Below are 242212 nucleotides of genomic sequence, written 5' to 3'. Positions count from 1 at the left end.
CAGTTCCATGTGTAACATAGTGATTCCACATTTATATACATTACAATATGCTTCAATATGAAGATAAGTATAGTTATTATTTATCACCCTACAAAGTTGTTACCATATTATTGACTATTTTTCCTATGCTGTACTTTACATCCTATGACTTATTTATTTTATAACTGGAATTTTGTCCCTTTTAATCCCCTTCACCTATTTCTCCCATCTCCACTGCTCCCCTCTAGCAGCCACTCATTTGTTTTCTGTGTTTATGAGTCCTCTTCCATCTTGTTCATTTGTTTTGTTTTTCAGATTCCGCATATGAGAGAAATCACACGGCATTTGTGTTTCACTGTCTGACTTAGTTTGCTTAGCATAACACCCTCCAGCCAGAAAGGGGTTATTTCAAATATAAAGATTTATTCCTAATTTTTCACAAAATCATTTCCCTTTATACAACATATTGGTGAACAGTAGTCCTTTCAGCACTGAAAATTGTGAAAGTTACATATTACAATAACCTGTAAGTGTCTTGTATTAAGACAAAGCCTAAAAGCATATTTTAATCGATTTGTTAGCTTAGGTATTATATTTAATCCACTAACCTAGAAAATTATGTTAATGTAATTGGAAGTTGAAAGCTATATATTCAAAATTGTGTCTTGATATTTCTCAGTGTTGGCCATTGCTTCTATCCTGAAAGCTTATGATGACACTGAGATTGTGCCCCCCCAAACAAGACTGTCCTATGATAGCAGAGCAGCAAGTAGTTGACTTCTTTCCTACTTACCACCATGACTATAGTTCTCTCTTCCCTGAAGGAGTCACACAATGAAAGAAGAGCAGACCCCATAACACCCAAAGGTTATATGTGCTTACTCAGCCCCTTAGATCCTCTGAGCAGCACCCGCAGAGAGAGGACTTCAGACCCCAAATAACGTTTCTGGGAGCAGCAAAAAGAAGGCACAATTCCGCTTATGATAGTCAGAGACTGCAACATGGTCTATGAAATTGGGCTTTCCAGAGCACTAAACAGAAGTCACGCTTCGGTGGTCAAGTGCTGGAGGAAGGGCCAAGACAGAGCCAAAAGCTCCAGCAGTTGCCATGGCAGCAGCAACAGAACTAGAAAAGGTTTCCAGGTGCAGGTCTGTCTCAAGAGTTTGTAATGCAGTCACATGCTGTCTGTGTTTACCACATCGAAATGAAGACAGATACAGTCTGTTTTCCAAATCCACCAGTCAGTTTGCATTAAGATTATCTGGTGAAATTATGGAGGGGCAAGTGTGATGAGCTGTCTGCCCTGGGTTTGTATGTTAGTCTGCAGTAAAGAAGGCTCTGGCCTTTCTCCCCAGCTTAAGCAGGAAATGTAGCATAAGCCAATAGCTGAGGTAGGTTTAGCTTGGTTGGCTGAAATTTCTAGTTACAGTATAACATTTACCAGTCTGCAGAATGATTGATCCTATAGTGGAACTGATTTGGTCACGGAGAGCCTGGCTGGCTTAGTCAGTACAGCATGACTCTCCACCTCAGGATCGAAAGTTCAAGCCCCACTTTGGGCGTGGAGCCTACTTCAAAACAAAACAAAGCAAAACACAACAAAAATCTGATTTGGTCACTATATACTATTATTTGGAAATATTAAGAACTATCCCAGATTCTACAGGGAAATGTTCTTTGAATCTGAATTCATTTCAGAAAAAGCAACAAGGGAATATTTCCTTTTCTCCTTATTCCTTTAAGGAATTGCAGAAGAAAATTAGGCTCTCATTGCATATTGTCAACTTTTTCCCTGGGACAAGAGACCAGACTCTGAGATGGGGGTGCATTCTTTAGATAAATTTTACCCTTCCTACATCCCAGGAAAGATCAAGTTACTTTTTTATTGTGCTAAAGTATATATAAAATTTACCATTTTAACCATTTTTAAATGTATAATTCAATGACATCAGGTATACTTACAATGTTGTATGACCTACAGCACTATCCATTTCTAGAACTTTTCATCATCCTAAACAGAAGCTCTATGCCCATTAAAAAATAGCTCCTCATGGCACCTGTGTGGCTCAATTGGTTAGGTTCTTGATTTTTGGCTCTTGATTTTGGCTCTGGTCATGATCTCAGGGTCATGAGATGAACCCCAAGTCAGGCTCTGTGCTCAGCAGGGAGTCTGCTTGAGGATTCTGTCTCCCTTTCTCCCCTGCCACTCCCTCTGCTTTCACATGTGTATTCTCTCTCTCAAATAAATAAATCTTTAAAAAAATAATTCCCCATTACTGCCTCTCCTAAGCCCCTAGCAACCTCTATTTAACACTCTGTTTCAATGAATTTGTTTATCCTAGATACCTTATATAAGTGAAGTCATACAATATTTGCCCTTCTATGGCTAGCTTTCAGTTAGCATAGTGTTTTCAAGATTTTTCCATGTTGTTGCATCTATCAGAATTTCCCTCCTTTTAAAGGTTGAATGATATTCCATTGTATGTATGTACAACATAAACACATTGTATGTGTATTTTGTTTATTCCTCTGTCAATGGATGTTTGGTTTGTTTCTACCTTTTGGCTATTGTGAATAATGCTGCTATGAACATTGATGCCAGGTATCTGTTTGAGTCCCTGCTTTCAGTTCTTTGGAGCATATACCCCAAAGTGTAATGTGATAATTCTGTTTAATTTTTGAGGAACCACCAAACCATTCCCCACAGTTTGCACATTGGTGCAATGCACATTAGCACAACATTGCCTATATTATTTTACATTCTCATCAAGTTTCTCCTTTGAATGCCTTTGGAAAGATATAACTTCTGTGTTATTTTCCTAAATTTCAAAGTGCTAGGGGAAGATTGCCAGTAGAGCCAACCCTGTGAGTCAACGTTCAATACATTTCCTTAATGTCATGCTGAAACCCTGATAATTTAAAGTCAGTAAACATTTCTTGCATGCCTAAAGTACCAAGCTTTAGGGATCCAAAGAGCTCATTGCTTAATGAGGACGACAGACATCTATGTGCAAAAATGTAGTGTGATAAATCCAGTAATAGAAGGATGTGCAAAAGGGCAGCCCAGGTGGCTCAGCGGCTTAGCACCGCCTTCAGTCCAGGGAGTGATCCTGGAGACCCGGGATCGAGTCCTGCGTCGGGCTCCCTGCATGGAGCCTGCTTTTCCCTTTGCCTGTGTCTCTGCCTCTCTCTGAGTGTGTCTCTCATGAATAAATAAATAAAATATTAAATAAATAAATAAATAAATAAATAAATAAATAAATAAATAAATAAAATATTTAAAAAAAAAAAAGATGTGCAAGGCAATAAAAGAGCAGAAGAAACTTTGCAGAAAGGATCACTGATCTGGGTTTTGGATGATAAAACAGGAGTTTGCCATATAGGAGGAAGGAGAATAGCCCAAGTAGGAAATAGTAAGTTCAAAGAAGATCTAAGAACACGGCATTCTCAGGAAATGAAGTATAGGTCATTATGGCTGCAGTTTACTCCCTGGCTTCTGGCCTATTCGTATCCCCTCATAAACTCTGGATAGGGGAGGAGGACATGTGTATGTGTAGGCATGTGTTCATATATGAACTTTCATCTGAGGGTAGGAAGCAGTGGCCTTCATCAGGTGGCATCCAGTCTTGGGATCTGTGGTCAAAAGTAGGAGCATAGAGATTCTGAGTTAGGAAGATGATTGCAGAGTGTTTCTGACTCCTTATGGCATGTAAGTGGTTTTACCATACAAAATTTTAAAGCACCTAAAGATAGGAAGTATGACCCACTTAGATCTTTAGAAAAATCACTTCTAATTGATTCAATTTTAGCAGTATAGTAGACTAAGAAACCTGAAACCTGCCTCCCCACTGCAACTCCTAGAAAAAGCTTATAAAATACAATAAAAATTATTATAAATGCAAAGCCAAATTAACACATACACAAAATAGGCACATCATCTGTGCCAGAAAAGCAGTCACTGGAAGCCAGATCAGCAACCTGAAACTGTAGGTTTCATGGTGGGTCTGTCCACCACTTGGGTACAGTCATTCTATAGTGCTACATCCTGGGTGTATCTATGAAGAGGTTTCTCACCAATGTCAGAGTAGAGTTTTGCCTTCCCATCCCACCTAGGGTGCTAGTGACATGGTTTGTCCTATAGCCATTGCCTATAAATATAAAGGAACACAAGACATTAGTTTTCCATTTGTGTACTTTTAAAAGTACACAAATAGAAAATAGACTTTTAAATCCACCAGTTTTTTCCTCCTGCTCAGCACCTTTTCTAAAATCTGTCTTTTCCTTACATTCTTTTTTCATTAAACAGTCTTCAATTTTTCAAAACAGAGGAGGATTGATTAGGACCTTTGTTCATGCTTCAGGTGTTGCATTCTCAGAAGATGAAATGCTTCTTCGAAAATCCTTTGCAACCAAGCTCTCAAGTCAATTACTCTCCTTTTTTTGGTAATGTAAAACAAATTGTACCATTAGTCATTTCACACGAGCAAAACATCTCCCTCTGTGAAAACCACCAACCCATTTGGTCTAAAAAACTAAAGGATGAATCACATTTACCCAATGGATGAAACTTGATCATTTGTCCATATGTCATCACTAAAACTGACATGGCGGAAGTCGCCAAGGGGAGGCGATAAACAATAGCTCTAAAGAAAGAAAAATAGTGAATGGGTGACGGGCACTGGGGGTTATTCTGTATGTTAGTAAATTGAACACCAATAAAAAATAAATTAACTTTAAAAAAAAAAAAAAGAAAGAAAGAAAAATAGTGGGGATCCCTGGGTGGCTCAGCAGTTTAGCACCTGCCTTCGGCCCAGGGTGTGATCCTGGAGTCCTGGGATCAAGTCACACGTCGGGCTTCCTGCATGGAGCCTGCTTCTCCCTCTGCCTGTGTCTCTGCCTCTCTCTTTCTGTGTGTCTCTCATGAATAAATAAATAAAATCGTCTTAAAATTTTTAAAAATTTAAAAAAAGAAAGAAAATAGTTCTTGAATTCTCATCAAACATGTCTTTGTTTTAAAGTTTGACTCTGTTTCCACCAGGACGTTAGTTGACATTTTCACTTACTTTTTTACCTACAATTGAATAGTTTCCACCAGGACGTTAGTTGACATTTTCACTTACTTTTTTACCTACAATTGAATAGCTTTAAAAGAGCTGTTTTCAAAATAAGTATTCCTAAAGCCAGCGTACAGAAAAAGCAATATTCCCAGGTGACTTTTTTTTATGGTACTTAGGTTATCGATGAATGGCTCGTGCAGATGCCCTTCTTACATCTAAAGAGTACAAGAACATGCTTACATCTGCATCATTTGTTTTTTAATATAGTCGACCTTGGAACCAAGTATTGTCAGATAGGAAATCAGAACCAGAGCAAAATGACCCAAGTTCACATTGCTTTCTCTAAGCCCAACCTGGATCTCCTGAGGCCATTGCTCGTACTCAAAACGTACACTCACTTCTGGCAATTGTGTCGTATACCAATGGAGCGTCCTCTAAGAAACTGAAAACTCTACTAATTGGCCTTAATCTCTTTATGCTATTTGGCAATCATTTCCCAAAAAATTCATTGAGAACGCTGTAATAGCAGCTCCCACATCACTCTTACTCAAAGGTGGAATGCTACCATTAAAAATACTTTTTTTTTTTTTTTTTTGGCCTCACTAGTCTCCTTCATTTTCATTAAGTAGTTTTTTTTGTATGTTTGTTTTTTTAAGGTTTTTTTTGTTTTGATTTGATTTTTTTACCTGTCTGGGCGGGTCATGGCAAAAGAATGTTGTTTTTTTAATAATAAAATCACATTCATGTTGTAGTTCTTCAAGTTGTTGGAAAAGGTCCCCTTCTGTATCCACTAAAGAGAGGTATGATTCAGGGGTGCCTGGCTGACTCAGTCAGTGGAGTGTATGACGCTTGATCTAGGGGTTGTGGGTTTGAGCTCCACATAGGATGAAGAGATCAGTTTTTTTTAAATAAATTAAAAAGAAAAAGAGAAAGGTATGATTCAAAGAGAGGGAAATATAAACTAGATTTGTGGTAGCTTGATCCAGGTGCTTTGCATGTGATAGCTTCTTTAATCCCATTTTGTAATGTAGCTATTATCATCTCTGATTTGTAGTTGAGGAAATTAGGGTTCTCTAACAGGTGTGGTAGGATGCTCAAGGCCACGTATGGAGTCAGAGTTTGATCCCACATGGGTCTGGCCAGAAGGCCAGTGATCTGTTTCTTCTTATTACCCAGATTTTCATATAACCTATTTGAATGACATTTATGAGAAGACACCGAAATTCATCTGATTTAATTTCTGGACCCAGGTTTGTTTTCTCCTCTTTATTTAATCTACAAGTTGCTTATATTTGACCCCTTTTAGGTGACCATAATGTAAGTAACACAATTAAACAATCCCCTATTATACAACTCAAAGCTTCCGTGTCTTCCAGGCAAGGTAGGCAAGCTCTTTGCCTGCATCAGGGTCTAAATACTGTCATCAAGCGGGCCAATATTCAAATTCTCAGGGGTTGTGGAGGACTAAAAAGTCCTGTGTGTAAGCATCTGAGAGATGAGTAATAGTCACTTAATCTGACAAATACTTACTAGGTGGCAAATAAAGCTGACCTGACTCCTGCCTCCATTAGGCAGCCTTAGCAGGGGAGAACGGGAATGAAAAGTGAAGGAGGAGGAATGACACAAAGGGGAAAGGCCTCAGGGCCATATCACTTGCTGAACGGAACTGAGAGTGTAGAGACCAAACCTCCCACTTTACAACATCAAGGGCTGTGGCTTTTAATTGCATCTGGGGCTTGGTAAAGCTTTCTCCTCCATTAGAGAACCTTCCAATTCCCACTTGAGAGCAAAGCAATCAAGCTTGGCAGATAGCAAGCAGCCCTGTGATGACAACAATGCTCCGACATCAAGCATGTTGACAGAACAAGCTGACAAGTTCGTACCCTCTATGCGGGATTGTGAATTCTCAAATGTGTTTTGCCACCTTCAAGTGTGGACAGATGTATTAGGGAAAAAAATTACTTTATTGCAAATTAGGTTTTTCATGTATTGCTCAGCAGCCCCTGTAGTTTTGACAGGTGCAAGAGAGGCGGTGGAAGTAGGTTTGTGAATCTAGCCACGATGCCTCAATGCCTCCCCCAGTTGCACGACATGGATGCTCAGCAGGATGTGTTGGCATTTGTCCCATCAGGATGTAAGTGACAAGTGTGCTGTTTGGAAGAAACCTTCCTAGTGAAACTCTCCCCACCTCCATCTTTTAACTTTTATGGTGAATTCCTGTAGGGAGTTTATTGCGTGCCAAGTACCGTTCAAAGTATGTGTAACTAATTATCTTCACATCAACCTGAGAGGTGGCCATTGTGTTTACCCCATGTCACAAATGAGGAAATAGAGACACAGCAGTTAAGGATCTTGCCCATGGTTACCTTTATAAATAAGTAGCAGGGCCATGGTTTGAACCTAAGTAGCAAGACACTGGAGTCCACACCATATGCAGGACCTTGCACTGAGAGGCTAGAGATGCTGGGATTCCGCCTTCCCTCTGCCGCTTCCTAGTAGCAAGGGCTACGTTCATGGAGTGCACACTGTGGTCCCAGCCCTGTAGGACGTGAGTACTATTGTTATCCTTACAAATGGGGAGACTGAGCCTTACGAGGGTAAGAAACTTGCCCAAGGTTACAAAACTAATCAGAGTTGAAGCCAAATGAACAACACAATCTCTCTGACCCCAGAGGTCTTAACTACTGCCATGGCCTGCCTCTGCCCCGTACTCACTGTCTTGAGTATTTGACCTCTCTAAACTTGACTTTCCTCATCTGTGAAATGGGCATAATACTAATAACTATCTCAAAAGACGAATGTGAGGCTGAGACAAAGAAAGGTATATGAAGATGATCTACAATCTATAATGTACTAGATTAATTCTAGATACTATCATTTTTTCTGAACTGCTCTAGATTTGACCCTTAGCTCTTTCAAAGACTTCTCTAACCATTCCACCAATTAAATGCAAGTTTCTCAAGGGTGGAAACAAAGATTTCTCTGCTTGCAATTTTATCTCCCATAGAATTTGGCATAGAATTTGGATATATGGTTAGGTACATAGTTAGAGCCTGATAAATTTTTCTTAAATAAGTAAAAGCATGTGGGACAGCAATGCTAGAGGTTTTGTCAGAGGAAGCTTGGTTAACTCATTTTGGAAAAGCTATTTCAGGTTTTTAGCCAATAGTTGTCCTAATTATAATAATTATGAAATACATATATGTTCTTTTACTTTAAAACAATACATGAACTAATGTAAATCAAATCAATGTGGGAAAATACACACAAAGCCCCATCATTCCGTAAATCCCTTAATTTGAGGCATCTGTTCCTCCACAGCTATTCCAAAGGCTCATGTAGTTAGAAGAAAGAGAGTCTATTTTTTGGGAAACATGTAATTAATGTAGCAGGACTAGTGAAAATGACCTCCCTTTCCTAGAATTTTCTAACCTATTCTTTACTTTACAAAGATAAACTCTCTAAATTGTGTGAAAGTATTCTCTCTGCTATCATTTTGATCAGTGCATGGCCAATATATTAGCAATCACACTTTCTATAACACATGCTGTAATTCACATTCTTCTCCAAGCAAATTAATTCAATCCTCAAAGCTGAAGGCTTTGGCATGTGTTACCTTTATATGAACTGAGACATAATTCAGAGGGTAGAGGAGGGAAGAAAGAAAAGAGGACAAATCATTTGCTTCCATCCCCCCACCAAGTGGTTTTGTGCAGGGAAACCCCAGACAGTGCTGTATCATGTCTATGTCTTAAGTCCTGAACAGGGTAATGGCAAATAACTAAGCCTTTTCCCTTCAAAGATGACAAGTTCTTTATATGTCAGGGTCTTTGCATTTTGTTGTCCTTCAGTCTGTGGGGCGTGTCCCCATATCCCCCCCTTGGGTCCCTCTTTTCCATCTTTCAGATTCTTTCTCAAAAGGCCTTTATCCCTGGTTAAAGTAGTCCCCTGCTCAGTCCCACCCAGTAAGCCTGTTAAAGCATCTCCACAACACTTACCTGGGCCTGAAAACATCTTCTTTGCTTCTGTGCTTATTATCTGTCTCCCTCAATTTGGGCATAAGCTCCCGTAGGGCAAGCAACTCTGTTGCATTCCCAGATGCTTGGCATAGTACAGGTGCTTAATAAACATGTGTGGACTTTTCTATGGGGAGACTGGTCCTCCTCCTTGCAAACCTCACTCCCACACCCATCCCCCATCTCCATGCCAGAGAAGCAGTACTGAAGGTACATCCAAGATAGTGGCACTCCCTGGCCCTTGGCAGTGCCCTGTAGTTTCATGGCCATTGCAGCACTGTAGTTCTGTCTGTGGCACAGCCTCAGCTCAAATCCTGATCCACACACTTGGAGTACTGTTTCAAGAACTGTGTAATGACTGCCAGGGCACAAATTCCTGTGCCTGCTTTTAGCAGCTGGGTGACATGGGGCTAATTATTTAATCCTCCTAGGCCTGAATTTCTTTATCCTCACGAAGAGGATATAAAGCACCTATCCTGCAGAGTTGTGAAGATTCATTGAGATAATGAATGTCCTGGGCTGTGCCCAGGGCCTGCCACAAGGTAAGCTCTCAATAAATTATAGCTGTGAATTTATTAACAATGGAAGATCATTTATACTTGTGCCTCTAGTCCCTCTCCCACGGTGGACTCCACTAATTGATTATATCATTCTTTCTCAAAAAAAAAAAAGCTTCACAACCTTCATGTGACACCACTCTTTTCTAGAGGGCCACTACCAATCAATCATTCAGTGTTGGTGTGCAGACTGATGCCTATTAGCTCTTCCTGATTCAGGAAGCCTTTAACAGCCTGTCGACAGTATTATTAACATTGAGCTTGATGTCCAAAAGGAGATTGGTAGTTAATTTTGCTTCTGGAGAAGTGGTATATTCAGCAATATACATCCATGAACAAACTCACTAACGTGGGAGAAAGAATAGTAATGGGAGAACCTGCTCTTGATAGATGACAGTGGAGAGGAGGGCTCTGCCTCTTCCCATTAGGTCTGGCTCCCAAGATGTTAAAAAATCAGGAGTATCAGGAGGCAAGTTGTGAGCAGTGCTCTGATTTACTCTCTGGTAGATTCCTTTAGATGTAATAGCTCTGATGGAAATTGGAAAAAATCATCACTCATGATTGGCTCCCTTTGAATTCTCATTAAATATTCCAAATACCTCCTGATAACTTCTGGATTCCAATCAGTATCAATAGAGGACTATAATTTTTAACAACTTATTTTTAAATGATAGAGTCCAGCAGAATAATACTTTTTTGCTACCATTTTAGAAGTGACAATGAGATTATTAAGGAGCTTTTCCAACAACTGAGGAGCCTGCTGGCTTGGATGGATAGTCATAATGCTTTCAGAATAAAAATGTGAAGAGGCTAGAAAGATGAACTATAGAAGTAAAAATAGAAAGTGAGGCCTGTGTTTAATTTGCTTCTGTTATGTTTGGCCCTCCCTCTAAAAGCAAATTAGGAGATGCCAACTTTCCCACATCCTCAGATTCTCTTTCATATTCCCACTTTTAGTGGGTTTTCTTCATTTCCTGAAGGACGCAGTGCCCCAACTTTCTCCCTCAGTTTCATCATCAAATCTTCCCCCAGGAGATTAGTTGGGGGAAAAGCTAGTTAATACCAGAGTGGAAATGTCTAGTGACCTAATATTTCCTCTTACAGACTATATACAGACTTCATGACTTTAGGACTTATGGGCTGAATTGTGTCCCTGCCAAATTCACGTGTTGGAGTCCTAACCTCCAGCAAATCAGAATGTGACTGTTTTGGGAGATAGAAGAAATAATTAAACTTAAATGAAGTCATTGGAGTGGGCCTTCACCAGTATGACTCCATGTCCTTATAAGAACAGGAGATTAGGACACAGCCACAAAGGGAAGACCACTTGAAGATAGAGGGAGAAAATAACCATCTACCAGCCAAGGAGAGAGCCAACCCTAACTGACACTTTGATTTTGAACTTGTAGCCTCCAGAACTGTGAGGAAATAGATTCTTGTTGTTTAAACCACTCAGTCTGTGGTACTTTGTTATGGCGGCACCAGCAGACTAACACAAGTAGATTTGGAAGACAAACTTATGTTAGAATCTCAACTCTTCCGTTTAGTAATTGTGAAATCTCACATGGATCACTCTCTGAGCTTCACTTTTCTCAACTGTTAATGGAGATGACAATGCCTGACTTATGGGGTGCTTGTAATGATTAAATGAGACAATATCCATTACTGGTAAGCATAGTACTTTCATGATACCTGGAACTTACTAGCATTTCATCAAGTATTATTGTTACCACTAATTACTACTTTTATACTGGAATTTTAACTGGATACAGATGAATGAGATCAGTATTTTTATACCATCACTTGTTTTTACACTAATGCAAATACTCACAAAATATTTATTCCTGGATCACACCACCCTGGTGGCTTCTCACTCCTAAGGGGCCCTTAATTCCCATACAGATGGCATTGCAAGCTACAGGTGGCCTTGATCTTCAAAATGTAGATAAGAATTGTAGAAAAATATAAGCAAAGTCCATCCTGCAATAAAGGAGATGAGAAGAATCTGCACTAACAAATGAAATTTTTTTAAAGATTTTATTTATCTATTTGACAGAATATAAACAGAGAGAGCAGGAGGCAGAGGGAGAGGGAGACAAGGAGGGATGTGGGGCTTGATCCCAAGACCCTGGGATCATGACCTGAGCCAAAGGCAGACGCTTAACCGACTGAGCCACCTAGGCACCCCAAATGAAATAAATTTTAAACTTAGAGAATTATCAGTGATTATGTTTAGAAAAATAGTTTATTAAATGGTAATTAAGGAAGCATCTTGTTTCTAATTAATTTTCTGAGAAAGCCTCTTAAATGTAGGTTCTCAGATAAATGACTTATAAAAGTTAGGTGATTATTATTGTTTCAGGTCAGACACATTAAATTTCTTTTTTTTTTTAAGATTTTATTGATTTGAGAGAGTGAGAGAGAGGACACAAGTAAGGGGAAGGAGAAGCAGAAGAAGTAGAGGGAGACAAGCAGACTCCCCAGTGAGCAGAGTCCAGTGTGGGGCTTGATCCTAGGGCTCTGAGATCATGACCTGAGCCAAAATCAAGAGTCAGACTTTCAACCAATTGAGCCACCCAGGTGACCCCAAACACATTAAATTCCAAAAAGCATTCTGAATTTTGACATTTAAATTATTTTTCATCTATATGGCTTCTCTAGCAATCAAAACTTCTGATAAGAGAAAGGAAGACATCACTAAAACTAATACTGTATCCCCTACCCTACAGTTTCACAAAAAGGTTATAAAACAGATAACTCAAAACTATTTACCCACAAAGCATTCTCCATAGTCAATACAAATGTGTCACATTGCGTTGCATCATACCAGGAGCAGGAATAGAGCTTCTTTGGACCTCTGGGTTCTAGGATTTTATAAGTGAGCACAATAACATCAATGGCCTATTTTAATGCCATCCCCAAGCTTTTATCAATTAATGTAGGTAAAGCTGAGATTGAACAGCCAGGTACAGAACACCAAAATATAAAACTGATGGAGTCTTTCTTCTGAGTTTTGCCCCCAGTGTGCATACTCTATCCTGGGCCATTCCTTGCCAGCAGCGGTGAGCTGTCCCCTCTTTGTCTCTCTACCCCAACTGTGGCAGGAAATGTCTCTATTCATTTATCCAGCCCAGAATGTTACCTGCCCTGCAGCCGTATTTTCTATTCTGTCCCCCTTGTTCCTCTTGCAAGGCTGTCTCCTCCATTCTCTGGTGCCCAAAGCCCACTACAGCCTCCTGTTCTCAATTATCTCTTTTACCTATGTCCCTATGCAATACAGCTAATCACTCTGTGCAACAGACTCCAGAAAGCCTGAGCAGAGAGGCTGAGAGGAGGGAGTACCTGGGTCCCACTCTCATATCAGGCCTCTGGGAGTTCCAGCAGTACAGCTGTTAAGACTGTATCATTAGATTGTCAATCAAAACCTTCCCAAATCTACAATTGACTCAAATAAATACACATTAAAAGCTTGGAAAAAATCGCCTAACAAAAGAAAAATAGACAAAACTTTGATATTTTTAGGCTTCTTTTCAAATTAAAAAAAAATTTTTTTTTAGAGAGAGTGGGTGCACATGGAGGGGAGGAGCAGAGGAAGAGGGAGAGAGTGAATCTTAAGCAGACTCTATACTCAGTGTGGGGCCCAACACAGGGCTCCATCTCATGACCGTGAATTATGGCCTGAGCCAAAATTAAGAGTTGGTCACTTAACTGACTGAATTACCCACATGCCCCATGATTTTTAAGACCTCTTTTATAGTTGATTTCCTCTTCAAGAAGAATAAGAGCAAGATAAGTTCCTCTGAATTGAAGTAAAATTCTCCGTTGTGAATGGTTATGTACACAAGACTTGCAGAACACTGTTTCTCAACATCTCCATCAGCACAGAAATTACCACAGTGATATGTTCTCTTAGCATCTGTTAGAGAGACACCACATTGTCCAACAGAGGAGAAAATAAAGACTGCCTTGTGGATATTAAACACGGTATAATGGAAACTTCATTGCATATGTATTTTTTCTTACTAAATTGCTGGACCCAGCAGAAAACTAAATTGTTTTCTGCTTTCTTAAGTAATGCTAAATCAATAGATTTATTCAGCTTAGCCTCTCTATGTTCACATCTCATGGTAAATCATGGAGGTGGAAGACAGGACACTTCATTTCCTTTGTATTGCATCCTTCGATCTCCAAGAAACTTTTCTGCTTGTTCAGGTGACCTTACTCCATAGGCTCGCCTAGCTATTAATGGGTAAACTCGGTTTGCAAGTGCACACCCATAGTCTTTGATTGAGCAATTCCCCGTAAAACCGATTTTGTATCTGACTTGACTCTACTGACTGTCTCTTCTTTCATCACATTGCAATTTGTCAATCAATTGTATCGACCAATCAGTGTGTTTTATTTTTAAAATTCTTTTAGGCTATACTGATGAGACAAGACAGACGCTGATAATATTGTAATCTTCTGGACTTTTTTAGTGTTGCATGGAGGAATTTGGATTGATACTGCTGGATGTGACAGCTTCCATGAACATCTGTGATGTCTCTTGCAGGACTTGGTAAAATCTTCTCATGCTTTCACAGGCAGATCTATTATATTATACATGGAAAACAACCTACTCGAGCATATAATTATGAATAGCTCAATCACGGAATTCCCTAGAAGAGTAACTAAAGGAATAAAAGCAGAGTTTAAAAATGAAATTAAAGCAGCAAATATAATGCAACACTCCCTATAAGCGTAGTACTCATTAACAGATTAAGAGACAAAGAAGATACCAAAATGTGACTCAAGTGCTCACCTTCAGAGACTGCTGTCACTGACAAGCTGCTGATACTCAGGATGTGAGGCTTCATCATTCCCTGCCACAGATGATGGGGAGACTTGAATGAGGCATCGGTCACTTAAAATGAAAAGCTTCTCGGGGCAACTGCTGGGTGGTGCAGTTGGTTACGCACCCAACTCTTAGTTTCGTCTCAGGTCATAGTCTCAGGGTCTTGAGATCAAGCTCTACATGGGGCTCAGCACAGCGTCCGCTTAAGACTCTTTCTGTCTCCCTCAGCCCCTCCCCTGCCCCTGCGCACCTGTGCTCTCTCTCTCACTCTCATAAATAAATAAATAAATAAATAAATAAATAAATAAATAAATCTTCTTTTTAAAAAGTGGAAAGCTTCTTTTGTCTTTAGCAGTGGTAACATCAATGGAACTTCTTTCTGTCTGCCTTAAAGTCTCCAAATGAAGCAAATGCACAACCCGTTGTTTGACAGAAAACTCTGCCTTGTCAACATTAATTGGAATGCACATACTTCTAGCTGAGATGCTTAATGTTTCATAATGTGTTGAGTCTATTTTTTGTCCTTGTATAAGAAAACATTTACCTAATGTTTAGCCCTAGACACTACTATCTTTGGAAAGTATTATTTATCCTAGTACTTTCTAAAAACTGAATAGACCAGACTTTAGGAAAAGTACCATCAACTATATGGACTGTCCAGATCTGCGACCAGAAGCTGTGACTGATATGGATTTACTCCTAAAGGGAATGGATGTTTCCCCTGTCAAACTCTAGGTACAGAAAAGGACAGTCCCCTGCCAGTCATCTTTGAACAGGAATACAGGTGGATCTTGCAACGAGGATGAAAAAGGAACTTTTCCTTTCTCTTGGGCCAGAGGTTGGACTGGCCATTTAGGGGATGGTGGTAGTTGGAGATTTTAATTTTTGAGGTTGAGCCAACCGCCACTACTCAAAGGCCTATCCAGCCACGGGCCTAAGACTTGCCACTTTTGATGGCATAACTAGTCTCAAAAATCAAGTGACATACACAAGGCAAAGTTTTGCTATACCATCTTTGTCACTTGCAAATCTTATTCTGAATCTAAAAGTAGAATTAAGTTTTTTGCTCACTTTTGTATCCCTAGCATCTAGCATAGCTCTTGGTACACATTTTATTGGATTGAATTTGCATAAAATTCTGTGGAATTATCAGCATAAGAGTTTTATCTACATTGAATAAAAGGAGTAAGCCCTTCAGTGACTTATTTCTAACTTGAGCTGCACCCATGAAAAAAAGTCTGGTTCAACTAGCCTGCTTTCATTTTTGTTAAACTAAATTGGTTGATCCTGTCATTTAAAACAGATGAACCCACAGGCACAGAGGAGAGAATCACTGATTCATCCCCCTGTCATTCTGAGCATCATCTCCATTTCTTTCAGTGAGGTTACTTGGCTGGGCCAGCAAAAAGCATCAAAGCCAATAAATGGTTTGTTTTCCCAATTTTTGTAAAGTCACTTTTTTGTGGTGTTCTTGGACCTACTGAAATTAAGCCACATATTCTTAAAAACCATTTATATAGTCATAAAAGTAAAAAAGGAATTAATTAATGAAAGCTAGTTAGGTGCACCTTTATCTGAGAATGTAAAGAATGTCATGTTTTTAGAAATCTGGTATGTGAAAGGTACTGTGTTACTTTCTTTAGCATTTTTTTAGTATACAATTTATTTAATTGGTTCTCAGTTAAACATTTATATTTTGAGACTTTTGTGAAATACTCCCAAATTATTCTTACTTACTATTTCATCATCAACATTTCACAACAATAAGAACTTTATTTCTTACTGGAGGTCCCCACCAAATTGGGTATTATATAATTTTTTCCAACTACATTGGTATCTTAATTGATTTTAATAATGTATGTGAACTTTTGCAATAGCTTCATAAATTGTCTTTTCTTTCTACACTTACTTTCAATAAATTCTCATAACAGGAACTTTTAAATTTTAAACTATGAAATATTTTAACATATTTTGATTTAGATATAACTTACACATAAAATTTGTAATTTAAAGTATACAATTCAATGGTTTTTATCCTTAGCATCTTCTTGTGTAATTTCTCAATACAACTCTTTGAGTAAGGTATTACATTTTCCACTTTATTAATGAGGAAATTGAGGTTTAACATTAATTCACTCAACAAATATCTATAAAGTACTCGTTATATTCCGAGTACTGTTCTAGTACTGTTCTAGATGCTGGGGATATATAGCAGGGAGCAAAACAAGATCCTAATGGAATTTATGCCCATATCCTTGTGGTTAGTAAGTAGATTTACATCCAGATCTGTCATATCCCAATATTCATGCTTTTTTCACTGCACATGGCAACTGGAATGGAAGAACTCAAAGAAAAAAGACTGCAGTATTTGAGTAATCAGAATAAATGTTATATGGTGCTGCATTTGTTCTACAATAGAAGAGAGAGATTACCCAAAAAGTAAATTTCAATTCTTGGTTCTAAATTATTTACTTTTTAAAACAATGATTTTTTTTTCACTAAAAATAGATATTGCTGAATTCCCTTTACCTGTCTAGACTCTGGAGAATATCAGATTTTCTTTAGAAGGAATAAAAAATTTTAAGTTTTTCAGAGGATGCTAAGTCTCATAGATCTGTGTCTGCCCTTTTGGGAAAAGTCTAGCTGCTTCTTCCATCCATATGTTCTCATGTCTTATACAGTAAAATAACTCTGGACTGATTCCCCTTTATTACAGATTACATCTTCAAAGATCCCATGCTCCAACTTCTCTGCTTACTTTGTACTCTACTAAATGTTCTTCCCTATTCTAGCTCTTTCTTTTGAAATCCTACCCATGGAGGCTTCATAACCTCACCCACATGCTTCCCTCCTCTGACCCCCGTGACTCTCTGGAACCTTTTTCTGGCATTTATGGCCTTATACTGTAATCATGAATGACTTTTTTTTTTCTCTAACAAAACATTAACTCTGAGAGGGCAGGGATGCCTTTCTCAAGTCTCTCATAATCAGCAAATGAGCAATAAATACTTTTAATTGATTGTGTTATTCTTTATAATTAAGCCCATAATTATCTCTACTCAGAATTTTAACTGCCATTTTAGAGAACCAGCTATTTTCAAAACACAAAGAAATATGCCACTCAAATAAAAGCCCATGTTACAGTTAATCTGAATCTGTAAGAACATAAAAGAGGATTTTTCATTCAATCCATAAATAATTATTTGTCATTTACACTGCATAAGGAATTATTCCAAGAGAATTGGAGGTGGCACTGAAGAACCAAGTATATACCCAAATTTGTGAAGTGTTATAAAATAATTTACTAGCTTATCAATTAAGAGGTGATTATAAGCAATTCAAAAAGATTTGAAGTTTGGGACATGAATTTGGGACAAGAAAGATAATTTTGTTCATTTGGGCTCTTATCAGAAGTAGCTCAGTAAAATTGAAAAAGCTAGTGTTCAAAAACCGGAAATAAAAGAAATTATTCCAAAATCTGCATAAAGACATTCTAATATAGTATCCATTAGCAGCATCAAGGAAGAGAAATATCTGCATAAAGACATTCTAATATAGTATCCATTAGCAGCATCAAGGAAGAGAAATATGGAGCAATAAGTATTAGCCATTTAATAAAAACTGGCATTTCATTTTTCATTGTAATCAACCTATAAATATCATTGAAGCTGAGAAAACATTGCATAGTAGAATGCTACTTCTAAAAATTATGACAAAAATGCTCTCTGAGTTGGTTTGGCTACCATAGGTATGACCTGAGTTCAATTCCAATGATATCTGCATAACAAGGGGACCCTATTTAACCTTTCAGAGCCTCTACTTTTTTTTTTTTCAGAGCCTCTGCTTTTTTAAAGATAAAGTCATAAGGGTTATGAGCACATAACATCAAATACATGAAAGTGAAAATTAGGTACCATATCAAAGATATTATTATGTTTCTTATCTGCTTAAATATTAACTAATATGTTTGTTACATTAAACTCTTAACAGGGATGCCTGGGTGGCTCAGTGGTTGAACATCTGCCTTTGGCTAAGGGGGTGATTCCAGGGTCTGGGGATCGAGTTCCGCATTGGGATCCCCTCAGAAAGCCTGCTTCTCCCTCTACCTATGTCTCTGCCTCTCTCTCTGTGTCTCTTATGAATAAATTAATAAAATCTTTGAAAAAAATTTTAAAAAATAAACTTTTACTTACAGGCATAGATATTTTCTGCTTGGGAAATTAAGTAAAAATTCATATCAAAGAACAGGAATTAGTAATAAAATGACTAGAACTACAGCAATCTTGGAGTAGTTTTCCTCTCCCAAATGAGTTTGAACTCTAATTTATCCTACTTAGATATCATCATGTAGCAAGCAAGTAGTTCTGACATTTCAATTACAAGAACTTGTACAGGATGCTTTAAGTACTATCCTCATTCTCATCAGCCTGGGGAAAAATGATCTGTAACTTTTTTCCTGGGAGAGTACAGAGCAGATTTTCTTCTTCATCCTTCTCTAATTCCTTCCTCACCCCCTTTTCTTTTTTCCCCTCTTTCCCAGAAGTATAGTGTGGATAGTAAAGCCAGATTTTTTTAGAGCTTCAAAAGGCCCAAGGAACCATCTAGGCATTCTTAAGACTTGGAAATTTAGGACCTACAAGGTATGGAACCTGAATAGCCTGCTCAAGATCATATAGCTCACACAGTCCCTAGAAATCTAACTTCTAGAACTGGAATCTCTTCTTTCCATCTTCAAGGAGCAATCAGATTGAAAGAATCAGTCCATTCAAGTCTTCATATTCAAGTCCATGATCTTTACAAATTCTCTTACCTTGCCAATATTAAGAAAACATATAAATAATAACCTTATTCTTGCTTTTCTGCTAGTTTAATGTAGGGAAAAGAGAATTAGACTAGACATCAGAAGTCCTGCCTTAAAAGCCTGACTCTGATCATTACTTGGTGACTTGGAAAAGTCACTAGATTTCTATAAGTCCCAGTTTCTGACCTGTAAAAACTAAGATGCCTGCCTTGATTATTTTGCAGTTTTAACAAAGAAGATAGCAAATGTGAATATCTTCTATAAGCTATACAGTTCTGAATGAACACAGGCCCTTTTGTTATATATTGTGTGGTCTCCTGAAAGATTAAAAGAAAATTACATTATATGGGTTGGAAACACAAATAATCTAAATTCTATTTAGAAGATAAGAATAATGTCAGAAAGATAACAGAATTGGAAGCTCTGGCCCTCATTCCCACACAGAGACACTTACTAAACAACAGTATGGACCAAAATGCCTTTATGAGAACTCCAAAAGCTAGTTAAGTCACAATACCCCAGGAGAATGCAAAGCCAATAACAGCTGCGTTAAAATGGTTAAGAAAAGCCATTGCATCGTTGGAGGGGGGAGGGGGAGAATAACCGTATGCTTAATTCACTGAAACAACACCCTGGATTACCCTCTTCTTTTATGATGATGCCAGTGTTTGTAGAATTGTGTGTAGAAGCATAAAGGAATAGCCATGGGCTTAGCTCACAGAAAATACACTGTGTATCATGCAGCCCTCAACTAACATCTTCTCTCATTAAGATGTGTCTCTAAACAGAAGTGTAGATGCATATTGGAATGGTCATATGGTTAACCCATTGACACTGCACTGTATGTAATGCGTCCTTCAACTAACATCTTATTTCATTAAGATACATGTATTTGTGGGCGCCTGGGTGGCTCAGTTGGTTAAGCAGCTGTCTTCAGCTCAGGTCATGATTTCAGGCTCCTGGGATGGAACCGGACTCCCTGCTCAGCAGTCAGGTTGCCCCTTCCCCCACTTGTGCGTGTGAGTGTGTGCATGCACACTCTCTCAAAATAATAAAATCTAAAAACATATGTATTTGTAATATATGTGTAGAATCAATGGGAATAGCTGTATGTTTAATTCACTGAAACTACATTGTGTACAATGCATCTTTCGATTATCTTCTCTCATTAAGATAGAAGTGTTTCTAAATATAAGTGTAGAAGGATATGAGAATATGTGCTGAACTCATTGCAACTACACTGCATGTAATGTGTCCTTAAGCTAAGTTCTTTTTTCAATAAGATACCAGTCTTAGTAAACATATGTGTAGAATCATATGGGAGTGGCTGTTTGCTTCATTCATTGAAACTACACTGTGTCTAAACTTTCTTCCAAGCAACATGTTTTTTCAGTAGATATAAGGCTTTTTTCTAAGTTTTTATTTAAATTCCAGCTAGTTAACATACAGGGCAATATTAGTTTCAAGTGTAGAATATAGTGATTCATCACTTACAACAACACTCAGTGCTCATCACAGCAAGTGCCCTCCTTAATACCCATCACCTGTTTAACCCATCACAGGGCTGACCTCCCCTGCAGTAACCATCAGTTTGTTCTCTATATTTAAGAGTTTAGGAAAGCCATCGGATTCTTTTTTTAAATTTAAGTTCAATTAATTAACATATAGTGTATTATTAGTTTCAGAGATAGAGTTCAGTGATTCATTAGTCTTATATAATACCCAGGGCCCATTACATCACGTGCTCTCCTTAATGTCCATCACTTAGTTACCCCATCCCCCATTCCCGCCCCTTCAGCATTCTATCTCCAGTTGCTCCTGCCCTCAGCTGGCAAAGCCTAAGGGAGAAAAAGCCCAACTCACAGCTTCTCCTTTAAAATAGAAGGGTGGAATGTGTGTGTAACATTCTAGCTGTCCAAGAGACTGGTTTCTGTCTTCCCTGATTTGGAGTGATGATGGAACCAGCAAACTTTTGATGCAGGGGGGCCAGAGAACAAAAGAGAGCTCTGGGGCTTGTTGCAGCACCAGAGAACCTGCAGTACCATAAGCAGACACCAGAAGGAGCAAGAGATTATATGCTCCTAAAAAATAAAACAGCAAACCTTTTTAACTGGGAAATTAACAGCACAACAGAAAAAGACACAACCCCAGAAAAAGTTTCAGAGGTCACCAGAATCACTGGCCAGTCTCACTGGGGAAGGTCTCCCTCTGTATAGAACTTCCCATAAAGACTTGAAGAGGTAACTGTTTTCAGGGAAACGTGGCCCAATCAGAGGAAAAACAAAACAGAAAGCTCCAGAAATTGACCAAAAGAAACAGATCTGTGAATTACTTGACAAAGAATTCGAAATAGGTGCTTTTTTTTTAAAGTAAGCTCCATGCCCAGAGTAGAGGCTAATGTGGGACTTGAATTCATGACCCTGAGATCAAAACCTGAGCTGAGAACAAGAGTTGTGTACTTAACCAACTAAGCCATCAAAGCACTGCCAAAATAAGTGTCTTAAAGAAGTTCAGTGTGCTTGGGACACAGATAACTAAATGAAACCAAAAAACAAATGCTGTATGAACAAAATTAGTATATAAAAAAGAGAAACTAAAAAGAACCAAGTGAAAATTCTGGAACTGAAATTAGGTGGTATAAATGGCAGAATGGACAGAGCATCACTAAAATGGAGGAATAAATGACAATTTCATGAGATGAAGCTTCCCTTCATGGCCTAGTTATACATACAAAATGGTTATCTTGGTTTGGATTTCTCTGAAACATACTCAGAGACATGAATTTAAGTGTAAGTATCTTATTTGGGGGATGATCCCAAGGAACACTATTAAAGAAGTGAGTAGTGAAAGACAAGAAGTTATCAAGCCATGTTGGGCTAATCCACCCGAGGACTCTGGGAGACAATGTGGAACATACCTCAAAATTATCCCAGCCAAGAGATAGTAGGGAGCTAGGTATTTAAACACTGAAACCTTTACCTAAACAGCACCATTTGTTGGGGCGGCTTCCGGGGGCATTGACTCTAGCATTTCTTCTGGTTTGCCCTGAACATGCTCCCTCAGCTAGAAAAAGCCTTCAAAAACTTACAGATTGTTACACAAAGCAGCCTTCAGCACAAAGAGGTACATGCTAAGAGCACCAACAACATCTGCCACAATGAAGATCTGAATATGTGAGTAATTAAAATATGACTAACTGAATAATTTAATTTTGGTCTTTTGAATGCCAGGAAAAAAAGGCACCCTTCAGCTAATCAAAAAAAGTTAAATATATCATAAAGATACTAATAGGTTTGTGAGTATACAAAGTAATAAAAAACTCTAAGTAATGCCAGGCCTAATGGGAAATGTAATGAAATAAGCAATGTAGCTGCTTTGTCTCTTTCCAAGACCATACTCATGACTGGTTTCTGCCTGTGTCTTCCACTCACTTTATTATACTATATTAGTCAGTTTAGGCTATGCTATGTTACAATAACACAGCACTCTCACATCTCTGGCTTAATGTGACAAAATCCCAGTTTTCTCCAGGCAGTGAAACAACAATTCTGATAGCTATTCCCAGAAAAACTATGGGATAGTTTTTCCCATGTGGTGATTCAGTAATCTGAGCAGCTTTGATATTATGGTTCGGCAAAATCTCAACACATTTCCCATAACATTGCATGGGAGCTTTTCACTGACTTCATCTGGAAGTAATACACATCACTTCTGTACAGGTTCCTTTGGCTAGAACTTGTCACAAAGTCTTCCTAACAACAAAGGGTTGGGATACATAGTCTCTTACATGCCCAGGAAGGATGAGATACCTACATATTCCTAGGCACTGGTAATGTCTGCCACACCAGACATGTTCCTCAAAACTTTAGCTTCTATATAACCATACTGGCTAATTTGGCCTCTCATACACTTCTTGCCCTTTATGCTTAGCCACCCTCCCCCACACACAACTAATGTACTCAGTCTTTCCATTTTCAAATTTCAAAATCATGAAGAGAATTCTTATACCTAGTGTTTTCTAGCATGACCAAAACTAGGAACAACTTAATTAAAAGAAATTATGGTGGGAATGCAAACTGGTGTAGCCACTCTGGAAAACAATATGGAGGTTCCTCAAAAAGTTAAAAATAGAGATACCAAATCATGCAGCAATTGCACTACTAGGTATTTATACAGAAGATACAAACATAGTGATTTAAAGGGGCACATGCACACCAATGCTTCTAGCAACAATGTCCACAATAGCGAAACTAAGGAAAGAGCCCAGATGTCCATCGACAATAAATGGATAAAGAAGATGTATATATATATCTATTATGGACTACTACTCAGACATGAATGAAAAAGAATGAAATCTTGCCATTTCTAATGACATAGAACTAAATAGAACTAGAGAGTGTATGCTAAGTGAAATAAGTCAGAGAAAGACAAATACCATATGACTTCACTTATATGTGGAATTTAAGAAACAAAACAAATGAACATAGGGGAAGGGAAGGAAAAATAAAATAAGATGAAAATTGAGAGGGAGGCAAACTATGGCATGGTGAACTCTGAAACAAAGAGGCTTGCTGCAGGGGAGATGGGTAGGGGGAAGAGATAATTGGGTTATGGGCATCCAGGAGGGCACTTGATGGCAGCCCGGGTGGCTCAGCGGTTTAGCGCCGCTTTCGGCCCAGGGCCTGATTCTGGAGACTCGGGATCGAGTCCCAAGTCAGGCTCCCTGCATGGAGCCTGCTTCTCCCACTGCCTGTGTCTCTGCCTCTCTCTCTCTCTGTCTCTCATGAATAAGTAAACAAAATATTTTTTAGAAAAGGAGGGCACTTGATGTAATGAGCACTAATGTATCTCTCCTTGTTCATACATCACTAGGTGTTATATGCAACCGAATATATGAATATATATATTTATATACATAAATTCTACCTCTGAAACTAATAAAAAAACTTTTAAATAAAATTTCTTCTTTTAAAAAAATTGTGGTATGAATGACCTCTGTCTCTGAGACTTAAACATCTTCTCTAGTGTAGGGCACTGCTCACTGAACACCTAAAGAAAAAAGATTCTTCCAGCAGCTTTATTTTTCTTCTTAAAGGCAAGGAAAAAATATTTGAAATCTTACAGGAGGTAGGGAAACTCACCAGGAATACAGTTTTAGATAACATTATAAAAAACAAAGGCATTGGAACCATGTTGGAAGGTTTAAGGAGAAAGTAGGTGTGGTTTCTAATAGAGACAGAGTAAGTGGTATAAAGTCGGTTTAACAACATAACAGCATATGGAAAGTAGAATTCCAAAATACAAGATCAGGAACGTAAGACGTGCATTCCAAATTCTTATATGTGGCAATGAAGATTAGATAAGAGAAAGGGAATCCCAGGAGAAGTGCTCACACTCCTTCAGAAATTAGCTCCGAATTCTTGTAAAAATTATTTATTAGATGGTTTTCAAATTGTAACAGATATGTAACATGTGCTTGCTATAAAAGTACATAAGTCTATAAAGTCTAAGCCAATCATTTCTCTCTTCACTTCTTTCCCAGCCCCAACTCAGAAGCAGGGCTGATGATATGGTACTCTGACCCTTTCTCCTTGTTCATACATCACAAGTGAATATATTTATACCTAGTGGTGTGTGGGTTGATTGGTTGGTTTTTAACAAAAGGGAATCATAATGTGCACTTTGGCCTACAAATTGCTCTTTTTCATTTGACAGGATATTGGGATAACCATAGACATCTATGTATCTGTACATCTAGGTAATTTTTCTTTAAAAAATGTACATGTATAAAAAATGTACATGTGTGTGTATAAAATACATAAGATGTTCATAAACTTTGTTTACATAAGTGGGACACCCTGTGTGCTGGGGAAGTAGAGTTCGTACATTTTTATTTAAGATTTTATTTATTTATTTATGAGAGACACACACACACAGAAAGAGAGAGGCAGAGATGCAGGCAGAGGGAGAAGCAGGCTCCATTCAGGGAGCCTGACGTGGGAGCCCAACGTGGGAGCCCGACATGGGACTTGATCCTGGGTCTCCAGGATCAGGCCCTGTGCTGAAGGCGGCGCTAAACACTGAGCCACCGGGGCTGCCCGTGTTGGTACATTTTTATTTTTTATTTTTTATTTTTTATTTATTTATGATAGTCACAGAGAGAGAGAGAGGCAGAGACACAGGCAGAGGGAGAAGCAGGCTCCATGCACCGGGAGCCTGATGTGGGATTCGATCCCGGGTCTCCAGGATCGCGCCCTGGGCCAAAGGCAGGCGCCAAACCGCTGCGCCACCCAGGGATCCCTCATTTTTAATGACTTACATACTCTCCCTACATCCCCACCTACAAACCATTCTCTGACCTCCCTAGGTAACTAGGGTTTACAATTGGTCTACATACTTGAATAAGTTTCTATGTGTTTATATAATCATGCAAACATATTTACATAGGTATTTTGAGTAGGGGTCATTTTCAACCTACCAAAATCAAAATCATCTTGCGTACACTCCTGTGTATCTCCCTTTTCTGAAGCAGCAATACTTGATGGAAATCCCTGTAAATCAAATTATAACCAGTTCAATTCTTTTTTAATGTCTTCATATTCCACAGTATGGATGCAATACAATTTATTCAACATTGCCCTATCAATGAAAGGCTTTTTTTTTCCTACTTTGGGGACAATATGAACATCTTGTAACTGAGTCCAAGCTTATTTCATTCACTGCAGGACAGGCCAGTAAGTCAAGAGGCAAGATGTTGGGGGGTAGGAAAAGCAACTTTATTTGGAAATCTGGCAAACCAAGGAGATTGCAGACTATTGTTCTAAAGTACCACCTTAACTCAGTATGGAATTCAAGCTTTTTGTATTAGGAAGAAGAGAAAGTGTCAGGCAGTTGGAGTCCAAAGTAACTGACGTCTACAGGCATTCAGGTGCCTACAAGGGTCCAAGGAAAGTCATGGTCCTTGGTTCATTGGTTGTTGGTCAGTTGATCTTTGCATACAGGAGTCTGGCCATGTCCTTACTATAAATCTTAAACATAGTGTTGTTACTTTTGTACATACTTACTTATCTCCTTAGGGAGATAGGTTTGGGGTAAAAAGCAGTTTTTATAAACCATAGCTGTAAGCAAAAATCCTTCGATGATTAACAAGCATACATGCAAGGCTAAACAGAAGTTTCTAACTTATACGTCACAGCAGCAGGGCAGATGAAAGCAACAGTTAAGTAGTTACTTTGACTTTAATACATGTTTCCATATAGCTTATATAGACGTTTTACCTACAATTAATTAGCCATAGGTACTTCTAGATTCTTTGTTTCTTTGATTTATGTCTGTTCTTAAGCCATGTTGATTACTGTGTAATTGCAGGTTTTTAAAAAAATATTATTTATTTATTCATGAGAGACACAGACTCCAACTGCCTGACACTTTCTCTTCTTCCTAATACAAAAAGCTTGAATAGAGCTATAGGCAGAGATATAGGCAGAGGGAGAAGCAGGCTCCCCACGGGGAGCCCGATGTGGGACTCAATCCCAGGACCCTGGGATCACCACCTGAGCCAAAAGCAAATGCTCAACCACTGAGCCACTCAGGTGCCCCAATTACTGCAGTCTATAATAAGTCTTAAAACAGTATAAATCTTTCAAGTAGGATATTGCTCAAAATATATTTGGCTATCCTAGCCCCTTTGCATCTTCAAGTAGATTTTAAAATCAGCTTGTCAATTTCTACCCTTCCCCAAAAAATATATTCTGAAATTTTTAATTGAATCTATAGATCAATTTGTGGGAAATTGCTGTTTTATATGATATTGAGTCTACCAATCTATAAACATGGCATATCTCATCATTTGTTAAAGTTGCCTTCAATTTATCTCTGGGATGTTTTGTACTTGTCAATGTATAGATCTTGCACATATTTTGTTAATTCAATTTCATGGTTTTTGATGATGCTGTAAATGGTACAGTTTTTAATATCAAAATTGCTAATCGTGCACTGCTAGTATTTATAAATATAATTGATTTTTGTATATCCAATGAGTTCTCTTCATTCTGGCTGATAGAAATATGAATGGTTCCTAGTCCTGTGTGTGCTCTGAAAATTGTTTGTATTATAATTCCAATAATCACTCTTGCCTCAGAAGTTGTTATTGCCCAACCTATGGTAGAGGTCACCCTATACACGCCCACATTGTATTCAGTCAGAGATCCAAGCAAATCCCTATGCTGAAACTCTGTGACTATTTCACTCTTCCTCTGCAAATTCTAGCTTCCTTGATGTTCCCCAAATCCAGTCTGTCTCCTCAACTCAGAGAGATCGGTGAGTTTTGCTTGGATTTCTCTTCCCTGTGTTGTACTCTAGAAATTAGCATCTGGTAGAAAGCCTGGCTGAAGTAGGACTCCCCTCTTCACCTTCTCTCAGGAATGACAGTGCTACACTGCCTATTATCCAGTGTCTGACAATAGTTGTTTCCTATAGTTGAACCTGGTTTTTAGTATTTATAGAAGAAAGATTATTCCCATATGTAGTCTAAAGAGGAAATTTTACCCTTTTGTTTTTTAGTATTTATAGAAGGAAGATTATTCCCATACGGTCCAGAGGAAATTGTGCCCTTTTGGTTTTTCATGTGGTAAATAGTGTTGATAGTGTCACTGACTTTGGATTCCTGAAAAAATCTCTACTTGGCCATAGTTTATTAATCTTTTGATACAACACTGAAATCTGTTTGCTAATATCCTATTTAGGACTTTTGCATCTATTACTTAAGTGATTTGAGCCTATAGTTTTTTTATTTATTGGATTTCCTGTTAACTATATTACCAAATTTTATTAGGGGACCTGGGCAGCTCAGTCTGTTAAGACTCCAACTCTTTTTTTTTAAGATTTTATTTATTTATTCATGAGAGACACAGAGAGAGAGAGAGAGAGAGAGAGAGGCAAAGACACAGGCAGAAGGAGAAGCAGGCTCCATGCAGGGAGCCTGACGTGGTACTTGAACCAGGGCTCCAGGATCAGGCTGAAGGTGGCGCTAAACCGCTGAGCCATCTGGGCTGCCCTACCCTAAGCCTCCAACTCTTGATCTCAGCTCAAGTCTTTTTTTTTTTTTTTTTTTTTTTTGATAGTCACACAGAGAGGGAGAGAGAGAGGCAGAGACATAGGCAGAGGGAGAAGCAGGCTCCATGCACCAGGAGCCCGACGTGGGATTCAATCCCAGGTCTCCAGGATCGCGCCCTGGGCCAAAGGCAGGCGCTAAACCGCTGCGCCACCCAGGGATCCCTCAAGTCTTAATCTTAGAGTTGTGAGTTCAGGTCCCACTTTGGGCTTCATGCTGGGCATGGAGCCTATTCTTAAAAGGTATTATTAAAGTTATTATGGCTTTATAAAGCAGAACTGGGGAACATTCTATATTTTTCTTTAATTTAGATTACTTCATTAACATTAAAATTACTTGTTTTTTAAAAGTTAACTAGAACTCACCCATGCAACCATCCTATCCTTTTTAATGATTAATCTGAAATTACCTTCCAAATCTCTGTTCTGGAAGTTGGTCTACTCAAGCCTTCTACTTTGAATTTGAACATCTTTTTTTGAAGGCTCTTTTTATTTTTGCAATGTCACTTAATACAAAAGTGACATAAAATGTTTTTATGTTATAAAAAACATAAGTCTTAACAAGTCTACAATAGAATACTTGAACAAAAAATCTGTATACATTATCCTTTACAGCAATTTTACACAGTAAATTAACTGATCGTTTAAAAATGTTTTTTTTTAAACCCCTCTGCTATCTTACTTCTTGGAGTATTTATTATAGGTAAAGAACCAATCTAGTGCTATTTACAAGTACAAAATTAAGACCATATAACTTACATGGAATGCATTAATTTAAGAGTTTGATTTAATATCCTTGACTATTCAGTGCTCTGTATGAGGAAAAAAAATCCATCTTGACATATTGCCAAAGAGCCAAAAGTTCAATTTCCATAAAAATATTAAAGGTATCCAATTCTGAGAATACCTAGTCATCGGATACCAGTAAAGAAAGCTAATGCTACGTTGATGCTAGATTTGAAGTATCTATTAAGTTAATATATTTTTGGCTGAAAACGTATTCATTTCCTTTAGGCTTTAAATTTTGTTGTCATAGCATTTCACATAATATTTTCCCAGTGTTTGTTCATTGTGAGTTTTATTTTGCTTTCCATTATATCAATAGTTATATTTCCTGTCTCAGGTCTCATAATGCACATATTTATTTACTATTGTGTGAAAAAGAAAAGTATGGGTCCTAAGATCCAGCCTGTGGGGGCTCCCTGCTCAGCAGGGAGTCTGCTTCTCCCTCTTTCCTCTATCCCTACCCTCACTTGTGCTCTCTCTCAATTGAATAAATAAAATCTTTTTAAAAAAACCATCATTTAGGTGTATAGTTGAGTAAATTTCAGAGGATAATAAGATGCTTTACACAAATGAGAACATCTGCAGTCACCCCAGGAATGATGGAATTATAGGGCTATCAATCCTCATGCTACAGGGCATGGGCTGATCACCATCTGGAAAAGGAAAGATTTTCTCTATGGTATTTCTATAATATCATCAATTACATTCAGATTTTTATGTCCCTTTAAACACAACTCATTGGAGGACTTTATAGTACATTTTGGCCACATAGTGCAACATGAGGGGAAATCTTCAAAAGTTTACCAAAAATTTTTAGAGAAATGAATTCAAGAAAAATCATAAACTCTCAGGGAAGGTAAACAGAATAACAAAGAAGTTAACAAAGATCATTTTGAGTATTTCCTACACACAGAGGCTTGACAGAGAGAGAACTTAGCATTTGATGAATGAATGAATGAATGAATGAATGAATGAACAAAGAAGCAAAATTATATGTGCCTGGATTCAAATCCCAGCCTCACCAATATCTGACCTTGAGTACTTTGTTTATCCTCAGATTACTCATCTTTAAAGTGAGGATAATTGTGCCCACCTCCTTTTGTTATCACAGGGATTGAACAAAGTAATCCATGTAAATAAATAAACCCACTGCCTGAAACAGAATGAACACTTAACAAATGACAGTCATTGTAAGAGCTCTCCTGAGATTGATTTAGCTAATTCCTAGCCAAATAGATCTAACAATTAAATTATCTCAATATATTTCATAATAGGTCAATTCTTCATGTATTGATTATATTATAAATCTGTATTATATTAAGTCTCTGTGAAACCAATGGTGTATTACACTGCAAACATTCCCTAAAATTATTTTATTTTTAACTTAGGATGCATTTTCTGCTAATTAGCAGATCTCTCAGATGGTGTCTGTCTGTTTGGGCTGCTAAAACAAAATACCACGGACTGGGTAGCTTATAAACAATAGAAATTTATTTCTCACATTCTAGAGGCTGGGAGTTATAAGATCAAGGTTCCCACAGATTTGCCATGTGGTGAGAGTCTGCTCTGTCATAGATGGTGGTCTTCTCGTGGTAACCTCACAGGGTGGAAGGGGGCAAGGAGCTTTCTTGGGCCACTTTTATAAGTACACTAACCTCATTCATGAAGGCTCTGCCTTCATTGGACCAATCATCTCCCCAAGACCCTGCCTCCTATTATCAGCACCCTGGGGGTTAGTATTTCAAGCTATGAATTTTTGGGAGACACATTTAATCTATAGCAGATGGTATACTATGATAAGCAAAGTTCAAATTCGTAAAAAAGAGTATCTGCTACTCACCTTGAAACGTCCATAGCCCTGGTCCAAGGCTACTGGGACTTTCAGCCAAATGTGTAAAAAAAAAATCCTGGAAAGGATTGTAAATTATGGGTGGTACGACACCCCTTTCTAACAATTTCTTAATAATTAACTTTTTGGTATGAGCAAATTCTCTTGGGACTCATAGATACATTCTGCAGACACAGATAATGTTCCAAGCCCACATGAAGAAATTGTATGGTTGTAAACAGAGTACATATGCCTTTTTAACTCAGTTAAAAACCAAATTAAAAATAAATTATATAGTATTTGTGATTAGCATAACCTTAAATAACTCGCCCCCCCCTTCCCCAAACAAAAATCAAGTGCTGTTTTCATTGCAACTGAAGAAGGTTTTGGAAAGATAATCTAGTTTTATTGGACTATTTCTCCAAGGGCAGGATTATGGGCCATTTTTAACTGGGCAGTAAAGTGCTTTTAAATTGTAAATGTTGTTGCATATACTCGTTACCTCTTTTTTGGAAGGTGAAAAATATAAGATTTCTTAGACTTTAAAAGAGTTTTTACCATTTATTTATGAATCACTCAGCAAAAGGCAGCCACGTACTCTTTCAAATAGGCTGCTATCTCAGAATGTCACTGTCACTTGACTCAAAGATTTTTCTTTTTTTTTTTTTTTTTTTTTTTTTTTTTGGAGGGGCGAGGGGAGTTCCTTCTTCCTCCTCCATCATCAAATGAACAGTTCTGTGGGCGAGAGGCAGGACCAGATATCTCCATCAATATTTGGGGATAGGGAGAAGGGTGCTTAATATATGAGGACTACCCCTAGATCTAGCCCCCATCCCCCTACTTGCACCCCTCCACCAGGACCCCCATGCACTTCAAAGGAGGAAACAGAAAGAACCCACCATTCTGAAGCTGTGGTAAATGCTCAGGCCACGTGACACTGTATAATGCTGTTTGGATTCAAACACTGAGACTCCGCAGTGACACAGTGATTCGTCTGCAGCTAGTTACTGAACTGTAGGCGCTGAGCAATAGGCAACCCTGCCTGACCTGCCTCAAACCTTGCGAAAGCTCGGCCAGGTGCGAGAGCCCCGTGACAGCACCGTTTGGGGAGGCAGGGAGGGTGAAGAGGGGAGACAGGCACGTTCACACCGTAAGGTTCACACCACGCCCGGAGAAGCCTCTGGGCCGAGCCTGATTTTTAAGCGGGAAATGAAGAGTTAGAGATTTTTTTTTTTAGCTACCATACTGAGCCTTTATTTACATCGGTCACCTAGCTGCAATCTCATGGCAACACTAAGAAATCGGTATTCTTAATTCCCCTCTTAGACCCCAGGCAGTGAGGGTGAAAGGAGCAAAGAGGCCCTTCCTGGGGGCTTTTCCGCCCGGGGCTGCAGGCTCCCGGGATGGGGAGCGCCGGGGCCGGGCGGTACAAAACCCCGGGCCCGGGGGAGGCTCGGGCCCAGGCAGGCTGCGGGCAGCGGAAGGGAAGGAGGGGTCTGGCGGGCGCGCGGCCCTCGCCGCGGTACAGGTCGGCGCGGGGACCAGGGCTGGAAGCCAAACGCAGACGGTTGGCGAGCAGCCCCGGCCCCCTCCGTGGGCCTGCTCGCTGCGGGGAGGGCTTTCTCACGCCCCCTGCTCTTGGGAGACGGCGCCGGAGGTCGGAAGGAAGCGGGGCGAGGGATGAGTCATCCCGCCTAATTCCTCCTTCCCGGTCCCTCGCCTCCGCACGCCGGCCCCCTCCCGAGATCCTGCAGCCGGGAGCGGAGACGCTCCTCCTTAGCGTCGGCTACCAAAGCCCCCGTGGCCTGCGGAAGAGAGGAGAGGGACGGGGCGCGCGGCCAATCAGAGCCTCGCCCTCTCGCCGCCAGCCAATGGGCCGCGGCTTACGGGGCAGGGCGGGACCAGAGGGGGGCGGTCCGCGGCTGGCGCGCCGCGTCGCGGGTCCGCGGCTCAGAGAGAGAGAGCGGCTCGCGGGGAGAGCGCCTGGCGGGGATCGGCGCCTGATCGACGCGGGAAGGCGCAGCCGCCGCCGCCGCCGCCGCCGCCGCCGCCGCCGCCGCCGCCGCCGCCGCCGCCGCCGCCGCCGCTGGCCAAGGTGCTGGAGACGACAGGCCGGTCGGCCGCCTCGCCCGCTCAGGCACCGTTGCAGCCGCCGCTGCTTCGCTCCCAGCCCGGTCCTCATGGAAGAGATGGAAGAAGAGTTAAAATGCCCCGTGTGCGGCTCCTTCTATCGGGAGCCCATCATCTTGCCCTGCTCTCACAATTTATGTCAAGCGTGCGCCCGCAACATCCTGGTGCAGACCCCGGAGTCTGAATCCCCCCAGAGCCGCAGGGCCTCGGGCTCCGGGGTCTCCGACTATGACTATCTGGACCTGGACAAGATGAGCCTGTACAGCGAGGCGGACAGCGGCTATGGCTCCTACGGGGGTTTCGCCAGTGCCCCCACTACTCCGTGCCAGAAGTCCCCCAATGGCGTCCGCGTGTTCCCCCCGGCTATGCCGCCACCGGCCACCCACCTGTCACCGGCCTTGGCCCCGGTGCCCCGCAACTCCTGTATCACCTGCCCCCAGTGCCACCGCAGCCTCATACTGGATGACCGGGGGCTCCGCGGCTTCCCCAAGAACCGCGTCCTGGAAGGGGTAATTGACCGCTACCAGCAGAGCAAAGCCGCAGCCCTCAAGTGCCAGCTCTGCGAGAAGGCGCCCAAGGAGGCCACTGTCATGTGCGAACAGTGCGATGTCTTCTACTGTGATCCGTGCCGCCTGCGCTGCCACCCTCCCCGAGGGCCCCTAGCCAAACACCGTCTGGTGCCCCCGGCCCAGGGCCGCGTGAGCCGGCGGCTGAGCCCGCGCAAGGTCTCCACCTGCACAGACCACGAGCTGGAGAATCACAGCATGTACTGCGTGCAGTGCAAGATGCCCGTGTGTTACCAGTGCTTGGAGGAGGGCAAACATTCCAGCCACGAAGTCAAAGCTCTGGGGGCCATGTGGAAACTGCACAAGGTGAGTCCTACGAAAACCCACCCCTGACTCCCCGCGCCCCCGATCCTCCGGCTTTGCAGCAGAAGGTCCCCTTCCTGCGCACCGTGCATCCCAGCGGGGGCGCAATGCAGGTTCTCCTGTATCTGCTTCCCCCGTCTGGTGCACTGCAGAAGCGCAGGAGGACCTGAAACCGAGCGCAGGGGAGTTGAATATCCCCGGAGAGTTGTTGCGGGGACGCCTTAGAACGGGTCTCCCGGGTGCCCTCTCTGCCGCGGAGGCGCAGCCTGCGGCCGCCGCCAACGAGCCCGAAAGCGCTGCGTAACTGGGCAGAGGCGCGCCGCGCGGGGGGGCTGCCAGGAGAGCTCCGGGGCAGATCCGGCTGCGGTCCTCGGAGACCAAGTGGGGGCGGTGGGGAGGCTCAGAACAGCCAAGGCTGGAGCTGCGGGATTGGCGGGCTCTGGGATTCGCGGCGGGGGCGGGGAGAACTCCGCGGGTGGAATACTGATGAGTCCTCGCTGGAGCAGATGCAGGACCGGGTGTTTTGCCCCAGGAGACCCGGGAGTGGTGTGGCGCGGGGGCGGCGGGGTGGGGGTCGAATCCTGTGGTCGCCACGGCAACAAAGCTGCGGGTCCTGACCGCCCCTGGAGCTAGGGACCTGCGGCTGAAGTAGCGGGACCAGAGGTCTCTGCGTCTAGGCCTGAAAGCTAGGCAGATGCGTAACCCAGGGTAACCCCATCCTCCCAACCACCACACAGGCATTTTGTCCAGGAGTCAACCCTTTCCCCCTTTCAGTAGTCGTCTTTGCAAGCTTTGAGGCACCTGTTACCACCAGACTTACCTTTCTTGTCTCTTTGGACGGTGCCCCCACCAAAGCTAGCTTCAAGAAGGGTCCTTGAACAACGTTTAGGTTTAGGTATGCCACTTCTCTGCTCAAAACCCTCCAATCGTCCCCCACATTTCTTAGAGAGTCCCTAGAATGGTCCACCAGGACCTGCTTGACCTGTTCACATTTGGCCTCATGGACCTCATTTCCTCCCCAGCTACACTGTCCCTCAAAGAACATCAGACAGCTTCGGGCCCCGGACCTTTGCGTTTGATGTTCCTTCAGCCTGGGACAGTCTTACCCAAAACCCTATCTTCCAACGGCTCACTCTCTTGCTTCCTTCAGATTGTTGCTCAGATGTTACCTTTGCAGTGAAACCCTTCTAAATACAGTTGCTGCCACTAGCCTCAGACACTGCTAGCTGGCATGCTATATATTTTCACTGTTACTTTCGTATTTATCTATTGCTTCCTTCTGCACACACGAGAAAGTAAGCTTTGTGAGGAAAAAGATGTTTATAATAATGTTAAGCCACCCTGCTTAGAAAAAAGGAGATGTGTATAAATTTCACTTTTAATTTTTAAATAATTTGCTTGGTTGGGATGCAAAGGGTAGGGCAGGAGTTCGGGATTATTGTAGGGAGATTTTCATATCATTGAGCTGCAAGCCCAAGGATCAGGCAGGGGAGTAAAGATGGTGTCCAGGCCTCAACTATGTCCCACTCAGGGTTTCCTAGCATTTCTTGGAGACTAGAAGGGCTAGCCTTTGAGAGAGACCATGGGGTTAAGGCTAAAACATTGATATTTTATTTACAGCAAGAAAAGAAGTAAGATATCACCATTTTCAACAATCAGGGAGGTTTTCTCAATTTAGTATTCATTGAATGTGATCCATGTTTACAGTTATTTGTGTTCTCACATATAACCTATTAAATCTTATTCGTACTGATGGAAATTTAAGTCAGCACAAATTTGAGCCATATTAGGCACATGCCACTATTTTTAAAACACTTCCAATTTACATGTTTTGAAATGATACTTACTTTTGAAAGTTTTCAAAACTTGAGTTCATGGCCAATTTTTTTTTTTCATGATATGATTTCACTCTTAAATTGCTAACCATAGCCTATGTTAAGCTGCCTTTCAAAGTTATCTTTGGAAACTAAGAAATTAATCCTTCTGTCTGAAAAAAGAATTTAAGAGTCACACACTGATTAGGATGGTGAACCACAGCATTATTTTTCTGTGAAGAGCCTATACTTTATCCATTAAAACCAGAAGCAACCTTTTAATCTTTGTCAAGCCCTGTGTAGGTTTGAAATGTTAAATCATTGATTTTATGAGTAATGGAAATTGTGAGTAGACACTGATGTGGACTGGGTTGAAATTTGGATGTCTATTAAAAAAACAATAATGTCAAAGCCCTTGGGATGTGACATAAGTAAGCTAGAAAAGGAAGGTTGGTCCTTTGGGGAAAAAAAAAAGAAAAGGCCATTTCTTTTCTGATATTTTGCACATTTTTTTCCAAAATAATGAATAAGTATAATTTTTGTTCAGTCAATATCAGAATTATTAAACTGCCCCCCAAAAGGGCAGAAGGATGACAGATTTTAATATTCACTTATTGTCTTAGATGAACAACAAGCATTGCTCCTCCATCTTATCTCTTATTAAGGTAGTTAATGTGTTAATGCTGGATTTTCTCATGTAGTCTATTTATGTTCTGTTTCCACTAGAGCTCATGGGCCAGAATTTCTATATCCTTCAAAACAGGAAAGCAAAGAATTACATGAAGTAGTTTTCCTAAAGTTGAGCAGTTAATTATCAACACATGTTATTACTAGACTTGAAAGTTTTCATTAATGTTCCACCATATTAACTTAGTCATTTCTGGTGATAAAAAAATTCTGTAAGTATTTCCCTCTAGCACTAAATCATCATCCTACACATTCAAGACAAAATGGCTGAAATGTATTTTTAAAGAGGTTTTAAAAACAACTGGTAGAAATTCATTAGTTGTCAATTGACCAAATTAAAATATTTCTTGCACATATATGGCCTTCAAAATATGAAGTAGCCATATAAGACAAATATCTGGTAACAGTTTTTATTTAGTACTAGACTTGTTATATTCCTTAATCCAACTTAGGTTGATATAAAGAATTGCTACACAAAAAAATCATTTTGTAGATACTTTCAAAATAGGCAGTTGGAACCATTATTACTACTTTATAATATTAGTAATTCACATTTCTAAATATAACATTATCCTTGAATTCTTGGTGTGTTTTATCAGTCACTGAATCAATACACTTATAATCCTTCTGTTGTATTTGTGCTATTGAGCAAGGATTTTCTTTTCCTTTATGTACTAATCACTCTAAATCTTGTCTCAACTATTCTTTTTCTCTTACCTTTTTTTATTGAAGATTTGCAATTTTAGCAGCATCTGATTTTATTTTTTAAAGATTTTATTTATTTATTTATTTATTTATTTATTTATTTATTTACTTACTTACTTATTTGAGAAAGAGAGCCAGTATGGGTGGGGGAGGGGGAAATAAAGAGGGAGGGCGAGTGACAAGCAGAGTCCTACCCTGAGTACAAAACCCCCTGGCGGGGCCCAGCCCCACAATCCTGAGATGATGACTCTTGCTAAAACCAAGAGTCAAATGCTCAACCAACTGAGCCATCCAGGCATCCCAGCAACATTTTAAAATAAATTATCAGTTATGCTTTTATTTTCAAAGTATTCTGGAAAATATTATCTGCTTTGTTGTATGTTGACATCTCATCAAATATTTGTGTAGCCAAGTGTATTATTTAATGTAACTAAAATGATATTTAGTTAACTGTCAGCAGTAAATACAATATAATCTAAATGTCCCTATGATAAATATAACAGGTAGCAGATATTCATGGGTTTTGTATTTTTAAAATTTACATCTAGTACAATCAGAACATTCTGTGCACAGTGTTACAAATCTTAAGGAGAATATATCAGAGAAGTCAGTTGTTCTTCTTTGTACTGAGGCATAATAGAAAGAGCTGAATGACAGGAGATCCTGTTCCAGACCTGATGCTACCACTTAACTTGCTAATAACTTGAAGCAAGTCTCATAAATTTCCGTGCTTCCTACCCAAAAATCTCTATTTGTAGAAATACTTTGAAAAAATAATTTAAATGTTTATACTTACTGATTCCAGTTTGGCACAAGAGAAAATTTTGTGTAAAACAGAAGTTATTGTCTTACTTGTCAACAATTACTGCATAAAAACCTCATCCCCCAACTTGGGATACCTTGCTTGCTTATTTTAGAGTACAGATGCATTAAAAGGCTACTCTTAAAGGTGGCCCAAAAGGGTAGGCCACATGTTTAGTTAGCTGTCTCATCTCTGCTTCTGTCTCTTGGCAATGGGCCTCTTTGCCCTGCACAGGGCCTGACATGACTCCTCTAGCCCCAGTGCAGCAGGATATTTCAGTGCAAGTGGCCACTGTCATCTAAGTAGAGTGTCCCTGTCTCTTCACATTTTCAACTTTAGAGAAAGAATCTTAGTGACTCAGCTTGCATCAGGTAGTGACTGATGACAGTCAGGCCCATGACCCCACTCCTTTGGTGAGGTGGATATAGAAGCCTAGGGTGAGGCAAGTGAGGCACTCACCTCAGGAGCGAAACTTGAGAGGCCCCCAAAACTCAGTAATCAAGATTTAAAATACTGTAATGCTATATCTTAAAAAATAAAAATGAATGCAAAAAAATCTAGGATCAACAAAATATCAACATTTTAAATTTAGGCAAGATCAGTAACAGTGCTATGCTGATCCATATTGGGCCCTGAGTCAAAAAGAAAAATCATTAATATTGGTCCTGTCTTTGTTTAATATTTTGACCTTTGTTCATCATAGAATCTTTGCATTAATCTTTAAAAAAATACCACATTAAAGTCATATTGATGTTATTACTGAGGTTTTTGGCATTTCCTTAAATTCCACATTTGAGGAGAGTGCCTCACATCCCTCACCCCAGTCCCAACCCTGATGGATAGAATCACTTGCTACAACACCTGGCTCCTAGTTTTACTGTTCAGCCAGAGACAACCTCCAGGCAGGATGCATTTGAGAGCAGTGGGGGCAGGGAGGCACTGACCAGCACTATTGTACAGTCTGAGAGGAAGCCATGCTAGGTGCAGAAGAAAGCCCTTTTGCTCTACTTAGATATTCTACATTTTAGCTACAGTACTAGTTTCTTGAGCTGATTTGAAAGAAAAGTAAAAGAGTTGGTGATGATGAAAAAGAAGTTCTTAGAAGAGAACACTGGCATCGGTAGCTCAGTGCTTACTCTCCCCAGCAATGCTCCACCACCAAGTGGTTTGTGTTGTCCCTCTATGGTGAATTGGCCACGTCAGAGCAAAGTCCCTCATTTTGCTTATGTTAGAGTGGAGGAAGGAGGACAGAGGTGCCAAAACATGACTTTGTACTAAGTTTGGGTACTTCTTCTAAAGTATGTGATTGAGCTAGGAGGGGGAGATTTTTTAAACCATATAGTTTCATATGAATAATGGCATCTGTTTATTAGAAGGAAAGAAGAACTTTAGTAATCATGGAGTTCAGTGTTTTGGTGGGGTTTTTTTTGTTTTGTTTTGGTTTGATTTGTTGTTTTTTTGTTTTTGTTTGTTTTTGTTTTGTCTTTTGGCCTTATACCAGCAGTACTCTTCTTGCTCTAGTTAAATGTTTCCCTCACCACAACATTCCTACCTCTGCCCGGCCCTGAGATTCTGGTGGGGATGCCAATCCAATGCCCTACCTTAACCTGGCCAAATGGAAGGGCATGTGGCATAGGCCTGGTCAATTGTCATACCCTATCCCTCTGGCCCAAGTGATTAATTTCAAAGATTAGCACGTCACTCAAGCCAGTCCAATCACAGTCCTTTTCTGAGGCTTCTATATACTGAGTCAGGGACGGAGGAGCCTTACTTTCCTCTGGGCTTGTTGCAGCTAGAATAATAAAAGCCAGGAAGTGTTTATGTCTGTGCCTCTTCCTCCTACCACTACATAAATAGAAGAGAATAAGGCAACCCACAGAAATACAAAACTGAGAAATGGAGAGAGAATTCTGAGAACAGTATTTGAGACTCGCCATGAGTGAGTCCCACTGCCCCATCCTGCCTTTTGAGTTACTGGAGTCAATAAACCTCCCCTCCTTTTTTGTTTTAGCCAGTTTGTATCAGCCACTTTCAACTGAGAAGTCCTCACTTATAAAAGCACATGCGTTGGGGCTCCCTGGGTGGCTCAGCGGTTTGGCGCCTGCCTTTGACCCAGGGTGCGATCCCGGAGTCCCAGGATTGAGTCCCACGTCGGGCTCCCTGCATGGAACCTGCTTCTCCTTCCTCCTGTGTCTCTGCCTCTCTCTCTCTTTCTATGTCTATCATAGATAAATAAATAAATCTTTTAAAAAATAAATAAAATGAAATAAAAGCACATACGTTAACACATGTGAACATTTGTATTTGAAGACATTCTCATTCATTTTAGATATTGTCTCTAGAATACTATACTTAGAAGGCTGCATGCTGATGCCAAAGAAACAAATGGAAAGCAGTTTCGATACAATGAAGCAGAAAACATATGATATTTAATATAATGCTGTTTACCCATTCGCTGATTGTGTAGGCTGTATGAGCTTATTGAGCTATAGGCTGGACAGGGAGGTTCTGAAATCAAACTTCTGTCAATAATCAATTTTATTTGTCTTGAAAGGCAAGAAATCTCTGAAGACATATACATCTTGTTTTGACCTGTTCTCTACGTCAGATTTCTCAAACTGTTTCCAAACTTAATAGTTTTGAGACTTTCCATTCTAAACATGCTCCTGATGATTCACAGTGTACATTATTATATCAGTGTACTGATTCATTCTGCAGCAATTTATTTAATCTAGAATTTTCTAAACTTATTTGACTTCGGAAACTATTTTTAAAAATTTTTCTAATTTTTCCAGTTTTATTAAAATATTGACATATAACATATATAAGTTAAGGATGTACAAAGTAATGATTGGAGACATGTATATATTGTGAAATGATTACCGCAATAAGGTTTATTAGCACCTCCATCCTCTCACATAATTACCTTTTCTGTATGTGTGTGGAGATAATTTTTAAAAATTACACTCTTAACTTTCAAGTATATAATACTGTATTGTAAATTATAGTCACCAAGCTGTATATTAGATCCTAGAACTTCTTCTAATAGCTGGAAATTTGTACCCTTTGACCAACATCTACCATTTCCCCCAATCTCTCGCCCCTGACAACCACCATCCTATTCTCTCTCTGGGTTCTGCTTTTTTTGGATTCCACATATAAGTGAGAACATACAGTATGTGCCTTTCTTTGATTTATTTCACTGCATATAATGCCCTTGAAATCCATTCATGTTGTTGCAAAAGGCAGAATTTCCCTTTTTATGACTGAATAATATTCCTCTGTGTGTGTGTGTGTGTGTGTGTGTGTACCACATTTTCTTTATCCATTCATTTGTCAATGCACACTTAAGTTGTAGAAATTATTTTTTAGCACCAGATGTATTTGGGAAACACTAGACAATAATCAGCTATTAAGTCAGTAAAAATGTAAACATTCTTAATTTCTGAAGTGTGCAGAGTAGACTATTCTAAAACTCCAACCTGTGGTTAATGTTCCAAATAAGACTATCCTTAAATCTTATGTTAATTATTAAAATTAGTATTAAAAGTTAAATTTATGTTATTCTTTAACTGTTAAAGTCAAAGATAGAGGTAAAGGCAATTAATGTAAGTTTTGTAGTGTTTATATACATGTGTTCGATATATATTGCTTCCCCTTATATTGTAAATAAATGAAAAAATTAGTTTAGATATCAGTAATACTAATATAACTAGAAATAACTGCTTTGATCTACTTTTGACTATTTTTAGGCATTGTGTACATGATGCCAAATGACTTATTTGAATTTGTCATTAAATTGTGGTAGATAGAAATAGGTCGTTTTTAAGGTACTTATTTTTTTTTTAAGATTTATTTATTTATTCATGAGAGACACAGAGAGAGAGAGAGAGAAAGACAGAGACATAGGCAGAGAGAGAAGCAGGCTCCCCACAGAGAGCCTATGCAGGACTCCATCCTGGATCCCAAGATCACGCTGTGAGCTGAAGGCAGACGCTCAACCACTGAGGCACCCAGGCATCCCTAAGGTACTTATGATAAAGCAAAAAGGATAGTTTAACTAAAAGGTTAAAACTCTAAAGGTGATCCTGTAACAGCATATCACAACAACTTATGAAAGTTAAAAGAACAGTATTTTGCCTGTTACTTTCCAAGCTTTGCTAATATTTTCAAAATGACATTTAGAGTCAATTTGTACCTTGGGAGAAGAATTATCTATAAAATGGCCCCCCAGCAGTGTACGTAGATTATTAGAGATGATCTAGGTTTTGTCATCAGCATGTCTAATTTATTCCAGAAGACATCTCAAGGCCAAAATGCTTCCCTGGAGTGTTCTCACAGCAGTTTTATCCCAACCCTAAACTGGGCCCTTGTCTTAAACTGAGCCTATCTCAGACTGAGATTACTCAAAAAATTTCAAGCAGAATGCACAGAATACACTTGACACATCATCAGGGAAATCATCACAATTTCACTTCACTTTTGGTTAGCCCTGGCTTTGCCATCTTTTAACTTTTATGGCTTATGGTGAAACATTTTGGCCTTGGATCCAGCCATAGTCCCATCTGCCTAAGTTACCTCTTCTTTCTTGACTTGCATGGCCTTCCAGTTTCCCCACAGAGCCCTGTGTCTATCAGCCCTCTATCAGCCCTCCAGCATTTTCTTAAACTTGACCTTCAAATCAACTAAGCCATTCTCAACAGCCTTGCAGTAGATCAGTCTGCCAGCAGGAAGCTGAATGCTGCTCCCCGTTCCACCAGCATCACTCTTACACCAGCGGCACCCCCACACCAGCTGGGTTTAATTAGAGACACTTTTTTTCCCTTGACTATAGAAAGAAAGTTTTCTTCATTTTGACTAACTCATTTTAAGCTGAAAAAGCAAGAAAACTTGTCTTGAGTTTCTAGTCATGAATAAATAAGCACCACTGACTTTTCTCTCTTCCTCAAAATGCCTGTCTAGAGACTCATCTCCTCATGGTCTCAACTCCCACCAGCACTTGAATGTCTAAAACAGATCCAGACATTTCAGTCCCATTCCCTTTCACAATGTGTTCCCAAACTCTCTTCTATCTTCTGTCCACCCCTCCCTTAGCTCCCATCTCTTGAGTTCCAACACTAAGCACCCCCCACTGTATTATAATTGCATATGTTAGAATCTTTCATTGGACCCTACTAACTCAAAGTCATAGATTATTTCTTATATACCTTTGTTTGCTCCATTAGTGCTCTTAGTAGCTGTTTGAAAAGGTTTAATGAAAAAAAGAGTCCGTAAAAAGATTAATGATTAGCAAATATCCCAATATTTTAAGTTTCTCATGTTAGCCTGATAATAGTGAAATCTGAAAGCTTTCTCTTTTTCCTTTTGTTAAAAATTTACTGAGCACTTACTACATGCCAGGACTACTCTAAGCCATTTCCTGGCACTTCTCATTTTATCTTCAGAATCTTCCTATGAGAAAACTAGGACATAGAAAAATCATAAAGTCATACCAGTTGTAAGACTCCAGAGCTTACATATTGAACTGCTACTCCGTCTTACTGTCTGATAATCACAGGAAATACATGACCTAGAAAGCACCATTTTATGGTCCTATAGATTATAATGGCATAACAAATAAACTGAGTTCCATTAGTTCTCATGCATGAAAATTACTGAAAAATTAAGTAATTTGTCCCCTAAGTTTTCTTGTGACAAAATAAATTTAAAGAGGAAAATATAAGGCAGAAGGAAGGGAAAGACAAGTATGTTGAGGACACCATAGACGGGATCCTTGGAGGCATATGCCATAGGACTGATTACCTTGGGAGGGGTCCTTGGGAGGGGTCCTTGGGAGGGCTCCAGCCTGCCTCCTTGTCAGAACCAGTCAAACAGCAGACAGGCAATGGGGTTCTCTCAGCTCAGCCACTGATTCATTGTTGTCTTGTAACAAAACCATCATCTTAAAATTTATAGACAGAAATGACATAAATATTAGGTTGACGTTTTTTGGTATTTTCAGCATCTTTATTTCTGCAGATATAAAACATTTCTAAGTCTATCTTGAACACAAAAATATGTTGAAACCCATAAGCAGGTATCTGTTTCCTTTCCGTTTTTTTCTTGGACCTTTTGCTGAGGTGGTTAAAAGAAAATATGTACATTCCTTTTCAAGAATATATGCCTGGCCGCCTTTTCCATAGATATAAAAAGGAATATATGAATTGGAAAAGCCAATTGTTTACGAATGGGTTTAAGCACTGCCAAATAAAATTTGTTTTTCATAAGCCTTGCATAGAAACAGAACTGTGTGTTTTATATAATAGCTCTGCTCAAAGAAGAAACTGTTCCTTAAAGAATTAGCTTTGGAAGTAGAATGCTAAACATTGTTCTTTGGTGTGGGAATAGTCACCTTCTGTCATTAGCCAGTACACATAGATGGTGAATTCTCATCTGCTGATTTATTCATGTGAAGCTGACTTTCCAGCCAGATAGCATCAATTCAGCTTTATTGAGATTTTTGTTCATCTTCTCTTTACTCTCATTTTGCCTGCAGCTTGCATTTTAAGAAGCAACTGTTTAACACCAAATACTACTCTCTCCCATGCTCCAGCAAAAAGCCTGGGAGAAGGCCATGTTGCTCTGACCTATGCTGTACATCAGCCTGAGACATTATCTAATCTCTGAAAAAGCAGGTTGCAGAGGGAAGTGAATGTGAATATGGGGGCTTTTATAGTTTCTACTTAAAGCAGGTCTTCTTAACAGGCCTTTTGATTTTGTAGGGAGCAAATGCTTGGAAGGTCAAATATATACAGGTTCAGTGATAATCACAACTCACCAAAAGCTAAAGGGAAAGAACTCTGTAATATAATCTATCATTTTTTATTGTCTATACTGTAATTTCTTTTCATCAGTAAAAATAACCAACAACTGATTATGTGTAATACATTACATAATGCCTGATATGCTGTGGTTGTTTGACATCACCCAGACACACCAATTCATGATAAAATTGATAACATGGTAAAATGGGGTTGCTTATGCTGTTGCATCCCCACTCCTACATCTATGAAATGGTATCCCAAGAGCATTAGTCACACAAAATCAAATGTATAAGTGGACTCCCATCCAATCTAATAAATCTTACATGATGCAGATAAATCTGTGGTGCTTTTAACAAGCAGTTGTTACTGATTTTATTGACCATCAATCATCTGTCCCAGACTTAGCAAGGAAATATGATAAAGAGCTTTCAACACACAATCAATATAGTGTGAAGAAGCTTGATGTTTACAGTCAACTCATGTTATCTGGCTACCTTCTGCCATTATGGAAGCAAATCTGCCATTAGTGGAACTAAAATATTGTTCAGTATTAAATAAAATTTTATCTGCTTTCTACTTTGAGAAACAAGAAATATGGAAATACAAAAATTTAGATAAGTATTGAATTTCCAGGCCAGCCTCAACAAGCATGATACCCAAGTGTGACTACCACTCTGTTACTTCAGAAATGGCACCTTTATGCTTAGACTGAGGATGTGAATTTCTGATTGCTCTGGTCACTGCACATAAAAATGTTGTGGAAAAATTTGAATTGATAGTGAGGTCCTATTATGTACATATAAAAAGTAATAGTAAATATTGGTGTTAATTGGCAAATCAACACAATATTTTACATTAATTTTAAAAACCATCAAACCCAAAAAGAAAATTCATGCTTCTAGCATTGATAACCTCTTTGATTCTTGATTTCCAAAGAGGCTACACCATCTTACACTCCTATCAGCAATATATGAAGGTTCTAATCTCTCCATATTTTTACCAACACTTGCTATTTTCTGTCTTTTTGTCTAGAGCCATCCTAATAGTTGCAAAGGGATGTCTCATATGGTTTTGTTTTGCAATTCTGTAATGACAAGTGATATTAAACATCTTCTCATGGACTTATTGACTATTTTTGAATCTTACTTAGAGAAATGTCTATTCAAATCTTTTGCCGCTTTTAGTTGGATTATTTCTCCTTTATTGTTGAGCTGTAAGAGATCTTTTATATATTCTGGACACTTATTCACTCATTTAAAATGGAAGGGACAGAGATGTGAACCTCTCTTCTCTTGGAAACACAGAAAATAAAAAGCAGACACATAGCTGAGTGTGAGGAAAAAGTTGTCAAGACAGGGCTACCAGGACCTACTGCTAATTTCCTGCCCAGTAACCTCTATCAGCCAATTCTGAAGCAGAGCTCAGATAAGTTCTACTAGAAGTGGCCCTGATGAATAGGAAACATTGGAAAAGTCCAAAAGTAGTAGGAGGAAATAAATTTGGTTGTCAATGTACCTGGATATGGTGGCTGTGCCTCCTCCTTGAGTTACACTTCTGCCAACTTTGGTGATAGAGTTCATCTCAGTATAATAAAGTTCCAGTGGTGCTATGATTTCTGTTACTTACAGATTACAATTGTGGTATTTTTTAAAAAATCACTTCAGGGTGTCAAAATGGTGCATTCTTCCCCTGTACTTGAGCGTTACAAATTGATAGAATTGGGACACTGGATATTTGAGATCACTTGCCAACCCCCTCCAAAATCAAAGGAATAAATTCCAGAATATTTTCATAAATTATCATAATCACACAGTGTGTATTACCAAAAAAAAAAAACCCATTGATTTCTTAGAACTTGTATTAAAAATTCTGGACATCTAAGGACCCATTTTCAGTTGCTTCTATGTGTGTGTATGTGTGTATGTGTGTGCTCAGTGAAGCTCAATTAAAACACCTATTCTCTTTTGGGGGCTCTCTTCTCTCAGACACTGATAATCACAGTTTTTTTCTATACTCCATGACCACAACTATCAAAGTTTACTTAAACCTATTGTTTTCTCTTTAAGGAGTAATTACATGGTCTGTACTATTGAGTTAATGTTCCTTCATTTTAAATATTATTTTTTTAACATTGGCTCTCTATAGATAGTGCCTTTGCTCAAAGGATCCATCTAATGCAGGAGTTTCAGCATAAAAACTGGACAGGAAAGAATTTGTAGAAAATAGGCTTTGCTTTTTCCCTCACACAGGGAGAACTGCTGCATTGCATCATGGCTATCCCCTTTGGTTCTCTGATTAACTCCAGCCCTAGCCAGAGCGCAAAAGAAGTTTATAGGATGAAGCAAAAGAGAGTCTCTGGTTGCTTCTCTCCCCCTTCCGGTATACTACTTGCCAACTCTGCTTGCACCTTACTGACCACCAGCACTCTCTACTCTTCCCCTCCCCTCCCACAGCGATCCCCTGTGAATCTTCTGGTTTCTGCCTGCCTGTCTGCAAGCCCAGCTTTGGCCCTAAATACGGGCCTTTGTTTGGTTATCTCCACACCTTGCTCTGATCCCTGTATGTCCAGTCTGTTCATCCAGCCCCAGAACCTTGACCAGCAACTCCCAAGAGAGCCTCTCTGTCCAGCCCAACTGGCTTGTGCACCCTCTGCCTCCAGCCTGACACTGGCTATTCCGGTGCTGGCTTCCTTCCCAGAGAAGGACCCAGTGATGACAGCTCCTCAAATCATACTTCGTGGGTAGCAGCTTCAGAGTTGGCATGGGTCCCAACAATAGATTACTGTAATGTACTTGGCCCATCACCTGTAATGGTAAAATAAGATTATAACATATACATCTGGGTTGTATAAAAATGCACTCACATAACTCTTTTCGTTTGAAACATGTCATAAAATGATTTAGCCAAATACAAACACAGAATCCGTTGACATACAACCACCACTGAAATGAGACATTTAGTTGAATCTGGAAGTTCTGCTTATGCTGAAGGCAGAAAGTAAAGAATAATTTATAAATTTCATCTGCAAAACACGGAAGGAATGAATTATTTACTAGAATATTATTACCCTATTTGGAGGCTAGCCAGAGACTGGTCAATTACTATCTTCTGAGTGGAGCCAAATAGTTCAATTATATCGTAGTCTTACCTCCATAGGTCTATTTACTAACATGAAAGTAATGTCATCAATTTACCATTTATATGTGATTTAATTTGCATGTTGTTATGACTTTTAGATTATGGTCAATTATTAAATGTTCTAAAACTATATGTACAAAAGGTTATTATTGTGAGCTACAGCCCTCAAACACTAACCCAGTGTTTTTAGAGAAATTATTTAATTAGTATATATATACCTGAGGAGATTGGTATAAAAATTACATAAATATGAGATTTGAAAATTAATTTCATTTTGTATTTGTTCATATCTCCTGATTTTCTTCAGGGATTAAATCATATTTATCAGTGTACACAAAACCCACTACATTCCTTCCTGTCCTTCTGTTCTTTAATCTTCCCAGCCATGTTAAGGAATTTTGATGGTCTGTATTCAGAGCTCCACCCTCACGAAACTACCACAAGGCCCAGTGTGGGCTGAGTGACACCTTCCCTGTTGCTGATTCAAGTTCAGGATACTGGTGGTGTAGCATAGACACTGGCTGTTTAGCTGGTCCTGCGCTCCAGGTGTTTTCAGCTGCTCAACTGGGGAAATTCACACAGAAAGGGAGATTTCCAGTTTGACCACAGAGACAAAGCACTTTTATGTGCCCAGACAGAGAACTGGATAATGGTTACACAGATAATGGTGTGTGACCATGTCAATTCCCAAGCACCTCTAAGAAGAAATTGTTCTCATAAGTATTAAAATCAAGGTCCTGGAACAGCTGGTGCTAGAACAGGATTTGCTGTGTGAACCATGCTGCGGGATGTGATTTCATATCAGTGTCTTTTTCACCATGAACTATTTCTTTGATTTGATAGCAAGGATCATTAGAATTGCATTAGGAAGAGAACTTTGTGCCTATTGAAGCTGAGACTGAGGGCCAGAACTTAAGTCTGACAATTCATGAACACCTCACCTCCAAGCTTAAAACACCCTATGGAGGCTCTCATGTATCCTACAGGAAACATGGGACTCCTTCCTCCCTGCTCCTAAAAGTAGTCGATCATGCATGTCACTGTGAGGTGGCCACATCAGTTGCCTTGCTGGCTAAGGGCAAATGATGACAAGCATTTTAACTATATATAAGCTAGGAGAATCGAAGATGCACAGCAAGAATTCAGGTAACAGACAACAAAATAGTCAAGAGAAGTAGGAAATAGGATATGCATGGCAGAAATGTAAAAACAAGTCTCTGGTTATGCCTTTTTATAGCAAGTGCTAAAATGAGAATTAGAGCCAAAGATCTAGGGCCTGGATGAAGAGGCCTTTTTGTGATAAAGCTACCGTGTGTGGGGGCTGCCTACATGGTATTATGCAGCTCGCTAGTATGAAGCCCAAAGAGCTGAGATCTGTTCCTGGGTCCAGTATTATCCAGACAACACAATATAGGGCGGGGAACTTGGGCCGAAACAGACTGCCTATGTTTAACCCCTGGCTTTTCCACTGCTTAGCTGTGTGAACTTGGGTAAGTTATTTAACCTCTCTGTGCCTCTGTTTTCTCATCTGTAAAATGGAGATAATAATCAGTCCATATAGAGTTGTTGAATCACTATATACCTGGAACCAATGTCACACTGTATATTAATTATGCTGGAATATAAATTTTTTTAAATCAGGCCAAACTCCAAGGATTGTTATGAGGATAACAGGTATGGTAGATACAAAGCCATTGAAACACAGCCTGGACAGAATAAGTACATGATTAATATGAGCTATTTTACCTATGAAATGGGACTTTAAATTCATATAGATATAATTTATATTATAAAAATATAATTTATATTCTTATATTATGTTATATTATATTTTATATATGATTTATTATAAGGAATTGGCTCATGCAGTTGGAGGCTGAGAAGTCCCATGATCTATCATCTGCAAGCTGGAGACCAAGGCAAACTAGTGGTGTAGTTTAGTCTGAGTCTGAAGGCCTGAGGACCAGGGAAGCTGATGGTGTAGTTCCCAACTCGAGGGCAGGAGACTAATGTCCCAGGTAAACGATCAGTTTTATAAAGAACAAATTCTTTCTTCTTCCACTTTTTGTTCTTTCAGGCCCTCAATAAATTGGATGTTGCCTGTGCACACTGAGAAGGGCAATCTGCTTTACTCAGTCTACTATTTCAAATGCTACCAATTCAAATCTTCACAGACACATTCAGAAATAATGGGTAGCCAAATATCTGGGCAGCCCGTGATCCGGTTAAGTCGACACATAAAATTAACCACCACATTGGTTTAGTCAAAAGTTGGCCAAGAGCAATGAGAAATTCAGATGGATCAGATTCCTCTCCCAAACATCAGAGTTAAGGCAGCTCAGCCATCAGCATTTGCTCTTTGTTCTTGCCCAGGGTCTGCTCAAGGCCTTCCTGACTCACACTACTGAGTATTTACAAGGAATTTGGGCAGTGACTTCAAGGAGGGCAGCAAAAATGGAAAAAAAAGATTGACAGGCAACACGTTGCTTCTGAATGCAGCCCCAAATGGGCACGTGTTCCTAAAAACTTTATGTAAGCCAAATTATATTTTAAAGGTATGAAGACATTTTCAATATAAAGAAATGGTATATATTTTTCAAACATAAATATCTATCGTAAAGCCATGATTCCTAGATTCCAGGACTCCAACAAGTTAAGAATAGCCTCTTAAATTGTTTTCTAGAAAAAAACAAAAACAAAAAACAGAAAGAAAAATAATTTTCAAAAGAATTGTAAGGTACATCTCCATATCAGAAACATTAACATGGAATAAGAGTGGGGTAGGGGTCCATCAAGAAATTGAGAATACTGGTGGCCACATCTAATAAAAAAAAGGCAGGAGACACAGAGCTAGGGGCCTCTGTTTTGATCCTGTATCTCCCTCTTGGGCAGCCCACTTGAGTCCCCTGGACCTCCAGCTTCTTGTGTATAGGATAAGGGTGTAGGATTAGATGAGAGCTAAGGTCCCTGTCAGGGGCGAATTTAATTGGGATCTAGATTTATTGATGTTTCTCTGGCTCGGTTCCTGAGAAGAGTTTCTTGGATAAAACTGTCTGCTACCTGCTGTTTGTGCCTTTGTGAAGAGACACTTTAGTTTTCCTTCTATTTCAAGTTTCTCAGTTGGAATTTCAACATTTGAAAATCAAAAGAAGTTGGACCAGCTAGCAGCAACATCTTCCATCCTCCTCATTTTACCCTGGCCGTGACAGTACACTACAGCTCCAAAGCAGGGTAGAAGGAGCTGACAGCTCAGGTACAATGCACACAGGCAGCTAAGTGGGGAGAGGAAAGCCCATACTGCCCAGCATTGGACTCTGCTTCTCCATCCCAGGTGGAACAACCCACTGTGGACCTGTAATGACCTTTGTCTACATAGGATACTCACTATCATTTCCTTGCAGAGGAAGAAAAGCATGGGGGAGGGGGAGGTGGTCAAGAAGGAATAAACAAGCTGTTTTTGACTATTTACTTCCTGAAATGAGAAGTAAGATTTAAGTTGAAAGAGGTCAAAGGTAGAAACAAAATGGGTAAATACAATTATGCCCCCATCATGGGGATTTTGAAGATTAAGTGTTGAAATGAACCTGGCCTTAAACTCCCTTATCTCAGAGGAAGAGCCATTTAGGTGCTAAATTTCCAAGGGGAATAAGGTATGTGCCAAATTCCTTCTATTTCAAGTGATTATTACTTATGCAGAAAAAGTAGATATTTGGTTTTTTGTTATTATCATTGCTGTGATTCAGTGGTATGCTGGTAAATATGCAAATCCTTGATTTGCAGCTTTTACCATGGCTGACTTCCAGCTACCCTGACATGAGAGCACTGATCCTGAGCAGAGAGTCAGAACAAACCAGCTCTAGGACACCACCTACTTATTGTGAGTTCTTTTGCTTTATGTCAGACTGGATGAAGTGCCAGACTGCAAGTCTTCTAAAATTATTTAAGCCTGCAGCTGGAAAAAAAAAGTTACAGAAATTTTTAGTGTAGAAATCATTATTAATGTACAGCTCAGTGAGTTTTCACAAACTGATCACACCTATATAATTAGCAAAAATCAAGAAACAAAATATTATCAGTCCCCCAGGAGCCCTCTCCTTGCTGCCTTTCAGCCAACAGCACAGCCCATCCCTATCCAGGGTAACCAGTACCCTGTCTTATAACAGCATGTTAATTTTGTCTGGTTTTGTGTTTCACATGAAAGTACTCAGCATGCACTGCAGCATGGCATCTTTTGCTCATCTTTATTTTCATTGGATTCATTCACCTTGATGTATCTAATTTTAGATCATTCCTTCTTTATAGTATTTTATTTTAGGAATATTCCACAATTTATCCATTCTACCATTGATGGGCATTTGGGCAGTTTCCAGGTTTTGGCTATTATGAGAGGTGCATCTTAAACACTATAGAACATATCTTTTGATGCACAAATGTAAGCAGTTCTGCCGGTTATACCTCCAGGAGGGAGGTTGCTGGGTCATGGAGTATGCATAATATCAGCCTTAGTACATGCCACCAGTGTTACCAAAAGGTGGTGTCACATTACCTCGGTAGTACTCCTCATTGCCACCAACATTTGCTATTAACTGTTTTCATTTTAGCTCTCCTGGTAGGTATATAGCAGTGCCACAGTGCTGTGGTCACTAGTGGTATTGAGCACGTTTTCATATATTTTCTGGTCCCTTGAATATCCTCTTTCATGTGGAGTCTAAGTAATTTGCCTACTTTTTCATTGAATTGTCTGCCTTTTCTGTCTTTTTTTTAAAGATTTTATTTATTTATTCATGAAAGACACAGAATGAGAGAGTCAGAGAGACATGCAGAGGGAGAAGTAGGCTCCATGCAGGGAGCCCGATGTGGGACTTGATCCCATAACTCTAGGATCACGCCCTGAGCCAAAGGCAGATGCCCAACCACTGAGCCACCCAGGCATCCCGTTGTCTGCCTTTTTCTTACTTACATGCATTTTAAGTCTCTCTCTCTCTCTCTCTTTTTTTTACCTACGAATACTAGAGAAAAAAGAAAGAAAAGGCCTCAATTCTGAGATAAGCTGCTTTTCCTTGTGGGCCAAAGATATTAATTAGAAAAGATTTGTCTCCCTGTTTTCTTGTGTAATTTTTTCTCAATGTAGAGTTTCTCCTACACTGTACATTGCTCTTTATCAAGCCTCTATCAGATTTTGTGCTTATTTCATAAAAATATTGATGAATATTTCACTTAGAATATAATATTTCACTTAGAAATATTATAAAGCAGTTTGGGGAGAAGGGTTTTTTTAAAGAACAAATAGTACAAATGCAAATGCATTTTCAAAACTGAACAATTCTTTCTTAAATGAAAGTAAGAGCTATTCAAATAGTCTGTAAGAAAAAAATAAATTGAAGCCTCAATTACCTCAAAAAAAGTAATTTTGATTTCTTATTAAATATGAATTTTTAAAAGTTTTCAGAGGTAAGGCTTCATTTTCCTTTCTGTTATCTCAAGAGAAAAACCTATTGCTTATCTATAAGTCCTTTTTTAAAAAACCATGTTCACTAAAAATTGAATTCCTCCTATGTATTGTGTGAGCTGTCTTATTTTTTTAAATCCTTATTTAGATAAGGGAGTGCAACCTATTCATACAAAACTGATTCTATGGCAAGAATATAGAAAAATGTTAAAAAAAATAGTTGACTATTTCAGGGATTAAAGAACTTTCCTTGGATAACTGAATGTGGGTCAAACATACCAAACAGTTTCTTTATAGAAGCCTAATTGCTTTACCTTCATTATTCTTTCTTAGGTAACAAAATAGAATAAAATATTAAGGCTACCGTTTCAGGAGAATTAAGTCTCCCTATGAAGAAAGAGAAAGAAATTTCCTGAAATGTTCCAGAAAAGATTGGGGATATTTTCAGAACCACCTGAAGGCCCAGGCATATTGCCTCAAAGACTAGGCCTGAGTGGTCCTGCCATGTGTGCCTTTTCACTACACATGGTATGGGGCAGCCCAGAGCAAAACTGGGAAGAAGGAAAATTTTTTCCTTTTGTGCGTTCTGCTTCTCTTGCCCCTATGCTGTCCCTTCGTGGTACTTCCTTACATTACTGAGACTAGGATTGGCAAATATAAAGCATCTTGCCACTCCTCTATTCTGCCCCATGGCAACCATTATTGTCAATCATGGCACTTTTCCTGTAAGTCCAGGTGTAACCCAAATGCAGCTCAGAATTCTTATCACAGCATGCTGAGAGACCAATACCAATCTATCAGAATTGTCATTTAAGATGGTATCTACTTGGGGCACCGGTGTGGCTTAGTCAGTTAAGTGACCCACTCTTGGTTTTGGCTCAGGTCATAATCTCAGAGTGGTGAGTTCAAGCCCCTCGTGGGGCTCTGTGCTGAGTGTGGTGTCACTTGAAATTCTCTCCCTCTCCCTTCCCCCTCTGCTACTCCCTCACTTGCATGCACACATACACGCACACACACACACTCTCTCTCACTCTCTCAAATAAATAAATAAAATCTTTTAAAAAATTTTTAAAAGATGGTATCTACTTGCCTTCACTTTCTTAGGCAATATGACTCTTAATCCATCTTCTGCCATAGCCCTAAAATGTAAATGTATTACTTTTCCCAAAATTATTTATATTATCTTATATGATGGTTCTTATTGTCTGAATCTCTGATTCATCATTTTTTATCCTGGTTCTGGACATCTTTCATCTCAACCAAAAATAAATAAATAAATGAACCAAAAAAAAACAAAAACAAAAAAAAACAAACAAAAAAAAATCCTAGGATTATAAGTCAAATGCCTATAGGAACCAGATGATACAAGCAAGGTTTTCATAGTTAGTCCAGGACAGCAATAGTTTTCACCTTCAGAAAGAAATACACTTTCCCTTTTTTCAAGTAACATGTGGCCCATGGTCTACCTTTCGTTTATCCACTTGTGAAAAAGGCATACAGGTTAATCTCATTATTCAAGGTATTTATGTTGTATAAAGTCACCAAAAACATTGATTTAGTGAATATTGAGCCATTGCTCCTATGGAAATTTAGGGCTAGGTTCTTGTGAGTTCTGGTCATATTTTTGACAAGTGATCAATATATAATCTTGTCTTTTGTGCTTTTCTATTTATAAATTATTTGTTTAGTACATAGTGTTAATTGATTATCATTGAACTCATGGCCAACAGCACTACAACTCACACCTGAACAAAGCTTATCTAACACATGCATTTTCTCCATAAGGCACATCAGAGCCTTCTTGCACTTAGGAACATCAGACAGCATTTAAACACTACACTTGGAGGTCATTTTAAATAGCAAGATTACCAACAAAGCACAGAAATGCAAAAACCAGAGCGCTAAATAAATATACATGAAAAGGACAGTTGTTTACAGTATGAGAGTTGACACAAGAAGGCAGAGCATCTACCTCAGCTAGGATGTGTGCATTGGACAACTCAGACTTTTTCACTGCTCTGTCCATAAGTGACCGTGAAAGCCCTATGATTTTTTATTTTAAGGTTACAAATAAATTTTAGGAAATAGGCAAATTTACTGATACGGAATCTGAATAATAAAGATCAATTGTATTGTTGCACCATGAGGAAAATAATAGTGTGAACACAAAGACAAATGGTGTCTGAGTTTGGTCTCAATGATAACAGAGAAAATGGGAGTCATGAGGCTGGCAAACTAAGGAAGGCGCAGTTACAGTCAGATATCACCCAGGAGAAATTTGGAGCCAGAGTTAGCAGATCTTCCAAGAGAAGCCCGCCATCTGGATCATTTTAATGTGAATTCTCCTGGTTTTAGATGTTGATTTAAATTAAAAACAACAGCACCATAGAACAGACTAAATATATCTCCTTACCTTGCCTGACTTGCCTGAGGGCCTCAGGTTTACAAGTTGTCCCTGTAGCCTAGAGCGGAGTTTCTCAGTCTCAGCACTATTGACATTTTGGGCTAGGTAATTCTTTGTTGGAAGGTGGATGTCTTATGCACTGTAGGACAATTATAGCATCTTTGGCCCCCGCTGGCCAGAAGCCAGTAGTGCATCTAACTCACCACCTACCCCCAAGCTGTGACAACCAAAAATGCCTCCAGATATTGCCAAATCACCCCTAGTTGAGAACTCACTGGTCTAGACCAAGACAGATGAACCACATAAAGGCATCTATGACTCAACTTTTCTCTGTTCCTAAAACTGCCACTCTCCTGATTATCCAGGCCTAAATCCTCCAAATACTCAGATATTTCCCTTTCTCATTCATATGTATTCTACTTCTAAACCTACCAGTTCTTACCTTCAACTACCCCTTTATTCTTACTAAAATCCTTATCTCAGTCCCCTATGTCCTCCCATCTAGCCTACCACAATAGTCTCCTAACTGGGCATTGTACACTAGTTTACCCTTTGTATATTCCATCAGGCCATCACTATGAATTAATACTTGAAGACACTGATTTTTTTTTATCATGTTGTTAACTTCATACCATTTTAGCCCTCATTTAAAAATGTTAGACAGTGCTTCTTTTATCAGAGATCATTGCTAAGCACCCAACAACTCCTGTAAGAGCTTATCAGAAGCATAGCAATAGAATAAACAGGTGTTCTAGAATGCCAGGAAGCCTGAATTAAGCCTTGGCTCCATCATAGCCTAGCTTCTTCTAATTCCTCCTCTTCTAATTCTACCCAACTTCCCGTTCTTCTGTTCTTCTCAACTCACAACCCACCCATGGTGGCAGAATGGTTACTGGCTAAGTTCTTGGGTTTTGAGATAAGCAAACTAAGGTTAAAATTCTCAAGAAGTTCTTTAACCTTTCTGAGCCTCATTTTTGTTATCTGCTAAGTGAGGATTAAAAATAATACATACAAGGTTGTTATGAGACTTAACTAATATTTTCCATGTAAGATACTAGGCCCATTTTAGGCACACAGGAAGCTCTTAATGAATGTCACATGGTATTTATTTTCATTGTACCTTCTTCTTGTGAGATCTTATTGATCCTACCACTTATGCTGCCTATTTGACATCTCACATACATTGACTTTATTCTGTGTACATGTGAGCATGCATGCACGTGCACACACATACACATAAACTCTATTTTATTTTTTTTAGTAGGCTTCACACCCAGTGTGGAGCCCAACACAGGGCTTGAAATCATAACCTTGAGATCAAGATCTGAGCTGATATCAATGCTTAACTGACTGATCCACCCAGGCATCCTAAAACTCTATTTTTTTTTAAGATTTTATTTATTTATTCATGAGCGACAGAGAGAGAGACAGAGAGAGAGAGGCAGAGACACAGGCAGAGGGAGAAGCAGGCTCCATGCAGGGAGCCTGATGCGGGTCTCGATCCTGGGTCTCCATCCTGGGTCTCCAGGATCAGGCCCTGGGCTGAAGGTGGCGCTAAACCATTGAGCCACCCGGCTGCCCTTTTTTTCTTTTTTTTTTTTAAATAGAGTTGTACTTATTGGGGACCAGAACCCTGTGTTTCTTCTCCTTAATCCTCATGATCCTAGCATAGTGCTAAAAAGATAGCTTACACCCAGTAAATACTAGTTCAGCTCTCAGGGTGTGGTCTTTAGACCATCTGCTGGGAACTTGTTAAAAATGCAGATTCTTGAGTGTCAGTCCAGACTCATGCTTCAGAAATTCTGGGGGTGGGACCCAGCAATCTGTTTTAATAAGCCCTCTAGGTAATTTTGATTTACAGGGAATTTTGATTACCACTCAAACCTTAATTCATTTATTCAGCAGGTATTAAGTACCTACCATTATCAGTAACTTTTACAAATTTGGGATATAGCAATAAACAAGAATATCTCTGCTATCATTAGGCTTATATTGTGTTGGAAGAAACAGACATAACACAAACCCAAATAAATAGTATATTTTCAGATAAGGGCAGGTGCTAAGAATAAAATAAAATACTAAAATGAGATGGAAAGTAGTTGGAAGGAGGTGGTAAATAAGGAATGATTTGTACCTGTTTTGGGTTGGTTTCCAATGCCTTAAAATACTTTTTCTTCTTTTTTATTTTTTGAGATTTTATTTATTTGGAGAGAGAGAAAGTGCACATGAGCAGGAGGTGGGACAGAGGGAGAGGGAGAATCTTAAGCAGCCTCTATGCTGAGCACAGAGCCTGATACAGGGCTCAATCTCATGACCCTGAGATCATGACCTGAGCCAAAATCAGAGTCAGATGCTCAACTAACTGAACTACCCAGGTACCCCTCAAATACTTTTTAAATACATGTTTTTCCTATGGTTTATAACTGATACTTGTATAAGGGTTATTTCAATAAAAGTTATTCCATCATTAGCAAAGCTGGCATTTTATTGTTTTTTTTTTCAATGCAATTGCTAGCATATAAACAAAAATTGTGAGACGTGAAGAATCAAGAAAACATGACACATAGTCAAGACAGGAAGCCCTCTGTATAGCAGACACAAAGTGACCCAGATACTGACATCATCAGGGATTTCAAAATAAGTGTGATACACATACAAAAAGATTTAGTAGAAAAGTTGGATAACATATACAAACAGATGAGTAATTTCAGCAGAGAGAGGGAAACCATAAAAAGGAAACAATGTAAATATTGGAAGTAGAAAGCCCTATTATCATAAGTGAAGGATTTATTAATTGCGCTTTATAACAGACTGGACATAGCAGAAGAAATAATCCGCGAACTTGAAGAAGTTATCATCTGAACTAAAACACTAAGAAGAAAAATAAGGGAAAGCAAACAAACAAAAAGCCAAAACAGAGGCTCTGAAATTTGTGGAATTATATTATATGGCCTAACAAACATATTACTGGAGTCCCAGAATAGTGGAGAAGGGGAATGGTACAGAAGAAATATTTGGAGAGATGATGTCTGTGAATTATCCAAATTTGAAAAGTTGTTTCAACCTAAGGATTCAAAAAGGGTAACAGAAACCTAAGTAGGATAAATGATACTGAAACAACTGGCTACTGTATGCAAAGATGATAGATAGAGGGGATCCCTGGGTGGTGCAGCGGTTCAGCGCCTGCCTTTGGCCCAGGCGCGATCCTGGAGACCTGGGATCGAATCCCATGTCGGGCTCCCAGTGCATGGAGCCTGCTTCTCCCTCTGCCTATGTCTCTGCCTCTCTCTCTCTCTCTCTCTGTGACTATCATAAATAAATAAAAAAAAGATGATAGATAGATAGATAGATAGATAGATAGATAGATAGATAGATAATAAACACAATGCAAACCTCAAGTCTTATATCAATCTTTATATAAAAAATAGTTTAAATTATAGTCCTAGAAGGATACATTAGAATCATAAAGCTGCTAGAAGACATGGGAGAATATATGTTTCATTTGGAAAGAGTAAAAATTTCTTAGAAAGAACACAAAAAGTGTTAACCATAAAGGAAAAAATACATAAATTAACTTCATCAAAATTTTAAATTCTTATAAACCAAAAGGCACCAGGACACAGACTAGGAATAAATAAAATACGTGTCAAAGAATTTGAATATGGTATATATATTCCTGCAATAAAAAATAAATACTCCAATTTAAAAATTACAAGACTTGGGATGCCTGGGTGGCTCAGCGGCAGCATCCTGCCTTCAGCTCAGGACGTAATCCCGGGTCTGGGGATCCAGTCCTGCATCAGGCTCCCTGCGAGGAGCCTGCCTCTCCCTCTGCCTATGTCTCTGCCTTTCTCTGTCTCTCTCATGAATAAATAAATAAAATCTTAAAAAAATAAAAATAAAAATGACAAGACTTGAGGAAGATACATATTTCCAGTTAGGGAAAGAATAAATCACAGTAATAAAAAGCAGGCATAACAAATACAGCAATGACATTGTAATAGCATTGTAATGGGACAGATGGTAGCTATACTTGTGGTGAACATGGCATAATGTACAAACTTGTCAAATCACTAAGTTGTATACCTGAAACTAATGTAATATTGTGTGCCAACTATACTCAAATAAAAATGACAGTACTTTTTAAAAAGATTTTATTTATTTATTCATGAGAGAGACAGAGAGACAAGCAGAGACATAGAGGGAGAAGCAGGCTCCCTGCAAGGAGCCCGACTGCAGGACTCGATCTCAGGACCCCAGAATCACAACTTGAGCTAAAGGCAGACATTCAACCACTAAGCCACCCAGGTGCCCCAAAAATGACAATACTTGAGCAGACACTTTACAAAAGAAATAGGAATGGCAATTAAGCACATGAAAAGATACTCAACATCATTAATCAAGTAAATGTGAATTAAAACTACAATAAGACACTATTTTATATTATACATTAAATTTTATATCATCTTTATATAATTTTTAATTTAATTTTAAAAGATGACATTATGAAATATCAGCAACAATATGAAGCTGCTAGAACTTTCATCCACTGCTGGTGGAGGAATAAAATGATTTTTGGAAAACTGGTGATTTCTTATAAACATTTATGTATGCTATGAATCAACAATACTACTCTTGGATATTTACCCAAATGGATATGTCCAGTAAAAGTTGTATGAGAATGTTCATGGTAGTCATATTCATAATAGCTTAAACCTGTAAACAACCGAAATGTCTATAAATAGGACCATGGATAGACAAATTGTGGAATAGCTACATAATGGAATGCTACTCCATGGTACAAAGGAATGAACTTGTGATACATATGAATGAATCTCAGAAACTTTATGTTGAATAAAAGCATACATGCTGTATGGTTCTATAAAAATATGATATAGGCAGAGAATGCTATGATGTGACTACTGAGGGAGTAAAGAAATTAACTAGATAGTAACAGGAAGATGAGCCAGTATAAGACTTCAAAGGGTAGTCTAAGGGAGTGAGAATAACCAAACAAAATGATATTTAGATTCTTGATAGATAATATGATGAAAATGTTTCTGAAATATTATCTTCACAACCAAGTGCAATTTGATTTACAGAAGAAAGAAACAAAAAGGTAGAAAACCCATTACAAATTTAGATGTGTTATAAGCAGAAGGAGGTGATTCATTGTGCTCCCAATTTGAATATTGGTGAACAATTAAAATTAATTGTTGAAAAATACATTTTGTGGGGGTACCTGGGTGTCTCAGTCAGTTAAGGATCCACTCATGGTTTTGGCTTAGGTTATGATCTCATGGGTCATGATTTAGCCCACATGTGACTCCATGCTCCTCGGGGAGTCTGATTGAAGATTCTTTCTTCTTCGCCTCTCCCCACTCATGCTCTGTCTCTCTCTCTTTCTCTCTTGCTCTCTTTCTGGGATAAATAAATAAATCTTTTTTAAAAAAAAGAAAAATATATCGTGTGTATCTTTAACAGATAGCCTGTATTTTCTATTAATAATGAGGGCACCTGGGTAGCTGCAATTCTGTGCTATGCCACAATTGCTGTTTCTGTAGAAATTAATTCGAAAGTCATGTGGTAACCATGGTAACATGAGGCAAAGTTGTAGAATTGGTGTTTAGGGGAAATGAAAAATCTCTGCCCTTCCTCTGCTCTCTGATCTTCTATGTTCCACTGTTTTTCTCCTCAGAGGAATGAGCTGATTTCCCAAGAACCATCGTGGGGAGAAGGCAGGGATTTGTGCTGACATCGGACTGGTCTAGGCCTGGCCAACTAAGCCTCCTCTTCATCAGTTTCTTCCTTTATGGACATACTCTGACCTGCCCTAAGGAACTTGGGGAACTGTGTAGTCAACCCAAGGATTCCTGAATCCTTGTTTATTACTACAGTCTCTAAAAAATGCAAATGATCACAGAAAATTCTTTCTTATACTTGGAGAGCTAAGAATATAAGCTATTTAAGCTTCTGAATAAGCAATATTTTTCTTATTTTTCAAATGTCTTATAACAAATCCCATCCAGAATCTTCAGGGCATTTGTCATTCTGAATTAGTGTGATAGAGATATTCCACATGCAGCTGAATTGAAGGGGCATCTGTAAGACAGAAATTTCTTTCTTTCAGATAAGAGTCTGAGCAGAGTATATCTGTTCTACTGAAGCAGTCATTGGGAATACAGGTGTCTTTGGTCCTTTGCCATCCTCCTTATGGCTCAGGATGGCTCACCACCCTACCTGCATTCTCACCACTGCAGTAGAAAAAGGCAAAGGGAGGGCATGTTCTGGAGGTTGCCTTCTCCTCACATCCAATGGCCAGAGTTTATACTAGGGCTACACTCAGGAGCAAGAGAGGCTAAGAAATGCAGTCTTTTATTCTGGTAGAGAGGATTTATATGCAGCTGAATCAATAACCTAATACTTATTTGATCTCATTTGGTCTTCCCAACCAGTAATGTTGAAGGAATAGGCAAGGCAGAAATAACCCTTTCCTTTGTGGTTGCCAGTCTCCCAGCATCTGCATGTTCACTCAGTGGTACTCAGTTATTAAGTAGTTATGTCTAGACTAGCCTCTGACTCCCAGTGCATGATTGTGTTGTGCTCTTATGCTGGGTCATCCTCAATCTTGTGTGCTAGCCAAGGCCTCTAGATTACCAGCAGACTTTTTTTTCATTTTCACTTGTTTTTCAGTCTTTTTACTGACAGACCATCAGCTGTTAATCTTTTTATAGAAGTGTTACCTTCAATAAGTTGTAGAATTAGAAAGTAAATAAACAAGGTTGTTAGAATTTAATTTAAAATAATATAAATCTGCTTGGCATCAGAACCCAAAGTTCTCTCCTTTGAGTAAATTATCTTTAATTAGTCTTTAGTGGCTAAACTCATGTATCAGCTTGACTCCTCAGGGATCATTTCCACTCACCTCTTCTTTCATACTTAAATTCCAGAGAGAAGGTTTAACTTATACAAATGTTTTAGTCTCAAAAGAATTTTTTAACTTACAGATTTTGTAAACTTGGTCTATTTTTTAAGTGAATAGAGTACAGTACTAGAAGAAGGATGAATAAATCAAAAGATCATGATTTTGATTTCATAACAAAAATAAAATATGATTTTCATACCTTCTGAAAACTGCTGTTGTACAATGCTACTCTATGGGTGTCATATTCTTAGTGTATCAAACAGTAGATAAGCAGATTTTAAAGGTGAAAAAAACCTAAGAAAAAATTTCAAAAATAACAAAGCAGTCCTTTAAATTTAGTGTTTTAGTTTAGCAGATACAGTATTGCTATAAAAGGGAACTCTTTTTAATAATATTAATTGACTTCCAGAAAACAAATCCTTTCATCTATGCAAGAAAATAAGATTTTCATTATAATCATCATCATTAAAGATAACGAAAGGAATATTTAATTTGTAAACATTTGTAAATTTCTTTGAATTATTTTAGAAGACAGAAACATTTTAATTCTGTAAAAAGAGCAGCACTCTTGATAATTAGGCAGTATTAGAATAATTCATTAGCTAAGTAATTGCTGTCATGGCCACCCAAGTAATTTGCTTCCCCTTGAAAGTGTGAACAGCAATTTCTACCAAAGGGTGATGGGGTTTTTTAGAGTATGGCATCAGTGGTGATGCAGCAGAATATGTCTGAGGCCCTATGCTGGCTACCCAAATGCTCCAGAAAGTAAAAGGCTCCAGAATGGTTGTTAATGAATGGGAGATGGGTTAATTATTCATTCTCCTATCTGGAGGCAGAAGCTAAGCCATGCCATGTCAGATGAATATTAACAGATATAAGATATTCCCTTGACTCTCTATTTTACCTTAATAGTATTGCTTCTTGATCCAGAAGCTGGACACACTGACCTTTGATTTGAAGGAGGTAAGGGAAAAGCTTGGCCAAATTGTATTCCATATGACAAGATAGCACTGATAGAGGAAACAAAGAAATGAAAAGAAAAAAACTGGTTGCCAGAAAAGTCAAGATCTTGGACCAGTTGCAATTAAGATCCTGGAATTGTGAAACTGGAAAGAAGGATAATGGCATAAAAAAGCAAAATACTGCAATAGCCTTTTTTGATGGTTTGTTGAGCTGTTGATCCAAACAAACTGCCTTGGTCATCTGTTTTGTATTCAGAGTGCTTTGCTCTCTGATGGATAGCTTGCTGTGCACATGTGAGGTGACATTTCCAAACTGCCTGAAAAATGCTGGACTCATTTGTTTAATGTCAACGTTTTATATGTTAGATTATGAGATCTGGGATTTAGAGTGTGGCATGTCTGGTGTTGGGAATTATTTCATGATGAGTTTGTTTATTGTTTTGTTATTAGAGATTCAGTCTTGGATTTATGCAGTACAGTTGCAAACTATGCATTTGTATAGAATTAATGTATTATGTGCTGGACCAAAGGCTAACAAAGAATTTGAAATTTTTAAAATATTTAAAGCTTAATAAGCCAATTACTGTGTTTCAGTACATTGCATGATAAAGATTCACTAACTATAAAGCTAATTTCTGATTAGAGAGGTTTTAATACTTCTGTAATCTTCTAACTTTTTAGCTGGATCAGGGACTGTGAATGCATATGCACAATTTTTATCCATTGCAAAGATTTGCCTTTCCATGTCTGCAATAAATAGAAGTGAACAAAACATCAGAGACATGAAAGGGGTGTTGAGTAGTGAGGTTGGATTTTGGACATATAATTTATAATTTACACATCCCAATGTATAATTTATACATACTAATGAAAGTTAACCCCTAAGGCAGAGGAGTGTCATAAGATTTTCAGGATTGTCTAAGACTATTTATTTATGAATAATAATTGAATTCTCATGAATTTATATATCTAGTAAAAGTTAAATATTATAATTTCAAATTTGTGCAAATTATGTTGTATTCATTGATCTAAGATGTACATTGTATTAGCTTCCTATCCCTGCTATAACAAATTATACAAACTTAGAAGCTTGAACCAATACAAATGTATTCTTTTATAGTTCTCTAGGTTAGAAGTCTGATACAGGTGAAATCAAGGTGGCAGGAGGGCTGCATACTTTTCTAAAGTCTATAGGGGAAAATCCATTTCCTTGCCTTTTCTAGCTTTTAGAGGCCACTCACATTTCTTGACTCATGACCCCTTCCTCCATCTTCAAAGTTAGCAGCATTGCTTCATTCTAATCATTATTCTGTAATCACAGCTTCCTCTGACTTTTCTGCCCATCTTGCATTTTAAGGACTCTTGTGATTACATTGTGATTATAATCCAGGATAATCTCCCCATCTGCTGATTAGCAGCCTTAATTCCATCTGCAACCTTAATTTCCTTTTGCCATGTAACCTAACATATCCATTCTAGGGATCCAGATATGGAAATGTTTGGGGCCCATTATTCTGCCTACCACATTTTATTTTTCACATTTTTATCATCTCCACAAACAGGATACATCCTACAATGTGACAAGAAAATATTGTTCTTAGTTTAATTGGCAATTCTTCTTTCTTATCAGAACATAAAATAATGCTGCTTCTTACAATTAATGGCATTTAGACTTAATGAAATAACTGTAGCTTCACGGTAATAAACCAAATGAGTATAAGTAAGATTCAATTATTTCTCTTCTGAGTGAGTCATAAATCATACTCTCAAAATGATGTCAAAATTATTTCTAGAGAAAGATTAATAAATTCTGTGATCATCTCTGGATTTCAATTACCAAATTTTAAAATAATGAATTTTTAAATTCAGGTTGGCCATTCATTTATCTTTAGAGATGCTAGCTGATAAAATTGACAATTTCCTTTGTTAAAGATTGTAAGATAGCCAAACCTTATAGGGTCCTCTTTGCCCATAAATATTTTCTTTACATTTTATAGTCTTTATCTTTGGGTGATAATTTGTAACTTCATCCATAAGGATAGTTGTTCTTATCAATTCTACAGTTGAGCTCATATGTGTGAGGTACTTTTAAAGAGCATAAAGTGTGCACTACTAACTGAGTATTGAATGAAATTTTCCACATTTGAATTGAAGTATCCTGTGTTGTCACTGTGTATCACTTCCCCAACATCAGACATACATACACACACCCCTCCACAAAGACAACATTTTAAAAGAAATTGCTGAGCGAAGCAGAGGATTACCCTCAGGACCTTGGGAGCAAATGAGTATTTATTAACCTGACTCGTCCTGGAACTCTTAAGAGTCTGATAAATACTGAGAGTACCTAAAATAAGCCTGTCTTATCATTAATAAAACATTTCATAAATATGAAGTAGCACTGCTTTGTGTAAAGCAGTTTTCAAGATTCTTTTTGATTCTGAGTTTTGTTTTCTTTTTTTGCTCTAAAGATACTAAAGTGACATATTCCCTCCGTCAGTGTCAAGAATGAGGTATGGGGCTTATATGGAGCACCAGTACAGTGATGTGACCTGCCCAACCCTAATCTTCCACACATAGAGTTTATAGGCAATAATATCTTATCTGGAGTCTAAAATGAGGGCTGAAGAAAACTGCTTATGTAATAGAGTCTGAGTACATAGTGGCAGCAGCTAAACTGAGTGTCGTAATCTTGGCAACCTCTCTGCCTACATCAAAACTCCTAATTTGAAATCAAGGACTTACCTCATTGAAGAGTGATGATATGTCAGTTCAGTGGTGTGCTTCAGGCAATCAGAATCATTGTCTCCTTCCCATTCAGAATCAAATCCATAGGGATTAAATACAAATTAAATGTTGGTAATAGCAACAGTAGCCAAAAAACTAGGGGTTTGAGGCTGTTGATGATCACATTTAATTCCCAGGAGAAAAGGAATTCCAGCGGACACACAATAGGGGGTAAAAAGGTTTTGTGGAGTCCTTATTAACTAAAAAGTAATTTATAATCTTGTTTACAGACTTTGGCTCTTTTGTTATTTTTAAAGAGTCTCTTCAAATATTAGGGAGTTGGCAGTTTGCTTTACAACATTTAGAGGCCTTTTTGCCAACATATTAATGATTTTTGGAAAAATATATGTTGAAAGAATTAATTTAATGACAAGTCAGATAAGGATATTAATAGAATTCAGAACTGGATCATTATGACTGTCATATAAAAAAGTATGGATTGTCTGACTGCCATCTTTTTCTTGAGGGGACCCACGTTTATACCTCACTAACCATCCAAGTTTAGGGTGATTTAGCTATTTGCATTATACTTCTCTGCCAAGTACACCCACACTAGCAAGTTATGTGAATGCATCTCTTCCTGGGTACTTTGTGTACAAATCTCTGATCTCTCAATCCCAATGTACAACAGAGGCTTGCCAGGTAAGAGTTGCCTGTGCCCACTCCACCCAACCCAAATTCCTCTTTGATCTTTTCTCCACAGGGATGGTTTGGCCAAGGAACATGTTCCTCTGAGTCGCCTTATGCAGTACACGGAGGGATTCTTATGCAGTTATAAGAATAACTGAGAGAAGGGCAGGGAGCCAAGAAGAGTAAGGGAGAGAAAGAGCTAGAGAGAGAGAAACATTAAAGAGAGAGCGAGGACAGAAGAGATTAAATAAGGAAATAGGAGGAAAGAGAAAAAATATAAAATTTTTATGGACAAAGAGGGTTTCCTTTGTTATCTGGCTATGATAATTTTTTTTTGTAACTGGTAGATCAGAGCATATCGATTCTTTACTAAAAATACTTCAATGACTTTCCATCAAACTTAGAAATCCAAGATCCTTACCATAATTTACAAAGCCTTACATGATCTAGTTCTGAGGCACCACTTAGCAACCAAAAACAATTCATTATCTCTAACAGTCTCTATGGGTCAGGAATCAGGAATAGCTGGTAATTCTAGCTAAGAGCTTCTCCTGAGATTGCAGTCAGTTGTTATCTGGTGCCAAAGGCATCATAAGATTTGAGTAGGTTTGGAGAATCCCTTTCCAAGGAGGCTTATGCACATGGCTAGCAAGTTAGTGCTGGCTGTTTCAGGGAGCTTCTTTTCCTCTCCACATAGGTCTCTCCATGTAGGCCAGGCTCCCTGACAAGCTGGCAGCTGGGTTCCAATGGTGAGCATCCATGGAAAAAAGGAGGGAGAGAAAAGGGAAAAGAGAGGCAGAAGGGAGAGAGAGTGGAGGGGAGTGGGGAGCGGGGAGTAGAGAGGGAGAGGGAGAATGAAAGAGAGATTGAGATTGGAATAAGAAGGTTTATCCTTTTTATGACCTAACCTTGGAAGGTACATAAGATTACCTGTGTCATACTCCAAGAGCCTCACCAGACGCCATGAATTCCTTCTCTTGGAGGATCATATTGTTAGAAGTAAAGTTAGGAAGAGATAAATATATAGATACGGTCAACTTTGGAAAATATAGTCTTCCAAGGGGAGGATTTGGAACCACTTATGGTTAAGTGGTTATAACTCTTTTATAGAACTGGTAAATCAGATCATATCAATCTGTCCAATGGCTTCTTATCAACTACTTCCAAAATTTCTTACTACAGAGCCTTACATGACCTAGCCCTTCACTCTGAACCTCTTTCTTACCACACCCCTCCCCCATTTCAACCACTGTCTTTTCACCACTTCTCACATATACCAAGCTCATTCCCTCTGCCTGGATTAGTTTTTCTCCCAGATATTCACATGGTTTGCTTTCTTGCTTCATTCAGGTCTCTGATTAAAAAGTACCTTTTGAGAAAAGCTTTTCCAGTGACCCCACACTACCTAGTGTGCTCATGCATACACTCTTTCTTTCTCCCTCCCCTTCCCCTTACCCTGCTCTATTTTTCTTCAAGGCACCTATCACTAAGGGAAGGAACTCATTTTGTTCAGTGCATGGAACAGTGTATATCCCAGAGTAAGTGTTCAATGTGTGTATGTGCTGAGTGAGTGAATGAAAAAACAAACTGATGGTAACTCTTTCTGAAGGCCATTAACCAGGTTGCTCTGACCAGTGGTGGCAGCACTGCAATGAATGTGTCTGGGAGGATTAGGCAGGGCAGGACTCCACTACATGCACAGATTCTAGTTGCCAAGAAGCATTCACATTACTGCAAGCCATAGTGAGACCTGGTATCATCTTTTCAATCTTGATGAATGAGTAAGAAAGGCCCATAATGGCACTCACATAAACTGTGTTAATGTAAATGATAAGACTGAGATGGGATGACTTTTAATCTGTGGATTCAGAATCTAACCCAGCAGTTTGTCTCTGAATTTGTTCATCATTCATGCCAAAATCAACTATCTTTGGGGCTTCTTGAAATTGTGGAGCACTATCTTAATGATACTATATCAAAGGATTAAAACTTCAGGGTAAATAGGATTCTGTTATACATTTAAAAGGCAGGCTTGCCTTGCATATCACTGGGTACAAGGTAAATTGTACTGCTAATGAAATGATAGGTCAGACCTTTTCTGAAAGCCAGCAGAATACAATCAAGATTAATGCCCATGCTTGCTAATTTAAGAAATTTAGCAACAAATTGATCAGCGATGGCTGTACTTGCTGTGGGAAGCAGAAAAACCATCAAGGCATCTCTGGACCAGGTCTCCTCACTGCTGTGCTCTAGCCATGTTGAACTGCTCATGGTTCCTGGCCAAGCCAGGCCATCTTGCACCTCCATGCCTTTGCTTACTATGTTCCATGTTTTGGGAATGCTACACCTATTGAGCTCACCTCCTCTCTGAAGCCTTGCTTAACCCACACCCACTTCAAAGTAGAACTAGATACTTCCTTCTCTTGATTCCATGGTACCCTGTATGCACACCTCTCACAGAACTCTTAACACTTTTTTACATTTAATATGTTGCATGCCTGCCCTTTCCTGGGTCACCAGTATCTTAAAAACAGAGTCTAGTCCTTTTTTTTAAATATTTTATTTATTTATTCATGAGAGACACAGGCAGAGGGAGAAGCAGGCTCCATGCTGGAAGCCCGGTGTGGGATTCGATCGCAGGACTCCGAGATCACGCCCTAAGCCAAAGGCAGACGTTCAACCGCTGAGCCACCCAAGCATCCTGAGTCTAGTCCTTTTTGGTCTTATTGTATCTCCACCAAGAAGCCAATGATTTTTACATAGCACACATTCAAGAGGAAGATGTGATAGAAGGGAGACAGACAAATGCATGAACTTTCTTAACAGTGTTCTACTAAGAAGAGTCTTGAAAGTCTGAGAGGAGATGTACTCATCCTGATATCCTACTCACTGTAGAAAAGGTTGGTGGCTCTCTTCCTAGACTGTCATATTGAATACAGCCCCTATCTATAAGATCTGTGCGATAAGAATTCTCAGGACTGGCTTTTAAGGCCAGAGCTGCATGGTATTCAGCACAGCCTCTACATCACATACAGCTGAACAGTCACAAGGCAAAGATTGCCAATGAAGTGATTCTTCTGTAAGCTGCCAGACAACTATTTTAATTCTGAAAACCTCAGCACTGCACAACAATTGGGGAATTTAATTTGGTATAGCTAGATGTTCATTGTTCTAAACTTAACAGCAGCATTTTGTATGTGCTAAATTTAGGAAATAGCATCTTGGAACAAACAAGCTATTAATCAGAATGGAAAATGTTACCTTTTAGTGCCCGAATGAAGGCATATACTGCATGGTTATAGTATTTGCTAAGGGGATTTTTAAAAATAATAAATTTTACACAAGAATATATATGGTCAAAATAGAGTATTCTTTTAGGGGTTTTTAAATTAGAATAAAATATAACTTTTTGTTAAAGACTATTTCCATTGAAAACATTTTTTATATAAAATGTTGCTAAAAGCTATATAGTCCCATTGAAAGTGTATTCTTGTTCTCTAAGATGTCTTGCGCTATTCTCACTTGGGGAAATTAGAAGACTCAGATTCTCCCATAACATTTGGTTGATATCTTTCTTTGTCCATTTTCCTTACTAGAGACAGATCATAGGTGCAAGTCTTTCCTATACTAGACCATATGCCCTTTGAGTATGTGCCTTATCCTGTTTGTACGGCAGAGCTTAGACTGATGCTTTGCGCATGTTAGGTGCATCGTGAATATTTTAATTAATTACCCATCAAATACCTTGCTGCAGAGTGTTCGTTGTCCTTTCTTGCTTTATAACTTTGCAACACCTCTGATAATAAATCAGTCCCATGATTTCATTATCCTTCAGAATGGTTTTCTAAGCATTTATGTTCATTTCTCAATAGTCAGCCATGGCATAATGCACCCATTCTTGCTGTCAAGGAGCTCCAGTGAAATACACAGCACTAGAAGAAGGAGTGCTACAGCAGAGGTAGATAAGGTACTATCTGGGTGCTAACTGATGATCTCACCTGGGGCAGGGCAATTAAGGACGGCATCTCATAGGAGGTGGTGTTTGAGAAATAACACTATGCAGACAAATGGTGATCCCTGTGTGTCCTTCCCCAGGGTATTCCCCTCCTCATTACCAGAAGTATTTCTGTCCTGAATTTATATTATTCACCTCCATGCATTTTTTTATAGTCTCACTGTATACATATGAATTCCTATTCTAGTATCACCTATTTTCAAACTTTGTATCAGTAGAGTCATAGCGTTCATATAATAAGAGGGATCCCTGGGTGGCTCAGCAGTGTAGCGCCTGCCTTTGGCCCTGGGACGTGATCCTGGAGTCCCGGGATCAAGTCCCGTGTCGGGCTCCCTGCATGGAGCCTGCTTCTCCCTCTGCCTGGGTCTCTGCCTCTCTCTCTCTCTCTCTCTCTCTCTCTCTCTCGGTGTCTCATGAATAAATAAATAAAATCTTAAAAAAAAAAAAAAAAGAAGCAACAACTTACTGGGCACTTAAGATGTGCCAAGCCCTGTTGTGAACATTAAATATATTGAGCCAGTCTCTTCTCACAATAACCCAATGATGTGGGTACTATTGTTATCCCATTTTACTAAGAAGGAAACTAAGGTTCAGAGTTTAATATGTCCAAAGTTTCAAAAATGGTAAGTGGGAGAGCAATCTGGTTCCAAAGCCTGAATTTTCCCCCTTGGCTTTAAAAGTAATTTTATTAGTGAGAATCACCCTGCTTTTCTGTGAGGGCAAATTTTAAAATTTCTGTCATAGAACAAGAGGCCAAGAATATTTTCCAGGTTTTTCTCATTTGAAGCAATGTTTCTTTCTTCCTTTTTATTTTTTTTTTTTTTTTTTTTTTTTTTTTTATTTATTTATGATAGTCACACAGAGAGAGAGAGAGAGAGAGAGAGAGAGAGAGAGGCAGAGACATAGGCAGAAGGAGAAGCAGGCTCCATGCACCGGGAGCCCGACGTGGGATTCGATCCCGGGTCTCCAGGATCGCGCCCTGGGCCAAAGGCAGGCGCCAAACCGCTGCGCCACCCAGGGATCCCTCTTTCTTCCTTTTTAAATTAAGAAAACTGTGGATTAATATGCAGTTGTAGGAAAGACTATAGAGAAATCCCTTCTATACTTTTCCCAGTTTCAGTGATAATATTTTATGAAACTATAGTACAATATCACAATATCACTGGGTATTTACATTGATACAATTCACCCATTTTATTCAGATGTCCCAATTTTACTTTTAATTGTGTGTGTGTGTAAATTAAGTTTAATACAAGTTTAGCCCTTGTATAAGTTTATATAGATACCACCAGAGTCAAGATGATCAATAGGTCCAACCCCATAAGGATTCCTCATGTAGCCCTTTGAAACCCATATGTTCTCTTTTGTCTGCTCAACCTGCTCCAAACCCATCCCCCAACCCCATTCCTAACCCCTGACAACCACCAAACTGTCCTCCATTTCTAAAATGTTATGCAAAGCCTGAATTCTTAATCCATCTATTATACTGCAATTTGCTTCTTTTCCAGTGAACATTTTATTTTCAAAATTGATATGTTGACGTATGTCACTATGTTCATTATGACTATGTGGGTAATCCCTGACTTATGTATATCTTTTATATCTCTCTTGTGGCCCATCCTAACTATACATACAGGAAAGAGAGATGTAGTTTCACCTACCTTGACACATTAGGAAGCTACCACCTCTTCCAGTTTCTTGGTACCACCATGAACTGAAAAGCATTCATGTAATTAGTGAGCTGCCTACTTCTGCTAACTCTGATTGCATGTCATAAAGAAACAGATAAAGAATCTCTAAGTTATACAGTGGGAGAAAAAAGAATCTTTAAGTTATAAGTCCTAATATTTGATTTTCTGTCCAGATTTCATATAACCTCTGTGGCATTGCTGGTCCCTCAAGGTTAGACCCAGTTGACACCACATTGCCTAGCTTTCTGGACCATTGATGGAATTGATCAAAGTGCTCTGGAGACCACAGGCATTTCCCTAGCATCCCACATGGTCTGATATTTATTCTAACTTGTTCTCCATCTTCCCTCTGTGTATCTCTTTACCTTTCTCCTCTTTCTGTTGTTCCTACCATTCACTGTCTCCTTCCTTTGGATATTATTCCTTCCCCCAACTTGATGTCTCTGTTGTACTCCGCTCATGAAACCACATATTCTACATACTCTGGTTTCTACCTTCCCCAATAGTTCACCTCTCACCACACCTGACTCTCATTGATTAGCCCATTTGCAAATCTGAGTTCTATCATTTTAAATATATAAGTAGAAATAGTCAAAAGGTGATATTCTAAATATAAGACATTCAGGAAGATGCACTCCATAAAATGCCATCAAATTGATGCACTCCAATAACAACATTCTTTGTCAGAAATTTAGAGGTAGAAACACAATAAGACAGATCTGCAAGAAGAGGAACTGCCAGCATGTCTGCACCATGTTAGGCTTGGCTCTTGGGAAAAGCTTGGAATGAAGGGATCAATTCCTCCATTCTTACCTGCTGATAGGACTAGGCCTCCAATGACCTCAAAGGGATACTCTTACCCCAAGGAGAAGATGCCCAATGGGAGGGATGGAAGGAGAGAGACTTCATCCTAAAAAGATGTTATCAGGCTTGCCTTTGTGACCAGCAAGCTAAAATTGATAAAATTTCAATGTCCCCTTTCCTAAGCAAAATTGTTTCAAGGTCCCCTTTTCTAAATATTACTGAAAATTTCCTTAACTACCAAGTCTTTCATTTGACAACTAGAAATGAAAAATGTAAAAGGGAAATCTTTGGTTTAGATAAAAATTTAATACACATGATTTTCAGTGAAAGGCTAATGGGCTCCTTGGCCCATCATTCTTAAGTGACTGGTATTAGATCCTTCCTAAGCTTTGAGAGGAGAAAGAAAAAGGAGAGTTGGCCTCAGGGAACAGCCTGAAGAGACAAGGAAGGTGTACAGCATAGAGGTGCAGACTTTACCAGAATTGGCCATAATTATCTTCTGCTCAGTGGGGACAGCAACAGGCTGGGATTCTGTTGCATACTTGCAATGGCTTTTTAAAACCAGCTTGCTGAGCATAATGCATCAACGTGCTATGTAGGAGAGAGTTGATTTAGCTATTGAGTTTGCACTTTGCAGAGCGTCCTCATCACAGTCCTGAATATTTGCATCCTTATTCAAGCCATACACTCATTCCCTTTTCACATCTCTGCTGAGGATACCACCTCACCGCAACAGAAATTCCTGCTACAGCAGCAAGTCCCACTGTTCAGAAGGAAACCTGGCTTACTGGATCCAGGAATGGAATGAATGGAATTCACTTTAATCATATACCACTAGATTGATAGCAATTATTTTCTTATAGATCAGAATTAACCATTATAATTTGTATAAATGTTATTAGGAAAATATATTTACAAACCATTATTTGAAACACCTAGCAGCATGTTAGGTTTTAAAATGAAAGTTAAAAATCTGTAAGTGTTCCTATATATTTTAAATTAATAAATAAGGCGGATTATTAAAAAGGGGAAATGATAGTTAAAAGGGTATTCTTATACAATAGCAGCACTTAATTTAACAGAGAAATAGGCAATAAGCAATTAAAGTCATACTGTGCTGATTGCCTTAATCACAGCTCTGGGAATCCTGTCCTTTCAAGGAACTAATAGTTTCTGGAAATAAGAGGAAAGACATTTGAAGACATTTGGTGATGAACACTTGCCATTTTCTATGAGGTACTCTCAAATCTATTCCCTCCACCTGGAATTAAAGCATCATTGAAATTCACAAGAGGGCCAGGCTGTGCAGCCCACATTTGGTGGGTGCCGAATAGATGCAGCTCAAAACAGGCATTTCCCGACACGTCGCTCTCTCTGTGTGATGTTGGTGGCAGATTCGGCAGTCACCTTGCATAACCTACCCTTGCTCATGCAAGCTTTTAACAGGCTTTTCTTTGGAAATGATTGCACAGTTATTTAGTCGTTTACAAAATCAACCAATTCCCATGGTGAGATTTATTTCTGTGGGAGTCAAATCTTAGATTCTAACTAGCAGAGCAAAAATCTGTTGTCATAGAAACCATTCCCTTTTCACTAGGCTGGCACTGCAATTGACTTGCACGGAGATTGACAGAGCCGCAGAGGCAAAGGGTGAAAAGAAATCAGACATGGCTTAAATCCATTTTCCTGAACGTTATTGATGATCACTATTAATTTTATGTTGGATGGAAATTGACTATAAGTACTGGATCCTAACAACTCTTTCAATACTGGGGGAGAAAAAACAAAATATGTTTGAGAAGCTATTTGAGATATCCCAAAGATTTTCTCTTTTGCTAAAGACGATCATTTATTAGAATAAGATTGTGTTTTACTTTGTTCTCAAAGTAACCAAAGCAATGGTAGTAAAAAGGAGAGTTATATTAAGAATAATTTAATTTCTTAATATTTGAGCTTTATAAATTGAACATTAGGACTGTGAGAGAGAGGACATGTGGATTTATCAGCAAAACGAAAGGATAACATGCCTCTCAAACTCCTAGTCAGTGTAAAGGAATCAAGAATGTCTGCACACAAGTTCTTCTTCCTATAATTTATGACATCATAAGTTGGCCAGAAAGGGCACATTTGCATTATGAGATGGTTTTGTGCCTTCCCAAAAGATAGGACATTTCTGAGGGTGGGCGAAGAGGTGGTATGTGTCATCCCATTTCTAATTCCATAGCGCCAATCATTCCTGCTCCTCTGAGGAATTGCCACTTTTCAAATTAGGCATGCATTTCCTCCTAAATGACCTTTACCAGACACATCTTTAAAATTAAAATCACGTCATTGTGAGAGGGCACACAGACCAGTTAGCAGTGACCAGGTAACTGGATTTCAGGTGCTGCTGGATACTTGCAACAGAAGAAAAGTGGCAGTATGACCAGGGGAAGGGCATGAGATCATCCAAGGCAATAAGAGCCTGTGAGTGGAGGGCTCCCAGTATCAAGTATTAAACAAAATTGAGTGAAACATTTCTATTGGCCCATTATAAGATGCTTGAGGGTTTTGCAAATATCTATTTAAATTCAGAAATTAAATTGAAAAATAAGACCATCTCAAGACATTTTTTTTTTCTACAAAGCATGGGGTCTTAGTAAACAGAGTTTAATTATACAATGAGTATTTATCTTTGGGGGAAAATGTCCATTATTTTAACCTATGTATTTAGTACTGAGGTATAATTGAAACACAACATTATATTAGTTTCAAGTGTATGACAACATGATTAGGAATATATTATTAATGATACATTAATGATAAGGAATATATTGTGAAATGATCACCACATTCAATCTAGTTAACATCCATGATCACACGTAACTACAAAAAACATTTTTTTGTGATGAGAACTTTTAATATTTACTCTTTTAGCAACTTTCAAACATACAGTACAGTGTTATTAACTGTAGTTGCCACGCTGTACATTATATCTCCATGACTCAATTTATTTTATAACTGGAAGTTTGTATCTTTTGACACTCTTCACCCATTTCACTCACCATCCCCATCCACCACCTACCCCCCAACCTCGGGCAACTACCAATCTGTTCTCTGTATCTATGAGTTTGGAGGTCTTTTTTGTTTTGTTTTAGATTCCATGTATAAGTGAGGTCATATGGTAGTTGTCTTTCTCTTTTTGATTTTTTTCACTTAGCTTAATGCCCTCAAGTTCTATCAGTGTTGTCACAAATGGCAAGATTTCATTCTTTTTTGTAGCTGAATAATAACATTACATTTTGTGTGTAAGAGAGATATATCACAGCTTCTTTATTAATTCATCTACTAACAGACAGGTTATTTCCATATCTTGGCTACTGTAATTAATACTGCAGTGAACATGAGGCTTCATATATCTTTTCAAGTTGGTGTTTTCATTTTCTTTGGGTAAATACCCAGAAGTGGGATTACTGGATCCTATGGGAGTCCTATTTTTAATTTTTGAGCAACCTCCATACAATATTCCATTGGCTACACGAATTTATATTCCCAGAAACAGTGCACAAGGTTCCGTTTTTTTCATATCTTTACCAATACTTGTTATTTCTTGTCTTTTTGATAAAGCTGTTCTAACAGGAATGAGGTGATACTACTTTGTGGTTTTGATTTACATTTTTCTGGTTATTAGTGATCTCATGTACTTGTTGGCCTTTTGTATCATCTTTGGAAAAATATATTCAGACCCTCTCTCCATTTTTAACATGATTATTTGTTATTTTGCTATCGAGTTGTATGTGCTCCTTATCTATTTTGGATATTAGCCCTTTATCAGAAAAATGATTTGCAGATATTTCTCCCATTCAGCAAGTTGCCTTTTCATTTTGTTAATGGTTTCTCTGCTGTGCAGAAGATTTTTAGTTTGATATAATCCCATTTGTTTATTTTTGCTTTTTGTTGTCTTAGTTATTGGTATCAAATCAAAAAACATTGCCAAGATTGATGTCAAGGAGTTTTCCACCTGTTTTCTTCTAGGAATTTTGTGGTTTCAGGTCTTATGCTCAAGCCTTTAATCTATTTTGAGTTAATTTTTTTATATGATGTAAGATAGTGATCCAGTTTTCTCAACACCATTTATTAAAGAGACTGTCCTTTCCCCATGGTATATTTTTGGCTCCTTTGTCATAATATAATTGACCATATATGTGTAGGTTAATTTCTGGGCTCTCTATTCTGTTCCATGAATCCATGTGTCTGTTTTTATGCCAATACCATACTGTTTTGATTACTATAGCTTTGTAATATAGCTTGAAATCAGGGCGTATGATGCCTCCAACTTTGTTTTTTAATTCTTGCTTTGGCTATTCAGGATCAAAAATATCCATTTTTGAAAAGCATAATTTATAGTAAAATATACAAATTTTAACTTTACAGCTCAATAAACTTTAACATATATATGTATATTTATATACATGTGTATATATATAATTTTTATATGTGTGTATATGTTTATATATACAAACACATACATATGTATAAATATATATATACACATACATGTGTGTATATATGTGTGTGTGTGTATATATATATATACATATATATATATAATTACCACCCCAATCAAGATAGAACATATCCCTACCTCAGAGAATTTTTTTACAACACTTTCCAGTCAATCTCCCCATTTTCCTTACTTCTATCATTATAGGTTAGTTCTTGAAATAGCCTATTCTTGAAATTTATATAAAAACAATGTGTACTTTCTTGTGTTTGGTGTCTTTTACTCCATATAATTTTTTAAATTTCATGTATGTTTTGTGTATATCATTAACTTGTACTTTTTATTACTAAACAGTATTCCATTGTGTGAATATATACAACTTATTCATATTACTGTTGACAGACATTTGCACTGTTTCCAGCTTTGGGGCTATTATAAATGAAGCTGCTATGAACATTTTATCCAAGTCTTTTGGGACATATGCTATCGTGTAGGGCATTTAACTTTATTAGAAAGAGCCAGTTTTCTCAAATGGTTTTACCATTTTAACTCCCACTATCAGTGTGTGAGGCTCCCCATCCTCACCAGCACTTAATGTTGTCAGTCTGGTGGGTCTGTAGTGGTCTTTGTGTACCTTTTGTTTTCAAAGAATGTGTGGGGACACTTGGCTGTTTCAGTCGATAGAACATGCAACTCCAATGCTTGATTTTTGGGTCATGAATTTGAACCCTATGTTGAGTATAAAGTTTGCTTAAATAAATTTTAAAAACTTTAAAAAAAAGAAAAAGAATTTTTGCTAATGTCTGCATTGATGATATAGTGGGGTCCTAAGGTCAGAATTAAAATTCAGATATTGTGATTAACATTTACCAGCCTACTAATGACTCCCATGCTTTTGGAAACTATAGCTTTTCTTTTTCTTTCTTTTTTTTTAAGATTTTTTCTTTATGATAGACATAGAGAGAGAGAGAGAGAGAGAGAGGCAGAGACACAGGCAGAGGGATAAGCAGGCTCCATGCTGGGAACCTGACGCGGGACTCAATCCCGGGACTCCAGGATCGCGCCCAGGGCCAAAGGCAGGTGCCAAACTGCTGAGCCACCCAGGGATCCCCAACTATAGCTTTTCTAAGATAAGTTCAAGTAAGCTGAGATTTCATTAAAAAAAAATCTGAAATTATTGAATTCTTAAAACTTAAGAACAATGTGTCAGAGCCCTCCTGGGCATAGCACTTAAGTGCCAAAAAGCCCTGGATAGAGAACGTAAGTGCAAAAAAAGCCACCTCTTTTTCCTCTGGAATCTTAAGCAGACTCCACACCCAGCATGGAGCCCTACCCAGGGCCCAATCTCACAACTCTGAGATCATGACCTGAGCAAAAATCAAGAGTTGGACGCTTAGCCAACTGAACCACCCAGGGGCCCCTCATCCATTCTTTTATGTTCCATCTAAGAACAGTATTTCTAAAGGGAACAATGTTATAGTGTTTGAGTTGCCTAGCTAGCCCTGCAAAAAATCATATTTAAAAAAAACAATATACTTTCATAAACTGATTCTCCTCATTAATATATAGAAAATTTATAAATGCAGCTTTAATTTCCTATTCGATCCAGGAGTTATTTAGATATTTAAATATTAAATATTTCTTAATGTGCAAGACATTAATAAACACTAAAGGAAGCATTTGAGGGAATGTAGTTCGATAGGAGGATCAAAGTTACTAGTTAATTTTGACTTAATAATAGACAAATGTAGGTTTACATTGGATGAAAGATGGAACGGTAACATCTTGCAAAATAGAAAAACATAGCAAAATATCCAAATTAACTGGTGAGTAATTTTAGATGTTAAAAGAAATGTGATTATGCTCTGAAAATTTTTTAAAGGAAATGGATAATAGAAATATATACACTAAAGATGGAATAAAGCCAACTGTATCAATTAATATAATAAATGTAAATAGCCCAAATTTCCCTATGATAAGGTAAAAAAAAATCACATTGAGTTAAAAACAAACGTATTTTTAAAATAAAAGATGAGCAAAGTGGGGGTACCTGGGTGGTTCAGTCAGTTAACATCTGACTCTTGGTTTCAGCTCAGATCACAGTATCATGGGTCATGAGATTGAGGCCCACAATGTTCTCCACGCACAGTGAAGAGTCTGCTTGAAGATTCTCTCCCTCTGCCCCTCCCTGCCCTTAAATAAATAAATCTAAAAAAAAAAAAAAAAAAGAATATATTCTTCTCCTATGCTCATTGAATCTTTACCAGAAGCTCTTGTGTACATGTATGTGTCCACAAAATAATCTCTAAAGATTAGAGATTTTGTGAACCAGACCTTCTGACCAAATTCTACTAAAACTATTAAGCCATGACTTTTCACTTCTCTAGGAGCCACCCAAATTTTCTAGGTTGTTTTTCCATTTTTGGTCCCTATGGCTTTCTTGGTAAGCAAACAAGTGTCCTGAGGCCAGCCTTGTTCAAGATAGTCATCAACAGTGGGAAGAAGCTAATTTCTTTGACAAACACTTCAGTAATACTAGTAACACTCTGGGCTAGGACCTCTCTCTCTCAAATGCTTTACAAATAATATCAGTGAGAATTTTCACCTTAACTAGGAAAAAAAATCAATAAGAAGCTTTTGGAAAAAATCTCCCTCCCCTCAACTTGGTAATTTTAAAGCAAATTTTAGAAATGAGATTCCAGTCTTTGTCTATCTGATCACAAAAATTAATACAAATGATAATATTTCCAGTGCATTATATAGGCAGGTATTACATCACCTTTATCAGGAGTATAAATTGAATGACCACTCAGGGACATTTTAATAACATGATAACATTTAATATGAGTAAATTTGAAATTTCATTTCTGAAAATGAGAATAATCAAGAATGTGTTGAAAGATTTACTCCAGGAAATTCATGTCAGTTCTTTGCAAAAGATGGAAGCAAACTAAACGTTCTAAAACAGGAGAGTAGTTAAATAAATTATGATGCATCTACATAGTGGGTTACCCTAAAACTTAGTGGTTAACAGAATAAATGCTGGCCGGAAACTTCATGGGTTTGGATACTGCTCTGCTTAACAATTTTAGGACTTTGGACCATATAACCTTCCTTGCTTAATTCTATCACCTACAAAAATTTTGAGTAACATAAGTACCTACTTTTGCTGGGTTGTGTTATGAAAAAAAGAGGAGTTAATATGTACAAAGCATTATAAGCAGTGCTTGCCACATAGTAAATGTTATCCAAGTGTTATATAGCTATTACAAAGGGGGGGGGGAGTTGCATAGTTTTAGTGAGATGGGAAAATATAGCATATTAAGTGAAAAGAGCAGATTTCAAAACAGCAATGGGTATACAATATTATCCCAGTTTTGTTGATACACATTACATAGAGACATACATATCTGGCTATCGATAGACAGTATCAATGTACACAAGATTTCAAGGATAAGCATCAAGGGTTCATTATCAAGGCTATTAATATATAAGGTGAGATTGTTTTTTTCTTCTATTAAATCTTTTATTTTCCAATTTTTCTGAAAGGAGCATGTTCTGTTTTTGAAATATGGAGGGAAAGTTATTTTTTAAAACAAAAACATCTTGCTCCCACTAGTTATTTCATTCTCATCACTAGAAGCTTGAGGGACAGATAGTAGTCATTCCTGCATTAGCACTTAACACTTGAGTCTCTGAAAGAGCACAGGAAAAGCATTTCTATATGAAAAATAGTTCAGTGATTTTTTTTCACCTCATCATATATATTTCTAGGAGCACGCTTTTAATTATTTGACGAGATGAGCACTGGGTGTTATTCTGTATGTTGGTAAATTGAACACCAATAAAAAATAAATTTTATTATAAAAAAAAAGAAAAAGAAAAACCCTTGTTTGAAGAATGAGAGTTTCTATCTAGGACACTTAAATACTATAAAAAACTGAAAATTTATTTACCTCAATTCTATTTTGCTTATCTTAAAACTGTGCCCTGATAGTATCAGACAGTGTGGAATGCTATACCACCTGGAAGGTCATGGCAGACCAGTGTGGACATGAAGGCAGCCAGAGGGATCCACAGAGAAAACAGCTTTCTGGAAAAGGACTCAGAGCCTGCTGAGTAGAGCCCTACTATTTTCCAAAGAGAAAAGGCAGCATACATACAAAGGAGATCTATCCGGTAGTCCATCTGTGGGATGTAAAATCCAATATTTACACAGAGACTTAGCCCAAGGAAGGCTTGTTTTTGATCCTCAGCTATAAATACTTAGTAACTGCCTAACAACACACATAACATGGTTTTGAATAGCCATAGAAAGGCATGTTCTCTGACAGAGCCTTGGGCAGAGTGGTGTTGACCTTGCAGCCTATATGCTTGCTGCTTTATTAAAGTTTCATGCCTTTCATTGCAACAATTGCTGCCTGAATTCTTTCACAGCTTCTAGAATTCTGCAAAATCCATAGAGACATGGCAAATTGATTTTCCCCAAAGAAATGATGAACATTGGGTGAGGCAACAGTTTCTTTTTTGTTTTGGTTTTTTTTTTTTCCTCTGCCTTGAGGCAAAAAGTGACTCTTCTATCTTGCTGGAAAAACCCTCCATGTTGATTTGTATCTCCAGCTTGAGAATTTCCTGTCTAAGGCAGAAAAATATTTTAAGTTTCATGGATAAAGGCTGTGTAGAGTATATCCAGAATTCAAACTCTAGCCAGAACTGGCTATGTCTGGTGAGGAAAGCAGATATTTCTCATTTGTCCTGAGAGGTGGAGAAGTTACCTTTCTGTTGTTGGATGTTAGAATAGTCTAGTCTTCTTCTGCTTCATTAGAGATCACATAAGAGAGAACTTTTAAATAAAAATTATTAAGCTCAGAATGGTTGTAGTTTCAGAACAATGATGGTTCCTTTAGTGAAGGGATTGTGTTTACTTTCTCTATCATTGTTTTCCTAGCATGAATCACTGTGCCTGGTCCATGATAAAACTCTATGAATATTAATTAAATCATGAAGGAAAATATTATAATTGCTATCTATATTAGTCACTTTTGCTACAGTAACAAAAAAAAACTAAAATCTCAGTGGCAAAGCTTTATTCCTTGCTCATGTTCTATCACAGTAGGTAGTCTGAAGTTCTATGCTCTCTTTCTGAAGCCCATAGTCACTGTATGGGGTATGTCCACTGGTATGCAGGTATGCTGACCAGTTCATACTTGCTCACTGCTCAAGAGTTGATAGTATACATCTCTTCTAACTCCACATTCAGTGATGTCATGTCCCCCCACCCCTCTCCCTTCCAGCAAGCCTCAGTTTATTTTCTATGATTAAGAGTCTCTTATGGTTTGTCTCCCTGATTTCATCTTGTTTTATTTTTTCCTGTTTTCCCCTATGATCTTCTGCTTTGTTTCTTAAATTCCACATATGAGTGAGATCATATGATAACTATCTTTCTCTGATTGACTTATTTCATTTAGCATAATATCCTCTAGTTTCATCCACGTAATGGTAAATGGCAAAATTTTTTTTTTGATGATTGGCTGAGTAGTAGTCATATATATATATATATATATATATATATATATATATATACACACGCACACACATATATACATATATATACATATGGTATATATATGTATATGTATATATATGTATATATGTGTGTGTGTATGTATGTGTGTATATATATATATATTCTTTATCCATTCATCTGTTGATGGACATCTGGGCTCTTTCCATAGTTTGGCTATCGTGGACATTGCTGCTATAAACTGCTATAAACATTGGGGTGCAGGTGCCCCTTCCAATCACTACATTTGTGTCTTTGGGGTAAATACCCAATAGTGTAATTGCTGGGTCATAGGGTAGCTCTATTTTCAAATATTTGAGGAACCTCTTTATGAGGAATGTCCATATTGTTTTCCAGAGTGGTTGCACCAGTTTGCATTCCCACCAACAGTGTAAGAGGGTTCCCCTTTCTCCACATCCTCACCAACATCGGTCATTTCCTGACTTGTTCATTTTAGCCATTCTGACTTCTGTGAAGTGGTATCTCATTGTGGTTTTGATTTGTTTTTCCCTGATGCCAAGTGATGCTGAGAATTTTTTCATGTGTCTGTTGACCACTTGTATGTCTTCTTTGGAGAAATGTCTCTTCATGTCTTCTGCCCATTTTTTGACTGGACTATTTGTTTTCTGGTGTTGAGTTTGATAAGTTCTTTATAGGTTTTGATTTCTAGCCCTTTATCTGATGTGTAGTTTGCAATATATTCTCCAATTCTGTGGGTTGTCTTTTGGTTTTGTCTACTGTTTCCTTTGCTGTGCAAAAGATTTTTATCTTGATGAAATGCCAACAGTTCATTTTTTGCCTTTGTTTTCCTTGCCTTTGGAGACATGTCTAGCAAGAAGTTGCTGCAACCGAGGTCAAAGAGGTTGCTGCCTATGCACTCCTCTAGGATTTTGATGGATTCTTATTTTACATTTAGGTCTTTCCTCCATTTTGAGTCTATTTTTGTGTAAGGTCTGAGGAAATTAAATGGTCCAATTTCATTCTTCTGCATGTGGCTGTCCAGTTTTCTCAACACCATTTGTTAAAGAGACCATCTTTTTCCCATTGGATAGTCTCTCCTACTTTGTCAAAGATTAGTTGATCATAGAGTTGCAACAGCCTTTAAAAGGGAATCAGGGCAGAGTATCCACTACAGTTAGGTAATATGTTCAAGGTCATACAGCTAGTAAAAAAAGGCTAGGATTTAAACCTAAGTCCATCTGACTTTAAAGTCTATCTTCTTAACACCAGTGCCAGATTAGTCCATATTGCCCTGTCTACCTCAGTCAGTCGCTACTATCTGGTTAAAAAAAAAAAAAAAAACATTTCTGGTCCATGTTTATGGTTTAAAGAATAACTAAAACAGAATATTTGGGTTTGAATTGCTATTAAAAAGGTGGTAAGTAGTAGTATGCATTAACTTTTGGTGTAGATGTTTGCATACTTGTGTGTGCAGATCTAGCACTGAGGAATGGGAAAGGGGATTATATGGAACAGGGTTCTAGATTATAGGTGCATAATGTCTTCCTCCTTTCTGTCTTCCACACAGCTTATAAGTCACAATCACAGTAAAAATGGTAAGATTGGTTTAATATATGAGAAATGGGCCAGTTTAGGCAAGGGAACTTGGATGTGCTTCCTTCCCTACCCTTGAGGTTAACCCAGGCCTGCTGAAGGGACAGCTTATTGCTCACAATTACCCCAGCTTGCCCTAGGTCAGGGCCAGGGTTAGTCACTATCAGATATAAACAAAGCAGGACACCAGTGAAAGTGGTGAAGACAGATTTCAATCAGTAATATACTGTTGCAATAGGGGGAGTTCAGTGTGAACTGAACTCAACTTCCATGTGTACAGGAGGAACTAGGCATTTTACAGGGAGAAGGAGGGAGTGGAAGGGGATTAGCTAGGGCTCAAGAGAGGCAGGGAAGTGAGAAATTAGAGTGGGAAGGGGGTGGGCCCATATGAAACCCATCTGGGGCTGCTCACTGGTGCTTATTGACTTTAGACGTCTATCCTCCTACAGACACTAGGAGACAGGGGCCCCTATCTTCAGGTATTGGCTGAAACAACCAGTAAATTCATGTAGGGGCCTTGAGTTTCCTCAGACTGACATTTTAAGGGGGCTAGGGTCATCCTAAAGATGTGGCCACAAGCCATTAGAAACTATGTTAGTGTTTTGTTCAAGTCTTTATAGGCCAAGGTTGAGAAAAAGGCACAGAGGAACCTGGCTACAGTTTAGCCACAGAGAGGGTCTTTATCACAACCAATCATCAATAATCAGCAGTTTAGTGGACCCAAATCAACTGCCCATAAGGCCCCTTAGATACCAGCCTTACCCAAAGCCAAGAACTTCCCTATACTCCACTGATGAGATGTCTCATATACACATGTATTCTCACACACGTTCTTACACACTCACACACTCTGTGCTCATACTTCCTCACATACATACACATTCATTTTCACACATACACGTACATACATGTACTTAGACTATTTGTTTACAGATCACAATCTGTTTACTGCCCCTGCCCCACTGCTGGCCCTCATCTCCAGGCAGGCCAGCCTGTGAGGCTTCCTGCCCATCTAATTTGTCAGCTGGGGCTGGGGTAGGTCCAGGGTCTTCCACAACCAGGGAAACCAGACGAGAGATCTTTTATGTGGAGAAGAAGAGGTACAGTCCAGAAACGGAAGTTTTAGTCAGAAGGAGAATCAGTCCCCCTGAGAGTTCAGCTCAAAGGTTCCCCAAGTTCTAGTCACTTGGTGACTTCTCATTCCTTCCTTTACTGGAATCCCTCCCAAGGTCTTGGGTCAGTGGGTGATAAAGCCAGCGCTGGACCTCAGTCCAAAGCTTTTGGCCTTCTCCCTTGAGACCCATGGATCTAATTGACAGATCCTATTCAAATTCACTAAAAAAACTTTATGCAGGAAAAAAGCAGTTGAACATTTCATAGGTTAACTAGATATGCTATGGTTTACGTATTATCTGCCTGTTAAACATGGTCAGATTTCCTCATAATCAATCATAATCCCCTTACCAATTCACCTTCCTTGGTTTTACATGCTCTCACCATGTGTGGTTTTTATTTCTTCCTGTATGAGTATGAGACGACTCCTCTTCTTCTTCTTTAGACGGTGGAAGCAAAGAGCACAACTCTGTAGTCAGACTAGGGTTTGTGCTCCTGCTCTTTTATATGTGAGTTGTAAAACCTAAACTCAACTCTGAGCCTCTGCAAAATGGCAGGGTAGTGATTGAGATTAAATAGGATGTACATAAAAAGCACCTTTCAGGGAGACAGAATGAGAGACTCCTAACTCTGGGAAACGAACAAGGGGTGGTAGAAAGGGAGGTGGGTGGACGGTGGGGTGACTGGGTGACGGGCACTGAGGGGGGTACTTGATGGGATGAGCACTGGGTGTTATGTTATATGTTGGCAAATTGAACACCAATAAAAAATAAATAAATAAACAAAAATAAAATATCCATTTAATGGCTAAAAAATAAAAAGAATCACCTTTCAGTCCCTTCTAACAAGAAATGATCAATATTTCATAACTTACTAGAATTTTTTGCCTTTACTTTTTAAAGAAGATTTTATTTAGTTATTTGAGAGAGAGAGAGAGAGCACGAATGGCAGGTAGGGGATAGAGGGAGAAGCAGACTCCCCACTGAGCAGGAGGCCCAACTCAGGGCTCAATCCCAGGACTCTGGGATCATGATCTGAGCTGAAAGCAGACACTTAACTGACTAAGATACCCAGGTGCCCCATTGCCTTTACTTTTTAATGTAGTAAGACTTAAAAATCAGCATTTCTTCCAGGAAAAAATTGTTCTTCTCCTAGGGGCCTTACTTCAGAGTCACATCACATCAACTGTCACTTTGCTTCTGCATTTTGTGTTGACCCTGGTACCTGAGAAGGAGGTGGCATGGGCCATAGCACCTGAGTGGAGGGCACTGTGACAGTCACAGGGACTATCAAGCCACTGTTGCTTGCGTGTGGCCTCATCTGTTTTGTATGAATTCTTTGGGGTTGGTCCTTTTTGACTTGTCCCATGCTTGAAACTTCAGATCACAGACAGCCAGGAAGCTTTCCTTCATGTGTCCCAACTGTCTCCATCCAATATTCGTAGTAAACTAAGGGAGGAAATGACACATGGATGATGTTCATGGCAGAGCGAGGAAAGGAGACACCATCCTCCATGTGGGCATACTTGGCAGATGCTCAGCCAATGGAGGAGTTGGTCAGGAGGAAATGAATCCCATACCCATCTACCGAGCCTAAATAATAATAGGGTGTGGACCATACTCCCCCAGGGTTTCCAGGTTGAGTTCTTGATCCCTTATAACCTTCACTCCTTTGGAATGTGAGGGGAATCTGGGTGGAAGTTGGAAAGAAAGCAGCACAGAAAGGAGGGAGGAGGTAGAATGCTTTGTTTCTCTCCTTCAAGCTCTGAGCGAGCAACTTGCCGTTTTTCTGGGATGGAAGATTTGGTGATTCAGAGCATGCTCTGAGCTCTTGCCTCCTTGGTTACATTTCCCCACTCTCATTTACTTTCTGATCATGACAGCTTTTCAGAAAATTGGAAAACAACTATCCAGGAAATCAGAATGGCATTGCTTTGGCATTATAAACTGCTTCTAATGGCTATATGTACAGCCAAAGGTGCTGTAAGGAAAACACACACTAAATATTTGCATCTTTGGTGTTCTGATATAAATTTACAGGGCTGGTCTGTGGTCCTGAATACAGAACATTTCTGTGAGCCCGGAGCAGAAATTTAAATGCTTCTGGGAAACAAAATCAATCAATAATAATGTTCTTCTACATCAGATGTAGCTTATAAGTGTGATCAAAAGACTATTCTATAAAAGCAATGCACACATAAATCCTTATACTAAGAACATTTTCTAGTGATAAATAGTTTCCAAGATTTTTCATTGTCTCCTGCTCAATTTCTACAAGTTGGCAAAGCTTAAGAAAAAGGTTTTTAGATCTTTATCATATAATGCAGTTGTTTATCAAATACCAGAACCATTAACCAGATAGAAGGCATTCTTGGGACTGAATATAGACACAAAGAGAGGTAATCTGCAAACGAATTGATTTTTTTTCAGCTCACTTATTGCTTTGCCATATAAAAACCTGAGTGTGGATGAGGCCAACACTATTTGCATACTATGGAATAATTATTTTCTAAGTGGATAGCAGTGACTGGTCAACAATTCTTTATGGGTGTCAGGTCTAACTCATATTGTACAATTAATTGCCAGGTGAGAATACAAGAAATTATGTAGCTTCAGTTCTGTATAGCTGAATGAACTTGGTTTCTATATTCCAACATCCAAATGTGGTTACTAAGACAGAGATTATAACAAAAGGGGGAAGAAAACTGTGGTAGCCAGCAAACTTTTGCTCATTCAGAAAAAGGGATATGAGTTCTAAAGTAACTATGAAAAAATGTCTCCTTGGGCAGCCCCGGTGGCCCAGCGGTTTAGCGCCGCCTTCAGCCCAGGGCCTGATCCTGGAGACGGAGGATCGAGTCCCACGTCGGGCTCCCTGCATGGAGCCTGCTTCTCCCTCTGCCTGTGCCTCTGCCTCTCTCTCTCTCCCTCTCTCTCTCTGTGTGTGTGTGTGTCGTCATGAATAGATAAATAAAATCTTAAAAAAAAAAAAAAGAAAAGAAAAATGTCTCCTTAAGAATATGTCTCTCATTTTATTGCCTGCTCCTCTAAATGAGACCCTCCTACCCTCCTCCATCCCCTGGACTCTTGGGAAAAGTTCTTTAGGAGAAAGCTTTTACCCCAAATTATGGGTGCAGCTGAAACCTGGCAATAAATAATTGAGTGGTCCTTCCAGCATTGTAGGCTCACTTTGTGCTTTTTTTACTCAGCTGTGTTGGTCTAGCCTCTCTGAGTCTGAGTACATAGATCAAAATATTAGTGATGAAGGATGTTTTCCAACAGATCCTGTTCCAGGAATATGCTCTGCGAATCTCCCCCATCAGTCTGCAGGCATTTGTGAGCAGGAAGAAAGAAGATGAATAAGAGTTAATAACAACCCGGGCACCTCGGTGGCTCAGTCGGTTAAACGTCTGCCTTAGGCTTGGGTCATGATTCTGGACTCTGGGATTCCTGAAGCCCCAGATCAAGCCCCATGTCAGGCTCCCTGCTTCTCCATCTTCTTCTGCTCCTCCTCCCTCTCATGCTTATGCTATCTCTCTGTGTCTCTCTCTCAAATAAATAATTAAAATCTTAAAAAAAAAAAAAAGAGTTAATAACAACCAACATTTATTAATCATGTACCATGCATCAGAGGGGTTCTGGGCTTTAATCTAGTATCTCACGCAATGCTCATAACACCCAAGAATAGTAATATTCTTCTCATTTTTTGGAGGAGGTAATACTATCTATAAAAGGTTTTCAGCAAGTAACTGGCAGCATTTATGAATTCAGAGTAGATCCCTTAGCCATTACCCTTAGCTAACAGGAGCTTTTACATTGGTAAATGCACTAAACGCTCACAATGACCCAACTACAAAACATTATTATGCTTCCCATTTTTTGCACTGGAGTAACTCAGGCACAGGGAACTTTCTCAAGGTCACATTTAGTAAAAGACAGAGGCAGGATTTGAGCCCTTCCAAGGCCTATTTCTTTCTACCACCCCACATTGATTCTATTAAGCATTTGGCATGCATATTTTTGGGGAAATCCAGTGCCCAACTTTGTATTTAATAAGACAAATATAAGAGAAAATATTTACTTAGCCTTATACTCTCTAGTTCTATCCATGTGGTTGCAGATGGCAAGATTTCATTCTTTTCTATGGCTGAGCCATATCTTGGCTATTATAAATAATGCATCAATAAACATAGGGGTGTGTATATCTTATCCAATTCGTGTTTTTGTATGCTTTGGATAAATATCCAGTAGTGGAATTACATATGGTAAGTTGAAGGTGATTAAAAGTACCCTTAGCTTGATGAGCACTGAGTAATGAATGAAATTGTTGAATCACTCTCTTATACACCTAAAACTAATATAACATTGTATGTTAACTATACTGGATTTAAAGTTTTTTAAAAAGAGACAAGAGAAACATTCATTAGATCAAGAGATATAATCTTAAGATTCTGTCCTTTTACTTGAAAGGGAAGAGTGGTTAAAGTATTGTGTTGGCAAGGAAGAGAGTGGGCTTTAGCTTTCAAAGAAGATATTGTGGGAAAGGAGTTTGTCTCTATAATTTACAGGAGAGATGGAAGGATATGCCTGGGCTGCTAGAAGAACTCTTGCATTAAGTACAATGGTAGTGGCTGGGAGTAATGGAAACCCCAGTACAGAAACTTAACTCGGAGTTAAATGTTCCCCATAGACAAGAAGCCTAGTGGTAGGAGATTTCAAGGGTTATCCAGCTGCTCAAAGCTGCCCCTGGAACCCAGGCTCTTTCTCCTTCCAACCCTCCTCCCTTACCACGTTGGCCATCTCAATGAGAGTCCTAAGACATCTACCATAAAGTCGGGAACACAAGGGCAGAGGCTGCACCAGACACACTGGTCTCATGTGAGAGAAAAGCAAGAGCTTTCCCAGAACCCTCCTTACCTCCAGCCAACTGCCACTTCTGTCTCATCACTTAGCAGTGTGTCCCATGGCCACCCCAGCAGGCAGAGAGGCTGGAGAAAAAAGCAAGTGTTTACATGCACACACAGCCGTCCAACAGAATTGCATCCCATATGGACAGGACAGTGTGGGAAATCAGGAAGAGTCTGCCTTGGTTTAGGGGTAGAGAGGAGTAAGGGCAACAGGGAGGGCTGCAATTGGGAGAAGGAAGGTAACCTTGATGAGGAGGAATGCAGTTGTGGCTTTTGTATCTGTCATTCCATTGGAGCGGCCCCAGAGAGTCACACCAGTGCTCTAACCCTTCATTCCTCTCATCCTGTTCTTGACTCTCTAATCTTACTGCTTCAGGCCCAGACCAATAACACTTTGGCCTAAATAACTTTGGCGATTATCAAATCATCTGACTCACTGTTTTCTTTTAATTTTAAATTAAATAAATTATTGCTGAATTAATTAACTAATTAATGAAATGAAGTAATTTCAGGCAAATATCAGTTGGTGAGGGCCTTTGCGATAGCCAGGAGTTTTCACTGCTTCAGAAGAGAAAGTTCTCAGGAGCCTGCGGAAAGATGTCTGGATACCTTTATTACCAGAATCCTCTTGTACAAATGTTGACTATATGTCCCAAGCTCTGACAAGAAGAATCTGAGGAGGTTGAAGACGCTGGGGTCTTGGATCGAAACAACTCTGTACAATCTTTTTGCTACTTTCCATGACTACAGCTCCATGGCTTCCTTCTTTATCTTTGCAGAGCCAGCTCTCTCAGGCGCTGAATGGACTGTCAGACAGGGCCAAAGAAGCCAAGGAATTTCTGGTGCAGCTCCGCAACATGGTCCAGCAGATCCAGGTATTGGCAGCATCTGAGACTGAAAGCAAACCTCCACAGGTTAAGATGTAGCTGTGTAGTGGGGAAGTTTGTCTATTTCTTCTACTTTTGTGTGTTGTGGGGAAATTCCAATTATTTTTTTCTCCTCTGTCTCCTCTAATACAAACATGAGTACAGATCAACTCAAATATGCCCCCTTCTCAAGGTGGTTATATTTTGCCAACAAGGTGGCAACACAGCCTGGTTTTCCAAATAGTTCCTGTCTTTGGGACTGAGGTCCTCTATTACTCTGGATTTAGAAAAGAGGTCTCCTTGTGAATTCAGAGTCATAACTGTTGCATTTTTTAAACTCTTCAGATTCCCAAAACACCTTCCAATAGTTATATCTTATCTGATGGTAACAAACAGGTCACATTTTCTCCTTCCTTCCTTCTTTCCTTTCTTCCTTCCTCCCTCTTTTCCTTCCTCCATCCTTTCCTTCCTTCCTCCCTCTTTCCTTCCTCCCTTCCTTCCTTCCTTCGTTCATTCCTTCCTTCCTCCTTCCTTCCTTCTTTCCTTTCCTCCTTCCTTCCCTCCTGTGCATAGTAATGCTTCTTCTCTACTTAGATACTTAAGTATTTTCCAACCATGATCCCCCTTGGTAGCTATAATTTCAGATTACTTTATTTGAACACAATGACACACAGATCAGCCAGCATTTAAGAGCCCATGAATTCTCCACTATTGCTAAAGGGAAGAAGCCAATAACTGCACAAGATGCTTAAATAATGACCTTCTGCTCTGTTTACTGTTCTTAAGTTTTGAGGTTGCCCCACAGAAATAACCTTCACTCTGGCCTCCAGTAAATTGCTGTCTGAGTTAATATTTAACCCATGTGAAGGTAGAAATATCTTTTTAAATGTAAGCCAGCTTTTCAAAGCATCTCACACTGACTTCCTCATCCTTTTTTGCATGTGTGCTCATGTTAAAACTTTTGGTTCCCCAACAACCTACCACTTGCACACTTCCTTCTGTTTCCCAGAGCAACAGAGGTTATTGCAACAGAGTCAGTCTCTTCTCTGCTCTTGCCTCTGCACCCCACCTCTTCGTCAGAGCAAAGCTTTCTTTCTGCTCTAAATCAGAACCTGTAAGAAGCCTGCCCTCATCCTCCCAATATTACCCTGCATGGGACAGAGAGAGCTCTTAAGTGATGTTTTCCATAAGACTTCTCTGAGTACTCAAAAGCAATTGTCATGAAAGCTGAAACTTTACACGTAGGAGTCATTGCTTTAGCAATTACTAATGCACACCTTAAATGAAGACCTTGCACTTGAGAAATTATCAGATATCTATCAGTATATCCTTATATTAAGAGACATAGTTCTTTATGATTTGGGGAATAAATTAAATTTTGATAGGCTAAGCTGTTCTTTCCTCGCCAGCCCCCAAAAGCTTACAGTAGACTCAGTTGGATGCTATTTTTTCAGTGCTATTCATGAATATGTGAGTATTCATCTTTCATTTTCTCTGTTACAATTGTTTTTCAGATTATGGTTTGGTAATTAAAATTATACATGTAACTTATTGAAAGGATTACTGTTAATGAATGCTTATGATTTAGGAGAGAATTACTTGAAAGAAAATGTCCATGGCATGTATAGATTTAAATCAAGTGAATAGTTAGATCCAGGATTCAATTTAAACATCATGGAGAAGCTATAGTTCATTTCAAACATAGTTTTCTCCCACAAGCAGTTGGTTCATGGCTTGACTTTTATAGCTGAATGATGCTTGTTACATGTACCAGTTCTTCTTGATCAGCTATGTGCATTAACTATTTGCTTTCCTTAATGAAAGAAGCAAGTACTTTTGTAATTTGCCCATGATTATTCTAATAAACTTCTGTTGTCATTGGATTATTGTTTAATATTGAAGACCACTGCCATCCTTTTTCTTCTCTCTCTTCTTGAATTTAATGATTCTTTAACTCTCCTGCCTTCATAATACCCCACCCATTCAGGCAGCCAACCTCTCTGAACGCCACCTTCCACCATACGTAAGTAGACATATGCCAGCCCTCAGAAGGATTCCTGTTCAGCTCTACAAACCAAGCTTTATTTTATGCAATGTAATGTGGACTGAGATGATCTCCTTTTGATAAAAATTAATTTATTAAGTAATGCTTATCCTTTTCAATGTAAAATTCAAGTGAACATTACCACTGTAGAATGAAATTTATGCAGTTATTTTTAAAATGCTAAATGTGCATTGTGGACAGAGTTCTTTTTTATCTCCTTCAGCAGGGATCTCCATCCCACAAATGGACAGGGGAGCTCTTTTTATTCTGGCAGCCCAAGGAACCCAGGTGCTTTGGGGCTAAGACATGTGCTCTCTCATGCAGGAGAACAGTGTGGAGTTTGAGGCTTGCCTGGTGGCCCAATGTGATGCCCTCATCGATGCCCTTAACAGAAGGAAAGCCCAGCTGCTTGCACGTGTTAACAAGGAGCATGAGCACAAGCTGAAGGTGAGTGCTGTGCCATGGAGAGAGCAGGAAGCCAAGGAGCCCAGCTCCTGGGAACAAGATGGACAAGCTAGATGGGTAGGCCAGAACCCACAGTCTTGGGTGGCCAATGCCCCAGAGGGCAAGAAGCCAGCATCCTTTCATTCACCATGCACTCCCTAATTTACCTCATTGATATTAGTTGAGTGACTCCCCTGGGTCAAGAATTGCTCTGGTGCAGGCATAATTAAATAAATAAAAATTGCTGCCCTCATAAGGCTTATATTCCACCAGAAGGGACAAAGAATAAACAAGATAAGTAAGTAAAATATGCATTATTTAGTAAAAAGCACTAAGAAAAATAATGAGTGGGGAATGGGGAATACTGGGGAAGGAAGCTGAAGTTCTAGACAGGGTGGCCAGAGTGACCATACAGAGGCAAAATGTATTTTTGAAATAGGAATGGAAACCATACCTTCCAGAAAACAAACAAGATTTGTCTTAACTTCTGAAGTAAACTGTGCAATGGGACAGCTGCAGACTTTTGTCATCACGCAGTGGAATCAATTGATTACAAATCTGGAGCCCTATTGGCAAAAAGATTGGTCTTCCTGAAGACATCTGATACCCCATCCATTGCCCCATTGGAGCAGGGTGTGAGAGCAGGCTGGAAAGATGAGAAGTAAGCAGTCAACAGAGGTCCGCATTCATTGCCAGTAAGCCCCAGGGTAGCTACCAGTGTGTGGAGGGTAGAGGATATGCTGTGCTGGTCTGATTAGGGTACAGGGTGAGGTGAGGTCTAACTCCAGGCTCTCTCCTGGGGTTAGGCAGTCAACATCAGGGAGCTTCAATAGTGGGCAGCACAGAATGGATATGACCTCAAGGGAGCTCATGAAAAGGCCTATAAGCATCAGATACCCCAGCAGTTTAGAACAGGCTGTAGTCCCTGAAGAACAAGGGAAGGCCCCATCTAAACAAATGGGATTCAAGTAGAAGAACCAAGGAAGAGTTTCAAAGTGAAGAAATAAGAAATAAGAAAACACAGCTTACAAGATTTGTGGCTCAAGTTTGGTGGCAGGGAACTTCAAGCCGGGCCAGTACTCATTCCATGGGTACCAGAAACAAGGCAATAAACTAGGTGCTAACTAGGGTACAAGTCCTGGACAAGACCTGCAGTAAAACAGGCATTCTGAGCCCCGAGAAGCAGAGTCACCAACCTTCCAACTTTACTCTGTGCCTCAGCCACACACCAGGACCCTGAGCCCCAGGGGGCTCTGGAAGAAGGCAGGGACCAGGCAGCATGCTACAGAGCAACCACTCCCCAGGGAAGCTTCACAGTTTTCTCCAAAAGTAAGAAAACCCCAGCTTTAGCTCCCTCCTCTAAGAGGCTCCCTCTTCCACTGCCCACCTGCTACAAAACACATTTAGAGCCATACACCTTCTCTTCCTTCCCCAAAGTCAGGGCAATAATGTGGCTGGAATATAAACCTTTCTCCCCTGCCTTTGTGACTTGCCCAGGGGTCACCCTGAGGGCCTGCAGAACTGAAACAGGCAGGAGGCGAGCTGAGGATAACAAGGTCCAAGCCTGGGAGAGCTCCTAAGGGCTCCCCCCCATCATGACGTTTGTTGGCCTGACCTCCTCTGGTGCTCTGTCAGGGCCAGGTCTCTCTGAGCATTCCTGATGAGACAGCAGGAGAGACACAGTAGAGTCCTTCATAAAGAAAACTGCAAGGCTTGAAGTTAAATCCGGACCAGAAGTTTGTAAAGCAAATTGCATAGGTCTCTAATGTTCAGAGAGCCTCTGGCTGTTGGTTTGGACAGAGAACCGAGGCTGGTGATTATAACACTCCTTCCAGAGACGCCATTCCTGTTCCTTAGTGATAGGTAAGACCTATCACTAGTCTCACTTAGTTAGACCTAACTGGAAGACCTAGTGATAGGTTTATCTTTGAATGAGTTCAAACCTGTTTCCATCACCTGCTCTAACATTACTAAAACATTGTCACTATAGCCTTTCACTTAACACCCTTCAGAAACCTAGAATTTTTAGTGTGATGGTGGAACCCAAATATCATTTGAATCACATAGAACTATCTAAAATGAAACCACAGGGATCCCTGGGTGGCGCAGCGGTTTGGCTCCTGCCTTTGGCCCAGGGCGCGATCCTGGAGACCCGGGATCGAATCCCACGTCAGGCTCCCGGTGCATGGAGCCTGCTTCTCCCTCTGCCTGTGTCTCTGCCTCTCTCTCTCTCTCTGTGTGTGTGACTATCATAAATTAAAAAAATACAATAAATAAAATGAAACCACAGCTGTCTACAGGAAATGAGCTGGACAGCTGGATTTTCCCTCTAAAGAGTAGACCAGCCATTTCAGTATGTAGTCACCAAACATTAACTTTTTCTCAGTGGAAATCTCTTTTTTAAAACATTTCAGACACTTTCTTGGCATCTTTAAACTGAACACAGTGAACCGATAAATCATATAGTGACTGTAGTGGCAACTCTGGGTTTTCTACATGGGAGAGCCATAAGGGCAGCGATCTGAACGGAAAAGGGAATCACAGATTGAGAAAGCATCATTTATCCATATCAGACAGGGGCAAAGGGGAGAGAAAGCCTCCCAGGGCCCCCTGCTTAGTGCTGTCTCTGCCGAATGAGACTGGGTGAAAATCCATTAAGGGCTGTGCTGTGGGCACAGACAGAGACTGCACAGGAGCGGCTTTTACTCATTGCTGAGATGTCATGTCTGGCCCGGTGACAGTCCATCAGTACAGGTGACCTGCCCCAACAGGGCGCACCAAGGCGCCCAGGGCCACAGAGTGGAGTGGAGGCAGCTGCCTGCTCTCATTCCACCCTGCCCAGGGTGGTGTGCCCTGCCCCAGATCCCAAAGGGCTACAGAAACAACAGGCAGGTGGCAGGTTGTCCCCCACGGCAGCCAAGCTGTTCTGTCTTCTATCTTGAGTGATTTGTTTCTCTGCTGTTTTCAGCAAATTGTATGTCACTGCTAAAGACAGACAGCAGTGCTGACACCTTGACTACCGACCCCAGCCTCCAAGTCCCCCTCCCTCTGCTTTTCTCCTCTGCTTTTCCCTTTCTTGTCCTTTCTGTTGCTACTCAGATTTGTGAGAAAAGACTGGCCTTTTATAGACTTCGCTTGCCAAGCACAGTACTTCTTTCTGTCTTTGTTGGCTAACCCATCACTCACAGGCTGGCAGGGATAATCTTATGGTCTTCCGCTTCCCTTTGGCAGAGTTCTCTATGGGCCTACTTTTTGCTGACAAAGAAGAGAGTTGTGTGTGTATTTTTCTGGCAACTTTCTCTTCTTGAGCAATCCAAAAGGCTGGGGATGCTGGAAAGTGAGTGTGTATAAAGACAGTCTTTATAATCTGCTCATGCCCCTCTCTGAAAGCACTGATGGCTTGAGCAGATTGAATGGTTCTGGTTCTGAGACAAGCTGGAGCAGAGAGGTGAAGAGCCCAGCTTCTGTGTCATAGAGAACGGGGTGTGAGGACATACTTTATTACTTACTAGGTCTCTAACTGTGGGCAAGTCTATGACTCAGTTACTTTCACCTGTGTGTAAAATCAGGCCAGAAGCAGTTGTCACCTCCCAGAGCATTGCCAAGCACTTAGCACACAGTCCTCAGGAAATGTTAGCTATTATTATTGTTACTGAGAAAGAATGCCTGCAAGTAATGGTGGCACCCAGCCCACTGAAGAAGTGCTCCTCGGGACTTAACTTCTGTAATACCAGAGTACATGGTATAGAATTAGTCTATACACAGATGTGACTGTCTCTGAACTTAGGAAAGTTGGCTTGAGTTTTTAATTGATCATCCTATAAAATAGTTCACAAAGTTTGGTGAGCTATTTTTAAAGTTCGTAAAAAGGCTCTGAGACATTTGTATGCAGCTGTGACTGTATTTTAGGAATGCTTTGAAATGTAAATTACAGTTAATACTATTCTGTGGTTTGGGGAAAAAAAACACTGGGAGACAAATATCTATTTTCAGAATGTGGTGAACTAATCAAATGTCAGAAAGCTACTGAAGGGGAAAAAATGCTTTTGAGCTTTTAAGAAATACTCCTAATTTGTGTTTGGGACTACTTGGGCAATATCGCCCACAATAAGCACAGAAAACCAGATCCCCCAGGTGTTTTGTTTGAGCTATATGTTTTGATTCCATTCTTCCTGGGTTCTTGACCTGAGTAAGGCCTTAAAATGTCCTCACAGGGAATTTGTGACACTTAAATGTGCCATTAATAAGGTCTGTGCTTTTCTCAGGAAACTTACAAATGTCATTTCTCTTTTAGTAAGCCCAAAGAAATATCTAAGAATTATTTTTATTTATGCAACTCAGAATTTGAAATAATTCTACAATCATCTTAAATGTATATTGCTCCAATATTTTAGAGTAAATTCATATGCTGAATAGTATGAGGTGACAGATATCTTCTTGGTTACCTTTCAGTTCTAAGATTCTCTGGAAGAAAAAAAATTATAGTTATTAAAAATATTTTGAAAAAAATCTAATCTTTAATTTCCATGTGTAGTTGGTAAAGGAACATACCAATAAAATTGCCCAGCAAGAATGCTAAAAGATAATGATAAAGTTTACTGGTTTTTACAACATTTCATTTTTACAGAGAACCTCCGTATCTCAATTATAACTATATACAGGATGTTTGACTTTGAAGCCAACTGTACTGTTGGGTTTTGTTAGAATCATTATCATTATTATCATCATCTTTGTTATTATTTACCATGCACTGCCTGTTGTGTTCCCATTATGTTGATTAAAAAATTTAATTAAATGGTCATATCAGTCAGAGTACAAATTTACACTAGGGACATTACTGGCTTGTCAGATTGCTTACTTAAGCTATTTTTCCATTGCCTGAAAACAGGCTAGTAATCCTTTCTTTGCTTTAGATGGATCTGGGGGATAGAGAAGAAAGAAAGGGAGAGGGAGAGAGTATATGTGGAAGACAGACCTATCCAAGCTCACAAAATTTTTAAAAATAACTATAGAGGATTTGACTGACTACAGCAATTACTAGAAAGAAAAAGCAACAAATTTAAGCCAATAATCAGGTCAATCCCAACAAAACTACTGGCAAGAGGTTCTGTAAATCCATTAAAATGAAAACATTTGGGGCAGCCCCGGTGGCGCAGTGGTTTAGCGCCGCCTGCAGCCCAGGGCATGATCCTGGAGTCGCGGGATAGAGTCCCACGTCGGGCTCTCTGCATGGAGCCTGCTTCTCCCTCTGCCTGTGCCTCTGCCTCCCTCTCTCTCTCTCTGCATCTCTATGAATAAATAAATAAAGTCTTAAAAAAATAAAATAAAATAAAATGAAAACATTTGGGGGAAAAAATAGGCACATTGAAACACTTGAAACCTTTGCCCTTGCAGGGCCAACTCTAAAATTTTAATTTCAATAATTATTAATTATAAGGCTATTATTAATGAATTCATTTGGCAAATTCTGTGATCTCTGCTTCCTACCACATAGGAGCAAAAGTCACAGAGGGACTGTACAGAACAGATCCCAGGGTGCCCATGGGATCACTAGGATGCCACTTCACACAACTGGAGCTCACCAAAGTTAGGGAACACTCTTCTGAACACTCTTTGCCCACTTTGGCCATGTCAATGCAGGGCAGTCACAGACGTTCTTTAAGGCCCTTTGCCTAAACCCAGACGTGAGTCACATTCCTTACCTCCAGAGGGCGCTAAACACATACTTTGAAGATGACAGTGATCTTGTGTCTCCCTGTACCTCACAGCCTACAAAATACCACATTGCATGCATCACTCTTACTGAGGCCCACCATAAATGGCAAATGTTCTCCTGTGTGGGTGAGACCACATCAATATGCTAATCTCTCCAAACGACTTGTATTTCTTCATTAACTTCTCTGTATAAGGATATAGTATACTACATACTAAGAGCATGCTTTGCATATTCTACTCAATGTTTTGAGCCTCAATTGATGAGGCTATTGGTGCATTCACACTTTTGGAATGGAAAGTTCAGTTTTGCTGTTAAAATCTCAAGCCTTCCTCAAACAGGTACATGTTTTATTTATTTGATACGGCTAAATTATCCTTTTCTTGATTAAAAACTCAAAGCCTCAAGAGTTCTCTTTGAAATGATTAGTTGCCAATGTGGGTAAACATTGGCAACTGATAAACATTAATGAGATTAGTACAAAGAGTGGTATCAAGAGAATGGGGGAAATATTTGCATAATCAGCATGTGGGAGAATGGTGGCATGTGAGAAATTTAAAATGTTCAACCTTAACTTAAATTCCTCTAAGTTTCAGTGAATATAATGATAATATTGGAGATGATATTCTACTCTAGGGGAAAAAAAACAAAAGAATTTGTTATTTTACTAGATGAATCTCATATTTAAAGCACTTCACCTATGACTCACAAATGAGTCAGTTCCAAGCATTAGTTCGTCATCTTGCTGTAGGAATGATGGTACATGTAGAAACTCCTCCCACTGACCAAAAGGACTTATGAAGAATCAATTCTTCAAGCTTGCATCCTGAAAGTACTTGTACCTTACATAGAAATAAAAAAAAAAGGATTGCCTTATACTTAGGGGAAACTGTTTTAAACTGTGATAAGAAGGTATATATTATATTTAAGAAAGAATTTCTTGAAATAGGAGAGAGAGAATGTTAGTGTTTACTTAGACTAAAAATTCAGTAGTGGTATCCCTCCACACCTCATGATGAGAGAAAATAGTATGAGAGAAAGTATTTATTAAAAAGAATAAACTTTAAAGAGCCGTACATAAGATGGAGAGGTGAATGGAGACAGAGAAAGGGTGTCAAGGTCAGGTTGGATAAAATAATGAAATTCAATTTAATTAACTTCAGTTCTTGTTGCTGGCTGTGTTATATGAGCTGAGTGGAGGAAGGAGATTGGTCTGCTAGAGATGGGATGGGAAATGTAGCTGTGGATAAGCAGAACAAAATTTTACACTTGTATAAGCTATCATGGATGGCTCTATCCTACTAAAAAAACTTGCGCATTCAGAGGGACACAACTGTCCATTCTCAAATCCTCCTTTGCCAAATAGGTATCAGTGACATATCTTGATCCAAGGAATGACCTTAATAAATTTGCCACTTAACAAAATAAAAACATTCAAATGATCAATAGGATTTGCCATCCTGAACAGATGGGGACTGCTAATAAAATTGTGAAAGCCTTCTCTAAAACTGAACTAAAGATTAATTCATTGTCCTCAGAGAGCTGGTTTAGGCCATCATGCAGATGAAACCAGGAAGATTGTTTCCCAGTCCCTGTTTGTGTCACTCTTGCAATTTGCACATTTCCTTCCTAAGAAAAGGAACTCAACTCCAGCCAGCTGCAAACATGGTGCCAATGGTTTCTCTGGAGCATCAGAGCAACTGCACAGAAATGTGGAACTCAAAGAAAAAGTGACATGGCCTAGCTTCCTAGGAATTGGTTTTCCATAAAAAAAATAATGTGAAATAAGTAATAATAGTAGAAATAAAACAGAGTTAAGAAGGTAACAAGAAAGATTATTTAAAAACAACTAGAAAAAATTATACTCTTAAAAGATCTAATTATTTGGCTGATTTCCATAGGATGGGAAATCTTGCCAAATTAATTCAGAAACTAGATGTCAATTACAACACACCCAAAGTGCTGCTTCTGGGAACACTAGTTTAATTTTTAGCAGTGATTTTTATCACTGGCTACTGGGATCATTGTGAAAGGGTTGATTAAAATTTAAAAAGATGGACCAAAATCCATTGTTGTAATACAGTTAAGAGCCAGGAACTCAGGGATACTGAGTCCTTCCAAGAAGCCTGAACCGTGGAATACAGGAGCCAATGGCAAACTCCCACTAAAACTCACCAACTCTTTGGCATTGCTACAATGAAGCTTCTTAAGAGTAGTCAGAGAAACCCCACACTCAGCTCCTTTGGCATCAAATAAATCCGGCTTGAGAAGGAAATTTATAGAAGCAGACATAGAATTTTATGAGGCCTGATTAATGTATCTATTTCAGTACATTTGGGTCATAAAATTATCATTGATCTAAATGTTCTGGAAAGTAAACACGACAATTCAAGTCTATTTTGCCTCAATAGCAGACTCACTTTGGGTTGCAATGCCCAGATCTAGTCCGTGCTTGTTTTTCAGATTTGAGTACAAGTCAGTTTTGTAAGCACAGTCCTAGGACAGATGCCATTCATAGTGATTAGTGACTGCTGAGTTTCTGCTACCTAGAAGCGCTGATGTACTGGCTACCAAAATATCAAAATATCTTCTGGGAACAATTTACTAATGCCTAAGATAGAGACAAGTAGCCTATAGCTGTAGGTCACCTGTCCTGCATTTTTTATTATACTTTTGGGTGTTCTGTGGGGTTTTTTTCCCCTTAAGAAGCAGAAGCTTAACCTTCTTGTTTATTTTTTTATTAAAAAAATAAAATAATTTGCATTCCATGAGCCCAGACCAACAGATAGTAGTGGTGATTGGACATAATACCAGACATTATGCCAGACATTAGAAGAAAATAAGTCAACCAATGAATTTTATTTTTTATTTATTTATTTTTAAAGATTTTATTTATTTGTTCATGAGAGACAGAGAGAGTGGCAGAGACACAGGCAGAGGCAGAAGCAGGCTCCATTCAGGGATCCTGATGTGGGACTCTATCCCAGGACTCCAGGATCACATGCTGGGCTGAAGGCAGAAGCTTAACCACTGAGCCACCCAGGTGTCCCAACCAATTAATTTTAAATTTGATCTCCCCTCTCCCCGCCAAAATCACAAAACAATCTTCACATCAAAGTTGGTTTCTTTCACCAATTCTGATCCAGAGATGTTAAATCCTACACTGCAGTTTTTATTTTAATTTTTTTAATTAAAAAGTGGTAATAAGTCATCTACCAAAAAATCAGGAGATTCCAAACTAATTAATTAATTAATTTCAACAATCCTATAAATGGACAAAACTGGAGTTCTCGCACTTCCTGATTACATAACTTACTGCAAAGCAACAACAATGAAAATAGTGTGGTGCTGACATGGAGACAGACACATAGACAACTGCAACTGAACAGAGAGCCCAGAAATAAACTTTCACATATGGTACAATGATTTTTGACAAGGGTTCCAAGACCATTCAATGGGGAAAGGGCAGTCAACAAATGACACTGGAAAAAACTGGCTGTCCACATGCCAAAGAATGAAGTTGGACCATTACCTAACACCATATACAAAAACTAACTCAAAATGGACCAAAGACTTAACTGTAAGAACTGAAACTATAAACTCTTAGATGAAAACATAGGGCAGATGCTTCATGCTGGATTTGGCAGTGATTTCTTGGATATTACTCAAGAGGCATAGGCAACAAAGGAAAAGGTAGACAAATTGGACTTCATGAAAATTTATAAATTTTGTGCATCAAAAGATAAAAGAAAACCAATTAAAAAATGGATGAAGGACTTGAATAGACATTTCTCCACAGGAGATATACAAATGGCCAATAAGCATATGAAAAGATGCTCAGCATCACTAGTCATGAGGGAAATGCAAATCAAAACTACAATGAGATACAATTTCACACCCATTAGAATGGCTATTATTTTTTTAAAAAAAAACAGATAGTAATAAGTATTGGTGAGGATGTGGAGAAATTGGAACCCTTGTGCATTGCTAATAGGAATATAAAACAGTGCAGCTGCTGCGGAAAACAGAATGATGATTTCTCAAAAAACTAAAATAGAATTACCATATGATCCAGCAATTCCACTTCAGAATATATATCCAAAAGAAGTGAAGCAGAGATTTTCACAGATTTCTGCATATCATGTTCATAACAGCTTTATCCACAATAGCCAAAAGGTAGAAGCAACCCAAGTGTCCACTAACAAAAATGTGATATGTACCTACAATGAAATATTATTCAGTCATAAAAGGAAGGAAATTCAGGGGCAGCAGGGTGGCATAGTCGGTTAGGCGTCCGACTTGGTTTTGGCTCAGGAACAATCTCAGAGTCATGAGATCGAACCTCATATCAGGCTCCATGTTGAGCATGGATTCTGCTTGAGTTTCTCTTTCTCCCTCTCCCTCTGCCCCTCCCACTCATGCACTCACACTCCTCTCTCTCTCTCTCTCTCTCTCTCTTAAATAAATAAATAAATAAAACTTTTTGAAAAGGAAGGAAATTTTGACATCAGCTACAACATGAGTAAACCTTGAAAATATTGTGCTAAATGAAATAAGCCAGTCACAAAGAACAAAAATATTATATGATTCTACTTCTATGAGAGTCAAATCCATAGAGACAGAAAGTAGAATGGTGGTGTTGCCAAGTGCCAGTGAGGAGGGGAGAATGGAGAGCTATTGTTTAATGGATACAAAGTTTTAGTTTGGAAAGATAAAAAAAAAAAGTTCTGAAAAGGGATGGTGATGACAACAATATGAATGTATCTAATGCCACAGAATTATCCAATTTAAAATAGCTAAACCTGTGAGTTTTATGTTATATATACTTTATCACGATAAAAAAAAAAACAGAAGCAGAGACCAGCAATAATAAATGGATGCATTGTCAAAAAAAATAGGAAGGATTTAAATGTCCAAAAATAGAGGAACAGGAATGATTAAATAAATTATGATAACCCACTCAGTGGGATATTTATGGAGCCAGTAACATTTATTGATGGTGGCAACATTTAAAATGCCTATGTTATAGTGTTAAGTGGGAAGGAGGTAAAATTGTCACATATTATGATTGCAACTATAAATATATCTAGCTCAAGGATAAAACCCAAGAGGAAATATCAAAATGCTTTAAAAATTTGCATTAAAGTGACGAGATTATTGCTTATTCCTTTTTTTTTTTTTTTTTTGGTTTATTTTCCAATTGTTTTTGAACGTAGATGTAATAATCTTTAATGGAAAAATGTATGATCAAAACTGAAAAGAAGGAACAAAGAAAAAGCTTTACGGGATCCCTGGGTGGCGCAGCGGTTTGGCGCCTGCCTTTGGCCCAGGGCGCGATCCTGGAGACCCGGGATCGAATCCCACGTCGGGCTCCCGGTGCATGGGGCCTGCTTCTCCCTCTGCCTGTGTCTCTGCCTCTCTCTCTCTCTCTGACTATCATAAATTAAAAAAAAAAAAATTATAAAAAAAAAGCTTTTCAACAATTATTATTAAAACTCCTTGTAGTTATTATTCATAAAATCCAGAAGGCTGGATATTTTTTAGGCTTTTGCAAAGTAATATAAATATCAAGGATATAAGTAATGAAGGTTCCTAGAAAACTCCTGTTCAACTCTAGGCTTAGAAACCACTTCGAGATTTGGGTCACTGAGCAGAGGACATGGAAAATGAACATCTTTAAAGAAAGAAACTCTTCAAGGACTATCCTGTGTTTGACACTGCAAAGACAATTTCCCCAGAGGCAGGAACTGTGTGTTCAGAGAGATGTCTTTCTAGGTTAAAGCACACTCGCAGCATGGTAAATAGAGAGCCTTTAAAACTGCTCTCCCAAATGAGGCAGTGATTGCTTCGAAGTGGGTTATATTCAAAACTTAATTCTGCACCCATCTTTGGCTTCCTTGTTGTCATTAGTTCATTGTCTTTTAGCAAGTTTCACCTCTAACCCCATCCCACCACCCACTCAGAAAAAAAGAGTCATAATGAGAAAGAATTGGGTTCAGATGGGGACATTTGCTCTTTAGAAGAGACAGGCACAGGGTGGGTGACTGTTCACAGAGCAGATGCTGCAGCTGCACCTTGGGTTACTCAGCTCCTTTGTAGCCTCTCCACAACCTCCCACTTAAAACAGCTCTCAGTAATAGTTTCCTGGAAGATGGGGAGCAAGAGGTACCTGAGGAAGATGTCCTACCAGGCACCACAGTAACCAGTTTCCCAGGCTTCCAGCATCTGTGCACCTTTCTGATAGGTCCTGTTGCCACAAGTCCCCGTAATAATAGCCTTTATACAATCTGTCTTCCAGAGCCATTGTCCACAGCAGACATTGCCACAAAATATTCTCATACATTTAGTTCCATCCATTGATGCTCTTGGATTATGGTTTGAAGAAGCTTTCCAAAGTCCCAGTTTGCTTCCTTTTTTTAACCCTGTGCCACTTTGGACTGTTCTGTTCTCTCATCAATCTTAGGTGGTGCGAGATCAGATCTCTCACTGCACAGTGAAGTTGCGCCAGACCACAGGTCTCATGGAGTACTGCCTGGAGGTCATTAAGGAAAATGATCCTAGTGGCTTTTTGCAGGTAAGTGTCAACTAGTTTCTCTTTCAGATTCTCAATGGCCCATGAAACTCAGTCTACAATGCCAAGGCCAGACTCCCAACGGCCCCTGCTGAGAGCATGGGTCCCTCCACAATGGAACCCACCTTCAGAGTGCCATGAATATGTGGGCACCAGCAAAACTCCAGTGACTTACTGAAAGTCTCTGCCACCATGTGTTACAAGATTGAGAAGTACATGGCCTTTTTAAAGTTTGTTTTTGTTCACGTTTAATCATGAAAATGAAATTCCCTGTAAGTTCCTCCGAAGCCGAGTTACTGCCTTGCCTAAGAATTGGGTCCCTTTCCACTAATATCTTGGACAGCTCTATCAGCTAGAAATGTCTACATATGCAAGGCTTCTACCTTCTTGACAGTTCCTACCAGCCAGTTCAGCTAATCAATGATTTCCCAAATAAAGTGAAGTTTTTTCATTCTTTGGATTTCTCATGATTTTTTCACTGTTGATTGTTTTAATTAGATGTGATGATGTCAGCTGAATTTTACTTAAGTTTTGATCTCAAAAATTAAGGGAGCTTTTATTAAGGAATACATAGATCCTTTCCAGTTCACGTTTTTTATCATACTAAGAGTGACAAAGGGAGATTAAATATAAGAAATGAAAGAGTTCTCTATCAAAGAATAAAATGATACAGAAGATGATGGGCTTAAAGTGTAAGAAGTTCCGATTTACAGATTACCATATGCAGCCCCTGTAAACTATTTTATAAAACTCATTCCAAGCTTTAACAGAATACCCCCACCTCCTATTAGAAACTTGGGTTCTTAGTTCTACTAAAATTAACTGATCACCAACATATTATTTAATGTTGTTGGCTTTTCATTGATTAATCATAAAAGGCATTAGCATATATCCAGGTTTGTCTATTAGAGCAATTTACAGCTGCTAATTATTTATAGTGGCTCCCTCTGACTCACAAAGCACCCAGATTTGCATGGGTGACCGTTGTCATAGTAGGCTTCTCACTGCCTACATGGAGACAGGAAAGGTGTGGGTTTCAAATTGGTTTGGTAATGCTCCCAGAGAGTGGTGGGGCAGTGTTCTGTGTCCAGTGTGATGTTATATTTCTTAGGCTGTGATCTTTGATGTGATTAGATTTCTGACGCCCTCATAAGGAGAGTGCACCTGACTGAGGATCAGTGGGGGAAAGGCACGCTCACTCCCAGGATGACCACGGACTTTGACCTGAGTCTGGACAACAGCCCTCTGCTACAATCCATTCACCAGCTCGACTTTGTGCAGATGAAAGGTGCGTCCCTGCATCCCCCCAAATAGAGCAACATCCCAAGCAGATACTATGCTTACAGCCGGATTGAGGCTTTGTGCCCGATTGCAGCAAACAAAAGGCAGCTGCCAGGTTATCAGTGACCTAAGAGGTGGGGAAGTAAACACACACACCTCTGGGTAATGATACAAAAATCTGGAGTAGCTCCTATCTTATCACCTAAGAGAAACATAGCACTGCATCCATGTGACCTGCCTCTAAGAAAGCCGGATAAATTCAGATAAACTCAATGCTTGCCTCTTTAAGAGTCTTAGGGATGTCACAAGCCCAGTGTCAGGGAATAGCTGACATTAAAAAAATAAATAAATAAGGAGATAAGACTGCATCACTGTGCATAAATAAAATCTTGTTACAGAAAGTAACCCAGAAACATTGATACATATATCAAGGCAGTTCAGGATCGAAATGACTACTTCCACATGGATAGGTCCTGAGCAAATGGTTGAGCATGAATTAGTGGGAATTTGAGAGGATCCAAGTTGGCTTTCCAATACTGGTCAGGAAAATGCCAAGGTTGGTTACAGGAAGAATATGAAGATTTGAAATCAATTTTAGCTTTTTAAATTTTTTGGCTTATGTGTTAAGGGATATGCAAGGGCTCCTTGAGATTTTTTTGAGTGGCTGGGGGTGGGGAGGAAGTCCAAGTACCTAAAATTATCTTAAGGAAAAGAACTCTTTCAAAGAAAACTAAAAAGCTGACTATGCAATATTTTTATGGCAGTATAAGTAATATCCATTGGAAAAATATTTTGACTTTTTTAACTTTCATTTTGAAATATTTATACATTCACAGGAAGTTGCAAAAATAGTAAGGAGAAGTCCAGTGTACCCTTAGCCCAGTTTTTATCAATGGTTCCATCTTACATAATTATCATCTTATATAAAAGCCAGGAAATTAGGGGGTGGGGTGGCTTAGTCAGTTAAGCATCTGAATCTCGATCTCAACTCAGGTCTTAATCTCAGGGTTGTAAATTCAAGCCCCAGATTGAGCTCTACACCCAGAGTGGAACCCACTTAAAAAAAAAAAAAAAAAAAAAAACAGGAATTAACATTGGTACAGTGTATACGTATTACTCTGTGCCATTTTGTCATGTGTATAGAGTCATCTAATCAGCACTGCAATCAAGATGCAGAATCATTGTACCACCCTCATGCTACCCCACTGTGGTCATGTAGTCCTACCCATTCCTATCCCCTCCACCATCTCCAATCCTTGGCAAGCGCCTATCTACTCTTCATCTCTGTATTCTGTCATTTTCTAATCTTTTTTAAAACTGAAGAAATTGATTTGCTCTTTGCTTCTCCCAATAAGCAGCCACATAATAAAGGACTTAGAATTCAGTGCTTTAAAAAAAGTTTTTGTTCTTTTTCTTTAAGATTTTATTTATTTATTCATGAGAGAGAGAGAGAGACAGACAGACAGACAGACAGAGGGAGAAGCAGGCTCCACGCAGGGAGCCCAATGTTGGACTAGATCCCAGGACTCCAGGGTCACGCTCTGGGTCAAAGGCAGGTGCTAAACCGCTGAGCCACCCAGGGATCCCCTAAAAAGAAAGATATTTTAAGAAAAATGTACATGCTTCCTTTATTAGACCCCATTTTCTCATCTTTCATTTACTATGCATTGCTTTGGGATGATGCCTTAATTAAATTTTGGAGTAAATAGTATATAGATTGTAAATAAAAGTACATTGTTGCAGTAACAAAAATGTGTAGCATTTACTGACTACTTACCAAACCAGATACTCTCTCCTAAGTGCCTCATGTGGATTAATTCAATTTATTCTCACAACCCTAGTAGGCATCTGAGGAAACTGAGGCACTGGAAGACTGTACGACTTGCCTAAAATCACACAGTTGGTGAATGTCAGGGCAGGGATTCAGACCCAAGGAGTAAGTTTCCAGAACCTGCACCTACAACTTCCAGTTTGTGCTATAACATTAGTGTCTTATGAACTGGCTTCTTCAAGGAATAACTGAATTCCTCTCTTAAACTTAAGAAATTTGATTTTTTGTTGTAGAATGTCTTTCTTGCTGTTTAAAATTTTTCCTTTAACACCCATATGGTGGTCTGTGAAATACAGCCACCTGAGTAATATATGGAGCCCCAGGAAAATCCCCCTCCATCAGCCTCTGTCTATATCCAGTTCTTTCCATGAAGTAAAATCATTGAAAGATTATGTCACAAATAGCTCAGAGGAGAAAATGTGTCACGAAAGGGCAATGGAAGGGCTTTTGGAGGAAGAGGGGAAAAAAATTAGCCAACCCAATTAGCCTTGATGATGGAGCAGGTAGAGGGTAAAAGCCTCTGGGCTTTGAACTGCTTTCACCATCTGATAGAGGCCTCTCCTCCCCCATTTGCTGTCCTTCTGAATCATGTCCATCTGCCCAAAGTGGAGTCCAGGCGAATTGGCAGGATGGTAACAATTGTGTTGGAATAAACAGGCCCTTCATCTGGTATGGGAACTGCAGACTCATGTGCTATGCCTCACAGACCACATTCCTAAAGCAGTGTCACTTGTCCGTTTAAGGCTACCTGCAGAAAAATGCGTGAACATGGCTGTGTATACCCTCCATCAAAGTCTGCACACATGGCAAAGAGTGCCAAGCACTCCAAAGACCAAAACCCAGAACACACTTACAGCAAATATTCACCTGGAACACAAAATTATCCAAAGCAGTTATTTATGAAGTTCATGTAACAGGCCATTTGGTATGAGACTGGATTATTCCATTTTCCATTTCTTTTTAACACTTCATATTAATTTAATTTACTTCTGATTAGTATCCTTCTGCAGAGTTAATTTATATGCTTCGCTTTATGCTCATTAAGTTTAATTAATTCAGTGAGAGCCAAGTCCTTTTTAGACTGTGAATAATTTTTATCTGTCAGATGTTTTCGATGGAAAGAAAAAACCAAAAGGTCATTGTGTAATAGAACTTGATTGGCTGGTGTTAAGGCTACTCCTACTGGCCTCTCTGATATCTGTTAACATACCCAACTGTGCTTGGTATAGTGTTAGACAGTGCTCCTAAAGAGGATATGCTTGGTCAGTTTAATAAACTGCACTTTCACAGCTTTCAGTAAAAACATCTCAAGAAACTGTACCACAAAATACACGTACAAATGGCCAAAATGTAAATAGCATTGGGAATAGTGCTAAAGTAATCTGACCATTAATACAATGCATATACTTCAACATACGTTTTCTAATTATGCTAAGCAGATTACAGTAGAAAGTTAAAATATTTTCCAAGCTACTTAAAATATGTGTTTAATTCTGACTCTAACAACAGAAATATCTATTTCTTGACTAAAAATGTTAACATCTCTCTGGTTTTGAAATTTCATCTCAGATGCCTTTTTCTCTTTGATATCAAAGAACACAGGTCTGTTGCTGGTTTTTAAATGTTTCCAGTTAAGCCAGCAACTACTCAGTAAGAAAATTATTCTCTTATTAGTTAAGGACTTAACTGGTCTCTTTCTGATTCTACATCACCCTCAAGCAACTGAGATCTAACTGAGAATGCCGGTACCTTCTTTGTTCAAACATCCCCAGAAGGGTATTATCCCAGAATTGTTTTAAGTATAGAAAGTGTCCCAAGAGTCATGAGTCGGTGCTGAAAAGAAATGCCTGCATGTTCATTCTGAACCAGGATGAAACAGTGACCTAATGCTCCCCCAAGCCTTTTTAGCATATAGACCAATGGCTGTTAATCCCTTAAGTGCCTCTAGTCACCTAAGAACACGTTTATCTTTATTAACTCATGTCAAATGTAAGAGCCCTGAGTATGCACCAAGGTCACAAGCAAGGTCATAAGCAATATCCAAGCAAATATTGGAAAATATTTTAATTTTGGTGTGATGTGAATAGACCATCTTATAAATCATGGAGAAAGAGCACCCAGAGATTTGACGGGGATGGGGATGTGCACACATGCTGACTCGCCTGTAATCTGTTTGTGCTTGTGATCCGTTCATGGTTTGGAAGCCTGAAATACATGTCATCACGTATTTCACAATTGCTCTTTAATAGTGTGATAATGAGAGCTTTGCAGAAACGGCTTGTTGTTCCTCTAAAGTCTAAACTTCCCTGAGATGCCAATTGTATTGATCACCCACCATACAAAGGAATGATGGTCCACCAAGGGACAGTGAAACAAGATGACTCAGTAGAATTGCATTCCCAACCACCCTAGCTCTTATGGTGAAATGTTTCTTTCTTTTCTTTTCTTTTTGAAATTTTTTAAGTATGGTTGATACTCAACGTTACATTCGTTTCAGGTGTACAACATAGCAATACAATAAATCGATACATTATGCTATGTATGGTGAAATATTTCATTAATCCATAGCAGCAAGTCTTGGGGAACTTTACTACTCATGATACAGGAAGCAGAAGAAAACATTCCTCTTGGAATTGGATGCAGGAACTTCTCTCTAGTACACTATTACCGCACACTAGATTGGAGAGGCAGTGTAGTGCAGTTGAAGCACCCAGGCCCTGGAGCCAGCCTGCTTGTCCTCAGATCCCGCCTCTGCCAACTAGTAGCCATGAAGATGTTCTGTGTTTCAGTTTCCTCATCAACCAATTAGAAATAATAACAGCATCCGTTATTGTGGGGGTGCTGTGAAAACCACATGAGTGACTGCATCCTCTCACCACACTGCCAGGTATTTGGTAAGTGCTCAGAAAACATCAGCAGCCATTAGTTTCCACGTCCAGAGTGGGTGGCCATGTGTCCTTCCATGTCCTTGTCACACTCTTGTCCTATGACCTTTCACAGAGGAATCCTGCATCATTGTGAGTGTTGACAATCGGAAGGACTTGAAAAAAAAAATAAATGACTATGAAAGATGTAAGTTATAATTTGAACTAGAATGGTAAGACATTTGAAAACTTTAAGGAGACACCATTGCAGAATTTAATTTTGAGCCAAGGCTCTACAAAGTCACCTTCAAGGAAGTCTGTAAGAACAGTTACCCCTTATAACTAAGAAGAGAATTTTTAGCCTGAAGCTTGATTTTTATGAGCTAAAAGAATGCTGAGCAATAGACTTCTGATAAGGTCAGGAACCACTAGTTCTTTAGGAAAAACAAAAACGTCCAAGAGTGGTCAAAGTGTTAAGATTAAGACAGCTATGGCAGCCGAATGACAGAATTTTCAATGAAATAAAAAATTCTTAGAGTTCAGCCCAGGAACTGTGATGCAATCCATTTCCAAAACACAAATAATAAGTTAATTTGAAAATACTCTGGATTCTTATAGACCATTTATTTTATACCTAATAAAGTGAAATAGGGTAATAACACCCACTATAAAATCTGCTTTTCTAAAATGTCAGCCTTAGTCTTTGCTAATGAGGCTGTAATTTTGTCACACTTGCCTTTTATATGCAACATCACTTTGGGGTAAATAAGGAAACAGAAAAAATAATTCTAAGCACATTGAGAAATAGATTTAGACATGCAAATGTCTCTATGTTCCTTCATTTTTGTTTCTCTCTCTTATTCTCTCTCCCTCCTTCTCTCATTTTGCTTATTTGTTTGCTTAATTTGTTTAAATTCTGAACAGTACTAAAATCTGAAGGTCAGTAAGTGGTTAGACTTTTTATTATCTTTTTGGTCTTTTAAAGTGTATCCACGGGGATCCCTGGGTGGCTCAGCGGTTTCGCGCCTGCCTTTGGCCCAGGGCACGATCCTGGAGTCCCGGGATCGAGTTCCGAGTCGGGCTCCTGGCATGGAGCCTGCTTCTCCCTCTGCCTGTGTCTCTGCCTCTCTCTCTCTCTCTCTTTCTCTATGTCTATCATAAATAAATAAAAATAAATCTTTTAAAAAAATTTAAAAAATAAAGTGTATCCACTGAGGACTTACAAATGAAGTTCCCATGTTTTAATTACACCTGACACCATGTATTTCAATTAATCTGTTAATTATACCTAATATCTATACAAGGAAACTTGAGTTTCTTATCAGAGACATTGCAAGCATTTGCATGATTCAAGCTGAAACCATCTTGTGATCTTATTCTTTGATTTTAAAATTGATGAAATGTAGATTTCCTTGAAACATAAAGGGAAATGAAGGGAAATAAAGGGAAAATGAAGGGAAATAAAGATTTCCCAATAAAGGGAAAATGAAGATTGATGAGCAGCTAATAAAATAAAGAGAATCCAAGGAATAGGTTGTTTTATTGTAGGCTCTGATTCATAAGGACAGCTAAGAGCAAATATCCCCAGGGAGAATCATTCCATCTCTAGAAGCCCTTTGAAGAACGGTTTGCTTAAATTTATCATAATTTACTCCCTGGTTAATATATTAAAGTTTATTATTTTTATTAGGGAAAAAATGTTGATGACAAAGTAGTTTCCTAATACATGATGACCTAAAGTTCACCCTCCAATTACAACTCTCAGGTGATATCTTGTTTATGAGTAGATGATCATTAGGAGTTACGTCTTCTCTCCCCCCCCTTCCCATCCAGTCCTGTAGTCTATTCCTTGAACAAAGCAATGAATTATCTGCTTTCCTCTGATTCCAGATGTTCGGGAGCCTCTGAGGCTGTAGAAGCCACTCTTATAAGACCTACAGAACTCTATGCCATTGAAACCTGAAACACGATTTCCCTTACTAAACTCACCACCTCCAATTAACTGGTCATACTTTTGATTTCATTATGTTTGATGTAGTAACTCAGGCTTGGTTTTCTTGTCTTTTCATAAGTATAATCAACCTGCCTCACCTTCACATCTCTTGTGTTATGGTCACTGCTTTTGTTTTCTAGGCTATCCACCATAGAACCTGTTTCCTAAACTGCTATTAAATAAACCATTTTTGGCTGAGGTGCAGATTTTGGCAGGGAGCAGATAATTTGATGCATGACACAGAGTCCAATTTTGGTACAGCATACCAGGTGTTCTATAATTAACATTTGTTCATTTAAATGTCCCTGGATGTGGTCTAAACTGTTCTCTCTATTGTTAAAGTGCTACAGAAATAAATTAATGTTTTGGTGCTAAAAAAATTGTTAAGCAGTGGGTAAAAACATTGCTCCCAAATACATACATTGAGTTCATATATTAGGAACTGGGATTGTTGTTATCCAACACTTCCATATCTGTGTGTCTAAAGGCTCAACCACTCTACAGTTTGAAGTAATAGAAAATACTCTCAGCACAAAATGGGGACAGGGGCATGTTGTGACTAGTAATACTGTGACAGATTCTCACAGAGTGGTAAGGACATTTTGACCCTCCCCTGCTGGGCCCCTTCTGCTCCCATACTACTCTCCAGGCTCACAGTTGGCTGTTCTACACCTGCAGAAAGTGGACTTGAGCTAGCGTAGCTACCTTCAAAGAATGAGGTCAAGTTCTTAGAAGTTTTGTTATGGAGAAATCACTGTTTTTATGTCACTTAGTACTAAGTTTTCAAAAATTCACTGTTACAGCTACTTATACGCACAAGACCTTGAGTAGAATTGCTGGTAAAACCAACAAATAGACAGACAAAAATCTGCTCAGAATAGGCAGCTCCAAGTTTATACACTGGAGGTCAAGGCTCTGAATAAATTTAATGATAAGTTTTTCAGCCATGTTATGGGTTAAATAGGCTTTAGTGGGCTGAGCTGGAAACCCATCCCCCATAAAATACCTTCCCCTTAGGGATGATGTCTTCAGTGCCCAGGGGGTGAGAAACAGAGCAATTATCTCCCCGGCAGTTAAGGTAGGACGTATCATCATGAGTTTGGCAGAAGGCAGCACAGTGGCTCAGGAACCAGTCCCATTCCTAGAAACTCTGGAAGGGATCCAGGTCAGGTCCCCCATGGGCTAGCTACTTGGTTGATGAGGGGGATGTTTCTCATTCCAAGATACTGAAATGTTTGCAACTCAACAGAAGCCAGAGTTACACTAATTTCTGTTTAGCTTCCTCTCCAGTCCCAGCAACCCCCATTCTGCAGCTGGAGGAGTGTTGTACCCACAACAACAGTGCCACGCTGTCCTGGAAACAGCCACCTCTGTCCACGGTGCCTGCCGAAGGCTACATTCTGGAGCTGGATGATGGCAATGGTGGTCAGTTTCGGGTGAGTAGAGAATCTGTTATTTGTTAACCAAAGCCAGTGACCACCTCAGAGGACCCATTGTGGGGTCTCAAGCCAAGCTTCCCCACCTCCCCCGAGGCCAGACTATCCTGGCAGAGTCTGCCTCTCCTTCATCTGAGGCCTACATTCTTCTCGAACCATCATCAAAGACGGAGGAAAGAGTCTCTGAATAGAAACTACTCTACCCTCCTTAAGAGAAAGCACATGCCATACTACAAGCTCTGGAGTCCAGCTGCTTGCACTCAGGTCCCAATTCCACCATCTAGCGGTGTGACTGTGCCCATTTCTCACTTCTTTGAGCCTTCAGGACTTCGTCTGTAATATGAACCTGTACCTCACACATGGTTTTTAAGAGTCAGTTAGATAATCCGTATAAAATTCTTAGCATGCCAGGATCCCAGACCCCCATCTTGTTAGTGTCCCACCAGAGAGTTATCATTTTAAGGCTGTGCTTTGAATACAAAATATTTTTACTCATTACATCAGCATAATGTTGCAAAAGCATACAGCTAAAGAGGGAGGCACATGCCTAACCTATGCTAAAGATGCATCATGCTGCGATTTATTTTAAGCCTTTGAAATGTCATTCTTCCTCCCGCTCATTTCCTCCCCCCTTCCCTCTGCACTGTGATAAAACCTATACGCCTATGACTTTGAGTGTAATTTTTGTCACAGTTCCTGAAGTTACCAGTGAAGTTATAAACACAGCATAGAGACCACCCTCATGTTTTCCAAACAAGTTTTTACAAATCACACTGATGGGTAAAGAGTTGGGTAGGTATAATATATGTATAGATGCCAAGGTAATAGTAATAAGCATAAAGCTAACTCTAAGCACTCAATTCTAGTGTTTTAAGCCCTAACCACTAGTAAATACCATGCATTAAGCTGACAGGCCCATGCTAAACATAAGGCACTATGTTAGTTTGTGCACAGAACCTCCTTCTATGATCATCATAGCAACCTCATAAACTGGGTATCATCTGTCCCCATTTTACAGATGAGGAAACTGAGACTTTAAAAGGCCAATTAGGGGTTCCTGGGTGGCTCAGTCGGTTGAGCATCCAACTCTTCGTTTCTGCTCAGATCATGAGTTCAGGGTCATGAGATCAAGCCCCACATTGGGCTCCGTACTTAGTGGGGAGTCTGCTTGAGATTATCTGTCTCTCCCTCTCCCTCCTCTCCTCCCTTCCCCATTCTCTCTCTCTCAAATAATAAATAAATAAATAAATCTTTAAAAAGAAATGAAAAGGTCAATTACGTGGTTTGCTATCCCACAGGATTTGAATCCAGATCAGGCTGACACCAAAATGCTAGCTCCTTAACCACAGTGACGCTGCCTCCCTAAGCCCTCCCGAGGGCTGGCATTAAACAGCAGCCTATTATTTGTTGACCCTCAGGAAGTGTATGTCGGAAAGGAGACGATGTGCACCGTGGACGGTCTTCACTTCAACAGCACGTACAATGCCCGCATCAAGGCCTTCAATAAAACAGGAGTCAGCCAGTACAGCAAGACCCTGGTCCTCCAAACGTCTGAGGGTAAGGCCCTTCAGCAGTATCCCTCAGAGCGAGAACTGCGAGGCATCTAACGTGGCTGCCAAGCCCGGAGGTAACCCCACCACTGCCCACAATTCTGAAGTGTTTCCATGACTTGCTCTGCATTCTGGCACAAAGCCGCTGTTCCTCTCCTGCCGTGCGTTAGAGAGCCCATGGTATGTGGATGTGATCAAACCAAAGAGTCCACAGCGGCAGTTCAAATGGCCTGGGGCGTCGGCTTCCTTTGATAACACTCTAAATAAGCTGCAGTTGAAGACGCTGAAAAAATGAAGGCCTGAATGTCCCCCACCCCCAGTGTGCGAAACAAATGTATTCTAGGCTCTAGGGCAGGCTCCCATTCTGCACGATACACGTCATTTGCCAGTTTTACCCAGATGATTCTAAATTGCTTTGTAGCACTTGCCTGTTTGTGAGGGTGGGGCCAAGGTTCTTTCCAGCTGTGGATTTGCGTTGCTGCTCGTGTGTCCGAGGGGTGTGGGTGCTAGAGCGGTTTGGAGAGGGCCTGTGGGCCACTCCTGGCTTGCCCAGCGCGGACGCGTCCATCTCCCTCCCAAAGCTGAGGCCGGCGGCACCAGGACTGAGGCTTCCTGTGGGCACCAAACAGGAAATGACCAGCAACTCCGCATTACCTCGCCATTTTCACCTTTGCCCATCCTGTTAGGCTGGGTTAGGCCATCAAGGGCCATCGTACAAGGTCAAGCCCCAGAGAACTTTTGCTTCTTGGCCGTACTGTAAATATTTTGGTCATCAAAGTCAACCCATTCCTCTCGAAAGAGGGGCTTGCATTTGATGACCAGGTATCACCTCTGAGGCTTTTAACACTTTCATTTTAAAAGCAATCACAGCACATGAAATTAAACCTTTATGAAGAGGTATTTGTGGTCGGTGCCAAAGCATTTTCAGACCTTCTGGGTGTCATTTTAATCATAGAAGTCACCCCCCCTGGCATTCCCCATACTTTCCCTCTGCAGAACTAATTGTGTTGGTTTTGTTCAAATTCAAGATGTTAGCTCAAAGAACTGTGGTGGTGGGTTTTTCCCACTTCCCACAAACCTTGGCTGGTGCCAATCACCCTTAAAATGGTTCACATGGTTAAAAACAAGCACAACTTCAAGTCCCACAGCAAGGTTGACGGGCCCCTAGCCATAAAAACCGTGCTTGGGGAGCAGTTGTAAGTCTGTGAGGGATGCTATTCAAAGCAAAGGATTCGCTGAAGGCAAAATGCCCACACGACCTATTCCCATTGGGTTAGAGGGATGTGGTAGCGACAGCTTCCCGAATGATCATTTTAGTAACGTCTCTCTGGGATGACCTGTCTCCTTGAGAGCTGTTGCCTCTTTTCCCAAGTACCCTGCCTAAATGCTAAAGCCCTCCAAGAGTTGCCTACATGCAATGCAGAAGGCCCTTCATGATGATGGCCTCATTTCCCATGGGCGTAAAAGGCGGTTTGATTGACGAGTGAAGTGCATGCCATCAGAGCAGGGAGACAGTTTGCAGCAATGTTGCTAATATGTATCATGAGACCTACAATTTCTATTCATAATACATCATGGAAATCATATTCTTCCGCTAAAATCAGTTACTAGCATAGCAGCTTGAGCATTCATGTTTCTCTTTTCATCCTGCAGGAGGATGTAGTTTCTCAGTTTCTCTTATTGTTCATAAGATTATGGTGTCTAATAAATTACAGGATTGGAACTGCGATCCCTGGTACCACAGTCACAGAACTGGGGGTCATTTTCTAAAAGAAACTAACGGAACAAGTCCTCTTCCAACAAAGAAACTGTACTGTAGAAATTAATTTCCTCCATGAATTTTATATATTGTGTACAAATATAAGGTATGTATCTAAATACAAAGAAAACCTTATCATCGTGTAGATATATCAGTATTCTCTGTTACTGCACAGAAGTGATTTTCTCATGATGAAATAAAGTTCACACACATACTTTCTCCATAACTTTGGTTTGTTCTATTTGTTTCTCCCTCATTCTAACCCATTCACATGGTGAGACAAGGTTTAGAAAGCAAGAAAAAATATATAATGAATAGCTAATTTTAAAAAATTGATCAACCTTGTAAAAATAAAGAAAGCCTATAGAATTAAAAATTATATATATATTTTTTTGTTTTTTAGAAATCAGTGAGAAAAATGCCATTGACAGGGTTCAATAAATTAACTGAACTTATATTATACTCTATTAATCTTTCTTCCTACAGTTCCTGGAAAGGTTTGCTTTGGAAGTTTTTTTTTTTGTTTGCTGTTCTTGGGGATGATGTGGTGGTTCATTTCAGCTTTCTACTGTAACAAGATCTTTAGCAGTCTTCTTAGCAACAGCTGACCCTTTTCCAAAGTTCAAAACAAAAGTCTGTATTACAGAAGGATCTGATTCATATGTGATAGCAAGTCTAGCTTGTGTTTACATGCATTTAGTCCAAAGTCTAAACCACTTGTCACTTATACTCTTTGAACTATCATAAAACCATCTGCTGACTTACAGGTAACATTATGCAGGGGAGATCAGATGTCCACATTGTTATAAATGCTGATCATTTTTTCCAGAAGCAGTTCTGTTTGTTTATCTATTTATTGGGTAGTACTTGGTAAAGGCTCACTGTGTGCTACATTGTGGGTGTAGAGGGCTGAGCGGATGTCACCCCTGCTTTTATGAGCTTACAGTCTACGAGGAGAGATAGGCCTTGAAAAACCAGACACACAACCAGTTACATACTTACAAGTAATTATAACCACTGGGAAGGAAGACTAGCAGGAAGACATCATTTATATCCAGGGATCAGTCAAGAAAACAATGAAAAATAATTTAATTCAATGGAAATTATAAAGAATGTGTTATTAAAAGAGAAAAGGAAAGAAAAATGCATTACTAGATGAGTTTAAGTGTGATTAGTTCCTGAAGGCAGAGTTCTTGGGAATGTACCTAAGAGCCACGCAAATAAAGCCAGTCGCAGCTCTAAGCCAAATTACCTTGACTTAAGAAGAAATATAACTGTAAGCAATTAAGAACCTTAATGAAATTTTAAAATGTGGCACACATCCCTCATTGTATATATTTTTAAAGTAATTCATTTAATAGCCCTCATGGCTGTGTCACAGTCTTTGAAACTATCTGCAAAAGAATATCCATTATGTAACAAGGCCTTCTTCCTACTTAGTTCTGGGGCTTATTCTGTCTGGGAGACTCTACTCCTGAAAGACAATTTTTTTTTTTGTAATACAAGGCTGAGAACAGAATAGGATATTTTCCTATTTACTTTAACCTATTTTCCCTCTACCTATCTAAACAGACTTACCTTTTTCTTGTTCTTGAATCTGGAGAGAAAATGAAATAGACCAAAGGTAATATTCCTGGGGCTCAAATAACTCACTAAGACTCTCAGCTGGCTGAAAAGAGGATCTCTCACTAACCCCCTCTTGGGGGGAAAAAATTACCAAGGAATGCTTCAACAGTCTTAGCAGAGGTGAGAGTCCTTTGGGGGAATAAGAACATGAAGGGTGGCACCTTTTACTCAATCAATACTCTCCAACACAAATCTTTATTACCTTCCTTGGACAAATTCTTGAGTTGGAATTACTGGACCAAGGAGTATAAACACTTTTAAAGTCCTTTTCTTTTTTTTTTTTTTAAGATTTTATTTATTTATTCATGATAGTCACACACACACACACACAGAGAGAGAGAGAGAGAGAGAGGGGGGCAGAGACACAGGCAGAGGGAGAAGCAGGCTCCATGCAGGGAGCCCGATGTGGGATTCGATCCCGGGTCTCCAGGATTGCACCCTGGGCCAAAGGCAGGCGCCAAACCGCTGCGCCACCCAGGGATCCCCCACTTTTAAAGTCCTTGATCTGTGTTTCTCAATTGCTTTCCAGCTAGATTTTATACCAGAAATGTATGAACCATCCCATTTTTTTAAAAAATCACTTTAATTCTGCTATTTAGAATTTAATTTTGACTAACAAGCAACAGGGCCTTTTACATTTTTATTTTCATAGAAATCATATTCTGATGGTTTTACATCTAATAGTTACATGAAATAAGTTACAACATATTGCAGGGAAAATGAATATGATCCAAAAAAGGAGGGAAGACAGAGAACCAGATGGACAGACAGAAATCCAAACAGGATTAACTGTAAGCAAGGCAAAAACTTCAAAATTGGCCTTGAGCTGACTATGATAAAGAAAACTCACTCATTTAAAAACATTAATGGAGCACCTAAATTTTGTCAGGCACTGTGCTGGGTCCAGGATCACAAAGATGCATGAGGTGTGTCCCCTGCCCTAGAGCATAGTCCTTCCTAAACTCCATGACTCCTGACTCAGAGCGCCTAAAATTTATGGTACCTCACCTCTCTAGAGCTAAGATATTCACCTGCAATCTAGATAGTTATCTTACAATCAAGAAGTGACAATGACCTCTGATTGGGGTAAAAAGGACAAAGCTCAGGTATAGACATTTCTGTGCTCTCCTTACAGCGGGGTCCTTGGTCTCACTCAGTTCTTGCTTACTCTTACTTTATACATGAGTCCACTGAGCTCATGACCCACTTGGGAAGACTGCAGCAGATGAGGAGCATCACATTACAAGAGAGGAAAGGGATTGGTGAGTAGGGAAGGTAACTGGGAAAATTGAGAACAGACCCCCCCACAAAAAAAGTCAAAAGAGAGGATTCTGTGGTTTATGTTCTGGTTAAGAAAGTTAGAAAGTGTAAAATGAATTGTAAAAATATTTTCATCTAACATTTAAAAGTCAGTATTTATCTGAAATCCTTGGTAATAGATATTAGGTATATCTCAGAAGGCTTTATTGAATCACAATACAAAATACCATGAGAAAACTATTGCAATAAACCCTATTTCATTTTGTGTCAGGGAACTTCTAGAAACTTTTCTCAGTGTCCATTAAAAGATTCCATGAAAAATGACAGCAACATGACAGCCAACAAATTTTTTTTTTAAGAATACCGAAATCCAAAAAAAAAAAAAAAAAAAAAAAAAAGAATACCGAAATCCAGTAGAAGAACTGTATAAAAACTAGCCATTCTGTTTTGCTATAAGGTCCTAAGGAAAAACTAGGAATTTTTTTTGTTCACCCTAAAATAATTATAAAGACTTTAGACTATATCTCCATCCCCACTGCTAATGCAAACCCCCCCCCCCGTTCTGTTGCTGCAATATTCCAGACTTACCCTGTGTATTAATTTCCTATTGCTGCTGTAACAAATTACTACAAACTTAGTAGTTTAAAACAACACAAATCTATTACCTTACATTTCTGGAGGTCAGGATTCTAAACGGATTTCACTAAGCGAACAGTGAGGTATCAATAGGACTATATTTGTTCAGGTAGTTCTAGAAGAGAATCTGTTCTCTTTCCTTTTGCAGCTTCTAGAAGCCACCTGCATTCCTTGGCTCATGGCCCCTTCCTCCATCTGCAAAGCTAGCAGTGTAGCATCTTCCAATCTCTTTCTGACTCTGGGCTTCCTGCTTCTGTTTTATGAGGACCCTTGTGATTACCTTAGGCCCATCTGGATAATCTCTCTATCTCAAAATCCTTACTCTAATTACATCTGCAAAGTTCTTTTTACCACATAAGATAATAGATTCCAAGGATGATATACATGGACATTTTGGGCATGCCTTTATTCCACCTACCACACACTCTAGGAGGAAATAGTATAATTATTATCTCATCTTACAAATGGGAAAATTGAGCTTTTGAGACATTAAGTGACATGTCAGACCTGGGCCTTCCAACCCGCACTGCCTGGTGCATTTTGGGGCTGACATTAGAACGGTGCTATTTGCACTCAACCAAAAGGGAGGAAATAGGGAAATCTATCCTAAGTCTGTTTGCTAAGTGAGTGAAAACATCTTGTCAAAATGCAGCAGCATCGTGTAGCTGCCTCATGTATTTATCCAGAAACCCCAGCAAGAAATGGACTTTTACACTTTCAAAGAGTCATGTTAGAATTTTGGTGAAAAAAAAAAAAATAACACTCTTCCTTTAAGAAGGAGGTGTGGAGAGGCTGTCCTTTCCAGCATCATATACAAGCTCCTACTCTGGTCCTGTCCTTTTCTTCTGTCTCTGCATCTCCAATTTCTCACCCACTCACCCTCCCTCCCCAAAGTGAGAGGCCCTTCTCCTCTGTTGGTAACAGAACATGCTATTGGCTGGCAGGGACAGGTGGCTACTTGGGAAAGAAAAGGAATATCAGAGCCAGATCTCCCAGGTCCTTAAAAGACCCTACCAAATGAGGTCTGGGACTTGCAGCCCTGCTCTGACTGAAACCACAGAGCCATTATTGGCAAGAGCTCTCAGCCTTCCAGATCTCAACTGTTGAGGAAACTGAAGAGAAGGTAAATGGTGATAAATGGAGAATCGGGCTTTAGACAAGATGCTTGAGAGCATCTTCTTAGTTGAATATCCACAGGAATCATCTCCCCAACACTTTTCAGGATTATCTTCTCTAATGATAATAAAAGGGTTAGGATTCTTAAAATTACATCTTAGAAAATGCTTTCTAAAAAAGGGCATAGAAGATGTTATTCATAAAATTAAAATGCCTATTATCCCTTTTAGGCTATTAGCATCATACTACCCCTTCCAATGTGATATCTCCTTCTTCCACGCATTGAAAGAAATTAACCCAAAGAATATTCAGTGACGTAAGCAGCATATGGCCCCAGAATAGCCCCAGATGCCTCTGTCCAAAATCTCTTTGCAGATATTTTATAGCGATTTTGGAGCAACATAAGTACTGCGCTCTTAAATCCTGATGTATTAAAACCCCCGAGAGAACTTGTAACCTTGGGCAGGTGGGGTGAAGAACCTCACCCAGTCTCAGAAGAACAGCAGGGAACTCCTCTACTTACCATCCCCCAAGACCAAAATTCCAAAGGAGAGGATGATGTATTGGCTTTCAATCCCTAATTGCCCCAGTCCATAGAACACTCCATTTGGAGAAGAGTCACCCTCACTCAATATAGTACAAGATTTAAAGAATGATAACTAGGTTCATCTCCACAAACTTTGTTCACGCCCTAAGACGCCATGGCCTGTGGTATAAACTACCTTTTATACATTTCCAAGGCACAGAAAGAGAAGCAATAGCCTTGTCACTCCCAAAATTTTATTCCCCCGGAATTGATCCTGTCCTACCACAGCAGCAGTGTAACTTGGGCAGTGTCCTTTAACCTTTCTGGAATTCAATGGGTTTTGTTTTGTTGTTTTTGTGTTGACAGGTGGGCGAGTATTGGGAGGGCTTTCTTGGTTGAGAGCGGGGTTTGTTTTGTTTTTGTTTTTATCTCTATCACTATGGACTTAGAGCAGATAACCTCCAAGTTCTTTTCAACTTGTACCCCTGCTTTTCTTGTATGGTTTCTCTCTTCAAAATTACTGCTGAAATCTGTTAACCGTTTCAGAAAATGCTATGAACAGGCATAGACACCTCCACCTTGTGCAAGGGTCTTAATAGGTCTTAGAGCTCTGCTTATGATACTGAGAATTCAACACTAATAGAAAATTATTGATAAAGGATTGTATAGGAAAGAGTATATCATCCACTGGAGATCATTTTTCCTATGCCTCTGCTTTATTTTTCTTAATTCAGAGCATCAGAGCTCCCAAAACATTACTTAGTTAGAAGAATGTGCATTCCCAGGACAAAATCCTCAAGGTAGGTAAATCATACCTGAACAAATTTGGGTAGATTTTACAAAATCCAAAGTGAGAGGTGTGATAGTTTTCAGAGCCCAGAAAAGAGAGATAGTCTGTTCCTTTTAATTTTGACAACATCCTTTGATACCCCAGGGAATTTCTTGAATTTTCCCATAGTACTGAATTTAATCCAGACCCTATATTTGGTTCTGGGGAATATGTTTTGCAGTTGACACTCTGGGGAGCAGATTAGTCCTTTGGAATCTGTTGTATCTATTTGAAATACAGAAATTTTTAGTTCTTCTGATGGTAGTTACTTATAAATAATGCCATGGTATTCTAAATTGGAGTGGAGGATTTGGTGACAAAGTGTGCAACTGTCCCAGGGGTGGTAAGAGACTATTTTATTTCTTCTCTTATAAGGAATTTTTTCAAAAACAGATTTGTTTCTCACTCCTCAACTGCAATTAATGCCACCCTTAAAAGAGCTTAAAATACCACCTTTCACTGTAACTTATGTACAAGTTGGACATAATTGTGACTTTGTATGCGTATTAGATCATTTAAGGAAACTTAGCCTCCTTCATTCATTTGTCTCTTTAAACTCTTCCCAACAAAAGCGAATTATTTTATAGCTGGTTTATAATTGAACTGAAACTCATCTTTAATGCTGCTTGTGCAGTTCTGATATATCTCATCTTTCTGGGCTTTGAAATACGCCCGTCCTATTGGACCAATACCCCAGGTCTGCCTGAGTTATGAAGCTGTTCACTACCAGACAAAAAGATAACCAAGAATTCTACCAGTCACAGAAAAAAAAAAGAGAGAGAGAGCTGCATTAACGTACACTGTCATAAGGAAGCCCTGTCGGTTTGCTTTTCCTCTTCAAATTCCAAAAATAACACCTCACAGACTGGTGAGGAATATTTCCAAATCACTCTACCACAATGCAGAAATCTTTCATACCCTGTACATGTTGGGATAAGTCAAGAAATTCTACTCCTAGAAGATTTTCTCTAAATTAGTCTTTTTCTTAGGGTCAGCTCTCCCTTCAACTTCATGTTTCCCACCTGCCCAGTTTTAATACAATGGCACATGGTAGATGTTCAATAAATGTTAACAAATGAATAAATAAAAGAAGCATGTACCATAAGCCACACAGGACTATACCACCTAGACATTCTTTTTTCACCTTGAACCCAAAGTCAATAAATAATAAGTGTGATTCCCCAGCTGCTCTTTGCTTTGATTATTCCTGATGGCTTCTTTTAAGCATAGGCCTTGACTCCAGAATCCAGCCAATTCCAGTCGGGAAGGGAAAGCAGTCTGGGCAAGGACAAGAGGAAAATAGTGGTCAATGACAGAGTTGATTGGAAGTGTGTCTTGACACATTCCCCTTATAAGCACAGTCCTCACCCCAGAATTCCAGTTGTGCCTAGAGTCACCATGCCAGTATTCAGCTGGCACTCTACTTCTCTTTCCACTGGTCTTCCCCGATAAGCTGTTTTTATTCAGCAAAACTGTTCAGCAGACAGGGTCACTGCAAGTCGTGAAATGTGACAAGAAATTTAAAATCTTTTAAGTTGCGACTTGTTTTTCCTCTAGTGACCTATCTATACATTAAAAATTAATAATAATGATCCTGAATACTAGCTATGACCTAAAACAGCTTCCATATCATGTGTTTGTTTGGGTGGAGAGTGAGTAGAGATAAACCCTGTTCCTATCTGTCTTGGCTAATAGAACATTAATGGCTGAGAAGTCTTCTACAGATCTCATTAGTTGTGCTTTTTTTTTTTTTTTGAATTTTTTTTATTGGAGTTCAATTTGCCAACATATTGTATAACACCCAGTGTTCATCCCGTCAAGTGCCCCTCTCAGTTGTGCTTTCAAGGGGAGATGAGGAAGTGGGATGTATCCTTCCTGCATCCCATGGGTATAGCATAAAATATACCCTTGAATAGCTGTGTGTATGTTCATTGTGAGTTGTGTAATTGACTAAACCAGGAAGTGGCAATACTATGCCCAATATTGTCTTAGTGTCTTTGGTTCATGTTTTTTAGTATGTCCAGAAGGACAAGACAAAGAGAGTTAAGATTTGAAATTCATAGCATAGAAAAAAGGCTGGAAATAGATTATTTTTAACCCAGAAAAGGGAAGATTTAAAGGGGATTGGTGACTGCACTCAAATACTGGAAGAACTAGTGATCTTGGCCCCAGAGAATAATGCTACAGTTGATAAGTGGAGCTCCCAAAGAGGTATATCCAGACAAATATAAGCAATGGTAGTAAACTGAAGGGGACTACCCAGAGACAATGAGTTCCTCAACCCAGGATATTTCAAGGGAAAGCTTGATGATTGGTCCCCAGATTTTCCCAAGTGTCTTCCTCTAAGACTCCGGAAATCTAAGATAATATCAAGTAACATGGATGACTTACAGGCAACTGACCAAATATTTGTACTATGTGTCTATGGGGAAGGGCATAAAGGAACACTGCTTGCTTGTTTAGTCTGGCTAAACCTGGGATTAGGTGGAAAACATTCTCCCTCTCATAATTCATTTGGAAAGATTTAATGATGAGATAAATATTTTTTAGGAGCTCCTTAGAGAAAATGGGGTAAGGGCCCAGCTGAAGGGTATGGGAGGCCATAGGTGGGGAAAAGAAAGAGATGGGATGATTGGATAATGTGGGTATTAAATAAGCTTGCCTGAAAAGAGAACATCATTCAAAAGTGAGAGGAGTCAAGGCAAATTGGGTCATCAATAAATAATGGATCCACATAAAAGGTTAGAAAAACAATAACTATTCTAGTGTCAAGTAATTAATCCCATGAATAACCACAGCTACTCTCAGCCCCACCCCACAGAGTGGTGCCGTCACCAACTTGGTACTCAGAATAGGAAAGGTGAGTATGTTTCATGATGGCTCAGAAATGCTACCCAGAGTCTGGATTCTGTATGCATTTATTCACTGGTTTTCAGATGACAACTTGGAGGTTCATATACTCTAGAATTAATTTCACTATGCATATCCTTTTCATTAATTTTTAAAGCAACAAATATTTTCAATATAATGAATTGATTGCTACCACCTGGTGAAAATACATTTCCAAGCAAATATTTATTAATAAAAAATCTCTTATGACATAAATGTGGCCTTCTCTCCCTAATCAAAGCCCATGTCAGTTTATGATGCTGTGTTGTACTTCAAATTTTCCATTAAACTAAAAGACTAATTGCCCCTTGAGACAATTATAAGAGGAATCATTTCTGATTTATGATTCTGAACAAAGAAATGACCAATATGTCATGTAACCCAAATTATATGAAGTTTAGATAGAAGAAACTTTGAATATATATTTTTGGGAATACAACACCTTAACTCCATAATAACAGTTCCTTTACTCTGAGATCTTTTTATAATTTTCTTGAAAAGCAATACAAAACAAAACAAAAACCTTTCCAAGGATAAGATTAAAGCCTGAAAAGCTAACTTTAATATTGTAAATGGAGAAACTAAAATGCGGCTGACTCTTGACCGTATTCAATTAAAACAAGTCAGTGCCCTTGTTCTGAGCTTTTCAAATATTATCATGTTATACACACACTCCAGTTATTTTGGCTTGAACATGCCCACAATAGCATTTTGATAGGACAAGGGTATGCTCAACACAGAGAAGCATGCTGACAGACTCAAGCCAGAAAAATATTCTCAGGAACATCTTCAGGAACAATCCCCTAAAACAAAATTGTTTTTGTAATGAAAAGATAGTTCCTCTGTTTTGGACATAGAATGTTACCATATCATGCCATCTCTACTTCTTAAATTATTATTGTCCACACTGTGTTCTAAGAAGGCCCAATTGGTAAAACATCTATCTCTGACTGGAACCACCCTACTACATAGAACCAACTATTGTTTGACAAAAACAGAAAGGAGTGATTTTTGTAATTTAGTGATCTTCACACCATACCCAAGTATCTGGAAATAAAGACATTTTTGCCACCAACGCACCTCACCACTGTCCCACAGACTGTTTATTATTAGAGAACCAGAGATGTCCAAGTGGCATCCCTGGGGTCTGATCTTAATTCAGAAACAAAGGTAAGACTCCTTATCTGATTACTTGTTCAGTCCTATCTTCTTTTATTCAAAGAACAAGTATTGAGTGTGCTAGTATAGAAAAATCATCTCGTCCATTTAGAAATGGAAATATATATATAAGAGAGAAAAGGGAAAACTATGGGAAAGCAAAGAATTGGTTAAAGAAAATCATCATCTAAATAGAAACCCTTTAATAGGCCATTGTCGCACAGGTAGCTGAAGGGGGGTAAAGTATTACTCTTGGTCATCAATGGGTAAAATCTACCTCTAGCGTTTCTAAATTCAACTCTAAAAAGTTTAATGAAAAGGAAACCTTCCAAGATACTTTATCTACCACTAAAAATAGGGGCAAATGAAAGCACTTGCCCATGATGTTTGAGTCCTGACCTGCTGAGAATGCCCTCCCGGCCCAAAGCCACTTTGGTTTTGTAAATGCCTTGTGGCACCTGCGGGATGGGTGAGGCTTTGTGCAAATGCATTGGTAAGGCAGGTCTTGGGGAACCATAGCAGATTTCTGATCTCTAGTTTGCATTGATCTTACATCTAGACACAGATTCAGAAGAACAGACACTCCCTTTTCCAGTGCCTTCGGAAAGATTGCCGCTCCGTAGAATGAGTCCTTTCTCCTCCACCCTTAATCTACAACCCAGCTTCCCCGGGAGATCCTACTTTGATTTCCGATCCTCACCCCACCAGCTGAGCTTGCATTCCTCTTTGCAGTCTCTCAATGCACCGGGTGAGCTGAGCTCGTCTGACCTTTCCCCTTGATCTCTCTGTGCCTCCATGGCATCTCCAAAATACCTGTTTTGTTCTTGCCGTTCATATGTGCATGGAGAGGGCGGTGAGCTGGTCTCTATGTCTGTGGCCTGCTTCCAGTATGAAGAGCATTTGGATGCTGGAGCTTTGTGGTGTTCTTGTTTGTGTGGTGTAAGGCCCAACCATGGAGCTGTGGTCAATGTATAATGGCATTGGAAAGTGACGAGTGAAGTTGTTCTTTTTGCACAAGCTGGCTCCATGGATAACCTGCTCTGTCATCACATGCAGTGGCATAGCACGGCAGAGGCGCTGGCTGAGTGGAGGCTGTGGCCTTAGTTTGGAGGTTTGCAACCCTGCTGTATCCAGGAAACCAGCCATGTCTGGGAGACTGGATCAGTGCATCCAGCCCATAGGGGTCTGATTAAACATAGACTCAAGAGATCTTTATTGAAAAAAATCAAGTCAAAACACAACAACAGCAGAATGCATCCTACAAAGCAGGCAAACCAGAGAGCTGAAAATGAAAGTATTTTCTGCAAAAGCCTGTGCTCACTGGTAGGACAGTCTGGCTCATGGCAGATTTTTTTCCTAGCAAAGGGGAGGGACCATCACTAGCCAAATTAGAAACCCTTAACTGGCCGAAGGCCCAAAGATCCAAGTCATGAAAAAGGCTAGCTTCCCCCTAGTGTCCCACAGCCAAGCAGGTTGTGACAGGGCTTCAGGTTGATTTCAGGGAAGCTAGACATGCGTTATTGTGCAATCAACTCTGCTAGCCCACAGAATCCTAAAGCATCTGAGATGCAGACCTATTTGATCTCTTCAGGACTATATTGTAATCGTGGATACACGTGATGCACATTTCACATTTCCAAATATTTCTTTTGTTTTTTATTTTATTTTTTTCGCTCATCCCACATCCTGGAATGAAGAAGGCCACAGCATGACAGTGCAAAAAGGATGCAGGGACTTCAAGCTCTCTTTAAAATGACATTTTTCTTTGTGCTTTTACGTTTCTTATTGTTTTTCTGTGCACTACTGGCTTTCAAACATGCTTTGTTATGGAACTCTTTTCACTTGTGTCCAATGTACTGAAATACTGTTACAGTCTTTGTAATGTATACTGTCTCAAGAATAAAATGAAATGTGGGTCTGGGAAGATGTGATGGCTGTATTTGACAGCATTGTTCTAGTTGTATCATTGACTCTTAAAATGTATGGTGGTATGTTTTAAATAGTGTAAAAAGTTTTCAGAACATTTGTTTTGAAAAAGACTTGCACGAGGCATGATTCATTTAAAATTTTAAAAGCCCTATTCAGATTCTATAAATTTATTTCCAAAGCTGGATATGAAATTCAGCTTTAAAGCTCCTTGTATTCTGTCCTTTTACCTGTGGATAGGAATTTAAGTGATAGAAGCTAAACAAAAATCAGCCATGAGTTGGGAAAAAAGGATTCTTTTATATGTGAATTCATTCCAAAGTAAAATAACCAAAAGTAAGGTTATACCTTTCAATTTTGTTTTTTGACTCAATCATTAGTCCTTTTTTTAAAATTTTTATTTATTTATGATAGTCACACAGAGAGAGAGAGAGGCAGAGACATAGGCAGAGGGAGAAGCAGGCTCCATGCACTGGGAGCCCAACGTGGGACTCGATCCTGGGTCTCCAGGATCGCGCCCTGGACCAAAGGCAGGCGCTAAACCGCTGCACCACCCAGGGATCCCTCATTAGTCCTTTTTTATAGTCAAAGCTGTATTAATTTAAAATTCTTTTAATTCAGTGTATTATCCTTCGATTGTTTTAGAAATTAGTGTATAAAGGCCTTACTGAGTTGAAAAAAATTAAATGATCCTCTCTAGGGGTACCCTAGTGGTCATCATAAATACGTTCTCCAGGTCAGTTCCTAACACCACTCTACATGCAGTAGGTAGGGGGCATCCAAATCTTGAGGAAGGGGGTGTGGGAAAGTTCCACAGGTGCTTCTCTCTGAAACCATTCTTTTTTTTTTAAGATTTTATTTATTTATTCATGAGAGACACAGAGAGAGAGAGAGAGAGAGAAGGGGGGGCAGAGACATAGGCAGAGGGAGAAGTAGGCTCCATGCAGGGAGCCCGATATAGGACTCCATCCCAGGATTCCGGATCACAACTTGAGCTGAAGACAGATCTTCAATCCCTAAGCCACTCAGTCACCCCTCTCTGAGACCATTCTATCTCCCCCAGCACCCCCACCCCTCCCTTAGGTAAGAAGAACTGATGTAATGAAATGATCCAAGAAGGAGATGAAGTAATTTGTTTCACTACATTTAATTCATGTCATTATGAAAAATTATCAGATGTTTTTATTAACATATAGGTTACATTCTATGTTCAGTCACATATGTACATATCAAGTCACGACAAAGGCCCTCTGCTTACCAACAGAGTTAGAAGAGCATGAAATAGTGATATGGAACAGGGTTTTGTTAAGATCCAGTCATTTCTCCTTTTCAGTTAGGTGAGTTTTTCTTTTTTCTCTTTTATTTAATTTAATTTATTTTGCTTCCCTCCAACCCCAGATTTTTCCCATTTTTTTAAACAGTTAAGCCTTCTCTTTAATATGGAAACTTTAGTGGAAAAGATTGAGCTTGGCTGGGGAGGGGAGGCTGATAGAAATTTAAGCTGTATGGTTTAGAATCAGTTGGAGAAGGATTGATTAAATGGGGGGAGGGTGATATACTTTTCATTTTGAAAGAGCAAAAAAAATCATTTTTACCCAGCAAAGTAAACTAATAGAGAAAGGGCTTTGGTTTTTCATGAATCAGGCCTCTGGTGACTCTTTTCAGCTGGTGCTTTTGAAGTGTATACGAATAATGTTGATGCGCCTGGTTGCTGTTTCATAGCTTTGATGTGCAGTATCTCTTTATAGGATGCAGTTTTGAGCCGCAGTCCGCACCTTACACTCAGTTAGGCAAGTACAACTACCGTGATTGTCATCTTTTCCTCGTGTGATTGGCATGCTCAATTTCCTTCACCAAATAAATGGAGGCAGTTTGTTGTGTGTCAATAAAATTGTCTCATGGTCATGAAAAGCCCATTATAACACTTTGCCAAATACTTAGAAAGGCATTTTTTTTTTAATTTTATACCCTAAGAGAGGATGGCACTTGCCCTCCAGTTTTCTTATACGTCAATGCAGAGCACTCTTTACGAGTGCTAACGTGGGTAGAGGTGCAAGTCAGATCAACCGCAGTAGCATGTGTAGTGTTTTCAATTGAGCCCTTTTTTGGTTATTAGTCTATCAAAAGAGACGTGTTTTCTTATCGATGTCAATTTTGCTTCCTGTTTCTCTCTCCCATGCCTTTCACTTGGAATGACAACAGTTGACATTAAAAAGCTGTTAGCAGGTATGGAATAACCTTATTCTGTTACAAATAGCAAAGACCAAAGTGCATGTGAGGTAGCTCACAGGTTCGATACAGCGGCAATGACATCTCTCTGGAGTGTGTTCTTGGTAGGCGACATTTCGGACTTGGGTCACAACGATGTGCGCAAAGATGTCATTCTATCTTCACCTAATATCCAAAATACCTACTGCTCCAGCAAAATCGGCTACATGTCAGTGTTAGGAGTAACATGCAAACTGTTATTTTTAAGGTACGAAGGAAGCAACCTGTCTTATCTCCAAGTCACAGTCACTCATGGCTTTGCAGCCTTTGAGCTTCCGCTAGAGCTGAGCAAGTTGTCAGAATGACTACATGTCTGCTGAAGGGATATTTCCTGGTTTCACTCAGTGTGTTTTGTCCCTCCTCCATCTAGGACTGTAGATCCTAGCCTCCCCGCCTCAGGGTTACACAGGCATCTTAGCGCACCCTCTCCCTTTATGTCTCTGGTGTACTGTTGTCCCAGTCACCGGGTGAAGGGACTTGCACCTTCCAAAACCGATGCCACTTCACTCCCGGATCACCTGGTTGGGAGTGCAGTCTGAGTCAGGTAACCCCTGCTGAATCGGTCTTGTGTCCTCCGTCTGCTTCTGGGTGCAGAGAGTACCGCCTCCCAGGATGTGCCCCTGTCTGCTCACTCACGGCCCCTTCTGGCCCCGGACACCTCCTTCCTGCATGGCAGCATGAAAACGGGACACGACGCTCCTCACCCGTGCAGGAGTGCGTTGCGATACCACCTTCTCTGGGTCTGCCTCAGTAACCCCACTCCCTTCTCTTGTTCTCAGTGGCCTGGTTTGCTTTCGACCCTGGCTCGGCACACTCTGACATCATCTTCTCCAATGACAACCTGACTGTGACCTGCAGCAGCTATGATGACCGGGTGGTGCTGGGGAAGACCGGCTTCTCCAAGGGCGTCCACTACTGGGAGCTAACTGTGGATCGCTACGACAACCACCCTGACCCTGCCTTCGGTGTGGCTCGCATCGACGTGATGAAGGATGTGATGTTAGGGAAGGACGACAAAGCTTGGGCAATGTATGTGGACAATAACCGGAGCTGGTTCATGCACAACAACTCGCACACCAACAGGTACCCAGCAGCCCCCAAACCAAGCCTTCTTCACGTTGGCTTCTGGTGAAAACTGAGAGCCCAATTTCAAAGTCCTATTAAATAAACAACATTGAGGAAGCCAGGCAGGTGGTCTTCAGTAAGTGGCACAGGAGTTCTACTACTCTTCCCTGACTCCTCAGTGGTTCATTGATGGATTGAATGATTGATTGATTGATTTTTTTTTTTTTTTTTTTTTTGCATAATGCCAGAGACATGAGCACTTACCTAGGCCCTTCACTGTTATATTCCACCGTGGCTAGAAACTAAGAATCCCCACGCATATCAATTCCAGGAAAACATACCAGGATCCTAAAATCCAGACCTACAACTTACTGGGAAAGCAGCTTAGTTTTCAAAATCCACCAAGTTGGGATAATAATATTTTTCCAGACACAGTGTTCTCCAGATTAAATGCGATATGTGAAAACGCCTCACATTAGAGGCATCTGAAAACAGAAGCCATTTTCTTCTTGTTATGATTATTATCAATATCACTGCCCAGAATAGAAGCACTTCATCAAAGTAAATCTTACAAATGCCAGTTTGGATAGCTTTAGAATTTGTAGAACTCTCTTCTATTGTATAAATTCAGAGCACCCGGTTTGTTGGGGAAAGAGAACATAGAGGTCTCCTTAGGTTTGCCTCTCACACCAAACTACAGGCAATTATAATTTAACCCAAACTGTATTTTTCCCCCTAGACTTCCTTTATCATTTGGTTTGTGTAGGTAGGGAGGTGTCTTGCATGGATTTTCACGCACCTTATTCTCAAAGATTTCTCTAAGATACACTCTCACTGATGTTTTGGGGGAAAAAATACAGTTCTATTCAGTCATATCAAAAGGAAAGCGAGTCTGGCAGTGGCAGGCTGGTGGATTCCACTCTCAGCTTTTTCTGGACGGTCATCACTGCTCCTTCTCTAGCCAGTAGGATTCCTGGGACCTCCACCTCCCATTCCCTTGGACATTTTATTTTCTATACACATCCATTCAGATGTGTATTGTTTATTATCATTTAAAGTAAACATACATACCATTTCAGCCCGATATCAAATCCTACTAGATGTGGATAAGTGGTCGTTTTTGGTGATTTACATTTGGGAGAATGATCAATCACGAGATTCCTAATGCATTCCCCTGTGTACCACACTTACTTTTCTCCTCTAGCTTCTTTATCTTGGAGTGAGGAAATAAATAATATTATTTGGGAATGAGGAAGTAAATAACAACACAAGTGTCACACTGTGCAAAGAGACATGTTCTTAAACTTGAACACGTCTGCTTGCGTGCAAACTGTGCTGTCCTTGTTGAAGCTGTGAATTAGCAAGATGCAATTTATAAACTCGTCTTTTAACGACTGTGTGCAGTCTGCAGGCCAGGGGAAGAGAATAACACTTACCCTTCTGTGCTCAGCTGAGATAAAGATGAAGTTCAATATTACTAGACCTCAAAGAGGGATGGATAAGGCAAACCAGATCATCCATGTTCATGGTTTCTGCGAAACCATCAATCGAAGCATAAGACATAATTTGCTTTCAAATGACATTTCAGTGCAGGTTCTTTTAAAATCACTCCTCCATCTACTACAATACGATTGTTTCATTTTGCAGAGGAGAATCATCTTCAGTGTTGTCATTTTTTTAGAGAGCCTTCTCAATTTAAGCTCAACATGCCCAAAATTAACATCTTTCTGGAATAAGGTGTTTTTTTTTTTCTGTCAAATGGGTAGCATAAGGCTCCAAATCCAATTTTTCATGTATATGCTTCAGATTCAGCTTAAGTGCTTCTTTATTTTGACTTTCAAATTAAGTCACTTTGGAGTTGATGTTTAATTCACACCATTTGTGCAAAGTGTGCGACACAGCTGTAGACAGAGCTCTGATAGCCCAAAGCCTACTTTTTTTTTCTTGGACTTGAACGGTTTGTTTCCTACTGCTGCGGCTCAGCGGTAGAGACCCTCCCGCAAGGAGTTCACTCTCAGCAAGAGCAAAGCAGCACCGTTGAATCTATATTCTTCACAGGGGGTGATATCTCCCCCCAACAGAGTGAAAATTGGTGTGTGGGGGGTAAGCAAAAAATCATACTTTTTATTTACAGAGCACAGATAGACACACAACACATCAACAGATACCCAGAATATCTGTGGCATTAAAATTTCATGTGAGGGGGGTGACTAGGAGGAAAAAAAGTATCTAAAAAGACTCCTGGGATGTGGGGGATGATATTTTTAAACCGGCTGAGAAACACTGGTTAGTACAGAGGGATTTGTACATTGTGTACCGAAAAGGGAGCTTCTAGATTGATGACAAGTGAAACCCAGTCATTTTCTTTTCCCACAGAACAGAGGGAGGGATCGCCAAGGGGGCCACAATCGGGGTCCTCCTCGACTTAAATAGGAAAACCTTGACATTTTTTATCAACGACGAACAGCAGGGTCCCATAGCCTTCGAGAACGTGGAGGGCCTGTTCTTCCCGGCGGTCAGCCTGAACAGGAACGTGCAGGTAAGCACCGTGCCCCCGCGTGTTCCGGCCGCGCCCGCCCACTCCACTCCAAAGGCGGCCCGCGGGTGGTACATTAATCCCTGAGAGAGGGAAGCCGGCCCGGTAAGGCCCAGACCAAGACACGGAGGAAAGGAGAGGGCAAAGGGATCCCCGATGACAACCGAGATGATTCCAGATCAGCATCAGCCCCTTCGCTAAGCTCGGACAGTCTAATTAACAGCAAGTGGGAAGTTGGACCTCAATTCACGGTTTGCTATCGATCCGCCCTGAGGCCGAGTTTCATCCCTAGTAGGAAGGAAACTCCTGAACCAGCTGGCTCGAAAACAGATGAAAATGACTTATGCAAGCTCCATGAGCGAGCGCTCGAGAGGTGAAGGCATGAGACTGACGTGTTAGCATCATTATCAGAAAATCCTGAGCATCTTCTCCGCACTCTTCCTCCGTTCTCTTAGGTGCCGCGGGGATAGAAAGCAGCCCCCGCCTGCGGGCCACTTACTTACGATTTCCTACAAATGACAAACGAACAGGTTCTTCTCATGCATTCATTCAACAAGTAACTGCTGGGTGCCTTTCATACGTAAGGCACGGTTATTATAATTATTATACGTATTGTTGTTAATCAGTGAAAACAAAACATAAAAATCGTGCCCTTGTTACAGATAGAATCAATAATAAGCACAATGGTGGTGTTAATGACATAATTAGAAGACAATATGTGCAAAGGAGACAAGGCCAAGGGCAGGGCGAGGAGGGTTGAGAATGCTGGGGTGGGGAAGGCAGCTGCAGGCTCAGTGGGGCTGCTCAGGGTGGGTGGCCTTACTCCAGTCACAGGTGAGCTGTGTGGAGCGTTCCAGGCAGGGGAGACAACCAGCATAAAGTTTCTAAGGCATAAGGAGCCTCCTGGGAGCAAAAAGGGGCCAAGAGGCCAGGATGGGGGTACAGATCAGAGTCGTGGGGTGCCTGGCAGGCACTGCTAAGCCAAGCTTCCCCTGCCCTTCTCAGCCAGAGCTCTCATTATCAGCTGTTCACCTCATCCGGCAGACAGCTAGGCCGTGGGAATCAAAAGCCTGCAGGTGATTTTTGCTCTGTTCAGAACCACAGTCTTGGGAGCTATCAAAACAAAACAAAACAAAAATGTTGTTTATCAGTGTGTGCAGTAAAAGTGATTGCAACCCAGTGACCTCTGCCCTTCTCTCTTCCTGCAACTAGATGGGGTTTTCTGGGAGGCTGAAATCTAATCTCTCAGAGTTCAGCCTCTACATTGGAAGAAAGGAAACCATAAATTGCCCTAGACGTGAGTCTTAGAAAAACCTCCTTCAAAGTCTTCCACATTTTTCAGCTGGTTCCCCTTCCAAAGAATCTTGTACTCGGTGCTCTTCAATGTTTTCCAGGATGTCCTGAGTATCTTTAGAGAAAGATCCTTGGGCTGGGGAGACAGGGACAAGAAGGGGAAGAATGACAGTAACGATAGTCCCGCAGGAGACAGTTCCAGCCTCGTCCTCACAGCTGTCCACCGAGGAGGTGCCAGGCCACATAGGAGCAAGGGGAACAGTACAAGTACCCATGTTTCTTAAGCCTGGCAACCACCTATTCTTCCCCCCAACGGAAGGCTCATCCTAATTGGAGTAACTAGTGGACAAGTGATGAGAGAAGGGTTATCCGCTCACCGGTTCTCTACCCATGGATTTGGCAGTGTCACTGCGCCCGGGCCAACAGGCTTTGCTACCTGCAGATCACTGCCCGTGTCTTCAGTCACAAGGAACGCAGCCTTCCCAGGACCCTTAAAAGAGGCAGGTGGATGAGAACCATATTAACAAGTGTCTCCAGGATTTGGGAACCCACCACCGGTGGCCAGGCTCTTAGCACAGGCTGAATTCTACTGGAATTCTCTTTAACGTCTACTAGAATAGACGTTAAAGAACATGAACAGGCCCCCTGTTGAATTAGGGACACATCCACTGTGGCCTGGGGAGGGGCGTGCAGGGAGGGTTCCCGCGTGCCTCCAGGACTCACAGTCTCGTCCCCCAGGTCACGCTTCACACTGGGCTCCCGGTCCCTGACTTCTACTCCAGCAGAGCGTCAATAGCCTAAGGATGGGCTGTGGAGGCGCCAGCTGCCCGTTCTTACCTCCGCCCGAGAGCGACGCAGGAGCTCAGCCAGCATTCGGTGGGATGCGGGGTGCCGGAGAGCTGGAAGCAGAGGGCGAGGAGGAGAGGAAAGCTGGTCCCACGTCTTCATGCCCCTCAGCTCTGCTCTGCCCCTTCCTTTCCAACCTCTCTCCTGCTCTGATGCCTGCGTTCACTTCCGAGTCCGGCAACTCTCACCAAGAAAGGACCCAGACGGCCCACCGTGGCACTTGGTTTCCACTCCCAGATTTTGCTTTTATTTTACATAGTTTTTTTTTTTTTTTTTTGTAGGTGAGTTATATTTTGTTTCTTTTCTGATCACGTTATTGGTGACTTACTGAACTGTTACTGCCAAGAAAATATTCTCCCGATAACCTTTTTCTTAAGCTCTCTGACAAAGAGGTTGTAGAGAGAGGTGGGGAAGAATCAGGTGAATCTGGAGCTTGCAGTTTACCTCCTAGAAGTTTCTTGCTGTTACCTCTCGTGCAGTGCTAGCCCTGCATAGCTAATCTTTGAGAGGTGGGCAGAGTGAATGCAGCATTGAGAAGTTTTACTATCCTGTGAAGCACAAAAATATCAGCCACATGGCTACACAAAGGTTCACAGCAGGTAGGATCATTAGGATAGCTGGGTCATTGGGACAGGCCAACCCTGGTCATTGAATCAAACTAGAAAGTCTCTAGACATAGGCAGACCAGGGGATTTATGATTTGGTTCATTTATTTATCTAAGTTTTTAACTGAGAACCTACTAAGGACCAGGCACTGTTCTAAACATTGGAGACACAGTGGTGAACACAGGTGTGGTTACCGCCCTTCTGGAGCTTATATTCTCATAGGAGAGCAAACCAAAAATAATACAATTACAAATTGTTATAGGTACTAGAAAAGGAAATAAACATGGGGCATAGAGGCTCATTGGCAAGATCTCTCAGATCTCCAAGGAAGATGCTGAAAATCTACCCATTCTGGCCATGGCACCAGAAACATACCAACTCAATGCCTTTTCAGCTACACCATTTTAATTATGGTACCTGCTGCCATTCATCACAGAGCCCTCCTTTGGCAGAAATGATGTCGGCATTCTTATTTGTTAATGCTGCAATGACACAAAGCCTTAACGATAAATGTGAAAAAAAAAGTAGCGACCAGAGAGAGAACCCATTTTCAGTAATGGGGGATCTTAATTTGCAGTCCACGGCATCCCCATTCTCAGGATAAACACACTTGTCTCCATGTATATCTGTGCCTGTTACAAATGACAAACCCATCCACTCTGCTGCCATTCACAACCTAACTTTCTGGAGTAGTTCAAATCATGTTTGGAAGAAAATGAAATTGTATGTCATTGCTATGACCAATAGCAGAACAATAACTCTTATTACTTCTCTATAGAGATAGACTTACATAGGTACCTTCAGATTCTTTAGTTTGACATGAAGCTTTAGAAAATGTAGAGCATGGAAAGAGGTTCTGATAACATTGTCTACATATCTGCCAGTGAGCCAAGAAATTCCACGTGAACAAACAAGAATAACAGAAAAAAAGAGAAGAGGTAGGTTGGGAAAGCTAACCAACTAAAGTTTTGGCAAGAAGTAATATATGTAAATAGCTAATTATTTCCTTTTGTGCTTTATTTAGATCATTTCTATCAGTTACAGTGTTTTTCTAGTTTAAGTGTACCTAATTTATTGAATGGGTGCTATCCTGTTTATGTCCATCTGCTTTCTTGGCTACAGAAAAACTCCGTTGCAGGACAACACTAGTTTGATATTTGATTTACTCTCCGATGAGACTCGATGGCTGGGCCGCTGTAGACTCATAGCTACTCTTGTTCTTTATTAAATTCATCCTGCTAAGTAGATTTCTAGTGACTTGTAACACATAGTTTACACAGAATTGCCATTGTAGATGCATACAGCTACTGTACTAGAAAAAATGGGTATTTCCAGTGTGCCAATAAAAGATTTTTATGAGAGAATATCCTGTGTCTCTTGAGAATTTCTTAGCTTTCGTCTATTGGGGATGACAATTCACCTTTGTCAGAGCAATAGGTCTTCAGTCAAGTGTAATTGGAAATTCCTCCAGAGTTCTTGAAAGCACTTGGTCTTCACCTGATTTCCTTGGGAACCCTAATACTGCCGCCTGGTGGTACCTACATACCTCCTGAACCTTAACTTCGTGTGAAACATCTATAGTTTGGATGCTGTATGGGTCTACCTCCAAATCTCAGAAACTTACTTTCACAAACCTACTCCTGAAAAAGGCCATAAACTTGTACTACAAAGTATAGGGTCACTGACTTTTTCAAATCTGGTTCCTTCAACATTACTTGAATGACTGAACATTAAGATTGTTTTTAAATAATCACAACAGGGACGCCTGGGTGGCTCAGTTGGTTAAGTGTCTGCCTTCTGCTCAGGTCATGATCCCAGGGTCCTGCGATAGAATCCCACATTGGGCTCCCTGTTCAGTGGGGAGCCTGCTTCTCCCTCTGCCCCTCCCCCCTGCTTGTGCATACTCTTTCTCTCAGATAAATGAATAAAATATTTGATAAATAAATAATCACAACTGTACTGATTTCCTTTACACTGTCATTATGCTTTTTAAAAAAAGATTTATTTATTTATTGGAGAAAAAGAGTGCAAGCGGGGGCGGGGGGGGGGCAGAGGGGGAGGGAGAGAAAACCCCAAGCAGACTCCCCACTGAGCACAGAGCCCAACTTGGGGCTCCATCTCACAACCCCAAGATCATGACCTGAGCTGAAACCAAGAGTTCGATGCTCAACTAACTGACTGAGCCACCCAGGCACCCCTATCATCACCCTTATAAAATGAGCTGGGTTTTTTCGTGGGTTTGTTTGTTTTTTTAAGGAAAAAATATCTCCTACAAGCACCTAATCCACCGTATGACATCAGAACGCCACACTAGGGAACTGGCAGCTGCGCCTGCTCTGTGTTCACCAGGTTTCCACATCCCTGTTTCCTCACCCACTACCCTTCCTCTTCTATGGGTCCCTTCACTGTGGTGGTTTTCTTCCCTCCTATTCTCTAAGAGAACATGTTAGCAGGTTTCTACTCTTCTCATGGCAGTGAGGTTAATGGAACTTCTGATTCCTGGCATTGCCTCATAGGAACAAAGAAGTGATTTGCAAGATATCATCCTATTTTCGGGAAGTGAAATCCTTTTTTTCTGCCTCTAATGTGCACATTAATCTTTTGCTTATCTATTCAGCTCACTGATAAGAAAGGAGGACTTTCTGTTGAATCAGGATTTTGATCATGAATCAAAGCAACTATAGTAATTAAAGAAGTTCTCAGATCACACTACTTTGTAATCTATACTAAAGACACCTGCATATATCTTCAAATATATGTGCCAGCTACTTCCACTGGCGTTTAGGGAAGCCTGAGTCTGACATAATACATCACAGGTAACTGAGACTTCCTAAATCGTGTCTTTATCCAAAGAACCAGTGTTTGGGATACACACAGAAACTGAGGTATTGGAAAAGACTGCACGGTGAAGGCCCCTAATTAAATGCACAGAAAGATCAGTGGAGTTTTCAGATGTATTATCTGTACCACTCTGCCACAACTGTGCTAAGAAAAGCTTCAGGTAAGAACTAGATAGCACAGAACTAGTAGTGATAGTTGCATGACCCTGTAATTGTTAAATCACTGAATTACACACTTTGAAAAGCTGAGGGGCCATGTTTGACAAGACCAGGATCTCCCTATAGCCTCCCTCCAACTACACCCCAGTCTGTTCCTATTTCCCCCAGGCTGTCCTCTGAGATAAAGCCCAAGGCAGAAGAAAGGGTTTCAGGGACCTAGGAGCAGATCTCCTGACCCTACTTTTTCCTTCCCATATTCCCTTGGTTGGTGAAAGGGCTTTGATTTGCTTCCTCTTCCTATATGGTGAAGACGGCCTCTCCATTTTATTCTGAACCTTTCTGACATGGACTTTAACTTGTCCCTTTCCTGAAAGGCCGGGGTGGTGGAGAGAGTAGAAAACCTGACTCCCATTAAGGAAGCAATGACAAATAGCTCTTACACACCCCCAGTGGTTATGAATCTTGCTCATATGTTTCTTCCTTCTCACACCAGGTAAAAATAAATGTTCACCATGAAATCTAGTAGAGTTGATATTTTGGTTGGTTGTTCTTGCCCTTTCTCCACCAATATATTTGTCTAAAATTCTCTAATAATGAATATAATAAATTACTATTCCACTAATAAGGATGGCCGAATATTCTATTTTAATTATGTGTTAACAAGTTACAAACCATCTTTTGATATATAGCCACCATTTGTAATGTGTAAAATAAAGCATACAGCTAAAGAAACCATCTTGATGAGAGAAACTTCATGAAGGTATAAACCAGTGGACTGACCACCCTGGCTAAAATTCTCTGGTAAGGATTGTGTGTTCAATCATGCATTTCTTTGAGTTCTGCACAAAGAAAGGAGCACAACATGAGATCACACATAAATAAGTGCTTTGTGCAATAGAGAGGAAAGACAGGTTAAATGTGAGTATTATTTATTAAATAACCTCTATACTCTGCGTTATCAGACAACCCTGAGAGGAGAAAAGTGTAGTGACAGAGCAGCATCTGGCAGTCACTGTCTAATTTCTGGTCCTGGCCCCATGTTGTGCCAGCTGTTGCTCAGGAGCATAGAATGAAAGCTCACCCACATTTTCCACAGTCTAAAGTAGAGGTAACAATAGAATGGTTTTGAGGGTTAGATCAAATAATATGTGTAAAACACTCTGGACAGTACTTGGCCCATGATAAGTGCTTTGAAGTGTTAGGGATTATTCGTTTGTGTGCAGACTCTTCATAATGCCACCATCCCATCCCCTCCCTTTTTTATTACTAACATCTCAACTGAGTGTCAATAATGATTCATATTCCTGGGACAACTATCTATGGAACTTGACAAAATGTTAAATTCTTTTGTTAAATGTATAGAAGACTGTAGGCAAGGACATTCTGAGCAAAAGCAGTCACTTAATTCGTATGACACATTAAAATCTATTTTCAAAGCCACAGTAATCAAAATGGCATACTATTACTAAAATCAACTACAACTCAAAAATAGAGATTTTAATAGATATTGAGCAGAGAATCATGAGGAGGAAATGAAAATTATTCAGCAATGTTGAAAAATATTTGAAAATTGGCTAGCTATTTGGAAAGCAAAATTATATTCTTAATCATACCTACATTCCAGATATTAAGGTGTTAAACAAAATATTTAGACCTTTAATAAACCAGAAGAGATTACAAATATTCATCTGATCTTTCTCAAGGAGGTTTAAATCACTGTAAATTACTTTATACAATAGGCTTATCAATTTTCTAAAACTCCTCTCCAAATTATACTTTAGATTTTGGTTCCTCTTTTGTTATCCCTGCCTATATATCATGCCCATCTGTTTTCTTCTTTAATTAGCAGGGCCCATCTTTATCCTGTCTAAACCTACTTCTAGTACTATAGATTTATCAGCTGCATTGATTTATTATGTCATTATTTAACAAACTACTTTTAAGGAAAGATTAAGGTATTAAATATTAACTACTCTGCATTCTGGTTTTGGCCTGTATTTTCAACCTAGGAATTAATAAGTGTATAATGAGAAAGTTGTCTGAGGTAAATGAGGATCCTAATGCTTCCTTCCTTAATGAGGATTTCCACATAGGATCTGTGAAAAGAACACTCCACTCAATATATTTTCCTATTGCCCTGGTGGACAATGTGGATGTCAGATGTGAAGAAATAAGTCTCCAGTCTTATTGATTGGCAGGCTGAAAATGATGAGCAGGTGAAGGTTAATTGCAGTTTCTCATGAATTTGGTTTCTTTGTTGGCAATGCGATAGGCTATACAAACATGCAGACTTTAATATTTAGATATAGTGATGGGCTTGCTCAGACCTGATAGACCAGCAGGAAAAAAAAAAATCACAAGTATCTATCAGAAAAAAATCAGTCAATCTTAGAAACTTGTGAGGATCAGCCAAAACTCTATGCCACTATTAACTTTCAAGTTTTCAAGATTTCAACTAAGACCAAGTATTGAAATGTAGTGCAGTTACCACCTGCAATACTCAGACTGCGTGTAAGCTGCTTGTCTATCATCCAATCCTTCCTCGATTTTAAGAGAATCTGAGATCTGTTCTCCATGCCTTGGGACTGGGTAGAGAGAAGATCCCACTGGATCAGACAATGCACTCAAGGCCAGTCCTGGAGCATTTGGGATGCCAAATCAGGGGCTCAAAGGGGACAACAGGTGCAGGCTCATTGACAAGGAGCTTCAGATGCATTCCGCACATGATTTTTACTCTTTAGAGGTCTCAGCTGTCAGGCTTCATCTTTAAGCCCCTTGTCAGGTTTCTGGCAGTAACTAGAGGAAACATCATCACTGGGATACATTCCTAGTAGGAACTACCAAAGGTGCTATTAAGGGCAACAAAGGAATGTCCGTTTTTCTACAAAAATGGGTCTGACCCAATATATTTTTCATGGTCTGAAGCTTCCTGGGGCTAGGCTAATAATAACAAAACAATATCATATTTTCTTCTTTTTCAGATGCAAAGATTTTTTTTTTCACACGTTAACATCTCTGCAATTAAGACACATCTCACATGTGTCAAAAGAATCTCACCAGCCACTGGTACGGCAGTGCTTCTCAACCTCCACTGCACATTGAAATCATCTAAAGAATTTTAGAAACAGTGATACCGGGCTACTACATTAATTGGCTTGGCATTCAGCCTGAGAATGTGGGATTTTTTCAAGTTGCCCAGATGATTCTGGTGTGCAGTCAGGCATGAGAAGGCAGAGGTAGAGAGAGAATGTGTGGATGGCATATACACACAGTTTGCACTGTCTATATGTCTGGGAAATTAATAAGATATAGGGGCGGGTCAGTTCTTTGGCCTGTTGCTTCTGGGAAGTTATCTGCACTGGTAGGTGGTAAATTTATTTATTTTTACTATTTTTAAATTTTAATTCCAGTATAACCAACATGTAGTGTTATATTAGTTTCAGGTGTACAGGTAGCTGGTAAACTTAAATTCACATGACAATTATCAGTTAAGAGGTCTTTCAAGGGGGATCCCTGGGTGGCTCAGCGGTTCAGCACCTGCCTTTGGCCCAGGGCGTGACCCTGGAGTCCTGGGATCGAGTCCCGCATCAGGCTCCGGGCATGGAGCCTGCTTCTCCCTCTGCCTGTGTCTCTGCCTCTCTCTCTCTCTCTCTATCATGAATAAATAAATAACATTTTTTAAAAAAGAGGTGTTTTAAAAGATTCTACTATAATGCAAAATATAGAAAAAAATAGAAAACATAGAAAAAAATTTAGTGTATGCACAAAATTAATAACCATACACTGGATTCTGTGATTGAAAGCAGTAAAAATTGCCAAAATTCTGAGAAAAGATTACAAGATTTTCAATTGTTGGGACCAATTGATGTATCAAAAACTATCATGTCCAAATCTGTCAAAAGCGTCCAGCTATTTCCCAGAAAAGCTCTTTACTTAGAGTTACTTATAATTCAATTCGCAGCAACAATACAATGTAGCCAAAAGGGAAATGCAAACAAACTAACAAACTACCACATAACCCACAAAATTCTTTGACGCGTTTAAATTATTCTGCTGCATCACAAAGATGCTAACAAGGTCCAGATCATCAGCAGAGGTTACCATTATATTACATGGAATAGCCCATGGCCACACTTGATAGGCATTTTTGATGCCAGGTATGATTGCATTCTGAAAAAGGAAACAGCATGTATTTGTAGAGATAAAGTATGATGTTGCAAATAGTTTTTGTAGATTTGTTTTCATTTATTTTAAATTTTTAAAGATTCTATTTATTTATTCATGAGAGACACAGAGAGAGGGGCAGAGACACAGGCAGAGGGAGAGTCGGGCTCCATGTAGGGAGCCCGACATGGGACTTGATCCCAGGTCCCCAGGATCACGCCCCAGGCTGAGAGCAGCGCTAAACCACTGAGCCACTGGGGTTGCCCGATTTGTTTTCATTTAATGTTGTATTTGATTTTGGTTTTCTCCAGAAGGGCTAATATGAAGCCAGTGGCACATTTTACAATCTCTGACAAAAGCTTCTTACAATTGAGAAATACTCTAATAATATTGGTAGCCGTCTATTTAACCTCATTGTTTTCCGTACAGTGTACCAAAGACTTGCTTAATCTTCATCCTACTTACACATTTTTGTTATTAGCATTTTAGAAATGGGAAAATTGATACACAAAGAGGTTAAGTAACTTACCTAAGGTCACACAGCAAGCGTTAAAGCCAAGATTGAAATCCAGACAGCCTAATTCCAAAGCCTATGTATGCTCTTCATTAACCACTTAGTCATAGGACACAAGATTGCTCTACCCAAGGTGTACTACATACAACACACTCACTCATTCAATACATTTTTAATGAGCACCTATTAAGTGCCACATGCTATGAAATGCTAGCGATACCAGTAAACAAAGTAGACAAGGTCTCTAGCTTCTTAGACATGATATTCTAACCAGGAAATGCAAATAATAAGTAAGTAAATAAAACAAGAGATAATTTTAAATACTAGTATCAGAAATTGAACAGGCTAATGAGATGGAAAGCTTTGGAGTGTCGGCATTTGCCTCTCCGAGCAGGTGGCATTTGAGCAACAGAGCCATGGGCAATGGCAGAGGGCTCAAGGTGGGAACGAGTTCCGTGTGTCCAAGGAGCTAGAGAGCAATGCAGTGCAGCTGGCCTGTGGTGAGAGGGGGCGCAGCACCAGGTGAGCTCGGGAGGTGAGCAGGGCTAGATCACCGAGGCTCTCGCAGGCCACGTACACCAGAGAGGAGTCTGGTTACAAAAAAATGGAACTTGACTCTGGCTGACCTCAAGGCACAGATAGAAGGTACTAGAATGGTAGCTCAGAAAGATGGGAACCAGAGCAGAAAGTGATGAGCAGTTGGCCTTCTCTGGGCCCCATAGAGGCTGCTCAAGTGCTCCTGCTCTTTCCCATCTTGTTCTCTCTGCTCAGGATTTGATTTCCAAAAAGAGTATGATTTTGCTTGGGTCCTGTGTCTGACTCTTGGCTGAAGGACAGCAGAACACCATGACTCAGAATCCAAGCCACCACGTTCGATCTGAGCGCCGTTTCCAGAAAAGTGGGGGTGGGTGCTGGCAGCAAAATGAGCAAAGGAAAGTGACAGTTATATCTATGCAGTGATTTGAGTGAATGAATGCTGTTTAAATCTGTGCCTTTAATTACTGGGATATGTTCTTTTTTTACAAAAGCAAATATTTTAGAAATAGCAGGAAGCCAACTGATTTAGCTCAAAAAACAACAGAACTTCCACAGCTCAGTTGAAACTGAGGCCAGAGCCGATTTTACCTAATACATCTTTTCCAAGAAATGAACACAAGATATCACTGCCTCTAAGTTACTCAGAACTGAACTGGGAATTTTTTTTTCTCATAGCATAAAAATCCACATAGCTGATAAAAAAAAAAAAACTTTTTTGAAATTTGGGGAGCAAGTACATACCTATATCAACACTACAGGAGTTTCAAGAAGAGCAGAAAAACCATACAAATGTGCATGTCCCATTGGAGGTGAGGATTTCTAATGCTGAAAGAAGCACAACCAAGTAGTACTGAGGACAGAGACCCTCAGATTCTTCTTGGATCCAAAGGAGTCAAATTTGTCTTAGGACCAACCCCTGTTCAAACGTAGTTAATGTAAAACGGGAAACTAGAACAACTTGAAAGAGACCAAGTCAGCGGAAGTGGTGCCAATAGCACAGAATGGGACACTGAATATGATAATGATGAGTGAAGAATTGCACCCTCTATTAACAAACTGATGTATGAAAATATCAATGGGCTATCTATCCCTAGTGCCTCGGGGGTCAGGAGAGGTCATTTAACATCTGGCATTACCTCAGTTACCCAGAATATCAATACCTCAGCTCAGAGAAGAACTGTGTTATTAAACTATGAAAATTTACCATCTTTGCCTCCTATCTAGGAAGCCCCCAAGCTAAGTAGGGATGAAGATGACAACTTTGGACCATAGATCCCATCTCTAAAGGGCCACCATACTAATCTAGATCCAGCTCATAACTGCAAATACAGAGAATGTAAGAGTGCCAGCAAGTGCTTACAAAATAGAATATTCAAGACATCGGGACTGTATGCTGACAGTCTTTAACTTTGATATCAGATGCCCAAGTTTAGAACACAGGCAGCTCAATTACATACAGGTTGACTTGGAAGGTGGCAGTGACTCTGACAACTGTCAGACTCCAAAAACGCCTACCGTTGCCCTTCCACAGACCCCTACCAGGCACACACAGTTGCATGCTGTGATAGACATCAAGAGGAGAGAGCTGCTGCTCTATCAGATTTGCAGAAAGTACTGCCACGAGATGCCGGTGCATCTAGGAAGAACAGACATAACAGTACTGATCTGTCCATGTGAGCCTGGAAAGCAGTACATTGTTTGCACCTTTGTGAAGTTTTGAAAAATGAAGCTGCAAGTGCTCCATTGTCATTTTTAAACACTAACTCCTTTTATTGACTGATAAGATTTTTTTTCTATTTCATGTGCTTCTTTAATTGAAGGGAATTAATGTAGAGCAGATACTCATTAAAGCACACTAACTTCAGTATATACTACTCAGTACCATACAGCAGCATTCTCATTTTCACATGCCTATTTAAAATGAGAGTTGAGGGCACCTAAGTGGCTCAGTCAGTTAAGCGTCTTACTCTTGATATTGGCTCAAATCATGATCTCAGGGTCGTGAAATCAAGCTCTGTGTTAGGCTCTGCGCTAAGGATGGAGCCTGCCCAGGATTCTCTCCCTCTCTTTCTCTCTGCCCCTCCCCCTGCGCACGCGCTCTCTCTCTCTCTCTTTCAAAAATTAAAATAAAATGAAGTCAGTGACATGCTGGTTGATTTTTATCAATATTCTGGACTTAGCACATAGCATTCATGTCTAAGTCATGGTTAGACATTTTATAAAACCTCTTGATAATGTGCATTGCTAACATAACTCTAGGCTTTGAAAGTAATATTTGTAGATTCACTATTCATGGTAAGTGGCCTTCAGCATGTAACATGAGCATTCCTTTATTTCATTAATTGTAGGCCTTTTGACTTGAGCCAAAACATATGTAAAGGAAATAGAAGTACCACACCTCCTTATATACCAGTCAGCTCCTTTACCTTCTGCATTACTAGAAAGAGTCCGATATGAATATGGTTTGGTCTTTGTGTGTTGAAAGGCATGAAGGGACAAGATTTCCTGTTTACTCATTTCATGATACCTTTTGAAGGACATGCTCAGATATCTTACTCAGAATTACATCACACTCAAGAATCAGTCTCAGATCACTTTACCCAAAAACATTTGGAAACTGAACCATAAACTCTCGAAAGTTCCTCTCCTGTAGATTATTAACAATAATATTTTCTGGAGGCATTTGTGCCATCAGGTAACCATTTGCCTTCAGTTTTCTCCTTTGGTGTTGGGATGTCTCATTTTGCTGCTTAACGTCTTAAAATGTTTGAGTTTGTAACATCATAAAAGCCATATACAAAAGACCCACAGCTAATATCTTCAATAGGGAAAAACTGAGGGCTTTTCCTCTATGGTCAGGAACAAGTTAGTGATGTCAACTCTCACCATTACTCTTTAACATGGTACTGGAAGTCTTAGCCTCAGCAATCAGACAACAACAACAACAAAATAAAAGGCATCCAATTCAGCAAGGAAGAAGTCAAACTTTCACTATTTGCAGATAACATGATACTCTATTTAGAAAACCCAAAAGATTCCACAAAAAAAAATTGCTGGAACTAATACATGAATTCAACAAAGTAATAAGAAATAATGTACAGAAATCTGTTGTATTTCCATGCACCAATAATGAAAGAACAGAAAAAGGAATCTATTCCATTTACAATTGCACCAAAACCCATAAGATACCTGGAAATAAACCTAACCAAAGAGATAAAAGATCTGTACTCTGAAAACTATAGAACACTTATGAAAGAAATTGAAGAGGACCCCCCAAAATGGAAAATCATTCTATGCTCATGGATTGGAAGAACAAACATTATGAAAATGTCTATAGTACCCAAAGCAATCTACACATTTAATGGAATCCCTATCAAAGCACCACTAGCTTTTTTCACAAAGCTAGAACAAACAATTCTAAAATTTGTGTTTTTTTAAGATTTTATTTATTTATTCACAAGAGACATACACACAGAGAGAGGCAGAGACATAGGCAGAGGAAAGAGAAGCAGGTTCCATTCAGGGAACCCAATATGGGCCTCGATCTTGGGATTCCAGCATCAAACCCTGAGCTGAAGGCAGATGCTCAACCGCTGAGTCACCCAGGTGTCCCAACAATCCTAAAATTTGTAGAGAACCACAGAAGACCCTGAATAAACAAAGCAATCCTGAAAAAGCAAAGCTGAAGGCATTGCAATTCTGGACTTCAAAGTGTATTACAAAACTGTGGTCGGGAAAAAAAAAAAAAAAAACTGTGGTCGGGACGCCTGGGTGGCTTAGCAATTGAGCATCTGCCTTTGGCTCAGGCCCTGATCCCAGGGTCCGGGGATCGAGTCCCGCATGGGGCTCCCTGTGAGGAGTCTGCTTCTCCTTCTGTCTATGTCTCTGCCTCTCTGTGTCTCTCATGAATAAATAAATAAAATATTTTTTTATAAACTGTGGTCATCAAGACAGTATGGTACTGGCACAAAAACAGACATATAGATCAATGGAACAGAACAGAAAACCCAGAAATGACTACAACTATATGGTCAACTAATCTTCAACAAAGCAAGAAAGACTATCCAATGGAAAAAAGACAGTCTCTTCAAAAAATGGTATTGGGAAAACTGGACAGCCCGATGCCGAAGAATGAAACTGGACCATTTTCTTACACCATACAAAAAAATAAATTAAAATGGATGAAAGACCTAAATATGAGACAGGAGTCCATCAAAATCCTAGAGGAGAACACAGGCACTAACTCTTTGACCTTGGCTGGAGCAACTTCATGCTAGACACGTCACAGGATGCAAGGAAACAAGGCAAAGGTGTATTGGGACTTCATCAAGATAAAAAGTTCCTGCACAGCAAAGGAAACAGTCAACAAAAATAAAAGGCAGGGTACAGAATGGGAGAAGATATTAGTAAAAGACATATCTGATAAAGCTTTAGTATCCACAATCTATAAAGAACTTATCAAACTCAACACCCAAAAAACAAATAATCCAAAAAGATTGGATCCAAAAATCCAACAAAGAAATAGGCAGAAGACATGAATAAACATTTTTCCAAAGAAGACGTCCAGATGGCTGACAGACACATGAAAAGATACTCAACATCACTCATCATCAGGGAAATACAAGTCAAAACCATGATGAGATACCACCTCATGACTCTCAGAATGGCTAAAATTAACACAGGAAACAACAGATGTTGGTGAGGATGCAGAGAAAGGGAACACTCTTACATGTTGGTGAGAATGCAAAGTGGTGCAGCCACTCTGAAAAATAGTATGGAGGTTCCTCAGAAAGTTAAAAATGGAACTACCTTAATATTCTGCAATTGTAGTACTGAGTATTTACCGAAAGGATACAAAAATACAGATTCCAAGGGGTACATACACCACGATATTTATAGCAACATTATCAACAATAGCCAAACTATGGAAAGAGCCCAAATTTCTATCGACTGATGAATGGATTAAGATGTGGCATGTACAAACGATAAAATATTAGTCATCAAAAAAGAATGAAATCTTGCCATTCACAATGACATGAATGCAGCTATAGTACATTATGCTAAGCAAAATAAGTCAGTGAGAGAAAGACTAATTCTATATGATTTCATTCATGTGTGGAATTTAAGAAACAGAACAGATGAACATATGGGAAGGGGAAAAAAGAGAAGGAAGCAAACCATCAGAGCTTCTTTTTCAAAGATTAATTAATTTATTATTTGAGAGAGAGAGCGCATGCACAGGGGGCAAGAGGCAGAGGAAGAGGGAGGGAGAGAATCTCAAGCAGACTCCCTGCTGGGCACGGAGCCCAACAATGGGCTCATTCTCACAACCTCAAGAACATGAGCTGGGCCAAAATCAAAAGTTGGATGCTTAAGCAACTGAGCCACCCACCTGCCCCAAGACTTAGTTGTAGAGAACAAACTGAGGCATCCTGGAGGGGAGGTTGGTGAGGGATGGACTAAATGGGTGCTGGATAGGGAAGGCACTTGTTGTCATGAGCACTGGGTGTTGTATGTAAGTGACGAATCACTAACTTCCACTTCGGAAACCAGTATTACACTGTATGTTAAGGAACTAGAATTTAAATAAAATTATTTAAAAATAAAAATAAGTGATGCCTGGGTGGCTCAGTGGTTGAGAGTCTGCCTTTGGCTCAGGGCATGATCCTGGGGTCTGGGATCGAGTCCCACATCGGGCTTCCTGCATGGAGCCTGCTTCTCCCTCTGCCTGTGTCTCTGCCTCTCTCTGTGTTCTCTCATGAATAAACAAATAAAATTTTAAAAATAAATAAATAAATAAAAATAAAAATAAAATGTTTGAGTTTGTATATACTTTTGAGATTGGATTATGTAATCATTGTTGTTTACTTTGCATTTTTGTCAAATTGTGGTTTTGAAGGCTCATTTGGAACCCACATGGTTGTCCTCGTCCCATATTTATTTATATGCTGTTTACTTTTTAAGTTGATAAAAACATTCACTTAATTTGAAAAAAAAAAAACATTTTAAATCATTCTTTGGATCTTGCTGGTCTGAAAATCTGTCTCAACATGGATTCTTGAGTGAGTCATAAAAACCAGGTTTCCCACCCACATCAACCACTTCATTAGATATAACCTTAAACAAGGTAATTAACCTCAATAAACCTTAATTTGTTATAAACTGGAGATAATAGTACCTACATGATATAATAGTTATAAGGATTAAGTGAAAAACTAAGTGACATGCCTAATATAGTATCTCATCGGGATTCCTCTTGGTTAAGCTCTTGCAGATCCTGGCAATGCAGAATGGTCAGTATGTAATTAAATACACCTGGCTATTATACTTACAATGTGGATGAGGAAGGGGAAAAGGTTTGCAAAGTATTTTAGCCTTGAATAACTTTACAAGATTTTCATTCCTTTAGTATTGTTCACACCGATGTTTCTTAGGGTAAGTAATTGTTAATAGCAATTGTTACTGTGCTCACAATGTACCAAGCACTATTCTAAACACTTCCCATTATTAACTCAACCTATATAACAGCCCTATGAGGTTGGCATTACTGTTGTCCTCCATTTTAAAGATGAGGAAATTAAAGCAAATAAAGTTTGTGTAAGTTACCCAAAGTCACACAGCTGGTACGTGATAGAGCTGTGTGATTGGAAACCCCACATGTCAGTTCTGGGGCTTTCACTCCTAACCATTCTGCTCTACTTTCCAAATAGGAAAGAAGCACTAATCCACATATACTCTCAGTGGGATGCCCAGCTTCCTCCCTTACATGCAAAGTTGTTTCACTTGGGGTATGGAATAACAAATTACAACTCCAATTTTAAAATTACATGTGTTTTGTGGATCCTCAAAAATAGATTTAAAGAGTTTTCAAGTTTTAAGTCTTGTTAGAAAAATACTTTATGTGAATTAATTCTTGGAGGACAGGGACCTGTCTTTTTTAGCATTATTCCAATAGGAAACAACCATTTCCTATATGCTTCCTTAGACACATGAACAAATGAGCCACCACTACCTATGTACACTCCTTTAACACTTGATATTGGCCAAGTTTCTCAGCTCCATCTGTTCATGCGAGTAGCACACATGGCATGAAGATGTTATCAACTGGAATCAGATAGTGATATGGGATTAGAGGGACATAAGTCTTCTTTTCCTGGAATGGATTAAGATGGTTTATCTCCAAGTATTTGACTATTTTAGATACCTCTTTTAAGTGGAATCATGTAGTGTTCTCTCTTCTGAAACTGGCTTATTTCACTCAGCATCATGTCACCAAGATTCATCCATTCTGTTCAACAGAATTCAGTTCTTTTTAAGGCTGAATAATATTCCAATGTACACATATACCATATTTTTTTATCCATTCATCTGTAGACAGACATTTAGGTTGTTTCCATATCTTGGCTATTATGAATAATGCTGCATTGAACATGGAAGTGCTAATATATATACAGTCAAGGAGTAGAATGGTGGTTGCTATAGGCTGGGGGAAGTAGGGAGGGGGAAGTGCTAATCATTGGGCATAAAGTTTCAGTTAAATAATATGAATGAGTTTTAGAGTCCTGCTATACAACATTGTACTTATAGTTCACAATATTGTGTTGTACACTTAAAAATTTGTCAAGAGAATAGTTCTCATGTTAAATGTTCTCACTACAATAAAATTTAATTCTTTTAAAGGTCTTGGAGAAATTCGGATAGAGACCTGGTCTCCCTGCACACTGGCCTTTGGCTTTGGCCCTCTCAGAGGATCACCAACGTAGTGTAAAAAGGATTTCTTGTTTAGGCTCACTCCCATCCAGTGTCTGGGAGGATTAAGACCAAAGCCAACTCCAGGAAAATTTTCAAAGTAAACAAGATATCTCTTTGGTAACCTGTCACTGTCCTTTCCATTCATCCCTCCTCACCAGAAATACAGTATCCCAAGTATGGAAAACTTCCAACAGCTGCAACTTAACCCCATCCCTACATCAGGAACCATACTTAGCTCAATCTTTCTTCTACTTCCCTCACTAATCAAATCTCCCAGCCTTCAATTTCGAGGTTATTGCCGTATCAGGGTAATAATCTCCAATACAACGTCTTGCAAATTCCCACGTAGATATTCATATAAACTTCTTGAAATATAAAATTTCAACAAAAGAAATCCTGTCTAGCCCCATGTCAGCACAAAGGGGGCTGGACTGTGGAACATCAGATGCAAAGAGAACTGATTGAAATAAAGGGACTCCACCCTCTGGGACAGAGCCACTGGGTGCCTGGGATGGACAGAGAAAGTGTGTGTGTTACCCTGTTATCAGTACCCAGCTCAGAAATCCAGGGCCTGAGTACACAAAATAATACCCAGAGAGCTATGTCCGGGTGCTCCTAACAGGGCACCACCTCTTCTTTTTGTTTCCACTCAGCACTATACCTCTCAGAACACCCATAGTTGGAGGCAGAGGGGGTGTACCCTGCCATGGAGGTGATGCTGGCACAAGAAGGCTTGAGGCAGGAAGATCTCCAGAGGTCAGCTATGCTAAGGGTGTTTTGCTAATATTCTTGTTGAGGAAAATTACCTTTCTTCCTGAAACAGAACAAAAGGAAGGGAAGCTTAAAAAATTTTAAGCTATCACTATTGCTGCATTGAGGACACTGTGGACAACTGCTCTGAGGGAAAACTGCTTTCTTTTTCCTTTTTTTTTTTTTTTGTTTTTTTGTTTGTTTTTTGTTTTGTTGTTGTTGTTTTGTTAAAATGCTTTAAGGGAAACTCACAACAAGGATAGATGGCTGAGAGAACGTGGAGCTAAATTGTTCTGTGCTGTAACATGAGTGTTTCATGTTTGGGCAGATAGGTTTGGGTTTCCTTGTTCATTTTATTTTAAGAGACTTCTTTTTCCTCCTGGAAGCCCAGAAATTGCAGTTGGGGATCTCAAGAGAAAGAGGAGATGGAAAAAGCCACTCTGATCTAAAAGGGTGGTCTCTAAGAACATGGAAGCAGAACAGGATTCAAGGAAAGAACCAGCCAGAAAGGAACTCCTTCTGACAGTGTGGCTGATGGTCTTTGTGCACAATGATATCTGATCACCAATTTCAAGATATTTCAGGTGCTTGCGTGGCCTAGTGGTTGAGCGTCTGCCTTCGGCTCAGGTCGTGATCCTGGGATCCTGAGATTGAGCTCTGCACCAGGCTCCCTGTAGGGAGCCTGCTTCTCCCTCTGCCTGTGTCTCTTTCTCTTTGTGTGTGTGTGTGTGTCTCATGAATAAATTAATAAATAAATAATAAAAAAGATATTTCCTGTGTTGTGACAGGATTCTCTATTACCACCCTCCTTGCCAAGTCTTTAAAGACTTTTTTTTTTCAGATGCTTAACTCCTATAAACTAGTGCCAGTTTTAAGTGAGAAGTGTCTCAGTGTTTGAGACCTAGTGATTTGGGATTAGAGAGCAAACCAAAATGCCCAGGATTGATTGAGAATAAGCCAGGACCCAAGCAACACATTTCTTCTAACACATACGGTGCTTTCAATAAGAAGAGCTCTATAAATAAAAATATCTCCATTTTATTATATATTTGTACATATTTTTAAGATTTCCTCTGTTTCCTGTATTAACTCTCTCTCTTTTTGTGGGTCAGTTCTGCCTATTGAATCCATGCCTATCATGCTTTTGGTCTGCCTTGTTTTAGTTATATTTGTGTTGAGGTATATTGAACTATACTGGTAGTTGTAATTTTTTTTTTCAAACCAGTGAGACTGTTCTCCAGCAATAGGACTGATCAGGGCAGAGGAGGATATGAATTGAATATATAGATATTCCTCGGTTTCAGTCTCCCCCAACTCTCCTGTGGCTATAAGTTACCTGGGAAATTAAACCATTTATCTTGCCTAATTTTCTACTTTTGGAGCATCACATTGGAGGACACCCACTCAAGGAGTATTCTCAGCTTTATCCTAAGGGTCACCATGAAAGTAGAGGCAATGACTCATCTGGGTAACTTTATTTCCTAGTGGGCCACCATGTCAGGGGTCCCCAAGACCAAGTTTATGTTCAGTAATTTACTAGAAGAACTCATAAGATACAGTTATACTCACTGGCACAGGTTATTACAACAAAAGGATACAAAGCAAAATCAGCAAAAGAAAAAGATGCAGGGGCAAAGTCCTCAGGAACCTAGAACCAGCTTCTAGAAACCTGTCCGAGTGGAGTCACAAGAAGTACTTAATTCTTCCAACAACATATATGGTGACACATGCCAACTGTTGTCTACCAGGGAAGCTCATTAGACTTAGTATACAAGGTTTTTACTGGAGGTCCCTCACATAGGGACCTACCATGTGTCAAAATTCCAGACTCCTAGGAGAAGAGTAAGTGTTCAGCATAAATGTATCATTTGCCCAAACAGTCTAGGCTGGGTACAGCAAACCTTCCTTATCAGTTAGGGAATGGTCAGAAAACTCCTGAATTCTAAGTTTCCAGATGCCGGACAAGGGCCCAACTTGAAAGCAAGCCTTTCTAAGGACAGCTGTCTCAGGGCTGCTATGTTATCTTTCCTGCACCGTCTCCTGGAGGTCACTCTGGCCAGCCCCCTACCCTACCATCTCTAATCTTAGAGTTGTCCTGGATTCTGTGGGGTAAGCTCAAGTCTTGGAGGCCCTGTAACAGATTTCAGGATCTCTGATTCTATTTATTTGTGCCATCAATACATAGGAAGTTCTCAAAAACATGTAATGAAGAAAAGAGCTATGTAAAAAAAAAAAAAAAAAAATTGGGCAATTTAAAAACTGAAAAAAAAATAATCCAAAATACTAACAAAGAATGATGCTATTACATGCAATTTTTGTTTGTTATATTTTCACAAGTCATTTCTTATTTCCTAGTATAAATGCATGGTAGTTTCCTAATTAGAAGACAAGTATAAATAATGTTAGTTTTTAAACAAATCCAAGTGACAGTCTAGTAGGTTAGATTCAGAATTTGCAGTGTTGGGACAAGAGCTACTAGAGAACTTTAACCCCAGGGATATTTTTGGCCACAGATTCTGGGTGAGGCCTACAGCATAAAACATTTGTTTCTGGGGACCCAAACTCAGCACTGTTCCCTTCCATTTGGTCTTTATAGCTTTAATTCATGAAACACAATGGTCGACAAGTAAAACAGATTAACTAAAAATAGAAAAATTAGGACCCACCGATATTTCTCATCAGTTACCTTCAGTGGTAAACACCACACACTGAGAGTGTTACAACCAACTTTCAGCCATCTCCACTGATGGACAGAAATAATTGTTTTAGGGATTCCTGGGTGGCTCAGTGGTTGAGCATCTGCTATCAGCTCAAGTCATGATCCCAGGGTTCTGGGATTGAGTCCCACATTGGGTCCCCCACATGGAGCCTGCTTCTCCCTCTGCCTGTATCTCTGCCTCTCTCTGTGTGTCTCTTATGAATAAATAAATAAAATCTTTAAATTACTTTCATCACTACTTCAATATCTTTACTTCAAGAGGACTGTAAATCTATAATCAAACTACATTTTCTATATCAGGAAGAAATAAAAGTGACGTTAAAACGTATATACCTGATCTAGCCATTACATTCCCAACAGAAATGTGTTCAGGAAAAACATGTACCGATATCCTTATGGCAGCATTGTTTGTGATAATCAAAAACTGGACACCACTCAAATGTCCACCAACAGTAGGAGAGATAAATGCAATTGTGCTACATTCCTATAATGGAATACTATACAGGAATGAAAACAAGAGATTTGGGCAACCCGGTGGCTCAGCGGTTTAGCGCCGCCTTCAGCCCAGGGCATAATCCTGGAGTCCCAGGATCGAGTCCCACGTCGAGCTCCCTTCAGGGAGCCTGCTTCTCCCTCTGCCTGTTTCTCCACCTCTCTCTCTGTGTCTCTCATGAATAAATAAATAAAATCTTAAAAAAAGAAAACTAGAGATTTGGCAAGAACAGAAATGAAACTCGCAGGTATAATATTGAGTAAGACAAATCAGACAATATAGATGTTCTGTATAATTCAACTTATGCAAAGTTTAAAAGAAGCAAGAGTAATTTGTGATGTTGGAAACCAGGGTGGTGATTATCCTGAGGGAAAGAGAGTGGAAGTACAACCAAGAGAAGCTTCTAGGCTGCTCATAATGTTCTGTAGATCAATATATGTGAGTTTGCATGAGTTACTCAATTATAAAATTCATTGTGATACAAACTTAAGATTTATTCACCAGCATGTGTTTTAGTGCTTTAAAAATACTACCCAAGAAAAGCAGTTTTGCCAAAGAGCTTACACATCAAGAAAGACATAGTTATGAAGATTCTTTTTTTTTTTAATTTTTATTTATTTATGATAGTCACACAGAGAGAGAGAGAGAGGCAGAGACACAGGCAGAGGGAGAAGCAGGCTCCATGCACCGGGAGCCCGATGTGGGATTCGATCCCGGGCCTCCAGGATCGCACCCTGGGCCAAAGGCAGGCGCCAAACCGCTGCGCCACCCAGGGATCCCTGAAGATTCCTTTAGTAAATGTTTTATGATTCTAAGAACGGGGCTAATAGTATACCCATAATGCCTATTTCTCTTCTTCTTACAAACCTCTGATTCAGAGGGCATTCCATTAATTCCAGCACAATGTCACTGGTTCCCGCGACCAAACCTCCAACCCTGTATTAAGTCCTGTATTTCTGGGAGTCTCCAGAAGGTGTCTCCACGTGCTCCCAATTCTGTGGGCAACTCCTCTGCCCCTTGAGTGAGCAGCTCTTCCGACCCTCCTCCAAGCTGTGCAAGAGTGAAGTGCAAGAGAATGACTCACTAGTTCATGTTGAAAGGGAAAACAGTATTCCTGGGATCTGAGTTGTTTTTTTTTTATAAAACTTAGTGTGAAAATTCATTGTTTTCATGGACAGCCCTCTTTGTTCCCTTGAAGCCCATGCTTCTAAGTAGCTAAAGAACACAATCAAATAACAGCTACAATGTCCCAATCAGACCCACCGCTCCCCTCTGACAACTAAGGCTTCCTCTTGGCTCAAGCTAATCACCAGATTCCTCCTGCATTTATTTATTTATTTATTTATTTATTTATTTATTTATCTATCTATCTATCTATTCATGAGAGATGCAGGCAGAGGGAGAAGCAGGCTCCATGCAGGAAGCCCGACGCAGGACTCGATCCCTGGTCTCCAGGATCAGGCCCTGGGCTGAAGGTGGCGTTAAACCGCTGGGCCACCCGGGCTGCCCTCCTTCTGTCCTTAGGGTGATTTGTCACCCAGGAAGCTCCTCAGAACTCACCAGCCACCAATAACTTGTTAGACATGCTCATACATACCCAAACCCCACAACAGGCATGACTTGACTTCCTTCTAGATGACCTCAAACTCCCCTGGGCACATTGGCTTCACTCAGGCCCCGTTTCATCAGTTCAGACATGCCCAGATGAGCTTGAAAACCAAACTCATACGGTTGACTGGGAAACCCATTAGCACACCCAACTTTGAGTGTGTTCTAAATCTAGCGTAAGAATGTTAAGATCCCATGCTGTTTTTTTAATTTTAAGACTTCTCTAATATTCTGTCTCAGAATAAACTATTTCTTTAGATTTCAATATTTTACATCCAATATTTTGAAAGGGAGAAAGGGCCATCTACTTTATGCTCTGGCTAGAGTAATGAAAATGATCAATTTTTATTTATCTTCTTCAGAATATGGGTATCTCTTTTAGGGTGTTTTGGCACACAAATACCTGGAACAAAGGGAAATAAAGCAGTGATTAAAATTGCAACCACAACATTGCCGAACCACTGGATAACCTGAAATATCAAGTTCAAATGGCAAATTCCTCCACCTGCTGGTATGAATCTGTCTCTAGCAGTTCTCACACTAAATCTTTTCATCAGAAACATAAAAGATGATTTGTCATGAAAATTATTAATGCAGTGAAACTTGGTGTTTTCATTTTAAGCTGGAAGTGTACTATGTATGATTCCATGACTAAGATGCTATCATTCAAGAGGGTAAAGGAGGGCACAGAACTTCCAGGAAGAAAGGGAAACAGCTGTTGTCATTTGACTTCAAGACAAAGACAAGGTTGTTCCTCCTTCCTTCCTGTGAACTTACATTCTGGGCCAATTATTTTTTTCCTTTAGCATATTCTGCTTTGTATTTTCTTTTCTTTTCTTTTCTTTTCTTTCTTTCTTTCTTTCTTTCTTTCTTTCTTTCTTTCTTTCTTTCATTCATTCTTCTTTCTTTCTTTCTTTTTGGAGAGAGTGGGGGAGAGAGGCAGAGGGAGAGGGAGAGCCTCCAAGCCCAGCGTGGAGCCCGGCGAGGGCTTAATGTCCGCGCCCTGAGATCATGACCTGAGCCAAAATCAAGGGTTAGGTGCTTAACCACCTGAGGTACCCAGGCGCCCCCTGCCTTGTATTTTCATGTGAGTGTGGTACCTTAACATAGTTTAAAAGTTCTTGGTTGAACACCAATAAAAAAATAAAATAAAATAAAAAATAAAAAATAAAAAAATAAAAAATGAACACCAATAAAAAAATAAAATAAAATAAAAAATAAAAAATAAAAAAATAAAAAAATAAAAAAATAAAAAGTTCTTGGTAAGGCTGAGACCGTGGCCTGTATCTTTTGTACCATTAGCAGAGAACATGGTACCTTGTATAGTCGGTGATCATTCAATGATTCCTTTGTTGACTTTCCAAGTTCACCAATACTTCTAGGTCCTTCTTTCATCTGTGACAGGACCACAGGGAAGTCCTATAGTCATGGTGGTAAAACCTGGGTCAGATTGTAAAATGACCACTCCCAGAATAAGTATATAGACTTATTTTTAAATGTATAAGGGTGAGGGGGTGGTAAAGAGGGAGAGGTAGTCCCCAGAAAACAGAATACTGGGGAAACAATGTATCTGGCTGCTCTATGGTCAGTTTGGTTCATTGATGTATCTCAAGTGCCCAGTGCAATGCTGGATACACAGTAGGCACTTAAAAATATTTTTCTAATAAATCAATGAATTAGAAATATTGAAAATGAAAAACAGCTAGATTATGGTATGAAAACTAAACATGCAAAACTGCATTTGTGTTGGAGGACAGCTTTCAATATACCATCCCAACTCCCAGGCTCCATCCTTGAAAATATTAAGTGAAAAGGAAGCTGTTTTTCTCTTGTGTTGTATGTTTTAAGCACTCAGTATCTAAACACCTTACTGATTAAAGCTTTAAAGGCTAGTAATTAAACAGTTCAGAAATGTGAAAGTATTTTGCATTTGAGAACCTGGTGTTGGTGATTCTTTAAATTTACCCCCTAAGGAAACTAAATTCTAAAAACAAATAAAATTTGCATAGGAGAACCACAGCTTTTCAGGGAACCATGGTTTCTGTTTTTGTGTTTAAAGATTTTATTTATTTATTCATGAGAGACATTGAAAGAGAGGCAGAGACACAGGCAGAGGGAGAAGCAGGCTCCCTGCAGGGAGCCCGATGCAGCACTCAATCCCAGGATCCCGGGATCATGACCCAGTCAAAGGCAGAAGTTCAACCACTGAGCCACCCAGATGCCCCAGAACCACCGTTTTATATGGTTTATGTTTTATATGGTTAATGCTTACAATTAATCAATTGTGCACAAAAGGCAAGTCAAAATGCAAGGTCACTTAAGTGTCTGCGTGACCAAGAGCCTGAGACAAGCTTACTGGGATGCTGTCTCTAGGGCATGTTGCATCATGATTTTCTGCTGAAACCCTATGCTTAGCACATTTCTCTTTTCCCTTCATTTGTCAGAATTTGTTCATAAGTCTTTGCAAAATTTTCTCAGAATTAACCTTCTCGTTCTTTCCCATAACAAGTTAAAGCTTTTTCTGAAACATGCATTGTTGCATTAGTAGTAAAGCAAGCACAAGCAGCATATAAACTCAGTTGTGCAAAAACTGCAGCTTTTTATCATATGTCAGCTTAATTTCTCATTTGAGCCCCCATTTCTCCAAGAAGGGGAAAAATGTGATCTCAGTCAAGTGGTCCCTTCATTTAGAGACCAAATGGCGCCAGTGGAAGGGGTGCAGGATGCAAGCCTCAGACCTTGACATCTCTCTCCTTGGAGATTCTCCAAGTTAGCTTCACACCAACTTTCAGCCGATGGCTTCTTGGGAGTGAGGAGTCTTTGTGAACTTGTCTAAGCCCTGATTGTGGAAAGTCTCCAAGCAACCACATCCTCCCTGGGGTCCTGCTACCTCCCTGTATCTTCCAAGGAAGCAGAGCAACATCCCAGGCTGCTTTTACATACTCAGGCTACCTGGGGTCTCTGCTGCCTCCCTAGAAAAGCAGGCTCCAGGATCCTTGCTGCAAGACCAGCAGCATCACTTTTCCTCCCATACCTGTCATGTCATCTTCTCACCCCTGCCCCAGTCTCCTCAGCCTCTTGGCCCTCACTCTTCATGCATCTCCCAAATGGTAGGGAACCTAGGCCAGCTGTCCCAAACCAGGCGGGCTCATGTCTTTCCTCAGAGATTGTAAGCACCAATGCTAGAGCGGCTCCTCAAGGGAGATGGGGAAAAAGTAAACTACCAAGAGAAAATTAAAACATCGACGAATATTCCAAAACATCATCCCAAACCCAAAGTTTACATCTTAAGAATGCTTTTAACATATCCTAGTATCTCTCCACGTGTACTTTTTTGGAGGGCTTAGCTATGTTGTGGACTGATTAAGACAGAGAGATTTAGTCTTATTTCAGAGAAATTGAAATTGAGGCACTAAGTGATTCCCCAGTCTCAGCATATTCCACAGTAGGCACATTAAGACTGTCAGTGATTTGATGGACAGGGAAAAGACAGGTTGTTAAATATTTCTGGCTTTTAGAGAACTCCCACTGGACCACATCTAATAAGTCAAACTACTGTATTAATGAGCAAATCAAATATGACAGGACCTGAAAGTGTCAGAAACCCTCACTTGCTTTAAGATAAGCCAAATATATTCAGGTAACAAGTGAATGGTCACAGTCACAGCCAATTACAGAGGTGGCAATTCGGTCAGCCATGCTGTCGGCAGATTCTTAGGGCATTCAATAGTGTAATAAATCTGGGCTCTCAGTCATCTTACTAAATATTTAAAACAGCAGAGCCCAGGTAATAACCTTGGTTGACAGACTCATACATTAAATACACTGAGTGGAACGTGCTTAAATATGCTCACTGAACAGAAACCTCAGCTCACCTTCAACGATGCCCATCTCCAAAGTGCGAGTGATCTGTTGCGGGGCCACTCTGGACTTCTGATATTTCCCTGGATTTCAAAACGTATTAGAAGTAGGTCAAAAGGCCAGGGAACAGGACGAAACAATCAAGTGGATAGGGTAAATAGGTCAGCTGAGGTGCTGTCAGAATTTGGGTTTACAAAACAGATTCCCAACCCCCTGTTTTGGAAGAGGAAAAGCAAAGTGCAGAGGTCTGAAAACCTCTTCGGCTCCTTCCTTCAGTGACCTTGAGCCAGCTGCTTACCCTCACTAAGCCTCAGTTTCCTCATCTGCCAAGTGGGAAGAAAACTACAACTGGCCCCACAGAGCTGGTGAGAGGATTAAATGAGGGAATGCCCATGAAGTGCCTAGCCGGAGCCCTCAGGAAATGCTTGCTGCAGTTTGGAGGAATCCGACAGTGGTATGCCAACACAGTAAGCTCCACCTTGAAGCACAGTAACTGTTAACCCATGTTTATCTAGTATCTTTCTGTGGTGGCCACCAGAATGGGCTCAGAGATCTCCGATTGCAGGCAGCAATAACTGACCTGACCCAGGGCCGCAAATAGTCTTGCTTTGCCTGTGCAGAGGCTGCGCCTCCAGGGCAAGTTCCCACAGATGACTCAGAGAGCACAGGGACACCTCTGACAGTTGACTTTGGCTCCAGAACAGCCTGGTGGCCTTGCTGCTTCTTCCTAGGACCGCAGGGCAGCCTGGGATGCCCCCTCCCACTCTTCGGTCCCTCTCTCCTTCCCTGGGGGGTCAGACTTGCCTCATAGTCTGATGCTCTTCCAGCTAACTTGGCTCCTTCTCTGTTTTCTCTCCCTCTGGCATTTGCCCTGATAAAATCTTTGCCTGTTTAATCATGTCTTAGAATCTGCTTCTCCAAAATCTCCCGAACTAACACACTTTCTCAGGGTTCTTTTCCTACAACGGGGAACTTAGACTTGTCCTGTGAGGTCTGGACAGTTTGTTCAGCTCTTCCTAAGCGCCTTTTCATCACAGCACCCATGGGGGAGCAATAGTTGAGACCCAGGAATAATACAAGTCATTGTTGGCAAGGCTGGCAATTCTGGCAACGGACTGTTTCTAGTAGAGTCTAACAGATTAACACTACCCTTTATTGAAGAAGAAAAAGCCTCCGACATCCTAAAATACCATGCGTTTGCCTTTGCCAAGGCTTAAACACACACACACCCCACCACCACCACCACCACCACCACCAAAGCTGGAGGTGCCGAGTGCAAAGATCAGCCTGTACTGTAGATTAACACAGACTGCTTTGTTTTATGTAAACAAGGCAACTGGCTGGGTGAGTTATCCCTTCATTTCCCACACACATACCCTTCTCTTTTCTCTGTACTCCACCCAACCTTCCTTTAGAAGGTAATTCAAACAGGAGGCCTGACATAAAAGCTCCCGGGGCCTAATCAACCCAAAGATGCACCTCAGGACTTTCTTTCTGATTCTTACTAACCTGTCTCTGCAGATGGGCAGTAGGGTGAGCTTCTGATAGGGCAAACTGGGGATGGGTCTGAGGAGTCAAGAAATCCGAATCCCTGAGTCTTGGAAAAATAACTGGAAGCAAAGGAGGCACCCCGGGATCTCTTTCTGAGGTCTAGGATGCCCGATGGGACAATGCCAAGGACGGAGCAGGAGGACGACGGGACAGCTGAAGTGAAAGCGCGCTGATGCCTTCAGACGCTTATGGTGGAACCCCTCCCAGGTGAGAAATGATAACAATGACATAGCGAGTAAACAGCTGTAACACAAAAGTCTGCCAACACGTGCTTCCACACACCGACATCCTCCTGGCACCGGAGCATCCCGAGAGGGTTGACAGGACCAGTGCCGCTCTCCGGGACTCCCAGATCCGGGAGCAGCCGCGGAGCGCCGAGGGGACCGGCTGTAGGTCCCCCCTTGGAGGGTGCGGAGCGCACAGCCCCGCCGCGCCCTCCCCGGAGCCCCGCCCTCCCGCAGCCCCGCCCTCCCGCAGCCCCGCCCTCCCCGCAGCCCCGCCCTCCCCGCAGCCCCGCCCTCCCCGCAGCCCCGCCCCCAGCCCCCAGCCCCCCGCCCCGTAGGGCTCCGCGGGCGCGCAGACTCCGGCCGCCAGGGGTCCCGCGCGCCCCGCCGCCGCCCCGCCCCTCCCGTCCCCTCCCCTCCCGTCCCCTCCCCTCCCCGCCCCTCCCCGCCCCTCTCCGCTCCTCTCCGCTCCTCTCCGCTCCTCTCCGCTGCGCTGCCCGGGGCGGGCCGGGCGATCCCCCCGCCTTCCCCTGGCCCGCGCCCAGGGGCGGACCCCAAACTTCCCTCGGACTCAAAAGCGGCGGCGCGCAGCGTGGAGCCCGCTCGTCCCCGGTCCTGCCCCCGGCGCCTGGGCCGCTGGTCCCGCCGCCGCCGCCGCCATGGCCAAGCCCCTGACCGACCAGGAGAAGCGGCGGCAGATCAGCATCCGCGGCATCGTGGGCGTGGAGAACGTGGCCGAGCTGAAGAAGGGCTTCAACCGGCACCTGCACTTCACGCTGGTCAAGGACCGCAACGTGGCCACCCCCCGCGACTACTTCTTCGCGCTGGCTCACACGGTGCGCGACCACCTGGTGGGGCGCTGGATCCGCACGCAGCAGCACTACTACGAGAAGTGCCCCAAGGTAGCCGCCGGGCGGGAGGAGTCCGGGGGGCTCCCCGCCGCGTTCTTGGCTCCCCGCCGCCCCGGCTCCCCGCGGGGAGGCGCCCCCAGCCCGGGCCCCACGGCCCCTGCGCGGCCCACGCACTGCACCGCGGCTCGGCCCCGCCGCCCGCCGCGCCCCCCCGCGCCCCGCGCTCCCGGGGCCCCCCCGCGCCCTGCGCCCAGGCCTGTGTCCAGGCCTCCCTCGCCCGCCCGCGTAGTCCACAAACTGCAGCATCCACATCAGCATTTAATGGGAGGCACTCGGCGCCCCCAGTGCGTACGCCGGGCACCGTTCTAGGCCAGGCGGCCCTGAGCAAAACCCACAAAAGAAAGCCCCGCTTTGGCTAAGTTTGATGTTTTGGGAGGGGAGATAAACACCGAGACCGTCCGAGGGTAATAAGACGGGGGCGCGGGGTAGCGGGGCGGGGGGAGGAGTGCAGAGGAGGCAAAAAAAGAGTCGAAGGAAGGTGCCCCAGTGCCCCGAGAGCCTTTGGAGACGCTGGCCTGGGGGATGCGTGGCTGACCCCGACCTCCCCTGGGGTCTGAGTGAGGTGAAGAGGGAGGGGCAGAGGTCCCGCCCCTCGGTCGGAGCGCGCCCGTCGCTCCCAGCAGTTGCTCCGAGAGGGGAGTGGAGCTGCCGCACCTCCTCGTTGCCTGCGGGTTGGAGGCGGAGGGCGGGGACTCGCTCTGGACTCAGACCTACTCCGGGAGCTGCTGGGGCAGGCCGCTCACCGACCACCCCTCCCCACTGCGCTGGGGGCTAGAAAGCAAGGGTCCTCAGGGCGCTTTGGGGCGCACAGAGGGGACACCTGGCCAGTGTGGGAAGGTGGGGTGGGAAGGTTGGAAAGGACCTGGCAGGAAGAGGTATCGTGTTGTGCACAGCGAGGTGGGTGTGAGAATGTATTGGGAGAGGAAACTGGAAAAACTGGCTGGAGGCATATTGGAAAGGGTGAAAGAGATATATCCAGGAGGCAGTGGGAAATGAATATAAACATCCATTAGGAATGTTGTTTTTTTTTTTGGTTTTTTTTTAGGAATGGTTTTAATATGTAAAAACAGGGGGGAAAAAGACTAGTCCAAAGAACCCACGAACAAAGGAAAGTAAATTCTTGTAGTAAGAAACTGCAGCTCTAACAAAGCTTCCAAATGCTTCTGCACCCCCAGAGGCCTAGGCCTCTACCCAAAAGTGGCAAGTGCTAAAATATTATCTTAGAAAACACTTAGTGTATACTTATATTTACTGTATCTTTTATTTGTATAGAAGGGACTGTACCTCCCATTAAAAATAATTTAAGTTTTTGAACTGGAGAGTGAGACTATGAGAGGAAGTTTTAGAACCTCACCCCACCCCCTAACACACACACACACACACACACACACACACACACACCTACACCTACCTTCATAGCCCTTAGCACCACAGAACGTGCTCACCTTGTATGTTTCTCCTCTGATGGATTATCTGGTGCTTTATTGTTCTCCTGTCCTCTGATGGGTTTCTTCATTGGATAGTGCTTTCCTACCTGAGTACAGAGAGAACTAGGTGATCCGCTGGGGATATAACAGCAAACAAGATTCACTCTACACACATCAGTAAAGTATTTCCCTCTGTGACAACCGTTTCCCTAACAGAAGGTCCCTGCCCTCACTGGGACACAGAGTGGAGTCAGTAAGTGTGTCCAAGCCTTCTTCCCATCTCCCCTGCTCTGTGGTAACTGTACAGATGAATCCCAAATCTGGACCTCTAGCCTCAATTCCTTTTCAAACTCTATTCCTACATTTCTGAGTACCTAGTGTGCATACCTGGGTCTCTTCTATTCCCTCAAACTCAAATCATCATCCCTCTGAATCCTGGCCTGTCTTCTGTTTATAATTTTAATAGTATTGCCACCCTGAGAGTTCCCTAGACACAAAACTTTAATCTCACCTTTGATCTCCTCCTTTATCCCCCATTCAACAGGTTGCCAAATTCTGTTGATGCCTGTGGGTTCTCTTAAAGTACCCACTCTCCTGCGTTCTCACTTCTCTGCACTGGAGGCCCAGGCTACTGGTGTATGAAATGGACCTCTAACTGATTACCTTGCTTCCCACAAGTGGTAAAGCTGGCAGTGTGCAGCTAAATGTGGCTAGCTGTTGTGTTTCATTTGGCCAGCAAGACACCTTTAGGCAGTTAAATTTTCAGTTCCTGCAAGCAGGATACATACACCCCCTCTTCTTGGCCCACGACTCCTCATTGTTCATGTGACCTCCATTACACATTTATTTTCTCTGCCTGGCTCTTGAAGGCATTTGGGTGTGTGGTCCCATCTCATTCTGTGCACTGTTGTCCAGTTAAACTTCCTAAAGCAACACATCTGGCCTTCTGCTCAGATATCTTGGCACCCACTGCCTGTCACAGTCATGCATTTAAGGCCCTTCTCGGTCCAGGTAAACCTGTCCCTCCTGTCCTATCTGCCTGGGCTCACCTTACTCTCCCACTGAACCCATCTCCATCTCTGTTTATGTCCAGTACTCCTCGCTTCTGGGTCTGCCTACAATGCACCTGTCACATGGGATGCCTTTCCCCCCATGTGTCCCCATTCTCAACTCTTGCCTGTCCCGCAAGTCACAGTTGTGTTGCAGCCTGTTCATAGGGCCTCCCAGAAGTACCCAGGTCTGCTGATTGATCCTAGGAATAAAAATAACATTATTTTTATAATACCGGTTATTGTTATATCTTCTTTATTTTATCTTTGTAAGCCTTTTGAAAATGTCCACTTTGTATAAAATATACATAAAATATCGGTAATAGTAGTGCATGCATGTAATTTATAAGGTGTGCTAGAGATATTCAAACACTTTACAACTAGGAATATGTTTTTAAGTGTTTAGAGACCACTGACTAAGAGGACAGGGGAGATCCATTTTTCAAGGTCTGGTATATCCGCAAATATGAAGTGAAGTTTTCCCCAAAATAGAAAAGCACCTTAAATTCATGTGCTTGTAGTCTGTCATGTAATGAGGTGCTTTTTCTTTTTTAAAGATTTATTCATTTGAGACACAGAGAGGCAGAGGCATAGGCAGAGGGAGAAACAGGCTCCCTGTGGGGAGCCCGATGCTGGACTCAATTGCAGGACACCCGATTGCAGGACACCGGGACCAAGACCTGAGCCAAAGGCAGAGGCTCAAACACTGAGCCACCCAGGCGCCCTGGTGCTTTTTCAATTATTTTATTTTAAGCAACATTTTTTTTAGGAAGACCTTGAAGTGTCTTAAAATGTCTAAAGTCCATGCTAATTTGGAATAATTAAAAGGGAAGTAAAGAGGGGCACCTGGGTAGCTCAGTAGGTTAAGTGTCCCACTCTTGATTTCAGCTCAGGTTGTGATCTCAGGGTCAGGAGGTTGAGCCCCTGTGAACTTGCTACTGCTCTGGCTCAGGCTCTGTGCTCAGCAGGGAGTCTGCTTATCCCTCTCCCTCCCCACCCCACCACTTTCTCTCTCTCCCTCCTTCCCTCTCTAAAATAAATAAATAAATAAATAAATAAATAAATAAATAAATAAATAAAATCTTTTTTTAAAAAGGGAAGCAAAGAAATTTAACACAGATGTAGTCATCTGAGGGTGTGAATTCACAATTGCAAGTGGTTGGATATATATACACTCTATTTACAAACAAGCTTTTCATAGATCACTAAAACATAAAAAGCAATACATAGGGATTTTATTATCAAGATCATGAATACACAGGGAAGAATGGGAAAAACTGCCCTGATGGCTTATGGCTTAAGATATTTCTTCCTGGGATGCAGTAGCCTCCTGTACAAGGGTACATCCGTAGGAGAGAGTGGCACCATGCACCTCTTTGGCCTGTTTCTGCCTCAGAAAAGATACCTTTTTCTGACTCACACAGAGACATCTAATAAGCTGATGAGACCCCTAATGAGAGCATTATAAATATTCAAACACCTTGCATAAAAATAATGAGGATATGGTCTGGAAAATCATGTTATATGACCCACTAAGAAATGGATGTTGACAATCCATGGGAATGCTTAGAATTCAATTGTTCCATAAGATGAAAGTGGGAAGGGGCACCTGGGTGGCTCAGTTGAGCCTTTGGCTCAGGTTGTGATCCTGGGGTCCTGGGATCAAGTCCCATGTCAGGTCCCTGCCGGGAGCCTGCTTCTCCCTCTGCCTGTGTGTCTGCCTCTCTCTGTGTGTCTCTCATGAATAAATAAAATTTTTAAAAAAATGAAAGCGAGAAAAAGTAAAATTTCTAAGTTGACATTTTCACTAATATTTTATTTTAAATATATATGTATAACTAATGAGTTAAATATTGTAATAAGCATTTGTGATTTAGAGCTATATTCTTTTTATATTTTTGGGTTGACCGAGTACTTTTCTTTTGAGTTCTTCCTATTAGGTAATGAAGGAATCCCTAAAATTTGAAGTGACTTTATATTGATGCATTTATAGATGTTTGTTGTTTCGAGTTTGGTGGAAAAGAAAAGGAGAAGTGATATGGAAAGTAAGGTATTGTGAAAGGGGATGATGAAGTTACTCACTGATCTTCCTTATTTTAAGTTAGTAAACTGATCTTGTATTTTGAAAGGTTTTAGGCAACTCTGACCTTGGCACTTTTCACTTTCAACCCAAATAGTGTATCTGGCTTTATGTCAGAGGCAAACAGTTTCTAAGTTGATAGAGAAATTTCCCATTTCTCTGAGAACAAAAACCAATAAGCCTGAGGTAGTCTTTTGTTATTACCAGACTATGCATAGCCTTTCTAGAATAAAATTATTCTAGTATTACCGGCAGTAATCAGTCACACTGGCTATACTATGGCCATTGTGTGTATGTTGAAGGAGTTAGTCTTTATGTCTCCTGGATGAGATGAGATGATCACAGTCAACCCCACCTAACTCTTATTGTATAAATATGTTACAAATCAGTGATGAGCTCTGGCAGTCTGACTTCTGTTTTGTCCAAAACAAATGCTTAATTCATGAGGTACCTGAACCGGGAGGAAAACACACACACCAAACATTGAACCTAATTAGTTGGATGAGTTTGCCTTTTTCCTCCCTGGGGATAAAAACTTCTTTGCCAAAAATAGGGTATAAAATGGTTTTTCTCAAAGCCAGTTGTCAGTCATGCTTTTATGTAGCCTTTCATCCATCTGTAGGAGTCTCACTTGAACCTGTATTAGTCTCGCTTGTTTGTTTCTTATTGGTGACCTTTTGTGTTTTTATGATGACAAGTAACATTGTCCTTATAGCATTAACATGTCCTGTCTTTGTTTCAGAGGGTTTATTACCTCTCTTTGGAATTTTATATGGGCCGAACGTTACAGAACACCATGATAAACCTTGGCCTGCAGAATGCCTGTGACGAGGCCATTTACCAGGTATGTTGTCGCCGTATTTCTTTCATTCTCTCCCCTTAAATTTCAAGTTCAATTCAGGAACCTTGGGAATGTAGCACTGAAAAAATAAAAGAAAAATTGCTTCTTTAGCTATGACTATTACAATTAGAAATATAAACTAGTGGAGCTCTCTGGTTTAAGAGAAATGTTAGAGAACTGGTTTTGCCCCAGAGATTTACTTCTGTAATCAGTTTTTGACAGCATTCTCCAGCAAATTACATGTTAGGACATGTTAGGAATTAGCATCTGAACGAGTTTTTTAAAAGTACCTGAGCCCCTGCTATCAGAATCCCAAAGTTTTACTTTGGACTCCTATCTACCTTTTTTTTTTTTTTTCTTTTTTTAAGAACTTGTTTTTAAGTAATCTTTACATCCAATGTGGGGCTCAAACTCACAACCCGAGATCAAGACTCACACACTCCACCCACTGAGCCAGCCAGGCACTCCTCCTATCTAGTTTTAAAAATGATCAAAGTTTGACTATTATTTTTCATATATCAAAGCAACATGTTAAATAATAAGTTTTTTCAATTACATTGACATACTTTCTTTACTGCTTAATGAGATGTAAAATACACTTCCTTTTTAAATGAGGAGCTTGAGGTTTTAAACTTAATATGCTAACTTATTTTTATGAATGTATTTAACGGTTTCTCCCGAGCTTCAGGGATCTCCATGCCAAAAAACAAATAGTTCTTAATCCTTTTCATGTGATTGAAAGGAGGAATATGTATTTGCAAAGACATATTCTACATGAGAGACCATTTAAACTGCTCCTTTCCCTTGGGATTGTCTCATGTGGCCAGCTGCTGTCACTAAGGGCTGGTTTCCTTCACAGGGGGATAGGTATTTTCTAAAGAATCATTGCAGCTCCCCTTCCATTTCCCTTCTCTTTGCTTCCCCTGATTTTAGGTGAAAACAATATACCTCCCCTGGCCTGGCATCTAACCAGGTGGGTGAAGTAACCTATATCAACTGCCTCAAGGTTTACAGCCTACTTTAGACTTCCATTTTTAGAACTGAAAAAATCCTGAGTGTTAGCATTGGCACTGAGTGGGTTCCAAAGTGGCCTCTTCTTTACCTTATGGTTATTTGTTCACAGCTACTCAAGTCACATAAATTTTGTGGTATTACCTAAGTTACTTAACCATTGTGTTGTTGGCTTGTGCAAGGACCCTGCTGAACTCTTGTCACGGGGAGCAAATTTGGAAGCCCCTTCAAAAATAAAGGCAAAGCCATTTTTGAACTCTCAGAAGATTTAGTTATCAAGACTTGTGTGAGGAAGCCACTTTTGGTTGTAAGGGTGGAGATCCAAGTATGTGGCTCCATTGAAACTGGGGCATTAACTTCAAGCTTGGTTCTAATTTGTGTTTATGTTTGTAAGTGTGTAAATTATGTTTCCATTTTAAATAATGCCTAATTCAATGGATTGCATCACTTTCAGATAAGAATACAGTCATTTGCACAACAAAACATTATTAGCCAAGCATAGGCTAGATTGCTATCTAGTCAGCATAGGACAGGTCACTTAATTTATCTAGCCATCAGTTTCTTCATTGTAAGATGAGTGGCCCAAAGCAATCTCCAGGTCCACGAAATTCTGACACGAGTCCATGCTGGTGCCAGGGGCCTCTGGCTGTGCAAGCCAAACACATGGGGCAGGGAGCTGGCTGGCAACCGGTTCCATCCATCACCAAGCTCACAGGTCCTCATTGGCCTCCCAGAGTCCCTTACCCACCACAGAAAGAAGCAGAGGATTTTAGCCCTTGTCTACCTGGCCCACAGACTGTTTCCCAGACTGTTCCTTGGCCCTAGGTCTCATGGGCAGTGACTCAGTAACTGGTTTTGGGTTAACAACCATTGACCCTACTGAGTAAATAATGTGTTGTGGTCATGAAAAATGAACTTTAGTCCATCCCAGAAAGTCTGACCTCATACTTTTTGATAGTTTCCAAAATCCTTCAGCCCAGTTAGTGTCAACATGGTGCTAGACCATTCCTGACATTTTCTACGTAGCACACAAGAAAATAATTTTAAGAAATAGTAGTAGCTAACATTTATTGAGAAATATCTGTTTGGAGTAATTCTAAATGCTTTGTTTGTATAAGCTCATTTAAATTCATAACATGGGCAGCCCAGGTGGCGCACTGGTTTAGTGCCACCTTCAGCCCAGGGCATGATCCTGGAGACCCGGGATTGAGTCCGGTGTTGGGCTCCCTGCATGGAGCCTGTTATTCCCTCTGCCTGTGTCTCTGCCTCTCTCTCTGTGTTTCTCATGAATACATAAGTAAGATCTTTAAAACATAAAAATAAATAAAAATAAATTTATAACAGCCCTAAATCAGGCAGATATTGTTATCCTTGTTTTTTTAATAAGAGAGGAAAAGCATAAAGAAATTTACATTTCCTAGAGTCAGAGAGCTAAGTAACAGAGCCAGTAAAGGACCTTTGGAGCCCACCCTCGTCCCATGCTGCTGCTGGGCCATCTCATACGGTTTGCATCTGCACTCATGAGCATCTGCAGTGGGCATCTGAGGCCAGAACACTCTGTGAGGGAACTGACAGAACTGATTACACAGATGACCCTGGGTGCCCGACCCAGAGCTTTAGGAAATGACCATGCTTCCCAAGATGACCACATTTGTGTCTGCATCCAGCATTGTTTTCCTTTTGTTTCTAGCTTGGGTTGGATATGGAGGAGTTGGAAGAAATTGAAGAAGATGCTGGGCTTGGCAATGGTGGTCTTGGGAGGCTTGCCGGTAAGTGACGTCGTGAGTGTGTTATGTGTTACCTGGCCAGTTGATGGCTTCTCAGAAACAGATGGGCTCCCTAGGAGGAGTGCAAGGTATGACCTGGTTATAGAAGTCTTTGTTTTTGAGTTTGCACTATGGCTTGATCAGCTCTATACAAAGAGTAGAGATGGGAACTGGAACAAAAGAGACATTGCTTAAAACCCTTGGAGACATTGCTTAAAACCCCACAGTTAACCTGCTCCTTCCTGTGCATTTACGGGTTTCCAAAATGGCCCCTTTCTGTCACTGGCACTTGTCCACAGCTACTCACTTCACATACTTGTGAGCTGTGACCTAAGTTGTTTTACCATTGTGTTGTTGTCTTGTGCTCTTAACAGTTTGCTTCTGATTGACTAGTAGGCAATGATACTCTTGTCATATTATTGAGATGATGATGATTTAGTTCATTAATATCTTTTTTCTATGGATCCAATTTGAGTGCTTTATCCAGGAAATGATTTTTCAACAGATATAAAGGAAAACATTAAAAAGATAATACCAACTCCATTAAATTAAAAATATGCTTCCCTGTGACCAAGCAGTTCTACTTCCTGATATTTACTCTCTTAAAGATATATTCTAAGATATAAGTGCACAAGGAGGCATGTGAAAAAATTATTATATTATTGTTTGCTAAGGCAAAATATTAGAAATAACCTAATTTCCCTTGATCTAAGAATAGGTAAGTAAGTATTGGAACATATATGCTGCAAAAAAATAGGCAGTAAAAGAATAAAAACAATAAAATTGATCTGTATGCACTTCTCTGGGTAGACCTCTAAAGGGGAAGGAAAAAAAGCAAATGGCATTAAAAGCAACACAGTGTGATACGATTTATGTTTTTTAAAAATTAAATATTTTCTGTAAGTATATGTATAAATCCATAGGGAAAAAAGTCTGGAATTTGAAATACTAAACTGCTCCCTCTGATCTTCCCTAGAGAAGAGTGCAAAATTGAGGGTGCTCACCCTGTCGTTAATGTTTTAATGTTTTTTACAATGAGGATATATTGCTTGTGAAATTTATTTTTTTTATTTTAATTCCAGTATAATTAATATACAGTGTACTTGTGAAATTTAAATTGAATAATAAAAATGTACCACCATACAGGTCTTTATCAGATTGCACTCTATGAAAAATAATCTATTTCTTCTTTTTTCAGAAACGATTTCAATATCTCTTAATTTTACACACACTTTCAAATTACTGAAAATCCATTGGAGTGTATTTCATGGTATTTAATCCTTACTACATTGGTTGCAGTGTGCATTGACATTGCTTTTAGTATTAAAAAATACTGCCTTGTAAAGTCAACCACTGAGCAATTTAGTAGGCTTTCCATGAGGCTGTAGAAAGACCAGCAGAACCAGTGGCATACACATTGAAGAATGACAACCAGCCTGCCTTTCATTTATGTAAAGCCCCAGGCCTATTTGTTGTCTGGGTTAACCCCACTCTGTACCTGATATTAATGACCTTCCATTGGCTAAGGTCAAAATGTGAAGTGGTAAATGAGGCTGAGTGATTCTCATTAGATGGCCTCATCTCTGACATGACTGAAAAAGTTGGGACCCTTTTGGTCAGGCTCTGAAAATAATTTGATCAAAAGCAAGGAAAAAGCAAATGGCCACAGCTCTGAGAGAGCAGGAACTAAGCAGAGTCAGGCCATGGCAGCACAGGGACTGGAAGACCACTGTGATGTTACAGTAACTTGAAGGCATTGGCCTTTGTAGATTCTCTGTTTTAGGGCCCCACCGTGAACCTACTTGAACCTACTTCAGCAGGTATCTGTTTGATCTACAAATGCTCTTTTCAGTTTTAGATCCTATTGTACATTTCCTCATTCTCTATATATTTCTCAGTTCAAATTCCTGAAAGGAACAATCAGTAGCAGTTATAATAGTAACCCCTCAGATTGCACCTGGCCACAACATAGACCCCTGCCCAGCCTTTTGACTGCTGCTCTGGATGGGGGGGGGGGGGGCTGTCATTAATGGTTTTGGCTAGAGGAAACAGAAAATCTTTCAACAATGAGTTCAACCAACAAAGACACGTGTTATCACTGACTAAGCAAGGACTCCATGATTCTTCAGGACTCGGGATCTTTGTGGTTCTTTTGGCTTTCGTTTCATGGGGAAAAAATGGCAAGATCAAGGAAATCTTTCACTGCACCCAGCAGACTTCCTAGAACCTCTCATTAGATTGTAGGCCATTGTGTGCCCATGCCAAAACCAATCACTGGTGAAGGAAATAGAATTACTAGATTTGGCTTTGAAGCTTAGACCAAAGCACGATTCATTTCCTGGCCCAGCCTCCCTGAAGCATATGACCACCTGATATCTGAACAACATTGGAATTCTATTAACCAGAAAGATAGTCTGCCACAGCTAGTTGGGTATCTGGTCACATGTAAATAATACTCTCCTAAGGCCATCTTTTCAAGCAGGGGCCATAGAGACAGCTTCCCTTAGAAAGGGCAGTGTGAGTGACAGACACAATAATGAATATATCTAAGGCAGGCCAGCTTCCTTATCGTTCTCAAATGAAATGCCAACATGTACACAATGTTACATACAACATGTATGGTGAGATAGTAAATGCTGTTTGTTTTCTTCTTTATACATTTTTGTATTTTCTGATTTTTTCTATAATACTCATTTTATAATTTTAAAATGTTATTTTAAAAATTTAATACTGTACAGCTATCTCTGTGCTTTAAAATACACATGTGGTTTTTCAGAGAAAATGTTTTATGGCTGCCATGTTTTTTAAAGAAAGATGAAATGTGTTTTGTTTTAAAAGATAAAATTTGGACTAACCTTGACGACTCTGCCTTTTGCCTGTGCTCTCTTTAATTTAGCTTGCTTCTTGGATTCCATGGCAACCCTGGGACTTGCAGCCTATGGATATGGCATCCGATACGAATATGGAATCTTCAATCAGAAGATCCGAGATGGATGGCAGGTATGTGAGCCATCTTTCAAAATCTTGTTATTAAAATACTTCTCCTTCATAGCATTCTGGGTGATTTATAATTTACAGATACTTAATATAGAGCTCTTCTAATATCTCTGGCATTAAATTGACATCACTAAAAAGTAGCAGTCTTCCCCCTTTGGGATGTGAGTTCCCTAAGAGCTGAGAGCCTGCCATAGCACCTCACATAATGCCTGACTCATAAGAATACTCTGAAAACATTCATCACTGACACCTGAATGCAGACCCTCTACAATGTGTGACATCTGTTCTCTGCAGCATGCAAAAGGAGGAGCACATCTTTTGACTTATGACCTTCCCCTATAACTCTTGCTGGTAGGAAGCATGCTGCTATTTTATAGGTGAGAAAATGGAGACTCTTAAGCAGTGGAGTTACCTCAGATCACACTGCTGGCAAACATGGCTCTATATCCCCAGATTTCCAGGTCCACGTTCAGTATTCTTCTCTATACTCAGTCTCGCCCTCCTTAATATGTTTATCTTACAAGACACATAAGCTCACTGTTCTAATTTTTTTTATAAGATACAAGCAGGCAGTCTTGTAACTATTATGTCCAATAAATCTGGCACCTATTTAATATGTATAGTTATAGTGTTCTGCAGAAATCTGCACAGTAGTAATCAGTCCATACAAATCACTTTCCTTTGATTTTTATATAACCAAACTGGATTCTTAGGTATTTGTTTCTTTTATCTTTGGTCATTCTTTGAGCCTACAATCGCCCTAGTCTAAATAGTCTTCCCTGATGCTAAGTATGATTTACGCTTTCTCTCTCCCTTTCTTTTTCCCCTACACACACACATCATTAACAAAAAGAGGCTGGATTCGATTTCCAAAAAGCCCACATTCTCTGAGCCCCTCCCACACTTCTATGAGTTAGTCTGAGATAGAAGAGTGCTCAGGGTAGGACAGGGCGACCTAGGCTGGAACTAATCGCAAGGGGGAGGAAGGATGAGAATAAATTTAGTGTCAGCGCCATTCTCCTTCCTGCAATCAGGATTTTGACACTCTCTGAGCTAAGCAAGAAGGAACTAAAAGGTTTGGTGGGATGAGAGAATGCACCAAGGAAAAGTCTCAGAAGGATAATACTGGGAACATCTTGAAAGATAAACTTCCAAATTTTGTTAAGGACCAGTGTGTTTTAGGTATCCATAAATAAATTAGAAGGCAGCACTGTGTAGGGAAAAATATGTAGGCCCTAATTGAGATCTGGTTTCTAATTTGAGGCCTAATTGCAACTCATTACCCCATGAGGTGTGTTGTTTTGATTAGTTTACCTGATGCTTCTGAGCCTCAATTTCCTCATCTGCAAAATGGAGATACCAGCTTCACAAAACCATTATGAATATATGTAAAATGTATGGTACACAGATAGGCACCCAGTAAAATGTTAATTTTGCCTAAGAAAAAGAGGATAAGTTAATAAATTGTGGTATTATATAATAAATATCGATGTAGTTATTACTATATTTGTATTAATTTTAATGAAATGGGAAACTTTATGTTAGTTGAGGAAAGGAGGTATGGAATCATATGAATGGTATGACCTATCCAAAAGAAGCCAAAAAGGTAAAATACTAGGAAAAAAATACATCAGTTTCAACAGTAGTTATCTCTGGGAGATAGGATTACAGGTAACTTTTACTATCTTATATTTGTTCTTCCACATGACTCATATTCCATAAGAAATGTGTATTTTATAATCATAAAATTAGGGGCACCTTGATGGCTTAGTGGTTGAGCATCTGCCTTTGACTCAGGTCATGATCCTGGGGTTTTGGGATCGAGTCCGACATCAGGATCCCCTCGGGGAGCCTGCTTCTCCCTCTGGCTATGCCCCTGCCTCTCTGTGTGTCTCTCATGAATAAATAAATAATCTTAAAAAAATAACAATCGCAAAATTTATAAAAACAAAATAATGAGTTCCCTTCCTCAAAGAAGTAACCTAGAGTTCCAGTGTGAGAAATCTAGTTTAGCCTGCATTTCCAGGACAACCAATGTTTTGACACCATCTGACCAAGCAATATATGGTATCCATTTTCAGTCTTTAAAAGTTCCATGTGGTATTCATTATACCCCAGAATGTTTAAGGATTTTTTCTTATCTCCTTACTATCCTATGAAAATTTTAAAAGAAACTCAGCAAATCAATCTCAAAAAAATTTTTTCGAAGCACATTTTCCCCAGAATTTAATGAAAGTTTGCTCTTTGAAAATCATACCTGGTACCTTTGCTACTGTTAAGTGGCCTTTATTCTAGGAAACCATCCCTTTTTCTCCTATCAGACCCAGGAAGTATATATTTCTGGTCTTCATAAAAATGAGAGACTGTGTGGCTTTTGCTAGTCTCCAAAGCTGACCTCACTAGCCATCATCACCACTCTCATGATGACGTGAAACGGAGTCAGAAAAACTCATAATAGTATTTACCATATACATTGTTTACTGGGGTGGTATTTAAAATACATTATACTATGAAAAAAGAAACTATTTCCATAAAAAACAAAATGTATCTTCTAGGAAAGCAGCATGCCTCTTGAGGGGGTGGGCATGCCCTCAAGCACATCAGATACATCATTGCTAAAGAAAATGGCACAAGCTGGGAAGAGTTTTTTTTTTTTTTTTTTTTTTTTTTTAAGTAGGCTCCACATCCAATGTGGGGCTTAAACTCATGACCCCAAGAGCAAGAGTTGCATGCTTGGTGCCCCAAGCTGGGAAGATTTTTGAAGGTTAATGGACTTCTATTTTTTGAAGTCTCTCTTGAAGGAAGATTTGCAGTAACATAGTGTTCATTGTGAACCCCCTACAGGAAATCATTTTATTGCCAAAATTCTTGACTTAAAAAAATTCTTGAAGTCTATCTAACGAGAATCATTGAAAGTTTATCAGTAATAGTGTTCTATGGAAATAATTGGCTCCTGGGAGGAGGAAGAGAAAGACAATTGCAACAGCCTGGCATTAAAGTTTAACAATCATTACCAAAGTTCTGAGCAGAAAGGTGCTCACAGCAGGTGTCTTAGAGTTGAATCAAACAACATCTACAGAACCCTTCCCTCTCCTCAGAACCTGTGCCAAGTCTGCTGTAACTAGTCATGCACAATTCACATTGCCCAATAAGCTTCTAGTTACCACTATTGAATTTGTGGTGTTCCCCAGAAACAGTTTTCAATGATTTGTTCCATCAGAAAACAAAGTTTGTTTGCTTGTAAGGTCTTCATGTCCTGTGTGTCCCACCGTTGAGAGGGAAAGCATTTCTTAGAATTCAGTCACTAACAGAGCTCCCTGAGCCGACCTCTGCTTCTGTGCTGGCTATAGTACAGATTCCATTGAGTCATTCCTCTAGGGAGGTGCCAAGTCTAGGCTGTCCCCCTCGCCTGACTGGCACACTACTTCTCACTCCACAGACCCATGCTCACTTTGTCTCAGTTCTCTTTCATCTGGGATGCTCAGACCCAACAGCCCCCTTGGATGTAAATAAAGCCTTCTTCCATCTTGCCCCCACCCTTCGTATGGCTCAGCATGTTCGTACATTCAGGGATCATTGGCTATGTGGAAATCTAAATTTACAGAGCAGTTTGTTGATTTATTGAAAGAAAGAAAGAAAGAAAGAAAGAAAGAAAGAAAGAAGAAAGAAAGAAAGAAAGAAAGAAAGAAAGAAAGAAAGAAAGAAAGAAAAGAAAGAAAAGAAAGAAAGAAAAGAAAGAAAGAAAGAAAGAAAGAAAGAAAGAAAGAAAGAAAGAAAGAAAGGTAGAGAAGACGTTTATCACCATTCCGCAGCTTCTGTGGATTTAAAGGGAGTGGTAGGGGGCAGTTCTCTTTTCTCCTTTGATCTGCTCAGACCAACTTGTGGTTATGAAATGTTTTTCAATTTACCTTAAAAACAAGCTTTGTGAACTTGAGGGAATTAATGATCTGATTCCTTGCCAAATCAGGAAGAGACTCAAAATAAAGAACGGCAGGCTAAGAATTCTATCTTTCTACAGAACTTATTACCCCAGTGAACTTAAAATCAGCCATTATTCAGCAGGGAAAAACTAGACCATCATTTGATATCATTAAGAGTAATCTGCTGATGTGCCTTGTCACTTTGTGTACCCTCAGAAGAGCAAACGCAGGCTCTGACTTGCATAGGAGTGGGCCAGTGGTGGCAAGTCCAGAGCTCATCTCTTCTAAGAGCATTGAAAGCTGCTTGAGGGCAAACCAATATGATCTTGCTGCATTTCTCAGCAGAAAATACGTTGTCAGCTCTCCTGTACACATGGCTTTTGAGAGGAAAGCTTTTTCTACCTCATTGTCCTGTTTCGTGGCATACCTTCAGATATGTTTCACGACAGTCCCGAGTGCTGAAATGAAGTGTCTTCCTGTTACAGGAAGCAGTGTTCACACTGACCAGTATTTGAAAACCCCCACCTTCCCTTGCCTAAGAGCCGCAGAAAGTGTTTGGTAAGTCAGGATGTTTTGATCCTTTGCGGATATTCTCATTTGTGTGGAGTTTCTAGTTATTAACACAAGCTTGTGGACTCTAGATGAAAGATTAACAACTGATGAAATGCAACCGTTTCCTGTTAAATTTTTATTTTATTTTTTGTTGTTCTCCTTCTGACTAGAATAGCAGAAGTCTAAATTGTGAGTTGCAATTACTGACTTCATATCACCACGTAGCTCCTGAGGACTTGTTAAAAATGCAGAATTTCAGACCACTCCCCAGACTGACTGAGAATCTGCATTTTTAACAAGGTTTGCCCAGCTGATTAGCTCAAACCTTGCTCCAGCTTTCCCTAGGCTTCACCCTACCTGTGATGCATCCTCCTGCCTCCCATGTCTCTCGAACTCCCAGATCTACCATTTACAGATTTTGTTTCTAAGTCTCCTTTTCATTCACCATTATGCTGGTACTTAGTATAATTGGGTAGCTCACTGGCTTTCTTAACATAAAGTCATGATCAATGTTTGAATAAATGCATGTGTATTTACTTGTCTGTCTATTGACGTCAGTGGTTTGTCTAGTATCTCAAAAGACAGTAGCTGTGTTTGTCTCCACACTATGCCTGGGGCAGGCACTGAATTCGTATGTAGGTGGTAGTCATGAAACATCCAGCAGTCCATCATAATTCATAAACAAAATCTTCTTAAACTAAAGCTAAGTTTTCTAAAAGGGGAAGGTGAGGAATCAGATAAGTAAAATAACCAGATTTGGGGTAATCTCTTTGACAAGAGTACTTTGTACTAAAAGCCCTTACTCCTCCTTTCTTGTCAAAACAAAATTGCATTATTTAATACATATGTAATATTTTAATGCTTTTACTAATAATATCTTTACCTTAAAAATACATCCCTCGGGGATCTCTGGGTGGCGCAGCAGTTTGGCGCCTGCCTTTGGCCCAGGGTGTGATCCTGGAGACCTGGGATCAAATCCCATATCGGGCTCCCAGTGCATGGAGCCTGCTTCTCCCTCTTCCTGTGTCTCTGCCTCTCTCTCTCTCTCTCTCTCTCTCTCTCTGTGACTATCATAAATAAATAAAAATTAAAAAAAAAATACATCCCTCCTCTCCAATGCATTTTTGTTGGTTTTGTTTTGGCACATCTGTTTGTTGCAAACCAAAATTCATTTGATGTCCAGAATACCCTAAATATAAATTATGATTTTTAAATTTTTTATAAGAAATATGTGGTTATAAATAAACAAATACATGAGAAAATGTTAAAATTGTCAATAAATTCCTTACATCTTAGTATATGTTATTTTCAAAATGAACCATAATTAATGTTCCTTATCAGATCAAAATTACTAAAGCGATTGAATTCAACAAACACTGCAAAATGTAATGGTATCTTATATCTATATTGAAATAAGCTTTCTTAAGAGAGCTCTCTATGATTAGTATTTCTGAACTGGTCTGTGCATTCTAGGCAAAAGAATCTTGACAGATTCTCCATCATATGGGAGCCATCAGGTTCCGGTATCCAATTGTAAACATCCCTGGATAGCTTCTCTCTATCCCTCAAGCTGGACAATTGTATTCACAGATATTAAGACACAGGCTTTAGAACCCACAGAACTAAGGTCAAATCTCAGCCATACCATATACTATCTGTGTGACTTTGAGCAAGTTACAATTTCCTCATCTTTATAAAGGGAAAAGTCATAGACTGCCTGGGTGGCTCAGTCAGTTAAGCATCTGCCTTCGACTTGGGTCATGATCCGAGGGTCCTGAGATTGAGCCCCACGTCAGGCTCTCTGCTCAATGGGGAGTCTGCTTCTCTTTCCATCCTTCTACCTTAAGACTCCTGCTCTGGTTTTCTTTCTCTCTCCTCTCTCCCAAATAAATAAATATTTTTTTGTAAAAGGGAAAAATCATAGCTCCATCCTATAGGGTTGGGCTATGAGAATTAAATGTAGTCATATGTATTGACAAGTATGATTATTGTTGATTTAGGTTGTTATACTCTACCAAAGGTAAATTGAGTTGATAGAACCAATATTCTTTCTTACCAAAACAGTATTCTTGCGTTGATTTAGTCAAAGATAGTTTTGATTCTACATAATTTGCTTTGAGATCATTGAAGTTCCTCTCCTGAAAAATAAACTCCCTGCCATGTCCTTTTTGCAGATAGAAGAGGCAGATGATTGGCTCAGACATGGAAACCCCTGGGAGAAGGCCCGGCCTGAGTTCATGCTGCCCGTGCACTTCTATGGGAAAGTGGAGCACACCAACACTGGGACCAAGTGGATCGACACCCAGGTATTCAGAGTGTCCTCATGATGAGTGCCTTGTATAGTATAGCAGAGGATGATGTGTATATGATATTGAGAATAGTATATTGTGTATTGAATAATAGGATATGTTTTTATCAATAAATCTGTTCCTTCTTGTAGTGAACCCACTCTTTGAAAACAAGGGAGCTTAGACCAAGAGAGAAGCAACTTCCCCAAGGTCTAGTGAATATTAAGGTCATTTTGCAATCAGCTTTATCAGAAATTAACAATTCTATAATCCTAGTATGCTTAGCTCTCCAGTATTATATAAAGCTTTTGATACCAAGATTAAATAAATTTAAATGTCATTCCTTACCTCACTGCTATAGATACATTTACTTGTGACTTTTTAGGGGTAAATATTTTTTCCTCCCCTCTCCCAAGGGTAGATATTTTAAAAACTAAAGTGTTTATTCAAAGGATTGCCAAAATTTTTATCTATTGCAAAGTCAAGAAAATAATACAAAATATTGCAAAATGCATTATTATTTTATGCAAAATCACTTTTAGAGAAATAAAGCTAGTGTCAATCCAGGTAGACTTAATTCATAATAGGTATTTATCCTGCCACTAGATTTGAGCATTACCATGTTGCTGACCAATTAATTCACTTCTCAGCACCCCTAGTGATCCTTTGTGCTTTGCTGTCTTCTCACTTTCTGATTAATAACTCCTATTAATACTAGACTGAATTGTCCAATCTTTGGAGGCTTCACTTGAGATATTTGCTTAATAAATACGATCTCAGGCTAGGAAGGATATGTCACTGGCCATTCTTTAAAAGTGTAAAGAAAATGGTAAAGAGCAAGTTAATATTTTTAGCTGGCAAAATTGTGAGTGAAATTCAGTACTGTAATGCTTAATTCAGTTGGCTTGTGGATTATTCCCCATGAATAAATGCTTTATTTTATTTTAGAAGAACCAAGACCCACTTTATAGTTGATTTTTTAAACTGATAATTTATTCTGCTAATCCACATAAAGCTCTTCACAGTTCAGAAAAAAAGACTATTTAAAAATGATTTTTCTATATGAGGATAGATAGAATTTATTCAACATAGGAAATAGCAGATTAGAAGCTAAAATAGATCATTATAGTATAATCGTTTATGGAATAAACTAGTACTGTAAATTCAAGATAAGTTTCTCTTTCTCTTTTTCTACATTTGGTTAAACAATAGAACACAATCTAAGTTGTAGCTGGTTACAGATATGGTCAGGAGAGCTGCAAACAAATGAATCATTAATATATCCAAAGAATTCACACATGTAGTTGCTATTAAACTAGTGAGTATTTAGTATAGATTTTGGTGTCTAAAACTTCCGGTGACTTCTGACCTATTTAAATGTATATAGCTTACACAATCAGTCCTGAAAAATATTCTGTTTACTATAGGTCCCACTGTTGAGCTACCTTGTATTTATGGAACACCTCTAGCCATTTTCATAATATATCCAAAAGTTCAGTTAGAGACAGTATATTTTTCTGTGCCCACAAAGACAAGGTTATGGGGCAGATGCAATATAAGGTGAGCTGCCCCAAGCTGTGCAGCACTTTATGGATTTATAGAAGCCATTGCCCAAGTCAGCTCAAGGTCTGTAGCTGGTGAGGTCAGAGAGCATGAGGACAGGCATGGTATACACATGCTGTGGGCAACTTCCAATAAACCGAGCAATCCATTTCACTTGTATGTCACCTCAGGTCCTCTGGGAAACAGACACCAAAGAGAATCAGAAGTCCAAGTGACATATTGGGGCAATGCCTGTGAATGACGGGGGTGGGAGGTGGAGTGGAGGAGGCATGGCACCTACGAAGAGAAAAGGGGAAACAAGGAGGATTCTTAGGAAGAACCTCAGTGGGCCATATAACTCAGCAAGCAGCCAGGCTGGTAGGGCCTGAGATTAAAGATTGCTCATGGGACAAGTCCTAGCTCTCAAGATCCTACCACAATGGGACCATCTTTAAAAAAGCACAGCCTTGTCTGGGCTCAGCTCGAGCTCCCAGGTGACAAGTTCTGCCTGAAGTTCTCTAAAGGGACATCTGAGCTGTGTACTTCCCCAGCTGCCTTAATTACACTTTAAGGGTCAAAAGAACAAATAGTGTTTGAACCCAGACTCACTCCCACTCTGTAAACACCTTTCCCCATGGATCACAATGTGCTTTAAAAAATCTTCAGAGACCTTTGTTTCCTAGTAAAAGGCATTTTAAAAAAGAGTGATTTATTACTTCGAGGTCATGGTACTCATGGAAGCATGACTGAATAGTGGTGATTGACTCATACAGGCTATAATGCTCCATCCATTCATAATTCAACAGACCACATTAGAGATTTGCGTTTAGGTTTCAACCCTACCACTGACTGTGACTGTGGGCAAGTCACTTCTCTCTCAGCCTCATTCCTCTCATGTCCAAAATGAGTGGGTTGCACTAAATGATCTCTGGCATCCTCCAGTACAATCATTCTGTCATTCCCCTTCCTTTGAGCTTGGCTGATGAGCCAGGGAATAGAGGTGAGTCTTTTCCCACAGAAATTTTAAATTCACGTGCAACATAGTTATCTTCCTGTTCTTCTCTGTCTCAGTGACCATCACAAAGCCTGAGCTACATTTTCTAAAGCTTATTACCTCTTACACCCATCCAGCTAACTATCAGCTGATTTGTCAGTTCACTAACATAGCTGTTCTTCATGCAGCTTTGAAAAATCTTGCATAGTATTTTCAACGTCATCTATAATCTATCTTCATATATTTCTGTTCCATTAATTTTCACCATATTTGAAATCAGATCATTGAATTATTTACACTAGGGCAGCCTGGGTGGGCTCAGCGGTTAAGCACCGCCTTCAGTCCAGGGTGTGATCCTGGAGACCCGGGATTGAGTCCTACGCTGGGCTTCCTGCATGGAGCCTGCTTCTCTCTGCCTGTGTCTCTGCCTCTCTCTCTATCTCTGTGTCTCATGAATAATTTTTTTTTTAATTTTTATTTATTTATGATAGTCCCACAGAGAGAGAGAGAGAGGCAGAGACAGAAGCAGGCTCCATGCACCAGGAGCCCGACGTGGGATTCGATCCTGGGTCTCCAGGATCGCGCCCTGGGCCAAAGGCAGGCGCCAAACCGCTGCGCCACCCAGGGATCCCTCATGAATAAATTTTAAAAAAATCTTTGAATTACACTAAACCTTGCCTGATTACTATTTTTTAATGGGTATGGATTCACATTTGTTACTTTGCATATCATATTTTACTATTCTCAGAATAATGACTTAAATAAACATGAAAGAGCTATACCCAGATTAGGGTGAGGGACACAAAGCAAAGTCAACCTGGGAATGATATAGTGAACCATCAGTCTGGATGATTCCAGTCATCCAGATTGCTCCAGTGGGAGAAGGCTCCACATAGCCCCTAAGACTCCCTCAGACCTAGGACCCTTATCTTGTTTTAGGCCTCCTACAGTCTGGTCTGGTGATGGAGCTAAGAACAGAATCCCAGTTGCCATATCCTGGCCCACTGTTCAGCCTACATCACCACACATGGGAAACTGAGCAGCTGCTTTGGTTTAATCCCACAGGTGGTCCTGGCCCTGCCATATGATACCCCGGTGCCTGGGTATATGAATAACACCGTCAATACCATGCGCCTCTGGTCCGCTCGGGCGCCAAACGACTTTAATCTCAGAGACTGTGAGTACAGCCTGGGCTCCCATGAACGTTCATGCGTGTTTAATCTTTTTGATCTCAGAGGGAACCAGATCAGCACCAGCTCTAAAAAAATGACACAAAGCAAGGATCTCAAGGACCGGGACATAAATGGTTTCTGTATTTGTCAGTGAGAGAGAGAGAGAGAGAGAGAGAGAGAGAGAGTGTGTGTGTGTGTGTGTGTGTGTGTGTGTGTGTGTGTGTGTAATCTTTCTGATAGCCAGTTAGTATCAAATTGAACTTGGGAGAAAAGACTTGAGTTTCTGGTTGGAAGTCTTCAGTGAGCAGCCATGTTATGGAGCACACATGGAGGACATTTTAAAAGCAGCTCTTCTCTTTGGCCCTCTTATATTCTCATGTGAATCACAGCATGATGGTCTGTGGAAATCCTTTTGGATTTTCAGAATTTGTAGGAATCCCCTACATCCACATGGCACGCAGCACGCATCAGGTGAGGTCAAGAGGCTTCGAACACAGTGGCTAGCTTGTCTATTTATTCATTTTTCTAACCTTCCCCTCAGTTAACGTTGGAGACTACATTCAGGCCGTACTGGACCGAAATCTGGCGGAGAACATCTCCCGGGTCCTCTATCCCAATGATAATGTGAGTGGTCAAGCTTGCTTTCTCAGTGGAGACAGAAACAGCTTATTTCAGAAGCACTTTGCCACAGTCCATAAAGCTCATCTTCAATACTGATTTCTTTCTTCAGTGCACAATAATCTCCATATCTCTTCCTGAATTATCTAGATTTCCCCTCCCACCCAAGTAAGGAAAACAAATCTGTACAACTCATGCAGTCAGAATTGGTATTTTGCCTTTGACTGTTGACCTCACAACTAATTAGGAGGTTATGTATGTACATTTCAAAACAAAACCTGGTAAAAAGATGAAGTGAGACACTGGTGAATTACTACTTTCTTTCCAAACAGAATTTTCTTCCAAGAGTCAGAAGACCCCAGAGATTTCCAGTGTGGCCTCTTCCCCTTACTGACAGGTTCTTCCCAGCCTTCTACACTCAGGCAAGGTGGGGTCTGGACCTTGGACCAGATCCAGGAGCAAACATTGTTTCTTATGCCATTATTCATCTCTTGAAACTTTTCTTTAAAGGTGATTGTTCCTAATTTTACACCAAAAATAGCTTAGCTAAAATTTAATTTTTTTTTTAAACTTGGAACTGCATCACAGATGAGATGACCACTATGGATTCTTAGTTGGTTTAAATATACCTAGCTCTATCTTATATGTGGGTAAAATTATATTCTTGAAGCTATAACGATTTACTCTTTTAATAATAAGTCTCAGAAACAACAACTCTTGTCTCTACAACAAGAGTGGAGTAGTACTCTACTCTGCAAAGATGGCACGAAACAAGGATTGGGAGACTAGGACATAAATGGTCCTTAAGACCGGGCATCCACTTAGTGGTATAGTCTCTAGATTAAGTTTGCTGCAGCATTTTCAGAAACTTAATGGCATATGTTATTCTTTTCCTTTGAGAAAGACATTGTGACTTCAGTACATGTCAGAAAAATCTCTGACCCAAAAGTAAAAAAGTTGTTTTGTTTTGTGGTCAATTAAAGTAAGAATCCCTCCAAGCCAATTTGTCTAGCCAAACCTAGCCTGTAGTATTATTTAACTGCAAGGGGCTTGAAATTCATCCTCCTATCTTCAGTAAGGGCCAATCCTAACTTTACTTGGAAATAACCATCTACAGCAATTCACAGGGGATACGGAGTTAGCATAGGGTGCAAAGTTAACTAAATTGAGTAAAAGGTAGTTAGCTGTCAGAGTCATGCCTGTTTATCAGCACGAGTTGATAAATCATTTTGGTACTATAATTACAAAAACAAACTCATTCACTCTCCCCAACTTGGCCATAGCCCTCATCCAGACATTAGTCTCTCTTCCAGGAATCTTGCAACTGTCCTCTTCCTGCAGCTAGTTATTTTTTCCTTGCTTAACGCTCTTTAAAATCTGATCACCTGTAAGAAAAGTGCAGAATCTTAGATGTGCTCCCTAAGTTCTTCAGTGATTCGGTCAAGAGTTCTCTGATTCATCCTCCATGTCTTGTCTGAGGTCCCCACTGTGCAGGACTGCTCTTGCTAATCTTTCTCACCTCCAAGAGAAGGCTCTTGCAGCTTCCTTCCTGGCAGAACTGATATCAGCTGCCTATGTTCTAGAATTGGTTGGGAGAAGAAGGCTGAGAGTCTCAACAATCCGGCACATAAACTTTTACTTTACTCCTTTCTCCCCATTTTCAGTAGAGTGGTACCCCTGCTTTCAACTCTACCTGCCTCCCTCCAGCCCAGAGAGCCCTGTGTTACCTTCTCCAGAGAATACACATTGGGCCTCTGCCTGAGTAGGAGAAGGAGATTGCTCAGCGGAGGGAACTGGGGATGAAGTCTGAGGTTCATCCTGCTTCTTAGGTGCACAACTAACCTTGTACCACATCTTCATCCCTACTTCTACAGGCACCCAGTGCTGCCAAGTCCTGAACCTGAGGGGCTTTGGCGCATACATTTATTTGCTTTTTTGGCTCTTCTCTTCTACCAGGTCAAGATTCAGCTCTCCTGGGTTTTCTTGAAAAACCTGAATTACCACTCACCCCTCAATTTTTTAGCTTTGAAAAGGTTGTTGCTGTTGTCTTGTCTCCCATTCCTTTTATCCGATATTTGTATGCCTTCTTAAAACCCCTTTACACTTCAGGAAAGAGCAAAGTCTAATGTCTGCGCTCTCCACTTGTCCTGTGAGCTTTAGTCGTAAAGTTCTCTGGGCAGGAGATCCCTGACATATTCTGGCCCCGCCTAACGGTGTGAGCCACTCTCACTCACTCTCTCTGGCTTGAAGTTTTTTGAAGGAAAGGAGCTAAGATTGAAGCAGGAGTACTTTGTGGTGGCGGCCACCTTGCAAGATGTCATCCGACGTTTCAAAGCCTCCAAGTTTGGCTCCACCGACAGTGCCAAAACCACATTTGATGCCTTTCCAGATCAGGCAAGTATTCGGTCTGTGAACAGGGGCAGAGACGATTTAGGGACCAGGACTTCCCATCAGATTTACTCCTCTTTTTCAGTGCTAAAGAAGTTGAGTAGGTGTGATAATGCTTAAAGTGCCTCACAGAAGGCGGGCATTTTGTTTGGTGCTTTGCGTGGACATTCATGAGGATAAGGGAGCCAGACCCTGGGCTATCCGTCACCTGCATGCTGATGCCTTTTCCCCATACAGGTTGCCATCCAGCTGAATGACACGCACCCCGCACTTGCCATCCCTGAGCTGATGAGGATTTTTGTGGATATTGAAAAGCTGCCCTGGTCCAAGGTCTGGAGAGTTTGGCTTCCTTTTCCTTTAATTAAATAGAATATCTGTGGTTCAGAGATTTTGCCAGAAGCTCCTTATACGATTTTCAAAATAAGTTACTGTTAAAAACTTCCAATGGTTAAATGTAAAGTCTGCCCTCGTGCTAACATTTCTGTGTCCTTACTGCTTTCCAGGGAGTAAAAGTAAGAAATAAATCAATACATTCTTAATGGGACGCAGCTCAGTAGCTCAGACTTACATTGTGATTACCATTTTTGTGTCTAAAAGGATTCTAAATTAAATTCTCCAACCTCAGAACACAGCTAATTGAAAGTGTCCCCAGCAGTTTGCAAATCGGTATTTTAAACATACTCTGTATTTCTCAGAACATTGCTTGTTTGTATTGCTCAGATTTTGCCTATTTAATAAGTGGCATGTTAGGATAGTAGAGAAGACTTACCAGTATGTTGTCTTCAATTTTATCAGACAGTTTCACAAATGGCTGCTTCCCTCCTCCCCTCCCCACCCCCACACAAAACATATTCCAAGTCTCTGGATCATTCAGAACTTGGCAGAATTGAGCATGTCTAACTGTGCAGATGAACTGTCCTGGTTACAGACTGGCAGGAGTTGAGGGAATGTTTGGTCTTGTGTGATGGGGTGTGCACCTGAGAGGCAGCCTTTCTGGCAGAGGGAAGCAGCTAACTCTTCTCCTTTTCCTTCAGGCATGGGAGATTACCCAGAAGACCTTTGCGTATACCAACCACACGGTGCTCCCAGAGGCCCTGGAGCGCTGGCCTGTAGAGCTGGTGGAGAAGTTGCTTCCTCGACATTTGCAAATCATTTATGAGATAAATCAGAAGCATTTAGATGTAAGTCATTTTTAAAGATTCACACCCCTTTTGAGAATGAGATCTTGAGATATTAAGGGTGGCTATCATGTTCCCTCTGATCAAACTGGAGGCCCAAACATCTGTCAGTTGTTGATACATCAAAAGTATTCAAGACTGATGGGGGGGCTCCATTAAAGACATTTTTTTGGAAACAGTAGAATAGAGAGTGACATTGCCACAGGGCAAACCCAGCCCCCTTCTACGAGAATGAAGTTTCATATTTGTTCCATCACAGAATTTTCTGAGGAAGTGACATTTTCTCAGTGTTGCTTTAAACCTGAGTGGCCAGCAAGGCCTTTCTCTTCCTTTGGCTAGAGAATTGCGGCCTTATTTCCTAAAGATGTCGACCGTCTGAGAAGGATGTCTCTGATAGAAGAGGACGGAGGCAAAAGGATCAACATGGCTCACCTCTGCATTGTGGGCTCCCATGCTGTGAATGGCGTGGCTAAAATTCACTCAGACATTGTGAAGAACCAAGTGTGAGTCTCCATTCCTATGGTTGTGAGTCGAACATTACTCCATGAATGCGCTCATGCTGGTAAATGCAGGTTTGCCTCTTGGGATGAAGAAAGGCCAGGTCAGAATGTGCAGAAGTATTTTCTTCTATTCAAAGTAACTTCTCTTCAGAAAGAAAATGCCTTCTTCTCTGAGCCATCCTAATTCTAGATTTAGGAGCAAAAAAAAAAAAAAAAACCTATTCTGCTGAAAAGTCTGGTGTGTATATATATCTATATATATATCAGGGCCAGGAAATCATATGGAGGTGATTTGCTTTGGATTTTTCTTATAATTATTTTGAATTGCAAATGGATTTCTATTTTAGAGTGAGAGCAGGAGCTGTTGCCAGCCCCTTACTCCACCTTTAATCTTTCTAAGCCTTCACTTGGCTTCGTGAATGTAACAGGAACCAGCTCTTTCAGACAGATTCAGTGATGTGTCTCTTCTGTCTCCAGATTCAAGGACTTCAGTGAGCTAGAACCAGACAAATTTCAGAATAAAACCAACGGGATCACTCCAAGGCGCTGGCTGTTACTCTGCAACCCAGGGCTTGCAGAGTTAATAGCAGAAGTAAGTGGAAAGTCAGGGGAGTCCTGAACACAATGCAAGAGGTGGTGTAATTTCCTTCTAATTCGTGAATCCAGACTGCAGCAGGCAGCTACATCAGCCCTCAGCAAGTGTCATGTCTGTGCTGTCCCCCAAGTCTCCATGCTCGATTTAGTTCTCCTCTGTAGCCATCTTGAAATTCTTAATTTTTAAACAAGGAGTCCACAAATTCTGTAGCTAGCAACAGTGCTCCTAGGACACATAGATGGAAGATGGTGAGCCTATTTAGTAAGCAAAGGTCATAAAAATAATTGGTAGAAATTTGGTTCCATGTTATCCCTTTTAGGTAGGTTTCCTGCCTTTTCTTTCTTTCTTTCTTTCTTTTTTTTTTTAATTCATGAGAGACACAGAGAGAGAGAGGCAGAGGGAGGGAGAAGCAGGCTGCATGCAGGGAGCTGGATGCGGGACTCGATCCTGGGATCAGGCCCTGAGCGAAAGGCAGACGTTCAACCGCTGCGCCACCCAGGCGTCCCCAGGTTTCCTGCTTTTAACACTTGCTGCTACTCACACTACATTTAAGATACTAGCAAAGTGTTCTTCCCACACAGCATTTCCAGCCTCTTCTGTGAGTATAGCCGTTGTGTGTGCTGTGCGGTAGGTCAGCTGTCCCGTAGCAGGCACCCGCCACAGACTTACAGAAACTGCTTGTGTGGGCTGGACTGTCATCCCTGATTAAAACCACCACCTCTTCTTTAAACTGAAAGAAAATCGGAGAAGACTACGTGAAGGATTTGAGCCAGCTGACCAAGCTACACAGTTTCCTGGGCGATGACGTCTTCCTCCGAGAAATCGCCAATGTGAAGCAGGTGGGGCTCCTCCCCGCGTGGTTTCTTTCTGCAGCGCTAGTTCCGAGGCTTTATCACGCCCCCGTTTTTAAAAACAGACCACCTGATGCTTCCGAGTCACACAGGGCTCTGGCATCACGCACTGTCTCAACAGGAGAACAAGCTGAAGTTTTCTCAGTTCCTGGAGAAGGAGTACAAAGTGAAGATCAACCCATCCTCCATGTTTGACGTGCATGTGAAGAGGATCCACGAGTACAAGCGGCAGCTCTTGAACTGCCTGCACGTGGTCACCATGTACAACCGTGAGTCAGTCCCGTGGCCCCCGCGCCCCCTGGAGGTGGAAGCAGCACTCTAGGCGGGGTCTCACCCCCGCCCCCACCAGCCGTCAGCTGTCCTCCATTCCATCCACTTCTGCATCTTTTTCAGGCATTAAGAAAGACCCTAGGAAGTTATTTGTGCCCAGAACGGTCATAATTGGTGGTAAAGTAAGCCGATTCTATTCCCTGGGGACGTGGGGGCCCTAATCTCTTGCCATTTCTTCACTTTACTGTGGCTGCATTCTGCTAGTGTGTTTGATGTTCTTCCCCAAGGCTGCCCCAGGGTATCACATGGCCAAAATGATCATAAAGCTGATCACTTCAGTGGCAGAGGTGGTGAACAATGACCCTGTGGTTGGAAGCAAGTTGAAAGTCATCTTCTTGGAGAACTACAGAGTGTCTCTGGCTGAAAAAGGTAGTATCCTCATCACACATCATGCCAGGCCAGGGCAAATTTTAGGGAAAAGTTACATGATATGGAAAAATGAGGTAGCTGGGTTCAGGGAGCTAGTAACTTAGGAAGGAAAGTGTCACTCTTGGGCAGAATAGGGCCCAGGCTAAAAGTCTTTAAGCTGATCCAGCTGACAATGAGATTGCTGTCCCCATGTCAGTATCACAGATTACATTTGCAAGTTCATTTTCCTACCAGCTAGCTAGTCAGAGCTCCCCTAAGTTCTGGCAAAGTGCAGACTGTGCTCTACAAAGGAAAAGAAAGGAAAGGTCTTCCATTCCCAGCTCCAGTCTTGCAACAGAACACCAATTCCCCAGCCCCCGATATACTTCTGGCCACTTCATGGAATGAAGAAGGGCTGTCATTTGTTCACGTGGCAACAGGGAATGAGGACAGATGTCAGGCTGCCAAGCATGAGGCTTAGATGTGCTTAGATGGGCACTGATCATGCATAGAGTTCCCACACGGGGACAGACTGGCAAAAAGCCAACATCTCTTTCTCTGCTGCTCTCTTCGCTTATTTGCATCATGTGCTTACAAAGCACCATCCACATGCAAATGCCAACTGTGCATTCACCCAAGTCCCAAATTGAAAACAGACCTTTCTCTTTTTTGAGATATTTTTGGGTCTTCTGATGTTACTATTTAAGACCGTATGCCTAAAGAGAAAAGAGCCAGGTTCCTACCGATGCAAATGAAGATATATCTAATCCACAAATAAGCCTTCAAAGCAGAACAGAGAATTGGTTCTGAACTTTGAAGTCAAAGAGGGAGAAAGGGGCCTTCTGGCAGCATTAATTTGTGTGTAAATTAGGCTGAAAGGTCAGAAGCTTGGTGTCTAGCCCCAGGCACACCTCACACCTCAGGTGCACTGGGCACATTTCCCTGCCATGAAAGTGGGAAAGATGGAAGGGTGAGAGATGGAAGGGTAGAAGGAATGCAGACAATCCAATTTCCTCAGATCATAAAGGAAGGATCAGAAGAAACTGAATTTTAAAAATCAAAAAGAGAAGTTTCAATATATTTTATAAAGTTATAAAGCAGAAGAAATAACAATAAAACCATAACAAAAGTTGGAAGAAGAGAAACATAGTGTCAACTTTTACAGCAGAAAGCAATAGGTGCTCTCTAGTTTACAGACCAAGAAAGTAGTATAAGCATATAATTAGTTAGCACTGTGGTTAGTTAACCACCCAGAGAGCACATCAAAAAATGGACAAAAGCAGTTGCCTGAGTCAAGGGGAAGAGTAAGATCCATCCTTCTATACCATATGACTGTTTGTCTTGATGTACATGGACTACTTTCATGATCCACACAGGCCAGCTAGATAAGTACTCGGATACAATACAAGCAGATCTAAAAGAGGCAGAATCACTGATTTTAATATGCCTTGCTTGCCAGTCATTCCAGCTACAGACCTGTCGGAGCAGATTTCCACGGCAGGCACTGAAGCCTCAGGAACAGGCAATATGAAATTCATGCTGAATGGGGCCTTGACCATCGGGACCATGGATGGGGCCAACGTGGAAATGGCAGAGGAAGCTGGGGAAGAGAACCTGTTCATCTTTGGCATGAGAGTAGATGATGTGGCCGCTTTGGACAAGAAAGGGTAAGAGAGCAGCTCCTCTTCATCAAGCAGGTGCCCTCCACCCCCAGGAGAATGCCTGCCCACCCAGGTATCCCACTGAGGCTGGGTCACATGAAATGTGGCCACAGAACATCTCCCCTGCGCCAGGGCAGCCTCCTCACAGCTTAGTTTGATTAAACCTAGCAAGTGAATGTGAAAGGAGTTTAGGCACAGGTACATGAAGCCTATGCCATTTGTTATCAGCCATTGTAGAGCCAGCCTTTGCGAGCTATCACTTCTCTGCATCTAGGATTGTGACTTGGATCCAAAGATGAACCAGTTGCTAGTTTGTTTTTGCCTATAACTTAAACCATCTAGTGTTCTTTTAAGATTTCAGAGAGATGGACTCAAATGTGATAGAGGATCGGTCTGGATGTACAGAAGCACCCATGAGTACTTGTTTCAGTTAATATCTAGATAAGTTTATTAATCTGAATTCAAACAAATAAGGAGCTCTACCCAAAGGAACTATGGGGATCAAAAAATTTGGAGGATGTTGAATATACTTCCTGGCTTTAGAAGTAAATTTCCACTAAGGAACAAATTTGGGGATTTGTGAGTCCAAAAAGCAACTGGTCCACTTAACATAATATCTGCTTAGGGCCATAAAATCCTTTTGAAATGAATTTTACTGTATTTTACCAGATTGGATTATTTTTATTATTTACTGTCCTTTGGGTCTTCAGTTAGAAGGAACTAATCAAATTTAGGGGGGAAATTTTTTCCAGATCTAGTCGAATATTATACTCCTGTTGAACTCTGATAATAATGGCTTCTGTAAATGCTAATTTTTCTGAGTGCATTTTTCACAGCTAATGTAGCATCTAGGGTATTGTTTTCTTCTGTTTGTGAATTCCAGTATAGTTAAGTTAGTGCTACATTAGTTTCAGGTGTACAATACAGTGTATCAGTGTATCAGATTACAGTGTTAATCAGAATTAAACAATTCTGTGTATCACCTGATACTCATCATGGCAAGTGCCCTCCTTAATCCCCACCACCTATTTAACCCATCCTCCTACCCAACTCCCCTCTGGTAACCATCAGTTTGTTCCCTACATAGTTAAGAGTCTGTTTTTGGTTTTTCTCTTTTTTTTCTTCATTCATTTGTTTTCTTTCAGTTTTACATATGAGTGAAATCATATAGTATTTGTCTTTCTCTGACTTATTTCACTTAGCATTATATTCTCTAGATCCATCCATATTACAAATGGCAAGATTTCATTCTTTTTATGGTTGAGTAATACTCCATTGTGTATATATTCTATTTGTTTATCCACTCATTTATCAGTGGACACTTAGGCTGCTTCCGTAATTTGACTATTGTAAATAATGCTGCAATTATTTGATGATGCTACATCAAAGGGATGTATGCCTTTGAATTTGGGTTTCCATATTCTTTTGGGTAAATACCCAGTAGTGGAATTACTGAATCATATAGTAGCTCTATTTTTTATTTTTGAGGAACCTCCATACTGTTTTCCACAGTGGCTGCACCAGTTTGCATTCTCACCAGCCATGCATGAGAGTTTCTCCACATCCTCGGTGACACTTGTTTCTTAGAATTTTTATTTTAGCCATTCTGACAGGTGCAAGATGATATCTTGTTGTGGTTTTGATTTGCATTTCCTTGATGAAGAGTGATGTTGAGTGTCTTTTCATGTGTCTGTTGGCCATCTGTATGTCTTCTTTGGAGAAATGTCTGTTAATGTCTTCATTCCATATTTAATTGGATTATTTGTCTTTTTGGTGTTCAGTTGTACAAGTCTTTATATATTTTCGATACTAACCCTTTCTCAGATAAGTCATTTGCAAAAATCTTCTCCTATCCAGTATAGGTTGTCTTATAATTTTATTGTTTTCTTTGCTGTACAAAAGCTTTTTATTTTGATGTAGTCCCAAGTTTATTTTTGCTTTTGTTTCCCTTGCTTCAGGAGACATAAATAAGAGAATGTTACTATGCCCCATGTCAGAGAAATTACTGCCTGTGCTCTCTTCTAGGACTTTTATGGTTTTGGATCTCACATTTAGGTCCTTAATCTGTTTTGAGTTTACTTTTGTGGAAGAAAGTGGTCCAGTTTCATTCTTTTGCTTGTAGCTGACCAGTATTCCCAACATTATTTGTTGAAGAGATTTTTTTTTCCCATTACATATTCTTGCATCCTTTGTCTAAGATGAATTGACCATATAATTTTGATCTATGTGTCTCTTTCTGTGCCAGTACCATATAGTGTTTTGATTACTACAGCTATGTAGTATATTTTGAAATCTGGAACTGTGATACCTCTTGTTTTGTTATTTTTTAAGATTGCTTTGGCTATTCAGAGTCTTTTCTGGTTTCACACAAATTTTAGGATTATTATTTTAGTTCCATGAAAAATGCTGTTGAGGGCAGCCTGGGTGGCCCAGCGGTTTAGCGCCGCCTCGGCCCAGGGCGTGATCCTGGAGACCCAGGATCGAGTCCCATGTCGGGCTCCCTGCATGGAGCCTGCTTCTCCTTCTGCCTGTGTCTGTGCCTCTCTCTCTCTGTCTCTCATGAATAAATAAATTTTAAAAAATAAAAAAAAGAAAGAAAAATTTTGTTGATATTTTGATAGGGATTGCATTGAATGTGTAGATTACTTGTGTAGTATGGACATTTTAACAGTATTTGTTCTTCAGACCCGTACCCATGGAATGTCTTTCTGTTTCTTGTGTCATCTTCAATTTCCTTCATCAGTGTTTTAGCTTTCAGAGTACAGATCTTTCACTCCTTGGTTAAGTTTATGTATTTTATTATTTTTGGTGCAATTGTAAATGGAATTTTTTTTTAATTTATTGTTCTGTTGCTTCATTATTAGTATAAAAATGAAAGAATTGTATATATTGATTTTTGTATCCTGTGCTCTTACTGAGTTTGTCAGTTCTAATAGGTTTTTGGTGGAATCTTTAGGGTTTTCTATATATAGTATCATGTCATCTGCAAATAGTGAAAGTTTTACTTCTTCCTTCCCAATTTGGATGCCTTTTATTTTTGTTGCTGTTGTTGTTGTGTGATTGCTGTGGCTGTGCTTTCCAGTGATGCTGAATAAAAGTAGTGAGAGCAGACATTCTTTTCTTCCTGACCTTAAGGGAAAAGCTCAGTTTTTCCCCATTAAGTATTATGTTAGCTATTGGTTTTTCATATATGGCTTCCATTATGTAGAAGCATGTTCTCTCTACACCTACTCTGTTGAGAGCTTTTATCATGAATGGATGGTGTTATTTATCAAATGATTTTTCTGCATCTATTGAAATGACCATCCGGTTCTTACCCTTTCTCTTCTTGTTTTGATATATCAGATTGATTGATTTGTGAATATTCAACCACCCTTGCTTGCATCTCAGGAATAAATCCCACTTGATTGTGGTGAATGGTTTTTTTGATGTAGTGTTGGACACACTTCGCCAATATTTTGTTGAGGATTTTTGCATCTGTGTTCATTAGAGATATTGGCCTGTAGTTCTTTTTTTATAGTGTCTTCATCAGGTTTGGTATCAGGGTAATGCTGGCCTCATAGAATGAATTTGGAAGGTTTTCTTCCTTTTCCATTTTTTGGAATGGTTTGAGAAGAATAGGTATTTTATTTTTTTTAATATTTTATTTATTTATTCATGAGAGAGACAGACTGAGAGAGAGAGGCAGAGACACAGGCAGAGGGAGAAGCAGGCTCCATGCAGGGAGCCCAATGTGGGACTCGATCCCGGGACTCCAGGATCACACCCTGGACCGAAGGCAGACGCTAAACGGCTGAGCCACCCAGGGATCCCCAAGAATAGGTATTTTAAATGTTTGGTAGAAATCACCTGTGAAGTTGTCTGGTCCTGGACTTTTGTTTATTGGGAGTCTTTTGATTACTGAGTCAGTTTCACTACTGATCTGTTGTACTTCTCTTATTTCTGATTTTGTTTATCTGAGTCATCTCTCTCTCTCTTAATGAGTCTGAATAAAGGTTTATCAATTTTGTTGTTTTCAAAGAACCAACTCCTGGTTTCATTGCTCTGTTTTATTGTTTTGTTTTGTTTTTTTAGTTTTTATATTATTTATTTCTGCTCTACTCTTGATTATATCCTTACTTCTACTGACTTGGGGTTTTGCTTGTTTTTCTTTTTCTAGCTCCTCTAGGTGTAAGGTTAGGTTCTTTATTTGAGATTTTTCTTGCTTCTTGAGATTGGCCTGTATTGCTTTAAACTTTCCTCTTAGAACAGCTTTTGCTTCATCCCAAAGATTTTATACCACTGTGTTTTCATTTTCATTTGCCTCCATGTATTTTTTAATTTTCTCTTTGATTTCTTGGTTGACCCATTCATTGTTTAGTAACATGTTATTTAAGTTCGTATATTTTTGCTCTTTCCAGATTTTTTTTTGTGGTTGATATCTAATTTCAAAGTGTTGTAGTTGGGAAAGATGCATGGTATGACTTTAATCTTTTTAACATGTGATCCATTCTAGAGAATGTTATGTGTCCATTTGAACAAAATGTGTATTCTGCTGTTATAGTAGGGAATGTTCTGAATATATCTGTTAGATCCAATCTGGTTCAATGTGTCATTCAAAGCCAGTTTCCTTATTGATTTTCTGTGTGTATGATCTATCCATTGATGTAAATGGGGGGGTTATAGTCCTATACTATGATTGGACTACTATTACTTTGTTAATAGCTGCTTTATGTATTTGGGAGCTCCCATGTTGAGTGCATAAATATTTACGATTATTTTATCTTTCAGTTGTTCCCATGATTATGTAGTCTGTCTCTTTTTACAGACTGTTTTAAAGTCTATTTTGTCCAATATCATTACTGCTACCCTGCCTTTCTTTTCATTTCCATTTATATAATGAACGTTTTTCCCCCTTTTTTCACTTTTAACCAGCATGTGTCTTTATGTCCAAAGCACACCCGTTGTAGGGAGCATAGAGCTAGGTCTTAGTTTTTTTTTGTTTTTTTGTTTTTTTTAAGATTTTATTTATTCATGAGAGACACAGAGAGGCAAAGACCTAGGCAGAGGGAGAAGTAAGCTCCTTGCAGAGAGCCCGATGTAGGACTCCATCCCCAGACTGGGGATCATGTCCTGAGCTGAAGGCAGAAGCTCAACTGCTGAGCTACCCAGGCATCCCTAGGTCTTGCTTTTTTATCCGTTCCATCAGCCTAGGTCTTTTGTTTTGAACAATTAGTCTATTTACATTCAAAGTAATTGTTGATAGGTATGTACATATTGCCATTTTGTTACTTGTTTTATGGCTGTTTTTACAATTTTCTAGTCCTTTCTTCTCCTATTCTCTCCTCTCATGGTTTTGTTGGCTTTCTTTAGTGTTATGTTGGGTTCCTTTTTCTTCTTAAATATCTATTACTGGTTTTTGATTTGTGATTAGCATTAGGTTTGTATACAACCTCTACATTTAGCAGTCTCTACTAAGTTGATGGTTGCTTAAGTTTGAACCCATTCTTTACTCCCCCCCCCCCCACACACACACACATACACATTTTAGGTATATAGTGTCATACTTTACATCTTTTGATTTTGTGGATCCCATGACTGATTTTTAACTTTTTTTTTTTTTTTTTTTTTATGATAGTCACAGAGAGAGAGAGGCAGAGACACAGGCAGAGGGAGAAGCAGGCTCCATGCACCGGGAGCCTGATGTGGGATTCGATCCCGGGTCTCCAGGATCGCGCCCTGGGCCAAAGGCAGGCGCCAAACCACTGCGCCACCCAGGGATCCCCCCCATGACTGATTTTTAAAAATATACTTATTATACTTATTTTTACTGCTTTTGTGCTTCCTCCTTTTCTTACTCCTAGTCTTTCCTTTCCACTCAATTCTTTTTAACATTTCTTGTAGGGTTGGTTTAGTAGTCATTAATCCCTTTAACTTTAGTTTGTCTGGAAAACTCTTCATCTCTCCTTCTATTATGAATGATATTCTTGGCTGCATTTTTTTTTTCTTTTAGCACTTTGAATATATCATGCCACTTTCTTCTGACCTGTATAGTTTCTGCTGAAAAATCAGCTCATAGCCTTAGGCATTTCCCTTGTATATAACTGTTTTCTTTTCTCTTGCTGCTTTTAAAATTCTCTCTTTATCACTACTTTTTGCCATTTTAATTACTATGTGTCTTGGGGTGGATCTCCTAGTATTGATTCCAAATCCTAGATCTAGATTTCTATTTCCTTCACCAGATTTGAGAAGTTTTCAGCTATTACTTCTTCAAATAAATTTTCCGCCCCCTTTTCTTTCTCTTCTTCTTCTGGGATCCCGTAATATCAGTGTTATTACACTTGTTGGTGTTGCTGAATTCCCTAAATCTATTTTTATTTTTTATTATTCTTTTTCTTTCTTTTTCAACATGATTGTTTTCCATTACTCTTCCTCCAGGTAGCTAATCCCTTCTGCTTCTTTATTCTACTATTTATTCCATCTAGTTTATTTTTAATTTCAGTTATTAAGTTCTTAATCTCTGGTTCTTTTTTATGTTTTCTCTTTATTAAGGGTCTCATTAAGGTCCTTGACTCTTTTTTCAACTCCCATGAGTATCTTAAGACTGTTACTTTAAAATCTCTATCAAGCATATTACTTATTTCCATTTTGCTTAGGTCTCTTGCTATGATTTTGTCCTGTTCTTTCATTTGGGACATTTCCTCTGTCCTTCACTTTGTCTAACTTTCTGTGTCTGTTTCTATGTGTTAGGAAAGTCGCTACATCTGTTCTTAAAAGCAGTGGCCTTATGAATAAGAGGTCCTGTAGTGCCCTCTAGTGGTGCATCAGCCTCTGTTCACCAGAACCTGGTGCTATGCATATTGCATGTGCCCTGCCTGCTATTGTAACTGAGCCATTTTTTCCTTCAGTCCAATTGTCTGCAATGGTTCTTTGCCTGTTGTGGCATGGTTTGGTCCTTGTGTCAGGTTGGGGCTGCCTTGGACTTGAGTGGAGTCAGACCAGGCATTTGCCAGAGCTGTAGTCACACCAAACTGCAGTGCGCTCTCCCTGTATCATCCCCTGAGCTTTCATTGGTGGGCAGGGCTTGCAATCAGACCAGCTGTCTGCCCCAGCCCACTGCTGGGGCTGCAATCTGATTGTTGTATATGGTTATCTTTCCCTCTCCCTGGGGACAGAATTCACTTTGATGCTGGCTCCTGTTGGGGCTGCTTGCAGGCTTGTGGCACCCCTTGTGGGCTCCAGCCAAGAGCATATTGTAAGGAGCAGGACCACAGGAGAACACAGAGGCAGGGTGGACAGTGCCAACAAGGTTTGCAAAGGTCTGCTGTGTAAAAGGACCTAGAACAGAGGGCTGACTGGTAGGGCATATCTGCAGGAGAACCAGGAGGCTGGGTGCACTGTTAGCAAGTTAGGTAGTGAGTGTTGGCATAGCACTTGTTCCCACAGGTGTCCATGCGGCTAGGCTAGGGATCAGGGAAAGGAAATAGTGCCCACCAGCTCCTTTATTCCTGGAGAAGTCTCCAAAAGATCCCTGTCCATTTAGCACATGCTCTGACATTAGTAAACAAATTTCCCTCTAGTATAGCCCAGGTGCTTTTTAAACTGCTGCTTCCATACTATATCTCCATGGGGCCCCCTTGCTGTGCAGGAACTTGGTTTCTTGTTGCTGTCCTTACTCTCCCAAAGCCAAGCCTGCTGATTTTTAAAACCCCAGGTGGTAAGCTCCGCTGATTGTAAAAATTCACAAAATTCAACCCCTCTTGTTTTTAGAGCAAAATCTTATGGGGATTTGTCCTTCCCATGTGGGCTCCCTAGTGTGAGAGTTTGTTTCTCTCCCCTTTCCATGCCCATGGCATCCTTCCCTCTTGAAGATAGTCCCATGGGTCGCTTTAGCTCCCAACCACATCTCTGTCCTTCCCATCCTCTTTGATGTGACTTCTCTATGTTTAGCTGTGAAGAGTTTGTTCTGTCAGTCTTCAGATCATTTTCTCAGCTATTTACACTGATGTGAGGGTTATCTAGCTGTATCTATGAGACAAGATGAGCTTAGAGTCCTCCTACTCTGCCATTTTCCCTGGAAGGTGCCTGTCTAGTGTATTGTTAACCACACACACTAACAGAACCTTTTTCTTATCACCCCCACAGGTATGACGCAAAAGAATATTATGAAGCACTTCCAGAGCTGAAGCTGGCCATTGATCAAATTGACAATGGCTTCTTCTCTCCCAAGCAGCCTGACCTCTTCAAAGATTTAATCAATATGCTATTTTATCATGACAGGTGAGTTCCCCCAAGAAGATGGTGCTATTTGAGCAATGAAAAGGGGTAAGAACATCTTAAACCAACTACAACACATCTGTATAACTAGCATAGATGTGTGATCTGAGAAGCTAACCTACATGTGGAAGGAAAAATTAGATATTCTAACTATGCTAGGAAGGTTAAGAACAAGACCCATAAATATGGTATTATTTTTCTCTTTCCACTGGTATACCCAGCTTTCAGATAAATCCACATGTTGACATTCTTACATGTGGGAAGAACCATATAAAGGTTGAGGGCTGGTTAAAATTCTTGTAAGTAGAAATTTAAGTTTGGTAAACCAGTCATGCCTGATGTTAAGCAAAAGAGAATTTGGGGGAGGGGGAGTGTGCCCCCTGGGTGGCTCAGTTAGTTAAGTATCTGACTCTTGGTTTTGGCTCAGATCGTGGTCTCAGGGTCATGACATCGAGCCCCACATCAGGCTCCATGCTCAGCATGGAGTCTGCTTGGGATTCTCTCTCTTTCCCTCTCTCTCTGCCTCCCACTCTGCCCCTCCTCCATCTCATGCCCATGTTCTCTCTCTCAAATAAATAAGTCTTTTAAAAAAAGAAGCAAGGGATGCTATTTGGATGGCTCAGCGGTTTGGCGCCTGCCTTCAGCCCCAGGATGTGATTCTGGAGTCCCGGGATCGAGTCCCGCATCGGGCTCCCTGCATGGAGCCTGCTTCTCCCTCTGTCTGTGTCTCTGCGTCTCTCATGAATAAATAAAATCTTAAAAAAAAATAATAAAAAAATAAGCAAAAGAGAATTTTGCTTTAATTTTTATTTATTTATGATAGTCACACAGAGAGAGAGAGAGAGGCAGAGACACAGGCAGAGGGAGAAGCAGGCTCCATGCACCAGGAGCCCGACGTGGGAATCGATCCAGGGTCTCCTGGATCAGGCCCTGGGCCAAAGGCAGGCGCCAAACCGCTGCACCACCCAGGGATCCCAGCAAAAGAGAATTTTAAGTGGAATCTTAGCACACATATTTTAATGAAGTTTTTGTTGTTTTGTTTTTTTCCTTCCAATTATAAAATACAGGTTTAAAGTCTTTGCAGACTATGAAGCCTATGTCAAGTGTCAAGAAAAAGTCAGCCAGCTGTACATGGTGAGTACACTGCTGAAACCTATAAAAGAAACCAGTTTACTTCGGTTAATTAAAACTTTTGTTTCTTTTTATTAAATCTAAATAACAGAGCCCCATTAATCCAAAAATAGAAATGAGGCAACTGTCTAGGATATTCATATCAAACTTGACTTTTCCCAAATTCAGACAGAGACTGGGATTTGACCTCTAAGTAGCATTTGTAAATTTTTTAATATCCAAGTTTAAAAAATCACAATTCAGTATTTATTGAGTGCCTACCCTGTAGCAGGCATGCCGTGGAAGCTAAGGCTATAAAGTAAAATTAAATATTCATTTTACTTACTCATTTATTTGACAGGCTTTGGGGAGTTCTCTGTGGGAGGCACCATGCTGGGGTCCTTCACCAAAAGCATACATCAGAATCACCAAAGCAGCTTCTCCAAAATACAGATGCCAGCCCCTCTCTGAGAGATTCTGGTGGTGGGGAGGATCACCATCATATTTGAAAACTTGCTAAGATAATTCTCAGGCTGAGCGTCAGTTAATTAGGATAAGGACTGACCCTATTCTATGAAAATTGCAAAAATAGTGCCTTTCCTGGACTACCCAGAGTGAGGCTACATATAGAATATAGATGTACATAGAGAGGGGAGCTTTCTTATTTGAACTTAAGGAAAAGAAAGGAACCAAGAAAGAATGTGCTTTACTAAAAAATAAAAATTAAAAAAAATTTTTTTAAAAACCTAGAGCCATGTGAGTAACCCTTCACATGCAAGGTTATGCATCTTCATTAAATAATAGCCCAGCCCTCCGGGAACATTTAGTAAATGCTAATAAATATGGAAACGTTGACCATCTCTGATGAGAAAGACTTTAAGTAATTGCAGGCACTACAGAGGGATGGCTACAGGATACTGAAGGAGACTGGTTCTGTTCCAGGACTCCAGGATGGTTTTCTTGAGGTTGATACCTTGAGCTTTCTGGGCATGATTGCCCTTGCCCCTAGTAGTCTCAATTTTTGCCCTCCAATTCAAAAGCCATTCTACAGCAGAATAGCAGGGTTCCATAAAATCTTCACACCCTTTGGACACATGAGTAACTACTTCCAACTAAAACATGATTCACTAACATTTCTCTCTATCCCTTTCCCAAAACAGGTGACCAGGTAGTTCCTATAGTCATCCCACAGGTCCCAAAGGGGTTTTAAAATGGAATCTGTCAAGCCCCATGCTGCTTTACAGACCTTATCTTCTGCTAGAATCATATCCAGTCCCCCAAAAATGTATAGCCCAGAGTAAACTCAATAACCATCAGCAAGGAGAGGCAGTACCCAAGTTAAGCTGAGTGGCTCACTACTTGCTTCCAAGAACTCAAAGATGAAGAAAATGGCCAACTCTACCTCTTTCCCCTTGATCTCAACTCCTGCTTGTGTATAGAATGTCTACAGAGGACAGGAAGTATAAATAGAGCAGGAAAGGAAAATATGAACAAGGGCAAGGACAAATGTGAATGTCAGTTTTCCACAGTAGATCCCTTTTGGTAATGTTATGGCCCAAATCCAGAGATGCCCATCTCAAAGCCCAGCATTTGGCTCATTCTTTCTTGTTCATTAGGGCAAATCTGAAGTTTTTACTCATAACAATTATCGTATTGTCAGGTTTAGAAACATATTGGGAAGCCTATTCATTATCCATTTAAATAGCTAAAGAAAGTAAAGAAAAGGAAGTTTTTATTCTCCTCTTATTTAGTAAATTTTCAAAGTCTGAATAACCTAGTTTTAGATTCCATGTTGCAGTACCTTATAGAATAATCATAGTTTTGGTTTTTCTTTTAAATGTTTATAATGCATTGCTAATGGCTTTGAGTAATGTTCTAGTCTTTTTCTTTCAAATTTATTGATTTATTTGAGAGAGAGCACAGCAGGGTAAGGGGCAGGTAAAGGGACAGAAGGAGAGGGAGTGAGAAATTCAAGACTATGAGCTGAGCGCAGAGCCAGATGCGGGGCTCGAACTCACAACCCTGAAATCATGGCATGAGCCAAAACCAAGAGTTAGGCACTTAACTGATTGTGCCACCCAGGTACCCCTGTTCTGGTCATTTTTAATTAACTTTTAAAGTTCTTTACAAAATCATGAGGTTATAAAATAAATAGTTTCTTATATTCTTTTACATAAAAATTATAAAATTTAGATATTATATATTTTATTAAGTATAAGGCTTTAATTGATCCTGTTTTAAAACCCCAATGGGGTATTTGGGATTCAGTGTAAATCAATTGGGGCATCTACCTTCAGAAAGAAGAAGAAAAGAGAAGTAGGTCAATAAACTGTCCCATTACATTATTTGCCTGCACAATAGCTACCATTCTAGAGCAGTGCTTTTCAAATATGATGTAAGCCACAGGTTAACTCTCTTGACACAGCATCCAGCAGACAATGAATGTTAGCCCTTCCTTCCCCCGCAGTTGAAAAGGAGGTGAAATAAAAAGTAAAGCATGGGAAATAAGGCTTGCATGCCAAAATATTGTAACCATAGCAACAATTACAAATTAGGGGATTTACATCCATGGTTTCTCTTAAAATGAAAAATACCATTTTTTCATTATTAAGAGAAATATACTCTAAGTAGGAGAAAAGCCATGACCTGACCTATCTTGCTCTCAACTGTGAAACAAATATATTTATGATTCACTACATCTTACTCCTCTCATTCTCCCCATGAAATGTGCTTGGATATGCTTGGCCTAGCGTTCGTCATAAAGTTCAACAGGCACTCAGGCCATGGGCCATATTTTGATGTGTTGTTTACAGAATCCAAAGGCCTGGAACACAATGGTACTCAAAAACATAGCTGCCGCAGGGAAGTTCTCTAGTGACCGAACAATTAAGGAATATGCCAGGGACATCTGGAACATGGAACCTTCAGATCTCAAGATTTCCCTATCCAATGAATCTAGCAATGGGGTGAACAAAGCCAATGGAAAGTAAGTTGTAAAATGTCTCTAGAAAACAATAACAACAACAAAAAAAAACTTCTTACTGGATTTAAACACTTTTACAACATTCTTTGATTTTGTTTTGTTTTGTCAGCTCATAACCTAATTAAGAATTTCTGGGAATTGGGAAGGAAAGTATGTGACTGTATTTAGGGCTAAAAATAAAGTGTCAATTTACAAGGGCTACATGAGTCCCAAAACTCGTTATTTGATGGCTGATTGAGTAGCATGCTAGGACTTTCTTCAGTGCTATTCAAAAAGCTAGAAAATACTTGGAACTTTTCAATACCATTTAAATTAACTGAAACACAAACTACTTAACTACATTAGTGCACCTTTCTTACACTGTTAAGACCCAACCAAGACTTTATTCACAAATGTCCCTAGCATGTTTGGTAACCACACATTTTTCAATGGGATCCAAATTTTACTAAATTCTGATACTCTACAGTGAGGTTTCCATTTGTTCCAAAGTAGACTATGATAAGCTAAATGAGAACTTTCAATAATGCCCAACATCCATGCTTTCCCTAAGATGGCAAGTGACTTGTAGAAATGTCAGTGACTTCAGCTCATCAAAGCAGCCCAGTACAATTTTACATAAAAAATATGCATCATGGGTGGTGTTTGGACCAAGTCTTCACTGCAGATTTCCGTTACTGTCAGACCTCATGCCCACTGCTTGCTCAGGAAATCTCTGCAAAAAAAGGAGCTAGATCAGCTCACATGCTTTCTCCACTTTCTGGTCTAAGTAAGCCAGAACAGCCCTAATTACCTTTATTTATTTTTTTGTATATATATTTTTTTTATTGGAGTTGGATTTGCCAACATACAGCATAACACCCAGTGCTCATCCCATCAAGTGCCCCCCTTAGTGTCTAATTGCCTTTAAGAGAAGGATAATCACATTGAGCAAAGCAGCTCTTACCTCACAGTTTTTAGTAGTGTAGGGTTTCTACAGAGGAAGTTGTGCTGGAAACCAGAAGGAAAGATCACCATCTTGACCCTCTCTTTGTTCCTATATGCATTGTGTGCAATTTCATAGAGCTGCACAGGACAGAAAGGCAGATACTCAAAGGCTGACCATCAAAGCTGGTGTTTTTCTAATTTAATTTTCCTAAAAGGGGGGACGCCTGGGTGGCTCAGCAGTTGACCGTCTGCCTTCAGCTCAGAGTGTGATCCCGGAGTCCAGGGATCAAGTCCCACATTGGGCTCTCTGCAAGGAGCTTGCTTCTCCCTCTGTCTGTGTCTCTGCCTCTCTCTATCTCTCGTGAATAAATAAAATCTTTAAAAATAATAATTTCCTAAAAGTGTACAGAAACAGGCAACTTGGGGAGTTAGTCCCATTACGTCAGAGATAGGGGACCCTTCTCCACTGCCCCTCCCCAGCCCTACTCCACCCCCAATCCTGGGGTTGGCTACCTATAACGCTAAGGAACTAGAAACTCCACAGCTAACACTGAATGCTGGTGGAACCTCATCCTTCTGCCAACACCCTCCCTACAAGGGGATAAGAACTGCAATGGACCCACTCTATTTGTTTAAAAGAAAAGAAACTGCATCCCATTTCTGGAGCCACCATGAGACTACAAGGAGGGTCCCAGAGCAGCCTGAGATCTTCTCTATACTTGCAGATCCACAAATAAACTTTTAGATGAGGAACCAGAATCTGCCACAAACACTCCTTCAAGCTAAGTAGCATAGAACATTGATGCATACTGTAACACCAGGCAGCATGGCTAGTTAGGGATGTAGAGAATCCCTTATAACGTATAAGACCCTCCTGTAGGCTCTAATTGAAGTCTGGCTAGATGAGAAAATGGTGATGTAATAAGTACAGTGTGCTCAGCCAGCCCTGAGCTCTTAGTTTACCTCTTTTCCAAACTCCAAAGGTACCGTGTTGTCATCCTCACCATGTATGATGAGAAGGGGAGAAGACAGGCATTTAACACTAGGGACAAATAGAAGAAAAGCATTCAGTTTAAGAATTATATGTTGAGATTTCTCTTCTTCTAAGTTAAAGCTTTATAGCAAAACATGCGGTTTGCCTCAAAATATGAGATTTCTCCTCTCTCAAAAATGACAACTTCTACATAGTAAACTTCATATAGTAACTGTTTTGTCTTCTAGGCAAGATTATCTCTTTACTTATACAATTTAATTAAGTACTTAATTAAATTTATTTCTATATTATTTTTTTAAATAATGAAAAATACTAAAAACATGGAATTTGTGCAGTTAAAAGAACTTCATCTTTTTCCTTATTCATCCTTATTTCATAGTTTCTGGAATATTTTAATTAAAAGACTACAAAAGAAACAAAACAACTCAAAAATAACAAGAACTACCACAGGACTAAAGAGAACTCTTGATAAAAATGTATTTACTTTTCCCCATAAATGTACAGATGGACACTCAATTAACAGGTTTTAATCACCTTCCTGATCAACCTCCTAATTTGATAATTCAGAAAGCCTACAGCGTGAAGAAGACTTGTTCAACATTCTGGCAGCTATGGCAAACAATATTTCCTAAACTCTGATACCCATCCACCCTGTCACAGTGACTCACTGTTACTCCTGAGAAGGTTAGAGCCCTCGAGTGTGTCAACATAAAGTACTGATAACAACCACCCATTTGGAGGCACTCTTAAATTGTCCAGCTGCAAGAGGCTGACTTGCTAAATTCTGGTCCTTGGACTTACTGTTAGGTCAATAGGCTGAATGAGGGGTGGGTTTTGGCTACATGGGGAATAAGGCCTAGAAGTCAGGGATTCCCAAGGAATGTTAGGCTAGACCCCAGAGTACCTTTAAAAGGTCTTGATAGACCCTAAATCTACAGCTCCTTTTATGACTTCAGAGAAAGCACTGAATTAGTGAAGTCATCAAATTAGACAGGAGGAAAATACCAAATGCTAAAAATTTGTGGACATGTTACCCCAAAGTTTAGTACCCATCTAACAATTCTCATCTACCCATTCAGTAATTCACATGATAGTTAACCAAATCTGTTTCTAAATATGTAAAGGATGCTCAAACTTGAAGTCCAGCTTGCCTGACTTGGAGAACTAATTGCTCCAGCTCTTTACTCTGATCCACTCTCCTGACTTAATAGCGCATGTCTGACAGGGCCTTGCTTTGACCCTCTGATGACTTACAGTCACTGCTTACCCTCTAGAATCCCCAGCTACAGTAATGATGGACAGCTTTTCATCGTTAGCTTACTTTTCATCATTAGGGAAGACTATTTTGTCTTTTCTCAGGGCATCCATAAGTGTGCGTAAAAATCCTGGCAGTTTCCGGTAAATCTATTTTTAAAAAAGAAAAAAATTAAAACATGGCCTGTATCTATGTCATTTGTTGTTTTCCTACATGAACTATAGTAATGTAGAGAGTAGCAACTTTCTACATATAATAAACTTTTTAAAAAACAAAACTGAAGATTTTAAAAGTAACTCACGTCATTGAAGGGAAATTGGAAAGTACAGGAAGGAAGGAAGAGGTGGTATATATATACAATGAAATATTACTCAGCCATATGTATATATTTACACCACCTCTTCTTTATTCATTCATCAGCTGATGGACATTTGGGCTCTTTCCATAGTTTGGCATCAGAATTTTTGACTAATCAGAATATTCTGTTCTGTAACAAAACCAGTTAAATTATGTTTACTGTAGAAGCATTTTTAGATTATGCCTATCACTGTTCCTTTACAAGTGTGAATAAAAAGTTAGTGGTGCTATTTATATTTTAAAGAAAGATAGAAAGCAAAAACAACAAAATGTTAACAGTGATAATCTGTGGATGGTGGGGATTATGTATGATTTGTTTCTTTCTTCCTTTTTTCCACCACCTTAGCCTTTCAGGGCCACACAGAATCTGGCTGTTGCCCTGTCTATCCTCTCACTAAATGCACTGCTGTCGACCCTCAAGCCCTGCTGTCTTCTGCTTCTGGAACATATCAGGCTCAAACCCACCTCAGGCCCCTTGCCCTTCCTTTCCTCCAGCTCAAAACCTCCAGATTTGCCATGTCAGCCTCTTGTCATGCAAGTCTCAGCTCAGATGATAGTTCTTCAGGGCAGCTTTCCCTACCAACCAACCCCTCCACACACACACACTGGTCACTGCCTTCACAGTACTTCTCACTCCTAAAAATCAGCTTATTGTGTACTTATCTTCTGTCTTCCCAGTAAAGATATTACACTTCATAGGAAGTCAGGCCCTGTGGTGTTCCCAGAACATAGGAAAGTTCCTAGAACCTAACAGACACTAGAATAAATACTTGCTGAATATGGAATAAATATACTGTGCACATATCCCTGACATACACTGTATGCTATTATCTGTCATTTTCATCTTAATGTGACTTGAATTTCATTCCGATTTTATTCTTTGGAATATATCTGCCAAGAGAAAAGACCAGAAAAGTATCACATGTATTCCTCTGTTGTGCCTGAGAGTGGAGTGGGGAGGAGACTGCTACATAATACATGCGACATGGCCAAAGGAACTGGGTACAGCACAGGTAGGCTGTGGCCAGCTTAAAAGGAAAGAATTCTATTCATTGTAGAAGCAATTTTAAGTTTATATGTCTCACTGCACCTTTATGATCTGGAGAAATTAGAATCAGCTGCTATAATACTTCATTTGTTCTAGTCTTCTACTATGAACTGTGGTAATACACAGAATAGTGTCTTTCTAAACATAATGAACTTAAAAAAAATTGTTTTCCTGATTTTAAAAAGTAATTCATGTCATTATAGGGAAATTGGTACAGAATAGGTAGACTGGGTCCAGTGAAAACAAACGTCTGCTTCACAATTTTGGCCTAGGCCTGCTGCTTCTGGGAAAACTTCTGTGTTTTCAATGGGAGTTCATCTGGCTTGCATTTTTTTTTGCACGGTCTCATGGCAAATGATTTGCATTCAGGTGCAATCTGGAGATCCTAATACTGCCTATCCTTCCGCGTCTTCCTTTTCCCTTCTCTTACCTATAACTTAAGGGCAAGATTTCTTGCTTTGTTTTCTTTTGTCTTTGTCTTCTGATCCTGCCACCCCCGGAATCAGAACTCCTCTGAGGAAAATTCAGTAAGAGAAGCTCTTAAGCAATTCATCTCAAATTCCCAAGGAATAAGAAGAAAGCAGGCCCAAGTCAACCTACTTCCATTATTCCTCCCCAGCTGGGGGTGCACCTTGAGACTCAGAGGTCACCATCCCCTCCAGCCCAGACCACAGCGATGGGCCCCTAATTGGTCTTCCTGCCACCACTCTCTTGCAGAATGCCACCAAATACATTCCTAAAAGACTAATGTGACACGTACTGTCACAAAGCTTTGGCAGTACCACACAAGCTACTTCAAAACAAGAAACTCCTGGCTGCAAGCCCATCCACATCTGACCACAAGCCTTCATTCCAGAGGCTGCATACCTCCAGTCTGTCTGCCTAGAGTTAGATGATGTAGGATTGAGTTCCATTTCCTCTTCTTCTAGGGTGTGTGACAATTGGGCAAGTCTCTGAGCCACCATTTCCCTTGGCTCTAAGTGAGGCAACAATGCAAAACTCAGTTGTTTTGAGGATTTAAAAGGGTGACAAATGTGCAAGATCTTTCATGAAAGCCTTATAGGACTCTAAGGTATTTTATAGCTCATAGTTGCCCCACTCCGGCCATATGCCTTGGCTCACACTTTGCCCTTCTCTCTGTTTTCTAACTGCTCTCCCTTATCTTCAAGAAAGGAGCTTAGATCCTATCTCTCTGTAAGTCTTTACTGACCATACCTGCCCATGAGACCCTTCTCGTTCCTGATTCTTCCTACCCTGATATTACTGTTCTGGGTCCTACCCTAGCAATAAAAAGTACTTAGTCCACTTAGCAATAGAAAAGCTGGGGAAAGGGAAAACACATTTGTTGAGTCCCTACTAGCAGCTGGGTACTTTGCAACGATTATCTTATTTGATTTAACTTTCTAAACAACCTTAGGTAGTAGGCAGTATCAACCCCATTATTTAAAAATGGGAAAATTCAGAGATGGAAAATAACTTACCAAGGTCATAATGGGTTAGTGACAGAAACCAAATCTGTCTGGCTCCAAAGCACATTCTCTTTTTCTCTGTGTCATGATGCCTTCATATTTTGAATAATGAAATTGATTCCAAAATGACATATGGAAATCCCTGCCATTACTTTATATTCGCCATTAATTTCCTATCTCCCCAAATAGACGAAGCTTCTTGAGTGTAAGGACCCATGCCTTTTACTCTATTTGTATGTCTCACGCCTCCTACACTTTCTTATTTAACAGTAATGTTCAGACTTATGGCATTCCACTGATAAAATAGTTAATAGTCATTCAGCATTTACTCTGTTCCAGGCACTATTATAGATGCTTTTCATATATTCATTTAATTATCACAGTAATCTGGAATATATTATTACCCCTGTTTTATAGATGAGGGAATTAGAGCATTAAAACCAATTAGTCCAAGGTTATCCAGCTATTAAGTGACAGCCCTGAAAATCAAACCCAGGAAGTCTGACACCAGAGCTATAGCTCTTATAGACAGCATGATACTAAAGGAATACTTTAGTATCCATACTTTAAATCATAAAGGTGCCTATTAAACTAAGATTTCATGACATTTTAAGTTCCAAACTTAAAAATATTGGAAGATTCCCCACTTCTAATAATAGTAGAATCATTACAAACCAAACTTTTTGCCCAAGACAACTAGGAAACCTTGAAAAAAATATTTAAGGAACCTTTTTGTGAAGGTGTCAGAGACCTACCAAGGCACCTTGAGTTGTTTAGATCCCAGAGAGAAGGAAATCTCAGAGAGATGAAACTGACACTCAACACCACTCTTCTACTTAAGACACATCTGGCAAGTGAGGAGTAAGCAAGAAGTAGAGGCAAAAGAACACAAATAAAAACAGATGACATAAATAGAACATAGTAAGAAAATAGATATGAATCTAAATATAATTACATTAAGTTAAATGGACTACTACAATTAACAGACAAAGCTTGTTGGAAAAGAAAACAAAACCCTACTATCTGCTGTTGACAAGAGATATACATGAAATACAAGAATTCAGAAAAGTTTAAAGTCAAAGAATAGCAAACAATATACAAACACTATTCAAAACAGATTTATTAATATCAGACACAGACAAAACTGACTTTAAGAAGCATTATTAATCAAAAAGGATATTCATGATGAAAAAAGGATCAATTCACATGGAAGATGTAAAATTACATTATTACTAGATGTTTGTTCCTAATAACATATACTTGAAAAAGCTAAAGCAAAAATTGACAGAACCAGAATAGAAATTAACAACTCCACAATCATGGTGAGGTATTAAAGTACCTCTTCCTTGAATAATGGTAAAGCAGTAAAAAAAAAAAATAAGTGAAAATATAGGAGAATTGAATAGCATGATTAATAATGTTGACCTAACTGGTATATATATAAACACTGCACCAGAAACAACATATTCTTTCCAAGCATATGGAACATATGCCAAAATTAACCATATGTTTGGACATAAAACAAGTCTGAACAAATTTTGAAAACTGAAATCATATAGAGAGAAATCTCAGATCATGGTAGAATTAAGCTAAAAGTCAAGAGAAAATATAAATTCCCAAATGTACAGAAATTACAAAATACACTTTTAAATAATCCACAGGTCAAAGAAGTTGCAATATTACAAAATGTTTTGAACTAAATTATAATTAAAATGCATTTGAAGGGACGCCTGGGTGGCTCAGCAATTGAGCATCTGCCTTTGGCTCAGGGCATGATCCCGGGAGCCGGGATCGAGTCCCACATCGGGCTCCTTGGAGGAAGCCGGCTTCTCCCTCTGCCTGTGTCTCTGCCTCCCCCCTGCCCCTGCCGTGTTTCTCATGAATAAATAAAATCTTAAAAAAAAAAAAAAAAAAAAAAAAACTTAAAAAAAAATAATAAAATGCACTTGAAAACTGTGGAATGTATCTGAAGAGTGGCTTTGGTAGAGTATGCCTTCATTCATATATTAGAAAGGAAGAAACACTGAAAATAAATTATCAAAGTACCATCTCTAGAAATTTTTTAAATAATAAATTGAATCTAAAGAAAATAGAAGAAAGGGAATAACAAAGGTAAGACCAGAATAAAATAGAAAGCATTCAATACAGATAATCAACAAAGTCTGAGTTGGTTCTTTGAAGAGACTAATAAAATTAATTACTGCTGTAAATGTTGGCTATTTCCTTTCTCCTTAGCATTGGATAACAAACAGCAGTGCCCCAGAAAGTTATATCACCCTTCCCCAACCTATCCTCTAATCCTGTGGATGACAGAAACAACCACCCCCATTGACTCAAGCTTAGAGTCCCATGTGGATCAGGCCAAAGCTACACTTCACCTGAAATCACATCTTGTTCTGCTCTTTCCCCAACCCTATCCTACAGCCCTCATTTATATGACCTTGCAGGTTTTGCCTTTAGAGCACTCTCAATAAATCATGCACATTAAATCCCTGCTATGGGTTCTGCTTCTAGGAGAAGCTGACCTAAAACAAAAATTAAGAAAAATCTCTCTATCAAAATAAACATAAATACCATGTTCATAAATTGGAAGACTCAATATTAGAAAGGTATCAATTATATATAAATTATATATAAATTATATATAGCCCTAATGCAATTCCAATCAAAATCCTGGGAAATTTTTAATAGCAATTTTTAATTGCTAAGTATATGTCAAAATATACATCAAAATACAAAGGATCAGGGATCCCTGGGTGGCGCAGCGGTTTGGCGCCTGCCTTTGCCCCAGGGCGCAATCCTGGAGACCCGGGATTGAATCCCACGTCGGGCTCCCGGTGCATGGAGCCTGCTTCTCCCTCTGCCTATGTCTCTGCCTCTATCTCTCTGTGACTATCATAAATAAATAAAAATGTTTAAAAAAAAAAATACAAAGGATCAAAAATAGTCAAGATAAGTCTTGAATAAGAAGATCAACGCTGAAGAACTTACATAGCCAGTTATAAAAACATAAAACTACAGTAATTAGGGGCACCTGGGTGGCTCAGTTGGTTGAGTGTCCGACTCTTGATTTCAACTCAGGTCATGATCTCAGGATCATGAGATCGAGACCTGCATTGGTCTCCATGGTGGATAGGAGCCTGCTTGGGATACTCCTTTTTTTTTGTTTTTTGTTTTTTCTTTGTGCTTGGGATACTCTCTCTCTCCTCCTCTCCTCCCCTCAAAAAAAAAAAAAAAAAAAAAAAGCCAAAGAACAAACAAAAAGCTACACTAATTAGGTGATGTGGTATTCATATGAGAATGGACACATAGACAAAGGAGAGAAATGAGAGAGTCTACAACAGATCCATATATATTAAGCCATGATAGATGCAAACATTGGCACTGCAGAGTTGATAAGGAAGGTTTGTTTAGTATTACACCTGGATATCCATATGGACTTCTATCTCCTACATATACAAAAACCCATACCTGTAGATTATAGTTATATGTGTAAAAGATAAAACAATTTCTATAAGATACATAGAAGGGTATCTTCATACCCTCTTTGATACCCAGAGTTGTATTAAGCAGAACACTTTTCCTTAAAATATTAACCATAAAAAATAATTGATAAACTGGTCCACATTAAATTTAGGAAACTCTCTTCAACATAAGCTATCACTAAGGAAACAAAAAGGCAAAATAAGAGAATATACTTGCAATACAAATAGTTTTCTAGTGAATCATCCTATGAAAAACTACAAATAAATAATTTAAAAATAAGCAAAAGACATGAACAAGTATCTCATAAGAGATAATATCTAAATGACTAATAAACATGAAAAAAATGCCCAGCTTCATTAGTCATAAGGGAAATACAAATTAAAACCACAGTGAGATATCCATATTCTAGCAAGGATGTGAAGCAACTAGAACCCTCATACACAACAGGTGGGAGAGTAAAGTGGTAAAGCCAGTTTGGAAAAATGTGTGGCACTCTAATTACTAAAGCTTAACATATGCATATCTTAGTATCCAGCAATTCCACTCTAGGGCATATTCCAGTGAAATGTGTACACGTTTTCAGAATACATATTCAAGGATATTCATAGCAATATAATTAATTACCACAAACAGAAAGCAACTCAAATGTCCACAAACAATAGGTCAATAAATTGTAGTATATTTGTACAATGAAATACTATAAAGCAATGAAAATGATCAAATTATAATTATGCTTCTAGGATAAAATCCCACAAATAAGATGTTGGTTGAAAAACATAGAATACATCCTATATAATTCTACTAATTATATAAAGTTCAAAAACAAAATTATATTGCTTAGAGATGCACACAGAGATGGTAATACTATAAAGGAAAGCATGGATATGATTACCACAAACTCAGTCTAAGTATTACAACTAAGGCGAGACTAATTGGATTGGGAAGGGACACACAGGAGACTTCTGGGGGGCTAATGATGCTAATTTCTGGACTTAAATGTTAGTTACATGGATGTTCAGTTCATAACTATTTGTTAAATTATATATTTCCTATTACGTTAAATTTCAAAATTAGAATTTCAAAAAAGAAAAGTATATGGAAAGATTATATCTGAATTATACCTACAAGTTAGTGAATTTATTAGTAATAACTGATGCTCAATTAGTGGTTATTTTTAAATGAATATTTAATTGTCTAAAACCAATTGAAAGTGTTTTATTGTATCTCCAGTTACACAGCATTTGGTATTTTCTATTGTTCAGAGGATTCCTGTATCGAGATGGAATTTATTGTACTGACATTTTCAAGATTATGTGGTTCTGTGAACTGCTGTCCCCAGAAGTAATGAAATGCCTTCTCCCAAAATATTTAACAAATTTGGAAAGTTCTATGATTTATTACAAAAAAGATTCCAAAAGTAGGCAGTTGGATTAAAGTACCCTTAAAATGCCTTCTAACATTAATCAATAATTTAAAATTTGGGGTCCTGTATCCTTTCTGAGAATCCTTTCTCTTTCTCTGGCTCATTGGCTCACTGGCTAACATTTGTACAGCAGTATGATTATAAGCAGTTGAGCATTAGGCATGCGAAGATATTATGAAATTAGGATAATCTACACAACAGATAAAAAACTAGATTTTGTTGCCCAATTCTTTAAACTTTTTCTTCTTAAAAAGATTGTCTTCTCTACTTGAGATGATGTGTAAAACCATTTGGCAGCTTCCTTAAATTCTCTAAAGACTTTTATCTTAAAAAAATGAAAAACACATGGCTGACAATCATAGGGCTAAAAACTATATATAAGAGTCATGTTTTCACTTTAGAAAGGAAGAATAATAAAGTCAAGTATGTTTAAAAACTACATGATAAAAGGTACAGTTAATAGAAAAGGAGGGAAAAAGTTGTGACTCTTAATAAGCCACTACTCTCAACCTATTAGAAGAAAATAAAAGAACTACAAAATCTAAAAGCCATTGTGCCCTTCTTCAATAAGAACTGGTTAATAACCTATATCAGGTTAGAATAACTTAGAAACATATAATATTAAGAAAAGGAAAATGATTAATAAGCATAAGGGTGTGGAAAGAGCCTACACTTTTACATCTTCTGAATCAGAGACTCACCTTTAACAAAGGATAATTGATACTTGCAACCCATATGTTGGTAAATGGAGCCTCTAGGATAATAGCATCAACTGGGAATCCTTGAAAACAATAAAAAAGAAATAACTCCCCTATCATATTTAAATACTATCTTTCCTAAATAAGGAGTCCTCAAGGTCTTGTACATGAACTACCTACACCAAAGTTATTTGTGAAGCTTGTTAATAATGCAAATTCCTAGACTTCACACTAGACTTGAATCAGTCAGAGTGAGATGAGGAGAGTGAGAATGTGCATTTTTAGCAGGTATCCCCACCCTAGGAGATTTCTATATTCATGATAGTTAAAATCACTACCTTCTAAAACACAAGTTTTCATGACTTGGACAATTGAGAAGGCAAAGTACTATAGGCAAAGTACTATAGGAAGGGAGAGTGTCCTGTAGCCCATTATTAAGACTGTACCAGAGGCTGACTGGGTTGTTTTGGCTAGTTGTACCTCAAAGAACAATTAGAAAATGTGTGTCAGATGGGGATATGTGTTTATATATGTACAAAGGAGTTGCCCTTTATCTGCAGTTTCAGTTACCTTCAGTCAAAAGCAGCCCAGAAGCAGATAATCCTGCTTCTGTCATATTGCCAAAAGGTCAGCAGTAGTCTAACACTACATCATGATTCCTACATCATTCCCTCATCATCTCACATCACCACAAGAATAACTGTGTGTATAGTACAGTATCTTAAGAAAGGGACCGCAATCACATCACTTTTATTATAGTATATTTTTATAATTGTTCTATTTTCAGTATGTTATTATTCCCTTACTATGTCTAATTTATAAATTAAACTTTATCATAGCTATATACATATAGGAAAAACAGTATACATAGCGTTTAATATTATCTGTGGTTTCAGGCATCCACTATAGGTCTGGGAACATATCCCCCATGGATAAGGAAGGACTACTATATGCATATTTGTGTATACATACATATGCTTGGAGGCATCTGAAGGCTACAAAATCAGTGAGATTTTGAGAGTCAATATCAAAAGAAAAAATCCACAAGAGTTTGAGCTGCTTTTCCCTTCAGAGCAGATAAACTTTGAAAGCAACAGTGGTGGCCTCTCTTAGAGGCTTAGAACTAGACAGAACTTTCAGCATTCCTACAGGACTAAAAGAACAAAATTTAGAGTCCAGAATCTGACAAGAAAGAGGACTCTAACAAATTTATCAGGCTTTTTGTGACTTCAAAAGACTATACCCTGGGAGTAATGGTGAACTAAAAACAACTGAAGTCCAGCTTCAAATCAGCTCAGTTTCTGATTGGATTAAGATGATATCCCCCCAATCTTAACTGTCATTCAGGAGAAAAGTAACTTTTGTCTGGAAGAAGATAATATTACCCCTAGCCCCTCAAATTATCTCTACAACTTCCATAAACAGTATCTAGTGTTTAATAACAAATAACTAGACATACAAAAAGTAAAGAGGCCAAAAAATAAAAAAAAAAACAGATAATAGAGATAGATCAACAAAGGATCTAGATATTGGTGTTAATCATGTATGCACTTTAATATAATAACTAATATAGTAAAATATTTGTTAAAATTGTACTATTTAATAAAATTTGATATTACATAGTGAACTGTGTAATATATCAAAATATTTTTTTTTCAAAATATATTTAAAGTACAAAGAGAAAAATGTCTGGAAAACCCAGGAAAGAACATTGGAGACACACAGGATGTAGGAACAGATCTAAAAAAAATACATATAATTAGAGTCCCAGGGGGAGAGAAAATTAAAAATGAGGTAGGCATAAGATTTAAAGATATAATGACCAATTTTCCAAAATGGATGACTATCAAGCCACAGTCATTATGGCACTATGAACTTCATGCAGGATAAGTACTAGGAAAACCACACCTAGGAAAATCACAGTAAAAATGATGAAAGAGACCAAAAAAAAAAAAAAAAAAAATCTCAAAATAGCCAGAAGAAAAAGCATTATCTTCAAAAGAGCAGCAGGAAGATTGGAAGCTGACTTCCCAATGGAACAGTGAAAGCCAGAACAAAATGGATGTTGTTTTCAAAGTGTTGAAATAAAATAACTGCCAACCAAGATTTCTATGCCCAGGGAAAATATCCTTCAAAAAAGGAAGATAGAGGCAGCCCGGGTGGCTCAGCAGTTTAGCACCGCCTTCAGCCCAGGGTGTGATCCTGGAGACCCGGGATCTAGTCCCACCTCGGGCTCCCTGCATGGAGCCTGCTTCTCCCTCTGCTTGTGTCTCTGCCTCTCTCTCTCTCTCTCTCTCTCTGTGTCTCTCTCATGAATAAATAAATAAAATCTCTTAAAAAAAAAAAGAAGATAAAATAAAGATATTTTCAGGCTAAAACTGAGGGAATTCTTTACCACAGATAGGCAGAACAAAAATCCCAAATGGAAGCACAGAAATGCTAGAAGTAATAAAAAGCAAAGAAAGGATAAATCTAAATATTGGTTTTATAATATAAGAATAATAATCTTTTATGGAGTGTGTGATACAGAGAAAATTAAAATATATGATAGCAAGAGTTCATACATTGGGGATGTAAATGGACTTAAAGTGTTCTTAATTCTAAGGTCACTGTATTATCCAAGAAGCGAAGTGTTCATTTATGTGGGAATTTTGGTCAGATAATACAGCATCATCAACACTGTGCAGAAAGTGTGCATGGGGAGTTATGAGAGCTTAGAGGAGCAGGAAATAATGCCTGCTTTATTTCCGTAATTAATTAACACTGTATAGCAGGTGACTTGCTTTAAAATGTTCACATAACTCAACCTGACCGGTACTGACAAGTTTATGATATAATGCAAAAGATGACAAACTTTTTTTTTTTTAGAGATGACAAACTTTTAATGTACATCACAATCACCTTGTAGTATTCACCAAAATTCTAATTCTAAATTCTAATTCATGAAAACAGCTAGGATCCAGGAAACCTGTATTTATGATAAGCACCTCCAGGGATTCTGAGACAGCTCTCAGAACACTCAGGGAAAAGCTGATATAAATGTCATGGAAGAGAGGCTGCAGAAAGCAAGTCCAGCTTGCTACTTCATAAGGGAATTTTTCCTCTCCTGTACTCCAAATTACTCCATAGTAACATTTACTTCACAATAAGGGCTTTTTCTTTTTTTTTTTTATTTAAAGATTTTATTTATTTATTCGTGAGACACACACACAGAGAGAGAGAGAGAGAGGCAGAGACACAGACAGAGGGAGAAGCAGGCTCCATGCAGGGAGCCCAACATGAGACTCAATCCCGTGTCTCCAGGATCATGCCCTGGGCTGAAGCCAGACACTTAACAGCTAAGCCACCCAGGCGTCCCAATAAGGGCTTTTTCTTTTCTTTTTTTTTTTAATTTTTATTTATTTATGATAGTCACACAGAGAGACAGAGAGAGGCAGAGACACAGGCAGAGGGAGAAGCAGGCTCCATGCACCGGGAGCCGGATGTGGGATTCGATCCTGGGTCTCCAGGATCGCGCCCTGGGCCAAAGGCAGGCGCCAAACCACTGCGCCACCCAGGGATCCCCCAATAAGGGCTTTTTCAAAGGGAATTTTAACTCTTCCTGAGTATTTATTTTTAATTTCATGGCTTTGAAAAGCAACTATTGTTTTCTATTAAATAGAAGAAAAGAAAGTTTATTACACTATCAGAGGCTGTCTAAGGTCAGGGTGCTTCAGGTATCTCTGTGTTCAGAGTGTGCACAATAGTCAGTAGGCTATCTTTACTTCCCCACCCCAAGCCAAGATATTATACATGTAGGCATTTTATAGTACCTTTCTCTTCTAGTACTTTTGCAGCATTGGTTGCAACTCTGTAAGGCAACGAAAATTAGTACATATGTGAAGCAGTGACATTACAGTCAATTAAATAGTACAAAATGCAACATCCCCTATGAGCATCTGATGAAAACTCTGGACCCTCTGGTAGGAACACAGACATAAAACTTTGCATAGGACTTCGAGGGATTCCCCTGGCCCTAAATTAAGAATCCTTCTCTTTAATACTCTCAAGGAGAGTTCTGGAATGGGCTTCAGCGTCATAGGCAACCACAGAGATACACCCTCCCTTGCATTACAAACAGGCACACTGCGATGGCGATGTCTCTAGCCACATGTGGGATATGAAAGAAACCAGAGCCCAGGCCCCTAGCTCAGTGTTTCCTCCTCTGCTCACTGCTACCTTTGAGGACACTAAAGCCCCAAGGACTCCCACCACCACCAAAAGCCATCATCAGACCCCACTTACCCTGTACCAAGAGAGTGGCCCCAGAGACACACAGGCGTGGTACCACTTCTTGCTTTGGTCCACTCATAGACACAGACGGCATCTGAAGTCAGCCCCTCCTCTGTGGGCTTACCCGTGGAGTCCCCAAACCCTAGTAACAAGGAAAGCCAAGCAGAGTTTCACTACCTCCAAAATGAGGGCCACCCAAAGTTCTCCTGCTTACTGAAAAATCTTTATATGCCATCCTTAACACATACCTCTGTAGTCCACAGACAGGACATGAAAGCCACCATCACTCAGCACCTGGATGGCAAAGGAGCTATTATCATTTTAATTAGAAAAAGTGGTTTAACCTCCTCAATACTTCCATAATCCACATTGTGATGGTTTCCTAGCCAGAGAATAGATGAAATCTGCTGTTTGCCTTGGAACATGAAAAGGTCAGACACAAGGAGAAAGAAAGGAGGCGGCAGCAGAACAGGCTCAGACAGCCTGGCAAAGCCCTGGCTCCGCCCCCTACCCTCAGTGTGACCTTGAGCCAGCCACTTAACATCTGAATGTGTGAGCAGTATTCTGAAAAATGAAGAGCAATGGTAGCTACTACCTTCAGGACTGTTGGACGATTACATGAGATGAAAGTATTGAAGTATCTTGGTACAAAGTAAATGTCCATTTTAGGAATTCCCTTCAGAACAGAAAGTCTACACAGAGTTGTATTAAAGATAAATAATGGGAAGATACTTCTATTAAATATGAACAGATAAAGAGTTAATATCAATCAAAAATAAAGAGATCACTCAATTATATGAAACCACTGCCACATCTCGTGTGGATAAATGAGAAAGGAACATAAAAACATAATTTTAAATGAAGTGAATTACAATGATAGAAGAGAGAGAAAAGGGAACAAAAATTTGCTGTGCATATGCTTTTAAAACTTGACTTAATCCTCACAACAGTCCCTAAAGGTAGGTAATATCCCCATTTTATAGATAAAGAAATTGAGTCTTGAGGGTTTGAGTAACTTGCTTGTGGTCCCCCAAATGGCTAGAGGCAGAACAAAGATTCACTCCTGGGTCTGTTTATGTCTGAACACTGTGCCGCCCCTACCACAGCACAGATGTGGGTGGCTGAGTCTCACTAGGAATCCTTAAATATATTTTCACCCAATAATGAGGAAAGAAATGAGACTTTTTAATGCCTATCTCAGCTACACAGCCTCCAAAATAGTTATCCAAGACACAGAGCATGTAAGCATCCCAGGAAGTGGCAATGTTCATGCATTGTCTGTGATACTGTAGACAGTATGGCCACTTGATGAAACAACTCAAGAACAGAACTCACTCCTAAGAATTTATCTCTAAAAAAAATAAATAAATAAATAAAAAAGAATAAACTAAATGCTTAAAGTTTTCTCTAGCAACACTATTTAAATGATTTTTAAGGGGAAAAAATTTAATCTAACAACAGTGGAATAGTTAATAAGCAATAGTCTACAAATAGAATGGAGAATGACCACCTTTTAAATTAGGTAATTATAATAACTAGGGAAAAGATGGAAGAATGTTTATAATGTGATATTAGGTAAAGAGCAACAACATGAAATTACATACAGATCTAATCATAGTAACATTAAAAACTTTATATAAAGAGATAAAGACTATTAGGTGAGATTCCGAATTAACAAAAACAGCTGTATTGGATGACTGATGTGATGAATGAATGAAATGAATGAGAGAGAGAAAGTGGAGGAAGGAAGGAAAGAAGAAAGGAAGAAGGGCAACTTAATAGTAAAGATTCGATTTTTAAAGGAAATCACCAAAAAAAAAAAGAAAGAAAGAAATCACTCATCTAAAGAAGAGAACCAAGGGCTAGCAAAGACTGGTCAGGCTAGGAGATGATGACTATGGCACAAGGAATCCAGAATCTGCCTGGAGGAAGTCTTATCACACCCTCCCTCCCATCCCAGTTACCACAAGGGTGACCTGGCCACTTTTCACACCTACACCTACAACTCTCTTCCCTTCTGTGCGCGCAAGGGATATATAATTCAGCTTTGCTGAGAGTGGGAAAGGAAAGAAAAAACACATGTTCTCATGGACATCACCTTCACCACCATTCCATGTACAAAGTACAGAAAGTGAGGTGCAGGGTGGAAAGCAAACCTAAAAATTAATAGACATGATCATCCCAGGCAGAACTGCATCCAGCCCACCACCCAAGAGCTCTGAGAAGCCAGTGAAGAAAGGGAGGAGTAGACAGGAGAGGAGCTTCCTTCTCTGAATAAGGGAAGGGGGATAAAGGAGGTGCTGGCCATACTGGGCCTGGGAGGCCAGGCCCCACTAACGCTCTTACACTAGGAACCGGCTCTCAGGTGGGAGCTGGTGAGTGGGAAGAGATAGCAGGTCCTTTGGTCAAAAATTGGACAAGCCTGGTCACCTGAGGGAAAGATTACCCAATCGGGATATGGGAAAAGATAAACAGACAGCTGCCCTACCCGCTGTGAGTCAGCTATGGCCATGTCTCCCTCACACTTGGAAATGCAGGGGCCACCCCAACAAGCTACAGTTGGGGAACAGGCTGGTGAGAAGAGCAGTGTTGCCGCCATCCCACTTGCAAAACTTCCTGTGGGCTGAAGCCAGAGCCTGAATGAATGACTTTTAAAAGCATACCTTCTATATATTTATCCTCTACTACAGAAAAAAGGTTGTTTCTCACAGGAGTACGTTTCACTTTTTTTTTTAAGATTTTTTTTTAATTTTTTAAAGATTTTATTTATCTATTCATGAGAGACACAGAGAGAGAGAGAGGCAGAGACACAGGCAGAGGGAGACGCAGGCTCCATGCAGGGAGCCCGACATGGGACTCGATCCCGGGACTTCAGGATCACACCCTGGGCCAAAGGCAGGCGCTAAGCCACTGAGCCACCCAGGGATCCCCAATTTTCACATTTAATATACTCTCTCCACCCTTCTCCCAGGCCTCAGAAAAAGCGGATAAAAGGGATCTTCAACTTTATACGGTGATGAAGGCAATATATTCATGAAAGTGTTTTGGGAGTCAGAGATGTTCACTTCTGTTTTGATCCCCTGTGGCCACTGCAGGAAGAGAAATCCATGTGTGGGACTTTGAGTCCCAAACACCAAACCCACCTTCCGGAGCTCTCAGTGGATGCCCGTGCTGAGGGCTGAGGAAGACCTATGGCTATAGCCCATAAGAGAAAAAGCAGAGACGTAAAATTGGTACCTTGAAGCCCCTTCAGACATACCTTGACTAGCTCAAGTCTGTGAGGAGCTGCCCTGTAGTGGAAGTTTAAAAAAAAAAAAAAAAAAAAAAGAGCAAGAATTAGGAATTACAATGACAAATCCAATAAAAATCACTATCATGCCTCTGGCATCAGATCTTATGCCTTTCTTTTTCAGGTTAGAGAAATAAATAACTAGGAGAAAGGAAAATGGTTTTTTGGTGTCATAGCCCACTTGGATGTGTCAGGGTGAATGATGGATGGCTCCCCACTGCTGTTGTGTTCCTCTACGTGAGCACTGGATGCCCAGATGGCTAGTGCTTCTCAACAGAAGATGTAATGAATTACTGACAATCCATCTCCTTTCCCTGCTACACAGCAAAACTTATCTCTAAGAAAACTTTTAGAAGCTGAAGGAAAATCAGTTCCAGAAAGTGGCTTTTCAGAACAAAGGATGATACAGTCATGTTCACTAAACTGAAATCCGCCTGTACCCTGGTCACTCTGCCATTAAGTACAAGATGAAATGAAGGAGACTTGCAGCTCTGGAGGTATAAGAAATGCTTTTTCCCAAAATAACCATACCATCTACCCTCTATTAACCACACTAATAAAAGAGAGACAAGGATGATTCAAAATACAGAGGATTATTTTAAAAACCATTTGAATTTTGATTTAGAGCCAAGTGTCTTAAACTGTAGTGGGTCATGGAGCTATGGATTCATTTCCAGAAAAATATATCCATACCTGAAATTTTCAGCACAATTTTGGGGAAGAAGTTCATGGACCTCCAGGTTTCTCTGGGTCCCAAGTCTAGAACACTGTTTTCAACAAGGTTCCTATTACCTCCCATTTGGCCTCCTTTTGGCTCAGTACTACAGATAGCAAGCTGAGACTTCTGGCAGAGGACAGGAGGAAGCTGGGGCTAACCCCAGGGCAGTAAATCTGGGATAATAGCAGATTCACAAAGAGGGACAGACATGAATGGGTGAGCCAAATGATCCTTTAAATACATACACACATCGTACACCATGCCCAAGTTTGCACAATCAGAACAATGTTCAACAGTGTTGAAAAATGTTGAATTTCATGGGAAGTCTCTGTAAATGTCGCTCAAAAATGGGCACCTTTGCCTAGTGCCAAGGCAAGTCTTGAGAAAGCCATCAAGACAGAAAAAGACAGTGAAGAAAAGAGACATAGGAAAGGGAGCCAAGGGGCAGATTCCCGAGCTCATCACTTAGTTTGCAATGTCCCTCCAGAGACAGAGCTCGGAGGCTCATCTCGGAGGCTCATCGCCCCTCCCCCACCGCAAGCTATCCAGTCACAGCTGATAATCATCACCCACCATAATGACAGGCCCACTGGAGGCTCTGGCAGCACATCAAAGGGGAGCAGGACTTCAGGGAGGCATTCTTTGTTACAAAGCAAGGTTGGAAGAACAGAGAGTGGCTGCGGCATCAGTATTCTAGACCAGAACCAGTCCGATGGTCCCCAGTACCGATGGTCAGAATTCCAGATGATCTCTCATAGAGAATCCATATATTTGATTAATAGGATTCATGCTAAACCAAGGAATCTCCATGTAGTTCTGTGAGAAGACCATCAATAAGGAAATTGCTCTTCCTTTTCCCCTATCTCATGCCTCTTCCCTTTCCAGTCATCCACAGGCTCAGTTCATCATTTCAGACACTCCTTGGGAATAAATATCCCAAAGATATGACTTCTTTGAAATCAATATCCAAATTTTGGAAGTTAGTCCCCCTTTTAGTTAAAGATCTACATTAGTCTGCATGCAGAATATATAGTTTTTTTTTTAAAGAAGCCTATTGCCAGCACACCTTCAAATTTCAACAAAGGAAGAAAATACATGGAGGCATAGCTTACAGAGTTGAAAATGGAGCTCTGCGTTTCATTTCCACACAGGGCTGAAATACTTCCTCTCTCTTTAAAAAAAAAAAAAAAAAATCCAAGCAAAGGCACTGACCTGTGTTCCGCGCTGCCATGAAGATAAACAATAATTGGATTGCCATCATGAAGGGCTGCTTCATACCAGCCACAGTCCTTCCCCTTAGCATCTTTCCCCCGGCAGCTGGGAACTGTGTGCCTAAAGAGCAAGAAAATATTTTAACAAACATGTACAGAGAGAACTCGCTTTCCTTGCCAAAGTCTGAAACCCCCCTTATGTCAATGAAAGATATAGATTTATAGGTTTATGTATGTATAAATATACATTACATGTTTACAAATATAAATTTCTATCTAATAGGTGCACAGAGTAAAAATTAAAATATAATATCACAAACCTCTTACAGTGACAATGACTACTTCTCTACTCCACCTCCCTCATGTGCAGAAACAACCCATTTTAACCATTTACTGCTTTGGTTCTTCTGACTGCTACATCTACTAATCTTCTAAGACTGCAGTTCTTAGGTACAGTCTGTTGAAATGCAATCCATTGGGTGGAAACAAGTCAAAGACAATTAGTATGTGCCACCTGTTATTGGTTTGACTGAAGAAAACAAGTTGGAAGAATTTAAAGGGAGACCAGTTTAGATATGAAAAGAACTTTAATATAAAATGAAGCTATTCTGCTCAAGAAACCAGGGACTTTGTGGTTTTATTTTTTTTTTTTTAATTTTTATTTATTTATGATAGTCACAGAGAGAGAGAGAGAGAGGCGCAGAGACACAGGCAGAGGGAGAAGCAGGCTCCATGCAGCGGGAGCCCGATGTGGGATTCGATCCCGGGTCTCCAGGATCGCGCCCTGGGCCAAAGGCAGGCGCCAAACCGCTGCGCCACCCAGGGATCCCCAGACTTTGTGGTTTTAAACACATGCCCATGCTCTAGTTCCACCATCTTGTTAAAACACTGAGTGAACTCTAAAGATACAAACACTGCCATATGACATGTCACAAGAGGACTTGGGGAACTGGCCACATAATAAAAAATCTTCAGTATTCTCAACCGTTTAGGGGCAGAAGTCTGACATCAAACTCCCAGGTCTCTGTACTGAGAGGACTGGCACCAGCCAATTAGATAAGCCAAAGCAAGAGCAAAGAATAAAAAGATTTTCAAATTCCAACACTATATCTCTGCCTCTCTCTCTCTCTCTCTCTCTCATGAATAAATAAATAAAATAAAATTTAAAAAACTCCAACTTAAAAAAAAAATTCCAACACTATTAACTGAACTATATACTGTGCGGATTAGGAAGAAGTTATGTGAACTCATATTGGTTCCTAAACATTATATGATTGCATGTTTAAAGTCAGAGAGAGGGCAGCCCCGGTGGCACAGCGGTTTAGCGCCACCTGCAGCCCAGGGTGTGATCCTGGAGACCCGGGATCAAGTCCCACATTGGGCTCCCTGCATGGAGCCTGCTTCTCCTTCTGCCTGTGTCTCTGCCTCTCTCTCTCTCTCTGTGTCTCTCATGAATAAATAAATAAAATCTTAAAAAAAATAAAGTCAGAGAGAGGAAATATAACACAGGACACTGGAAAATTGGCAGCAAAAAAAAAAAAATCTTGACATTATTGACATTAGCTGTATATAAAATGGGAGATGAGGAAGGGCTTCACTGAAAATCACCAAATTACCATTCAAACTGAGACCCAGGGGCACCTGGGTGGCCCAGTTGGCTAAGCTCTGCCTTTGGCTCAGGTCATGATCCTAGGGTCCTAGGATCAAGCCCCCATGTTGGGCTCCCTGCACAGTAGAAAGCCTGCTTCTCCCTCTTCCTCTGTCTCCTGCTTCTTGTGCTTGTGCTGTCTCTCCCTCTCTCTCTAATAAATAAATAAAATCTTCTTAAAAATAAAAATAAAAAATAAACTGAGGCCCAAAATATAAGAAGGCAGTTAGTAAGGAGAAAGGAGGGAGCAGGGGATCCCTGGGTAGCCAAGCAGTTTACTGCCTGCCTTTGGCCCAGGGCCTGATCTTGGAGTCCCAGGATCAAGTCCCACGTCGGGCTCCCTGCATGGAGCCTGCTTCTCCCTCTGCCTGTGTCTCTGCCCCTCTCTCTCTGTGTCTCTCATGAATAAATAAATAAAATCTTTAAAAAAAGAAGAAATTATTTCAAAAAAAAAAAAAAGAAAAAGAAAGGAGGGAGCAGAGACATAGAAGTGTTTCAGACAGAGCATATCCTCTGAGTGTGTGGCTTGGTGTGCCAGGTGTGCAGAAGAGTGGGGCAGGGCCAGCTCTGTCAGGCCTGGTAAAAGACCCAAAGCACAGGGCCACACCCAAAAGACTTCACACTCCAAGGTAAAATTACTGAAAAGCAATTTCAAGCAAATCAAATATTATTACAAAGGGAAGGTATATGAAACAGCTTCCAGGTGACTCCAAGAAACCCCAACCTCTCCACAGGCAGCTAACACAGCACTGCTCACCCTTGCCCTTATAATATGAAAACTATGTGGATTAAGCAACCCAGTATCCATCAGTGCACTCACCAGATTCCCAGAATCACCCCAGGTTCAACTCTGATATAGAAGTTCACGGTGTGAGGAATCTTTAACTCTGGTTTCTTTAAATCCACGAGGAATGGTGCTTTGACTAGAAAGTAGATTCATTATCAACTCCCAGAATCAAATTCCATGTTTTTTATTCACAATCAAAAAAAGTAAAGGCACCTGGGTGGCTCAGTTGGCTAAGCATCTGCCTTCGGCTCAGGTCATGATCCCATTATCTCCAGGGTCTTGGGATCAAGCCCCATATCAGGCTTCCTACTTGGCAGGGAACCTGCTTCTCCCACCCCCTCTGTAGTTGCCCCTGCTTATGCTCTCTCCTTCTCTCTGTTTCTCTCAAATAAATAAATTAAAAAAAAAAAAACTCCAACTCCAAATAAATAAAATCTTAAAAAAAAAAAAAGCAGTCTCATGGTTACCATGGTTTCTAAGTTCCAAGCTACTACACTAAATTCCTAGCAAAGTATTTTATTTTATAAACTAGGATTAGGCCACAGGGAAGTTGCCAAAACAAAAACAAAACAACAAAACCCCCTAAAGCTCGATTTTAAAATAGCACCAGTGTGACAGACCATCATAGAGTTTTATTCAGTCCTTATCCTTGTCTCACACCAAAAACAAAGGAGACCATTCCCCTAGAAAGGTAAGAGGGTACAGAAGAAAGTAATGACTATTCTGCTACCTATGTCAAGTGTTACTTTTTCCACTAAATAAAACCTAGTCATTAGCCATAAACCATGAAATGTCCAGAATCAACAAACCCCTGGGGACAAGCAGGTGAAAGCATTACCTGTGTGCTAGGACTGTGTGATACACTGACTAACAGCCCTCAGTAGAAAAAATGTGGGAAAACAGAATCCTCACATCAGCTTCTCCCTACCCCCAAATCCTCATTTTCTCTCTTTCAAGGGATATAGCTAAAAAGAAAAAGCAAAAGAGTAGAGAATACACCAAGCAGTGAAACCCCACCCACAAGGTCATGTTGGTCTATTCATCCCTCACAGTCCACAGGGATTCGAACGAGCCCCCAAAGCCACTGTTAAATAGGTTTCAGACCACTGAAGTCTAGCCACAATTTTATAGCTGACATGCCTTTTTTATTGTCACTTAGGCAACTTTAAGGGCAGTGAGTTCTTTCTTTGGGAAAATATTTATGGGCAGATTCATGAAAGATATGTACTTACAAAAATTAAAAAATATTAGCATGTTCATCAGAGGTGGAAAAATGCGTTCTTTTAATGGTTTACTGGTAAAGCTGTGATACAGAGAGGCAATTTTTCTTCCAAGCGTTGAACAGGAATGTGGAAAAGATCTGCAAGATAGAGTGAAACAAGGCAAATCAGTCCAAGTTTTGTCATTTGTTCTTTCTCCTAGCATCCAAATAAAATTTCAGAGACTAACACTGGGAATTAAAGGTAACTTGGCACTTAAGCAACACCCTTTATAGAATTGTATGCGATTAGGACAGATCAGGATTGCACACTAAGGGGGAAACAGGAGAGGAAAGCCCGGGTATGTCAAGCCCAGGTAGGACAGAACAGGAGTCAGGCCTGTCCCTCAGTGCATACCCACACAAGACCAAGGCTAGACCCCAAAGTCATCAGGAAACAGGATGCAGACTATTTTTTTAAAGGTTTTATTTATTTATTCATGAGAGATCCAGAGAGAGAGAGAGGCAGAGACACAGGCAGAGGGAGAAGCAGGCTCCATGCAGGGACCCCGAGGTGGGACTCGATCCCGGGTCTCCGGGATCATGCCCTGGGCCAAAGGCAAGTGGTAAACTGCTGAGCCACCCAGGCTGCCGGGATTCAGACTATTTAACAGTTGCCACAGATTTTAATCACATCACAATTTAGTGCTGTATGTACTATTATTTGTCAAAAGCAGTGAGTGAAAAACCATCAGATCCCCACTCCTCTGGCTGGGTCTTAGCAAGAAATGAGCCAATGAAAGAAAAAAGTCCACTTCTAATGCAACATTTCTGGTAAGAGAGACTGTGGGGAGCAGGGTTGGGAACAAGGTCGTACCAGGAGGTTGTCGCTACATCAGGGCTAGGGCCTGGTCAGGGAATGGGACGCAGCAGGCCATGCACATCTCGTTTATTCTACTATTTATTCCCTGGGACACAAACCACCCAGACCAGGAGCCATCGGAAGACAAGTTATGACTTGTCCGTGAGGGGTCACTGATGCCACTTCTGTCTCTATGCCACATCTCCGAGAGTTGAACATCTCCTACCTTTGAGAAATGAGGAACACAGGAAGTCAGTGTCACCACTTCCTGCTTCCAGTTTTTGTCCACGTTCTCCATTAAATAAATCCCTTCCCTTGTTTTGAACTGTCAGCGTGAGACTGCTCGGTATAATCAGATCATTAGTTTGTGGGACTGGAGAGCATTTTGCATGAACTGTCTCCCCTGCCCTGATTTCTGCTAGACCAGAGCATTTTAGAAGCTGGCTGTACTTTGCAAAGGAGGAGACGGAGAAGTTTAAGTAACCTGCCCCAGGCCAGAGAGCCAATGAATGGCAGAGTCATTCACTGTACCCAGGTCAGTGTGACCCCAGAGTTCTATGAAGATCTCCAGTGAGCTGTCACGGTCCTGGTAAGTGCAACTTGCCATCCCTGCAGGCAAACATGAACCCCGAGAACAAGACTGGCTTCGGCAAAATTCAGCCCTTAGAGAAAGTTGTTTCAGGATCACCCTTCCCCCCTTCTGCACCTTTGGCCTTCCTCACGGTCCCTTCTTCCTCCCACGTTCTTCTTCCTTCCTGTTCTGTATTCTCAGGAGGCTTCTGACTCTAAAGTCATCAAAGAGAGACCTCTAAGAAAAATCCTCCCAAAAGTGTTAATAACTAAAAACTCAGAGTGCTTATACGTTTGAAAAAGGCATGAAGGGAGAAGAAGATAATGAATCTCTAGCAATTCTGCTGGGAATGGAAAAGAGACATGGGGAAAGGGTGAGGGGTAGCTCTCCAAGTACATCAGACATAGGTAACTGCCTACGCATAAAATTAGCAAGGAAATAATACAAACGATCTTTTCATAATACTTTTAAATAGCCTCCATGAAGGTGCTAGGAAGGAGAGGACACTGTTGCTCTGATTTTAGAGATAAGAAATCAAAACTTAGAGAAGCCACTTTGAGCCCCAGATGAAGCCCAAATGGGCAGAACTAAACATAGTCTGAATTCTTATGCTTCCTTCCAGTTGGCTGGCATGGGCTTTTTTTCTCCTGACTCTGAACTCACGCTACCCCGCCTGTTAACCTCCCACTAAGTTATCTTTTGAAGGTAGCAGGGTGCTGGGGAAGCAGAGGCGGTAGAGGGAAATATGTTTCTGTTTTTAAAGAATAATTCATATAGGACCCTTCTCTCAAATAGCTCAAGGCACTTCTGTGGGAAGCACTGCGGGAAGAGAACAGAGTGACCAGATCCCTCGTTGCATCAATAATGCACAGCAGCTTCTTTTAACTAGGGCTTGTCAATTTGACTTCTCCTAGATCAGTAGGGGATCAAAAGTCACCAGTGGCTAATAGACCTTATTCGAGTGGAGGATGCAATTTCAGCCCAATCCCTACCAACGGCCAACCACATCAAACAGACACCTTGATGCTCTGGTGTTCTTTCGCCTGCCCTTTGATCAGCTGTGGCTGTAACTGCACAGCATTCCACAGGGGCCACGGAACCTAACTGGATCATTCTTACCTTGGAACCTGAGTGGCTACAGGGCAAATCATTCATGTTCATGCTCAGAAGCACCAGCTATGGGAAGCCCAACTCTAACCCCATCTGGCAAGACAGCTATTCCAAATAGTGAGACAAGCCATACATCCATCCTATGTACCCATTCATTTGGCCAACATGTACTGATCAGCAGGCACCTAACTTAACATGTACCTTCTCCTCCCTTCTTCCCTCCCAACCAAATCCTCCCCTTCCTTCACATCCACTCAAGGATTTCTTCTTTGTTGAAGCCTCTCTACCCAGATCTTCCCACAGGGACTTTTCCTCTCTTTTTGCCCTTCCCACTCATTATAATCGGGCCTTGGTTTGACCTTTAATTGCTCTCTGGTGGTTTTCCCACCATTAGTCTTGTCTTCCCACCGAAAAGAACCACGTGGCATGCAGTGCTTCTCTTATACTGCACCCTGTCTAGCACAGGACTGAAAAGTGGAAGAAAAGGGAGAAGGAAGCAATGCTTACTGGTAGCTTTGGTGGAGAGGGGAAGTGCGTCACTCTCTTTTTTGAATTACAGTTGAAAATTAATTGTGAGCTCCACAAGAGCAGGGCTTTATGCCCAGACCTAAACTAGTCCCCAAAAGGTAGGCGATGCCCTGTACTGTGGAAAGAATGAATTAGCTTATCAGGCCACTCATGGGGGTGTCTTTAACACCATCCAGAAATGTAAAGACTAGGGGTGAATGGGAAGCAGCAAAGAGGAAAATAGCCCATCAGCTTCCCCCAGCTTCTTTCCCGAGCACATTTTCTGTTTTTGGTAGTTCGAAGAAAATCAGTGGCAAGTGAAGATTTGCTCTCCTGGGCTCATCTATCTTAAGTAGCAACTAGAGCTGATGAAATTTTTGCAAAACAAATAAATAGATCCCCAAGGCATTAGAAAATAATCACTGGAAACATCTTTCAATTAATTGTTCTCCTTGAGTCACACAACACATCACAATAGATCCCGTGTTACTAGCAGTTCCAGAGGCACAGCCAGCCCTCGGTGGTTCACGACCTAAGCTGACTTGGTTCCAAGAAACAAAAGGATTCAGGATGCTGGATCTGGGTCTGTGCTTCTGCCTCAGCATTTAACTTCTTAAATTAGAGCAGTAATTCTCTGTTCAGATTGAAGAAACGTGCTTGTATTTTATTCTTTCAGGAAGCATCTCTTGAGACTTATTTTTTGTCAATTAGTAAGGCAAGAAAGAGAGGCCCCCAACTCCCCATATCCCATTCCATTATCGACAAAGTGGGTTGTTCTCTAAAAGCATGGACTGCAGCTTTGATTCTCTGCCAGATAAATGTTAAATAATCAGCCACCAACTCTAGAGAGAGCACAAAAGATAAAGGCAGAAAATGCCAGCTTTCCCAGAATAACCGTATCAAGGAGGTAAGGCCCATGAGTGTGTAGCTAAAAAGTGCTGCTGATCAGGATATTCTGACTTGTGTTCAGATCCAACACCGAAGGGGGGTGTGGGTCTACACTGCCAGGCCAGGGGAAAGCTACTGTCTGCTCTCTGCCCTGAGCTACAGAAGGAATAGAAGAGAGCTCTGTCTTTGTCTTCATCATTCAGACCTTCCAAAGTGAAGCCTCCTGTGTCTGGCTGTGACTCTTGGATATTTTGTAATCAACAAGAAACAAAACATAGGAGTATAAAGAAGAAAGACAAACAAAAGTGCCAATACCTTCCCACTCCAACAAAACAAGATACCTGAATCTTCTGAGTCCTTGGTCTCTAACCAATACCTGCCTTCAATGCAAAAGAGACTGGCAATACATTGCTGGTCAATTCAGGTAGTTTAACATTACTGTTTAAGCCAAGGATTTAAAATAGGAGGAAGAAAAATAAAATAAAATAAAATAAAATAAAATAAAATAAAATAAAATAGGAGGAAGAGGGGTGCCTGAGTGGCTCAGTCGGTTAGGTATCTGACTCTTGATTTCAGCTCAAGTCTTGATCTCGGCATCGTGAGTTCAAGCCCAGTGTTGGGTATGAAGTCTATTTCGAAAAAAAAAAAAAAAAAAAAGGAGGGAGACAGTTTTAAAACCCTCTGATACAGACATTTCAAAGTCAAAGGATGTGGAACTTGGCAAAGGTATGGTTTCAATGCACTGTGCATTTTTAGCATTATGGAGAGATGTTCTTTAAATACATCCAAGAGAGTTTACTCTGGGGGAGCTGGCTGGCCTTAGGATCCTCTTCAACCTCCACAGGCCTTTGACCTAAGAGGATGCCATTTAGGAGGACAAGATAGGTTAGTATTGTCACTATCGTATCATTGGTCTTCTTAAAATCCCTCCTGAATTTTAGTCACATGGTCAAGGCAGATAAGAGATTGGCATAGCAACATGAGCCATCTTTCTGGAAATCTCTATTTCAGAAGCCCCCAAGGGATGTAAGCTCCTGAAAGATCAAACCTGAGAGAGAGAGGGAGGGGGGGAGAGAGAGAGAGAGAGAGAGAGGGAGGGAGGGAGAAGGAGAGGGAGGGGGGAAGAGAGAGAGGGAGGGGGGAGGGGAGGAGAGAGAGAGAGGGAGAGAGAGAGGGAGAGGGGGAGAGAGGGGGAGGGGGGAGAGAGGGAGGGAGACAGAGGGGGAGAGAGGGAGAGGGAGAGAGGCAGAGGCCGGCTGGCAGGGGGAGGCTTGGAGGCTAAGGATAACGCGGTCCAAAGAGGGCCGGGCTCGCAGAGCTTTGGGGGCCTCCCCGGCCCCAGCCCGAGCCCCAGGGTCCGGCCAGGCCACCGCCTGGGGCCCGGGGCGCCCCGCCCATCCCCATCCCCATCCCCATCCCCGGGGTGGGGGCGCCGAGCACTCACCGCAGGTTCCGCACCACCATGGCCCACCAGGAGGCCACGCAGCCCTGCGCGTCCGCGTCCATCCCGCGCCGAGCCGAGCCGAGCCGAGCCGAGCCGGGCCGAGCCGCCCCGCGGAGCCCCGGCCGAGCGGAGCCCGAGCCCAGCCGCCCCCGCGGACGCCGGGCCCGCCCCCCGCCCCCCGCCCCCCGCCCCCGCCCTCCCCCGCGGGGCCCTGCGGGCTCGGCTGCCCGGCGCCGCCCCACCTTCCCAGCTGGCCGCGCACCCCTTAACTTTCCTCGTGACTTCGCGCGTGTGCGCGCGCCCCGCGGGGTGACCTGGAGCTCGGACTGGGCAGGTGGTGAAGCCGAAGTCTGACACGAGGCCTCGGAAGGTCTGCACGAAGCATCCCTGCCTTCCTCTGCGGTGACCCGCCCTCTTCCTCTTTCTTTGTCCTTTTTGTCTTTTTCTGGAGCCTCCCCACGTGCGGCACCCTCCCTCCCTCCCTCCCTCCCTTTCTGCCCTCGCCCCCCATTCTGTCCTTTGAGTAATGATTTATCCGTCCACAGGGTTATGAACTACACAGTTCACGCCAAAATTAACACCTTTTTGGCATTTGGTTTCTTCAGCGACATCTGACAAAACCCCACCCTGTATCAGGGAGTTCACACCTGCGGGGTTGGGCCCAGAGGCAGGCTTACATATGCCCGTGGCCTAGGGAAGCCACACAGCAAGGTGGGAGGGCAGAGAGGAAGATGGGAATGAGGCCTCGCTCGGATGCAATTTGATGCCAGCATTAAGACTTCATCTTGGAGCCAAGGTGCAACCTCCCCAAGAGGGAAAATGTGGGGGGGTTTGTGGTGCCGGCGCTATGGGGCAAAGGGCACGCACAGAAAGTGCACAGGAACCCACCTGCTTGGGGCTCCTAGGCCAGTCTGGAGAAAGCACCCACACCTTTCAAGGAAGGGCAGATCTCTTCAAGGAGGAGGCCATTTCCTATAACTAGTTTGACCAGGGGGGGAGTCTTGTTGGCTGCCTCTTGTAATTGCTCTGAGGATGTCAATTTTCTGATTCATATCAAGATAGAAGAGGAATCACATCTGGAAGGACGAAAGGATCTAAGCCTGACTGATGAGCCAGCTGCAGGTGGGTTTTCTCAGGGCCACACCCTGCATGATGAGGAAGGTCCCACTCAAGCAGATGGAAGATTCTACCCCTGCAGTTGTCCACAAAATGGGTCTAGAATCCCATAGAACTTGTTTAGAGAAGCTCTAGAGGAGACCCTGGGCCATACCGTTCGGAGATGGAGCCATCAGAGCCGGGAGCAGCGGAGGAGTTGTAAGCAGCAGCTGCATCTGATCCCAGATTCTATCTCCGTCTGTTTATCCAGGCTGAGAGGGTAGAG

General features: G+C 40.2%; 4 protein-coding genes, 2 long non-coding RNA genes and 1 pseudogene across 17 annotated transcripts; 3 read left to right on the top strand and 4 right to left on the bottom strand.

Annotated features, from left to right (window-relative positions):
• Nucleotides 1-11414: 11414 nt before the first annotated feature.
• On the bottom strand, nt 11415-32831 carry LOC144320575 (uncharacterized). Its single transcript, XR_013386198.1, has 4 exons — nt 31869-32831; nt 25723-25795; nt 14411-14471; nt 11415-11589 (listed from the first exon to the last, which is right to left on the bottom strand). It is a non-coding gene; the product is annotated as an uncharacterized LOC144320575 (long non-coding RNA).
• Nucleotides 32832-33009: 178 nt separating this feature from the next.
• On the top strand, nt 33010-141496 carry TRIM9 (tripartite motif containing 9). Of its 10 annotated transcripts, none has more exons than XM_077909269.1 (13): nt 33011-33971; nt 91980-92075; nt 94435-94557; nt 106731-106841; nt 107973-108126; nt 116098-116243; nt 117662-117800; nt 130152-130340; nt 133267-133308; nt 133721-133744; nt 134566-134869; nt 137228-137390; nt 139419-141496. In XM_077909269.1, the coding sequence occupies exons 1-13, from the start codon at nt 33150-33152 to the stop codon at nt 139479-139481; spliced, it is 2376 nt and encodes a 791-aa protein (XP_077765395.1). In that variant the 5' UTR covers nt 33011-33149; the 3' UTR covers nt 139482-141496. The 10 variants fall into 10 exon arrangements, with proteins under 10 accessions (XP_077765393.1, XP_077765395.1, XP_077765397.1 ...); XM_077909272.1 differs by having other exon boundaries at nt 33012-33971; nt 116086-116243; nt 134566-134815; XM_077909268.1 differs by having other exon boundaries at nt 33013-33971; nt 116086-116243.
• LOC144320572 (uncharacterized) lies at nt 40436-56481 on the bottom strand. Its single transcript, XR_013386197.1, has 3 exons — nt 55780-56481; nt 47324-47583; nt 40436-43917 (listed from the first exon to the last, which is right to left on the bottom strand). It is a non-coding gene; the product is annotated as an uncharacterized LOC144320572 (long non-coding RNA).
• LOC144320574 (uncharacterized) lies at nt 136947-167520 on the bottom strand. 3 transcript variants are annotated; one of them, XM_077909278.1, is made up of 5 exons: nt 167039-167520; nt 165544-165612; nt 139518-139579; nt 139058-139170; nt 136947-138500 (listed from the first exon to the last, which is right to left on the bottom strand). In XM_077909278.1, the coding sequence occupies exons 2-5, from the start codon at nt 165557-165559 to the stop codon at nt 138416-138418; spliced, it is 276 nt and encodes a 91-aa protein (XP_077765404.1). In that variant the 5' UTR covers nt 165560-165612; nt 167039-167520; the 3' UTR covers nt 136947-138415. The 3 variants fall into 3 exon arrangements, with proteins under 3 accessions (XP_077765404.1, XP_077765405.1, XP_077765403.1); XM_077909279.1 differs by lacking the exons at nt 165544-165612; nt 167039-167520 and having other exon boundaries at nt 136947-138816; nt 139518-141958; XM_077909277.1 differs by lacking the exons at nt 165544-165612; nt 167039-167520 and having other exon boundaries at nt 139518-141958.
• LOC144321296 (fibroblast growth factor receptor substrate 2 pseudogene) lies at nt 140590-150023 on the top strand (annotated as a pseudogene).
• A 347-nt stretch (nt 167521-167867) lies between the features above and the next one.
• On the top strand, nt 167868-210871 carry PYGL (glycogen phosphorylase L). The gene is made up of 20 exons (XM_077909264.1): nt 167868-168206; nt 173514-173615; nt 176314-176392; nt 179286-179389; nt 186033-186164; nt 189748-189859; nt 190396-190478; nt 192723-192866; nt 193098-193190; nt 193895-194041; nt 194378-194541; nt 195016-195130; nt 195871-195972; nt 196106-196253; nt 196378-196436; nt 196542-196683; nt 198122-198329; nt 206448-206582; nt 207647-207713; nt 210503-210871. The coding sequence occupies exons 1-20, from the start codon at nt 167964-167966 to the stop codon at nt 210677-210679; spliced, it is 2556 nt and encodes an 851-aa protein (XP_077765390.1). The 5' UTR covers nt 167868-167963; the 3' UTR covers nt 210680-210871.
• Nucleotides 210872-211035: 164 nt separating this feature from the next.
• On the bottom strand, nt 211036-240973 carry ABHD12B (abhydrolase domain containing 12B). The gene is made up of 13 exons (XM_077909265.1): nt 240832-240973; nt 235484-235611; nt 234285-234387; nt 231818-231937; nt 229858-229888; nt 226847-226892; nt 226611-226740; nt 226139-226176; nt 222330-222409; nt 213912-213994; nt 212560-212638; nt 211616-211734; nt 211036-211384 (listed from the first exon to the last, which is right to left on the bottom strand). Exons 1-13 carry the CDS (start codon nt 240891-240893, stop codon nt 211357-211359), a joined length of 1047 nt encoding a protein of 348 aa, XP_077765391.1. The 5' UTR covers nt 240894-240973; the 3' UTR covers nt 211036-211356.
• Between the last annotated feature and the right edge of the window lie 1239 nt (nt 240974-242212).

This window comes from Canis aureus, chromosome 9 (genome assembly GCF_053574225.1).
Source record: "Canis aureus isolate CA01 chromosome 9, VMU_Caureus_v.1.0, whole genome shotgun sequence".
NCBI classification, from domain to species: domain Eukaryota; kingdom Metazoa; phylum Chordata; class Mammalia; order Carnivora; family Canidae; genus Canis; species Canis aureus.
This window is presented reverse-complemented; position numbering and strand designations above follow the sequence as displayed.

Excerpts from the sequence above, each read along its gene's own strand:
- TRIM9 (XM_077909266.1), top strand. The coding sequence starts at position 33,150 with ATGGAAGAGATGGAAGAAGAGTTAAAATGCCCCGTGTGCGGCTCCTTC. Across the intron at positions 133,309-133,720 it reads CGCACCTTACACTCAGTTAG|TTGACATTAAAAAGCTGTTA; the intron begins GCAAGTACAACT and ends GAATGACAACAG. Across the intron at positions 133,745-134,565 it reads CATTAAAAAGCTGTTAGCAG|TGGCCTGGTTTGCTTTCGAC; the intron begins GTATGGAATAAC and ends TCTTGTTCTCAG.
- LOC144320574 (XM_077909277.1), bottom strand. The coding sequence starts at position 139,628 with ATGAAGACGTGGGACCAGCTTTCCTCTCCTCCTCGCCCTCTGCTTCCA. Across the intron at positions 139,171-139,517 it reads TGCGTCGCTCTCGGGCGGAG|GGTCCTGGGAAGGCTGCGTT; the intron begins GTAAGAACGGGC and ends GCCTCTTTTAAG. Across the intron at positions 138,501-139,057 it reads AATCCATGGGTAGAGAACCG|CTCCCAAGACTGTGGTTCTG; the intron begins GTGAGCGGATAA and ends TTGTTTTGATAG.
- PYGL (XM_077909264.1), top strand. The coding sequence starts at position 167,964 with ATGGCCAAGCCCCTGACCGACCAGGAGAAGCGGCGGCAGATCAGCATC. Across the intron at positions 198,330-206,447 it reads GCCGCTTTGGACAAGAAAGG|GTATGACGCAAAAGAATATT; the intron begins GTAAGAGAGCAG and ends TCACCCCCACAG. Across the intron at positions 206,583-207,646 it reads ATGCTATTTTATCATGACAG|GTTTAAAGTCTTTGCAGACT; the intron begins GTGAGTTCCCCC and ends TATAAAATACAG.
- ABHD12B (XM_077909265.1), bottom strand. The coding sequence starts at position 240,893 with ATGGACGCGGACGCGCAGGGCTGCGTGGCCTCCTGGTGGGCCATGGTG. Across the intron at positions 231,938-234,284 it reads GGGGTGATTCTGGGAATCTG|GCACACAGTTCCCAGCTGCC; the intron begins GTGAGTGCACTG and ends CTTGCTCTTTAG. Across the intron at positions 222,410-226,138 it reads AAAAGTACTAGAAGAGAAAG|GATTCCCAGTTGATGCTATT; the intron begins GTACTATAAAAT and ends ATTGTTTTCAAG.